The sequence below is a fragment of the Pteronotus mesoamericanus genome, unplaced genomic scaffold (assembly GCF_021234165.1).
Source record: "Pteronotus mesoamericanus isolate MK-2021 breed Mesoamerican mustached bat unplaced genomic scaffold, CSHL_Meso_final contig_182, whole genome shotgun sequence".
Taxonomy (NCBI): Eukaryota; Metazoa; Chordata; class Mammalia; order Chiroptera; family Mormoopidae; genus Pteronotus; species Pteronotus mesoamericanus.
This window is the reverse complement of record NW_026555078.1, coordinates 26,665,310-26,926,354: the sequence shown is the minus strand read 5'-3', so window position 1 is coordinate 26,926,354 and position 261,045 is coordinate 26,665,310. Positions and strand designations below refer to the sequence as shown.

General features: G+C 37.7%; 1 pseudogene; it reads right to left on the bottom strand.

Annotated features, from left to right (window-relative positions):
- Window positions 1-91,986: 91,986 nt before the first annotated feature.
- On the bottom strand, window positions 91,987-260,020 carry LOC129066089 (uncharacterized; annotated as a pseudogene).
- Between the last annotated feature and the right edge of the window lie 1,025 nt (window positions 260,021-261,045).

The following is a 261,045-nucleotide window of genomic DNA, read 5'->3' as shown; positions in this document are numbered from 1 at the left end:
GGGGGGATTCTTGGAATCGGTTCTTGAGGATTTCCCTGTCTGTGGCTGTTAGGTTTTTGTTCGGAAGTTTTCAGCCCTTGTTTTTCCTTGACTTCGAAGCCTATGCGCGTCAGGACAGCTGGAAGCAGCAATCACCCAGAGAAAGCCTGTGGTTACAGCTACAATGACATAGTGTAGTCTTGACTAATTGAATCAACACGTATGGAGAGCAACATCTTTGTAGGTCCTGCTCTGGAAAGGGTCCATTTGGCCGAGAGCAGCCCTTCACTGTTACTCAACCTCCTGAAAAGTAACCATAGTAACTCACCTCTCTTTTGATGGGATCTTCCTCATTGGCTGCCTATCTTCCTTTGGAAAGCTCATTTCTCTAAATATAGAAGATGATGAGATCTGTAAGCCTACATCCATGTAGAAAAGGTGCAGTTAAACATGGCCCTTTAAAGAGAAGTATTGTGTGGCTATTTCAAATCTTGTGAGAAATAGTGTGTATTCCAAAGAACGATTGGGTTAGTGTGGTGAGTTAACTGCTGGACTGTTACTTTAGAGACAATATTCTCTGAAATTATACACAATCTGGCACTTAAAAACAAGTTAGGTGTCTCTGACTCTGATTTTTTACAAACATTAATCTACTGACAATCCCCCAGTAAAAACTGGTCAGATCAATTATTCAGTTATTTCCAAATTTCTTAAGATAATTAAGATTCCACATATTTGAAATTACATCTAGAGAAGATTAAATTAATTTTGAGTTCAGAGGCTTATGTATTTATCTCTCTGGCCAAATCAACCCCGCCTCAAACATCTCAGCGCCCTCCTACTCGGTGCTTCCTCCTGACGTGTTAACCAGCTCACGCCAGTGCAGTTCTGACTCTCCCCGTGTTATTTGTGTTTGTCTCCTTGTTTCAAAATCTCAGGTAACCATTCATTCATGAGCCGGAGGCTGTGAGAAATGCTCTCTGTGCAAAGGGGGACTCTCGCCAGATTTTCCGAAGCTGTCCTAGAAATATACTTTTCAGATTGATTCAGCATTACCAGGTAATCACTAGCTTGAAAGAAATAAATGCTAATGTAGCATTACCATAACTTACAAGATCAATATAAGGGGTTGTTTATACAGGCGGTTGCTGGGTAGAAGTCAATAGAGGTTTTCTGTAGAAAGGACATTTGTGGGCTGGCAGATCTTCCTCTCTTAGACCCATGTGAATAGGGAGGGCCAAATTAGGTAGCCTGGCTCAGGGAACATGTCAAGTGGAAGCCCTATCCACACGCTGGTGCATGTCTGAATGAAGGAAAGGAAGAGTACTCTGAGTTGCCAAAAGTGATTGTGGTGTTTTTTAAATTTAATTTAAATTTAATTTACATTAAGGCCATGATGATATGAACCCATCAGTATTAAGCATTTAAACTCATTTTCAAGATGGAGTGCAGTTTTTTAATGAGTGTTCAGCCCTCCAGCACTGTGTAACTTTCACATGTACTGAGCTATCCATGTGCACTTCCTGTAAGTAACTAGCCTAGAAAATTACAACCAAATTCATGAAAATATACCATGCTGCATGTCTTCCTTTTCCTTACTTCCCTTTGCAAAAATAAGGAATTGAACAAGTTTATTCAGAAACCTATTTGAAGATTTATTCTGTTCTGGTTGCTGTATAATGTTTTTTATTTGTTTAAGTACAGTTGTTATACAGTATTATATTAGTTATATTAGGATAGTATTTATGAATATCATGAAACTTTAAAAGTACTGGTTTCCATAGTCATTGAAATATCTGTGGCTTAGTAATTTTAAGCATTAAAGATGACCATTTGAACCATCAAAAATGTAGGTTTCAATTAGCTTTTACCACTGCCCACCCTTTTCTCTTCCTCCAACGTAATTACTATATTTTATGGTGAGAAACAAATCCAAGGAGACCAGAAAGATTTACTGTTACCTGTCATGAGATGCATATAGAGATCTAGTGATGCTATCAATCTAAGGAAAGTTTGAGTAAAGCAGCCACAAGCTTAAGTCTTGTGTTTTAGCAATTTATACACATCCTATTTCTTATGTAATATGCATAGAAGTTTTAAATCATTCGGTGCCCTTTAATGATGTGACTGAGTCTTCCCTTTCATGAAGACCACTGTCATCATCAAAAAGGTCAAGTGAAAGAGGTTCTTAAATTTTCATTTTGATTTTATCTTGAATGTATAATGCGCAGAATATATTGTGTACTTTTGATGAACAGATCTGTTTAAAATCACTCACCAGAAATGTTATCATGGTATTTAGCTTTAAATAAATAAAAATAAATCAAATAACAGTATTATAATATAAGCATTGACTCCTAGAGACTTTGGTGGGTCCTAAATTAGAGTGTGAAAAAACATCCCACCAATTTACAGTTAAGGATGTAGTCACTCTCATCAGCTGTATATTTCAGGTTATAAAAGAAGGGTTGTATTTGATCTATCAACCTCTTAGATAAAGCTGAGATCAGTCAGGTCAAAGCTGAAACCAAGTGCTAATTTCAGTTTTTCCAACTCTGGTTGGAAGTTTTTAGGTGTTTACGAACATACCACATTCATTTTCATGTCACGCTATTTTTGTGGGAGTAAGGAGACACTCTGAAATGTGGAGAAAGTTGAAAGGTGCGGAGGCATCTTGCCTACACATCTGGACTCTCCACCGAGGACTCCTGCCAGCTGGCTGTGGCTGCCAGACACCAGCTTCCCAATGACAGGTCTAAAGTTAAAACACGGTCAATTCATGTTGCCCTGTTTATCAGGGAAATACACTTTAGGAACCCAGAAAATACTAAAATTAAAATAATTGCAGAAACAGAGGAGTAAATTGACCATGGTCACTCAGCATTCACACTGGGAAGAAGGACTCGTTCAGGTTTAGGGGAAGCTGCTCCTTGTAAAGCTCCCCTTCCCTGCACTTTATTTTTAATAACTTGTCTGTCTAAATGATATTACCACATTCCTTCAGTGTATCCCTTTTTTTGTTTTAGCCTAACACAATTATTTTCATTTTTTTCTGATTAAATTTGTACAAACAGGCTAGTAACAACAGAGCCATCTAGTTTACTGCAATAATCCTCAGTCGGGTGGCAGGAGGAAATTCATGAAAAGCACAAAGGGTTGGTTATCGTTAAGTATTGTAACATCGCTTTATATTTAGGAGTTAAAAACTTTTTTATGACAAGTTACAAAATGGAAAGTGCAACAAAAAGTCGTCTTGGTGGGCAGAGATCCAAGTGTCTTCTAAAGAGCAGGGATATTGAGAAGGGCAGGAGTACAGTTTTGAGGCTGGCTTCGCCACTTCTCTGCGGTGGTGTAGCTACGATGGTACTATGTATGATTTTGAAATGCTTATCAAAGGAGACCACGGATTAGAAATATCAGGAGAAGCTGGGGATATTGCAAAGAAAACCAGGGCTCAGGAGCCTAGTCTCAATTCTGTCCCCATGTGCTACTTGTTTTACCACTTTGTGGCTCCCTTTCTCCACATGTAACATGGGAGGCAGACCCACTGTTATTAACTTGGGTAGAGCGCCTGAGCTTGAACACAGTGCAGTTTAATGAAGCACCTTTAGCTCCTTGGAAGACAGGTACCCTGTGAATGAAGAACATTTTGTCACTAAAGCAACTCCAGGTGGTGACCATATGAGTGAGGGCAGAGAATAACCTAATTCCAGAGGAAATTCTTACATATTCTTTGTACGTAGAGTTGTTAATGAGTAGTTACATCTTATGTCTTTCCATGAACATTTTGGGGTACGTGGCTAAATGTTTTTGGTGATGTACCCAAACCTGAGGGTGGTGTCAAAGTGGAAGACAATGTGGGTGATAACAGAGCAGGTACTTTTCAAAAGACCACTGCTGTCTGTAAACATTAGGGATTACAACCCTCCTCTCTGAGCAACAGACCAGGGTATCTCAGGCAGTTACAGTATCTCCCTAGGCATTATTGGTAAGATATTTCTGGGAATCTATACAGAGCTATGTGATTGCTTTGATAACTTTCTTTCTTATTTCCACTTTCTTAAGTGAAAGATGGAATGAAAGGAAGCATCATCTCCAGAATGAGGAATGCACTTCTGAGGGCTGGTGAATCACAAAATTCACCACAAACCCCGCAGCACTTGCTATCTGTCATCACTAGGGCCAGACCAGGGCAGAAGGTAGGCTTTGGTGCAGCATCTAATGTTAACTTCATGACAACATGGCTGGTCATGTCCCATTTAATGCTCTTCTCTTGGTTCTGAGGCCATCACCAGTGGCACAAGATAGACCTGTGGAATTGGTGGAGTTTTATCTAATATTCTGTGCCTGTAACGGGGGCCACCCAAAATGCTGCTGGTCTCTCAAGAGACCCTCCTAACTCACTGGCTGTCAGTGTCCCAAAGAAAGTTCCTAAGAAAGTTTTCCAGGAGTTGCAACTTGTTGGTAATTTTAAACGGTCAGTAGAGTCAATCTTGTGCTTGGGGTAGAGGATAAATTTGAAGAAACAGATTGTTTCATTGTTTCAGAGCTTACAACTGGCACTGAGTTCTGCTCCCATAAAACATAGTTCCCAAAAATATGCCAGGAAAAGGCTCATGAGGGAGATTGATGAAATATTGCTAAATATCAACACAACTAAAGGTCTACAAAGAGCACTGCATTACAGCCTTGGATGTTGCACTCATCTACCTTCTTGAATAGATACACTCATGAATGTTTCATGCAACCTGTGCTTAACACCAAGGGAGAACAAATGTCCTGTTCATAACATAATGCTGCTGAGTAGGCTATATGTGTGATTTCAAAAATGAGGCCATAGCGATGGTAATACCTCACATTTATTGAGCAGAAAATACGTGGATATGTGACAGACACTGACTACGTGCTTTTAAAACATCCTCTCATTTATTCGGCATACAAGTCAATGAGTCTGATATTTCATTGATGGGGAAACTCAGCCTCTTTCAGTTTTTAAACACTTTGTCCAAAGTCACTGAGCAAACAAATTGTGGAGCTGGGTCTTGAACCAGTGCCGTGGGATAGCACTAGAAAGTCAGGCTGAAGCAGGTAGTTTAAGCCATGCAGCAAGATTACAGAATGTCACTAACAGGGACAGATAGGGTAGCTCTTTCTAAACAACAGTGGTCATGGCTCTTAAAGAAGGATGTCTATTAGCTTTGCTGTCAGCAAAGCAGCCTTTAGATAGGTAGAGATGTATTTTTTAAGGCTCATGCCAGACTAACTACATGCAAAGGGAAATCAGTGGAAGCTGAAACCCATGAGCTGTTTGTAACCCGAGGCACTTTTTGATCTGAGCCTAGAACCCACCTTATTCTCCGCGTTGATTAGACGTTTTCTTTTTCTGTGGCTGCAGATGCACACATCTAATAGGCTGGTCTCAATGCTGGCTTTGCAGTGTATTGGCTGAATGGAAATGAAAACCTTACCAAAGTTCAGATACATTAAACTCCCCAGTTCTGCGTGATCTCTCAGGCCTTTCACAGTCTTGGACAAAGAATGGGCTATGATGACAGGGGTAGTTCTTTTATTATTGTCTGTTCTCTCAAAGTGTTTGTAAATTAATTTGCTGATGATCTGTCCTTAATGTACTGCCCTGGGCTGTGCACCAAATGAAATCACTTGTGCAATAATAGGGTTTCAGTTCTCTGGAGGCAGAAGCAGGACAATAAGAAAGAGCGTTTGAACAATCGTTTGTAATTACATTTTAAACATTTATTTAAAGAAATGCATATAAATTGCATTGCCAGAGCTCTAACGACAACGATGGTCACTCTGTTCTGTGTCTCAGTTTGTTGCTTGTTGAAGTTTTATGCTATGAAATACATTGAGCCCAGCAGAGAGATTTTATGTGCCCGGAGGGTATAGCATTAAAAACCATTTGAATATAAAAGCCAGCATTAGTTATGTTACCTTCAGAGATAAATTTAGGCTCAGACTAATTCAGTTTCATGATTTATATATTGTTCTCAGAGCTCAGGACACTGTATATGAAAACAAAGTCATTTTACTTTTTCTTGTTTATTTCATCAGCTTTATTTGAATTAGAGGCTGGGTTGAGTTTGCCTTTTTAGTTGCAGGAGACTTACAGAAACAGATTTTACTTACATTTACTGGATTAAAGCAGGCAAACTTCTTTGGATATTTGCAGTAACTTTTACTCTCCAAATGGCTGTCTAGATGTTTCAAGAACCTTCCCTTTACCCTACATGTGTGAACAGTGGCAATTAACCCATAAATATTTGCTTGGAGCCTCTATAGTACCTGTAATATATTTTAAATGTGACTGTTTGATATGTTCCTTTTCAGCCCTTTAACTCTCTCATTATAATCTAGTATCTCTGGGAGGCAGAGTGATGAAAAGACTCTTAAGAGTCAGGGCTAGGAGGCCAGGCTGGGGTTTGCTTCTGAGGGATAGAACCATTCCGTTGACATGAAGAAGAGCTAGGATTTATTGAGTACTTACTATATAGCTAGGCACAGTGCCAGTCACTTGTCATGAATGATTTCAGTGGTCCTATGAGCCAGCGTTAGCTCTATCCCCACTTTACAAATGTGCTTTGTAGAGAGTTGATGTAATTTTCTCAAGGTCACACAACTAGGAAGTGGCAGAGATGGAATTCAAACCCACTTGCACCTGACTTCGAAACCCGAGGTCTTAGACCACAACAGACTGTAAATCACTGGACTCCTCTGGGCCACAGTTTCCTCTTCTATAAACTTTGGAGACTGAACCAGGTGATCAATAATAATTGACAGGTCTGAGTTCCCAAGAAAACAGATGTAGGAACTTATGTTTGCTATATATTTTAGCCTCAAAGTGGCTAAAAGCATCCTCCAAAATTTGATGCTGAAAACATTGCAAATAGCAAAACAGCCTGCAAGGAGGTAATTGTCAAACTGATACCAGCTGTGAAAGCTTTTCGGCATTTCAACAACCCATGGGGGTGTTTTGTAAGAGCAATAAACTAAGTGGCTAAGTGTGTTGCCCACGGAGTGGAGACACGAATCTAGTCCCCTGAGAATTTACTCTGTATTTTCAAGGTCTGAAACATTCATAGTCTTGGGCTGACTGAATACAGCCAGACAGAATCTTTATAAACCTTGGAGACATTTGGTATATATTTTTTGTCTTTGATCTCTTAAATAAAAATATCTTTCCCAGAGCATCACTTACTTTATTTGACATTTGGTTCTCCAAGCTGCCACCTGCCCTCCCTCGTATCACTCATTCAAAGGTTTTTCATTGGTCGTAAATGCTGTAGACATTGTACGGCTTTGGAAAATAAAATGAGCAGACATTTAAAGACACACGCACAAATGTAATGTTTTGCTTATGGTAAAGTTACTCTTCTCATTTCCACATCTTTCTTCATCCTTTGCTACACTATAGTAATTCATTGGCCCTTAGTTTAAAAAAAAAAATCAGTGACTTCTCCAGTTGTAATGCTAATAACAGCCATTGATGCTTCTTAATGTGAGCCCAGGAATTTATGTTGAAAAGTGACATCATTCTTTCTTCACTATTTAGTTAAAATGCAGTCTGGCTTTGTTCACAATGCCAAAACATCTAAGCCAATACAGCCAGTGTTGCAACAGCAACAACAGAAATCCATCAAGCCAATTGCTTGGCATTCTGATGATCAGGCAATCAGCTGATTGGCTCAATGTTCTGTGCCTAATATTTTAACATAGCTTGCCTAATATTTTAACATAGAGGCTCTAAAATATGTGGCCCTCAGACCTGCAGCAACAGCATCACCTGGAAATTTATTACAAATGTAAATTCTCTGCTTCTGGCCCAGGTTGAATTAGACATTCTCGGGGTGGGGCCCAACAATTTGTGTTTTAAGGAGCTCCGCGGTTGGTTCCGATGCTCACTAAACATTTGAGAACCTCTGTGGCATCGACTAGTTAAGCAATTTAAAAAGAGGTCAGTCATAGTAATTGTCATCACAGAAGAACCCAAAGCTTCACCTAGTTATTTGACTAAATTGATTTAAAATACACCTAAAAAGTGCAGTTTACTAAAAAACAGCCCCCGGGAAAACTGGCTTCAGCATGCTTCCCTTGTTTTTAATACAATACAATGTTCTCCTTTTGTTCTAACCTTTTGAAACCTGTGAAACTCTGTGTAAGCTGAGTTTTGCTTATTGAATTCAAAGATTGTATATAAGAGTAGCAATTATTGTCTTTGCTTAGAGTGAGTGATCATTACACATTCATCTTTTAAGGTCAGGCACAGCAGTGGTTTAAAATTTTTATTGCCCTTACAAAACATACTCTGGGTTAAGGCTCTCTTGGGATAGAATCCACGGTGGGGCACTGAACGTTTGGAGTGTTTTAGGTGTAATTTTTGTAGCTTTTCCTACTGGTTTAGAAAAACCATCCCGCTAAAAAAGCTGCAGGAAGCATTATACAGATGTCAGCGAGTTGAAGGAAAAACTAGAAGAGAGGCATGTTCTTGAAAAACACATTTTTAATATTTATAATTAAAAAATTTAATGTTAGAGGGAAAACATCAAATGCCTTAACCAAAAATTAATTAACCAACACATTAATAAACTACTCATGTTGTGAATCAAATGATTTCAACACTTAGAAATATTTGAGGGTATGAATTAAAGGTATAAGAGACAATGTCTAACTATGATCTTTTTTTCCCTGGTCTGGTCCTCTGAGGTTGAATGACTTACTGAACAGGACTCAGTTTGTATCCTAAATTCATTCACTACTTTCACTAGGAAGCTCTTTGGCCTTTTGCTTGTAAGGTTGAACTTGCTTCTTTTTTGGGATATGAGCACCACCTAGAGTACATACTTGGAACTTCTTTTTAAATCAAATCACTGTTTTTCTGAAAATCTGCTTTCAGAAAACACTGTCCCTCCTTAAGTCAGAATCCTCAACAGCAATAGTATATTGAAAGAGAGAACAAAGATTTCCACCTTCAGATATCATACCAAGGTCAAGCTTGCTAGTCAGAATGTTATTTAAACCTTTCATTTATTGATGATTAACCTCTGTTAAGCCGTGTGTTATGAGAATGGTTATATACTGTGACCATATCGTGGGGTTTGTCCATAGATGTGCACAGTTATTCTAGAAAGTGTAATTGGGACACCAGCCAATTTTACAATAATTTTATTAACCCAGGAACATTAAATTAATTCTGTAAACTAGGCAGTTTAACTAAAAGAATGATGAAAATAACGTCTTTTTTTACATTACATTTTGTGAATCTACTTCGAATCTGGGTATGTTTTAATATTAAATGGCATGAAATTAAATAGAGGATTTGTAAGTATTTTAGTTTCCAGTGGTTGCTTAAGGAAGTAGGCATAATTCTGTAACTTAGAACATCTGTTTTGGATCTAAAGAGTGACATTTGCCGGCCAGACAGGCTTTTCCATCATGAGACAATTGCCACTGACTGCTTCACCACATTGCTTAGTAAATGAAGAGAGGGTATTATTTTCTGGGATCACCGGTTTCTTTTTACAAGTAGCACTGTTATTCTAAAATACTTTGTTACAAAATCTGACTTTTCTCCAATTATTTTATTTTATTTAGCTTATCCAACAAAAGTATTAACATATACATTAACAACGTCGAAAGTAGCCTACTTTAAGAGAAAATATGCAGAAGAAGAAGATTTACATCAAGATTGCCATGGGTATTTTCCAAAAGTAAGGGTTTACTTATTATTCTTTCATTTTTATGACTCTTGCAAATAACAAAAAGCTCTGGTTTTCATTTTTCTTTTTTCTTTAAAGATTTTATTTATTTATTTTTAGAGAGAGGGGAAAGGAGGGAGAAAGAGGGGGAGAGAAACAGCAATGTGTGGTTGCCTCTTGTGCGCCCCCTCCTGGGGACCTGGCCCACAACGCTGCATGTGCCCTGACTGGGAATCACAGGTTGGCAATCCACTGAGCCACCCCAGCCAGGGCTCATTTTTCTAACAGAGTAGTTTTAATGATGTGTTTGCTTTCCAGCACCTGATATTGCCTGAGGACAGGACTTGCATTCTCAAACTGTCTCTGGAGAAGCTCAGGTTTCTTGAAGACCCAGAAACCTACTTGAGAAGGTCTGTGTTAATTAACAATTTGCTGAGGAAGATCCACCTAGAGACGGAGAAGGAGAGCTATGAATACTTTAAAGAAGCTCCCTGCTATAAGACGGCTTATTCTGATACAAGAAAACGGCTGAAGTTTATGGTACAGGAATGCTGTTCTCAGTCTCTCTATTACGAAGAGCTGCATTCATATCATATTGTGCCTTACGCTTCGGAAAATGCCATTTATGGAATGGGCTACACTAGCAGCCACTTGGAGCAAAATTCTCAGTTGCTTATTTATAAAATGAATTAAAGTAACTGTTAATTCCATTGATACTTTGTTTCTAAATGCCTGAACTGTTTATTGTGAAGATGTTAAGTAGGCACTATTTCTCAGTGCACTTGAGATCAAAGACAAGATGCATGCTAAACTGATTGGAGAGAACTCTGGTTATTACTCAGCAGTCCTTAGTACTATCAAGTCAAATTGGAAATAAGCCTACCTATGATAAAGTGGCAAGTGAGTGCTTTAGAAGTCAGATTTTTTTTTAAAGATGTGATATGTAGGAAGAGACCGATATCAACATCTTACACAGATTTAAACATTCTAAGCCCATATGTCCAAATTTTGCCACTCATAGTGGAAAGTAACAAAAAGTAGCAGATTGAACTGATAAAATCTTGTCCCTGAGGATTAAGTGTGGAACAAATTTACAGTAATTTTCTGTAAATAATGAGGAGGGGGTAGGTTCTTGCTGAAAATCATTGGCATGTCAAGCATTATGCCAAATAATTGTTTGACGCCATTCTTCTGTTAGCATTAGTGGCAATTCAAGATGGAGCAGACATACTGCCACTTAACTGCTGAGTGTAACAACCAGACTACTCCAAACTGATCCATTTTCCATTTTGCTTTTTTTTTTTCTGTCTTGATAGACTTTTCTTTTTAAAGGTGAAATTTAATCAAATAGCCTTGTGGGTGGGCTTATCTCTAAGTTTTCAAGGTGGTTAAAAATTGTGGTGGGTCTTCAGTTGAGTTTAAATTTTATTTATGAAGTCATTTTTTATAGGCTGTGAAGCTCAGGAAAAGAGTAGACAGGTAAAATTTGTTTTGAATAGATTGATTATTTAAAAAGAAATCTTATCTGAAAATATTGGGGAGAACAATGGAAATTGCAACGTGATGTTATTTCTTCATCTAAGATCACATTTAAGGCTGCCTGGATGAAACTTTGCACTGATTTGTGTACAATAGTCGACCATTCACTATCTGGCAAAATGTTTCAGAATGCCTTCAAGTCAAGTTTGGATAAGTCCCTGTATTTTGGAACTTGAAAGCTAATTATTTAACAAGGGGGGTAGATTCCTGAAATTGTTTGAAATGGTTCTTAACTTTTCTTTGCAGTTTGATTGAGATGTCTGATTTTAATGTTTGGAGTTATGTCCTATGAAGCCTATCATTTAAATAAGTGTCACTCACTGATAAAACAGATTGGGAAAACTAGGTGCCAAAGGAATATTCAAGAAAATACCAAAGACCCAAAGATGAGTGTTGGATAGACTATGATCATCAAGAATCTAAAATAAGGACTGTACAGGACATAGAAGAACTTTGTTAAAGGGTTTTGGAACAATTTGCTGGCTAATGTGCTTTCAGAGCACTTTATGCTTAATAATGATAATCAAGGACACTGCTTTAAATTAAGACATGACCGGCCTTCAGTGATCATGTGTTTTGACAAATTTAAATATGGTGATTTGTCAACCTTGTATCTTGCCTAGTTAAAAGCCATCTTATAACCAAGAAGGCCTTTTTTCTCTTCAAGAGAACTTTGTTTTTAGTTTTAATTCACTACTTGCTCTTTAACAAATCATAGGGGTGATTAACATGGTATAAAGAACATCGGTCCTCTGATCAGCATGCATTGTTGAAGACAATATAGATATATAATTGGTAAGAGTATCAGGTTTATATTTAATTGCTCAATCAAAAATAGGGAAAATGCTTTAGAACAAACTGAAAAATTATAATTGAGGTTTATTTTTAAAGGCATTTGGTATGAATGGTGAGATAGCTTTGAAATACAAATATAAATATTTAAAAATTAATTTAAGGGCAAAAATTTGGCAACCAAAGTTTAAAAACCTTATTTCACTGCTTATAAAATACCTTACTTCTCAGAATGTTTCTTTTAAAATGTAGTTTTTTTAAACAGCAGAGATGTTAATTGAATAGACTTTAAATTTGATAGGGTAATTATACTATCATATAATTAAAAAATAGAATTAGCTCTCCAATAGTTTAAATATTATACTGAAAAGAACATTGGCTTGGTTTAGGACAGTGTCCATAAGGAAAACACACCAGTGCTAATAGATGTGACTTACAAAATTGTCACATATTAAAATTGTTTGAGGAGAGAAATGTACATACTTTGGAGTATGAAAGAGAGGGAGATAAAAAATTACCAAGAAAGTATGAAATTGTAGTATTTATTGTATGTCAGAAATCTTAAATGAAGCAAGAACTCTTGGTCAACGAACCAGTAAGAGATGTGAAGTCTGCTTTATTTGGTGACATCATTAACCCAGCTCTCTGATCTATATATTCATATGAAGAGAAGGAAATGTCTTAGAAATGAGCAGTATTTGTGAATATGCCTTTCTAAAAAAAATGTGCTGATTTCAAAACAAGTTATTTAAAAATATCTTTTAGAGCATCTAATTTCTTTTCCAATAAACAATTCATAGATGAGTTGACTGTTATCTTGACTTTTAAAAAAATAATAATTTGTATTTCAACTATGTGACTTTCTGAGTTAACCAATAAAATTGCTGTCACTTACTATGGCAAACTGGTCCCCAGGGAGACCTGCACAGATGCACAGATCTGCCCACTGGCCCCGTCCCACACGCTGTGCTATGGGAGAGGAGAAAGGTGAGAGACAAGTCACAACTCTTTTGAACTTGGACATCCTTTCTCCTGTGACAAGAGCCATTCTTAGAGTAAGAAAGATAGGATGGGAAATCTGAATGGCTTTGGTAATGCTGATCCCTCTTGTAGGTACCCAAACAGCCTAAAGACCTAGTAAAAAAAGAAATTTTTAAAAAGGGATGAGGAAAAAATAAAAGAGATAAGGAGGGGGAAAAGGAGAGCAGAGAAATAAGGAACAGGATCAGTAAGTGAAAGAGAAAGCTGTTGCATGTAGGAAGGGGTTGCTTGCGTACTATACTCAATTTTGTTTTCCTGTCTGTTATACACCTAAAACCTGATATTCACAATGTATTGATCCTTTCTTTCACTCACCAGTGATGCATACAGTTAGATTCTATTCGGTATATGTACCATTTGAAATGTGATATTACTATAAAACATCCCTGACTCTGAGCTCCTGGGTAGATGAGAAAAGGAAAAAATAGAAATTAAGTTGGGGGAAAGAGTAAATGGCGAGCCAGTGTACACATGGGTAAGCTCAAATGCACAATCAGATTCCAATGTACATCCCTAGATTTAATAAATTCTAGTGCTAGAGGACTTAGAAGTAAGTGCAATCCTCCCCTATTAATTGAGTAACTCTTATGAGCCAGGGACTGAGCCAGGATTGGGGATACAGAGATGAATGTGCACAGTTTCTTTTCACTGATGAGGGAGGAACTCAGTGACGTTTGGTTTTCATATAAAAGGTACTAACCCTATCAGGAGTAGCACCTACATTTCTCCTTTCCAAACTGTGGGATGGTTCTCAGATGTATATCTCCAAAGGCATTTGTGTCTAAGAAGGTGCACAGTGAGAAGGTCTGCTAACTGAGTCTACTAACTCAGATCTTAGAGAAGGAATGTACGTTCTGCTTTGCAGTGTATTTTATACTTGGAGTTATAGTGGAAAACTACGGTTGAAGACGAAAGCGTGACTGGTCTTAACTCATCCCTAGGACACAAGAGGTCATAGGGGAAGTAGGGAGACAAATGTGAATACAGACCAATTCCTTCTCCTCTGACTTCTGTGGCTTTCATTTTCTTTGTTTAACAGTGGAAATCAGGTTAATATGAAAGTAAAGGGGAGTCTTGATGGAGAGGCAGAACTGGGAAATCACAGCCTGAGAACTGCGTAGACTGTGTTCAAGGTTAAAAGGCCAGCACTCTTTAATGGGCCTTGTGCTAGAGAATAGCTTAAATGAACCCCAGGCTGTCTTAACAGCTGCTACCACAGCCATCCTCCTCTCTACCGTTGGCTTCTTCTCTGGACCACAGCCCAGCATCTAGTCCCTGCTGTAGGCAGAAGTTATGGGTCTAATTCCTCACTCTTTCCCCTTCCCCACAGCATCCATGCTGATTTGAGCAAGGATACTTGTAGGAAAGCAACAATTTACAGTACTGGTTGCACTCCTTTGGGAAAGGGTTTCCAGAAGTATCAAACTAGAACTCATTACAGTTTCTTGACACAATTCTTTTTAAAACTATTGTGCTTAGTCATTAAATAATTGTTAAGGTAATCCTCATGTTTCTGGAGTTCAATGTATTAGTTATCCATTGTGTATGTTTCGCTAAAGAAAAAGAATGCTTTACATTGGAAACAATGGAAGACTATGTGCAATTAATTCAGTTTATGAATATTTATGTAACACATGGCATTTTAACTTAAATTTTCCCATTCTCAAACTTCAGTACCATATATCAGCATGTGACAGGTGTCAGGTTTTTTGATTCTTTATTAAGTTTAATATGTCTAAAATTTGTTTCATTTATAGTTGAACATTTGGGGCAAAATTTCCCCATTAAAGTAGTTCCAGCTGTTCCTAAGGATAACTTGTAGCTGGGCAGATGAAGAACATTCCTTCCCTTAGCACTTCTCAGATCTTTTGTGCATGTAAATCATGAAGATCTTGTTTAAGTACAGAATCCTTCTAGTAGGTCCAGGATGGGGCCCGAGGGTCTGTGTTTCTCGTTTCCTTCGTGACGTCAGTGCTGCTGATCCGCTGGCCATACTTTGAGTAGTGAGGCTGCACATCACTCTGAAAATCCAAATATACACCCAAGCCTATACTCTTACTATTTTCAAAGAATATGTATTCATGTCTGTTTTCTATAGAAATTTTTCTCTTTAAAGAAATGCAAAGTAAAAAGTAAATATCATCAACTAGTTTTCCAAATCGGCCACAAATATGGGAATATTTTGTATAGTCAAATACATACAAGGCTGTTTTCCCTATAAAATTTATCTACATCAAGGAGCAAAAAAAAAAAAAAAAAAAAGAACATGGATGTAGTCATGTATTGTTCTTATCAGTCAAGAAATGACACACGGTAAATTTCTCTTCTTGATCCCCTTCCCTGATTATACCCATTTAAGGGAGCGCCATGTAGTAACACTAGGGCAAAGATGAAATGTTGTTCATAGGGAATGGGAATTCGGCAATTTTTCTTCTTGGCCAAACCTGAGAAAATCTTATAAAAACATTCTATATTAAACTCAGACTTATGGGTGACTGCACAGCCTGAAGAATCTGGTAAACCTGAGCTGAAGAACGGCACCTGGGTCTTCAACTTCTTGCTTTGAACTCTTTCTTGAGCTTTATGCCATGAGGGACCCTCCCCTTGCTATGTGCATCCTGTTTTGCTTTCGTCGTCAGCATCTGAGTAAGGGGTAGCGCATTGGTGTAAATGAGAGTGTTGCAAAAATTGTCTAATTTGAGCATGCCAAGTGATTTTTGTCAGGCTCTCCTTCGGTCATAAGTTGTTGGTATAGCTATTGTGAACTATAGTGTCATAAATTTGTCATAAACCATTAACAAAGGGAGAAAAGAAGAAATTTAGTTCTGTGAAAATGCACTCAAATATCAAGCAGATGGTGTTCTACAACATTTATTTGGAAAAATGTGTATCTGTTACATAATCTAACATATGTCTTTTTAACGTTTAAAAATATTTGGTTCATGATTTAGAGTTTTTATTGGATTGTTTTTTAAACTGAGAGGAAGAAGAAAGGTAACTGTATTTTAAAACATATTTGACATGTTATTAATAAAATTTTATTTCTGGTGAACTACAGGTGCCTTTATTAAGCAGGGGAGGGGGCGTCATGAATGTTCAGCAATTGCTTTATGGCTCCCAATACCAGAGGTCTCATTTTAAAGGCATCTGGTGATTTTCCTCTTAGCAGTTTACTTCCAACACAAAGTTTGCGTACGTACTTGGAACACTTCCCTATCTCCTGGCAAATATTCTTCGCTAAAATTGACCCTGAGAAATGCTTTTCTGGCAGCACAAGTCATGAGAACACATAACAGGCCTTATTCAAACATGATACTCACAAATCTCAGAGACAAAGATAGTTTCACTACCAGGGAATGGCAGCATTTGTTCTCCAGGGGTTTGATAGGTGAAGGGAAGGTGGAATATACCAGGAAGATAATGTCTCCTCTTTCTAGTAGGAGCTGGTGTTTACCAATTTTGCTAACCAGTGACTGTGAAGTCCCCTGCAATCCAGTGACTTGTGAGACAGCAATGCCCAAGTGTAAGGTATTTCCAAGCAAACAACACTTTTCTCTGTATATGCAGCAAGACTAAGTCTTGATTAAGTGTAGAGTTATTTGAGCAACCCAGGAACAACTAAGCCATATAAATTACCAAGACTTCTGTGAATGTGTTAGTAGAAACTGAAACATGATGAACATATCTAAGATGGTAACAAAAAGAGCCAAGTGCTCTCTTCCAAGAGTCAAAAAACCACCTTGCACATTATGTAAGTGCCTTGGACCGTGCCTGGTAGGTATGTAGTGGTAATCAACCATGTTGCCCAAGTGACTCTTAGTTTTTTTCTTTTATAAAAAAGTGCATTTCTTCCACACATGCTCTAGTTTTTGAGTCCAAGAGCAGGTGGTTATATGTTTCTTTCCTATTTCAATGTTTATGGAGTACAACACATACACACACTGGAGAAGCCACAGGTTGCAGGTAGATGGGCTTTTTTATTATTATATTTATATTTATTTATTAATTTATTATTATTAAGGCATAAAAGAAAGGATGAGCACCTCAGGGTGCTTCTCTCAGCAAGCCTGGAATCTACTTAAGGATTTCAGGTCACATTGAGGAGCACAAATACATCAGAGTTGTTGAGTTGATGGTAGTAAAGACAACCAAGGTTTAACCTCTAAACAAAGACCCATCACAAAAGAAGAATCTGAACATTTCTATTCCAGTTCTTTCTCCCCATATACTACGTCCCAACTTTTTCTGCGCCACCCCTGGCCCAGACTCTCTATTTGTGACCTGATGGCTACCATGGAACTTAACCAACAGTCATGATAAGCTCTCCCAGGACAATCCTTTATGAAGCCTTGGTTAAGCCATCACAGTTCGTCCATGTGCTGTGGCAGTTTTCTTAAAATTCTTTGATGTGAATCCACTGGATTAAATACATTCTACAGTGTGAGAGTCACCCCCAGATGTTCGCTTACCTGAGAGGTATTTATATTGTTGTCCCATGAATTTTTAATTAGAAGTATTTGTAAATAGTGCTGTCTAAACATAAATTATATTGAATTGCCATTACTCCTCTCAAGGTAAAAGAATATATAGAAAATAAACTATTGGTTCATATGTACAAGTGAACATAATACCACTTTGACCAAATTATGGTCAGAGTATTTCTATAGTATATGAGGAGGCCAAACAGGGAATTTTTGTTTTGTACAAAAAAAGGTCGTAATTTTTTAAATTATCAAATTAAACCTACTTCATCCTCACTTGGCCTCATAGGCAGCAAGTCCAGCCTTTCTTCTGGGAAAACCTTTCCGAGGTGCTTCAAGGCCACTTCCATTGGTCACTAGCCAGCTGGGGTCTGTCAGGAAGGAGGGGACCCCCTTCGGGTGGCTCACCTTTCCACCAGAGGCCGCAGTGGCTTGAGGGTCAATGTGGTGTCACCGTGGAAACCAGGACCCTCCAGACCTAGACCTCTCCTTAAAATGGAAACTTACCAGGATTGCCCTATTTTTAACAAACTCATGTGGGCCAAACTCCTTCTTTTATCAAATTGACCGATGAAATTTTTGCCATTGATATTAAGTAATTAAGAGACATAAATAAACCAGCAACTGTTGTCTCTATTTAGCTTTCGAAGATGAGCCAGCTGTAAAAAACTTCACTCTGCTGCAGGTGATAGGCCATTAGGAACTGGAAAAAGAAATCTGAAGCACTAAGTAGTTCACTGTCTCTGGTTAGACCTCTGTCCACTTTCCTGGGTTCCTGCATAGTTGAATGTAATTGAATTGATGCAGTTGGCATCGATGGAGTGAACTTTCCACCTGGGGATAAGGAGCAGTCATGAAGCAGGCAAGCAGCACCACAGAAGCAATCTGGACAACAGGAACAAATACACCATAGACTTAATTATCTATTTCCATATTTGGAAGAAGGACCCTGGGCATGGTTCCAAAACGTAGGCCGTGTTTTTATTTTCCTTTCTTTGAATTTGCTCTAAGGGTGCAAGTGCTTTTCAGATAGATGGCCAGAATGATTGCTACTCTCACTATGTACTGCGCAATTAGTTTATTTTCATTGGTATAGTTTAACCTGAAGAAACTTTCATATTTCTTTACATACTACTGGCTCACTGCTTTATAAACTTGTGTCCTATTATGCTGGAACAAAGACACGGTAATGGTCTTTGACATCAACTGGGATAGTTTTCATGTTATTTTTTAGCCAAAATCAAGATTATAGTTTTGAAAACAATGCTCCCAGACATGGTGAGGAAGCATACATTTTGTATCTGCATTATAATATGATAACACTTCAGTAATGGTTCCAGTCTATTCTCTCACATCCAGCACTTTCCAAAATAACTCTCCTTACAAAACACATCTGCAAAAGAAAGTCTGTAGGCTGGGGCTTGACTTTTAATCTTGGCTTCCAGTTCAGATTTTATAGGAAAAAATTATCATATTAAATATTTTGCCTTTCTGGGTATTTCCTTTTGCCTGAATAATGGAAAGCTATTTCAAAAAAAATTGGTTTTCCACACTCTTGCTTACTGCCACCAAAGGACCGCAGAGATTTGCTTCTCTTAGCTATTTATTTATAGATTTATGGAAGAGTTGAAAGACACTTCCGCGATTTTAAAGACTATCCTGGCCCACAGGCTAAAATATAGAAGGGATAATAATAATATGTGCAAGACTCTAAATCAAAATAGATTTGCCTAAATTGCATAAGAAATACAAGTCTGTGCAGTGAAAGAATGAAGAAATTCTATTTAGTTGGGAAGAGTAGGCTAGTATTAATAAAAAGTAGAGTTTAAGAACAACTTTGAAGAAAGGGTAATGTCTTGATAAGCAGAGAGTGGGGTCAATGACTAAAGGCATAGATTTGAGAGTGTAGGGGTAAATTTGAGAGCATCTGTAGTTTAGGTTAGCGGAAGCAGAAGGAGCAATGAAAAATGTGGCAGTAAACTGATTAAGGGACATTTTGTGGAGGGATTTGAACAGCAGGCTGAGGCATTTGAATGAACATTGGTAGGCAATTGTGAGCCATGGATGGTTTCTTGGCAGCACTTTGGGAAGCCTAGTCTTGCAGTGGTTTATCTGATGGGTTGGAACAAAGATACAGATTAGTTGGGGTGCCTATGAGGGAATTAAGATGCTTGGTAGGTAAAGAAATAATGCGGTGAATGGAAATGGCAAGATAGTTAAAGAAACATGGCAAATGTTTGGATAACAGAGGGTGAGGGAGAAAGAGTGAAAAGTAACTCTAAGATCTAGGCCTGCACTGTCCCATGTCTAGCCAACAGCCACATGTAGCTATGAAACACTTGAACTGTGGTTAGTCTAAATTGCGATGTAATGTATGAGTAAAAAATACTGTGGATTTCTAAGAATTTTTCAACAAAGTAAACATCTCATTAATTTTTATGTTTATTATACACAGAAATGCTAATATTTTGTATATGCTGGGTTAAATAAGGTATTTAAAATTACCATGTTTCATTAAAAAAATTTAAATGTAGCTACTGGAAAACTAAAAATTTTCTAGCATGTATGGTTCATGCTATATTTATGGTGGACAGTGCTTGTTTAGACTCTAGAGAACCAGGACAAAGGCGGACCTTCAAGGGATGTAGACACAGGAGAAGCAGGAGCTATTGAAGGGAGAGATATCACCAACTCAGATTTTAATATTTTAGCTTAGAGTGAGACATTCATGTAGAGGGTCAAGCAGCTGACTATATAAATCTGGAATTAGGAGAAGGCTGAATGGGAGAAGCAGTTTTAAAGTCAATTGCTAAATCTTCCAGAACTACTGATAATGACTCAAAAGCGTATCATTTTGAGTATATGACAAATCATTTTTTCTGGCATAAATCTTATGATTCAATACGGCATCTGTGGACCTCATTGACCTTCCATATGGATCTTTGTCCTTATAAAAAAATTTTCGTTTCAAATTCTCATAGATACAATTGATTGACAAGGTGCTAGAGACTTGGGATGGGAAGGGAGGGGAGGGTGCAGGGTGCCAGGAACTGCCACAGCTGTGACCAGACTGATCCCTGGGGTTGGTAATCCGAACGAGTATTAACACTACGAAAAATGACCACATATGTTTTGGAGCATTCAAGAGAAAACAAAAAGGCAGTCTTTGGTCTTCATGATCTTATAATCTGATATGCGGACATAAATCACCGCTAGACATTGAGATTCTTCTTCTTTGATCCCAGTATCTACAATACTGGTATACCCAGCAACTGTAAATGCTCCGTTTTTGATCTGATATCATGGCTTTCAGTAAGTTATCTCAGAGTCCTCCAGCTGGATGGTCTCTTTTTCATTTGAACCACCCCCCTTAAACATGTCTGCCTTGTATTCAACTACATCCATCTCCTCCCCGAGACTATGTGATCTCTCAACACAGAGGCTAGCGGAGGAGACGGATATAGCCGATTTTTCTTTGTTTCGTGAAATGCTTAAAAATTAAAACAGCTACCATTTCTTGAGCGATTAGTATATTCCAGGCACTGAACTAAATGCTTTAAAAATATCTAATTTACTTCTCATCAACCATATGAGCTACATTTTATTGTTTCCCAATTTATAGATGAGGCAACTAAAGCACAGAGGATTTAAGGAACTTCTCCTGGGCTATCTTGCTGATCAGTGGTAGAATCAAAATTGGAATGCCTGTGGGCTGACCCCTCACACATCAGCATGACAGACAGTGAATTGTAGTACTTAGGTTAATAGTTTTTGGAGTCAGACTCAATTTCAAGTCTTAGTTCTATTACCCACAGCTCCATGACTTTGGGAAAGTTCTTCTCTAAGCTTCTTTAGACTTAAAAAAAAAAACTAAAGTAGAAGAGGTAATTTCACTTAATTCTGAAGTTTATCATGTGAATCACATGAGTTAGGGTATGCACAGTATTTATTACTATGTCCAACTTAAGTCTACACTCGAATATTTGCAGCCATGTAAAACAAATAACAATGCAAGGTAAAAATGCCAATTCATTAATCCACTTAAGTAAATATTTGTCTCTAATCTTTGTCTCTAATAATGGTAAATCTTTAGTTTTCTAGGTTTCCTGTTTTCCCCACTTCTTCCAAAATGGTCCAGTATAAAACAGTCTCGAAGAATAATTCTGATGATATTTACAATAGTTCTCAAAACATGATGTACTTCTCCTTTATGAAAGATGCTGTAGTCTATGCCAATGTGTATGTACAATACTAATTATCTCTGGGCAGACACTTTAAAATAAGAGGAGGCCTTTTTTCCTGCCAAGACATGCTAAAGAAATCTAAGCTATATACATATACACACCATAAATGAACTGACAGCAACTGATGTGGGGTTGGGGGGAACAAATGTAAAGCACAACTATAAGATCCCTGTTGTGCATTTTCCAGACCACGTCCCTACGAGATGAGTGATGCCCACAGCCACGCAGACACAAACAACTACAGCCTTCTCAAGCACAAAGCTGCTTCCTAACAAAGGACTCCAATCAGAGTGAGAATCTGACTCAGTACCTGTAGTCAGAAGCCTAAGTAAGGACGCTCTCCCAGCTTGGCAGTGTTTTCAAACATACTCAAGAGCCAGATGGCTATTGGTCTGATTCATAGGAATGTGGTATGGTCACCAATGATGTGTCCAATTTTTAATTCCCAGTCTGGTAGTTCATCTTGAGAGGCGTTAAGCACAGCTAGGCAGGTTGGCAGTGAAACAGATCTTCAAGGGACATTATTCAGAGGCTTCAGTTTGGACTAGTTATAGACAAGTTTCTTCTATAGCCTTTAGAATCATGGATTTGTAGCATGCGATAGACAGAATGTTGGAAGCCATCTTGCTTACCTTTTTTATTTTATAGAGAGAACAGAACCTAAGAAGTTAAGTGATTCAGGATTGAAATCAGAAACTTCAACTCTTTGTCAGATCTGAACATTTTTCAAAATTATAATGCTCTACTTATGCTGTTATCTCAGTAGTTTTGTAACATTGTCATTAACAAATGCTACAGACTTTAAGGATTATGCTTCAATATTAATAATGCTTTATAGCCCTGTTATTCTTTCTCGTAATCAATGGTTTTATTTTCTTTTTCCTTTTCTATACTGTGAGGTCTCCAAGAGAAAAACTATCTTTTGTTTCTTGCTCTATTCTCAGGAACTGAATAAATGTTTTTTGAATGAATAAGTACATAGACATGGACCTGTCTGTTAAATTTCCTTTACAGAGCACCTCACACATAGCAAAACTCAGGAAGGCCTATATTTAATTAGTATTAGGATGATAATAGGTCCTTGGGCCAAAACACACAATTCCTGTTCACTAGATATTTACAACTCAAGAGGATCAACACTGCAAATGAAAAGCTAAGATATAAATACAACTATCGGTAGAAGCCCTGTTAAATAAATGTGGATGCCAAGATGGAGCACAGTGACAAATGCGCATGCTGCTAGACAAGGCGTTTTCAGGGTAAAGTAAGCAGGTCTAATTCCTAATCTCTGCAGGCATCGGCACGGAGAGTCTCTGGGTCCAATGTGGCCAAACTTTGAGCAAATCTTCAAAGACAGCAACACAAGAAATATGCCAAAATTTAATGAATAAATAAGGTGAAAGTATTCTATGCAAATTTTTGAGTACATTGTATTAACAGCTAGAAGGATTAAGATGAACACTGTGCTTTTATCCAGAGCCAGGAAAAGCTTCAAAGAAAAGACGTGGTTTTAGGATCAATCCATTAAAATGGAAGCAGCTGAATGATGGGTTGCTCAATCTTATGTCGAAAGTCAGTTGTAAGTAAACATATGATCTGAGGCTCTTAATTTCAAACCCAGGGCTCAGTTCACTGCCCTTACAGAGAGACTCTTATTGAATGCTTGGCTATCGAAATGATAGTGTAGCACATTTTCAAAAAGCAACGCATTGATAAGTGTTCTTTTTGCCTCATGTGACAGAAACACAACTAGTTTAGGTAAAAGAGAGAAGACATCAGCCATGGCTAATAATGCACATCTGAAGGGGCACTACTGCGTTCAGAGAACTCCTGTCTTTCCAATGCCTAATTCTGATAGCTGAAGGTTATTTTTTCTATTTGAGCTCTTTTAGAAATTTTGCTTTAAAAGCTGATGTTGGACAATTCCTTCATTGTTCTTGGCTCTGCCTATCCTTCTGAAGCACTAGATGCCTCAGCTTCACTGTGGAGCAAGCATTTTTGGAAATGAAAAATATATCTGGTAATATTTCAGAAATATTATTATATTATACTAATTTGTGACAGACTTGGTTTCCTGTTGACATTTGCAAGCCCAAATGGAAGAGGAATGTTCTCCTGGCAATAATTAGTATAATTTATACAACATGAATGATTTTTGTGATTTCAACATATTAATAGTATTTAAGTGTATTAAAATATGAAATATCTGTTCATCCTCTTCCACTGATACCAGTTGAGGTTGCATTTATCTGTATTTTCCTTTTAAGCATATTAAGTAATTGTTAACTTAAAGACTTTCTTGATAATGGACAAACTCAACAATTTCTGAGCAGATTCGGAAAAGCCTAAAGGAAGAAGAAAACTGCATTTTAAGGAAACAATGTCAGGCAGAAACTTCCGAGTTGCAATGTACATGTCAAGAATTCCTTGACTTAGTTCCTACTTTCCACTGCAATGTAGGGAAGGGCATGCTCACGCCCCTCTCCCTGCAATCCTTTCCCCAACAACCATTACACACATTTAAAACTAAGCTGCACCTTATCTGTTTCCAGCTTCTGGAAATATTGTCTATTTTCTAAGACAAATAATTTTTACCACCTGGAACTTAACCAACCATCATCTCATCTCTCACTGTGTGCCTTCTGATTGGGGTCCTTCTTCTCCTGTGTGGGTACTGTTCCTCTTCCCTCCTGTTCTGACCTTCCTCATTAATGCTTGCTTTGACATGTTAATTTGGATGCCGAAACTTCTAAAAAAACAACAGGTCAAGAAATGAACATTTGGGTAGGGAGGTGGCAATGAATATTGTTTTGTATTATTGGCGATATACTCTCAATGCATAATAAGGTGGTTGGTGGGAGCAAAAACAAGAATAGTCCTGATACTCCAATGGCTCACAATATCAGAGAATCAAAAAGCAGGAGTAGGAAGTGATTGATGGTATCGTTGAAATCTGGAAGAGTCATCGTGAAAGGATATCTCCAAGTCCTGGATGGTAACACGCTATGTGTATCAATACATGTTTCAATTGTAAAGGGCTGTACTAAAGCTAAGCCACCATCCCTATGCATTGGCAAACACTGGGTCAGGTTAGATCTTTCTTTATTCCATGAGTAGGAAACTTAAAACAAGAACAGACCCCTATTCAATCTCCTGCTATTTTTGGTAACTATGAAGTTGTAGTGGTGGTAGAGTCTGACATTTTCAAATCATCTTTATAAATTATTAAAATTTATAAAGATCTTACAAAGGGTGTGTGTGTGTATGTGTGTGTATGTGTGTGTGTGTGTGTAAAAACTGGTAATGTGCCCAGTAACAGGCTCTATGCTGAGGCCTATAAATGCAGGCTTCCCTCCCTTGGCAGTGTTCCTGCTCCGTGACTTTTACTTTCAGCTGGGGTGTTGCTCAACATGTAAAACTATTTCAGAATAAAAGAAATGTTACATAACTCTAGCAACTCAGAGAAATAGAAATCTCTTTACATGATTAATTTCTGCAGTTAACAAAAAGTTTATAAAACATTAGTGCCAGAAGTAACACATGTAAAATGTAGCATCCATAAAACGGAAGCAGAAAGAGGAGAACAAGTTGCAAAGAAAAGATAATCATATGAACTCAAAAGGCAACAGTTAAAAGTGAAGAAGGAGCTGATTCGGATGAGGAAAGGTTATCTGATGTTTAAAATACAAAGCAGATTAAAATAAGTATTTGAAATGAGCAGAATGTCAATATGAAATCAATAATGGGAATAGTACTCTGAAAGCAAATTTAATGATTTCTCCCATAATGCAGAAGCAAAAGTTAAAAAGTTTAAATACTATGAAAAAGAGTGTTTATAGAGGACATATAATAGAGTGGGAAACTTTAAAATGTAGATACTTCATGGGGAATAAATACTTGGAACAGAAATAATAATAAAAGATATCACTAAAAAAGTACTTTTAAGCATGCAGATTAAAGGGGCTCATTATGTTTGAAGAAAAGTGGACAAAATTCCAATCACAAAATATGTTTTATTATAAAGATAGGTACGTGTAAATATATAAGCATTCAGATGTAAGTATAAAAACATAAGAGACTGCAAATCAGCAAAATATGATACAAGTATATAATAGAACAATATATACAGAGCATTGAGAGAAGAACTTTGTAAGTAAGGAATTTTAAATGTGTTAGGTTGATGGTCAAGTAATAAAGAGGCATAACCATATTCTCAAATATATAAAGTCTTAGAAAATGTCACATTTTGTATCAGATAATATTTGTTGCTTAATAAATATTTAGTGCCTTTAAGCCTCAAACATTTATTATTGCTTATAACATTACAGTTCAGCTGGCGGTTCTGCAGAGCTGGACTTGCCTCCCCTGGCCTTGGTTGGGCTTGTTCATGCATCTGCAGTCAGCTCACAGGTTGGCTGAGGGTTAAAATGGTCTGCCACATGGGTCTGATGGGTGGCTGGTCATCAGGTGAGACACCTGTGCAGAGGGAGCCACGTATATTTCATTATTAAGCAGGATACTCCTGGGTTATTCAGCTGGTGGTTTCAGGTTTCCAAGAGTAGAAGCACACAGGACATCTTGAGGTCTCAGTTCAGATGGACACAACATCATTTCCGCCACATTGATCTGATCAGAGCAAGTCACAAGGCCACAAGAGTCAGGGAATAGACTACCTCTTGATGGCAGGAAGTGCAAATGCACATTATAAGGCAGGGGTCCCCAAACTCAGGGCTGTGGACCAGCACCGATCCGGGCCTGTCAGAAACCAGACCGCACAGCAGGAGGTGAGCTCGAACTTAATGCACTTGAATCACCCGGGAACCAGCCTCCTGCCCCTGGTCCATGGCTTCCATGAACCCGTGAAACCTGCCTTGAACCACGGAAAACTGCCTTCCGTGAAACCGGTCCCTGGTGCCTAAAAAGTTGGGGACTGCTGACCTCAGGGACTAAGTCTCTCACTAATGACTCCTTATAATGAACATCAAGGAAGCAGATTGCTTGTCTGTCTGTTTTCTTTAAAATTCTGGAACGATTTTCTTCTCTTAACAACAAACCGCCTCATCTTTTTAAAATATGTGGACCAAATATTTGGGCTATATTCCCAAATGAAATATTTTCTCACATCTTGGAATAAAGAAACTGTATTTTTAAATAAAGTTATTATGACTTTTGCTTGAACGTAAAAATCATGGAGTCTCTTGGCAACACATACCTATAACACACACAGAAGAAGGAAAGATAGGGAGATATGAACTATGAGCTATACTTGCAGCAATAAACAGTGCACGTGATCACATTGTTAACAGATTTGGGTTGATTATCCACTTACCAGCCAGCAGCCCTGCCCAGACCCAGCAGAGCTGTCTGGGCAGCTGATAAGTCTTGGGCTATTTGGGCTCCTGACATAAACCAAACCACCCATGGCAGCTAACCACATCGAACATCCCGAAAGCTGGGGGGAAAATTGAGCTGACTACTTTAATCACACTGGGAAAGTAAAGATTAGTCTTACTGGGAAAGACATTTAATCAATTTCTCATTTATTTCTACAAATTAAAAGATGAATCAACACAGAAACTGCAGTAAACATGGGTTGCTTCCTAGGGTCAGGTTTACAGTACACGTGCAAATCAGTATCCAGCTCTTTCCACCTGTTGTTATGGTAAAATGTGCTCTTCTGTTACTGTTAACTTTCAAGAAATATTCTCTGATCTAAAACGTTTATTCATTAGAAGTACAATAATGTTAGCTTTTTGTTGGAAATTGAAATGCTTTTAATTTTTTGATACTACAAGTAGTGATGTTATCAACGTCGCACATAAAGCCTTTTCAATGTCCTTGTAATAGATTTCTAGGAGTGGAATTGCTATGTCAAATTAAGTTAGTGTTTATAAGCGTCTTGATAGATGTTCTCAAATTATTTTTCAAATGGTTATATTGCAGCATCGGAAAGTGCTCACATCACCACACCTCAGTAGCACCTTTTCAATATCTTCCTGTGAAAGGCGGCACACTAAGTTACCGCTATTAGGGCAGGAAGCCTTGTTGGAATATGTCCACACATGCATTGGTGTGGTGAGAGTGTGTCTGCCTTTCTGCTATGTATTCTGGGAAAGGAGCCCTGCAGCGGGAGTCTGGTATATGCAAGTTTTCTGTGTGACTTGCTTCTGATTTTTTTTTTTTTATCTTCTCTTTGTTTTCCTTCTTTACCACGTGGACTTCTCCTACTTTCTTGTTAGGAATAATAGGGTTGTTCTGTGGTTTCCTAACTTTTTTTTCATTTGAAAGTGAAGCTTGCACATAATGATGACTCCCCCCGTTGGCATTTGGATGAAACATTTGCAGGCAATGTGTAACACGTGACAAATGATGGCCTGGGTCCCCCACTCTGTTGGTCTTCAGGCCTGTGAGTGCTGCTCCCTCTTCTGGGATCACTCTTCCCCTTGCCCACCTCGTCTGGTGAACTAGAAACTTAAGGAAAAGCTTTTCCGGTGACTGCAGGTCTCCATGGCATGCGGAGCCTCACCTATCCGTTTGGACATTTTCACACAATCCAAACAAGGAACATGATGTCTCAAGTGATACACACATGTTGGAATCAGAGCTGGTTTCAAGGGAAACTGTGGGGGCTCAGGTGACCCATGAGACGCCAGTTTTTCTGTTCGTATTGGCGTCAGGCTCCCTCTGTGCTGTCCCGGCTCTCTAACAGCTTCACCTTGTGGAGGCAAGGTGGTCATCATGTCTCACCTTAAATTCACTATCAGTCCAGCTGGAAGAGAGCTTTCTCCTCTATGAGAGCTCAAATCAAAGTTTGGGAATTGTGTCTTATTAGTTCTGATTTGCTTTCCTTAGACAATGAATCCAAATCAGAACCTGTTCCTAAACAGAGAGGAGCAAAAGGAGCTGCTTGGCTTGCCTTTGGGTCACATGTGGACCTTCCAGGTGAAAGTTGGACGAAAATCAGGGCTGACACACAAGTGGCAAGACTGGCAGCCATGTATAACTCATGTATAGCTCCGCCTTCCAAATACCAGTTTCCCCCAAGAAACCATAAGCCCTGTGATCCCAGGAACGATGAGTCTTATCTTTAATGCCATACCATCAGCCTTGTGCATATTAAACACTCAATATCTGTTGAGTGAACGAGTAGGACCAGTTGATTAATGTCTCTCAATTCAATCTGCTATTTTGGTAACTATACAATTGAGACAGTGGTAAAGTCTATGAGATTTTCAAATCACTTTTATAAATTATTAAAATGCATAAAGTTCTTAATATCTTACAGAGGGCTTTTTTTTTTTTGGTAACTTGACTGGCAACTGGATCTGTGTTTGGACAGTAAACGCAGAATTCCCTCCCTTGGCAGTGTTTGTACTCAGAAGCCCATCCTCAGTGACTTCTACCTTCTTCTGGGCTCCAGGCATGAGCAACATCGAATCACAGTAAAGCAGTACTTGACGGCCTCCTTCGGCCTTCTAGATGCTGTGACGCTGCTCAGAGCTCCCGGTGAGCCTCCCGACACGCAACATTTGTAGGCAAAGCAAATGTTAAAATGTACGGACAGCCTAGATTGCAAATATGGGACGTGAATTCCACAGCCAGTAAAAAAAAAGCAACCTTTCTAATAAAAAAAAAATATGCAGTGTCACTGAGTATTGTATTAGAAACTACAGTGACACCATCTAAAAGGGCAAAAAGCATCAATGGTAGGAACAAAGGGGGACAAGAATTTAGGCAAAATTTGTGTGTTTTTCTCTAGGGCTTGAAGCCTGATGTAATCCAACCAATTTCTTTATCTGGGTAGGCCGTTTTACAGGTCTCTTTGATGTTTTCCCTGCAGGCACTGAGGGTGTTGCCATAACGCTGGGGGCGGGGGCAGGGGTGGGGCGGGGCGGGGGGCGCGGCACGGGGTCCTGTGCTCCTTTTCATGGGTCCAGTCCCCAGTTAAAATATCTGCCCTGCTACATGTGAGGATCACGTCTCAGGGGTTGCCCAGCGCTGAAGTTTCACCTGCCCACTGGCTAGCCGATATATCTGGCAGATAAGTATAAGGGGGAATACTTTTCTCTATTCCTGATATTAAACTGGGATAAAATGGTGGTCAAATTTTCTGAAAACGGTGATGAGGAGAGAGTTCCCTTGGACTTGGAAGGGGAGTCGAGGTCCATGCAATGCAGAAAACAACAAGCAGGGGGTGCTCCTCGGGTGCAACGTGTGGGAATCAGCGCTCCAGCCTTTAGGGGGGCGGCGGCGACACCAAATATCCCCACACTCTGAAACAGCTGGATCTGAAGGCGTCACCCAGGCTGGGGCAGTGCGGATCTGGGCTGGAACCAGAGCGGGCCTCCCTGCCTCTTGTCACTGCCCAGCCCCGCCACTGCTGTGGCACAACTGAGAGTGTGTTTTTCCCTGAGGACTGAGGTTGAATTCTTCCCCCTGCGGTATCATTTTGGGTGCAGATGAGAGCTCAGAGTCGCAGTGAAGGTGTGCCCATAAACTCTTCAGCACTTTTGTTTTTATTGGTAAAACGTGAACAACTCAGTTATAGCACTGATGTTTATGGTAGAAAACCTGAAAAAAAATATAGAAAAGAAGAAAATAAAATTACTTTTAATTCACTACTCAGAGATAATCACTGTCTGCATTTTGATGCAGATCCACTCTCTGCTTCTTCCCTCTCTGTCTCTCTCTCCCTCCTTCCCAAGGGTAGGGTGATACTGGGCTGATTTACACACACACACACACACACACACACACACACACGTTCTATATTTTATGAAGTTTTTAAACCAGTAAATATTCCTCCCTACTATTTTTGTTATTGTGAAATGTTCCACAATTTGTTTAACAAAGTCTCTATTGTTGAACATCATTAGCCTTTCAGTTATTTTGCTGTTCCAAACATCCTTCTGATATGAAATGTATAAATTTTTGTATGCTCCCATTCATTAATATTTAAGATTATTTCACAATCTTTAGAATTTAGAGGCCTGTGGTGTTGTTCATGATATCTGGTGGTTTGTGGACTTCAGGGTGAGAATAAGTTCCTCTGAATAAATTCCTGAAGGGGGGAATTGCCAGGTCAAAGGGGACCCAGCATGATAAGACTTTTCACTTTGCTCCCCACGGGGCTGTGACCTGTGATTCTGGGATCCTGTGGTCACGTTCTTTCGGGTGACATGCTGCAGCACAAGCATATCTACACTAGATGGCGATGTTTCACCGTGTAAAAGTCTGCCTTACACAGTGCACAGGGTCGTTTTCATAATTGTGTAGGGTCTTTTGGAACAGAAGATAGCCAGCAGTAGGGAAGTGGTCCTATAACTTTGGTCTACAAAGCGTAATTTGTTCAAGGCCAAGACTCCACAAGTTCTATGTTGGCGTGAGCTCTTTATGACATGCCTCTGAGGGAAGGGGTAAACGTTGACAAGGGTGCAGTGAGGTTGCAAATCCTGCCCCTTGAGGAGATGAGAAAACACTCTGGTCAGCGAAGTTGTTGTTTTAACCCTTAAGCTAACACATTTACTCTCTTTTCCAGGGCAGCCTGGCAGGAGGCTACCTCCCTAGGTTCTCCCTGATGTACAGGCAGGAGAATCTTCACTTCTCTGAGGACAGGGCTGGGGGGTGGGGCGTGCCTTGCAAATCACCCACCTGCCTCTCTCCCTAGCCAGCCTCTTTCCTGCAAAAACAGAGAAGAATGTGAATTTGAATACAAAAGTTTCTGGAAGGATCGCCAGCCTCCAGGAGAGCCTGAGGATTCTTTACACTCATTGAAGAAATGCTTTGGATGGGAGAGATGGGTAAGAATCTTGTTATTCTTTGGGGACCATCACTCTGAGAGAACTGTACCAGTCCCTACTCACCTGGTAAACTCCTGTGCATCTTTCAAAGCTCCACTCAACTCAAATATCTCATCCTCTGCACAGCTTCTCTTGGTCCCTCTGGGTCCAGAGATACTAGCTACCTCTTTTGTGCTCCCAAACATATCAATTTATTCTTCTTCTGAAAGTATTTATTGAGTGCTAACTACATTTGGGATTCACAACAACAACAACAACAACAACAACAAAAAACAACACTCATGGTTCTGCTCTTTAAAGCCCAGTAGTAAATGTAGTGTCATTTAGTTATTAACAATATTTTCAAAACTATCATAAAGGATGAGTACATTTCTTAGAAGAATTACACGTACACCCTTACAGAATTGAAAATGATCTAGTTTGGGAAGCCAAAGAAGACTAGCAGCTAGTTTGGGGAAGGGAGCAGGGTCAGGGAGCCAGGCAGGGAGGAAGACTGTGCACAGGGCCCCAGGAGGGAGGGAAGGAAGGCCCACGAGGAACTGCGAGCGGGGCCAGGCGGGCTGGTGCCCGGTGGAGAGCGAGCGGTGTGAGATGAGGCCGGAGAGGACCTCCCATAGCCTGCGCGTCATGCCATGGGCTTCGAGGTTTTCTAAGCGCATCTGGAAGACCATGTGAAGGTTTAAAATAAGAAACTAATATGCAAATAGTGAGATCAAATTTGATTTAGAGAAGATCACTCGCAGATATGTTGAGAATGGCTCGGTGTACAGATGCTGGAGACTCGTCTTCTAGACAAAAGGTTTTGGTGGTGGGGATGGCAGGATGGATTTGAGCTATGCAAGAGGTGGAAGAGCCAAAAGTGAGTAAGTGATTATATGGGGAGTGAGGGAGAGGAAGTAATAAATCAAGAATGGCATCCAAGTGCCTGGCTTTATCAAGTAGTTGACTGTATCAAGACATGGATAACTGAAGAGAAACAGATGTGAGTACCAGGTTACGAGATCAGCGTTAGACAAGTAGCACCTGAAATGTCTGGGACATGTCCAAGTAGTGTTGTCAAATATATAGATTTGGGTTCAGAAGAGAGTCGAGTAGGATAGTGATCCTCAAAGTATGATCTCCAGACCAGCAGCAGCACCTGGGAACTCAGAAATGAAAATACTTGGGCTCCATTCCAGACCTAGTGAATCAAAAATTCTGGGAGTGGGGCCCAGAACTCTGTGTTTTAACAAGCTCCCTTGGTAATTCTAATTTATGCCAAAGTTTGAGAACTACTAGAATATATCTCCAACATTGAGGAGATTTGTAGGGGAGGATGAATAAGCAGAGGATCCCAAGGAATGACAGGAGTTGTGGCAGGAAAATTGGGAGATGTGGCGTCACAGAAGCCAAACAAGGGAGAAGTCCACGGGGTGAATGGCTTCTCAGAAGTCAAATAAACAAGGACTGAGCTGTGTCTGTTGGCTTAACAACATCAACGTTACTGATGACATAATTAGGGCAATTATGAGAGAATCGGGGTGCAAGGAGTCCGATGAGTGTGGATTAAGGAATGAGAGGAAGATGTGGGGGTGGCATATTCTTCTTCAATAAACTTGCCTTTGAACAGGAAGTAATAGTACTAGCTGATAAGAAATGGGAGGTTGAGTTTTTTAAAAATTGAGAGTGTATTTAGCATACACATAGAAAAGTATGCACAAGTATATTGTTCAACTCCTACAAACTGGTGACCAAGCTCAATTGTTTGTCAATCATTTTTAATGTTAGGAACTTTTTTATTGAGATATAATTTACATATACCATTCTATTAGTTTCAAGTGTACAACATAATGACTCAACATTTGTATAAATTGCAAAATAATTGTCACAATAAATCTAGTTAACACCCATCACCATACATCGATGACCCAATCATTTTTTACTTTAAAAATGGAGAACAATGAGCAACACAGCTGCATTGTGCACACAGCTACACCAGCCTGAGCCTACTCTCTGTAGGGTGGTGTTCACCTGAACCCTTTTCCCCAAAGACACCTGTTTCCTTCAGGTAGCCTGTGAAACTCAGGCAGCCCATGGTAGTTCAGCTCCAGGGATGGATTCTAATTCATTTAAATTAATCTTGGTCACGTCATTCTCCTTGCCAATGATTGGTTCATTACATAGGCCTTAGCCAATCAGAGCAATTTTTACTGGCAAAAGGGTGGTCAAGCAAATTAAGTTGATCCAGTCAGACTGAAGGAAAGGCTTTTATTCCATGGTTCCAGTGAAAGAGATTGACTCTCTGTCCCACTGATGGAACAGAAAGCGTGTTCCCGTGGCTGCTGCTCATGGCCTTCTTTCAACTGCGAAGGAAGGAGCCTGAAGACAAAACCCGTGCACAGAGGTGGGCAAAGCAAGAGAATGACAGTGAAACTCTGCCAGAGCCCTGGCTGTACTTCACTCAGAGGCCTTGTGACCTTCAAATGCCTACTATATGAGGTAAATGTAATGCTTCTATTGCTCGGTTTGGTTTAGATTTTCTGTAATTTAGAGCTGGAAGCATCCTGACACAGGTAGGTATCATTGCTCTCTCAAGTACTAGATGAGGAAACCAAGGCTCTCACAGGCGAAATCACTTGTTTCAGGTCATGCAGCTGGACAATTGAACGCACATTGGCTTGATTTCTGAGTTCCTGTGTCATACGGCTCTAGCTGGTCTGTAGTTGTGGATTTTCTGCCCTTACATAGCATATTCACATGGACAGAACCACACCTCTGTTTGCTGGTTTGTTTTTTTAAATTCCTTTCTGTTATCCGGAACAATACTGTGATATTTCCAGCTCACTTAGTGTGGGCTGTCGCCTTTCTCATGCTTCTAAGTGGCCATGTGAGCCATGTGCTTGCACCATTTCTGAGTCCTTGTCAGAGTGTTAAATGCTGTTATCATGAAAGGTTATTCTCACTGCAATAAAATCCTTTATCCAAATTTATGTTTTATGCATCCTGGTCCACTCAAACACCTAGTGCTGTTTATACTTTTCTGGCTGCTGCTGCACCATGCAGTTTCTTGGAGGTATTGTCCCTTCCCTTCCAGCATGTCTCTTGCTGAGTTAGGTTGCGATTTAACCATAGCTATTGGTCGAGTGGCCAGGAGTGGGCATCTGTTCTTTTGTGTGAGTGAGGTCTCTGCATGGTTTTGAAGCAAAAGAAGAGGGCTAGCCCAGCATGGGGAGGGTTGCGTCACTTCTGCAGGCTTAGAGAGTTTAAAAAATCTGGTGGTTCAAGATTTTTGAACCCACCAAGCTAGACGTCTCCATCCCACATGTCAACATCCCTTTCTGTTTAAATCAGGGCCCTGAGTGGCACAGCTGATCTGCCTTGTTTGGAAGTCTCATCTCTGAAACTTGACTTCTCTAGGTGGGCCCACAGCTTTCTCAGCCCCCCTGCTGGGGAGATAAGAACCATTTTATTCACTACCAAGGGGGCACTATGTCTTTTATACTTAGCCTTTACTTGCCAATGTATCCATCTCAGCTTTTTGTTATCTTTATCCAAAACATCAACATGTGGCAACAGCTACCTATCACTCTCCTTAGAGTTGCTATTTTCCCCATTTCCCCTCCAAATCCAACTAACTCATCGCCTCCCACCAATTTTTGTTCACAACCTGTACATTTCAACAGTTGCCCCATTACTGGCGGCCGGGGGCTAGCGTGCTGCTGCTGTCATCGGAGGTGGGTCCTCATTGCCAGCGGGTGGGCGGGCTGGTAATCCAGTCTGAAATTCTCATCTTGGTATTTGTTTTCTCACTCCCGATGCAAAGTGTTGCCCACTGGGTTCCCTGGGAAGCCAACTGTAAAAAGGAGAAGGACATACAGGAGGCTGAATAAAAAACGTTCTTGGTAATGCTCTTAGGATCAATTCTGAAGGGAGAAAAGGAAGCAGAAGGGGAAGTTCTGCCTTAACCCCGAGCCAATAAAGGCCTCAGGGGGTCCCATAGGGAGCCCGGAAGCTGGCGTGTCCCTGGTCCTAAGTTATAATGTTAATCAATTTTTGGCTATGAGCTGCTCCAGAAGGAAGTCTGATGTTAGGTGAAGAGGTATCCTTCAGCCAGTTCAAACCTCCAAGGAAGGTGACAGCTGCGTTCCCAGCAGCTGAGGAAATAAATGCGTAGTACTTTGTTCCCAGCTCTATTGAGATTTAATTAGCATGTAATACTGTGTAAGTTTTAGCTGTACTCTATGCTGATTTGATACTTACATATCTCAGAATGATTACCACCAGAGTATTAGCTAACACCTCCGTCATGTTACATAATTACTATTTTTTGCAGTGAGAACATTTAAGATCTACTCAGCTTTCAAGTATATAATACATTGTTATCAACGATAATCTCTATGTTTACATTAGATCCATCCCCAGAATTTACTCATCTTGTAACTGGTAGCCTGTGCCTTTGACCTGCCTTCCATTCTTGAAGGAGGATCTGGGTGGCCTGTCAGAGCATGTGCCGTGTCCAAATATGTCTAACTCTCAGGGTGCACAAGCTCAAGGTGGGATGAAAAACAGTGACCTTGGAATGTGAGCAACAGGAATGACGTTAGAATGTGAACATGGTTTCTGTCTGTTTCTCATGTTGCTCTCTTCCTGGCCCCGGGAATACTGCTGGCCTATTGCAAGGGGTCTGGAAGTCCTTGCTGAAACCTGCTTGCCACTCCTAGACTCACAGATTCCGACAGGGTATGCAGTGTGCCTTCCCGTCCCGTTAGTCAGAACTCCTGTGAAACAAGGTATGTTTCCACTGCCATAATCTGGTCATCAGTTTCAATTTCTTGTATATGGATGACAATGAATTGTTATTTACCAACTGATGTTAAAATGGGGGAAATATCTGATTTTTTGGCTGTTTTATGAAACTTAGTATTCAGAGGACTGACATATTCATTTTTCTTCAAAATTACTAGGCAACTTAAAATTCAGTTGTTTCTTAGACTTAACGATGCACCCACAATGGAAAACCTAACTTTTGTTCTGGACTTAAAATATCTGACTTCTTCAGAAATCTTTTGGGTGAGACAACCAAATAATAACACCCATTTACTATAAAGAGAGGACAAAAATACAAGCTGGCATAGAATATCTTTCACTGCTAGATATTGTCAAGCTAATAAGGAAACATATTTAAAAGTGAAAATCCCTTAGGAGGCTGCATTTTAAAAAATCTGTTCACAAATATCTGTCATTTAATAAAATATGAATTATATAAAATATATAATTTTAGTCTATGAATTTATTGTTACAACAATTTACATAGATTTATAGATTTATTTTGAAATATCGAATAATTTTGTATTACTCAACTCTCATTCTTGTCATGTAGAGTTACATGTCTTAATGGATACCAAGTTTTATAACTATCACAGTATAATTATAAGCTTCCAAATAATAATAGTTTCAATAATGTCAGTAATAGCATTAGTATCTGATAAGTTAAGTGCCTTTTTTCCTCTTTTCTTTTTTTTTTGGTGCCACATATCATGCTAAAGATCTCACAGGGGCATCAGTCTCCATAATGCTCACAGGCATCCTGACTCCAAAGTTCACATTCCTAAGGTCTGTCTCATGTCCCCTTCTGATGGCACCTGTGTAAGTCTCGAGGGCTGCTGTTCCTCACTGCATCAGCAAGCTGAATTCACTGAGTCACCCCCAGCGATGGTCATAAAAAGAGCCTTCGAAGTCCAATGCTTTCAGAACTGTTACACTAGGTGAATTCATTTGGATCATTTGATGACATTGACTGTTGTTCATCATGATTCAACCAAAAAAGGAACAGAAAAATATTGAGTGTGGTTGCAGAAATCTGAGTTCCCTGAGGCACTCTTTTCCCTTATACTTTTGGAGAGCTGCGTGGTGATCCTTCGGCTGAACATGGCTTGCCTTGCCCCCCACCGTTCTTGACGAGACACAGTCTTCTCACTTTTAAGTTTCTGTTCAAACATTTCTTCCTCTTTGTGTGGCACCTTCTTCATTCCCAGGCTGACAGAGGTACTTGCCTATGCTCTTAGTTGTCTGTCTATATCTATTTATCCATGACAGGAATGATTTTCTTTCTAAAGTGGAATTATCTGTAGAGCTCTCTGTCTATTAGATTATAAGACACTTAAGAGTGTGTTCTGAATCTTTTAATCCTTCCCTGCCCTTTGCCCAGTGTTTTGCATAATCCTTGGCTAAGTGAGTAAATGCAAGAAGAGATAACAGCTCAGAGAATTTTAGGACTGAAGGGACAGTTAGATAAAAATAGCCATCTCAGGGAATAAAAATGTAGAGCATGTAACTTAGTTATTAGTGCAGAGAAACTGGATATGCCATCAATAAACTTCTCTCCTCATGCCAGCAGGGGCAGCTTGCAGCTTTCTGATGCCTGCTTCTCTGGATTGGAGCAGGAGCCTCTTTTCCCTAGTAATTCACATGAATGAGGTACCAAACAGCTGATTTGACTCTCTGTTATCAATGACTTCCCAGTTGGTTAACTAAATTAATGTCCCTGTGAACTAAAAAACTCTGCCTCATTGTGGAATTCTTTATTCACTGCCAACTATTAAAGACTGCAGAAAGATTTCTTTTTTGTTTTGTTGTGCACCTTTAAATATCTTTAGTATATTCTTCCACTTTAAGGTTCTATTAGGCCTTTACTAGCCATATGTGTATTCTCTTCCTTTAGTTAAACACATGCCCACTAGGACTAGGAACAAGTTATATTGACATTTCAGGCCTTTGAATTTGTGGATTTAAAAAACAAAACAAAACAGTATAGATCTTTCCTAATCCTTCATGTGATTAGATTACTCCCACTTCATAGGTTTTTTTTTTTTATGTATAAATAAGAGGCAATAATTGGGAAATGAGAGAGAACAAGACATTGGAAAATAATTTTTAAAAACGGCTCATGTAGAGCAGCAAAAACAAACAAACAAACAAACAAAAAACAAAAAAACAAAAACACACAAAAAAACAAAACAAAACCAAAAAAACCCCAAGAGACCTAATAGCTTTACCTTCCCTTCACGATCAATACGGTGTCACAGTTAGAATCCTGCCAGGGGTGAGGGTTTCCTGGCTATCCTGATTAACAAGATGAAGCGAAAAGTTAATAAAGTCTTTTTTTTCTCTTCCATCGGAATAATTTTATCTTAGCATCTTTTCTCCATGTTCTCTGAAAGAAACAATGTTAGACCTGAGATCCCAAGTCTTCTTTTTTCTTAGTCTCTGATAACCACACTGTGACATGAGGCATCTGTCGTGTAGGTGCCAAAGGGCAGTTGCTGAGTGATTTGCCTAAGATGTGCAGGGCAGTTATTTGGGTGATTAACTAGACTTTATTTAGGTCAGGAAAGAAAGGCCAGCCTGAGATCTCCTTTGTCCTGACACAGGTCAAGAGTATTCACCAACCAAATTTGACTGAACGATTCATTAGTGGACATTTTCGACCTTACACTATTAAATTGGAAATGCACGCTCAGTCTAAATTGAAGGGTTTTTCCTTTCTCCTGCGTTATTTCAAACGAACATAAAGTAGGATGACCTATCTTCTCAATGCTAGGTCTGCTCCTCTGTATGATAAAAGTGAGAACTCAGAGTCTGGCATTTCCCCCCATTTCCAGTACCTGCCTTCATTAAAACATTGCTACAGTCACGAAACATATATTGTAATATAAAATTTAATATAAAAATATCAGAATTTTGGGTGACGGTGATAAAATGGTAAGTGGCTGACAACTATTATGTGGGTAACATCAATAGAATTGGGAATGAAACATTTGTTCTTGTCCGTCACCCTGCTTCAAGTGACGTGAGAAGGGACTTGTTCCTTTATTATGTATAAAAAGCAGTGTCAGGACAAATTGCCAAGAGATTAATATTGAGTCTGAAACTATGGAGTGGATGTGTTTTAGGCACTGCTTTTTACTTTCTTCTTTTCATGTTATTCTGATGACCAGTTTCTGAGATGTTCACTGGGTCAGAATGTCGCCGCTTCTTACTGGGTCATTAAGATCTCTCCGTCTGGGAGCCCACAGACTGCATTCGGGGCACAGAAAATAGCTAACGAAAGGCAAGTATAACATACCCAGACAGGAATGGACTTGTTTTAGGTATCCTTTTTAAATTTAAAAGAATTATTTTAAACTTGGGATTCTATAAAGATCATGTAAGTGATAGAGATCAAAAGAAACCTTGGAAAGATTGATGTTCATGTTCCTTAACAGGTTTAACTACGCCAAAAGAACACATCACAAATTCCACAAAGTTGCAACTACAATATGATCCTACTTCATTAAGGTCTGAAAAAAACCCTAGCCCAGAGGAAATGCCTCATGCTTGGTTCTCTGTGTGTCTCCTTCCTTTTGTGACATGGCCTTCCTGTTCCTGTCCCCGTTTTCTCCTGCTTTGTCTTCTAATCTGAGACAGCTCACATCCAATAGGCCACCTACTGGGTTCAGGGCAGCTTACAGGTTCCAAGGTGTTCTGTTTCCCTGTCTACAACTGTTCGAGGCTTACACTTTACATTCATTTTTTACCAACTGCATGTCTCTATCCATATTGGGATGGTAAAGCTGGGATTTCCAGTATCTCCTCTATGATTCTATGAGATGCTTATTGTAGCTACTGCTTATAAAATATAGATTGTAAAGAGGTAGAGCGGCTTCAGAAGCCTCTGTGGGTTTTGGAGGAGGAGGGAATGACGTTCAGCCAGAGCACATCTAAAGAGATCTGATCTCTCCCACTGCTGAAAGCCTGACCCTGGAATTTGTTCCTGTTTTAGTTTATCAGTCTCCCTAATGGGCAACGGCAGTTAAAAGGACCCATTTGTTACTTCGTGGGGTTTTGCCTTTTGATCAATTCATATATTCTGTGTTTGTGATTCACAAACTCTCAATACAGATACCCCAGAGGTGAGTGGTAGGCAACTGAATGGAGGTTACTCTAGACGACAGACTGTAGGACACTGACCGCTATTGTAGGTTCGAGCCTCCATTGACCATTGGTTAATATGAAGTCACTGAACCCACAACAGAAGTTGTAGTTCATTCCCTGATTATTTGATTATAGACAGAGTGGGCATAGTGGAAACACAAATGCAGAGGTGCGCACAAGCACAATTTATTGAGTGCTTACTATGTACCAAATGCTGTTCTAATTGCTTGACACTTTACTTCCTCAAATTCTCTGATTTCCATTGGAAAATAGAACACAGCTCTCATTACACTTTCAAAGTGTCCCTCACTCTGAGATAGGTGATTGTTACCATTTTATTATAGAGGAAACAGACAGAGAAGTAAAATAATTTGCCCGAGGGTACCTACATAATTAACTAAAAGGGGAAGCCAGGCTTGAAGCCCAGGGGATCAAGTTCAAGTTTGAGTTTATAGCTTAAAGTTTCATTTAGCCTCAACATCAGCAGTTGAGGTTAAAAAAAAAAATCCACAAACCAGAAAATCTACTTGATATCTTACAGTATTTTGCTGTTTAACCAGTTTACACATAGTATGCTTGCTCTCTGCCCCTGCTTTTGCTTCTTCCCTTCTTCTCCAAGTCCTTTAATATAAACACACTTGGAAAGGATATATTATAATTTAGAAATAACTTTGTAAGATTAATTTTACCCCAAGACCACTGGGTACATAGATATAAGGGAAATAGTGGGGAATAAGGTAGAGGTCATAAGGAAAGTAGAAGAAAGAGGTAGTAATAAATATAATCCCTCTGCATTTTTCCAGGATTAGCTTCTCTGTGCCACATTGTGGTTTTCTAATAAATTTCTAGAGAAATTACTAGAATATGCTTCTTCCTTGGTAAACACCTAATAATTTTAACATACCAAGAGCTAAGCTCTTTTTCTGAAGATACAAAGCTGTGTTGAACAATATCTCTGTTTTCTAGTGAAATAGAATTAAACCCATCACGAGCAAGCATTTCATCTTAATGATTTTTTAAATCCCTCCCTGGGCTTATGATGCAGCGGGCTCACAGTATATGTTTGTTGAATAAATGCTTGAAATTATAGCCTTGTGATTCAGCTCTGCTGTAAGTCAGTTGAGGAACTTGGGTTCCTGAAGACCCCCTGAAGCACCCAAATATCTTGAGTCCAACTGCTGTCTTTTTGCTAGAAGGGACTCATATTTACCAGCAGGTGGCAGCAAACCTTTGCTTTTGCTCCTCTCCCGGGAAGATGAACTGTCTCAGCCTTGACCAAGGTGGGTGAGAGCGATGGAAGGAGACTTGCCTGGGGGTGGTAAACATGCAATACAGTGCACAGATGATGTATCGTAGAATTGTATACCTGAAATCTGCAGAGTTTTATTAACCAATATTATCCCAATAAATTCAATTAAAACAAAACAAAACCCGAAATTCTATGGCTAACAAGTGTTCTGCCTTTTCCATTTGGTGCCCTTTGGACCTAGTTCCCTAAGAAATTCACCTCCATAAACATTATCTGCAGTTAACTTTTCTCTCAGAAGAAAAACGTAGATTTTGCTCAAAGGAATTAAATCTGAATTAAATAAGCCGATTCGCTTTGCCAGTTGTTGCCCTGTCGGTTCCCTGTGCAGTGACGGCCGCGCCCCGGGGAGATGCCCAGGAAGAAGAACTCTGGACTGAGCCGCACGGGGAAAGCGCCCCCCCACCCCGCCCCGCTGCCGCAGATGGGCTATTTACTTCCACTGCCCATCAAAAGCCTGGTCTGCAGGAAAGGCCCCTGGGAGATATTATAAGGTGACCATTCCTCGAGGTGCCTAGCACATTGTGCTTTATGTGTGATGTCCCAACATATTTATTAATTGTGCCCCTTTACACTATCCAAGTGTCCTTATTTGGAAGGTAAATTTCATGATTCTGAGTTTCCAGCCAGGTCATCAGCTGAGGGTAAGAAGAGAGTCAGAATCCAGGACTTGACAGGTGGGTGAGGAGAGAGAGTAGGACAGGGAGGTTCCTGAGTAGAGAAATTTGGGGCTTTCGGGGTTGGTTTGTCTTCCTTTGTCTTTTAAAGCTGGGCTGGTTTGCGGCACCATTGTGAAGGCTCTGGTGCATTCCCTCTGTTCTCTAACTTGCTCTACAGCTTCCTGTTTCTTTCTCCTGAAGACATCCTCGGCATCTACACTTCTGGTCTACACGGATGTGCTTTCTCACGGGGAGAGCTTCCCACACGGGCCTTAAGACAAGGGCCCTGCTGACAGTAATGAGCCCACACACACAGCCTCCCCTGGTAAACTGACGATGGCTACGGGAGATGGATAGGTATGTGCGTGGGAGCGGGGACGGGGAGTCACACGGTTGGGATCTAGTTTTGGCAGGAATCTGAGCTGTTAGACATTAAATGAATCAATCAACCCTGGAGGGTAATGTGGTACTAAGAGGTGGAGTGGCCCAATGATTAAAAGCATCTACTTTGAAGATGGAAAAAAGTGACCTGAATTCAGTAATTAAGGCAGATAGTTCTTAATTTCTTCCGTAATAATTAAAAGGAGGGTTTTTTTTTTCAGTTTTACTGAGATGTGATTGAAATACAGCTCAAGTTTAAGGTGTTCAGCATAATGGTTCAACTTGCAGACACTGACTACCTTAAGTTTATAATATAGCTTGGAGACAGGAAGAATGAATCCTCCCCACTTTGTTATCCTGAAAAAGAGAGTTTAAAACTAGGAATCGTATCTTGGGCATTGGTTCCCGCTCTGCCATTCACTAGTTCTATCACTTTTTGCAAGTCCTTGAACTTCTCCAGGCTGTAGTCTTCTGTTAGCAGAGAAGTTGATGAGGGTACCCATCTGACGATTGCTTCTGTATCTTTTAATGCAAAGAGCCCATGTCTCCTGTGAGGTGCCTCCGTACAGTGCAGTGTGGGGCTCTGCTCATGCATCTGCTGGTTGAGTCCATTGGAGCCCGGGGTTGGAGAGGCTAGGATCATGGACTTGGTTCCTCGGAGGCCAACTTAGTTTCCTTGTGTTTCAAAATCATCTCTTTGACGTTAGCTATATGTTCTATGGGCACAAAGAAGGGCACTTGCACAAGTATGGGGTGTTTAGTAATGCCATCCTGACTATAGAGGGGGGCAGAGAGAGGGAGAGACAGAAAGATGAAAAAAGGGTGTCTCCTGATGCTAATGGGTTGGCCAATCAATTGCCCAGGAGTGAAAAGGATAGTGCCATTTTCCAGGGGTCGCCTCCTGCTAATCACTGTCTACTTCTTAGTAATTTTCTAAACTAATATAGAAACTTGATTAAATCTTAGGATTCTGAATCTGAGTCAGCTCAAAACAATTTTCATTAATGACAAGGCACTTGCTAGTTAGAAGAAGCAAAACACATCAGAGATGAGATTTCTAATCATTTAGGTTATCTCTGTTTTAAAATTAAAAAAAGGGGGGTGTGGGGGCTCTGGCTCTTGGTGTGATTTGTAGAGATGGTGACTGGGGCACCTGGGCTCCCACTGATTCAAGGTGGGTGGGCTGTTCACTAGCACTAGAATGTAGTCTTCCTCCAGCTACTGTCTGTAGACAGGAAGTCCTTTGCCCAAGGTATATTGATTCTTTAAAAAAAATTTTTTTAATTGTTGTTCAATTATAGTTGTCCCTATTCACCCCTCCATTACTCTACCCTGCCCTACCCACCCCTCACCTTCCACTTTCAATCCTCCCCCTCGCCCCTGTTGTCTTTGTCCACGGGTCCTTTATACACGTTCCTTGATGACCCTCCTCCTTCTTTTCCTCATTATATCCCTCCATCCTCTGGTCACTGTCAGTTTGTTCTTTATTTCCCCGTCTCTGGTTTTGTTTTCCTCACTTGTTTGTTTTGTTGATTAGGTTCTACTTATAGGTGTGATCATATGGTATTTGTCTTTTACTGCCTTTCTCATCTCACTTAGCATAATGCTCTCCAGGTTCATTCATGCTGTGGTGAGAGGCAGGAGTTCCTTCATTCTTTCTTCTGTGTCATATTCCATTGTGTAAACTTACCACAGTTTTTTGATCCACTCACTTACTGATGGACTCAGACTGTTTCCAGCACTTGGCTATTATAAATTGCGCAGCTATGAACATTGGGGTGCATAGGTTCTTTGGAATTGGTGTTTCAGGACTCTTAGGGTATAATCCCAGCAGTGGAATTGCTGGGTCAAAAGGCATTTCCATTTTTAGTTTTTTGTGGGAAATTCCATACTGTTTTCCACAGTGGCTGCACCAGTCTGCATTCCCAACTACAGTGCACTAGGGTCCCCTTTTCTCCACACCCTCTCCAGCACTTGTTGTTTGTTGATTTGTCTGTGATGGGCCATTCTGACTGGTGTGAAGTGGTATCTCATTGTGGTTTTAATTTGCACCTCTCTGATGGCTAGTGATGCTCAGCATCCTTTCATATGCCTCTGAGCCCTCTGTATGTCCTCCTTGGCAAGTGTCTGTTCAGGTCCTTTGCCCATTTTTTAATTGGATTGTTTGTCTTCCTGGAGTGGAGTTGTGTGAGTTCTTTGTATATTTTGGAGATCAAAATATATCCGAGGTATCATTGTCCGAGGTATCATTGGCAAATATATTTTCCCACATGGTTGGTTCCCTTTTCATTTTGCTGATGTTTTCTTTAGCTGTGCAGAAGCTTTTTAATTTGGTGTAGTCCCATTTGTTTATTCTTTCTTTTGTATCCCTTGCTCCAAGGTGTATTGATTCTCATGCTGTGATGTTGACTTAGGGCTCTGCAAGAAAGATCTAAACTTGGGTAATGAATGAGCCAAAGTGTTTCTGCCAGACACGGTTTTCTGCTAGAAGATCCATCTACCTTTGCATATGGTAGTTTTTTTTCCCTTTTAATGTGGAAGATCTGATTTGCCAAAACCCAGTAAACTGAGACAAAAAGGTGAAACATTGCTCCTTCAGGATTAGTAAACCCAAATGTAGGTGTGTGTGCAGATGCTTCTGATACTGATGATGTATAGAAGAAGGTGATGGAGCAGCCACCATGTTTGGGCAATATTTTTATTCTTACCTAGGGCCAGAATGAGATCTTTTGAGATCCAAAGCTCTGAAAAGATTATACTACCCTGTCATGTAATTCAAAATAATAGAAAAAATTCTAAATAGAAATGTAAGCATAAGCAAGATAAACAGTTATGATTTTCTATAAGACTATTTTGGTAATGTTTTTGGAATGTCAAACAACAAACTCTTTGGATAATTCTTTCCCTTATCTTTTCCTCCACCTTTTGCCCTGCTTTGCAGGCACGCTGCGTGGTGTGGTGATATTCCTAACCTGCCTGTTTGGTAACACAGCTCTTCCTTCCTGCACGAGCGGCATTTCTCCAAAGCCATGCTTGGCTCACGGGCATATCAGATCACATGGAAAGCATAATAAATGAAGATTCAAGGGGGACACAGGCCCCTCCCAGACCTAACTCATCAAACTATCTGGGACTGGAATGTTTCTTAATGAGCTCCCCAGGTAATAATTGTACAAACTAAAATAAAGCTTAAGAAGCACACAAATATTCTAATACAAAACTCTATGGCTCTTATAATCATTGGGAGGCTTTTAAAAAAAATACAGAGGGTCCTTCATAGGTTCTAATGGTTCAAGTAGCCCAGGCGAGACCTCTGGAATATCTAGGTAGAAAAGGCTCCGTTGTGATTCTGTTGAGAATTATATGCTGGACCAGTGCAAGTCAACAGAAGTCCTATACTATCAGCCACATCTGTATTTCATTTTTTTTCTAGTAGCCACATTAAAAAATCAAAATGAAACAGGTGAAATTCATTGAAAAATACTTTTAGTTAACTCAATATATCCCAAATAATGTCATTTCAATATGTCAGCAATATAAAAATTATTGAGATACTTTATATTCTTTCTCTCTACATTAGATCTTTGAAATTTGGTGTGTAGTTTACACTTGCCCCACATCTTAGTTTGGACTTGCTGCCCTGCAATTGCTCCATAGTCACATGTGGCAAGTGGCTACTGCATTGCCTATTGATGCTTTAGACAGCCTCTCCCTTAATCTGGAAATGCTGGAACTGAGATGTTTCAAACAGGGTATTGTGCCTGTGATCTCAGAGTGACCTTTGATTCCTAAATATCCTTCTTACGAAATTCTTCCTTCACAATTTTATTAAAAATCACTCCCCTTCTTCTTCCCTTCCCCATTGTTCCTATCTTAGTTCAGGCTTTTCCCAGCCTGTGACTCCTTCCTAGACTATTAAGAAATTTCTTCCAATCTGTACTTTCTTTTCTCTCCAAACTAAAACTCACCTGGTAAATGTTCCATTGTCCTTATAATTTATATCATTGCACACTCTTCTGAACTGTACACTTCTAGGATATAATCACAGAGTTAAAAGTTGGAGGGAAGTTTGCTTAGCATTCATTAATTATAACTATAATGTATTCTACTTCTACTAAGTAGATTCCCAAGTTGCATGTACTCTGAATGTCCAATCACTCTATGAAGTAGGTAGAATTATGCTCATTTTATGGATGATAAAAGAAGGCTCATGGTGATAACAATAAGATGACAAAGGTGATAAGGGGCAAATCTGATCTCAAATCCAGGTCTTTGACACCACATTCCGAGCTCCTCTGCATCACTGTCTCTTGGGTCATCCAACCCTGCATTTCACAGCACAGGGCAGAAAACTGCCAATTGCTCACTCATAGCAGATCTAGTGTTTAGCTGACACATCTCTAATGATGGAAGGACATTGTATTAGGAGCAGGCCATCCTACTGTTGACCGCTGGTTTTTAGATAGTTCTGTGTCATTAAAGTTCACACTTTGCAGCTTGATTGCCACTGTTCTCCATAATCTGGCACTAACCTGTATTTCAGTTGTATCTTCCGCTCCTTCTCCAGCCACATGGCAGATTTTACACTCTGGTCCACATTCTGCCACTTCCCTGACCATCCTGTTCATTCTGACTGGCTCCTTGCTCTCTTCCCTCATACAGAGCACCACCCGTCAACCAAAGGCCAGCTGTGCGCCTCGTCTGCCTGCAGGGGGCCCTCCCTTCTCTGAATCAGTACTATGCTGGCTCCTCCCTGTCATTAATTACATACAAATTGCTCTTGAATTTATTTTGTCTTATTCATGCCCAAGAATTAGAAGATCTAATTTTTCCAAGTGTTGATGATAAAAATTCACTTCATGTCTTCTACCTAGAGGGACCTTGGATACAATCTTGACAAGTTAGCTATGTTGCTTTACCATTAGGTATTCTCATTAATGTGTCTAATTAATTTGCTCCCTAAAGGAGGTCATCCAAAACTGTGCTTGCATCATTGCTCTGCAGGTGAGTGGGTGGTTTCTATGAGCCTGAATGGAATTGTGAAGTTGCAAGTGTCCACATAAACTGCGGCCTGAGATGGGTTTGGTGTTGAACTCTTGCACAGGTCACTAAGTCACTGTGTACCATGGGAAGTGTGCCACACCATGGATGTTACACCTGCTGGATGGTTGTCGGGGTGACCAAGCTAGGTTTAATGACATCCATGATTACTAAGTGAGCTCCAGGGATAGTTCCCTCTGTCTGAGGTAAGGTTGAGCACAACAATTGGAAACAGGGTTTTTCCTAGTTCTTCAGGGGAAGTGTAGAAACATAAAGGTTTGTTTTACCTGAGCAGACAATTGGTTCACTTCACACAGAGTGCCTCTGGAAGCAGTCAAGTGTTTTTTTCTTCAGAGCAAAGTGGGAATCACTAAACCAGGAGTTTCTAAGAAAAAGAAAACATTGAGAGGCCTCTTTTATTAGTCTTTTCTGTCTCCCCCTCCATGTAATTAAACCATACTAAATTAGTAAACCTTTACTGTGCTCTGACTACGAGGAGGCCTTGTGGGATATACAGAAAAAGAATGTCTTGTATTCCCCATGAGGCTTCTGGAATAATCGCACATGAAGACAGAGTCTCCCAATACCATTGGAGGAGATGGCAGGAGGAGGGAAGGGGGTCAGTGGAGTGGGGAGGATGGTCGAGGGTGGTCAGGAGTTGGCAAATCAGGAAACTGAATCTTAGAAAGAAGGGTTCAGGGAGGACTCATCTCCCTTCCAAGTAATTTATCTGAATTTCAAAGGAGGACCCGTGAAGGCAGGGTAAGAGAAGGGGACAGGAGTGGTGAATGTGCTTATTCTGGAGCCAATGTAAGGAAAAGTAGGAACACTCACGAACTTGAATACCTTTTATCTGGCCTGCCTACCTTATCAGCAGAACAAAGGGGGGCTTTGTGTGAGTCACAAATGTGGGGGCTCATTCTTCCAGGTGAAAAAACTACCTTTGCCCCCTGAAAGTCTCCTTTCAGCTGGTTATTACATTTCCCCATTCCACTGGGCACCAAAAATTTCAATCCCACTGCAACAGTGAAGAAGGCACCCACCTGCATTCTGCAATTGCTCTTCTCATTGGCATCCCTGATCCTTCCACTGCCCATTTCTTATGGGGAGAATTGAATGATGACGTCCATGTGGACGATGGGGTCGAAGAACCTTGAATAGTGGGGTGAAGGCAAGGCGATCTTGGTGTTTTAGCATCTACCAATTTCCTGCCCCACAAACTCGCAAACTTCATTGTTTCTCAGGTTTCCAGGCGGCATCCATTTTGCCTCTACATTGGATCCTTGGTGACTCTGAATAAAATCCACAAACTAGAAATTACCCCTCTTTATTACCTACTCTGAAAATCCTAAACCCGAGGTCATCTCCTCTACCAAGCCCTACCAGAGGCTTCTCTGAAAGAAAAGAGCTGCCTTTCTGAAATCCATACCATGTTATGGGAGAACCGTAATTGAAGACAAGACCTCTTAGAATCTGGTTACTGCTGGAAGGCAGGTTCTTGCCTGATTTCTTTTTTGTTTCTTTGTAATGCCTGGTACAATTTCTTTGCAAACAAGGGAAACCACAGTGAGGTCGAAAGAGCTGTGGACTAGTGGTTGGGGTACGAGTTCTCATGCTGTCATTGTCGCAAGAAAGCATTCTCCGCTCAGGGAAGTTATACTGGCTCTCCGTCGGTGCCTTGGATCTGTGCATATTTACCTACTAATAAGATGAGCTGCTACTGGCCATATCTGCCGAGAAACTCTGTAATGCTGTGGAGCTACTTTCACACTTTTTCACATATGACTTTAGATGCTGTTAACATGGAAAAATAAATAGCATTATGAGAGGCAATTAAGTGTAGGGTTTAAGACTGTAGGCTCTGAACTCAGACTGCTTGGGTTCAGATCCTGGTATTACCACTGACATGGTCTACTTCTACTTCTACCTCTTAGTCAAGTTTCCTCATCCAGAAAAAAGGATAATAATGCTACTTATCTCACAAAATTATTGCAAGAATTAAGTAAGTTAATTTGAGCAAAGTGTTTTTGAATGATGCCTGGCACATGGTGCATCCAATGGATGTTAACTATCAAAATTGGGATGATGATGGTTTCTCCCATAGTGTGTATTCTTAGTCTGTGCAAAGACCTAAGAGAAGTCACTTTTTCAAGATGTGGCATGGCATTTAGTTTGCACCAGGTGTGCACACGAGTCCCATCTTGGCGGTATGTCCATTGTGAGTGTTTTCCAGGGGTTTGTGTGTCTTTCTTCTTCAGTAACAAGGTAGATGCTTCAAACCCCCAGGGCTTATATCAGCACGCGTGAGGAGCCCCCTATCTTTTGGCAGACACTGGCTCGTCTTAAGGCTACAGACAGAAATCCTTGGATGCTCGATATTCTGTTTGCCCCTTCCCAATTTCCCTTCGTCTTTTTCCATCTTGATTTTTGTCCCAGGAAACCAACCTCCATGGATCTCCTGGCTCCCACGTCTCTTCTTTTCTGATTAGGTTCAGTCAGAGGGAGGCAGGGCATCAGGCAGCAGGATATAGGAGAGGTCACATGATTTCCATCCCCTTTCCCTTCCCTTTAGGCCGGACTGCGGTCTGGCAGAGGGTGCACTCCCGTACTACATGCCACAGCTCCTCTCAAGCGGCTCTTCTCCTACAGCTTTTCGCTGGGTTCCAGTGGCCCCTTCAGATCCAAAGGACTCCACACAATTGCTAGTTCTAGGTACTGTCTTCTGCTTATTCCCTTCACTGTTGCCACAGCTTGGTATAGTCTCTTTATTGAATGTTCTTTAACTCCCCCTGTTGAACTCACTGATTCCTAGCTCGTACACATTGATAAGGTTTATGCTTCCCCACCAACTTACTGGTGAGAAGGAGCTGGAAAATTTTAACCTGATCCTGCAGTCCTGAGGTTCAGATTCAACTTTTCCTAGTCCTGCTCCATGTGAATCAAAGAGCACTGCCTGAAAAGCAGCGCACAAGTTTACGAGATGGTTAAATATTCTCCCCAGCGTAAAAACCCCAAAAGTAAAAGAAGAACTAAGTGAATTGGGTTGAACACAAGTTTTATCATGACTCTTAGAACACTCTGGGTTATAAAGCAACTCAACATTAATTCTTAATTGTTGTATTCAATGTTTGTAATGCATACAAATAGTCAGTATGCTTGGATGAGAGAGCCAGGAATAAACCATCCACTTTGAGCTACTGGTGTGTGCTGGTCCTGATGGTGAAATCCTTGAGCTCATGGCCAGGGCAAAGGTTGGAGGAGACATGGCGATGGTCTGCCACTGGAAGGGCTGTGGCATAAGGACTCTAGACCTGGCTACTTTTGATAAGTTCTTTGGAGAAACCTCTTCTTGGTAATTGAGGAAGTCTGAAAGGCTTGAGGGCTCTAATTTATAATATTTAGCAGAAGGCAGTGTGTAACATAGGTACCTACAGAAAAGAGGGCAATAGTTTGGAACAATTTCACACTGGCTGGCACTAGAGAGATAAAGAAACATAAATTTGTCAGTAAGATGCTTTTTTGGGAACCACTTTCCTTGATGGATTAGTTTATCTGAAAAGCTGCAGTGAAGAATAGCATAGAAACCTCTGCCTGTGTTCAATGATTTTACTGTCAGAATTTTATTAATTGGTTCAAGAGTGAACTGGTCCATGCAGGATGTATTTGTGAGGTTGACGTTAGATGTGGTTTCTTCAACTTCTGACATCTTCCTACTTGGGTTCTGTATTTCAAACCCTAAGATTAAATCTTTCTTCCTCTGTCTGTAGATCTCTCTGAACTCCACACCTAGAATTAGCAGCATGGTTTCCATGGCAACTAATGTATTTGGAAAGGGGGGGGGGAGAAAAAAGGACTAAATAAAAAATGACAGACCTACACCTGAAAAAAAAGAGTTAATTATGAACTTCAACATAGGGTCAAAAAGTGAGTGGTTGAAGAGAGGGTTATTAAGCAAATAAGATGTGTAGTTTAAGACCTCTGCATCAGCCACTGATCTGTTGCTTTTGGTTTACTCAGCTGTTTCAAACTCATGCTAGCCTTCTCTTCCTCTCCCTTCTTTCAACTTCACAAGAGAATATTATCAGGGCCAGGATTGTGCATAGTCCAGGAAAAAGTTTCTTCTACAGCGGGTGTTGAATGAGATCTTCTCAGTCATGCGGACTTCTGCTGTGAATAGCCCATATCTGGTTTCTTATGACTTAAACTTTATGTGGTCTTATTCAGGAATAGCAAAAGCAGGGTTTATTCTGTTCTGAGCAAGGTGTTTGTATCTCCTCTTTAGAACTTTTCCAGCTTCTTTTTCTTATCCCATACATAAGTGAACACTAGACAGTAAGAACTGACCACTGCTAATCAGGGCATTCTGACCTCCTAAAGCAAAATAGGTCCTATCAAAACATCCCCAAAAGCCTGTGATGCAGTCAGGTCTTAATATAGTCTTGAGAATCAGCCAGCAAAGTACAGAGAGCTGACTCAATCATTTTGTACTTACTGTGTGTCAACCTGCTTTTCGTACTGTGTCAAAGCCTGCTAATCGGAGATTTAACAGTCCCCTTTTTTCTCCAAGGTGCATTACATCTGCCAACTTGGCCTATACATCTTCCTTAGTCTTTCTAGAAGAAAACTCCCAAACTTTTAGTGATCAGAACAGGTGAAGTTTCCAAAACAATTTGGGGACTGACATAGAGTTGCTAGCTTTTTAGTATGCAAAATAAGGACAGCAAAAGGAAAACCAACCATTTAGTAATACTATACTTTATAAAAATCCTTTTGATATAACAGAAGTCAAAGGGAGTAAGGTTAGAATAAAGCTTCCAAAGAGGCCACTTTATCCAACACATGCACCTGTGAATATACACATTCACATTTGATTTTTTTTTTTTTCATTTGGCTGTGGGCCTGGGAAATTTGTCGTGGATCAGCAATAGACCAAGTTATTCTGTTTGGGATACTTTATCATGCCTTTTTATCATGATCCTGCTTAATTTAGTTCAGTTTGTTTTAATCAGTTTTGAAAATACCTCATTTGGGAGAAAATCCAAAATAAGAACTCAGTCTTATTTATTACCATAAGCCCCAGTTCTTAGCATAATAAGTGCCTGGCACATAGTAGGCACTCAAAAAATCCTTGTTGAAAAGGTGAATGAATGAAGGACTAAGCCTATTTTCTTCTCCCTAACCCTGACTGGCCAGTTTGTAACCTAGGGCTTTGGTTTACTTGTGGTTATCCTCAGGGACCCTGTCAACATGGGCAAACAAAGTAAATTAAGAAGGAAGGAATTTCTCCTTGAGTTGGAACTGTGCTGTATCTTGTGTCAATGGGTGTCTCAGTCTGTTGGGGCTGCTATAACAACATACCCCAGGCTGGGTATCGTATAAACAAGGTACTTTTGTTTCTCACAGTCCTGGAGGCTGGATGTCTGAGATCAGGGTGCCAGCATGGTTGGGTGAAGGTCTTCTTCTGGGTCACAGACTTCTCACTGTGTCCTCAGGAGGTGGAAGGGACTGAGGATTACTTTGGAGCCAATTTCAAAAGGAACTAATCCCAATTAGGAGGGTTCTTCCCTCATGACCTAATCACCTCCCAAACACCATCACATTGGGCTTTAAGATTGCAATGTGTGTATTTTGGGGGACATGTACAGTAAGAATACACTCTTCCAGCAGCAGCTTCAAGTCCTGCTGTGTGTAATATCCACATTTCACCACCGCCTTTGCTGACAGACATCCAGCTTGGGCTCCAAATTTGGCAGCTTAGCTGGGTTTTGTTTATTTATATTATGTCTCTGATGACTCAAGTTTCAAAGTGAAAATCCATTAGAGTAATAAATAGATATGAGCAAATTGCATGATATGGATAAAATTGCTAAGCTATCTTCTAGTCCACTGTACTTTCATAGAGAAGAAAATTATCAATCATGGCGTAATGTTGCTCTTATTTGAATGTTTAATTCATCAACTTTTCCAAATGATTTAGCATTTAGCTTTTCAGTTCTTTTTCCTTGGTTTTATAATAATGATATTAAATTGTGCTAAAATGTTTTAGCCCATTTTTCATCTTATTTACATTTATTTTGTTGTTACTTTAACTTCAAGATTGCTTAACGTAGGCAGTGCTTGGTGATACCTTAGGGAAGACGTGAAAATCATAATATTTTGGACCTAGAAGAAGCCAGAATCATTGAGTTCAGTGGTCCCCAAGCCACCCGAATGTGGACGAAAGCCCTCTGATGATTACAACAGATCAGCCTTATTAAGTTACCACTGATTTGAACCAAGAGGCCATTGTGAAGATGAGGAAACAGGTTCAGTTTTCTCATTAGGTGCCCCCATCCACTTTTTGACAACTTTACAGAGGTAGTTGCAGTGGTGAGGACTATTATGAGTGAGTAGCTTATTTCCCTGTACTCTACCTTCTGTTAAGAGATTTACTGTCTCTCTCCCCCAGGCTCTCCCTGTCTTCCTCACATATATCTATTACTGCATCGATAAGTTTAGGAAGGGAGCTATGTATGTTTCCAGTGCCATCTCTCCCTTTCTTGTTCTCTAACAGGGATCTGCCAGCCTGTAGAGAGCAAGAAGTCTGCTGCTGCTCTCTGCTCTGGATTTACTGGGTGCCTCCAACACACACACAGGACTTCACTTTCACTACTGCCTATGCCTGGCTGTGCAGAGCTGTCTAATTTGGGGGTGCAGTGGCAGGAGCTCACACCTCAGCCATGCTCTTTAATAGTTTTATCAAAAACAAAGCTGAATGGATGGAACTAGAGAGCATTATGCTAAGTGAAATAAGCCAGGGGACGAAAGACAAATACCATATGATCTTACCCATAAGTGGAACCTAACCAACAAAACAAAGATGCAAGGAAAATAAGACCAGCAACACTGAAAGGAAAAGAAACCAACAGACAAGAGGGAAGGAGGTAGGGGTGGGTGGGGGAAAAGGAAGGGAAGGGGCAAATCAAGGAACCTAGAGCAAGGACTCATGGACAAAACCAAAGTGGGGAAGAATTGAGGGAGGGAGGGAGGAGGGGACAAGGGAAAGTGGTGGGGGGAAGGCAGAGACAAATGTATTTGGAAAACTAAATTAATTAATTAAAAAAAAATAAAGCTGACACTCTGATTTTCCTCTTCTCAGTCACTTGTGATTTTAAACTCCAGCAAGGAAAAGGAATACTACTGCTTGGATTTCTACAAACCCTAACATGAACCTAAATAAGACATTGTGGAGCAGCAGTAGTTCTTCGCTTGCTTGCTGTAAAATATAACACCCCAGGCATGCTGTCCCAAGTGCCAGCATCAGAAGATTGGACAGCTATGGCCATTCTTTCCCCGTTCCTCTGCTTCTGGGCAGCTTCTCAGGCCATCATGTTGAGAAGAGATTCCTGCTTTGAAAGCTATGGGCTCTTGTAATGCTGTGCTGCCAGAGTGTCATGGCGTGCAGCCGGCGGTGTGGAGCGGGTGCTGGGGAGCACACTCCCCGTGTCTCGGGTTTGCTGCTGTCTCCAGCTGAGGGCTCCTGTGGAGGTTCATTGCTTTAATTGTAACCCTTGCCCACTGGACCTTTTAGAGAAGGTTTTACACACACCCACCCACACCCACACATACCTATACACTTTCATGGACACATTCTCACATACTTACACAGTTTGTCTGCAGAGATACTGCACTCTAGCCTAGTTGATATGCTGTTCAATTATTAATACACCACAATCTCCCATTCCCTTCTGCCTAGAAATTTAATCAGAAAACCAGGAAGTAGACTTGTTTTGAATTAAAAAATTCCAGCAATCAAGTGAATTAGAACTGAAAAAAAACTCCTAGAAGATGATGTCTGAAAATTCCAAAATAAGGCTGTTTTAGAGTTATTTTTTAAGTTAGGAGATATCCCCAGTCATCTTTTAAAAATTCCCTAACTCTGAGGGAACATTTAGAAGTTTAAAATACCTTTGATATTTTATGTATGTAAAGAGAAGATATATATATATGTATGTATGTATGTATGAATGAAAGAAATCAGAAAATGCACCAGCATAAAGCAGATAAAGATAAGCAGTCATTCCACCACACAGAGATAATCACTGATATCTTGATGTATTTTTTTAGACTTCCTCACTCTGCGCATACTTATTCTGATGGGCTCATTCCATAGATTGTTTCGTAACCTGTTTTTTCTGTGACCTAATTTTAATGCTTATCCTGATAGACAACCTCAAGCACATTTCAGTGTATCAAGATTTAACTGGAAGTAAGCAGCTACAGAATTTGTTTCTTGAAAAGAGGCTTAGCCTCTGGTGTGTGATGAAGCCCACTCACAGCCTGCACGGTGACAGGGGAGCGGAGTTTCAGGATGAGAATCATCCAAGCAAACACCAATTTGGACAAGGTAGATAAATGGATTGTTGTCAAAGGGACTGCCCTCTCTGAGATAATTAAATCTTTCCAGAGGTTAATCTGGCCAACCAGCATAATACCCAGAGATGGAAATTCTTTCTTTCATTGCCACGCAACAGCTGTCAAACACGAGTGATAAGAAGGTGGAGAAAATGAGCGATAATTGGAGTTGGAGGATTTGTGTTGTAAGTTTCAGTGACAGTATTGGCATTACGCTGGAACTGCCTTCTCAGCAATAAGATCTTCCTGCACACACACACACCAGCCACTGTGTTTCCTGCAGCCTCCATCCCAGGCATGGCCACGGCACAAGGCTCAAAGCCCACAGCGCCCCCGGCCGCTTCAGGACCCTGCCTAGGTCGTACCCTAGTGTGAGAAGTACAGTCAGACACAAGCTAAGGCAGGGGGGAATTTTCATGAAGAGACCGTGGCAGTTTTTTTCCCCTTACCTACAGACTGATATAATAAAAGGAAGAATATATAATTATTTAGTGAAAACAATATCAGTTTTATTTGTCCTGATTCCTTAGAAGTACAGACAATGCAACTGGAGGCTTGGCTGAAATTTATTTTTTATTTTCCCAAAGGTTGCCTTATAGCTAGAAATAAATGGAACTGTTGCTTTTGACATTTTAACTATAAATATAACATATGTGCATGGTAAAAACTTAAACAGTATGGGAAGGTATAAAATGAAAAGTAATTCTCCTTCCTCACCTATCACAAGACACTTGCCACAGGTAAGCACTGTTGTTTCTCATGTATCTTTTAAAAATCCTTTTATGGTAATTGTGTATTTCTTTTTTGCCTTAATACCACTTTAGATGGTTTCCTTTAACTCAATCCGTATTATTTTGTTAAATATTGCTTCATATTTTAAGTGTACTTGGGGGGGTGCAAATTGGACACATTTCTCTCCCCCACTCTCACTGCTCTCTTTTAATATATTTTGTTGCCTCCCCTTTCTGATGATAACTTGGGCGAATCCTATAGTTTTGATTCTTTTATATAGTTGTAAGAACAGTCTCGCTTTGGAAACTTTTCCTTGTTTTCAAGTATTTAAATACCTACGAAGTCTAAATAAAAACTTGAGTCACGTCTAATGCCTAGATTCTTTCCTTCCTTCCAATCCTGGGCCACACCCACCTGGGACCTCAGGAAGGGAGACGGTATGATCACAGCCTTCGGTTTTCCTCTACTTCTCATTTCAGTATTTCTGGGGGGAGGAGAGTAGATGAAAGAGATAAAACATTTTTTCTGATCTAGCTCATGATGAAGGCTCTCTTGACTACTGCGATCTGAATGAAGTCCTCCGTGGCAAGGGCCCCAGGGCTGACTCTTTGTGAGAGGCACGCACGGGCCCCCGCACCAGCGTGCGCGACATGGGTAAGGCCCATTCGGGCTGAGATGACCCGCGTCCATCTCCCTTCCCTGTCTGTACTCCTGCTTCCGGTGGTACCAGCGCAGTAACTCTCCTTTTCTGTATTTACCCTTCTATCAGTTGGGGTGGGTGATAAGTTGATGGTTTCTTCAGAATTTTATAAGTTCTGCAAAAATGTGTTTAGTAGCTCTTCTTTAGAATATATTCATTGACTATAACCTTCAATACTGGGTCTCTAGAGAAAGTGCTAGACAATAAAATAAAGTCCCATTTATATATCAAGTTTAATAAGTGCCTTTGAGTTAGATGAACTTGTTCTTTTTTTTCTCCCCAAACCAGAACTTTGTGTTTATGTTCTCTATGTTTTAATAGTTTATTTTTATTGTATTTTTTCCATTACCATTTATCCCTCTTATGCCCTCTTCCCCCTCCCCGCTGCAATCACCACACCGTTGTCCATGAAACCTGAGTTCTTATCGAGCTCTACTGTACACCTGCTTGGGCAAGTGACTTCATTTCTCTGAGCCTTTGTGTTCTCCTTTGTAAAATGGGAATAATGATAGTTTTCCTGTTGGGCTGTTCTGAGGATTACAACACCATGCCTGATACTTATTGAGAGTTTAACACAATGTGGCTAACTGTGATTTTAATTATTATATAAAAGATGCACCTGATGAAGAAGAACAATGGAGGAGATAACTTTGAGATGGGAATTGTCTGTTTTGAAAAAATGTTATCTAATTGATATGTAAGACTATATATTTGAAAAAGTTAAACAATGATGTCAGATCCCAGATTAATTCAGTTCTGGGAGATTATCCATATTCTTCTGCTAGTGGCTAGTGGGAATTCTTTGGGATTAGGGAGTAGCATATAACATACCATGTGGTTATATTTTTTAACTGTTATTATTACATAATGAACACTTTAAAAGTTGGAATGACCTTTCTTAAGCTGTGACAAAATAGTTTCTCTCTGCATTTGTGCAAGGGAAATAATGTGACAGAATGTGAGGAGAGACAGAAGACAATAGAGGGTTAGCAGTAACTCCAATGGCGGGTGGTCTTGTTCTCTCACGTTCACACAATGTTTTAGGACAGTGTTGGAAGTGCTCAGCCTGAGATGATTTTACCAGCCAACCTAATCCCAAATGTCCATCTTCCTTCCAAGAGGTCTCACTGTTTGGAAAGGAAATGAGTCATTTGCTTCCTCTGGAAAAAGGGCAACTGAATAAACCATAGGTAGCGTTACCTAACTCTTCAGCTTCTCTTCTGGAAAGTGAAAGTGCACTTTGAGTGAACACAGAAAGCCCTGATCTGCTCTGTGCATAAAAGAGTAGAGAACACTCTGCAGGTGGCAATCATTAGCATAAAGAGCTCAAGGAGATTATCCTCAGCACAGCTTTTCGTGATCCCACCTTATCCCACCTGCCTCCTCCAGTTGTACCTTTCCTGCAACAATTCACGCCTTTCTCCAAGCACTTATAGTCTATCTGGAGTATTTGATTGTCCTTTGCTAAGCCCTTCAAGGCAGGGTATTTGTCTTACTCATTTTCTTTTTTGTAACTTGTATGTTCCAGGTCTCACCAGCACAATTACAAAATGAGGTCACAGAGTTGTTTTCCTGCAGAGCAGAACTTTGTGTTTCATTCCACCGTGTGTATGACAACAAAACTGAGGAGCTCAGCAAACTTAGTTTATTCTAGCAGGTTCCTATTAGGAAGGGAAGGAATGTCTTTAGTAATAAAACTGAGAACATTATAGTTGAAGTGTATTCTTGAGACCGTGGAGTCATTCTTGCTTTTGAAATAAGTGCTGTGTTCAAAGGCAAGATTATACAACAAGGGCGAGCGGGCCACTCGTCTTCCCCACTGGAATTGGTGGGAGAGCCTGGCCAATGTGTCCACAAGAATAGATTCAAAGTCAGATGCCTCAGCATCCCTATCTTCATTCCTCAACCAATGAATGCGAAGTACGAGTTTGGGGGATTCGCAATACACAAACTCCTAGTCTATTCCTATCTCATCCCTCAGTAGACACGGTATTCTCCTGCTTGGGAGTTTATCACAGTCAGTGATCTCTTTGATTGCACCAAAGGAGGTATGGATTCTGTTTTCCTTAATACTAACTCTCCCCATACTAAGAAGGCACCATGGAGGAAATGTGGTAGTTTCTGTGCCACAGGCAGCTGTTCACTCTCTTTGATATTTACTGAGAACAATGCTAGAGCCTGAGAAGGGTGAACAGAGCTGAGCAAGACATGTCTAGAGTTTTGAGATGGTGTATATGTGATTTGTTGTTTGTCTTCCTCACTGCATTAGACTTTCAGCCCCTTGGAGACCAGTGTATATCTTTTTAAAATTGTATTTTTTAAGTTAAAAGTGGACTTTTTGGAATGTATAGTTTTATGAATTTTAATACATGTATTGATTTATGTAATTCTCACTATGATCATGATAAAGTTCTATCATCTCCAAGACTCTCTCGTTTTGTCCTTTTGTAGTCAAACTGTCCTCCTATGCTTAGTCCCTGGAAACCACTGATCTGTTCTCTCTATATAAAGTTATTCTTTTTCCAGAATGGTATATACACAGATTAATATAGTATGCGGCCTTTTGAAACTGGCTTCTTTTACTCAGAATAATGTGTTTAAAACTCATCCATATTGTTACATATATCAATAGTTCATTCCTTTTTCTTGCTGAGTAATATTGCATTGTATGGGCATAACAGTGTGTTTATTCATTCAGTCGTTGAAAGGCATTTGTTTATTTGTGTGTGTGTGTGTGTGTGTGTGTGTGATTTAAAACACAGTTGTTCTAATCAGTTGTGCAGGTTTTAGTGTGAAAATAAGTCTCAGCTTCTCTCAGGTAAATACCTAGAAGTGAACTGCTGGGTCATATGTAGATGAATGTTTAACTTTATAAGAAACTACTAATTTGTTTTCCAGAACCTTTGTAACATTTTTCACTTCACTGGTCAATGTCTGAGGGTTCCAGTTGCTCTGTATTCTTATCACCTGGTGTTGTCAGTATTTTTCTTAGCTATTCTAATCAGTGTGTAGTGGTATCTTCTCATGGTTTTAATTTGATTTCCCAGAATGGCTAATGATGTTGAACATCTCTTTATGGGGCTTATTTACCTTCTGTTTTTTATCTTTTGTGAAGTCATTTCCCCATTTTTAAATTGGGTTGTTTTCTCACTGTTGAGCTTTGAGAGTTTTTATGTATTAAGTTACAGATCCTTTGCTGAATATGTGATTTGCAAACATTTTCCACCAGTCTGTATATTGTCTTTTTCGTAACTGTCATTTTAAGAACAAAAGTTTTTAATTTAAATGAGGTGTAACTTATCAATTTTTTTTTTCTTTTCTGGATTGTGTTTTGGTGTCATGTCTATAATCTCTTTTCTTAAATCTGATCATGAAGATTTTCTCTCTATATTCTTCTGAAAGTTTTGCAGTTGTGTGCTTTTATTTATATTTATAATCCATTTGATTTAATTTTTGTATAAGGGGCAATATTTAGGTCAAAATTTATTTTATATTTTATATATGGATTATAAACCAATAGTGTTGGAACAATTTGTTGAAAAGACTATCCTTTACTGAATTTTTTGCACTTATTAAAATCAATTGGCCATATTTCTGAGAATTTACTTCTGGACTCTGTTCAACTCCATTGATCTATGTGTCTATCATTTCACTTGTATCACACTGTCTTGATTACAGTTGCCTTATTGAATAATATTAATAATGGATAATGTGATTTCTCCAGCTTTAGTCTTCTTTTTGAAAATTGTTGTGGCTCTTCTGGTTTTGTTGTGGCTCTTCTGGTTCTCTTTTCTTTCAATATAAATTTTAGAATCAACTTGGTTAATTCTACCAAAAATTCTGCTGGGGATTTTTATTGGAATTGTAGTGAATCTATAGATTAATATGAGGAGAGACCACGGAGATCTTTCTCATGCTGAGTCTTCTACTCCATGACGAGGTATGTCCCTCAATTTATGTAGGTTTTTGAATTCTTTCATCAGTATTTTTAAAATTTTTAACGCACAGATCCTGTCCACATTTTGTTAGATATATACCAAAGTATGAAAGATTAGGTGACTACCTTTATGGGGACCCATTTTGGGCTCTCTATATTGTTCCACCTATTTGTCTTTTCCTTTGCCAACACACACCATCTCGATCACTGTATATTTATAATGTCATGAATTCAGGTACCATCAGTTCTTTAATATTGCATTGGCCATCTGGGTCTTTTACCTCCCCACATAAACTTTAGAATTAGTTTGCTGCACGAAAATAACGTTCTAGTATTTTGATTGAGTTACTCACTTTTTAGAGTCCTCAAGTAGCTAAATGATATATTTTATAGAGGTTTGTAACCCCATTTGGTAGAAGATACAGAGTAAACTAAATATATTCCATCATACCTAGAATCACATTTCCAGTCTTATATAGTTCAATCATACAAAAAAGATGGAAACAATATGAAAATGTGTACCCACCTTCTATGTGAAAATATAAAATGTTATGAATATTGATGCCTATCAAAGTTAATTGTCATAATGTTTATGATACAGCATGTGTAAGTAAACATTTATTTTTTCACTAAATTTTTTTTATTCTTTTTCTGTGACAGTTGCCCCAATGTTTGGCTTTGCCCTCCTCCACCCATCCCACCCCACTCCCACAGTAAATTCCCACACTGTTGATGCATATCTTTACTATCACAAGTGAGTCACCATCCAAAGTATTTCTCTATTCTTTTTTCTCTTTTGAAACATCTTTATTGAGGAACAGCACGTACAATTACAGTTACTCAGTTAAAGTGTACAATGCAATGGTTTTTAGTATATTCATAGATGTAACTAGCACTGCAATAAAATTTTTATAACCCTAAAAGAAATATTGTACCCGTTAGCTGTCACTCTCTATCCTCCTATCTTCCCCACCGCCTTAAGAAACCACTAATCCCCTTTCTGACTTTTATGCATTGTCCTGTCCTGGACTTTGACACAAACGATCTCATTTAATATGTGGTCTTTTGTGGCTGACTTTACATAGCGTAAGTTTTCATGGTTTATGCAAGTTGTGGCATGTATCAGTACCTCATGTCATTCTATGGCTGGAGGACATTCCACTGTATGAATATGCTTCATTTTGTGTACTCATTCTTCAGTAGATGAACATGTAAGTTGTTTCTACTTTGGGGCTATTTTTATGAATAGTGTTGCTATGAACTTTGGGGTCCAAGTTTTTGTGTAGATGTATATTTTCCTTTATCTTGGGTATATAACGAAGGGTGGAATTGCTAGGTCATATGGTAACTTTATGTTTAATTGCTTGGCGGGTGGCTAGCCTGTTTCTCAAAGCAGCTGCTCTGTTTTATGTTCACACAGCGCCCTGTGTGAGTCTAAGCAAAGGAGAATGGCTATGATCAAAACTATTTTTAACTCTCTGCTTTGTTTCATCTTTACTTCAAATGCAGTTAATATCATTTTTCTGAAATATATCCAAGGAGAAACTCGGAGCAGTCAGAACTATAGCACATCATCTAGATTTCTGTTATAATTATCCTTTCTCTACTAGACAAATGAACTCCTCCAGGCGGTTCATGTTCGCTCCCTGAGATGACTTGCTCAGGCAGCTTCAGGGCCCAAATACTTAATATTCATCATTTTAGATGAAGATCAGAAGTGAAGACAAGAGTTTAGGTATAATATCTCAAGTTTCCTTAGAAATTATAATTCTGGATATTACATGAATAACTAGATGTACTTAATAAAGTAAATGTAAGCTCAGTAAATATTTGTTGAATGAATGAAAAACCATAAGAAGAAATTATTTCATATGACATGGATGAATACAGAACAAGTCATGTTTTCACATTTAAGTCTGATAGTCATGTTTTGTGGCCTCTCATCTTGTGAGCTATCCTCAGATTATTAAGTTTTGCAGTTGTCTATAGCTGGAGGGACTGGGAAAGGGTCTACAGTAATTTTTGGATTTTATTAGATCTTTCTCTTATTATTGATTAAGAACTCTCAATATAATGGCCAGTATGTTGGCAAATGAAATATTATGCAATTCTTCTTGAGGAATTTCCTTTGTAGTACATTTTCAATGAACTATTTAGACTGATAACTATTAATAAATGACATGAATAAAAATATTAGTATGTGTACCATGTTCACATAAGTGAACTGTGGTAAAATTTACAGGGGTGGAAAAATAATTTATTTCTGTATAACTGGGTAGTTCACTTATTTTAAGAGGGTGCTGGTTAGAGAAAGACAAATACCATTTGATTTCACTTATATGTGGAATCTAATGAGCAAAACAAACAATCAAAGTAGAAACAGGCTCATAGACAAAGAGAATTGACTGACAGCTGTGGTGTGGGGGGTTGGGGGGTTGGGTGAAACAGGAAAGGTTTAAGCAAAAACAAAAACAAAAAACAAAAACACCTTATAGACACAGTTATGGTGATTGCCAGAGGGAAGGAGGGTGGGGAGAAATGGTGATAGAAGGGGACTGGACTTTGGGTGGTGAATACAATACACTATGCAGAGGATTTATTGTAGAATTGTACCTGAAACCTATATAGTTAACCAGTGTAACCCCAATAAATGCAATAAAAATAAAAAATAGGTTGCCATAGTGACTTCAAATGATTCTTAAACACTTTTAGGTAGCAAAATTCTGACTTTTTTTACAACTCTTTTGGATATTCTCAAATTTTACAAAGAGATTCAATACATATAATTCACATAAATAGATGTTGGGTTAATAAGGGCAATTTTATAATTCAGAGCAATTGTACCCCCTAACCTTGAATTTATACTTGAAATTCAGTATAAAAAATGTGAATGGTTCAAAATGTGTGTCTTACAATCTTCCAGTAAAGCATGAAGGGTTGTAATAATTTTTAAAATGGATAAAAAGGATAACTCTTTTTTTCATTTGGTCAATAATTCCAGCCTTCTGGAAAAGTCAATTAACTTGAAATTTAAATTTAGTCGCCTACGCATTGTGTAAGATTACGAGGGAGTTCTACTGTCAGCAAAATGTGTGCTCTCTTCCCTGCTGACATTACAACCTGCATCTGCTTTTGCATACTGTGAAAGCAATGACATGAACACACAATTTTATCAATCCTTCTAAATTGGGCAGTGTAGACAAGGAAATATGTAGTTTGAAGATAATCATCCTGAGCTGTGTGAGGGACTTTAGTACTTGTGCTTTTCAGAGCTTAGTGTTCTGTGGCGAATCTGATAGAAAAAGTAGAACTAACCAGCTGAAGGAGTAGTGGCGAGGAGAAAATTAGTTTCAGATTTGGTACCTTTTTTCTTGAGCACGGGAGCAAAAAGGAAACTCACTTTTCTCTTGTTAAATATTCCTTACTGCCTCTCCAACAAAATGTAGCTGCTGTCCACTGAGTTTTCCCCACAAAAGGTCTAACAAAGCAGGATAGATCAACAAAAAGAGCACAATTTGCAGGCAGTCAAAATATACTTGAATTCTACCTTGGCCGTTAACCACTAGTATGAACTTTGTTTGGGTCTTGAGCCATTTTGAGCCTCATTTTCCTCATATGTAAAATGAGAGTGAACTCATCATCTTCTCCACCCCTAAATTTTCTCTACCAGACCCTCTCTTGGACATTGGCATTGCCACTCAGCTCAGACCAGACTCCTCTACCCTTCTTATTCCTTACATCCGGTTGGCCACCAAGGGCTCTTGGATCACACTGCTGATGCCTTCACTCACTCTCCTTCCATATACCCGATGCTTGGACTTTTGCAAAAGGATTCTCCTGTTCATGCTGCGTTTGGCAGTTCAGAGGCTTCCTCTTCAAGGGACACTTCTCTGATCTCCCCTGATAGTTTATCACCTTCCTCTGGCTGAGTCTGCAACTTGCATGATCACCTTTTGAAGTGTTATCTGTTCTCCGCAGGAAGGTCTGTGCCACACGCACCTTTGCAACCTGGTCCTTAGCTCAGTACTTGGAACCAGTAGGAGTCCAGTAAATATTTGTTGAATGAGTGAATGAATAAATGATACCCATTTTGCATGGTTGTTGTGAAGTCCATCTGTGGCAAAAGGCAGGAATTAAATAAATAGTATTTATTATTATAGGATTATTACTATTATTTTATCTAAAAAATTTGTGAGTATTCAGCATGTTTTCACATGGCTCAACAATGATTATTAAAGGTAATCTTCAGCATGTTTTCACATGGCTCAACAATGATTATTAAAGGTAACCTATTAATCCAGATATCAGTGCCACTGATTAATCAACTTTCTAAACTGGGATCCTCTCATTAGTTCATTGTTTTTGGCATCACAGCAGATGCCAAATTATTTTCAAGGGGTCATCTATATTGTGCCAGATTAAATACAGGTAAAACTCTGCATTGAAAAAGAAAAGGTAATGTTCTTTTTCTTTTTTTCTCTTATGCTGTCTATGGTATAGAAAATTCTTATTGGATACAAGGTACTTAGGGGGCTACTTTGGAAATAGTTTTATTTGTATTTTCCTGGGACTCTCAGGCTCCATAAATTTTACTCAGGACAAATCTAGCCCTTCACTAAAATTAAGGACAACTCTACGTCAAGGAAGAATGCATTTGAAGTGGTTATATGGCGGACTCTTGCCATATGGTGATGGCGGCGGTGGTTGTGGTGGTGGTGATGGTGGTAGAGGTAGTAATGGCAACAATCAGATAACTGGCAGCAACAGGCTTTTGCAAAACACATATCAGGTTAGAAGGGACCTTGAGTGAGGAGGAACGAGAGCTGCAGGTGTGTGTCACTGGAAGCTTTGACTGTAAGCCAGCCTTTTGAGCAATTGCAGACATAGGGAAGTAGAATTCACTTAAATTTATTTGAAAACATTGATCTATTGTTTGTCTTCCTGGAGTGGAGTCATGTGAGTTCTCTGTATATTTTGCAGATCAAACCCTTGTATAAGGTATCATTGGCAAATATATTTTCCCATATGGTTGGTTCCCTTTTCATTTTGCTGATTTTTTCTTTAGCCATGCAGACGCTTCTTATTTTGATGAAGTCCCATTTATTTATTCTTTCCTTTATGTCCCTTGCTTTAGGGGACATATTGGTGCAAATATTGCTGCGTGGAATGTCTGAGTTTCCTGCCTATGTTCTCCTCTAGGACTTTTATGGTATCCCCACTTATATTTAAGTTTTTTATCTGTCTTGAGTTTATTTTTGTGTATGGTGTAAGTTGGTGGTTGAATTTCATTTTTCCAAGAAGGACATACAGAGGGTCCAGAGATATATGAAAGGATGCTCAACATCACTAGTCATCAGAGAGATGCAAATTAAAACCACGATGAGATACCACTTCATGCTGGTCAGAATGGCCATCATAACCAAATCAACGAACAACAAGTGCTGGTGAGGTTGTGGAGAAAAGGGAACCCTAGTCCACCATTGGTGGGAGTGCAGACTGGTGCAGCCACTGTGGAAGACAGTTTGGAGTTTCCTCAAAAAGCTAAAAATGGACCTGACTTGTGATTCAGTAATCCCACTGCTGGGATTATACCCTAAGAATCCCAAAATACCAATTCCAAAGAACCTATGCACCTCAGTGTTCATAGCAGCACAATTTACAAAGCCAAGTATTGGAAGCAACCTAAGTGCCCAACAGTAAATGAGTGGATCAGAAAACTATGGTACATTTGCACAATGGAGTACTACATAGCAGAAAGAAAGGAAGAGCTACTACCCTTCGCAACAGCATGGATGGAACTGGAGAGCATTATGCCAAGCAAAATAAGCCAGAGGGTGAAAGACAAATACCATATGATCTCACCTGTAGGTGGAACCTAATCTACAAAACAAACAAGCAAGCAACATATAACCAGCGACATTGAAATAAAAAAGAAACTGACAGTAACAAGAGGGGAGGAGGGAGGTGGGTAACAGGGGAAAAGAAGAGTAAGGATCATCAAGGAACATGTATAAAGGACCCATGGACAAAGCCAAAGTGGGGAAGGATTGAGGGTGGGAGGTAAGGGTGGGTTGGACAGGGGGAAGTGGGGGGAGGAAATGGAGACAACTGTATTTGAACAAGAATAAAAAAATAAATATAAAAAAATGTTGATGTAAGGAATAGTCCTTCCCAACTCAGACCAGAGTAGGGAGACAGAAGTGAAAGGGACACAGAAGAGGAAATAAAACCAGGTTGAGGAAAAAAAGAGGATTCAGGTGGGGCCTGGGATGAGACAATACTCTGAGTCATAGCTGATTAAGGGTTTTACCAGTTTCCTGGTAAGAAAGAACCCAAGCTAATTTTACAATAACCCTTATATTATGTATGTGACAAGAATAAACAAATTCCTGGCTTAGCAAAACGTATGTGGTACATTTCACAGGGTAACATCAGTCATGTGCAGGAAATTTTTGTTATTATAAAGCCTAGAGTATAAGTACCCATTCCAGGATCATTAATTTTAATTTAATGGATCAACTGACATGTACAGCCAATTTTCTGATGCTCAGAGAGGGAACACTGAGGGATTGTCTTCCTTACAGTCTGCTGCCTGCATAAGATAATCCGTTCTTGAAGTGCTAGTATTATGATCATCAGCCAGAAGATTGAACTCCTTCCACACTTTTGATATGTACTTTGTACATGTAAACTGGCAGGAAGGGTATGATGGTGATGTGCATTTAGAGATTTAAATAATCTAAAATGCGGGCTTCTATCGTAAGTTGTTTCTCTTCCCTGAATATTGCTAAGCATTTACCATTCCCATATATACATTTCATTAATCTAAGTTAGAATGAAGAAGTCTGAACAGCTCAGGAAAAAAGTGCTTGGTACTCTGATTTGATCAGAAACACCTTGTTAAAAGTTGTTAGTGGATATTGGAAATTTTCATAAAACTGACTCGCCTGCTTTCTTGCTTGGACTGTCTGCTGTGGAGAATGTCATGCTTTTTTGATGAGGGTGAATCTTGCAGTCAGTCCTCTGTCATCACTCTGACTACAAAGGCTCTTTGGTACCAAGACAAAGATGAAGGGCAGAGTAAGGGACTGGGATGGAACAGTGACTCCAGGATGTTCTGTGGAAGAGGTTTCTTTGAAAACAAATTTCCTCACTTGATCTTGTTTTCCTGTAATTTGTCACTTTCTTCTGAAACAAAGAGAACAATAAAGTAATTTCTTGAACACAAAGTCCTGGTTGCCAATTTATCACTATTTTACTGGAATAAGCTCTGGCCTTCAGCAATATTGAGAAGGTCAAGGAATAATTTTAAGCAAAAGGCCAATTTTAAAAGTATTATCAGAAGCTGTAATTTTTAATTAATGTACAATATTATAATTGTACACTTAGTTAGATTGCATATTCAATGGCCTTAATGCTTTGGACATCTTTATGTATAAAGCTTATTCTTTTTCTAATTCTTGGTACAGTCTCATAATTAGAATTATTGAATCAAAAGCTATAAAAAATGTAATACTCTCGAGTCATTTAGGAAAGTACTTTCCAAAAACGTACAATTCACTTTACCAGCACTTGGACCAGCAGTCCATAAAATTGCCTAGTTTACCATACTTTTCCAACAGGAAACATTCCCACTTTAAAAGAAAATAATATTTGTATATTAGTTGAAGAGCCAGGATTTTTAAATTGGGATTACAGGTATTTCATTCTTCTTTTGAGTTTGGTTTTTGTTTTTAAAAGTGTTTATATTTAAGATGTATATTTGTCCAATTATAAAAAGAAAATATATTTAAAAATAATTTCACCTACAAACTTAAGAGCACAACAACAAAAGCTTAAAACCAACGCATAAATAAAACTGGTAGACGAGAGGTAGTCACACTGGCGAGAATGAGTCTGAAGCAAAAACGTGGGAAGAATATCCTGATTACTTTTTAAAAAGGGGCTTCCACTTATCCCCCCATCTCTAGGCCAGATTGTAACCATGTTATTCCAGAGAGATGAGAATTTCCTCTTTCAAAAGATTTCCACAAGAAAAGGAATTCATCTCTCAGTGTGACCCATTCCTCGGTGGCCTGACGGTTTTGCAGCGAGAATGCATATCTGAATTAAAGTTTCTGAATTTAATGGAGACGAGAGGCAGCTGGATAGTGATTATCCTTCATGCCTTTTTTTTCAATTACAGTTTACATTTAATATTATTTTGTATTAGTTTCAGGTGTGTAGCACAGTGGTTAGCTAATCATATACTTTACAAAGTATCCCCCTGATATTTCTAATACCCACCTGGCACCATACATAGTTATTAAAATACTATTGACTATATTTCTTATGCTGTCCTTTACATCCCCAAATTGAACATTTCAATCCCTTCACCTTTTTCAGCACCCCTCTCTTCTGACACCTGTCACTCAGTTCTCTGTGTCTCTGAGTCTGTTTCAATTCTGTTTGTTTATTTTGTTCTTTAGATTTCACATAAAAGTGAAATTATATGTATTTGTCTTTCTTTGACTGACTTATTTCACTTCGCATAATACCCTCTGGTCAATCTATGCTGTTGCACATGGTAAGATTTCATTCTCTTTTATGGCTGAGTAATATTCCACTGTATATACATATGTACTGCCACTTTTTAATCCACTTGTCTGTTGATGGGTGTTTGTCTCAGGCTGCTTCCATATCTTGGCTATTGTAAATAATGCTGCAATGAACATAGAGTTCATATATTCTTTTGAATTAGTGTTTTGGGTTTCTTTGAGTATATACTGGGAAGTGGAATAGCTGGGTTATAGGCAATTCCATTTTTAATTTTTCAAGGACCCTCCATACTGTTTTCCACAGTGGCTGTGCCAGTCTGCATTCCCACCAACAGTGCATGTGGGTTCCCTTTTCTCCACTTCCTCGACAACATTTGCTGTTTGTTGATTTATTGATGATAGCCATTGTAACAAGAGCATTCTTCATCCCTTTGACAAACACTGTTAGTTTACCCTTTTATTTTCTGATGGTTAAATCCCTGAAGCTCTTTTACAATCTCCCCTCTAAGGTTCTAGATGTCCTTTCTTAGCACCTTCATGTCTACCTTTGGCTTCTCTAAATGTGTTCACTGAATCAGAAGCAGTGGAAGCTGTGTCTATGATTTGTTTTTATTGCTACTCCTAACATTTAATGACGCAATAATGTATTTTTTATTCTCTCATACAATATACTGTATGGGTGTTCAAAAGTAATAGTATAAATGATAATAATAACGTAATTTTAATATCAGTTCTACAATACAAATATTTACTATTATTGTTCCCATTTTACTGAAGGGAAAATTTAGGCTTCGAGTGGATAAGTGATGGCTAAAGTCATGTGGCCAGGGGAGAACCAGAGGTGGGACATGGGTGGTTCTCCCTTCAGAACGCAAGTTTTTAATAAACTGAGGAATTTTTTTATGATATTGAATTAGTGAGTGTACTTGAACCAAAGTGTTCTTTCATATATGAGTTCTTTCTCTCTGCGGTTGCTGATGAGTCTTGTCATTAGTGTTTGGCTATAGGTATGCCTAATGTTTTAGGAATTTATTTCAAAAACTGGGAGAGGCAGGGTACAGAGTGGTGAGGAACTTGGGTTCAAGAACCGGATTGCCATTTACAACTTTCTGGACCCTGGGCAGGTTATTTAATCTCTTTGTGTCTCAGTATTCTCTTTAATAAAATAAAGATGATGCTAGTATTTTCCCCATAGGGTTTTGCTGAGAATTAATTAAGTTGTACATGAAAAGTGTTTTGGAGTGTGTTTGACACACAGAGAGAACTAAATAAGTGCTGCTATTATTGTTATGAGGAAGTTTCCCCTGAAAATTGTTTTTGGGGTGAACCAGGTGAACAGGTGGCCAAGTTTCCCCCTTTCAACTCAATTTCTACTTTGCAGACCACAGAGTAAAGGTGATTCATATCTTAAATAGCTATGAAGTTACTTGAAGCTATGTGGCCATTTTCTAACCTCTTCTTAAGTAGTAGGGGAGTTTAAATGTTACAGATTGAAAGGTTCTCCTGTGTTCTTTTTGTGTGTTTGTGTGTGTGAGGGGGCGGTGGGGACAGCAGTGGAATGAACAATTAAGGGCAGTAGGTGGCACGGATAAGCTTGAAACCCCTCTTTGCTTTAGAAAAGTCCCATGTTAATAAGATGTCAGTAGAAAAATTTCTGCTACCATCTGACCCATACTTCCATTCATGGTAGCATTTTAATTTGAGAATATACTCATTGTGGTCCACAAACTTAGTGCATAAGGAGATCTGGCCTCCCATTGAGGAAAATGTTTTGGTTAATAAGTTTAACTAAAATCATGGTGCTGCCATCCACATAGAATCTTTCTCTATCTTTTTAACCTTAAGACACCTTGAGAATGATGAAAAATATCGTTCCTCATTTGGAAACCAAAGTTGATAAAATGAGGTTCTCTTGGCATGTGTGACCCTTAGCATAAAAATGATGTGAGATACGTTCATCCTCATTGCCTCTAGGTCTTTCAGGATTAATTCTCCTCCCTCCATATCTCCCCTTCTGGAACCCTTAAGGTTGCCTCCCTCTCTACTCAAGGGCTTCTGCCATAGCTCCTCAGTAAATCTGCCCTCCCAGATACAACCTTGTCCTGGGCATTTCTTCTATAATTTTGTTCTCTATTTTCAGCATTTCCCCATTTTCTGTATCCTGTTTTCTCAGAATCCTCCATGGTACCTGGCTGATATCAGATTTAACAAATAAAAATTCGGGATGTCCAGTTAATATTGAAATCAGATCACAATGATAATTTTTTACTTTGTGTCCCATGTAATATTTGGGAAACACTTGTTTATCTGAAATTTGAATTTAGCTAGGTGCTATTGAAAGCTGAAGTAATGGGGATCCTTGTTATATAGGGAGAGTTGTGTCCTGTCGTTACATGGAAAGCAGAAATTGTAAGTGGAGCAAACTTGGGTATTCAGCTGAGAAGACCTCTAAGCAAAATCTGATTTCTTCTTGCAGCTTATAATAAAATGTGAGAGGAAAGAGACGGATTGAGGGAAGAACTCCAAGCAAAAATTAACCAAAACTTAATGATTTGGAAAATTCTCAGCCCATTCTGGTTGTAAAATGCTGCATTTAGATTTACAGTCAGGAAAGTGCTCTGGAAAGAAAACCAAGGATGTCTCTCAGCAACCTTTGGCCAATTCTGTACAAAAATCAAAAGGTCCAAGTATTTAATCACATAGACCTTCCTTTGAAGAGATTGTGCATGTGACTCATGCATCCCCTCAGCTATCTCAAGAGAAGTAAAAAATAGAGATGAATCTGAAAGTATCTGTGGAAGAGCCTTTTTCTAACGGAGTGAATTTCTGAGACATATGGGAGATTCACAATGTTCTTGATGATGTTATACTGTCAGAAATACTGACAGTTTGGGCTAAAAGGAACAGAGGGTGGAAGACATGTAAGGAAGTTTTCTGACTCAAGTTCTTCTACATTCAGGAAATAAGCTTAAAAGTTATTCAGCTGCAAAAATGTTCTACCCTCCATGAAAAGGATGACTCAGGCAGTAAAGCTATTGGCTAGAGGAGGGCAGAGCCTTATACCCAGAAAATGCAACGGAGGGCCCAAAGGGCAGAACTGCAACTCCAGAAGGTTATGCCCAGGCCTTGTAACCTAATGAATTTTTGCCAGTGGGATCTCAATATTGCTTGGAACTAGTGATTCTTTTATTTGTTCTATTCCTACCTCTATTTTTGAATGGGAATGACTATAACTATTATTTCCTGTGTCTGTTCCACCACTGTATTTTGAGATCACATAACTTTTTTTTTTATGGGTCCACCGAGAGAGAGGAATTTTGCCTCAGATTATACTGAGAATTATGAACTCACATATTATTTGATGAATGAGATTTAGGACTTTTGAGTTGATAATATTTAGATGAGACTTTGAAATTGCATTGATGATCTAATGGGCTAAGACTTATGGAGATGTTGGGATTGGGTGAACGTATTTTGCATAGAGAGAGATGTAAACCATCGGGGGTGAGAAGGTAGACGGTAGCAGGGTGCACAGCAGCCTCCAAATTGTCCAGGTGTCAGTACCCAGAATTGAGACGATTTGACCATACGTGGCAGAAGGGACTTTGAAGATATGAATAAATTAAGAATCTTGACATTAGGAGCTATCTTGAATTATCTAGGAAGACAGGATAACCCATGGGTCCTTATGAAGGGGCAGATGTAAGGATGGAAGCAGAAGTCCTAGAGTAAAGAAAATGCTATGCTTCTGGCTTGAAAGATGGAGGGAGAGGCCATGAGCCAAGGAATATAGGTGGCCTCTAGTAGCTAGGAAAGGCAAGGAAACGCATTCTCACCTGAGTTTCCAGAAGACACATTGCTTTGTAGTTCCAATTTAGACTTTAACCTCCAAAATTGTAAGATAACATATTTTTGTTGTTTTTAAGTCACTAAGTTAATGGTAATTCAATACATCAGCAATAGGAAACTAATATATCTGGCATCCTGTAGTTTACCTGGCAATCCTAGTTCTGGTGAGAACGAATGTCATTAGATACCTATTACTGGTCAGCATTCTTATATACAGTAGCACACTTAATTCATTCAACTACCTTGTGACATAGTAACCATTTTGCAGGTCAAAAAAAGTGAAGTTCACAGCCGCTAGTGGCAGAATTTAATTTGAACCCAGATCTGAAGGACTGAAAATTTCAGTTTGTTTGTTTCCTTCTTTGTCACTGTGTTTTTTTCTCCTCCTTCTTATTATTACTGCCACCAGAGTGTTGTCTATGAAGAATCTGTTTCTGGGGCAGAGCAGATTTCTGATCCAGTGAGTTAGATGCTTCCTCTTCTGATGTACAAAGATAATGCTGCTTAGAATAAATATTTTATTGATTCTCATCCAAAAGACATTCCAGTACAAATGAGCTTCTGAATAAATAAATTTTCCACCATGGTCTAAATGCATATTCAAAAGACTGTACTCCATAGATCAAATATATATTCTTTAGTGCCAAATGTTCTGGCCGGCTCTGCAAGCAAAGGATCCAAGTGTTATATATTTCAACAAATGAGCCAAAACAATTAGTTTCCTTAGACAATTAAATAAGATAATAAGCCAAAAATGCTCCACAGTCAGGTTGGTAGAGAAGCAAATTTACTGTCTTTATTAGCAGCTTGCTTGCAGATCTTTTATTCGAGCTAATGAACATCCTCATAGCTCAGGGAAGAACAACCCAAATGCCGCAGGCTCAGGCCACTGCCAAGCATGGAGCTGGTGTTGAGTCGGGGATGGCCAGCTGTACATGCTGCTTTTCTTTATTTCCAACCCGATGTAATTCTCCCACACTCTCCCTACCCTCCCAGTCCCCTACTAAAATCCCCAGAGTGCTATGTTGGAAGAAAAAAATCCCACAGAGAGCTTCCAGCAGACTGAAGTTTTCATCCATTCATGTATCTGCCAGTTGACCAGCACAGAACTTCTGGTAGGGCAGCTGGAGGGGTGTCCCATGCAACCTGACCATGAATAGCTTACTGAATACCACGGGGAAGGGCATAGTAACTGGTACACCGCATACTATACCTCTCACTGGAGCAAATTCTCTATGAACTTCTTGTCATTTTTCAAAGGTGAGCAGCTTTCTTCTTAGTTCTTTTGTTATATCAGTTTATTAAGAAAAGCACTGAGCACAGAGCTTAGGAATTTAGTGTTCGATAAATGCTAGTTATTAGTATTTTTGGCTACATTATTATTAGAACAGGACTGTTTCATAGGACCCATAATCAATGAATATCCTAGAGTTTAGTGGCACAGCTGAATTGTGAGCTTTTGTTGGAAGGTCACATGACTGGGTAGTGCATGGGTCAACTAGTCTTTTTGATTTTTGAGTGATTTAGACAACATGTTTTTGTGTGGAATAACATATGCACTTGGAATGAAAAAGCTCTCAGTGGTGACATTCCAATGCAGAAGGAGGGAGGACTTTGTGTCTGGCCCATGTGTCCACTCCACATGGAACATTTGGCCTCCCGAGCACAGATCACCTGCTATGACAAGGATAAGTCCTTTTCTTTTGCCTCCAACTGACAACTATAAGTGAGATTGGAAAGGGTTAACGTTTCTATCCTAAACAAGTCATTAAAAGAACCACTGCTGCCCTGGAGATGTGGGGATAATTATGAAGTTAATGTTTTCTTTCCTAATGGAAATGGCCTGGATAAATGGTAGCGATGGGATTTCTTTCAACCCACACCTTCCACAGATTGGGCACTTTTATGGAAAGCTGCTTTATTTGTAAAAGACAAGTTGAATAGTGCTGTTTTTTAGGTTTTGAATTTGATGTTCTCAAGTCTACTGGTAACAGTTCAGGGACCTATGAAAAATGTGTAATCAAAACAAAATTGGGTAGAAACAACCCACAGGTCTGGCTCACAGCTTTAGGGTGCATGAGAATTATGGGGAGGCTGCGGTAATGAGGATGGTTGTGTTTGTGGGGGTGGTATTAAAAATGCGGAGGTTCCTAGGCTCCACTCCAGAAAATCTGATTTTAGAGGTTCAGGTGGGGCACTAGGAATGTGCACTTTAATATGCAGATTTGAAAGAAAGAGTGCACCTGTGGGCCAAGGCGGTGAATGCTTATGAAACTGGCTTGGTTTACACAGATAAAGATTGATACTAAGAAGTATCAAACTAATAGAAGTCTATATGAAATCCTAGTACCTGCAGAGAAATAATTTATTTCATGTGAGGTTGGACAAGCCCCTTTGTCCAGTTGTGAAGTGTAGCGCTGTAGACACAGAGCAGCTCAGTGGCATCGCAGGCTATGGGTTCTGTTCCCAGGCCTGCTGCTGTCTTACTAGCTGTGTGACTTGGGCTCAGTGTCTCAATCTCCTCTTCTGCAAAATGGGGGTAATCATAGCGTCTATGTCCCAGTGTTGTCCGAGACTAACAATAGGTAACAATTTTAGAGATTATACTATAGACAGAGAGACTGCGAGCTCTTGTTTTTGAGCCTTTTACATATGTAACTCATCTAATATCCACAGAACTCTATCAGATAGGTACTGTTTTTATTCTCACTGGACAAACAAGGTTAATAATTTGCTCAAAGCCACGTGGTTGGAGAAGGGCCAGGCTGGGGCTCAGGTCCAGGCGGGCTGACTCCAGTGCTACCCTCAGCGCCTCCCTGATACCCTGCCTGCCCTACAAAACCTTAGCCGCACTTCCTCCTCCTTTTCCTCCCCATCCTTCTTCTGTTTCTCTCTCTCCTCTTGTCTCTTAGCTCTAGATGAGTCCAAGTTAGTTCCGGTTCATTAAAATGTCATTTTCTTTACTGAGAAAAGTGTGTTCTGGATTCACACCCCCTTCCACACACAGGTCAGGGAGATGGTGGGGGAGGGAGGAAGCCTCACTGTGGCTCCCAAACAGGTAGCTTTCAGCTGGGTCCTTTGCATTTCTAAGTGCTCTGAAGTGTCAGCTGTCAGAGAGAAAGGACAGGCTGATCGCAGCTTAGCTCAACTAGTTCTGTGAGTTCTCCTGGGCTCACATTTTCTGGGCAGGAGGGAAAGGTGGCGGTGAGGGAGGGGCTGTGTCCATCTTCCCCCAGCAGGTTAGCCACAAGCACTGTCTTTCCAGGAGGTCTCCTTTGGGGGCCCTGCTACCAAGCTATGAATTATTCTATGCGTCAGTTTCTCACTCAGCACATTCCAGGCACTGTCATAATTAATTATCTCAACAACCCTACATTTATTTTTAGGACCAGCTGTCCTGCTGGACCCCTTTACCTGTGGCTCTCCACGTTTGTGATGAGACTGACTACTGCACACTTAGTGGTAGGTTGTCATATAGCTGCCCTCTGGCTGCTTGTCTGTGGGTCTGGTCTCTACCAGGCCATGGCCTTAGGGCTCCCAGCTCACTCCCTTTCCCGGCCCTATTCCCCAGCAGCCCTTGTGCCATGCTCTGCAGGAGCAACTTCTCCTTAAATGCTTGCTCGAAGGGATGGAATTTAGCTTGCTGAGCTGAGCTGTGCTTTTTTTTGCTTGCCTGCTTTTCTGTCACCAGATTGCTCTGGGAGCAGTGATGCTCTTAATTAAGCTGAGATCTGAGGTGCTTAAAATGCAAAATTCACAGGCAAGCTGGATTGTGCCTGAGGCCGGAAAAGGACGCTCTTCTCTTTGAGAACCTCTGTCCTACGTAAAAGCTCCTTTATTCCAGTGAAGCTGGCTAGCAGCGCCAAAGAATGAGCCTCATCCCAGGTAAGGGGAGCTTCTATGAGGCTAGACTTCTTGCATTTCCTTCATGCCAGCTGGGAGTTTAGGGGCTGAGTTCAACAAAGAGAAAAACCATCTATGGCTTCCTCCTACCATATAAGTATATCCCCAGGCTCATGAAAAGATGAACCTATGAGATCACAAAGGACTCCCTAAGCAGGATAATTCTGGTTTTTAGAAAGGACGGGAAACCGAGAGCTCAGATGTGGGCCCGGAGATCACAAGCAAACAGGAAGATTGCACGCAGCATGGGTGAAATCTAAGATTTAGCTCACTCCGTTGTGTAACTCAGGTTCTTCTGACGCCCCCTCCAGCTCTCATTTTCCAACATGTGACAAAGAAATACACCCTTCCCAGAGGTGATCCCACCACTCCGCTCCTTCCGTCCAAGCTCCCCGCTTCTCAACTGGACAGGTGTCTTCTGTATACACACCACACGCCGCGCTGCTGCATTCGGTCTCTTCCCTTGCTCCTGGGGAACTCTGCACGTGTGCTTTCTCATCCATGTCTAGACTCTCTGGAGCTTCTGAGATCAAGCCCCGTGGGCCTTGGCTGGACCTCTAGGCCTACCTGAGACAGTGGCCCCTCTGTTGTGAGACCAGAGCAGGGCAGAGACTCAGAGTTGAGCGAGGCCTGTAGAAGAGAAGGGCAGGAATTGCAGGTAAAGTGTGGGGGTGCTCTAGTTACCCCCCAGCGCTCTATTCTGCTCCTACTCACACCCAGTTAAACTGGACTTGGCATGGCTTCTCCTTATATGGTTTCTCCTTATATAGAAGGTATGCTTGTGCCTACGAAGATGAAAGTACAATTGCTTTTTGCACAAATTATAAAATAAAAGGCACCCACTTTGGGCAGACCAGTTAGAAATGGGAAGCCCTTCAGGGACTGATGCAGCCCTGCCCAGGCGTAGTTTGCAGAGTGGAGTGGCGTTCCCATTCATGCCCACGAGGGCTGGGTGACTTTGTATAGGGCACAACAGTGCAGAAAGAAGGACTTCAAGGTTTTTTTCCCCTCTTTCTCCTGCACCATCTGATGCTTCAGTTCAGCTTCTCTGCATTTTCAGCTGAACTGAAGGCTTCTTGCTCCTGTTGTGCACTGGAGCCCAAACCCATGCTCGGTCATTTGGAAAGTTCTGATTACTGGGTCGCTTTGGTCCGCCAGTCAGATGATTAGGCTGGGACAGGGATGCATGCTTTTGCCTTGATTGTCTCCAGAACCTGACTGTGTGCACAGGAGTAAACTGTCCGTGTCATCTCATTGCCTTTTTCATACAATTTGTGAAACAAACATTTTCCAATCTGGGCATGTGGGTGTAGCACTCTACCTTGTCTTTGGGGGTAGAATGGAATGCAGAGTCACTGACTGGGACGGCTAATTTCAGCCCTGAGTTCTCTCTCGCCGGGTGCTGACTGATGAGCCTGGAGCGAGCGAGCGTGCTGTGCTTATTCTTGGCAGGTTCTCCGGCTCCATGGGAACTGGCCTGGTAACCCTTGACTCCACTTACCCCAATCATTATTTGTTTGTTGGTGTTTTGTTTTGTTGTTTTTTTTTTGAAATAGACTCTGACTAATAAAGAAGCACTTCTCCCTCACTAAAACTACTCAGCTTCCTAAGTAGAAACTGCGTATTTCCAACGCCCTGAATATACTGGCAGCTTTGCCCCGTCCTTGTGATACAGCCAGCCTGGGGAACCTGTGGCGCATGTACTATGGGCTTTTGGGCCTTCCTCACACTTAGGGGTTGTGTTTTACTCCTCCTAATACTCCTATCCTTTCCCGGTTTGGATCCTTTTCTTGTTCTTACCTGAGAGTGAATTAATCTCTGATAGGTAATTATAGGATAAACTGAGCATTAGCTGATAATGATGTAAGGTTTACCTCCTCATGGGTGCTGACATTTTAAAATAGGGTCTTGCCCCAAATGAATGAGGTTATAATCACTGAGAGAGAGGAGGTGTTAATGTGACACTTTCCAAAATCAAAGTGCCTCCAATCTCTAGACCAGGCTTAATTTTTGTTACTTAAAAATAACCAATGACGTAGAAATTTCAGGAGAACCAGAGACTTAAAGGCCAGTCAGGTTGTGTCTAATACATTTGCGTGTTCAGACAGTGCACACCATTCATATGGTTCCACACACCTTTTAGGTCTCTGCCACCCTCTGTGCAGTGTCTTCCTTTTTATACTTCAACAGATCTTGATCCTCCAAATGCTGGCGTCAGGTGGGTCTGTTCCTTGTTCACTATGCTCTGGGTTTTTCTCCACACTCCACTGACGTGGTTCCGGTGGGATGAAGACTGTGTTGGTCTCATCTTCAACAGCTTTAACTGGAGACATCCTCTGTTCTTTAGGAGCACATTAAACAGCGGACTGCACAGTGTTGAACTGAGATTCCTCACAGAAGTTTTGCAAACATTACATCTTTCTTTCTTTTTTTGGCAGTGATGTGAGATTTGTCTTTCTGAAGTAAATGTCTTAACTGGATCTTGGTAAGCTTTACTTGGACTTGAGAATAATATTTAACAGTCACTAATTATTTTTCTATCTTTTTTTACCTAAGAGCAATAATTTTCTAAACACTTCAGCTGTTAAGGGGAGAGTATACTAAAGAGAATTCAATTGTCTCCTAACGAGTAGAGTTTTTTGATTTGGACAAGTGTCTCTGCTAAACATTCTTTATTCAATAATAGAGACTTTATTTTTTGATTACTAGATTGTAAATCTACAATTTGCCAAGTCATGTGCTGTGAGCTGAGGTAATAAATATGGAGAAAATGCATTTTCTTCTCTCAAGGAGTTTGCTCTGTATTGCAAAAGACAGAATTCTAGAAAGTCTGGACTTCAGTTCTCTCAGTTGTAGAGGGAATATTAGTAAAACTACACATAAAATTGCTGTCAGGATTAAATGAAATAATATTGCAAAGCCATTAGGACACTGCCTGGCACACAGTAAATGATAAGGACATATTATGAGAATGTGGATATAAACCTGGATATAAGTAAAGCACTTCAGAAACCTAAAGTACAGAAAATTTCAATGGGGAGGGTGCCATGGCTGGGACTGGCTTCGCTGAGGAGCAGAGCCTTTCTCTGGGTGGTGGATGATGACTAAGAGTTCAGTAGGTAGAGAAACAGATTAGGGCATTTCCAGAAATGAGAACAGCACACGCTACCTTGTAACTCAAAGAGCCCTGCCCAGAAGCCTTCCCTGACCACCAACTCACCCCACTGGGTCAGCTGCGATCAAGTCTCTTCATCTGCATTTTCCTCTACTATTCATTCAACAACATTTATAAAATAGTGGCTTTGTGTCAGTCCTCGAGGTGGGTTCAGTCTCTGCCTCAGAAACTCTTAGAAAAATGAGGCGCTCTTCTCTTTGGCGCCAGTGGGTTTCCATAGCGCACTGGCTGGCCCATTATAGCTAAAAAATACCACTGAAAAACTTTATGTACATAAAAGTAAAGTGATTCTTCTCATCCCCTGGTTTGTGATATCTATGGAATTGTCTTTAACTCTGAGAAAGGGATAAAAACAATATTTCGTGTGTTCACTCTTCTTTTGATCCCTGTTTATATATTCAAAGAGTTGGTTTTTCTAAAAAGCTCAAAGGAGAAAAAATTCTTGAATGTTATTGAAATCAGTTTAGGAGGACTTTCTTTAAGGATTTGTCAGTTTCTTTAATTGAGCAATTACATGTTGTATCTCTTTGGAATCTGTAGCTTTTGAAGTCTGCATGTATTTTTACCTTGCTTCTGACTGTTCCATCATTGGGTTGACGATTGGTATTTTGAATGTAAGAAATACTCTGAAGTGAGATTTAAGGATGGGAGGGGGAAAGGACGGGTGGTAGGGAGTGAACAAGCAGGATCACAAAGCTGCTTGAACAGTTTTTAAAAAATATTTTTATTGCAATTTTTTCCATTACCATTTATCCCCCTTACACCCTCTGCCACCTCTATCCACCCTCCCCCAATCACCACACTGTTGTCCGTGTCCGTGAACCCTTTTTCCATTTTGCTCTGTACCTCCACCCCTTAACACACCACCCCCCTGCCCGAGCTGTCAGTCTGTTCTCTATGAGTCTGTCTCTATTTTGCTTGGTAGTTCAGATTGTTCACTAGATTCCATATGAAATTTTCAATCCTAGAAATTCCATTAGGGAAAACAATCAGCTTGGCAACTGTTCTTTAAAAAAACACAAAATTTCTAATTTTTTCCCTGTTGTGGTGAAGATGAATTTTATTCATGACTATTTCAGTGACAGCAGAAAACTCAGATCTTGAAGGCAAGATCATCAGGAAGGAGTGGTGGTCCTGTGTCCCATGGGATGCGTATTTTCTAAAGATCCCCGACAAAGATAAGGAGGGTGGCGTGGCATGTCAGGGGTAGGTGGATGGTGGTGGTGAAGATCAACAAGGAGGTGATTTCAATAACTTGTCTAAGAAGTTACAAGGATGTACAGGCAGCATTTGTCAGGAGGAAGAGAAGGAAATACACATGAGAGATTTTGATCCATCTCGGATAGAATAGACAGGATTTAATGACTGCATGTGGGAGAGAAAAGAGAAAGAGGCCTCTGGGAACTCTCAGGTGTCTGATGTGGATAATGAATGATGTGGTATTGTTCACAGGATGAAGATGCGATGTAGAGAAAATGGTTTGGAATAAAAGATGGCTTCAATTTTGGTTGTATTGTGTTTGAAATACCTGTGGGATGTGCATGGAGAGATTTTTGTAAGCGCTTAAATAAACTGACTCAATTAAAGAGAGAGAAGGGCAGAAAACACAGAACTTGGAGGGGATGGTACTCAGGTCCTGTTAGTGCCTTGACTCGGGATGAGGTTGCCTAGGAACCGAGAGGGGATGAGTGAGGCTCAGGCAATGAATTTTGTGTATAAATTTATATGACCTTTGAACACTTACAAGATCATTATAAATAATTGGAAAATAAGGAAAAAGTCTTTTGTTAAGCTGTTTTGAGTTTTGTTTCAGAATATGTGGTCTGTTATGGCAAATGGCATCTCAAATTTCCTTCCTACGTGATGATTCTAGAAAGCCTGGATGAACAAAGGGAGGTATTTTTAAGTGAAGCTCAATTGCACAATTATAACTGTAGGGCAGCAGAGAAATCACCCTATGAGCTGAGATAGCATTTTCTCCCCTCACCTCCAAGGTAAGCTTTCACTGAGTTCGGAAATCATATCTTTCTTTATCTGGGTCAAGGACTTGAGAAGAAAAGACTAAGTGATCTCAGTACAGAACAACATGTTCAGATGTTCACATTAATTCCCTTAAACTGCTCTCACAGAGAAAGTGGAAGGGAAGAAAAGACAAGAATAAAGGAATTTCTTAACAGATGGTTATCTGTGAGTTTTTTTCTTCGTATTTACTTTAAAATTGGCTACTACAATCATTTCGAAACCAAACCATGCTTCTTTGGTAAGGGGATAGCTAGTCTTACCTGCTTTTATTACCACATCTATTAAATCCTGCCCCCACATCACCCCAAATCTAAGCTCTTTGTCGAAAATGTTGAATATCCTCAGAATTTCAGTTTATTTCAGTTGTTAAAAACCTGGTAAATGTACCACAAACACAACAGTCCTTTAAGAGTATATAAGCCAACTGATACCAGACATGTTAGATTAATAAACAATAATGCTATGTTTAATTTTATGGAAAAATCTTAGGAGTCTAAGAGATAAATCATCATAGAACATAAATATTCATTTTCAGAAAAAAATGCATATTGGAATACAGAAAAATTTTTTCCATAACAGTAACCAAAGACCTAAAATTTAATAAAATTTAAGACATATTTAAAATCTCATTCAATTACAAAAACATTTTTTAGCATATAAAACTTAATGCTGGACACTATGCAATGACATTTTCTCACCATTCTAGTTACAATGGAAGTTGGCACAATAGTTTTATAAGTAGCACCGTAATATATGTATAGAGTTATAAAAATTCTCACAGCAATCCCACTCCTCTGAAATTTATTTTAAGGAAGTAGCCTAAAATAAAAATAAAACCCACATTCTGGACCAAACTGACAGTAACCAGAAGGGAGAGGGATAATGGGGGGAAGAAGGGGAAGGGTCGTCAAGGGACACGTATAAAGGACCCACTGGCAAGGACAACGGGCCAGGGGAGGAGGACTGAATGTGGGAGGTGGGGGTGGGCAGGGTGGTAGGGAGTAATGGAGGAAAATGGGGGCAACCGTAATTGAATGACAACAACAAAAAGAAATTCCCATTGTAACATTATCTGTAGAGATCATTTGGAAAGAACCAAAATGTCCTAAATGATTCAAAATTTGACTCAATATAATGTTAAAATTATTAAAGCTGGTAATCATTAAGACTATGTGGAAACAGGGAAACAACTAGTTAATGGATACTTTCAGGGAGGGGAAAAATATGAAAAGGAAAATTGATTTTACCCCAAGAGGGAAAATGTTTGGCTGTCCCTGTTCCACTTTGGTCAGAAGTGAGTTCTTCACAGCAAACAACTCTTAGTCGTCATTATTTCTCCAGTGCTCAGGAAATGTTTGCTGATTTCAACCTAATCTGTACAAACCTAGTATTTATAAATGACATGGGTGGGGAGTTTAAATAAACTTCTAATGGAAAATTTCCTAATGTCACTTTTCAGACTGTATATAAGGCACAAAATGTAAAAACCCCATCTCAATTTTTTAAAGTAGATTATTTTGAAAATAGTACATTCCATTATACACAAATATAAAAATATATTTTAGGAGAAATATATTAATTGTATATATGTTATACTGTATTTTGGAGTCCATGTGACAAATCCTATGTTCTGGATATGATATTGTGATATTATGGATATTAGTATTCTATTCATCCTGAAAAAAATGTATAAAATTGCACAGTTAAAATATATTCGCTATGTATTAGATAATAACAGGCAAAAAACCCTATAATATGCTAACTGATAAATGAACTTTCATACCATACATGTAGTTCTATAACAACAAATAAATACTGGTAATATATTATAGAAGAATAGTTAATGTTTAAAACACAAGCCAATTTATATAAATATATTTAAGGAGTTTCTCTATATGATGTGTATTACACAGGGTCAAAACTAACATCATTAAGGCTGGTACAAAGTAAGCTGGCACAGACAAAAAAAAGTAGAGTCAATTCTTGTGCAGGGACCCTCAGCGCTATTGACATTTGGGGCGGGATAATGCTTTGCTGTGGGTTGGGGTGTGGGGCTGTTCCTTGACTTGCAGGATGTTTAGCAGAATCCCTGGTCTCGCCGTCGACTGGATGCCAGGAGCATCCTCCATTCCCTCAGGTGTGATAACCAAAAGTGTCTCCAGACATTGCTGAATGTCCCCTTTGGGGCAAATGTTTAATGTTTCAGTAAAAGATAACACAACTCTGTGCGCGCGCGCGCGCGCGTGTGTGTGTGTGTGTGTGTGTGGGATCAGTACATAACAAGTAGCAGGAAAAAATTAATTAATTTGAATAGAAATAGAGCAGTACCTCTATTGCTTTTGGCTCATGGATTATGGTAGGGGTAGACTGAGATCTAATATATTCCACCTAATCTCCACCTCAGGTCAGATGGTAGACTCTGTTTTTTGTTACAAAAATTATTGCTAACATAAACTTCATAGTGGTGATGTTTTGTGTTTTACTGTTAGTTTATTCTAGTTCTGGTCTTCAGTGCTTGCTTTCTTTTGAAAATAATGGTTCAACTGATGCAAAGTAACTTTTGGATTCATCCCTCACCCCCCACTCCCCTGCTCTCTCTCTTTCTCTCTATTTCTGTCTTTCCTTTTTGTGTCTCATATATAGTCCGAAAACCATACCCAGAATCCTTAGTTCACTCCTGGTGTTGTACATTTTATGGGTTTGGACAATTTATAATGATATCTATCCGCAATTACAGTGTCATATAGTTTCACTGTTCTAAAAATCTAAAAATCTGCTGTGCTTTACCTATCCATCCCTTTCTCCTCACAAACACTTGGCAACCACTGATCTTTTTATTGTCTTTATAGTCTTGCCTTTTCTAGAATGTCATTATAGTTGGAATTATACAGTATATAGCCCCTACAGAGTGGTTTCTTTCACTTAGTAATAGGTAATTAAGGTTCCTCCATATCTTTTCATGGCTTAATAGCTCATTACTGTTTTTAATTTTAATTTTAATTTATTTTTAAAGAGAGAGGAAGGGAGGGAGAAAGGGAGAAAAATATCAATGTGAGAGAGAAACATTGACCAGCTGCCACTCATATTTGTCCCAATCAGGGACTGAATCTGCAACCCAGGCATGTGCCCTGACGAGGAATCAAACTGGTGACCTTTCACTTTGCAGGATGATGCCAGCCAACTGAGCCACACCAGTCAAAGCCATAGCTCATTACTTTTTATCACTGAGTAATATTCCATTGTCTGGATGTACCACAGGTCACTTATTCATTCATCTGCTGAAGGATAGCTTGGTGGTTTCCACGTCTTGATAATTTCGGATAAAGCTGCTATAAACATCCTCATACAGGTATTTGAAAGCTTTGACTCACTTAGGTAAATACCAAAGAGCAGGATTGCTGGATCCTATAGTAAAAGTATGTTTAGTTTTGTAAGAAACCACTGAACTTTCCTGTGAACTGGCTGACCATTTTGCATTCCACCAACAATGTGCAAGAGTTCCTACTGATGCACATCCTCACCAACATTGGTGTTGTCAGTGTTCTGGATTTTGGCCATCCAAAGAGATGTGTTGTGGTATCTTAGTGTTTTAATTTGCATTTCTCTGATGACATATGATATGGAACATCTTTTTATATGTTTATGTGCCATCAGGATTCAATTGAGTGAGTTTTTAAGAGCTCTGTTTTACCATGTCATTGAAAAGAGACTGCCAATCATTTTCTTTGAAACCTGGAAAGCTCTGAGAGACTGTGGATGTCCCTGGAAGTAGTAGTTATTTGCAAACATTACAATTATCAGTAAGTAATTGTAATCTATAAAGCCAGCTGTAGTTGCGCCAGCTGAAAATATTCTTAAGCTCACCTCTTGAATTTATTCCTGAGTGACAGCCAAAGATGCCTAGGTTTACTGCTTCCTTCTCTCTCTCTCTCTACCCTGCCCACCCCCCACCCTGCCGTTAACAGTTCATGAGATGTCCCAGATGGGAAAACCAGTTCCTATTTTAGTGCAGAATCTGGAAACAGGCAGACCTATAGGAAGACAGAGGAGGAGGTAAGGATGAGGAGGGTCCTGGCCCTATCTTGCTACAACAATTTGATTACTACAGGCTTTGAGTTTCATTCCTACAAAAAAGATACAAACATTGTATTGGTTTAATCATGATGCTCTGAAGTTAACTGGGTGTTTGCAAAAATATTTTAAGCACCTTAAAAAAAGTGGCATTATTTGTGTACAAAACAGTACTAAATGTGCTGTTTACCAAATAATTCAGAGAAAGGTTTCTTGCTGTATTAGAAGATTTTACTTCAAAGAGGAAGTAATGATTCTTTGGCTTAAATGTAACTCTGGGCACAGTTACAAAGTTTCAGCATATTTTTGGCTTCTAATACTTAACATAAGCTATTCAGCAATTTGGCATTTTTGTTGCGGACTTTTTTTTTTTTCTCAATGCAAATGCTATTTGTTAAATGTTCTTCCTGCTTAAGTAAAATATCATTACTTTTAATAATGTTTCTGCTACTGGAGATAAAAGGAAACTAGCTTTGCTGATATCTAGGTAGATGGGGAGGGGGAGAAAGCTGACATTCTATATTTCAATAAATATTAGTTGAACAAAAAACAGAAAGCAAAGAGTAGGGGGATTATATCTCGACTCTGGAAATGTTATACACCCTGTTTGTACCTACATCTGGTAACATATTACCCTTAATAGGGTTAATGTACAGTTTATATTTTACACCAAAACCTACAAGACATAGCATTCTCTCCCTTTTTCTCCCTCCACTTTGCCTCTCTCCTTTTCCAGCACAGATAATTTTTAAGTAGCAGTTATGTGCCAGACACACAGAGGTATCATTCAGACAATGCTTTTGGTTCCTATCAACTATATATGATCATATATTTTTAAAATAAGTAAACTCAAATTTCAAGGTTTAATCACTCAAACAGGGTCAATAGTTATTGAACATTTACTGTGTCTCACTGTAAATATTCTAAAGAAATTAGAGATTTCTGGTATTGATCTTAAGGAGATTTATAAACTTAACGCAGATCCATAAAAATGTCATAAATATATCCATAAGGGAATCCAGTGTTTGGTAGGTGATTGCAGCTGAAGCAAAGTGAAATGAAAGACCTACTGACTTTGCATTTTAATGATTCTTCAAAGAATGGAAATACCTGATTTCTTATTTCAGGATTAAGGTGGTAGTGTTTGCTTATTTTAACACTCAATAACTTATTTAACACTTTTATTTGCTTCCACACTCACATGTTTTACCATTTTTCTGTATACTTTCTTCATTAAAAATGACTTTCCATAAAATTAAATGAATTGATATGAAATATATCAACTCATAATTTATCAAACCTCCGTCCTCCTACATATGGACAGTCCATATCATATGCAGCATTCTAAGTCAACAGTAACCCTCCCTTCTAAATGTTCACACTTCTCTTATACTTGACTCCTGATAATGTGACTTTTAAGGTGACTTCAAGAAATCTTCAGGATATTAAAATGTAATTCGATCTCATAATCTTATACTGGATACTTTAAAAATTAACTATGATGCAGTGCTGTGTTTGGTTTTTGTGGTAGAGGATAAAGAGTCTTTGATTTCAAAAAGCTTTAGACTAATTTAGGAGAACCAGGACCTATATATTTTGGAGGCTGTTATTCAGAAATAAAAATAGTTCTCTGCAGCTTTGAGACAAGAAATGTCACAACACAGGATGATATGTTATTCAAAAGAGTCATTCAGAGAGTAGAGGGACTCTAAGAGCTCAAAGCTGGTCTGGACACAGCACTGGGAACTGTCAGTGGGAGGTGAGAACACTTCTGATTCTCAGAGAATAGCTATTGTAGGAATAGGTACAGAGGAGTGGGGCAGCATTCCAGATAGAGGACCTGGTGTCAGCAGAACTGAGCAAGGCTCTACTTCACTAGCTTGGAGAAACTGCTTGCCTTTGGAGTGGAAGAGGGACAATTCTAGAACAATTATGAGCAGGTGAGTGACAAGTCACAAAGTATAGGGGTTTAATAATAATATGATATTTTGTTGTTGTTAAGAGGAAGCTTGAAATAATGGCTACATTTTCAGCTTTTCATCTTTGTGGTTCAAAAGATGCCAATAAAATCTGTTTTTGAGGCTGTAATTATCATAGGCACCACATAGTTTTCATTATTTGTGTTATGGGGTTGTTCATTTTTGACTATGCCCTTTGCCACAGGAGAACAATGGCACTAGTGAGAAAGAGTCAAAGATCCTGGTTTATCCCATCACTTCATTTTGATCATTAAAATTGCTTAAAACTTTATTTAAATTTATGCTCTCTTAGTATCATTGTTCTAACATTCTCAAACCCTATATACAAATGGCAAGGTTAATAAAATGTCATTTAGTCACACTAATTATATGCAGTATATATAGATATATGTAGTATATTTCAAGTCCTATGACTGAAGAGTTTGGCATAAATAAGAAATACATTTTGACTCCTTGGCTAGTAGAATTTGTAATAGTCATAAGAGGATAACTCAGTTTTCCTTGTAAGGGCTTTTTACAGATTATGCTTGAACCTAACTTACCTTTATGAGCTTAAAAATCACATAAATATTATAGGGAAACTTCTTTCTCTAATCATCTTAGACATTATACCTGTACTTATATTGTTTGCATTGTTAATGATGTTAAGTCATTATAAAGTTAATGCTTTAATAATAGTTTGGTCAGATTTAATGAGCTTCTTGATTATAATGAACTTTAAACATACCAACATCTGAGTCATAGGGGTGCCAGATGGAGAAGAGGAAGAGCAAGAAATTGAAAACTTATTTGAAAAAATAATGAAAGCAGATTGCCCCAATCTGGTGAAGGAAATAGACATACAAGTCCAGGAAGCTCAGAGGATCCCAAAGAAGTTGGGCCCAAAAGGGACCACACCAAGACACATCATAATTAAAATGCAAAAGTTTAAAGATAAAGGGAGAATCTTAAAAGCAGCAAGAGAAAAGAAGAGTTACCTACAAAGGCGTTCCTATAAGACTAACAGCTGATTTCTCAAAAGAAACCTTACAGGCAAGAAGACACTGGCAAGAAGTATTTGAAGTCATGAAAAGCAAGAACCTATGTCCAAGATTACTCCATCCAGCAAAGCTATCATTTAGAATGAAAGGGCAGATAAAGTGCTTTTCAGATAAGGTAATATTAAAGGAGTTCATCATCACCAAGCCCTTATTATATGAAATGTTAAAGGGACTTACCTAAGAAAAAGAAAATAAAAACTATGAAGAGTAAAATGACAACAAACTCACAACTCAAAAACTGAACCTAAAAAACAAACGAACAAACAAACTAAGCAAACAATTAGAACAGGAACAGAATCACAGAAATGGAGATCACATGGAGGGTTATCAGTGGGGAGGGGGTGGGGGGTATTGGGGGAAAAGGTATAGGGAATAAGAAGCATAATTTTTAGGTATAAAATAGACAGAGGCAGGTTAAAAACTGTATAGGAAATGGAGAAGTCTAAGAACTTATATGTACAACCCATGGACATGAACTGAGGGGGAGATTGCTGGAGAAAATGGGGGTACCGGGCAGAAGGGTGAAAGGGGAGAAAAATAAATGGGAGAACTGTAATAGCATAATCAATAAAATATACAAAAAAAACCCAAACCCTGGGACAAACCTATCAGATACCAGTGAAAGTACTGGTACTCATACTACTACTACAACTATGCTATTACTGCAAATATGTATTAGGCACATACTACATGCCACGTTTTATGCAAGTATTATGTCCTTGAATCTTCACCACAACCCTTACCTCTGTTTTCACAAGGTCACAGTTAGTAATTGGCAGGGTCATTCATGTTCTAATGCATGTTTTTCCCTGACTCCCAACACTTTTAAGTTAGTCCAAAGTCTATGCAAGAGGTTCATTGGCTTCAGAAAAATGCAGTTTCTACCATCCTCTCTCAATTTAGGGACAAGCCCATCATTTATCACTGTATTACACTGAAGCTAAGAAGAACCAACACAGATAGAAATTGATCTACCTACACATTATTCATGAGTCTGTTAATTTATTCACTTCATTCATTCATGACACAACTCTTTATGGTATGTTCTATATATGTATGTCATGCTTAGGCTTTTGCCTAAATATTAATGAAGGGCTTGTGATTCAGTATCTTAAAATAATTATTTAAAATATAACTACTAAGTTTAGACTCTATCCTTGGAAATTTTAATATGCACACTGTACCAAAGTAGAGGAGAGGTAGAAAATTAGAGTGGCTTAATGAGAAATTTTGAGAAAGGACTGCTGGAGAGTGATTCTTTTTCAGTGTGTTTCCAGGGAGGGGTGTGCTGGATGGCTGTCAGCATGCCATGGTCTTGTATTCAGCATTGAATCCCCAGAATGTAGCCTGTACATGTAGTAGAGGCACTATGGATATTACAATAAACTAATATGAAAGGTATGGGAATAGGCTAGTAAGATGGAAAAGTCTTGCTCAGAGGCCCCCTACACATATTAAGCACTGTGAGTAATGCACAAAATGTCTTAAATTAAGGTTTCTAACTGAGGGATAGAAATGTTGCCATAGTAATAGGATGTGGGGAGCCTTTGCTTCCGTGTATGTAGCTTAAAACTAAAACAGGTAATGCACATGATTTCTCATAGGGTGGAATTCATGCATAACTAAGTATACTACCAAATAAAAGACTATTTAATCCCAGTGCATCTGTCATACATCCTGAATTATTTCTTTCCTTTCATCCTACTTCCCTTGTCCCCTTCTACCCCTCAGAAGTCACAGCTGCAGTAAAGACAGCTGTGATGACAGTCTCTGCAGGTCTGGCACTCGGACGGTGCAGCATCAGGCTCTTGGGAGGTGGAAATACCTCCACCATGGCCATGCAAATTCCTTCTTTTGAAGTAGGGCACGCATCCAGAACTAGTCGTTTCTCATCAGTGTTCTCACCTGTTTCAAGTTTGGAAGGCAGTTTGGATCTAGAGTGCATCATTTCCTGAAGATCTTTTTGACTTGAATTTGAGGAAAAACATGAGAGTGGGAATTTAGAAAGACATTTCTGAAGATTTGGTTGATAGGAATCATGCAGAGACAATCACACATGTTCCAGCACAAAGGTGATTTATTGACAACATCTCTTTACCACCTGGGACTAAAATGCCTCAGAAGGGATGCCTCTAACCTTTATAGCTCCACAAGTTACCTTCATCTAGACTTTCAGTGAAGAAATAATATGCCTGCATTTGCAGGGCAGGAATGGCCTTTGTCTCAGAGTATTTGCTTTGTATTCCTGGGCTCCTTTATTTAGTATCTCATTCATGGCTTTCTCAGGTAAAATATCCATGTAAGTATGATGAGCATCCTATGCACCCCCTTCCCCTAATATAACTGTAAAGCAGTGAATGTCACAGTATACTCACTTGGCTCTGGTGAATTATTTATTTAGACACTCTACTTAAGGGAGTCTCACAGAACAACTTCTCTTGGGCTCACCCCTCTCTTCTCCAGATTGTGGAGACTTTATTAAGCTTAAAATAACATTACAAAATTTAACTTGCTGTTTCATAAAGTAATTTCCAAGGTTCAGGTTGTTTAAGCTGTCCTTTTGCCAGAGCAGTTCTCCAGATTCCAGCCAAGAGATGCCAGGAAGGAGAAACAATCCAAAGAGAGGCAATTGATCTTGGTCCTTACTTTTTGAGGTAGATAAACATATTTGTTTTTTATTTCATCCCTCTAATGTGGCACGGATTAGTAAGGAACAGGGAAGAGGAGAGCCTGTATACTCTGAGTTGAGATGCTTGAATAGAAAGCCCTCCTCCAAATGAGGTGATCTGAATTGATTTTAATTTCTCAGAATTGGTGTATTTGTTTGCTAGGGCTGTCAGAATGAAGTGCCAGAGACTGTGTGGCTTAAGCAGCCAAACTTTATTTTCTCAAAGTTCTGGAGGCTGGGAGTCCAAGATCCAGATGTTAGAAGGTTTGGTTTCTACTAAGGCTTCTCTCCTTGGCTTGACGATGGCTGCCTTCTTCCTGTGTCATCCCTGTCTGTATTTTCTATATCCCCACATGTCTTTTCCTTGTGCTAACATTTTTGATGTGTCTTCCTCTTCTAATAAGGACACAGTCATATTGATTAAGGCCCCACCCTTTATCTTTATGGCCTGACTTAACCTGCATTATTTCTTGAAATATTCTATCTCCAAATATAAAGTCACATTCTTTTTCAGTAAATGTGCTGCTGAAGTGAGCACAAATACAACCACATTCTAAGGTGTTAACAATTAAGGCTTCAACATATGAATTTTTGCCGAACATAATTCCATAACACTTGGCTATATTCAATTTTCCTTGTTCACAATTTACAATGAACAATGAGACAAATGATCAAAACCACATTATTTCCAGATATTGAGACTTATTTACTATTCTGTTTCTCAAAATAAAAAGAACTCTTATTTATTTTTAATTCACCCTGAACTATAAATATATAGGCCATAAATAAAATCTCATTATTATTTTATAAAGGACCAGGGAATAGTTTTTTTACATACCATTCCCCTTAAATCCTGATAAGTGCTCCTTTTGAACTGTCCTCCTTTCACACATAAAACTCTCAGCTATGAAATGGAGCAGCTAAAAGCCTTTAATGTGTCATTAGTCCTGCAAGCCTAACCTATGGAGTAGGCAGTCAAACAAGTAAGCCAAGTTCTAGAGGAAATTGGCCTATCCCTTTAAAAAAAAAAAAACACAGCATTTAATAAAAATGAAAATATAGTGTATCTCTAACCTATTAAAAATTATTGCCTCTAGACATATCAGATATTGGTAACCTTAGGCATAAATAGTAAACATAGCAATTCGTATTGAAAGTTCTCACGCTGATGGGTAACATAAAATGTGTATCTAAGTCCAAAGTAAGTTTTTCAATAAAATTTGGTTTGTAGATTTCTAAGTCTAACAGAAGTGGTCTTTCTTATCAGTAACAGTTATGCATATTTATGGCTTCAATGTGTTTATTTCATTGTTACCTACTAACTGATATTTTCCAAGGTTATTGTCATTTGTGCTAATTTTAAGTATATATTTTTCACCAAATATTCAAATACTGGTTATCATCCAAACAATATATCAAAACACTGAGCTTGAACACCAGTTTTCCAGAATACAACTGGTGACAGAAAGTGACAACTCACTGTTTTTGCCATCAGCAGTCCATTCAGGTGATTCAATGTTCATTGTAAAAACATAAAAGGAGAGGATACTAGATTTAGTTCAGCAGCTCCAGGGATACAGTCCTTTTGATTTCTAGATTGTGAAGTCCCTTACTTGAATGTGTATAATAAGATAATTCAAGCAATATGGTCTAATTTAATTTTAACTTGGTACTCAGGATTTGCTATTCATGAAATACGTAACCTGATTTTTGAAAAAAAATCAATGAATTTGATCATATCTTGGAACCTCATTTCATTCTCTCTAGGGTTGTCATGGCAACAGAGAAACCAGGGTGCTATGGGGAGATGTGATTTCAGACTTCTGCTGTAGTTATTCCTATGTGTGGTCCATGGAGAGAGAAATAATGTGCAGGCTGCTTTATTCAAAAAATTGCATTTAATATGCATTATGCTAGTACAGTAGTGGTGGAGAACTCAGATTCTACAAAATGCTGGGTCTTGCTACTCTATAGTAAGTTGAGTTTAGGTTTACTTGTTCACAAAAATTCAGAATGAAATTTACTCAATGGTTAAGTTAAGCATTTGAGTTAATCACAAACTTTCTCCATAAATAGGAAGTTAGCTTTGATTATGAATCCTGTGCCACCTGGGCAAGATCTGGGCAGCTCACAGTTTTAGTCCCTGCTGTTGGGATCCTTCAGCTTGCCTGGTAGTGGCTTGCTACCCAGTTATATGATATGAGAGCCTTCCCACTCTGTGTGGGAGATTCTTTTCTTTCCTCCTTTCCCTTTGCTTCCTCCCTTCCTTCCTCACTGCCTCCTTCTCCTTCTGATGCTTGATCTTGCAGATACATTGCATTGCATTGACCTGCCACTCTGCGCTGCCTCAAGTTCCGGCCTGCTTCTACCCTGCTAAATAAGCTCAGTTAGCTTCCCTCTGTGCCCACCTCCCTCTCCTACCCTCACACCTTATTCTTCCCTGTAATCCACACCCACATGCCCATGTCCACCGGCCACTTGCTTCTTAATGCTAGCTCTCTGCTAAGAGTAGATGAAGTTCTTGTGGAATTTGGCGAAAAGCCTAAATATATGCAATAGAATTATATGCAAAAGCTGAAGTCAGAGAGCAACAGGAAAAATTAAACCCCATAGGATTTGGCAGAAATCATAAAAATGGATTTTTAGTCATGCAAAGTGGAGAAATGGCTACACTCTAAGCCAATCACACCTGGGTTTCCAAGGGGCAAGGTAACACTGATGAACCGCTGGATTATATACACCTATGACAGAAGGAGCAAACATTTAAACACATTTTACACAAACGTGTACCACAGCAACAAGAGCTAGGTGCGTGAATGTATCTTTGCAGTATTTATATTATTTTAGAAATACACCATAGTCAAAATTTTCCTTATTTAGCTCAACACTAAAATAATTACTTGGGAGCATTTTCCCAATAAAGGCTAATTTGAAGTTCAAAGCTATTGAAAATTAGAAGGAAATAAGGAAAAAGTAATGCTTTGTTAAGTCATAATGCTTAGTGTTCATCAGTCAAGGTCCAAATCCTTTTTAGTATAAGGAAGTAAAAGAAGTCATATCTCTAGATCGCAAGTATCTAAACCTACTGTGGTGTTATCTCCTTGCTGTAGGCATATATTAGGCACTTATCAAAAACACAAAACTCTTCAATAGTCACTAGAGTTAACAATGAACTATGGTTTATTTAAATAGAAAAACAAGAAGACAACATGTTATTCATTTATTTACATTGCTGTGGACTTGTGGATACTTGCTTTATACTTTGGTTTATAACCCAGTATTACTTAATCTATTTGGTTGCTCAAATTATTTAAAGTTCAGGCATTGGGAATTTTCTAGGGGGTTCCCATATCCCTTTGACGTACTCTTATTTAATGTATTTTTACTACTTTTTAAAAACATTTTTGGCACTACAATATGCTCCAAGTTCATATTATATATTTACCTGCCATGGTTCTAGAGCCGGCTAGTTCTCCAAGGAACTTTGTTTTATTGGAGAAAGATATTAGAAGTCAAGGAGTGGGCCCTGGGTAGGCTCATTGATACTAGGAGTCATTGCAGTATCTTCTGGACCCTCTCAGCTGACAGAGCAAGGAAATATATGTGTGCATACTAACCAGTGAATATACACATACCTATAAATGTTTCTATATTTAATCACCTGCTTCTTAACCTGTTCATTAAGTGGAACCTAAGGTCATATTACCTCCAACCCCATTTACCACGCAGATAATTCTAACTTTCTTTTCTTCCTTATCCTTTAACTTCCCACTGGAACAATGAAAATCTGCCTCCCATATCTATTGATTTAATTATTCTTGTTCAGTATAAATGAAAGGGGGTTTCAAATTATTAACTTGTAATACAATGGAAAATACTGTCTTAACTAGAGTACAGTGCTGATGCACAGTCCCTTTTTACGGTACTCTGACAGATACCTCATCCTTACTAAACTTATTTAGGACAAAGCTTCCCCCACTTCAGTGAAGTTGTTACATATATTTCTAACACATTTAGACTATTTTTGTTACATCTTCATTCCATCTGGGATTCTTGACCTTTTAAATTATTTTTAATATTTGAATGTATTAAGTTTCACTCTTTTGAGTTGTAATTTCTCTGGGTTCTGACTAATACATGGTGTCATGTCTTTTTAGTATCATACAAAATAGTTTCACCACCCTAAAAATTTTTCTGTTTTCACCTAGTTAATCCACTTCCTCCACCTCAATCACTGGAAACCACTATTTTTACCATATCTTTTGTTTTACCTGTTTCATTATGTAATATAGTTGTAATCATATAGTGTGCAGTCTTCAACTCAGCTATATGCATTTAAGGCTCATCCATATATTCATGTGACTTGGTAGGTCATTCTTTTTAATTGGTAGAAAATATTCCATTGTATGGATATAGAAAAATTCATGCATTCATCTATTGAAGGCTATCTCAGTTGATTCAGTTTTTGGCAATTATGAAAAAGAAACTTCTATAAACATTTGGATACAAGTTTTTTGTCTGCACATAAGCTTTCCATCAGTTGGGTAAATATGTAAGAGTGTGATTGCTGGATCGTATGGTTAGACTATGTTTAGCTTTGTAAGAAATGTCCAAACTTTCTTCCAAAGTGGATGGAATTAGATTCTCTAGTAAAATGCTAAATGAAAGTGGTGATATATGTACATCTTTGTCTTTTTCTTAATTTTAAAGGAAATATTCCTGAATCTGATGTAAGCTTGTTTTGGTTACACCTTATGAGGTTAAGGATCTTCCTTAATATTGCTAGTTTTCTGATAGTCTCCCCCCACTAAAGCGAGTATTGTATTTAATTTGATTCTCCCATTGAAATGGCCATATGAAATTTTCCTTTAACTTGCTGATGAGTTGAGTTACATTTATATATTTTTCTAAGTTAAACTATCCTGTGTAATAGGAGCTTGTTATGTATTGAATGATTGTGTGCCCACAAAATCCATATGTTGAAATCTTATCCCCCTACCCAATATAATGGTATTAGAAAGGGAGGGTCTTTGGGGGGTAATTAGGATGAGATGACGTTATAAGGGAGGAGCTTTCCTGAATGAAACTAGTGCCCCTGGCACAGGAGAGCTTGTTCTTTTTGCCGTTGAAATATACAGAGTTGGCAGACTACAAACTAAAATAGATTCTTCTGAACAAAATAAACCAATGAACAAAATAGAAGCAGAGGCATGGAACAGACTCACAGCTGTCAGAGGGAAGTAGGTGGGGGGACTGGATGAAAGGAGGCGAAGGGAGTAGCCAACCAGCATCTATGCATCACTTTAGACACAGACAACAGCATGGTGACGGCGAGAAGGAAGCAGGGTGGGGGCTGGGTGGAGGTGGACAAAGGGGAGGAAAATGGGGACATCTGTCATAGTGTCAACACTAAAAATAAAGTTTTAAAATTTAAAAAAACTAAAATAGGGTCCTCATCAGAACCTGACTGTGTTGGTACCATGATCTTGGACTTCCAGCCTCCAGAACTAGGAGAAATAAACGTCTGGTTTTTTATGAACCATTCAGGTTTAAGGAATTTGTTTAGCAGCCTGAACTGAGACCGCAGTTGGTATTGAGAAGTGAGGATGCTACCGTAGCAGGTACAGCAGTCCCCTCTTATCCACGCTTTCCCTTTCCCTGGTTTCAGTTATCCACAGTTAACTGGGCTCTGAAAATGTTAAATGGAGAATTCCCGACGCAAACAATTTATACGTTTTAAGCTACATGATGCTCTGAGTAGCACGATGAAATCCCCCTCCGTCCTGCCCACGACTTGAATTATTCTTTTGTCCAGCATATTGGCTGTGTATTTGCTTCTCACTCAGTGGTCACTTAGTAGCATTTCAGTTATCAGATTGCTTATCGGGGTGAGAGAGCAAGAGACCATATTCACATAACTTTTATTACAGCATATTGTCATAATTTTCTATTTTATAATTAGTTATTGTTAACCTCTTGCTGTTCCTGATTTATAAATTAAACTGTATAATAAGTATGGGTATATGTACGTATGTGTGTGTGTGTGTGTGTGTGTATGAAAAAACATAGTATACATAGGATTTGGTACTATTCATGATTTCAGGCATCTGCTGGTGGGGGGAGGGGAGTCTTGGAAGATATTCCCTATGAGTAAGGAATTCTCATCCACTATACATAAAAGTGTGGAAGTGGCTTTGGAACTAAGTAATGGGTAGAGGCTAGAAGAATTTTGAGGTGCATGTGAGAAAAAGCCATCATCGCCATGAATGGTCCTTTAAAGGTGGTTATGGTGAGAACTCAAAAAGAAAAGAGGGGAGCAATAGAGAAAGCCTCAGTCTTCTTAGAGAATACCCAAATGGTCTTGAATAAAATGTCATAGAAATATGGATGTTAAAGTTGAGTTCTGTTGAGTTCTCAGACGGAAATGAAAAAACATGTTATTGGAAACTAGAGGAAAGGCGATCCTTGTTATAATGTGACAAAGAACTTGGCTGGTTGTGTTCGGGTCCTAATGTTTTGTGGAAGGTAGAATTTTCTAGCTGTGGACTTGGATATTTAGCTGAGGATATTTCTAAGCTAAACATTAAAAGAGTGGCTTGGTTCCTCATAACTGCTTATAGTAAAATGCAAAAGGAGATGAATGACCTGAAGAAGTAAATTTTAAGCAAAAAGAAACTAGACATTAAACATTTAGAAAATTCTCATCCTATTCCTATTGCAAAATGAGGAAGATGTTTGAGAGAGAACACTAAGGATGTAGGGCATGACCAAGCATCTGTGAGATGTGCATGTGAACCATGAATTTAATTAGCCACCCCAGGAGCAAAACTGACCCATAGATAGTAGGACCCCACAATATTGTGATATTTACCACCAAAAGCTTGACCAATTTCCCACCTTAAATATTAGAAAAAAATATTTAAAAATCTTCTCTGGTAGGGAGAAGAGCAAAGGAACAATTTTGAAGTATGCCAGACACCACTTTCTTCTTAACAAGGCATGCCCTCAGAGACAACTAGCCAGAGCCTGTCCAGCAGTGGTATTATTAGGGCTTAACTGATCTGGGGAAAGGTGGGGAGAGCACTTTAGGAATCCAGAGAATGGCACATTAAATTCAAAACAAGCAGAAGAAAAGAAATTATAACAGAGCAGAAATCAATAAAATTGAAGACAGGAAATTACCAATAAAGAAAATAAATAAAACTAACAGCTGTTTCTTTGAAAAGATCAATCAAGTCAATAAGTCTCTAGCAAGGCTAAGAAGAGGTAGGATACAAATTCAGAAATGAAAGAGGAGTCATCTCTTCAGATCCCACAAACATTAAAAGAATAAAGGAATACTCTGAAAAATCCTATTCCTACAAATGTGATAGCACAGATATAACAGATCAATTCTTTGAAAGTTATAATCTGCCAAAGCTCACACAAGAACAAATAGTCAAATATGAATGGGCCTATCTATATATATCAAAGAAATTGAAACAATAACTTTCCAGAACAGAAAGCACTAGGCAACCAAATAGGTTCACTGGTGAATACTACCACACATTGAAGAAACAAGTGCTACCAATTGTCTATAATCCCTTTCAGAAAGTGAAAGCAAAGAGAATAGTTCCTAACTCATTCTATGAGGCCAACATCATTCTAACACTAAAACTAGACAAAGGCGTTACAAGAAAAGAAAACTACGATCAATATCTCTTATGAATATAGAGGCAAAAATCTTCAGCTGATGGGGATACCCTGTTCCTGCAGAGTCCACCCAGGTTGCCGCAGATGGAGGAAATAAGTCATTCCAGATTCTTCTCGGTCTGCCAGGAAAAGGGGATAGTGATTCCCTCTAGTGGAGAATGTCCCCAAGCCTCTCCCTTGAAGTGGCTTTTGTTGAAAACAATGTGCAGGGCTATGCAACAGGCAAGCAAAGCTTATCAATCAATGTCAAAAGGCTATTACAGAAAACAGATAGAGATCATGGATAACAACTGAAGGATCACTGAGATTTGCCTCAGGTCAGGGTCTGGTAGACAGGGCGGCACCCATTCAGCCCTGAAACCTGGAAAACTGATCACATTATATGCTCAGACCCCAAACATCAGTACTCAGTAACTCCAGGGCATTCTTAGCAAAGTAAGTTTCATAGGATTTAATGCATTCCTTTTCCAGACCTAATTGTCCTCAGGAACCACCTGATCCAGTTTAGGGCTATACCTGCCTTTAGTATTGTTTCACTGGTCCCTCACCCCCCCAACCGGTCAGGCAGCCGGGCAGAGCAGCTGAGAAATAAGCAGACATCTTTCAGATGGAATGAGGACTCCAGCCATGACAAAGTCAAGGGGTGAGGGTCTTCTGTCCCTTCTCCATTTCCCCCAAGTCCTTCCCTGATGGCCCCTATGTGGCTGTGCCTGTCTTAGGTTGCCCCTGCCATCAAGGGGTCTTCCCTATCATTGACTAACCAGCCATCTTCTGGGGCCAAGCAGGGTGATGTGAGGGAAGCAGGGTCTGTGCCCCTGCCAGGGGGACAGGTTTTGTCTCCTCAGTGGCCTACTTTCCCAAGGCCTCCTTGCTCAGCTCCAGCCTTGTGGCCTTCTCACCTGTTGGCAAGTCTGCAGTCCCTTAAACCAGGCAGGACAGTTCCCAACATCCAACAAAATAGTAGCAAATTGAACCCAATAATGTATAAAAAGAATTGCACACCATGACCTAGTGGCATTTATCCCACATATGCAAAGCTCATTAAACACTGGAAAATTAACTAATGTAATCTGTCACACCAGCAGGCTAAAGAAGAAAAATCACATGATTATATCATTGGATGCCAAAAGAGCTTTCAAAATCCAAACCTTTTTCCATGATAAGAATACTCAGTCAATTATGAGTGGAGGGAAAATTCTTCAAATTGACAAAGTTATTTAAAAAAAACTTACAATGAGCATCATACTTAATGGTGAGAAACTGGAAGCTTTCCCTCTAAGATTAGGAACAAAGGAGGGATGTTTCACTTCTCCTTTTCCACAGACATTATACTGACAGTCATAGTTAATACAATAAGACAAGAAAAGGAAGTAAGGTATACTGATTGAGAAGGAAGAAATAAAGCTGTCTTTGTTCACAAATAGCATGATCTTCTGTATAGAAAATCTAAGAGAATTGACAAAATTGTGGGACACAGGTCAATATACAGAAGTCAAGTGCTTCACTATGTATCAGCAGTGAACAGTGGAATTTGAAATTAAAAACAGTGCCATTTATGTTAGCCCCTTCAAAAGTCTAACAAAGTGTGTACAAAGTCTATATTAGAAAAAAATACAGAACTGATGAAAGAAATCAAAGAACTAAATAAATGGAGAGACAGTTCATGTTCATGAATAGGAAGTCTTAAAATTGTGAAAATGTTAGTTCTCCTCAACTGGATCTCCCGATTCAGTTCAATTTCAAACAAAATCCCAGCAAGTAATTTTGTGGATATTAACAAACTGATTCTGAAGTTTAAATAGATAGGCTGAAGACTCAGAATAGCGAACACACACTGAAAAGAACAAAGTTGGAAGGCTGACACTACCTAACCTGAAGAGTTACTATACGGCTACAGTAATCAAGACAGTGTGGTATTTGGTGAAAGAATAGACACATGGATCCATGGAACAGAATATAAAATCCAGAAATAGACCCCCATAAATATAGCCAACTGATATTTGACAAAGAAACAAGGGCAATACAATGGAGCAAAGATTGTCTTTTCAACAAATGGTACTAGAACAGCTAGACATCTACATGTAAAAAAAAAAATTAATCTAGAACCACACACTATATCCTTTACAAAAACTAACTAAAAATGAATTACAGACTTAAATATAAAACATAAAAGAATAAAACTCCTAGCCCTGAGTGAGTGGCTCAGTTGGTTGGGCATTGTCCCACAAAGTGATAGTCACCAGTTCAATTCCTGTTCAGGGCACATGTCTGGATTCTGGGCCCAGACCCCAGGTAGGGTACATGCAAGGGGCAAACAATCAATGTTTCCCTCACCCACTGATGTTTCTCTCTATCTCTTTCTCCCTTCCTTCCCCTCTCTCTAAAAACAAATAGAAAAAATCTTGAAAAAGAAGAATAAAACTCCTGAAAGATAGTATAGAAGAAAATCTAGATGATCTTTGGTATGGTCATGGTTTTTTAGGTATAACACCAAAGGCATAATCCATGAGAGAGAGAATTGGTAAGCTGGATTTCATTAAAATGAATGACTTCTGCTTTGCAAAAGACTGCCCAGAGAATTAAACAATAAGCCACAGACTAGGGACTTATTTATTTAATAACAAAAGATTAATAAGAAACTCATTCAAAATATGCGAAGAATTTTTGACACTAACCTTAAGAAAATAAACAATCCAATAAAAATGGACCAGGACCTTAACAGACACTTCACCAAAGATGATACAGAGATGGCAAATAAGCATATGATGTTCCACACCATATGTCATAAGGGAAATGCAAATTAAAGCAATAATGAAATACTATCATGTATCTATTAGAATGGCCAAAATCTGAAACACTGAAAGCACCAAATGCTGGTAAAGATGTGGAGCAACAGGAACTCTCATTCATTCATAGCGTGAGAGCAAAACGTACAGACAGTTTAGATGTCAGTTTGGCACTTTCTTATAAAACTAATCATGCTCTTACCATATGATCCACAGTTGAGTTTCTTTGTATTTACCCCACGGTGTTGAAAATTTATGATCATATAAACATGCAAAAAGATGTTTATAGTAGCTTTATTAATAACTGCTCAAACTTGAGAGGGACAAAGATGTCCTTTAGTAGGTGACTGAATAAATAAGCTATCAAATCATGAAAAGACATGGAGGAATCTTAATTGCCTATTAATAAGTGAATGAAGCCAATCTGAAAGCTTATAGATTATATGATTAAATTTATATGACATTTTTTCCCCCACTTATTTATGCATTCATTGGCTCTTCTTTTCTGTTTTTTTTAATTGCACTGTTTTCCCGTTCCTTTATTTATTTATTTATTTATTTATTTGGTTCCTTGAGCACAACAGGGACATTCTTGTATCAGAGTCTTTACTTGACTTGGCCCAACTGGCACTCCTCATATAACATTTCTCTAACTACTCTAGTGAGCATTTTTCATTCTTTTTGGTTTCCCAGCATGGGAGGTCTATCCATAAAATATCCAGCCGCGCAATATGAAATATAGAGACATTTACTGAAGAAGATACAAGATACAAGAAACATTGGACAATGACGCTTCAGTCCCCTTCAAAGTAGGCACCTTGGGACCTCACACAGTTCTCCTAGTGTCTCTCCCACTGTTCTAAACATTCTGCAAAATCTTTTGTTGGAATTACCATCAGCTGCCCCATCGTATTTTCCCAAATCTCACTGACAGTCTGAAATCTCTTCCCTTTCAAAGATGATTTTAGTTTTGGGAAAAGCCAGAAGTCATAGGGCACCAAATCTGGGCTGTAGGGAGGCTAAGTCATCTGGGTGATTTGATGTTTCACCAAAAAACTCTGCACAGGACGTGATGCATGAGTGGGCATGTTGTGATGAAGCTGTCAATCACCAGTTGCCCATAGCTGTGGCCGTTTTCATTGAGTTGCATCTCTCAACTGACAAAAAAAATTGAGGCAGTACTCCCTATTAATTGTTTGTCTTGGAGGAGCACACTTGTGATTGACAACACTTTCCCAATCAAAAACTACAGTTAACATGGTATTGATCTTGCTGCGACTTTGCTGCACCTTCTTTGCGTGTGAAGAACCAGGCAATTTCCATTTGGACTACTGAGCCTTCATTTCTGGATCATAGCCATAGAGCCATGATTATCTCCAATTATGACCTTCCTGAGGAAACCTGGCTCCTTGGTAGCGATTTGAATCAAGTCATTAACAACTGCAGCATGATGTTCCTTCTGCTCTGGTAGCAGAAGCTGCAGAATGGTTTTTGCCATGACATGTTTCATGCCAAGATCCTGCATTAAAATCTAGGACACCAGTTGTTGGAATCCCCAGATTGGCTTTTGGTTCTTGCACTGTCAGTCACCAATCTTTGTTGATTGCAGCCTATACAGGTTGGCTTCTCATTCTCAGGTGTTCTTGTTGCAGGCCTTTCAGAACATGAGTCACTTTCAACAGATTCTCGACCATCTTTGAAGCATTTGTGCCACACTTTTATTTGTGTGGCATTCATTGCACCATCCCTGAAAGCCTTCTGAATCATCTGAATAGTTTCCATGGATGAATGTTCAATCTTAATGCAAAATTTGATGCTGATTCGTTGCTCTATTCGCTCAGACATTTGAATGCAATGGCCACGCAGTACACACGCTCACTCAGCGGTGCCCACCGCTCCCCCTAACTAGTACTGTGAAAGTATCATTTTTTATGCATACGCATTCCAGTCCACTCTCCTTGTACCAGGTTACATCAATGCCACACAAACCATTCTCATTATGTTAACAATGGCTGGACTTTTTCTGGACAGGCCTCATATTTGATTATCTTCCTACTTTTGAGGAATTTCTTACATTTTTGGACTTGATAATGTTTGGATTCTATTTTCCCACTACTCTTGGCAGCTAGGATGTAGGAAGCAGATTTACATATATTGGACTTTGAATTGCAAATTAGGATACAATGAAGATAGTGCTAAGAGGCATCCATTCTGGCAAAGGTGGTGGCTATTGTGTGTAATCTACCGAGGCAGCAGTAACAAGCATTCTAACAGCAGTATCCAGGATAAGACAGTTATGACAGCTGTGCCCAATGGAGTTAGTGGCCATGGGTCTTCAGCAGACTGGTTCTAGAGCATAACTGGGGACATTATTATTGGCTTGATAGACCATAAGCCTGATATGGCCCATCCTGAGATTCTGAGAGCTATTCAATATCTATTAATAAGTTTCCCTGCAGCTTAAAATAGAGTCAATTTCTATAGTTTGCAATTAAGAAGCCTGATTGATATGCCACTCTTCCAAAATAGTCCCCTTCCATTTATTCTTTTAAATAATTAATATTTTCAAACACTTGCCATATACTGGTCATGGTGCTAAGCATTTGGCACGAGCTATTTCAATTAGCTCCTTTAAGACAGGTAGAGAATTACTCTTAACCAATCATAATATGACCTCTCAGAAACCTCTATACATGATTAACACTTATGTGCTCATGGAGTTTAATATGGTAATTTGCACTGAGTAGGCACTCAGTAGATATCGATGATGTATTAAAAATTTGGTAGAGACTTTGTCTTAGTCTTCCCAGGCTGTTATAACATTATCATACACTAGATGCTTAAACAAAAAATTTATTTTCTCATATTTCTGAAAGCTGGCATCAGGGTGCCAGCATAGTTTGTTCTGATGACAGCTCTTTTCCTGGCTTGCAGGAAAAGATAGTGACCTTTTTGCTGTATCCTTCCTCACATATCAGAGAGGAAGAGGAGGTTGAGGGGAGAGAGAGAGATATCTTTGTTTTTTCTTCTTATAAGAGTACTAATTCCATAAGGCCAAGGCCTCACCTTCATAACTTAATGCCTCCCAAAGGTCCCATCTCCAAATACCATCATATTAAGGGGTAGAGTTTCAGCACATGAATTTTGAGGGGACACATTCAGTTCATAATGAGCTTTGAATACCTGGGTACCTTGTGGCTTTTACCTTTGGGTGGAGGAAATAGGAAGTTAACCTATGAGTTGATACAGAAAATAGAATCTAACATAAGGAGTCTCCTCTTTGGAGAGGGAGTTTGGGAAAGTGTGAGGACAATAATACAACTACCATGCTTAAAGAGCTGTAAAAGCTTGCCTATTGGTGGAACTACAAAACAAAAAATGATCTTCTTTCTGTTTCTCCAATTAATACAGTAAGCTTTGTTACAAAAGGATTATCTGCAGAAATAATGCTATTATCTTTTATGTTTCGTTGTGAGTCTACTTTTGATTTGCTCACCAGATACTCCATTAAAAGGATCTGCAATATATTAATCAGGGTTTTGAAACCTCCTTAGGGGGAATAAGAGGAAGTAGAGAAAGAATTAAACCTCTATCCTTGTGCAATTCTTGCTATTTATTCTACTTACCTCTCCTGTGGCTTTTGGCTCTCTTTTACTTGAAGACTCAGATTAGAGAATATCCTCTGACCTATGATTTGAATTCACTGTTTAGTCTTATTCCCACCCCTGGCTTCAGTCTAGAGAGCTAGAGAAAAACAATAGAGAGATTAAGATTTGTTAAGACCCATGGTTCTGCATTACAGAGGGAAAATTCTGGAGCTTTGAACCATCACTGGCTCAGAAGGGGGAGAATAACAGTGTCTCCTCACTGAATGCTCAGCCAAGTCACAGTGTAGTTCTTATAGCTACCCCATGAGAGTGATCACAGCATGAACTGGCACAGGAATAGGTATTTCAAAGACTTGGGCTGGAAAAAGTTCAAGCATTCACTATTGCATTCACTATAGTATAATGAAAAGAACGGTTTACAGGAGACCTCATTTCAAATCCTAGCTAAGCTCCTTACTAATTAGGAACAATTCATTCATTGCCATAAGGCCCGGATTTTTGTCAGTAAATGGGAGTTAATTACTTTCTTGTAGGGAGGTTGTGCAGACTAGATATGATAATGCATTGTGGTACATACCACAAAGTAGACACTCAAACCATATTCTTTGAGTGGATTAATTAATGAATGGATAGATATAAAGTGCTTAGTATACTACCTTTACTTACTTATGGCCAATATATGGGAACATTTGCAGGCCAGAGTTAGGGAAAAATCCTATTTCATACCTCATCTTCATTGTTCACATCCTCAAATGGAGAAAAAATCCACTCATCTGCTTCACCAGATTCCAACATGCCACTGAACCTCCTGCTTGTTATAAAGATACAGCACATGAGCATGCTCTCTTCTTTTTTTCTTTACCCCATGTCACCAGAGTTGTAGGTGGGCCACTCTCTCCATGCCCCTCTTCAGTGTGCCAGGAGGAGCAAGGGTAGGTTGGCTCTTTGAAGCAGGTCTAGGATCCCTATTTTTAGTTTGTTCCTTCAATGCATCTGGCATATGATAGTATTTGGATTTGCCTGGAGAGTGAGAAAAAGACCTTTGAGGGGCCCTACCATAGTTCACGCATTCCCATCTAGCTTTCTTTAAAGTCTTAGACTCTTAGGTGCTGAATATATCTGGAATATTATAAGTCCCCTTTCTATAGCTATCAGTTAAATTGCAATAGTTATACTTACTTAAAAATATTAGCTTGGGCCATATAAAACTGCTGATAGTCAAACATTTTTGACTTACATAAGCAGTGATTTCATAAAGTTGAATAAAAATAAACAAGTCACCTTAATCAGACTCCTGAAGTGCGATGTATAATTACTGAACATATTTTTTTCCCCAGAAGATGGAACTGATATTCACAGAGCACTATTTCCTAATAGATGCTTTTAAACCTCCCAAAAGTTCAATTCCCTATGGCTGTTCTCCTATCTCTCACCCCTTCACCTGCATCTTTTCCCTCTTTCTTTGCCTCTCTCTACCATTTCCACAGCCCCTATCTTCCAACCCTCAGTTCCCTCCTTCCCTCTCATCCTGGTATTGCGCTGTCATTTCTGAAGCGGAACAGTTTGGTTTCCTTAAGCTTCCCATTTCTCCTCCCCATCTCTCACCCCACTCCACACAAGTAAAAGTCCGGTAATTACAACAGCAAAGGAATCTCCCTCCCCACCAAGGGGGAGGGGGATAGGACTACAAACATTTTTAATTTAATATATTTCCCTGATACATAAAGTTTTAAGATAAAATTGTAAATGACATTCTATTTGCAAGAAATATATTTAGCTGGCTGAGAAACAACAAACCTGTATTATCCTCAAAGTGTGAGGAAGAATTTTGGCTTTTTAGACTCCAACCAACTCCTCACTGCCATTCTGTGGCAGTATCAGACACTTTGTGTCACGAAACTTCATTAGCACAATGAGAGAAGATGGCAATAAGCCTCCCCTAAAATGACAAGGAAACTGACTTTTCTATTTTTTATGGGTAAAAGTGTGAGTAATTAGAAACCTAACAACTTCAGGACCAAAGAATGCATGCGTGCCACGCACCCACCACGTGTATGCTAATATATACACAACCTCATTGTTATGAGTTTAATTGTGTCTCCCCAACTCAGCCCCACAAATTTAAATATTAAGGCCCTAACTTTCAATATGACTATATTTGGAGATAAAAAAGTACAACAATAAAGGTTAACTGAGGTCAGAAGGATGGGGCCTTAACCTGATATGACTGGTGTCCTTGTATGAAGAAGAGACACCCGGAGTGTGAGCACACAGAAGAAAGACCATCTGTAAGCCAAGAAAAGAGCTCTCCCCAGAGAGCAACCCAGATGGCATTTTGATTTTGGACTTATAGACTCCAGAACTGTGAAAAAGTGAATTTCTTTATATATACATTGTTGTTCAAGTACAGTTGTCTCCATTTTCCCACCGGCAATTTCCCCCACCAACCCACCCCCACCTCACCATCTCAATCCTTCCCCACTTTGTCTTTGTCCATGTGTCCTTCACACCTATTCCTTGATCTGACCCTCCCCCTCCCCCTCCCCACTACCAGCCTCCCTTCCTTCCTCCTGTCCCTGTCGGTTTCTTTCTTTCAATGTTGCTGGTCGTATGTTCCTTGCCGGCTTGCTTTGCTGATTAGGTTCCACTTATAGGTGAGATCATATGGTATTTGTCTTTCACCCCCTGGCTTATTTCACTTAGCATAATGCTTTCCAGTTCCATCCATGCTGTCGCGAAGTGTAGGAGCGCCTTCCTTCTTTCTGCTGCATAGCATTCCATTGCGTAAATGTGCCAGAGTTATTTGATTCACTCATTTACTGATAAGCACTTAGGTTGTTTCTAGCACTTGGCTATTGTAAATTGTGCTGCTATGAACATTGGGGTGCATAGGTTCTTTGGAATTGGTGTTTTGGGATTCTTAGGGTATAATCCCAGCAGTGGAATAGCTGGGTCAAAAGGCAGTTCCATTTTTAGCTTTTTGAGGAAATTCCACTCTGTTTTCCACCATGGCTGCACCAGTCTGCATTCCCAAGAATAGTGTACTATGGTTCCCTTTTCTCCACAATCTCGCCAACACCAGTTGTTGATCTGTTTATGATGGCCATTGTGACTGGTGTGAAGTAATATCTCATTGTGGTTTTAATTTGCATTTCTCTGATGGCTAGTGATGATGAGCAACCTTTCATATGTTTCTGGGTCTTGTGTATTGTCCTCCTTGGAGAAGTGTCTGTTCAGTTCCTCTGCCCATTTTTTAATTGGATTGTTTCTCTTCTTGGAGTGGAGTCATGTGAGTTCTTTATATATTTTGGAGATCAAACCCTTGTCTGAAGCATCATCGGCAGATGTATTTTCTCATGTGGTTGGTTCCCTTTTCATTTTGCTGATGTTTTCTTTAGCTGTGCAGAAGCTTTTTATTTTGGTGAAGTCCCATTTGTTTATTCTTTCCTTTACGTCTCTTGCTCTAGGGGACAAATCAGTGAAAATATTGCTGTGTGGAATACCTGAGATCTTCCTGCTATGTTTCCTAGGACTTTTATGGTGTCATGACTTGTATTTAAGTCTTTTATCCATCTTGAGTTTATTTTTGTGTATGGTGTAAGTTGGTGGTCGAGTTTCATTTTTTTTTAAGGTAGCTGTCCAGATCTCCCAACATCATTTGTTGGTGAGGCTATTTTTACTCCATTTTATGCTTCTGCCCCCTTGTTGTTTAAGCCACCCAGTCAGTGGCATGTTTTTATGGCAGCCCAAAGAGACTAATGTACCCACAAATTCCAAAATGTTAATGGTGACCATGCATATTTTATATTTACAATGTGGGGCAGCAGGGAAGACTAGGGAATCTATCAATGAAAGACCAGCAGCATGGGGGAGTTATTTTGTCTCATTTCAAAAGCCCATGGTTGTTCCAAGAAGACAAACGATCCAATCAAAAAATGGGCAAAGGACCTGGGCAGACGCTTTTCCAAGGAAGAGATACAGAGGGCCCAGAGACATTTGAAAGGATGCTCAGCATCACTAGCCATCAGAGAAATGCAGATCAAAACCACCATGAGATACCACCTCACACGGGTCAGAATGGCCATCATTAACAGATCAACAAACAACAGGTGCTGGCGAGGCTGTGGAGAAAAGGGAACGCTAGTCCACTGTTGGTGGGAATGCAGACTGGTGCAGCCACTGTGGAAAGCAGTGCGGAATTTCCTCAAAAAGCTGAAAATGGAACTGCCTTTTGATCCAGTGATTCCCCTGCTGGGACTATACCCTAAGAATCCCAAAATGCCAATTCAAAAGAACCTATGCACCCCAATGTTCATAGCAGCACAATTTATAATAGCCAAGTGTTGGAAGCAACCTAAATGCCCATCAGTAGGTGATTGGATCAAAAAATTATGGTACATTTACACAATGGAATACTACACAGCAGAGAGAAAAAAAGAACTACTAAACTTTGTGACAGCATGGATGGAACTTGAGAGCATTATGCTAAGCAGGGGGCGAAAGACAAATACCATAGGATCTCACCTATAAATGGAACCTAACCAACAATACAAAGATGCAAGGAAAATAAGACCAGCAACACTGAAAGGAAAAGAAACCAACAGGGACAAGAGTGAAGGGGGGGGCGGGGGAAAAGGAGGGGAAGGGGAAAGTCAAGGAACATATAGCAAGGACTTATGGACAAAACCAAAGGGGAAGAGTTGAGGGAGGCAGGGAGGGGAGGAGGGGGCAAGGGAAAGTGGTGGGGGATAGGCAGAGAAAAATGTATTTGAAAAAATGAATAAATAAATTAATTAAAAAAGCCCATGGTTAAAAACAGTCCATTAAGTCAGCTGATATTTGGGACTCATGAAATATTGCCTCTGTGTATATGTGTGAGCAGGGAGCTGGGATATTTCAGCTGGCACTTTTAAGGTGAACTGTGTTGTGATCTGGAAGATTGTTATGGACTTTAGAATTATCCTTAGACCTATCCTACCCACTGGTTTTACTTAGAGTACCCATGGTTCTTCCTCCAGCCCCAGTTTGATAGAAATCTTGCCAGTAGGTGACTTGGGCTCTGGGTCCCCTATTAGCTCTTGAAGCTTTCCCTCTTAGTACCTGGCACCTATGTTTGGCTTTGTCCCTTCCTATTGGCCTGGCCTTCTGGCCAGGTCTAGATGTTTGCCTGCTATTCTTCTGACAGATCCTTTGATTTCATGCTACTCTCCCTTTCTGTAGCTGGAGAGTATGTGTGGTCCAGATGAGGTCTGGAGGCAAAACGTGGGGTCCAGTAAGTTCTTGGAACATCAGAAGTCCCAAAAGGATTCGAGGGTCAGGGATTCTCAAGGCCATCATCCATTTTCTCTGTGGGCTAGGGTAAGAGAGGGGGGAATGATTTCAGCTTGAAGCCTTGGGATTTGTCTACCACCCTTATAATAAGTCACAGCCTTATTGGTCTTCCTAGGGATATTTTTATTTCAAGCACCAGATCCAAGCATCCTTTTCTAATCCCTTCTTTCTCTGCCCATTGTTTGATTTGGTGGGATTTAACATCAGGAGAACTGGGGACTTAGATAGGCATCACTTGATGACTTTTTGGGCTGGTCTTACGGTCTGACCACTGATTTACTATCCAGCATGAGGTGGATCTCTTTTGAAGGAGACATTTGAGAAAAGCTTGAAGGAGGGGAGAGAGTTGGCCATACGTGTATCTTGAGGAAGAGCCTCCTGAGCAAAGGAAACAGTTCTAAGTCTCTGAGACAGGAACATGTCTGGTGTGTGGAAGACTAGCAATAAAGCCAGTGTAGCTGCAGTGACGTGAGCAAGGTGAGGAGTGGAAGGAGAAAGATCGGAGAAGTGAGGGAGTGGCAGGGAAGGCAGCAAGCCGGGTCACATATGGCTGTGTGTGTGGACCATGGTAAGGACATTCACACATTGAACAGATTAGCCCTTCTCATCAAGAGACCTTCTCCAAGTCCTTACTTTCAAGGTGTAGTCCCTGGACAGTGCATTGGAATAACTGGAGAGTTGTTTGGAAATGCAGAATCCCAGGCCCCATCCTGGACCTACGAATCGGAATAATTTGTTTTTTACCAGATTCCCTGGTGGTTGACATGAACATTAACGTTTGAGAAACTGCAACATAAGTATCTCCTGTTGTCGTAGCAACAATCATATCTATACTAAAATTTTTGAAAAGGTACCACTTTTGGTGGATATGCTCCAGGGGCTCACACGCACGCCTGCTCTGGCTACCCAACAATTTGTAGGGAGCAGTTTGCACGTCCGTGGTGGACATGCGGGCTCCTTCTCCCCTGATATGCAGGTGGATATGCAGGGAAGCATGTTTTATTTTCTATGTCTTCTTCGTATTTAGATGTGGCCCATTAACTAGTTATCACCAAAGATAACCAGTGAGTGGAGGCAATATGTGCTACTTCTGGGCCAGGGATTTTATGATGAGAATAGCGCTTCACTACTCTTTTTGATCACCCATCAGAAGTACACAGGGAACTCTGAGGCCACAGAGAGATCCTGATGTGACTCAAGATGGAAGGTTACCTGGCTCCCTGAATCATCATGTGGGGAAAAGCTGTCACTGACCCTGAGTGAGCGAGAAATAAGTGTTTATTATGTGAAGTCACTGGAAACTTGGGATTTGTTAGAGTGTCTAGCACTCTTCTATCTCAAAGATCCTCCAGTGTTCTGACGCAGCAGAATCGCATGGAGGGCTTGCTAAGGCACCCATCATTAGACTCTACCTTCAGAGGTTCAGTTCTACCTGGCTGATGTGGCTGGTGTGGGGACCACACTTTCAAAACCACTGACCTAACTAATACAATATCCATGGGAGAGCGGGAGAGTTTATGGCCTTAAAGGGTATATCACCGACTCAAAAATGTGAAATTAAAATTAAGCCAGTGTAATCTTTACAAAAAGTATTAGTGCTGCTGTATTGGCTGATTTTAGCGAATGTTGCCAGGGTCAGTACAAAAATGGATATAGGAGAAAGAATTATAATTTATTTAGCTTAATATTGGAGGGATAATTTAACTGATGCTAACATCTCTGGTTTTATAATTATCCCATCTTTTCTTTCTGCTTTTCCAGGCCCCTGAGAGAGTGCGCAGTTGATTTATGACTCTCTTAGAGCTCTAAGCCTAGGAGGTCTTGTTTGCATCAGTGGGAATAATGCGGAACTTGGTGACAGTGAGAAACCAGGGTGTTCTCTGCATCTCAGAGGAGGTGAGGGACACACAGATGTCTTTCTGACGCCACCTTTAACAAACTGCCCCAGAGTTTTATTGTCACTTAATGCTAGACTTTAAAGGATTTTTGCTGTCTCCATTGGAGTATTCTGGTCTAGACTGAAGTGAATTCTTCACTTAGAAAAACTTGCTTCAGTTTTGGAAAGAGTTACAGCAGATCTTTCCAAATTGGACTTAGTCCTTTCGAGGTACCTCATATAAATTGAGCCTTGGAATACTTCAGAGAAATTGGTGATTTTATAGTTCCTCTCATCCAGTGAGCTATTATTAATACCATTCTGGATCCCTTCATTGGAAGCTTCACTTCTTAAAAATAGAGATCAGCTGTATTCCTGGACACTGGCATCAAGAACCAGAATCTGAAATTCTAGTTTCCAAATGGTTGCTTGTTTCTAACTACTGTTTTCCTACATTCTAAATTCTCTTGATTTGTTTTAGAAGATATGACATATATTTCTTCTCTAAATATCTTTTGTGCTCAGTACCCATACATAATAGGTAACATTTTCTCTCGCTTCTTGATTGCTAATTGGTATCTGAGGGTACCCTAAATGTAAATATTTATTGATCTTCTCTCCTCTACCCTACCCCTCAGGTATCTTATTATTTTAGAGAAGAATCCACCAGTTATTTGCCTGAAGCAGTACTTGCTAGGCTGCGTGCATTTTTAAAGCAGAACGTAGAAAAGAGTTGGGGGTCTCATTCAATATGCCAATTTTAACTTAACCTGTTTATCTTCAGTAGGGTGCCTTCCCTGTCCCAGTCCTCCCTGTGTTTGAAATGTCCATGGTGCAATTTCTCCACCAAATCAATCCTGTTTATGAACTGGAGGTTGCCTGGGGCTATGACTACTTCTGATACATATTTTCAAACAGCCTGCTTTCAGCCCTTTGCTTCTCCCTCTTCATCGGGGGAGTGAGCTCACACTGCCTCCCAAGCTCTTGCAGTGTGCCATATGAAATGCCTTATTTCTTGTTTGCATGTGTCCCAAACCCCACCATGTGCACTTGGCATTCAGTTAGATCTTCTATTCTTATGTCTATATTACATCTTCCAAGCTCTGTTTACTTTTGTTTCAAATTTATTTTTGATTTTGTAGGTTGAATTTATGGCTGAATTGTGTCCATCCAAATTTCAGTTGTTGAAGTCCGAACTCAGTACCTAAGAATGTGATCTTACTTGAAGATGCAGTCTTTACAGAGGTAATCAAGTTAAAATGAGGTGATTAGTGTGAGCCTTAATCCAATATGACTAAGTATCTTCATAAAAAGAAGAAATTTGGACACAGAGGCATGTGTAGAGGGACTGCAATGTGAAGGGACATAGGGCGAAGACAGTAATCTTCAAGCCAAGGAAAGAAACATGGGACAGACTCCTTGCTCACAGTCCTCAAAAGGAACTATTCTTTCCACAGCTTGATTTTGGACTTACAGTCTCCAGAACTGTGAGGCAATACATTTCCACTGTTTTAACCCCATAGTCTGTGACACTTCATGGCAGCACTACCTACCAAACTAATACAATGACTTAAAGTATTTTCCACCATTATAATAGCATTTTTAAAAGGGAGCAGAGAAAACCTGTATTTAACAAGAAGTTCCGAGAGGCATTTTACATGTTTTTTACTTAATGTAGGTGCTAGTCCATAAATGATAACGTTTCTGTAAAAGATAGAGTGTGAATGTGAATTCAGGTGTGCTTGATCCAAACCTTAGGCTCTTGGTCACTGCACTAAAACCCTCTGAGCTCAGTTTGCTTAGTTTTAGGGAGTTACAGCATGAATCTTGTCTGTGAATTTTAAAAGGACAACGTAAGTGTCAGTGAAAGTGCTTGTTTATTGTCAGCTAAATCAGTGATAATTAGATGTGCTGTTTTTTAATATAGGAGAAAAGGAAGAAGGTCTGATATTGAGTTCTTACTGTATGCTTTCCTTACATAGCCCAACTTGATCGTCAAAATAGTCCTACTGAGGATTGTGTAATCATTATCATTTCAAGAACTCAAGCTCAGAAAATTGAATAATTTGTCTTAGATTGTAACATCAGATTATGGGGGAGATGGGGTTCCAAGTAAAATTTGGAAGCCACTTTCATCATGCTCTTTCAGTTAATGCCCTGCAGGAAGAGAACTAAGTCCCATAGACAGAAAGTGAACCAGAGCTAGAGACACTCCAGGGACCAGGCTGCTCCGTTATCTTGAAGTATCTTCATTCAGGGCTCCTCCCTGGGTCTGTGATGATTTCACTGATCTGATGAGATTCAGACTTAGATGCTTTGATAGTCAATGTGTGACCCATGAAAGGCCTCAGCGTCACCTGAAAACAAAGTCCCTGACATCTCCCCCACTTCCTGAGTCATAATCTGCATTTTAACAAGATTCTCAGGTGATTCATGTGCACAGTAGAGCTGGAGAAACACTTAGAGTAACATTAGGTGGCCAGAGGGCTGAATCAATGTCAACTGAACCCTGTTCTGCAGGACACTGACCTCTTTTCTTTTGTCATTGTTAGTTCTCAATGGTTTCCCATTTTCAGTAGATCTGTGCCTGGCATTTTTCATTTATTATCTTACTCTCTTTTTTACACAATTCCCTCAGTGAGCTACTGATATCTGTGCATGGCTGTTCTTGAAAAAGTCCTTCTTTTGAGTACCCTCTGGGCTGCAAGCCTTTCTAGTCTCTCTTTCTTCTTACTTCATATTCTATTTCTCTGAGAGCTAACTATCATGAATAATTTAGGATCTCCCTTTCAGTTAACCACTTACCGTGTATATGAAAGTTCCCATTTCCTCAAACTCAGCAGTTAACTCCTCTTCATTAATGAAACACCTCTTAGGGGAGAAATAACCTAGGGTTCTTCACTATGAGGAATTTTTAAAACAATTATTTACAAACTTGAGCAAAGCTCAATATTTCTGTTTAAGTTATCATATCTTTCTTTCTAATTCAGGGTGTGGAATATAGTACCTGGGCCTCCAGTGTTTCTTGAATTAATTATTGTTCTGACTAGCAGCTGAGAATTTATTGAATTCCTTTACTGGACAGTGAGATGGGATGGGCCTTGATTTATTTTGGACTTCCCCGTCAATGTTTTTGCATTGCAGAAGTGAATAGCCTTTTGTCTTTATATACAGCTATCCTCTCTGAGTGTCCTGAAACTATGTGCCATATGCCACTATATGCGCTCTATGTCATGCAGATTCACTTTCCATTGGTTTATGATAGGTAATTTTTACAGAATGTGGAAGTAAACTGAATGTGTTTTAGGAGCCCACTCTTCTTTATGTTAAAGATAGTTCAATCCTGACAAGAGGAGTTTTATTTATGTAGGTTCTTATTTACATCTATTGTCTGGGGAGGTTACATGTACTCAAACCTTTGAATCTTCTGGTGTTTAAAAGCCTTCACATTATTATTATTTTTTTTTTAAGAATAAAAGAGACAATAATGATTGGGTTAGGGAAAAAAATGGATGAACATACAAAGAGTCTTCACAGAGATAGTGGAAGGCCCATCTTATTTAATTAAAAATATCATTATTTAGTGATTTATTGTGGCCTCCAGACTGCCTCCAAAAGCAGTACCTAAATAATGTCATTAAAACCATGTGGTATTTAAATTTCCCTTTTGTACAACATTTCTCAGTACAGTTCCTGTGTCTTCTATACAGTTGATTGAAAATTCTGTAAGAAAGGACCTGGAGCCCACAGAACAAAGCTGCAGATTTATGAGACTTTGCAATCTTTTGTAAAAAAGAGTCAGAAATTTGTGAAACATCTTAAAGTTTTACTTTTCTGCTATTCTCTAAAGTTTGTTTCAGATAATTATATTTTGAAAATTCAGTTAAAAAACAAAATCCTTTTTCTTTGAAATTGTATATTAAAACCTGGCACAGTTTCATCAAGTACCAAAGGTAGGAAGAGAAAGAAGAGGTTGGATTTGGCAGAACTAAAGTCCATAAAAAGAAGTCCTTATCCTAGGGTCTTAGTTGGGGGATTTGATTCCCTAAACCTGCCTTTAAGCAAAATTGTAAGCTCCTAAAATCTATAAGGTTATACAATATCCATCAGCCTATCCTTCCCTCTTGGATCTTTCTTAAGACCTCTTCTGCCCAGTACTTCATTCTCTATTCTCCATCTATTGATTCTAGACCTTATCTTCTACTTCTTCATCATCACTTTCCCCACTTTGGGATGGCTTGGCTTCACCCAGAATCAAAATAAGAGAATCAATTTTAACTTTTTGCAAAACATACCCAGATTTTTTTCCAAGCTAAAATTTCACATTTCCTACTGAGAATGTAGCTTTTCTGAGAAAAACCCTGACACTTTGCTACTGGTGGAATTATGAAATTTTGTGAATTTGCCACAGGCAAAACTTGCTGTTTCTGCAGAACCTAAGCATTTGGTATTTTTTTCCCCCAGTCAAAAATCAATGTTCACAATACTTTTCAGTTTTAAAAAAAAAAAAGCTGCATTATTTTGTCTTAAGGAGTTGCAAATTTTTCTTAAACACCAAAACTTTTGGAAGACCCTTTTACAATATCCTTATCCTTCCTCTCCGACATGTAAGGCAACAGGCAGAATAGACTCCCTTCTTCATTTGCTGGGCATCTGCTCATTGCGATGTAACAGTCTCGGTGGACATTATGTCTTAAACTCCCCTATGCCGGTTACCGATTCTGTTTGAAAAAATGGCTCATGCATTTTCCTGAATTCTCTTTCTAGCTGGCAGTCCTGAAATTTTTTAAAAATCTTTTTTAAGAGTTGTGAAAAATGCATTAAATGACCTGTCAACTTTAAATCAAGCTAAAGAATAGTCAGAACTTGGGGACGGTTGCTTTTTAACCCTGGTTTTTGAGAGTCTTAAAGCACCTTGGAACACCCAGTAAGAGGTCAAGCCATGGATTATTGCTGGGTCCTAAAAGGTGCCACATGCCTTTTGAAAAATCTCCTTTCCCAGCCACACTCATCACAAGCTCCAGAACATTGATCAGGCATAGGTTTTCCTTGAAGTTTTGGTTTAGCTTTTTATTTGAGCAGCATAGCCTGCTTTTCCACTCCCATCAAATATTTCTCTGCTTAATCTTTCCTTCATTGCAATTTAAAATAAGGTTTACATTGCAAATACCATGGGAAGATGCACTATAAAATATGAATAATTGAATAAATGAGCGTCTATTATTTATTGGGATCACCCTGTGCAAGGCTATTTTGTAGTCACTCCTTCAATCCTCACAACAAGTCCCTGCAGAGGGTGTGATTACCCATCATCCCATTTCAGATGAGTAAGCTGAGGCCTAGAAGTGGTTAATTAACTTGCTTCAAATTGCACATGGGGGCACAGCAGGGATACAAATACAGGCCTTCTGGTGCTGCAGTGTAATACTAGTGCTTTTAAATGATGACTGCATTTTCACTGTGGTATACATGAGTTATAAATATTTTGAAATCTAATTTTGAAGGGATTTTGGACAGGGAAGAAGGTGAAAGAGTGAGGTAACTACATTACCAAAAGGAGGGAAGAGGTGTTTTCAAGAGGAAAATGTCCAAGAACAAAAGGTTTTTCTGGTCAGCATTGTTCACTAGAATGACCCTGGGTATAAGACCAAGTATTGTTTCCTGCATGTTAAGAACAATAGCCAATTATCCAGGTGAATGGGCAAATGGCGTAGCAAACTCAATAGAAATGATTAGGTACCTCCACTTATTCCCTTTCCTAGAATTCTTCACTCATAGACACTGTCTTCTAGAAGAATCAGAAATGACTAAAATGCATTTCTGTTAAGAAGCTATCTATCATGGCAGTGCAATGTCCAAATGGCAAGATGAAGGAAACGTCAGATCTGCAGCTGATTCACAAACTCATTTATCATACTGATTAATAGAAACTCTCATAACTGATGTTAAAAAATTACTTATGGTTGAATTATAACTCATTGGCGGGAAAATTTTCTAAGAATATCTTTGTGTTTTGTATTTATGCATAGGGTGAGATCCAGCAGTGGCTCTGTTTGGTTTCTATCTTGGGGGAAATAGGTCCATCTCAACCTTCCTCTTGTACCTTCAGCATTTACCTCTATGCAGTTCTTTCTGCATTTTCTACCTCACACCCAACATTTGCAAGTTTCCTGTCTCTGAGCAACAATGTTCTCATTAAAGCTATTATTTGACAACGCAGTTCTCTGCTGATAGTCTTGGAAGCTGTTTGAACAATGTTTGTGCAGCTGTACCCTGTGTTTTCTAATCAAGACAGGCTAGGGAATATGCTAATGAGCTTCCCACACAAATCCAGAGAACATGCCCAGGTAAGGATCATGTGGCTTGAACTTCTGTTTTCATTTCTTTCTGACTTAAGTTCTTTAACCAGGTAAAATTGTCAATTTGGGTACATTCAATGTCAGCAACATACTTCCCTTGCTTTTTGGATTTTATTTTCAAGTATTTTGCCAGAGGCAATTAAGGCAGAGCTTTGTTTTGGAAACACTGGAGAGTTCTGGCCAAATTCTGCAGAATGAGAGTGCCAGGCACAGAGTTGCCAACCAAATTTATTTCTAATGAAAAATAACAACTAGGCATACAAAATGCACTTGAGAGGAGTGCTTGCCATGGTCCCACCGGGCAGAACTTAGCGGAGCTCACGCACCAGCCTGGGGAGGTTTTGGGTCTCCCTGCACCTGTGTGCTTGCTGAATCCAGGGAAGAATTGAAAAACTGTGGGTAAGGATGAGCACTAGGTCAGGGGACAAAAGAGCATGACTGAGGGACACTGGGGCAGGGGGCAGAACGTCACTAACGACAGGTTTGGAGGGCCGACTTCGGGACTAACTGTGAGAGGCATCCGACCAAAGAAAACTGAAATATCAGCTTCCCTGCTGATGATGGAGGGGAGGGGTAATGCTCCTCCCACAGAAAGATACGAGGCAAAGTTGTAACATCAACTCCAAGGCTGATTAGAATATGCAGTCAAACCTCGGTTCTTGAATATCTCTCATCTTGATCAATTCAGTTTTTGACCAAGTTGTTCATGGAAAAGTTGTCTCAGTTGTTGAAAAAAACTTCAGTTCTCGACACGACAACCCTTTAATGCTGATCCCTGTATGATCAGTCATGTGTCTCTCAGGCCATAAAGGAGAGAACGCGTGAGTATGAGTATGATTCAGCTTTCGAACAACTTGCTTCTCCAGCAGCCTTCTGAAATGCAAGAGCCAAGGTTACACTAATGACATCGTTTTAAACTCCACCATAAAGCCAAAACTACTTAGTATGGCACAGCCCACAAAGCTCTTTAAAACGTTTCACATGCCTTCCCGTCTCTGGTCTTTTCGTGTTCCTCCAGTCTTGACTTGTCCCCTTCTTTACATGAACTCTGTGTTCCAGTCATGCTGAGCTGTGTCCTCTGCTTGGAATGCCCTTTGTATCTCCCATTTCTTCTAATACTTCCTCTCAGTGTGCACACCTCTCTTGTTCTCGGTGGCATTTCAGTACTAAACTTAATTGTCTTTTCCTCTGGAGAAACTTCCCTGATCTACAGTGACTTACCCTTTGGGTTTTCCATAGTTCCTGTGGTAGATGCTGCTACTTGCTACCCAGCTGTGTTTCTCCACTGCTTCCTCATTTATTAGAATCCATTATGGCAAAGCTAAAACCCTTATCTTCCTGTACTACCTTTCTGATGGGTGACTGACCCATTTCTGGGAACTGAAATGTAGAAGTTTCTAGATAGAGCTTCTGGAAGAGCTTTTTTTTTTTGTAAATTGAAGTATAGTCAACGTACAATAATTATGTTAGTTTCAGGTGTACAACATAGTGATTCTTCATTTATATACCTTATGGTGTGATTACCAGAGTAAGTCTAGTAACCATTTGTCACTGTGCAAAGTTACTATTGATGTTATTGATTATATCATCTGTGCTGTACTTCGCATCCTCCTGACTTTTTAATTTTTTAACTGGAAGTTTGTACCTTTTATTCCCCTTCATCTCTTCCATTTATCCCTGAACTCTTCTCTTCTCTGGTGGCCATGAGTTTGTTCTCTGTATTTGTGAGGCTGTTTTGTTTTGTTTTTTAGATCCCACATATTAGTCATATTACATGGTATTTGTCTTTTTCTGCCACACTGGACAGACATGATTTACTCTCAGGACATGGTCATGAAGGGCATGCTTGTGGGATTAGTAAGAGAACCCATTTTCAATGAGGCCTCTTAGCAGGTCATTTCCTTCTTTCAAGTTCACATTTAGAAAGGGCTCATGGAGCAATTGCAGCCCCCAGAGCCAAAGGTAGGTCTCTTCAGTGAGCACCCAGGGAGAGGGATTTCAGGTAAGAGGCATAGCCCCTGCACTGCAGAGGCGTTTTCATTATTAATTACTCAGTAGGCAAAGATTGCACATCAAGGAGGTGCATAAGCAAAGACTTGTATGTAGTAATTGAGGTCCCAACACAAGAAATTGACATCTCAGCAAAGATCAGAGCTCACTTGGGACAAGACTAATGAGAAACATGCAGGTAGTATCAATATAGAGACAGTTACCCTGGCCATGGTCCCTGAGTCACGACGAGCTGTGATCTGATATTTGAATCTATTCTGAAGCTTTTTAGGTCACTGTATATGAAGTGCATATAATTAGCCTTACATTTCTCATTACAGAATGAAAGATTGTCATTCTCAAGAAAGCCTTCAAGTATATTTAAAAAATTATTCTAGGTTCTTTGTAGCTATCTGGACCAGGCAGCTCCTGCATGCTAATTAGCACCAAGATACGAGTGCCTAGAGTGGGTCAGGTGAAGAAGCCATCTTGCATAAATGTGTTAATGAAGCCCAGATTTTCTATATATGGTACAAATTAATAAAAACATTATTGAGATTTGTTTATTTTTCTTGTAATCATTACTCTTGGTGAGCAGACCACAGCCTATTATAATGCATGATAGCCTTGAAAATTTGTAGTATTTCTGAATAAAATTGTTGGATGATTTCCTACTTGCAGAAGTGCTTGAAACATGATTCATTGCTTTATTCAGAACTAGAATTTTATTTTTCCCAATGGGGTGAAAAAATCTGAGACAGTGATTGATGGCAATCTTTCCTGGGGTGTTTTACTTACCATTCCCCCTTGGCTGTATGTGATGGATCACATTTTAAAGGTTGTGATATTAATGAGTCAGAGCAAGAAGAAACTGAGTCACATGTGTTTGTGTGTACATTAAAATGGACAATCATCCTTTCTTGTGTGCCGTATTACTAAAGATCATATATTGTAGCTCTGATGACAGATTGATTGATTTCATCTTTCTACTGAGGAAATAACCATCATCCTTGAAGGTTAGAAGGATATCTGATGGTACAAGTTTAGAGCTGAAAAATTACATGCTTATTTTGGAGTGAGTTAGACAATTATTTATTTTTACACAGTTATGCAAATAATGAAATGGGTTTTCCTGGTTAGTTCCACTGACTTTTAGAGGAAATAAAGCATTTAGATTCACCCCTGTCAGAGGGCTGTTCATTCTTTCAAGACACATGGCAGACCCAGCAGTCCGATCACATGTGCCTTACCACGCCTGCTTGTGTTTCTCTTTCTAGCTCCTGCCTGTCGGGCAGAGGTCCCCAGGCACCCGTGCTGTTGCCTTGGAGTTTTCTCAGGACTTGGACACTCTGCTCTCAAGTGCATCTCTTTTTGCTTTATTTCTCTTTAGGCAAACCTTTTGAACCACCTCCCCTTTTGCAAATTCCTCTTTTATTTTTATTCCTGCTCCTTTAAGATGGCTTATGATGTCTTAATTAATGTTTTTATCTAGTCACTATTGTGGCTCTTTTCCAGGGCAATGGTAGGAGGGGAACTTTATAAATAAAGCGATTATTCCCTCAAAATCAAACCAGGCAGAATTTCCTCTCTTGTGCGGGTCTGTGGCTCCTTTGGAGGCACCCCCCCACCCCCAGCTGAAGTCTGCATCCCCAGCGTTTCCTTGCACGTGTGTAGGAGGGGTCGAATCATATAACCTGTTTACTTAAGTCTGTTGACATTGCTAGGATGCTGGTGGGTGGCATCACAGCTGCTGTTTGGAAGCTGCCTCAGCAGGGAAGCAACCACACAAAAGAGTAAGAAACAAACTACCAAAGTGGGAGAAAAATGCAACAATTGAAAGAACTATTTAGCACCAGACATAATCACAGAACCTGGACTGTGTCACCGACAAGCCACCTAATTTGGAGAGTGTCTGGGGATAGTATGGCCTCATGATTTTCTTTAATTTCTGCCATAGCAAGTTTTCAAATGGAACCAGATAAAGGGGACACAGGCAGAACAGAGATTTATGGCTTCTCTGCTCTCTGACAAACGCACTTAGTGTCCTGTGCTTGCCGTGCACAGTGATAAAGGCTCCAAGCCTGACAAGGCTCTAGGGCTGCAAATACTGAATGTGGAAACTGCATTTTGAGAGATCATTGTATTTCCTTTGCTTTATTTTAGAGCCGTGAAAATAATCTCAGTATCAGCAATCATGACTTAGAGGAGGGAGTAGAATTACGTCATTGAATGTTTGCTACATAATTGACTTTGCTTTTAATTACAAAGACGGGTCATGTGGCAGGGAAGTAACTGTCACTGCAGTGCCCCCTTCACTGAGTTCTGCCATTTTTGGCAAACACTACATCCAGTACAAAAGCTCTGGCTGGGTTATTAATCATGTTTGTTGAACAAGCTACAATATTCTGCTGCTTGGCTACAAAGCCAAGTATGGAATTGCTGGCAGGATGTTATGATAAAATACTCGATACCTCTCACTCTTAGACTTTGCTCCTGCTAGGGATTAATAGTTTTCATCTTCATTTAATTAAAAGGGATAAAAATAAAAGGAAGTGATTTCAATGATGTTTCATGCTCTCAGCTGTCATGTTCTTGGTTACAAAGAAATAGAAAACATGAAAGCTGACAGTGATGTTTGAATATAGGGCACAGGGGCTGTGAGCTTCTACAGACAAGGGAATGGAGACTAGGACTTTTACATCCAGCATTTTCCCTGTACTTTCTACATCCTTTTCAAGGGGGCTTCTGATGTTCTACCAAACTCTGCTAATTGAGTTGGACAAGAAGAGTTACCACTCACCCATAGAGCATTAGAGATGGCCCTCAAAGTCAATCAAAGTTCTTACCTGCTCTTATCTTTGGGAAAGCTCTGTCATCTGATTAGCTGCTATAACTTCCATGGAATCAAGGATTGAATAATTATCATCAAGTTACTTCAAGGACTGAGTTGTTTCTTTTTTTTAAATTCTTACCCAAAGATATATTTATTCATTTTATAGAGAGGGGAAGAGAGAAAGAGAGAGAGAGAGCAACAGGATGTGAGAGAGAAATATTGATCGGTTGCCTCTTGTATGTACTCTGACCAGGGATTTAACCCACAACCTAGGTATTTACCCTGATTGGGAATTGAAACCACAACCTTTGGGTGTACAGTAGAGTGTTCCAACCAACTGAGCCACACAGTCAGGGCAAAGACTGGGTATCTGAGAGGTCTTTCCCCTTAGCCAGAAAGGCCTGAGCTCCTATGAAATTGCCTTACATGTTTCATAACATTAAAGGGGTTGCTTCTTTCATCAGAAGTCCTATTTCTCCAAGTATGTTCTTTGGAAGATTGATTCTGTGGGTGTCAAGGGCTGAATGGTAAAGAAGTTTGGAAAATGACGAATGAAATAAGCTTTTAGAATCTTTAATGTGCTAGCTAGCATTATGAATCTCCAAAATAGAGATACATGATGAGTATCTCACGAGACAGGGTATATTTTGTAGGTCACACTTCAGATAAAATTGTTCTACAGAATGAATGTAGTGAAGCCTTAAAACATCTTTCCTCTTGTTCCCTATGGTCCAAGAATTTTAATTATTTCTAGAATCGAAACCTCTACTCTCCCCTCTTATCTTCATTTATAGGTTAACTATCTTATTTTTTATCTGTGATTAAATGTCTAATAATGTAATCTTTGACTCGTATAATCTAGAGAATGACACGCCGCTTCTCTGGCTGCCCAACCTCTGAATCCCCTTATTGACTTTGGGGAATCTCGCGTTGTGTGGCTATGAGTAAGAGGCCAGAAAAACCTCTCTTGTTTCATGTCATAAAGATATGGGCATTTGACCAAAGCTTAGCCATTTGGATGTTTCTCGAATGGTGGATCTCGAATGGGTATCATATGGAGAAAGGATGGGTAAGACTGGAATGGGGGCAGCATCTTGCTGTGACGATACTATGACATCCCCAGTAGTGTGACCAGTCTCTGGTTCCTGCTGGATCTTCCTGAATCTGATACTCACATTTTCAATAAATACCCTTTTAAAATTCAGACAGAAGAGTACTTTCTCTTACATAAAAACAAATACTGACTGGTTGAGAACTCAAACTAGCTGTGAATATTTGAAGTCTCTGTTTCAGGCAAATACAGTAGAAAAATGTACCATCTTGCTTTAATGCCCTGTTCTGTTTAAGAAGAATGAGTCAACTGAGCTCTCTTAGCCAGTGTATATATGAAGACTGTGCCATGTTTACTGATTATTCATGTTTTTCCCCATGCCTTGAACTTTGACTAGAAAAAGCCAATAACTCTAGCCCGAAATCCTCTAATTCTCAACTGAGAAAAAAAATCTTCAAATTAGGAAAAGAAGAGACTGTGTACAATGTATAGATTAATGTGTGTGCCTAAGTTTGGTTTATGTTCTGGGCAGAGGCAACAGAGCGGAGTGGCCTGAGCCAAAAGACCTGGCTTCTGTGCCTGGCTCTCTCATCACCTTAGCCAGGTCACTGCTCTGGGTAAAGGAGAAAGGATTTGACAATGAGCTCATTATTTCAGCAATGTTGGAATTTTTATAGCCAAATAAAAGCTCATTGATATTGTAGATTTTTAGGCAAATTAAAGCTCAATTTCTTGAAAATGAAATTAAATGTGTAAATTAAATTAAAAATTAAAGATGATTCAGAACTTCATTCCTAAAAGGAGAAGTAGGTCATTTGTTTTGCAAATTGAATTCTGCTGAGCCCTGGGGCTCTGGGGTAACATCTCAGGGGCAGCTTGGGAATGGAAGTGGGAGGTTGGATTTGGGGCAAAGTTTCAGATCCATCCCACAACTTCAAGCAGGCCAGCTTTTATTATTACATTGGATTTGGATATTGAGGCTCTTATTAAAGCTTTATTTGAACAAAAGTTAGAAAACTAGTGAATGGGGTGATCGCTAAGGGTTCTTCTGGGAAGTAGTGCTGTAAGTCTGTATCAGCAAAGCATCCTTGATGGCACTTCTTAAACCATTAATTCCTTCCATTCTTTCCGCATACTTTCTGCTCTCTTTGCTCACGCAGGAAAAACAGTACTTTCTGAAGCTATAAGACACTATTCCACTATTTTCACTTCTCTACTGGGTTTTAGGCCCTGCCCTTTCTCAATGTACTCCCTACATTGAAAACATACATTCGAAATCTCAGTTAACTATAAAGAAATGTTTATTAAGCACCCTCAAGTACTTGGTGATAAATTGTTATTTTCCCAAACCTGATACCGGGGGAGTTATACCTGTAAGAAACTGACATCCAACAGTTAGCTATTCTTTCCTAACATGCTGTCATGGCCAAATTTCTCCTCACCTGCCTTTCTTCTCCACCTCCGCTTAAGCTGACCCTCTCAGCCCCCCAACCAGCCCCCCAAATTGATTTCACAGATCAGTTGTCTGACAAAATTTCTGTTTTACTGAATATCAGTGCACACATACTCCAGGTTTAGCTTCAATCTCACTTCCTTGCAATAGTGTGCCTTGATCTCCCAGGATATGTACTTAACCTCTGTGTCCCATAGCATTGATGGAAACCCCTCTGCAAGTATTTATCCTGCTTACAAGTGTGTCTGGGTCGTCCTGTGTAGACTGTAAGTTCTCTGAGGGCCCAGATGTGTGGCATTTCCATAGCAATTGGAATAGGAGAGCCTAGTAACATATGCTTCTTAAATATTTGCCGAGTATCTGCTCCCTCTACCCCTAAGTCCCAGAAACTAGCCTTGGAACTGAAAAACAAGGTTTAAACTAAACCTGACTAGTATTATATAATCTCTGAAGTTTGTTGATTGTTGATTTTATTGTTATACTGAAGGCCAGATGGACATTGGCAAGAGGCTTTATTGCAGACATTAAAAAAAGAGTTGCATAATCAGCCCTGAGCAGATGTCTCTGTTCGTGACTGTGTTGTGGTAGAACACAGCTTCTCCTCAAATCCAGTCAACAGGATTCTCTGCCTTGTTTCCCCAAAACCCATAGACTCACACAGTTCTGGGGCTGTTATCTCTTGTACAATCCTCCCACGTCACAGAGGAGAGAGAAGTTCTGGAGAAGTTAAATGACTGGCCCAAGGTTACATATACAGGCCATTTAATCTGGAGTTAGTGACTTCAATCCTGATTGAGTGATTCCAGTATACTGTCCTTGCCCCACCCTGCTGACGCCTACAGCTAGTTTGTGAGGGTTTTCTTCAAAATACTTCACTGATAGCAAGTGGCTGCTCCCTGGGGGCAGGCTGTGTGGCAGAGTAGCTTTAGTGAAGTCTTGCTGCAGAAGACCGAGTTTTGCCAGCATCTTCACACAAAGAATACCATTATGCTAGCTCTATTGTGGCTTTAGATGATCATTTTTACAAATTTCATTCTGTGGGTAGCATAAAGGAGAACTCCTGCCCTCCCCTCCATTGGGATATGATAATGAACAACCACCAGCTTTTAAGTTAAACAAAACAATGAAAATGTGTCCCAGGAGAAATTTTTACATGACCTGACCCAAGACCTCCACATGGCTCTTTTAACTCTGTGTCAGGGTTAGTAGACTTTTATGTCTTTATTTTTTAAAGTCTGAAACAGTTTTATATTTTTTACTTAAAATTTTTTACCGCTTTGCTTCCCCTTATAGTTCCAGGATAAATACATATGTTTTTTAAAACCACATTTCAAAAAGTCCTTATTATCTGTTGAGAAATTTAATATAAAACAGGTAATACAAAGACTAGTATTAGATTTCAGTATGATTACTCTTCAGCTGTGTCACAATCTCTTAATTAATCCTTTTTGGTTTGATTCCCAAGAAAAAAACTACAAGATACCAAGTTCATCAGCTCCTCACCATACCCGGAGGGTCTATTCTGAGTCCAGGATCAACAGGGGCAACTACTATGAGATTTGTGGTCTCTCTGTGAATTGCATCTGGAGCCAGAAAAAAGCCATCACCAGATTTTAGTATAATAATAGCTTTTTTTTTTTTTCAGTTATAATTTAATCTACTGATGGTGTGATTTTCTTCAATTCAGTATAAGGGCTTATTTTCTGCAGCAGTTCTAGTCTAATTTCAGGGCAATTCCACATACGTTCTCTTACTTATCAAAAAATACCTCCTTATCTCTTAACATTTGATATTCCTTACACATAAACTTATTTTATAATTAAAAATAGAGTTATAAGTACAGATACTCTAGGAATGGTAGGACATTGGCAGTTTTAAAGCATACATGGAAATCTATTGTCACATAAGCAGTATGACACAGGCAGACAGAGCACAGGAACCTCAAAACCATTGAATATGGTTCTGAATTCTAGCCCCAGTCTTTACAGTATGACCTGTTATTTAACTGCTTATTCCTTATACCCATGGTTCAATGGGTTGGCTCAAGAGGTTCAGAACTGTCTTTACCATGTCTTCCTCCTGCTTTCAACCCTCTGATGGAACTGCTGTATCAGAGCATGAAGTGCCCCCATAGGAATGAAGACAAACAAATCAGTCCTGTGCTCCCAAATCTGCAGTTGCTCTTCATTGTCTCTACAGAATATAGTTCAAGTGCAGTGGTTTGGTTGTCAAAACTGGAACATTCCCCAGGGCTCGGTGAATCTGATCAATCATTCTGCCATCAGTTGGGTAGGGTTATGTGTACTCCCCAAGGCCAGGCAGTGATTAGAGGTGGAAGCAGGGGAAGGAGAAGAGCAAATGTATAGGGAACACCTTCTCTCCACCAGATGCATTACATTCATTGTCTATTTGATCTTCACAACAACAGTATCTTTATGTCCATTTACAGTGGCAGGACTGAGTCTCAGTGAAGGTAAACAATGTGTTAACACTGTTAATAAGAACAGATTCAAATGGGGATCAATTTGATCAATCAGTCATGAAGAAAATGACTGATGACTGAGATTAAAAGGTGTTTAAACCAGATTTAGGAAATTAGCACAAATCGGTCCCTTCTTGATCCAATTTAAGTGCTATTTTATAATTCCGTCCCAACGTTTCACCTGTTCTTATCTATTTTTACTTTCTTTTATCTATGTGATATGTTTAAGGGATCAGAATGATAGTAGGATTGGTGTGGATTGGTGTGTTTTGAGATTTGCTTGACCCTACAGCCTTGGGTACAGTTTATAGCAGACCTCTTACCATCTCATTGTAATATACCCATTTATTTTTACTTCCTATCAGGACCTTTCCACTTTTGCTTGTTGGCCTATTCATTCTACATAGCTCTTGCTTCAGCTATGCTTTAGGATAGTAATTTTCAACAAGTGTGTTACAAGAATTTTTAAGACATGCAATACCTGACCATTTAGTCAGGGACACTGACCTCTTTTCCCTTAGACTGTCAAATAAAAAGAAAAATGACAACAGCGGATATAACAATAGCAGTCTGATGTGGATGAATCAGTTATTCCTATTTTTTTTGTCAGATCAGCAAAAAATATATTTTTTTGATGTGCTGCCGAATTTTAGTAATTAGTTTATGTGTGCCATGAGAGGAAAAATGTTGAAAATTGCTGCTTTAGGGAACCAGACTACTAACTCCACCAAAGCGAGGACTGTCTGTTCTGTCTCCCTTGTGAGCCCACGACCTAGAAAAGGGTGTAGCACTGAGAACAATACACACAGGATTAGAGGGATGGATGTCCCCATCTGAAATGCAGTTTCCTTTCTTTTCTACCTGGACAAAGTTTAGCCAATTTAAAGATCCAGTTTTTACTCTTTCTTTTATGAAACTTTTCCATGTTCTATACAGACACTTGCTTCTAATGAATTCATCTTTTCTGAACTCAGCTGTGCAAATTTCTCAAGTAGTATTTTCAGCAGCTCCCATTATTTTGATTAATTTACTATTCAGTTCTTGTATTTCTGTTAAACTTTTTGGGTTATGTGATTTATCTCACCACTAGATCACACTTTCTTTGTGGACAGATACTATCTTATCCCTCAGGATACAATTCCTTGACAAATGTAAACTAAGTGAAATAATTTGGTGCTGATGTTTTTCACACGTCTATAAAATTACTGGCCACATAATTTCATCATGACTATAATTAACATAGCATAGGCTTAGTTTACATTTTAAGTGTTAGTTTCATGTTTTGAAAAGCTCCTATAAAAAATCGCTGAATGGTGATTGGTGTTTAATCATTAAGTATTTTTAGTTAAATATTTTGAGTTAAAATATTATGATTTTAAAACTGTGTTTACTAGTATCTCTCTAATCTAATAAAGATTTAGCCTAGAAGGGAACCATGGTTCCTGCCTGATGTGGTTGTGGGGAGATTCTCCATTAGCAACAATGATAGGGAAACAAAAAAGTGAATCATCTTTATCATATCTGAGATTACTGATTACCATTTATACAAAGGAAATGCTAAATATAGGTGCATTCCTATCAAGGTGCCACTGTAGAAACGGGAAATAGAACAGAGCAGGGATGGGTACAGGACTTGCCAAATCAAGAAATTTCTGCAGAGCGTCTTGTCCTTCTTGGTCACAAGCTTCCCTGACTGAATTCTGTCTTCTTTCTCACATTTCCCAGGCAGCATTCTGTGGGCTATTTTGAGGAAATATTTTCACAAAATATCCAAACCTTATGTTTGCTGACAGGCTACAAAGTCTAGGTTCTTAGTAAGAAAATTGTATCTCACATCAGAACTTTCCAATCCAACTGGCACTCCTGCTTCCTGTGAATCCTGAAGAACAGATGGAAGTGGGAACCTGATTTTGACTGAGATTTAATCCAGCCTTAGGAATAATTTCTAAATTCTCCCATCAGTATTCCACGAGTTTTTGATGTTTTTGTTTGAGTGGACTGACTTCTCTCAGGAAAAATTGAAGGAGAAAATCACAAAAGTAAAAGAGTCTACTTTAATGGACGATAATATATAGTCAGTAAAAATCAGTTTCACCAAATGAGTTCAATAACTTATTAAAAATAATAAGGAACATGAGCATATGTCAGGATACTCTCAAATACTATGCAGATGGTGGTAATAATATTGATAGCAGTAGTCGTTTCCTGAGAACATGAAGCCAAATGCATGTTGACCATCTTGCTCTGTAAATATGCTGCCTTTTGCTTGATTTAAGCCTAAGTCTAGTGCCATCCTGTTTCCTGACCAAGAAATCTTTTGCTCCTTGAAGAAGAGATGCTAGGATGTTTGGTGGACTTGGGTAACACCAGGGGAAATTCAGACCCTGGAGTGGTTTGGCCTGTCGGATCTCAGCAATAAAATCTGAGAGTTTCTCCACTGTATGAAAGGCAGTTTAGTTAGAAGACATGGAATGTACTCTGTGGCCCTTTCCACACTCAGGACTCCAAGACCTGGGTTATAATTCTTTACTTGCAATTGATACTAAGGAGTTAGAGCAAAACAACAACAACAAAAACAAAACAGAACAAAAAAACCCACCCAAATTTTATGGACATACTTTCCTGCTAAATGTTGAAACTCACATGGGGTTTTTTCCCAGGTCCCATAACTGACGTGACCATACATTTGTATGTTCCTTTTGTCCCCTGCAAAAATGCCAATCATCTGACCATTTTATCCAGACCTTAGTCTAACATGCTTAGGGAAGTTGACAAATGAATCTTAGAAGGCTAATACCTCAAAGACCAGATTTTAACCAATCTGTCTTGTTTTCCTCAGGTTTTGAGTCAGAGCTCTCCAATTTGTGCAAATTTAATATCACAAGATACAGAGAAAAAAGACATCATAAATTCCAAGCTGAAGTATGGGCTGTTTGATATGCGCTTCTCAGTCCCCAGAAAAGGACCAGCATTTCTCTGTCATAACATTTTTAGCTCAGAAAATGTCCATTTCCTTGAAAACACCTTTGAAGACTTCTTTTTTAAGTAGTTTGTATGGATTTCTTTCTTTATTCATCAAATATTTGTTAACATAATAATAAGTGATAGTTCTGTGCTTTTATTTGATTTTCACACCATTCTGCCTAGAATACTTGTGAACATATTACTCTGATAAATATATTACTGTATTTCCCAAACAGAATTCAACACATATAGAATTAAAGTCAATTACTTCAGAAATAACTTCTGAAGTTCTTGATGGAAAGAACCATATTTCAGATTGGTTTGTTTTTGTAACCCATCACAGTATTAGAAAAGTATTTTGTACATAGGTGTTCAGTAAACATCTATTGACTTGAGATACATTAATCCTTACCTGAGGAAATATGGGTTTAACAGGATTCTGCAGCTACTTGATTGACATATCAGGACTCAGTTCTGCTCTGCAACTATTATCCCAGTGGCCCTCAACCAGAATGATTTTACCTCCTGGAGGACATTTGGCGTTGGCCTGAGATATACTGTTTGGTTGCCACACTCAGGAGCGTGGTAGGGAAGATGGAGTTGCTACTGGCATCTAGTGTTTAGAGGCCAGGGATGCTGTAAATATCCTGCAATGCACAGGTTGCCCCCCACCCCCAAAACAATGTGTTATGTGACCTGAAAATTTAATAGTGCCAAGGTTAAAAAACTGTGGGTTAAGTGAATCTCTCACTAACACCTTATGGACTTCTATGTAACCTAATGTGATATCTCAAGGTCATTTTCAATATTTGTTCTGCACTGGTAGTTTATTTCACAGGAAATCTTGAAGTCTACATGGCCATCAAAGTCATATATACTTATGCAATCTCAGGTCATCACTATCCTTTAATTAAACTTTCATGACTGTTACTGTGATACATTAAAAGGTGGAGTGCAGATTTGAGAAAACCTCTCGGGAAAACCAATCATTTAATCATCATTGCTAGAATTTGTACTGTTTACCTACCTGATTATGCTAGTATGAAAACCTGAATAAGATAGGCCTATCTTGCTAGGTAGTTGAGTATTATTTCATATTGCCATTTTTAGATCTCCAAAATTATTTGGATTGACCCTATGTAAACCTGAGTAAATTGAAAGAATTAACATTGGGATTTAAAGAGCTAACAGTAATATTTATGCCTCGTTAATGTAACTGGTGTCCAGTTTTGTTTCCTGAGGTATATTTGCAAAAGTTATATACAGAATACGGTACAGAAATACTTTAGCATGGGCCTATTTAAGTGAGTTAGAAGGATGAGAGAATGAGGTACACAGGATTGGTGAATGGACGGTGTGACTGTGAAATTTATCATCCAACTCAGGGCCTCTTTGAGAGTGGCACACTACTGATAATTAAGCCAGGACAATTGGCATAGACAAGGACTTTTGGGGATAGACCAGCATGCATGGTCACCCTATCCATGAAGAATGCCTCAGATTTGAGAAAAAGAGAGGGGATGATTCTGAAATTAATATAGCCTCATCAAGGCTGTAATACATAGAACACTGTTTTTTAAATTCTTAGACATGGAAAGACTCCCCTAACACACCACATCTTTGGAGCTAGAGGCTTTGGCACTGATGACAGCATGTTGTCTGCAATAGAAATTAGCTCTGAAGCAGCCTTCCCTGAACCTTGGCGTGCATGGTGGTGCTTCAGCAATAGACTTTATCACAGGGAGGTGGAGCAAAAAAAAAAAAGGAAACAACATGTCCCATGTGCTCGTTGGGGGGACCACTTCAGAGCTGTGTGAGAAACTCCCTAGAGACCTGGGGATAGCCAACCGGTGAAAAATTAGGGAAGGTGAATGGAGGTGTGGAATGGGGGTCAAAGTTCAATGATAGTTCTATGATCAGAACTACAGCAAATGAGTTTATTATTTATTGTAGATACTTTTAATAATTGTCCTGCATGGCAACACGTGGAGAAACCCCGTCTGTACTGGGAAGATACTAAGACCTGGAGAATGTGAATTCTGTGTTCCCCAGATGTGGTGATTTCCTTGGTGTTTTTGGAAAACTTCTGTGCAGACAGCCAGATGATATTTTAAAATAGCTGTAGCCTAAGACAGGTGGCCATAGGGCTGTGTGGTCCTGAAGAGATGGAGGCCATTTGAGAGAATTACATGAACAGAGTCGTGATCTAGGGTTTAGGGGCCTGGGAGAGGGGCAGTTTCAGCATGAAACATGAATGTGAACTCAACTGAAATGGGGAATATTTGCCTGGGCTAGGTTTTAATTATACATAAAGGCCATCAAAAGGTGCTTTCCAACATCAAATATTAATGTAATAATCTCAATATGGAACAGTTGCTATGAGCTATGTAACTGATTCAAGAGTTTCTTGAAGCTACTCAACTGTTTTGTGACCCATGCCTACATTCGTGTTGCCTCAAGTTCCTCCTTCCTACCTCCCTGTTCCTCTGGGAATTGGTGACTTATCTTTCAAAATTAACCCAAGACATAACTTTTCATTGGAGACTTTTCTGATATTCAGGAAGCATGCACCAAATCTTTACCTGAGCTCCTCCTTTACCTTGTATACAGGTTTTCCACATTGGCATCCTTGACTTTCAAGAAACTCACATTTTCGGACATCAGCTACAAATACACCAACAGGTACTGCCAACAGTTTAGTTTTTTAAATGGTGCTATTTTAGTCTAAACAGAGATATCGCAGAATGGTTTAAGTACTTTGTGTGCATATCAGTTTATGAGAACTGAGAGGAAAATACAAAGATAAAAATGGTAAAATGTATAATTTTTATAGATGCTATTTATTTGAGACCAGGTTGAGATTTATTAAGTGTATTTGTCAATAGTGGCAAAACTCAAGCCTCTATTAGATGCTTATCAGGTTTAAGCCTAATCAACTGTAGACAAGAACACAATCTTAAATTAAATCACATGAAATTCTGCATATATATTTGTTTAGATTTTGTTGTTAGTATATTTGACTAAAAACACTTATACAACCCTTGCTTTAGAACTTACTGAGTTTAGAAGGTCACTCTGGTGAAATTAATTTGAAAAAATGCAAGGTCAAATCAAGTAGGTAATTTTGTTTTCCTACAGGCCTTTCAGAGCATTGGATACACTAATATTTATGGTGATTCTCCAAGAGAGAATGGATATTAAACATTTCCCAAGGGTATTGTATTTGACAGCATCCTTTTTAAAAACATCTTTTAATATTATAATTTAATGAAACAATTTTGGAAGACATTTCACCAGAACCTGCTCTCTGAGTGTTTGTTAGGAATTCCTTCTTTCCTTCCTTCCTTCCTTCCTTCCTTCCTTCCTTCCTTCCTTCCTCCCCTCCCCTCCCTCCCTCCCTCCTCACCTCTTCCCCTTCTATCCTTCCCCCCCTCTCCTCCTTCCCTCCTTTCTCTTTCCTCTCCCCTCCCTCTCTTCATTTCTTTCCTCTTTCTCTGCCTCCTTCTCTCATGCACTCTCTCCTCCTCCTCTCTCTTTCTTTTGCTCTCTTCTTTTTTCTGTCAAGATCCCAAATTTGCAAATAGCCTTATAGTGTATGGTTTTTCTTATAAAATATAGTAATTTCCCCCATGTATAGTTTATAGTTTTCCCTATTAGGAAGTGCATAATGAGTTTATATATTAGAAAGTTCCAGTCTTCAGGTAACAGAAAACCTTGTTTTGGTTAAAATATCTTACTTCACTTAATTTTCCTTTATTTTCTTTTTATTTCTGTCATAGCATGACAGTTGGTATTTTTTGTTTGTTCACTTTTCAGTTATTTGGGGAGAGTATGAAACATTTTTCACTTAGAAATAAAGTCTTCATTACATTACATCCCAAGAGTTCACAATTAAGTGGTGATAAGCAGAGGAATAGAAGTGTCACTGAGATGTGCATATGTGCTTAGTGGTTTTACTCACTAGTTAAGTATCTTATTTCTATGCATTTGAGGTGCAATTCATTCCTTAAAAAAAGCAATGACATGTTACTATCTCATGTTACTATCTCCCAAGTAGAGTTACTTCCAAATAACTTATCTTTCCATGGATGCCAAGGATTTCCTGTAGCAAGTTTACACTGTTTTATCCATTAGTCCCTTGTGAATTTAGCTGTTTTTTATTGGCTTTAAGACACAGTCCTATTCCCAGGGCACTGACCAAATTGCTTCTGGACCTGAGAAGCTAAGAACCTGGCTCTGTCCCTAATGACTTCCTAGAAAACCTAGAAGCAGCTAGTCCATCAGTCTTCCAGACAGCATTTCCCCTGCCACATGCCCCCTCCATCCATCATTTCACCATTGTCCTTTACTGAGTACTCTACTCCATGATAGTGCTATGCTAGCCTCTTAACATCCATTTCCTCCTTTGATACTCAACACTCAAAGCCAGAGCGTAAATGTTGTTAGTTTTGCTGGCCATGGGGTCTCTACCACAACTATTCAACTGTACCATTGTACAATAGCATGAAGGCAGTTTATAGACAACATGTAAACACATGGATATGGCTGTGTTCCAATAAAACTTATTTACAAAAATAGGCGATGAACCAGATTTGGTTCATGGGCTATAATTTGCCGACCCCTGCTCAGAACCACCCTATGAGGTAGATATCGTCTTACAGATGAAGAGACTGAAGACTAGAATGAAGGTTAAGATCCAGAATCATCATGTTAGTTAGAGGAGAAACTAGGATTTAAAGCAAGACCAGCCTAGTGGAAAAGTCCATGTTCTTTATACCCTGTAACCTTGTCCTTACAAAAGGAGGTAGGAGTTGGATGTCTAGGAAGGAAGAACAGAGAGCTTGTGTCCTGTGGGAGGGAAGAAGGAATCAAAAGCCCAGAATGTACTGTCCATTTTTCTGACAATAAGTAGATGAGCTTGATGGTAGAGGGACAATTGTAGGAGTGAAACAGAAGGTGTGGTTGGGAGGGAGGCACATGTGTCAGTTAGGATCATGTTAGTGAGTAACAGAAACCTGTTTAAACAATGAACATGTATGAGAAATCGGGATTGGCAGGCTGGGGGCAGGCTTAGCAGCTTCACGGTGCCATCAGGGACCAATTTTGCCATTCTAGGCTTGTGTCTTTACTGCAAAACTTTGTTGTCACATGGTTCTTCTAAGAAACACCTATAGCATCAGGTCCAGATTTCAGATAGTAGGGTGGGGAGGGATTAAGTGTTAAACACTCATTTCAGCAGAGCCTTCTCCTTTTTAAAGAGCTTTCATGGAAGTCTCACCTAGCAACTTCTACTTGTACATCCTTGGCTAGTTACACGGCTACGTCAGCTGCAGTGAAGACTAGGAATCATGGGAGGCTAGCTGCTTAAAGCAAAGTGAAGGTTCTGTTAATAATGCATAAGAGATACGGTATCTAGCATTGCATGGCACAGTATAGATCTCTAGACCATGAAATATAAAGTATTCATACACACATACTCTACTGAAGAGAAAGATAATCTGCTCTTGGGTAAATAATGGTTTAGATAAAGATATGTCAGAATGAGAAAATATAACTGTGAGACTATTGCAATTATTAGTGAGGACTTAACATAGGTGATACCTTGGGGGCTAGACCATGAGTTTTTGAGATTAGAGGTTATTCCTACACACTCTGTAGAATACAGCATGAAGTCTGGCTGAAAGCAGATGTCTAAAAAATAAATTACTGAATAAGTACAAAGAAAGGGAAAGTCAAAGATGTGCTGATATCTCAATGAACTGGGATAAATGGGAACGTAATTGAGACATGAAGACAAGAAAAGGTATGAGGTTGGAGCTGTTTGAAGATTTTGCTCAACTGCAAGCAAACAACATTCATTTTAGACATTGAACTGTGTGACAGGGTCTATGTGTGGTCCTTTTTCACCACTCTTGTAATTTTTGTTCTCCTTTCTTTGGGTGTTCCAATCCTTTCTGACCTGCTTTGCCAGTGTCTAATACCTGAAAACATTTGCTTGTAGAAGTTTTCACTTAAGTAAAGTATTAAGTAGTGCAGGCTTACCATTAACACCCTAGGGCATTCTCAGAGGTGAGAACCAAACCAGTTTCCACTCATCTCCTCTCTCATTTAATCCATTCTTTCCCTGGCTGTTGCCTCCAAGTTTAGAATAATCAGGAAAGAAAGGTCAGAACTACATGAAAGCCTAGGTTTCTTTGAAAATGAAGCCACACTAGATATTGATAATGACAAGAAAATAAATCCATGACCTGTGGAATTCTTTAAACATTCATTCAACTAATATTTATTGTGAGCCAGTTGTGTGCCAGTACCATGCTAGACATGGGAGCTCCAAGAGGGCACATTAAAAACATGGTCATAGCCACACATCTGGAGACCTGAAAACTTGGCTCAATAACTTGGGTAAATCTTACCAGCAAGGAGGCTTTTGCTTTTTCATTTTATTCAAAATCTTGCAGTAGCCATCAGAGTCTTCTAAATGTTTCTGTGAAGGTTACAGAATGATCTATTCTCCCTTTCGCAGGCTTTTCCTTCTAGGCCAAGTTTTGTAATAATTTAACATTCATTTAGCACCAATGGCCTGGAGGTGGTGCAGTAAAAGGAAAATAATCATAGTTTTTGCCTCATAGGCTTGCTATTTATTAAATATTATTGTCTCTCTTTCTACACCTAAGTTTAATGTCCTGAGGCCAAGTATAACAACATCATTTAAAATAAAAGTATTAATCAAGACATGTAGCTTTAAAGTCACTCTTTCTAGGGACATTAATCTCCTATATGTATTTATTGCTGTGGACTAGTGAGACACATATGGAGGATTTCTTTAGGATATAAATTTCAGGGAAAGTTTGCACATTTATTGAGTAATCTTCACAAAACCCACTTCATTATTTTCTGGAATTTGATTACTCTACAAAAGTAAAAAAAAAAAAAAGTAAATTTCTTCTTACCAACAAAGATCCAATAAACGAATGAGCTGGTATTTGGGGGTCAACTTTTGGGGGTCTGACCTTTTAAAACTTAAACTTTTGCTTAATCCCTGTACCTTTTTAACCAGCCCCCAAACCTCATCCCCTCTGGCAGTTGTCAGTGTGTTCTCCATATATAAGAGTTTGTTTCTATTTTGTTTGTGAGTTTATTGTATTCATTAGATTCGACATATAAGTGAAATTACATGGTACTTGTCTTTCTCTGACTGGCTTATTTCACTTAGTATAATGCTCTCCAGGTCCATCCATGCTGTTGCGAAAGGTTAGATTTTCTTCTTTTTTATAGCTGAGTAGCATTTCATTGTGTAAATGTACTACAGTTTTTTTACCCACTCATCTACCGATGAACGCTGGGACTGCTTCAGAATATTGGCTACTATCAATAAAATAAATTTTTTTATTAAAAAGATCTGCTAAAAATGACCAAAAAATCCCCAGCTCTTAGACAGGAAACAGTATGGTGTTCACCAGAGGGAAAGGTGAGGGGAGGTAGAAGAGAATAAAGTAAAGAGGAATAAATGGTGATGGAAGAAGACTAGATTTTTGGTGGTGAACACACAATACAATGTACAGAAGGTGTATTATAGAATTGTATGCCTGAAGCCTATATAGTTTTATTAACCAATATCACCCCAATAAATTCAATAAAAAACCTAAACTTGTTAAGTAGGGTTGAGAACCTATTCTTGCAAAGGTAGTTTTGTGACAGTTTGTGGTCATGAAACAATATTCTTACTTAAGAGGTAATGGCTCTTTAAACAAGGGTTGATTTTGATTTCTGCAGGGGTTAAATCAAGCAGGCTCCCTCTTCATGTCTTCCCTGAGACTGCATCCTGACCCTCTCCCCCACCTGCCTGCTTCTGTGTTGACAGCTTCTTTCGCTTCTTTATCTGGGACATTTCTTTCTGACACATTCAGTTGTCAGAAGAATCAGTGTCTCCATCTGCAAGTTACAATATTATTTTCCATTTCTTTGGAAGGCATTTCATATTTTTTTGATTCCAGTTTCCTGTATCCCTGGTATTTGTACAGTATTTTGTGGATTTTGAAAGCATGCTATTCAATACCTTCATTGTTCCATTTGTTATTTCTGACCCTTCTGAGTAGCTAGGGCAGCTCTCATTTCCCCCATTTAACAAATAAGAAACCCAAGGCTCAGGATTTATGACTGCTGCTAGTTACATGGTAAGAAGCAGGGCTGAGACGGGAGCCTAGGCCTTTTGTTATGCCACCAAAATGCTTATGAGGATGGGGAGTTTCAGAAAAATTACAAAAGTTAAGCATATTGTGTGTGTGTGTGTTTTTAAAAGACTCATTTATTTCAATACTAACAGCATTCCCTAATTCCTTATCTCACAGGGTAACAACTGTGTATGGTTTGGTACATATTCTAGATTATTATATGAAGATAATTTTTAAATGCTCAATATATAATTTAAAGCATTTAAAGTGGCAGCATATTACAAATACTATTTTGTTGCATACTTTTTACATTTAATAACAAATCCCTGACTAGAGAACATTTATTCTTTGACTACTACAGCATATTTTATACATGAATGTAACACAATTTATCTCATCAGAATCCTACTGATGGGCATTACTATCTCTCCCAAATGTTGCTCTTAAAAACAAAGCTGGAATGAACAGCCTTCCACTAGACTATATTTGGGGACAGGGGTGACTAATAATATAGGATGTTTTCCAAAAAGCATAAGTATGTGTACACATTTGAAATTGTAATAGTTTTTTTTTTCTCAACTGGCTTCCCAAAAGGCTTCAACATTTCTGAAGCCTGAAATTATAGAGTCCTAATTTCTTCATAGCCTGTAACATTAAATATGATGAATTTCTGCTTTTCTCTTTGCTACTTCTTTCTACTTACTGAGAGATATTTAGTTGTTCATATACTAGATTTTTAAATTAAATACTTCATTTATTTATTATCTTATTTTTTAATAAGTACAATTAAATCTATGCAATTTCCTCTGAACACCAATCAAGATACACCTTACGGAATGACATGCTGTCTTTAATTTTTCTATACTTTGTAATTTCTATATTGATTTCACTTTTAAAATCACATAAAAATTTCCTTTTCTAAAGGGATAGATTTCACTTTCAATTTTGTTGTTAATTTCAAATGGTGAGAAAACATTGTTTCTACTTTTGGAGTTTATTGTTTTATCTGGACTAACACATGGTTAATTTCAGAAAATGTTAAAACATTTAAAAAAATGTGTAATCTCTATTTTTCAGAAAAGATAATCAAATTTTTCAGTAATAGCAATTAAGGTTCATTTAAATTTTCCACTATGTTTTCGGATTTGTGATTTCTCTTTGTGTTTCTAACAGATTGCTTTGCATATCTGTCAATACTATGCTGTTAGATGCATAATATTTAATGACATATCTTCATCAATGTGAAATAATCCTCTTTTCTCTGTTTAAAGATTTTTTTTACATTAAATAAACTATGTATGTTTTTTATATTGCTACTCATCTGTTGTTTTACCCTTTGCAAGGCATATCTTTGCTGCTCACCCTTTCTCACTCACAAAAGAATTTTTTGTTTCATATTACTTAGGTGTGTTTTTTAAAATTAGTATATAGCTCATTTTAAAAACCCAGTTCAAGAATCACTGACTTTAAATCATAGTCACTGAACATAAGCAGTCGCAATAACTAATACAATTGATCTTATGCTTGATTGCTATTTCTATTTTTGTTTTCTTTTTCTAATATTTCCCCCCTCTGTTCTCTCTTTAGCTAAAATGATAGGTTTTTTTCCATCCTTCTCTCCATCTAAGTGTTATGCATCCTATTTGCATTTTTTCTCTAATGGTTACCATTTAATTTTAAATAAGTGTTATAAAAGACTGTTGAATGAATATGGATAATTAATGAAGTTATTTGATCTCTCCTGAAGAGGACAAAATTATTTGGATTCTTGTACTTTCTCTGCCCCCACCCTGTACATTCTGTTTTATTGAAAACACTGGAATTTAAGCTCTAGATTGTTCTTATTGTTATGTTATGATTCCAATTTTTTTATGTCATTTAACAATTGTCTTAGGTTTCATGACTCTATTTTAGACAGTTGTTTAGAATTATATCTTTTATTGTTTAAAAATTTATTATTATAGTTTCTCATATCTCTCAATATTTCATTGGCTGAATCACATCCTAAATAATTCTTTCACAAAGATTTTTCATTTTGAATTCTTATTTTCAAAATGTTTTTATTTTGCAAATACAATTGAATGTCTATTTGTTATCTATTTCTCCATAACAGATTACCACGAAATTTAGTGGCTTAAAACAACAAATGTTTATTTTTCACAATTTCTATGAGTCAGGAATCTGGGTGAAATTTTTCTGTTTGCCTCTGAATCAAAGTCACTCAAGACACTGTAAAGAAACTACCAGCTTGGGCTGTTGTTACAGCTCTCACTGAGGAAAGGATCCAGTTCCAAGCTCAATGACATGGATTTTGGCAGGATTCAGCTCAGTGCAGGCTCTTGGCTGGTGGCCTCTTTTCTTTCCTTCCTTGAGTGAGCCTTTCCATATGGCGTCTCACAACGAGGAATCTGGCTTCCCTTGAAGCTATTGAGCATGAGAGGAAAAGAAAGTGCCCCTAAGACAGAAGACAAGTCTTTAACCTAATCTCAAAAGTGACATCCCATCACTTCTGTTGTACTCTGTTTGCTTGAAGTGGCCCATGAAGTCCACCTCATACTCCAGGAGAGAGGCATTACAGAAGGGCATGAATACTGGGAAGTGGGGATGTTGAGGGCCATCCTAGAGGCCACCTCTTATAAGAGGTTCAACATTATTTTCTCTTAGTACTTTGAAGATATTGGCTCATTGTCTTCTAGTGTTGTTTTCAAACAAGATGACTTATGTGAATCTGAATTTTGTTTCTTTGTAGGTAAACTATTTTACATGGGTTAGAAAATAGTGGCATGTTTCTCACTTTTATACTTTCTCATTATTTATGATCACCTGTTCATATTCCCTTTAAATCCAAAGATGTGAGTTTTTGCTTAGTTTAGAGATATTTTCTTATGTTATTTCTTTCTCCTGTTTTCCCTGTGGTTGACTTTGGAAAATCATTAGATAGATTTTGGAACTTCTGTATTTATAGCACATTCTTTTTTTCTTTTCCTTTGTATTTTTCATCTTTGTGCCCATGGGATCATATTTTGAGTAAATATTTCAGTCCACTTTTCCAGTTCATTATTTTGATTCTCAATTGTGTCTATTCTGCTATTTTGTATATCTGTTTAATTTTATTAATTTGAAGTGAAAATCTTGTGACCAGAGGTGCACAGGAACCTAACCCTAAATTTCCCATGGGAGCTATGATTCAGTAATCATGAATTCAGCATTTGCTCTAACTTTATAGACAATAACTAACCACAAATGATGAGAACTGACAATATTTTGAAGGAGTTTGGTTTTGGAAAGAGGGAGCAATAAATGGCAGTTTTCATGTGACAAGGAGAAGCAAGGAGGGCACCTACTCACATCTGGTTCCTGAAGCTTCCTTGGGAGAGTGTCAACAGATAATATGTGCTTAGGAGACTTTCAGGTTTTCTTTAAGGTAAGGAAATGAGGGTAAATTCAGTGAGAAAACTGAGGCTATAGGTGAGTTTGCTAGTTTTAGATGAGGAGCAGCAAAGGGCACAATGAAAGATTTTGGAAATTGAGACTGTTACTGGGTCAGCCCTGAGGACATGTATGCTGACACTATTGTACAGGGATGAGAATTAGTGCATGACTTGGATCAGTTAGACTTTTGGAAGCAGTGAGGCAAATAAGAATGTGAAGCATGATGGTAGATTAGCCTGATGGTTTAATAGAGAAAGAGGCATAGCGCTTCCTACTGTGGCTTGTCATACTGTAGCTGTGGGTAAGTAGGGGTTGGGTGGATATTCTTGAGGTTGTAATAAGTCTAGGGTTATGCCTAAAATTTTCCCTTTTTTGAGGTTCTCTCCTTTGGCAAAAGTTAGGAGGGTTTATTTTATCAATTTTTCTCCATCTTCCTTATGTCTTCCTGCAACTCATAGTGTTATGCTTGTCTGATAGTGTTACCACTACATTAGCTTTCCCAAACTCTAAGATTTTCCTTTTTGTCATTTTAGTAGTTCTTTGGGAAGGAGGAGAGTGTGCTAATAAGCAAGCCTTCTTGAATTTCAACCCTCTGGTGATCTGTCTGCCATATCTGTTTGAGTCTTTTTATTTTCTTTCTATTGCCACAGCACAATTTACAATAGCCAAGTGTTGGAGGCAACCTAAATGCCCATCACTAGATGATTGGATCAAAAAGTTATGGTACATAGACACAATGGAATACTATGCAGCAGAAAGAAAAAAAAGAACTACTAAACTTCGCGACAGCATGGATGGAACTGGAGAGCATTATGCTAAGCGAAATAAGCCAGGGGGCGAAAGACAAATACCATATGATCTCACCTATAAGTAGAACCTAACCAACAATACAAAGATGCAAGGAAAATAAGACCAGCAACACTGAAAGGAAAAGAAATCAACAGAGACAAGAGGGAAGGGGGGGGCGGGAACAAGGAAGGGAAGGGGAAAGTCAAGAAACATATAGCAAGGACTCATGGACAAAACCAAAGGGGAAGAGCTGAGGGAGAGAAGGAGGGAGGGGGCAAGGGAAAGTGGTGGGGGCTAGGCAGAGACAAATGTATTTGAACAAATAAATTAAAATAAAAGAAAAAAAGTTAAATCATCAAGAGAAGAAATATTATTAAATAACTTAAACATTGAGAGAAAAAAAGTGGAGTTAATTTTCTGCCTTTGACACAGGAAAGAGCCTACAGCATTATGTTGATATGGGGACATACCATTTAAATATTAATAGTAATATTTAAATCTGACTACCAAATGCCATTTTTTACCTATAGAGATAAATGTGTATCAGCCTCACCTTTAACATTTATCTTGCTGCCTTCTGCCTATCGAGGTAGTTTGAAGGCTCAAAGACATACAAATCAGTTCCCACAATGTGAGATGCTCTATTAATGGACTTCATACATACTAAGAAGAAATGAACTGCCTACCACAGTTCATTTAATGAAATAGAATTAATACTTAGTTTCAAGAAGACTTCTACCACTTTTCTTTGCTACTGTGAATCTACTCTCCACTTTTAAACAGACCTCTTCCTGTGACAAGAAGCTGTGGAGGCTAAGTACTTCTGGAGAAAGGTATTAGACTTCCAACTGGGAAGAGCATATGAGGAAGGTATGAGAATGGGAAGAATAAATATATATCAAGCAGAGGGCAACAAATTCAGCAAAGCTAAGTTCCAGGACTCTCTCAAACAACAGAGACAGAGTTTTCTATATTGCTGTGCCCTGACGTGTACCACTAGAAAAAAATTATTTGATGTTTAAAATTTTTTTTAATTGTTCAGATATATTTGTCTCCATTTTCCTGCCACCACTTTCCCCTGTCCCATCCACACTGACCTCCCTCCCTCAATCCTTCCCCACTTTGGCTTAGTCTATGGGTCTTTTATACATGTCCCTTGACTTGACCCTTCCCCTTCCCTTCCCCATTACCTTCCTCTCTCCTTCCCTCACACCACTGTTGGTTTCTTTTTTCTTTCAATGTTGCTAGTTATATTTTCCTTGCTTGTCCATTTTGTTGATTAGGTTCCACTTATAAGTGAGGTCATATGATATTTGTCTTTCACCCCAGGGAATTTTAACTTAAATTTTTTTCTTTCTTTTATGCAAAAGGAAAATTCAATTTCCATTGTGTGGCATTGTTTATATCTCAGGTGTGAAAGTGCATTTCTGCATTTGCTACATTGTTCACCTGTGTAAAAAGTGAGGGCATTTAATGTCACTGTAATTCTTGGTGCTTTTCTTATTTAAACGCTAATTAGTTTAGCGAAATTTAAAAAGATAATTGTTCACACTCTTACTCTTCAGTTAATAAGGTTATATTTTATGAGAGATCTCTTTTTATGAAATCATTTTATATTGTTATTCTGTTACAATTGTCTCAGTTTTTCCCTCTTTGCCCTCCTCTGCCCATCCCACCCTCCCTCCCACTCCCACAGTCAATTCCCACTCTGTGGTCCATGTCCATGGGTCACTCATACATGCTCTTTGTCTAGTCCCTTCCCCTTCTTTCCACCATTAAGAATTGTGAGAGATCTTTTAAAAGAAAGAGTTCTCTAATAAAATGTGTGTCTATGGCATATATTATATATGGGTTTTCTCCTGTTTTTATCATATCAATATAGGTATTTTAAATATTCTTTGAAATAATTCATTTTAAAGTTTCTATGTCAAAATCAAAGCCATTTTCAGTCATAGGTGCCAATGGCAGCCGATGCAGCTGATAACTGCACTCCTATACTTCCATAATCGTGCGCTCATTCTCTCTCTTTCTATAAACCTTAATGGTCATTTTATTTTCTACTTTTGCTATATGGACTATGATTTATTTGCTCATATCTTCATGCATATGAAAAGTACATAGCCATTTTTTAACTCTACTAGTTGTAACCTGTAGAGCCCTTTTAAATTCTAATACATGTCTTGAAATGAACAAAGTAAAAATTGAAACCATGCTTCCCTGTGTACAATATTTTAGTTTAGTGTGACCTGCTAAGTAATCATATCTTTCATAATATAATCTTGGGATTTAAACTTGGGTTGTTATTATTATTTTTATTTTATTTTTCAGTTATAGTTTACATTCAATATTATTTTGTATTAGTTTCAGGTGTACAACAGGGTGGTTCTTTCAAGATTGTTTTCAACATGAGTTATAGAAATCTTAATAATTTTTGAAATCTAAGCTTATTTATTCCCTTTGGTCTTTTCAAATGAACTTTGTAGTTCTATAATTTACATATAGAAGCATGCACCGGTTTGAAGAACATGGTTTGAAGAGCTTTGACAAATTTAATATAGTCTCTTGATTATATAGCATTGTAGAAAATCTTGAAATAAGATAGCATAGGTCCTTCAACTTTGTTCTTTTTCAAAATCATTTGGCTATTCTAAGTTGCTGACATTCCCATAAAAAAGGATTAACAGCCAGTTATCAATTTCTACAAAAAAAGTGCCTTCTGATATTATGATTGGGAATGACATGGAATTTATATACAAATTTTTGAAGAATGTTTTTATAATATGAACTCTGATAAACATGACATGACTAAAGACAGTTTCTTTAACTATAGAAAATATGTTTTAATTTTGATATAGGGGACTTGTCTATCTTTTGGTAAATTTATTCTTAAATATTTAATATTTTTGATGCAAATGTAAATGTATTGCTTTATTAATCTTGTATTTTATTTTCCAATTGTTCATTTCCAGTATATAGAAAAGTAATTTTTATGTAGTGACTTTTTACCCTATGATCTTGCCAAATTAACTTGATAGTTCTTGTGGGGTTTGGTTTTGTTTTGTAGATTCTGTAGGATTCTTTATGCACAAAATCATGTTGACTAAAAATAAAAATGATTTTATAATTCCTTTACCAAATAGTTGTCTTTTATCACTTTTTCTTGCTTTCTTGCACTGGGTAGAATCTTAAATAGAATATTAATTAGTAAGGATGAAAGCTTGCATTCTTGACTTGTTTTGATTTTGGGAACAAAACATTCCTTCTTTCACCTTTAACTGCAAATTTCCGTAACTGCCTGTAGTTGCCTCTGACCAGGTTGAGAAAGTCTACTTATTTCTGTGGCTTTTTAGCATAAGTGAGAGTTGAACTATTGCAAATGCTATCTTAAATCCATTAAAAATTATTTATTTTTATTTATTCTGTTTATTATGGTGAATTTCATTGTTTTGTTTTTCAAATATTAATCTTACATTTATAAGTATGAGTTATTAATGATATCCTTTTTGTATATTTTTTACATTTAATATTCTAATATTTTGAGTAGAATTTTGTATCTATGTTCTTAAAGAATATTAGTTTATAATTTTATTGTCATTGTCTGACTTTGCTATCAGAATAAAGCACTGAAATGTGAATTTTTTCTCTTCTATTCACTAAGACATTTCTGTAAGATTGACTTTATATATTCCTTAAATATTTAATGGAATTCCCCGTTGAAGACAAATAATCCTGATGCTATTTTTTTTTAAGGCTGAAGGTTGTCATAGGGGTCTTAAGTTATAAATTTAATTTTTCTATTAGTTTATAGGGGTATTCAAATTTTTAGCTCTTCTTAATTGTTTTGGTAATGTTTCTTGTTAATATTTGTCTACTTCATCTGAGTTTTTGAATTTTAACATAAAGTTATTTATGTTTACCATATTATTATTATTTATTATATTTTAGTCTTTAAGGTCATGTTGATTCCCCCTTTTTTAATTGGTGATTTTTGAAATTTAGGTCTTCTGACCCTGCCTTATCATTTTTGATAAATCAAGCTAATGATTTATTATTTTTATTTATTTTCAAAGAAACTATATTTATCCTTATTGATCATTCTCTCTTTTGTTTGCTTTTTTATTAATTTATGCTCTTATTATTAATTCCCTACTGTTTGTTTTTAATTTTTTCTTCTTTTTCTAGATTCTTACAGTGGAAACTAAAACAATTAACTTAAAACTTTTATTTTTTAAATTTTACTAATGTATGCATTGAAAGTTATTGTTTGGTTTTTTTTCTGTGTATTCTTCCTGTATCTCCTTTTTCTGGGACTCCAATTATGCATATGTTAAACCTATTGATATTGTCTCACATATCATTGAAACTGTCATTTTGTTCTTCTGGGTGCTTCAGTTTTCATACGTATTTTTGCACTGTTTTTCAAGGTAACTTATTTACTTCAGCAGTGTTAATCTGCTATTAAACCCATCAATGAAAATTTCATTTCAGATATTAGATCTTTTTGCTTCATTTTTTATAGTTTTTGCTTTCTTTCTTGCATTTATCTCGATATTATTGAACATATTTATAATAGTTACTTTAACTCTTCATTTGCTAATTTTATCATTTAGGTTTTATTCAATTGACTGAATGTTCTACTTGTTATGGGTTATATTTTCCTGCTTCCTGTCTGTTTTGTTGGATGCTGGACAGTGTGAATGTTACCTTGTTACTTGTCTGCTTTTTAATCATTGGTGGTCTCAGCTGCCTCTGGGCAGAATGCCTGGTTAATCATACAACTCACCTTGTTACAACTTCCCTTCTTTTAGGGACTATAGTCCAGCACTCTCCATTGTCCACTGTCTACACACTCTTCTTTCACTTATTTTTTCCAGGATTTTGGTTGCTTATGTTAAAAGAGCTATTCCAGTACATGTGCTGTGTAATCTCTATATTTTATTTATTTACTTTTAGAGAGGGGAAGGGAGATAAAAAGAGAGGGAGAGGAATATTAACGTGTGAGAGACACATCCACCGGTTGTCTCTCACATGTCCCCAACTGGGGACCTGGCCCACAACCTAGGCATGTTCCCTGACTGGGAATTGAACTAGTGACCTTTTTGGTTTGCAGTTCAGTGCTCAGTCCACTGAGCCACACCAGCCAGGGCACTGCAGCTAATTTTATACCAAATAGTTGGTCCTACTCTGGTTTCTCTTCAAAACAAACAAATCTTTTGCCTTTTACCAAATAGTTGGTCTTAACTTTATATGTAGTGGATTTTACTTTTCACTTCAGTAATTCATAACATGATCTTATAATCTTTAAGTTCTTTTTATTTTCTTTCAGTTGGATGGGGTATATTTTCAAGCACTATATGAAATATTTTCTTTATATATATTTTTTATTTTAACAGAAAGGTAATTGACATTATGCTAAGTTAGATAAGTCCAACAGAGAAAGATACATAGTGTATGATCTAATTTATATGTGGAATCTAAAAAAAAAGTGACTCATAGAAACAGAGAGCAGAATGGCGGTTCCCTCATGGATGAGGGAAGTGAGGAAATATTGGTCAAAGAATACTGACTTTCAGTCATAAGATTAATAAATTCTGGGATCTACTGTACAACATGGATACTGTAGTTAATGATACTGTATTATATACTTCAAAATTTCTAATGAGCTGATCTTAAATGTTTTTACTACAAACACACCAGAAAAATGTAATTACATGAGATGATGGAGGTGTTAGTAACCCTATTGTAATCATTTTGCAATATTTACCTGTATCAAATAATAACATTGTACACCTTAAAATTACACAATGTTATATATCAATTACCTCTCAATAAAAATGAGAAAACATTTAATTGGGTACACAAATTTTGAAAGCAAATAGTATAAGGCATGCTGGATATATGTTTCTCTGTATATATTATCTCATGTTTTATTTTGTTGTTTGAGGCTTATGATTTTTAATCGCAGAATCGAAGTGCAGAGGGGTCTCCTTGAAGTACTTATTCTGATGGATAACAAGAGAGTTTTACTGATCTATACACCTATATGCCAGAAAATCCAGGAGAATTTTTGTCCAATTTTGATCAGAAGAAAAATCTAATGTAGTATTATTAAAATTAGAAGAAACAGAGTGGGCTAACTTGTTAATACTAAGAGTAACATAAATGTGAAAATTATTTAACTTGAGTGTTTATATTTATGTACCTGTAAGGCAGAAATGAGCCAATGACATAGTGGAGCTGATTCGTCCATATGGATCTGACAGACATTGAACTTAATGGGCTTTTCTTCCTAGGTCAATGATGCAATGAGAGAATCCATATACAAACAAGAAACAGTACTTAGATATGGGTAAGCACGTAATGTAAATAATTCCCCCTTAGGAACTAGCAGATGGTGTCATAAAGTATTTGGAAGAGGTCTGTGTAATGGAGGAAGGATGAGATCACAAGAAAGGCTGGAATTTCATTACTATGGTCTATGAATTGTTAAAATGTTTCTGTCCTGGTAGAACACATCCCCTGCCTTGAGCTTCTGTCTCAAAGGACACCCCTGGACTTGCCCCTGATTCAGGAACAGAAGGACTTAAGTCTTGCATAACAGCTTCTAGCTCTCTGTTCCATTAGAGCCTGCATCCATTTTGACTGATACCACTGTCTTTGTCCAAATATTCTTAAATATTCAACCGTAAGTCCTGCACAAAGGGGTGGACTTGCGTTATTAATAAGGAAATTAAATTTGAGAACTTGGGTTCCACAGTCAGGTGTTATCTCCACGTTATATGCTCAAAGTATATAAATAAATAAGTCCCTGCTATATTTACATTTTATTTCCTCTTCTGTCTGGTAGATGTGGCTTTAAGGGCAAAAACCAAGCACTAGAAAATGATAGAGCTCATTTTTTAGGTTGGGATGACTTCTGTAAATTATGTTGGGTTACTTACTAGGTATTGAGCCAGAGACCCAGATCACTCTGCCACCCACTTGTTGTCACCAAGGGGAACTGAGCCCCACTAAAAGGAGTGAAGTAAATAGAAGTGTGAATCACAAAGTGAGTTTATTTTTCTTACTAGGGAAAATCAGCAGGAGGATGTCATGTGGTAATTACAGGAATAGCTGATGATTTTATTGTTCTCCCAACATATTTTATATTTAGATGACATATGTTTTTGCTTCTTAAGTACTAACTCCTATTGGAAAATTATTCTAATCATTGTAATATAGTTGCTTCCCAGTCTAAAAGATTAAACAGGGCAGCCAGGAAGGGAGGAATACAAGCTACTGAAAAATCTGTGGCTTTATTTTTGTTAATGTTTCTTCTGAGATATAAATTGCAACATAAAAATATCAGAGCAAGAAAATCACTGAAGTACATTTAAAATAAAGATTTCTCCCCAAACGACTTGTCTGTGATAGAAATGAAATGAGCATCATAATTCCTTTGATAGAAATAGGTGCTAAGTACTTACTTGACTGTGAGAGTATAAATAAAATGATTATATTTTATATCTAATGCAAGCTAAATAAAGTCAATACTGTAGGTCTGTTGTTAGGGAACCTGTTGGAGAGATTAACAAGATGGCAAATTACATTTTCTTCACTTACACAGAATTTAAATCAAGAAGATATAAGCGAAGTTCTAGTTGGCGGCATAGATTCTTAACTGGGTGCCTAGGAGCGCCTTGGCCTTGTGTGTGTGCTTGCCTGCCTCCACACACACACATACCCACAACCACTTCCAGCTATATCGACATCCTAATGGATGAGCATGGGATCAATGTTTATCATTTCTATCAAGGCAACTTTTGAATTTAAAGTCTGGAAGGAAAGCATCACCCAAAATGACGAATTTCCTAGGTTGCTCTCATTCTTACTAAGGACAGGAAAATCATTGTAGAGGAAATAAGACTCAAAGTTTGCCAAATAGTCGAATCAATATTTTTCCCTCATCCTCAATCCACTTCCCTGCCAGTATCACTAAAAAGAAAAACAACATCCCACAAATTTGAAGAAGTTAAAATCAACACTGGAGACCAGACTTCTAATATCGCTCTGGCATTCAGCTGCTGGGGTGGCTTTGCTGAATGATTTACCTTTTACCATTGTGTCATCACCAACCTAAGAATTTCTGTATTAAAATGCCATGGAATTTTTTGAAACATTGCTTATTTATTTATTTTTTTGGTCTTGTACAATGCCTTTTCTATTCTTTATTTATTAAAAAACACTTTAATTTGATCTTAATTCCACTTATCATGATGATGACAAATTCATTCTCACTCATTTATGGGGTGATCTCCCCTCCCCCAGCATATTTTTAAGTATATTGTATTGATTATGCTATTACAGTTGTCCCAACTTTTTCCTCCATTGCCCCATCTGCCCAGTAATTCCCTTCCCTCTAGCAATCCCTCCCTTAGTTCATGTCCGTGGGTTGTCCAAATAAGTTCTTTGGCTTCTCAATTTCCTGAACTATTCTTAACATTCCCCTGTTTATTTTGTACCTTCCCATTATGCTTCTTAATTCCTGCACCTTTTCTCCCATTCTCCCCCTTCCTCCTCCTGAAAACCCTCCAAATGATCTCCATACCTATGATTCTGTTCCTGTTCTGGGTGTTTGCTTAGGTTTTTTTTTTTTTTAGATTTAATTTTTGAAAATTGTGAATTTGTTGACTTTTTAATACTCATAATGTTGATCTTCTTCTTTTTCTTAAATAAATCCCTTTAACATTTCACGTAATAAGAGCTTGGTGATGATGAACTCCTTTAGCTTTACCTTGTCTGGAAAGTCCTTTATCTGCCCTTCCATTCTAAATGATAGGTTTGCTGGATAGAGTAATCTAGGTTGTAGGTCCTTGCTTTTCATAACTTTGAATACTTCTTGCCAGTCCCTTCTTGCCTGCAAAGTTTCTTTTGACAAATCAACTGATCATCCTATGGGAACTCCTTTGTAGGTAACTCTGCTTTTCTCCTGTTGCTTTTAAGATTCTGTCCTTATCTTTAACCTTTGGCATTTTAATTATGATGTGTCTTGGTGTGGTCCTCTTTGGGTCCACTTTGTTTGGGACTCTCTGTGGTTCCTGGACTTGAATGTATATTTCTTTCACCAAATTAAGGAATTTCTCCTTCATTATTTTTTCAAATAAGTTTTCAATTCCTTGCTCTTCTCTTCTCCTTCTGGCATCCCTATGATTCAGATATTGGTATGTTTGGAGATGTCCCAGAGTCCTCTTATTCTCTCCTCATTATTTTTGAGTTCTTGTTTCTTCATTCTGTTCTGGCTAAATGTTTATTTCTTTCTTATGTTCCAAATCATTGATTTGAATTCTGGCTTCCTTCCCTTCACTGTTGGTTCCCTGTGGATTTTTCTTTATTTCACTTAGTGCAGCTTTTATTTCTTCCCTTATGCTTTTGCCATACTCATGAGTTCTCTGAGCATCTTTATCACTAATGTTTTGAACTCTGCATCTGATAGGTTGGCTATCTCTGTTTTGGTTAGTTCTTTTTCTGGGGTTTTGTTCTGTTCTTTTATTTGAGTCATATTTCTTTGTCTCTTTAATTTGGCAGCCTTCCTGTGTTTGCTCCTATGTATTAGGTAGAGTTTCTTTGACTCGTTGTCTTAGCACATCTGTTAGGTTGTATGGGGTGGAGAATGAAGTATTCACCAGGTCGGGACAACCTACTTCATTGCTTTATGGCTCTGTGGGTGGGGGTGGGGGTGTTGGAGAGGGGAAAATGCCAATGCCTGGTTGCTGGAGGCTTGCCTGGCACTCACCCCATTTCCAGACACTTCAGTAACTTCAACCATTTCCTGTATGTGACTGTTGCCCTTCTAGCTGTTGTCCTGGTGGTGATTCCCAGAGTGGGTGGATTTGTGAACATTCTAAGCCTGTGCAGGCCCTTAATACAGACTCTTCTGATTAACTGGAAGTTTCTTCCACTGTTCCAACCCCCACTGATTTTTACAGCCAGAAGTTTTGAGGCTTCACCTTCCCTGCGCTGGAACACTGGGTTGTGTGGTCTGGCCTGGGGCTGGAAATGCTCCGCTCCCAAGGTATCCCTCCTGATTTCTATCCACCACATGTGAGTGTGGGACCATCCATCCTGCTGCTGCTACAGCTCTGTGCCACACTGTGTCCTCTCCACCCCGATTCCCTGGTCCCGCCCCTCCTACCCAGGCAGATGAATTTGGCTTCTTTAAAACCTTGATCGTTGGACTTCCATACAGTTCAATTTTCTGGAAGTTCTGGGTGTTTTTTGTTTTGAGGTTAGTTGTGATTCTTCTTGTGGTTGCGTAAGGTGAAGCATGTCTACCGATGCCTCCATCTTGACTGGATACAATGCCTTTTCAAAATCAGACTTCACCTAGCTCATTTTTAACTGTGGTCATTTGTACTTGCTGATCTCTAATGGATCTGGTATCATAAATTCAGAGTGGATCTTCCTTCAATTTATATGATCAAATCACAACCATGAAAATTCAGGCCAGGTTTAACAGAGAGAATTTTAACAACAAAAACCCCTCCTCTTTATGTATCGAGCCCTTCCTAGTTATACTATGCTAATTGTCACAACTTCTTTATGAGATAGATGGGTTCTATTTGCATTATCGTTTTTTGCTTCAGAAAAGTAAAGTGACTTGCCCAAAGTCACTCTCCTGGTATAAGACCTAGAATTACAACATAACCAGTCACTCCCAATGCTTGCTTTTAACCTTTTTGCTCTACTCTATTAGCTGAGCACAGCTCTCTTTCTACATCTCATAGCACTGCCATGGGAGTAAAGCTGTTAAGGAATTTTTATGAGCCTTTTGAGGACATTCCTATTATGCTTCTATCCAAATGGAAAACTTTCATTTTGACATAAATGTTTGGAGTGATTCTTGCCTGTATCTTTTCTCTTCCTTTCTCCCTGACTCTGTCCTTCAAACCAACAAACATGGTTGAACCTCTCTGATCCTAAAAGACATTATTCAAACTCTTCCCCTCCTCCAGTGCTAGCTCCCACACTCTTTGTTTTTTCTTCCCCACTGTAGTTCTCATTTGACAAGTTTCAGTGCTCTGCATCCCATTTTGCACCATCTCTTCACTCTTTACTCCTTACTCCTTGGCAGTCTGGCTTCTGCTTCCTCCACTTTATGGGAAATGCTCTGCAGAGCATGACTGATGATCTTCAAACTTAATGGCTCTTTTTCAATCCTTATTCTTCCTGACCTTTTCTACACATGATTTAAATCCTCCATTCTTTTTGAAATTTTCTTTTGAGGTGCTGTCTCATCATGGTTCTCTTCACTAAATCAAGGTTTGGCAAACTGACCCACAGAATAAATTTGGCCCTTTGCCTGTTTATTAGGTAAAGATTTATTGGAACATAGCCATGTTTACATAGTGACTATCTGATTTCCTACTACAATAGCAGACAGTAGTTGCAACAGAGGGCTATATAACTAGCAAAGCCAAAAATATTTTCTATCTGGCCATTTGCAGAATAACTTTGCTGGCCCCTGCTCTACATGATCATTTTAGGTTTCTCTATACCCTGTCTTGTGACATAAATGCATATAGATCATAGAAGAACTTATCTGGATCTTTTCTTTTTTCTATACTATGTCTCACAGAAATAACCTTCATTTTCCTAATTATGCACCCAACTTTCCTAAAATCAATATACAAATCTCTCTCTAGTTCATGGCACTCCCTGGAGCTGTACCACATTTCCATCTGCCTTAAGGACATTATCACATGGCTGTTCTACTAACACGTGATACTGAAATGTATGTAACCTTTCCCATGAAGAAGGTCCATCTCCTGATTGCCTGTTAAGTTCATCAGTGTCTGTTAATGATGCCATTCACAATTGATTTGTACCATACTTTATAGTTTACAAAACACATTCACATTTGCTATCTCAATCCTTCTCATTATATTCAGTCTGATTCTCTCTGCCCTTGTCTCTTCTGGATTCTCATATTAAATTCCTAAAGTCTATGAGTTTGACCTCTGCAGTATTCTTGTACTCACCCCTTCTTTTTCATTCCCACTAGTTTACTCAAACCCTTATAACCTCAACCTGAAATAGTAGCCACTGTCCCCCTCCACAGTGTTTTATTCCACACCTTCAAATCAATATTAAGGGCAGTTGTGATCAGATTGTACCCTGGTCAACAAGATTCGGTTTCTTTTTATTGCTTATTAAATTGTGCCCTACACTCATTAGGCTGCCATCCATCTGCACTCACCCAACCCTTCCAGTTTCATCTCTGTTTCTCTAAGGATACTTTATGTTCCTGCTCAACCTCATCTCCCTAGAACCCACCTCATGTATGTGGACTTCTGCACCATTGTCCAGACTATTCATTCTGTTGGGATTGTTATTCTCTAATCTTTTCAGATCCAATTCATTTAAGGCCCTTTTTCAATACAAGGTACTCTATGAACATTTTCCTGACCTTAAACAAGTGAGCTCTGTTCATATTGCAAACCCCCACAGCACTGGGCTTATTATTCTATTTGAATCTTACAATTTCTTTTTCTGTTAAGGATTTATGTATTTATTTAGCTTACTACCCTCAGTACCCTGCAGTTTGGGATTAGGTTTCAACTATCAAGAAGCTTCATTCTAACCTAGTACGCTAACACATAATTCCAAAGGAAGTTGCCATAAAAAAAAAATTTTTTTGGATAAGGTTCAAAAATAGAAATAAATAAAATAGAGGTGCAAATGCATTTGGAGAGCAAGTACTTTTGAAAAAAATTAAACAAGTACTTTCACTTTTATTTATTTTTTACTATTGTGTGAGTGTAATGTATAAGGCAACATAATAAAACCATGTTCTCAAAAGGACCTCACATGATTAGCAATGTTTAGGCATCATTAGTATGCAAAATCATGGTCAAGTGACCAGATCTTGATACTCAGGAGACCCAGGGTTGGATGTAAGGAAAAGAGATGCCATCCACATGCAGTGTTCTTTACCATTATTCCCTTTGTTTACATTATATTAATTTTGGTGCTTTTGCATCTAGGTTTTTCTCATGCTTCCAGTTCACTTTGTTCTTCTGTCTATCTATGCTTTTGACAGCTAAAAATATAAATAAAATCACCAGTAGATCTACTTCACCAAATTGGATAATTGGATAAACACATGATCGCATGCTTTTATATTTCCAATTAATTATGAAAGACTTCACTCACTCTTAATGGAATGAAGTCACTCTGGAGGATTGAATGGTACAAAAATAATCAAGACAACGGTGGACAAAACAGAATTCTAATCAGTCATTTATAACTGCTGTTGTCCTCATGCCACATGGTGACACTAAAGACACCTGGTCTAGTACAATCCCCTCTGTAGCCATGACCTTGCTGGTTTTGGCTCATGTAGATTTCATGCATATCCCAATCTTGGGCTTCAAAGTTACAGCTGCTTTAGTAGCATTTGTGCTGAGCCATTACTGAAAGTACAGTGTTGTCCCCTGATGTCTGAATTGTGAGAGCCTTTGAATCTGAACATATTGTGTCTGAATCAGCTTTTTACCAACATATTCAAGTTACTACACCCTCCTTTTGCAAGAGGATCTAAAGTTAGAGTATCTCAAATCTACCAGGAAATATAGGCCACATCTAGAGAAGGTGGGTAAGGTAGATGAAGCTTAGGAGAGAGGCCTCTGTGAGGAATCTATGTATAGCACCTAGAGCAACTTCTCTTAGATATTTTACTAAACTGAAGTCAGATGGATCTATAGGAGCCCATCTTTACTTAGAAGAATCACCCATAGGCAGTTGCCTCTTATTAGTCCTTTCTCATTAATCTCACTCTCATTAATCTTATTTCTCACATTTAGAAATAAAAATTGAAAGTGCTTTTTTGATCAGCTAAATCTACCGATAATAAGAGTGTATAATAAAGATTTATTAAGTTCTAGATGTTGTGCAAAATTCTTTATATGTGTAATCTAACGTAATCCTTAAAACTACTCTGTGCATTAGACATTATCTTCATTTTACAGATGAGGAAACAAAGACTTTGAGAAGTTTACTGACTCACCCAAGTTTACAAAATTATTAATAAGCTATAAATCTGGGTGAAGCAGACTCTATCCTAGTTTAGAGCACTTTTTTTTCTTTAATCTCCAAGTTTGTCTTGTATTTTCGACAGAGAATGCAAGTTTTCTGGAAAGAAGGGCTGTGACTGCTTTCTCAGTCATCATGCTGGGATGTTAGCTTCATTAATATAAGCATTCAGACCCTGCCTTTGAGCAGTTCTCATTAGAGACCTAATTAAGCATTTGAGTGGTCCCTGCAGTTGACCTGCTGTCCCATGTTCAGCAGTGTAATTGATGGTGGCCTTCCTCATTGCTCTATAAACCAACTATAAGCTCATTAGTGTCAGGCTTGATGTGGGCTAAACAGTGCCTCATCCTCAACCACAATGCTACAGAGAGGAAATGAGCATCAAGGAAGTGTGTTCTTCAGAAAAGCTTTGTAGAACAGGATGACAAGCAGGGTGGAGGAGCACAGCATACAGCTGCAGGCAGAACCACTTCAATACTTAGATATGGTAAAAAGAAAGACTTTCAATGAAATTTGGAATGGATTTGTAGGGTGGAAATTAGAGAAGGCTACACTGTGCTCAAATTAGGAAGTACAGAGGTAAAGTAAGAGTGTAAAGGTAGGAAAGAAAATATCAAAAGAAGGAAAGCCTTGGGTATGCAATAGGGTTTAGCTTTGTTTCCAAATCCAAAGAACATACTTGTTTTTGAATACTTAAGTACTGGAAGGGATGGCAGGAATATGAGTAGACTAAGGATGGTTAGTAAAAAGGTTGAGAAAGGAAATAATTTGAAACAGAACACTATGATAAGAGAATGGATATTATTAATGTCAGGCTAGAGAGGTTGGGCTGTTGCCAGTACACCTCAATTTTTTCAAATATCTCAGGAATTATATTTTCTGTTACTGCTAATGGAATCCGTCTCTTTTCCCTAATGCAAATCCGCACTGATAATTGTGAGCCTGAACAGGATCAGGAAAGAGAATGTTGAAGTTTGTGATCCAATGTCAAGGCTATGATTAGCTAGACCGAAGTTTAAATACTCAAGACCCATAACCCAAAATACCCTGCTCTCTGTAATTTCTTCCACACTATGGCAAAATATTATAGGAAGTGTCAGCCTGACTAAATATGTTTAATACAAAAGGTCATTATTTAGTTTACAAAAGATGTCTTCTAACATTGTTGTAAAAGTTTTATAGTAGATTATAATGAGATTGCAATTGTTCAGATCACTCTATAAGTTAAATACAATCTAAAGCTTATTACATAGACTGTTTTTCTGACCAGGAGAGTTTTTTGTCCTTTGTTTCTTTGGGCATATCCATTAAAGGGGAAAAACAAGCTTCATTTACAAACTAGCTAGAGATTGTGAAATTAGTAGAGCTGAGTCAGAGTGAAGGCTGGGCAGGGCTCCTCAGAACTCCACACAGGAAGCCAGGATCCCAGGCCCCCTGTGGAAATTTAGAAGCTCACAGTCACTTTACCTGCTATGTGACTCTCCCCCTGTCCTCACTGCCCACAGTTTAGTAATCCTGTGTCCTAGATGATGTTCTAGGGAGTAATTTCCAAGTGACACTAATTACCTTAAAGTAAAGTGCTAGAACCTGCCAAGGATGTTCTCTCAAAATTGTCCTGAAGTTTCCAAAAGCAAGAAGGAACATTGAGAGCTGAAGATGGAACACAGGAGAAGCTACAGGGAGTGAGAGAGCGGCAGGATTGGGAGTTAGGCTCTGGCCATGTAATTGGGCTCAATGTGTAAGAAACTCAACATGACAACATCTGCTGTGCCTCCAGGTAAATGACATCTCCCCCCACCCCCATTATTGTTGAACACAGGGCAAAAAATAATGAATGACAATCTGATTAGTATTTATATTTCTGTTAGTGCTTATCAGTTTCTTTCTTTCTTCCTTCCTTTCTTTCTTTCTTTCTTTCTTTCTTTCTTTCTTTCTTTCTTTCTTTCTTTCTTTCTTTGTTTCTTTCTTTCTTTCTTTCTTTCTTTCTTTCTTCTTTCTTTCTTATAAACATATTTAAAGGAAATCCATGCAAATAATCTTCCAGGCAAAGTGACTCAATCTGACAGAACCCTCAGAACTTGTCCCATCAAGGAATTTTTCCTTATCCCTACAGAGGGCATTACCATTTTGGCCTCTTGTTACTGTCTTAGCATTTTAATTCTGATACTGACTCTACTGGGCACGTTCCAAGTCCAAATCTGTGTTCTGTTATGTGCCCTGAGTATGCTCGGCACTTACTGGTATTGCTATTCCTAAACATGATAAACATGATGGTTATCTGTTTGAACAGGGATTCTCAGCTATCGTCTGCTGTGAATCATCCGATTAATGAACTAAGAAACTGGGGTGCAAGAGATGGTGGGGCTGACAGGTACAGCTGCAGAGAGAAATCTGTGAATGTGATTGAGGGAAGGCTAAACAGTCCTTCCTGAGATAATCCTTCCCAGACAGGCTATTTTTTGCCAAGTTAGGGTTGCACATATTATGGTGTTTTCATTTAAAACTTGAAATTTTTCCATTTGCAAGTTCAAACTGAATCAGACTCCTTTTTTTTTTTTTTTTTTTTGTCAATATAGATGACATTTTTAAATGACAAGAATGGAAGAGGGGGTTCCTCATTAAGAACAAAATCAGCCACCTTTAGGTTGGTGTCTGTAGCAATAATACATTATTTTTTTTGTCAAAACAATGGGATGTGATGAAGACAGAGCTGCTCTAGGTGGGCGCCTCACTGCCCCTGTTGGAGGTCACATGGCAGTCTTCCAAGAACTCAGAATTAAAGCAGCTCTTTTCTTTTCCCTTTACAGTTCACAATTTCCTTTAGTATCAAAAGCAGCCCCCAGCAGAACTGTCCGGGGTTCTGAAGCATTAGATTATAACCTTTGTAAAACACCCATGACTTTATACTGGTATCAACAAATGATTGATATTTTAATTTAATCTTTATTGTATGTTTCCATTACCACTTAGTCCCCTTGTGCTGCCCTCCCCCCAGCAGTCACTATGCTGTTGTCCATGTCCATGAGTCCTTTTTCCTTTTTGCTCAATCCCTCCACTCCCTAACCCCTCCCACACCACATCCCCCACTAGCTGTCATCTGTTCTCCATCTTGATTTTTTTAAAATAAATAAATACATGGGAGAGAATAGGCAAAGCTCTCCTGCAGGGGGATTACAAATGATTTATGTACTCTGCACTCTAGGACGTGACTCATAACTCCGTGCTCCTTAAGTGTGGACTGTGCTTAGTGCCTTCCTTCCAAACGTACCATACAGAAAGGGGGAAAAAGAATAACTTTACAGTGGAGAAACCTGACTGATACTACTTTAGACACAGGATCAAGGTTAATGTCAACAGTGAAATGTCATGTGCCCTTAACATAATGTAATGAGAATGGCACAATACCACTGGAGTTTCCCTTCCAAAAACCCACAGCCCCAGTCTAATATTGAACAAACCATTAGACAAATCCTAAACATGGGAAATTATTCAAAATACCAGTACTCTCCCAAACTGTTAAAATCATAAAAAAGGAAAGTCTGGCAGCTAAGAAGATTCTGAGGTGATTTGACGACTAAATGTAATGTAGTATCCTGAATGAGATCCTGGAGCAGAAAAAGAAATTTAGGTAAAGATCTAAGAATATCTGAATAAACTATAGGCTTATGTTAATACTAATGTATCAATATTGGGTCATTAATTATGAAAAATGTACCATACTAATATGTTAATAACAGGAAAAATTGGATATAAGAACTCTCTGTACTATCTTTACATTTTTTAATGAATCTAAAACTTCTAAGATAAAACATTTATTAAAAACCAAAAGTGAGAGAGAAGTAATACAAAGACTGACATCATACAATTCAAATGGGTATTAAATTATTCTTTCATATCACTACACTCAAATAAAACACAGGATAATTAAGCTTTTTATAGAAAATGTGTGGAGTTGAAAATTTCTGTAACCTTCTTAAATTTAAAATAGTGACATATATCCATAGATGAAAGAACTTAAAATAATGGAATGGCCTATGTTGAAAGTCTATGGGCCCTGGCTCCCAAGCAGTCTTGCTTTCTAGGAGGGCTGGCTTTAGCATTTTTTATTCTTGTGTTTATCTCCATGTCTGGAATTTCATATTGACTCAGGAAAATGTTCACTTTTCCCTCCAGCTCTTCTTCTTCTTTTATATTTAACTTTTAAAAATCATTTTTATTGTTATTCTATTACAGTTGTCCCAATTTTCCCCCTTTGCCTTCCTCTGCCCAGCTTACCCCCCGCTCCCACAGTCAGTTCCCACACTGTTATCCATGTCTGTGGGTCATTCAGACATTCTTATTCTTTCTTTCCTATATATTTTTTGTCACTGTTTTTAGCTCTTGGTTATCATTGTACCTTGAAGTAGTGTACATATATATTTGTTTTTGCTTTATTTTCCATTCCCCACTTAATCAATAAGGATGTAAGCAGCATTTTTTCAGCCCTCCTCCCTCTTCTCACTTCCCATCTTTTTGTAGTCAGCAAATTATTTTTATTGTTCTTTTTAATTCTATAAGAAATTTATGATCTCTATTATTTTAAAATCTTATTTAAATTTAAATCTTATGGATGATGCTGAAGTTCCCTTTGGTGACCCTGTTCCAACTGTTCCCCAATCCTGGTCCTTTTCATCTTTTCACAGAAATAATCCTTCTTAGCCATTTAATATGTAATTTTTTAAGCTATTTCTCTATGTATTACTATGCCTATATATTTATATTCTCCTACAAAATATAAAATATTTTGGGTATTTTTATTTTTCCTACAATTTTGTCTCTTGTTATTGTATTATTTTATAACTTGTTTTTTCTACATCTGACAGTATGGTTTAGATACTTATCTAACTTATTAAATGTGAAACTAATACAAGTTTTTCTTGCTATAGTAAATATTCCATAGTATACTGATATGGTGCTATTTACCCACTGACAAATATTTAGGTCACTTTCAATTTTTTTTTTTTTGGTTTCTCTTGCAATAAACACTCCAGCATACAGCATGTTGTACACATATTTTTCTAGGTTAGATATGAAAGATGGAATATGTGAGGCATGATACGTGAAGATAAAAGGTAGACATTATTTCTTTCTTAAATACTTGATAGAGTTCATCAGTGAAACTACCTAGGACTAGAGTTTTCCTTGTTGGGAGGCTTCTGATAATGAATTGTGTTTCTTTAACATACAGAAAGTTTTTCAGAGTTTCTATTGCTTCTTGGGACTGTTTTTGATGAATTGTGCATTTTGAAGAATTGATTTATTTCATTTAGGTTTTTGGATTTATTATCAGATAGATATTTATCACACCCTTAATTATTCCTTTAATGTCTACATCTCTAATGCTGTCCTTTTTAAATTCATGATATTGGTAGTTTCTATTGTCTCTATTTTCAGTCCACTAATTAATCTGGCTAGAGGTTTATCAACTTTTATTAATCTTTCAAAGAACAACTTTAGGTTTTGTCAACTTTCACTATTGTTTGCTTTCTATTTCATTGATTTCTGCTCCTATAATATTTCCTTCCTTCTATATATTTATGTTTAATTGATCAATCATTTTAACTTTTTAGAAGAGAAATTTTGATCAATAATTTTAAGCTTTTCTTTTTAATATTATTATTAAAGTTCATAAAATATCTTCTAAGCACTGCTTAACTACATTCCACAAATTTTGATATATTGTATTTTCTACCCTATTTTATTTGCAAAAAATAAGACTTTACTTGTGACTTCATTTTTTTGTGACCCAAGCCAGCACTTACTTGCTAGGTGTGGGAGGGTGTCATTATGGAAGTGAGTCTTCCAGCCCAGAAGAGCCTTCAGACATCAGCTGTCCTAAAAACTATTTAGAAATGTGTGTTTTTAAATTTAGAAGTGTATTGTTTTATATTAAAATATTTGTAACGTTTCTAGAGATTGTTAAGAAGTATATCATTTAATATTTAAGTATTTGAGACTTTTTAAGACATATTACTCTTTTGCTGAGTCAGTTTCTGTAAAATACCTCAGAACCAGGAACTCCATTTCCCAGCATAGGCCAAAAGATTTGGTAAGGCATAAGGTCAAACTTAGTCATGTAGTGTTTTCCTGAAGGTGACATATAGCCTATTCTACCTTGTCTGTTTCATTTACTGTATTTTGTCATGTATAATGTACACCCATGTTTTTGGCTCAAATTTTCAGGAAAAAAATTTTATTTCAATTTTCTAATTCAATTCTTATTTACATTTAGATACTTGTAAGTTCAACAAAACCAATTATATATAGCATTCCAGGGTATTATTTTGCATAGGGATATCATTGTTGCTTTCTAGAGTTATACTTTTAACACATAAGCATAAATAAAGGAATTAAAAATATTTACATATATGGAATTAGCACTACCCATGTATAATGTACACCCTTATTTTTTCCCTCAAAAATTTGGGCAAAAAAATACATGGCAAAATACAGTATTCAAATACAGCAAGAAATACAGGGGAAGCGAAAGTACATTTACAGTTGTAATACAAATCAATAATACAATAATAAATAAATAATAATAATGCAAAACTAAACTTGGTTTTGCATACTCACAACCATAAACCTATTTTTGCCCACCCCTATATTGGCAATAGGATAGGTGTCATCATTACTGGCTGAGAAGAAATCTGGAGCAGTGTGACCATCACTACTACCAATGAATTGAAACTGATCTTTGGGCCATCTAGGAAAGGAATGTATCATTAATAGCTCCTCCAGAGTTAGTGATAAGTTCCTTAGAGTCTCTCTCTTTCGCTCTTTTTCTCTCTTTCTCCAATTTTGACTGTTGGTAACACTGCTGTGACTGTTTGCATAAACAATGAGTCAGTAATTTCCCTAGGTTGAGTGCCTGAATAATCAAGGACGGTCCTGTTTTGGAGTTTGTATCTGAGTTGGAATTTTCAGCCCTGGTAATTTATACAATGAGAGCTTATGTATACAGATAAGTCTTACAATATTTTTCCTAAAGTGAACGAAGTCTGGGGCAAACAGGATATTAGCATCCTGGCTACAATAGAAGTAGTATCTGACACTTCTATGGAGAATCAGAAATACTGGCAGATGTTCATGTCATGAGGTCAGAATTGAAGTCTTACATTAGCTGGTTCCATATTTAAATCTCTATTATATTAGTCTTCTCTTGGTGGCAAGCAATTGGCTTATTGCCTTATGAAGGTTGTTGAATTCAAATTAGAATTCCTAATGGTATGATTAATAGATTGTAATACTTGATTTTCTGAGAGAGAGGGATAGTAACAAAAGCACAGATTGAATTTTTAAGGTCATTTATGCCCATATAGGTGCAAATGAAAATGCTAGCAGCTATCATTCCCTATGGTTTCACTTGGTGAGACTAGAATTATCCAGAGGTCTTGGTCTCATGACAAATGACATATCTACAGTTGGTAATTTGACAGTGGCTCTTGTTTGAATAATCTGAGAAAAGTATTAGAATTGAGTATGTTCTGACCTAACCATTATAATAAAGAGGAGAGATAAAAATGAGTCATTATGGATGGGCAATATAAAATGAGAAGAATGATAATAAGCAAGCAGATGAAACAGAAAACATTAATTAGACAGGGGTCTTAGTCTAATGTCTTGGGTGAAAACTGTCCATTATCAGACGTCTTCTACTTGTTTCAAAGATCTTGGGCCATCTATTTCTGAAGATGAGAGGTCTCTAGAGGATCTCTGAGAATCCTGAGTGTGAATTTTCTATGGGAGTGGTCTTGCAATCATGTGAATTCAAGGACTGACTCCCTGAAGTTTCATTGTTGTGTTGTTGTTTACAGTATTTCCGACAAGGTTCAAGAGCAGTTTTGTTTTTGTTTTGTTTTGTTTTTTCCTGATGTCTCTGCAAGCAAACAAAATCTCTTGGTTAAAAATAAGTTATTCAAGACGATGTGGATGGAAGCCTTAATCTGTTGGTGATAAAAATGGGTGAGTACATGAATCCCATGCAATTTTTTGCCATTTTTATATGCAGCAGGGAAGAGTCTAGAGTGCAGAAGTAAATTCCCTGAACACATAATGTTTATAAGACCTAAACTTTCATGTGCTGCCTTAATATCTTAGAGTCTCTAGGGCCTCAAAAGCCCAGCTATGAGCTCCCCTGCTCTTGCAAGATATGTACATGCATGTAATTGGAAAGGCTCTCCTTTATCCAGCTAGTTCCCCCAATAGCTGGATGAGCTGCAGCCCATCCATTCCTTAACTTCATGAGTCTCATCTCCCTGACAACCCATGAAATTACTTAAACAAGCCATTCACATCCTTCTGTAGGAACCAAAGTTCACCTACCACCTTTTCACTACAAAGCCTGCCTCCTGCATCCCACAATGGTTTATTATATTTCCTAAGTACAGCACCTGCATGGCCCTGGATGATCCTGAGATCTTGAGCAAATCAATGTTCTCATCCATTTGATTTCTACACTTGAAGGATAGGAGTATTATAATAACTAGTCTAGGGTTTGGGGAGATCTTTGGGTGTAAGTTCCTGAACTGTAGTTATCAATCCTTTTTCTAATTCTGGCTTCAAGGAATATTGAGGAATTAAGTTAACAAGTAAACAGGATCTATGTGAACTTTAACAGGTTCTTCTTTAATTAACTTTCCTAGGTCAGTGGAATTTTTAGCCCATAAATGGCGCCAGGGCCTTTATTTTGGGTACACATAGAATATAACAGAGCAGGCAAATTTATATCAGAACAGACACTACTTCATTATGAATGGAGGTGTCCCCTGGACACTAGAAATAATCCCTTTGGTGTGCATTTACTATTACATTTTCATTTTCAAAATAAGTCTCTCCCTTTCAAATTTTCAAGTGTGGTATCACAAAGTATGGTTAGAGTTAAGGGCAGGATGGTAAAGAAAATCTGTGGGTTATCTGAAATACCTGCCACCTATTTGGTGTGTTTAATGTTTACTCCTAGGAAGTGGCTGAACAAAGGTGTCAGAGTTTAATTTAGAGCAGTGCTTGTATCTGCTGAGAATTAATGAGGTTGACCATCTATATTCATAGTTAATTCACTCTGAGTGCTGAAGTGTCAGGCAGGATATGTGATGTGTTTTTCCTTCCACAGAGCACCCTCATTGATCTAAATAGAGGGATTTTGTTCTGTTTGGTTTTGGATTTTCTTTTGTTAGATGGAACAATTTTTTTCAGTGTTCCTTTTGTTTACAATATCAACAAGTGTCTTTGTCAATAGGTGATTGGTTAGGAATTGGGCCACTAGCTGTTTGAGCTGGAAGACCATAAGGTTATTTTGGTTATTCTCTTGTTTTTTTCTAAAGCCTTTTCAAAATATCCTGCCAGGTGTTGTATGTGAAACACCACACTGGGCATAATGTAAATATAAGTGAACAAATATAAAATGAACAAGACACCATCTCTGTTTTCTGGGACATTAACATCTAAAAGATGCATTGTAAAGCTTAATGTGGGTTCAAATTACTTTATAAATCTTTCTTAATTCAAGGAAAGGCAGAATGGATACGTAGGTTTGGACCTTGACCAAGTTAGACTGGGCTTAAAAGGTAGGCAGGCCCAATGATCACAAAAAAACCATCCATTTAATATAAACATGTTCTTTGTATAAAACTACCTTAGTAGGACTGTAACACATGTATGCTTAGATGTGCCATCTTTTAAATAGCATCGTTTTCTTAATAAAGCGTCTCATGCTTTGGAACTTCCTTTATTTTGCCAGTTCACATCCACAGCTGATTTCGCTTCCAAAGAACCATTGAGCAATTTATGGAGACATTTTCAGTTATCACAACTATTTGGGGGAGTGGAGTGCAGGGGCTTTTAGTGACATCTGGAAGGTAGATGCCCCGGGGTTCTGCACAGGATACCTCCCTCTCCAAAGAGCTATCGAGCCCAAAATATCCATAATGCTTTGTATAGAAGAAGTGATGGAATTCTGAAAGCAGATCCTTCAATTACCTACTTGCCACCTATTTGTCAATGCCAGAAAGATAGCTTGTGAGTTATTTTAATCTCACACAATTTAGAATGGAGGCTGGGCTGGGTGGGCCAGAGGGATCAAGGGTGGTATGGGGTGGGAAGATGGAGATGACTTTAGTGCTAATTTACTAACAGAGATTTAATTCTTTGAAATAGAGGAGTTGCTGAGTAAGACCCAGGTTACTATGGTAGCACATGAGTTCAATTATTCCTGATTAATTTCCAGCAATTAGAATAAAGGGTGAGCCTTCACTTAAATCTCTAGTCAAGACCAAGAAAAACAGCATCAAGTCAATCTTTCTAAGGAGTAGTGTCTGACACAGTCAGTTTTAAAATTCGGAATTTCTTTTAATTCCACACCTGGCTTGGAAATGGTAATACTGTGGCTGTATACTACAAGAATCCCCTTTCCATATGGTGATAATAAAATGATTACTGTTGGCCTCACTGGACCATCTGCTCTTGAAATTTCAGACTGTTAAGGTGAAATTGCCTTAGAGTTGCTTCAAGGATACTAGAGACCGTCTTTTTCATTCAATTTGTGTTTATTTTAAGCCACAGAAAGCGTAGCAAATATTCAAGCTACATTTTCAATGCCTATTTGCTGTCTATATTTATAGCAGATTGTCAAATCCTGGTATGCATTTATATCTCTGGTACTGTGGGTAAAGTTATTTCCATTTTCAAATGTTGTATTTATTGTTTAAATTTTGCAGCAACTCCAGAAATAAGATACCCACAATCCACAATACCAATATCTATTTAATCAAATATATTATCTTTTTAGATATTCCGGCCCAGTGTTGTTTGTACAAATACATGGTGGTGTATAATTTCACACTGTTCTTTTTGTACCCACTACCTAAATGAAGTTGTTCCATGTTGTTCCTTAGTTTTCATAATTATTATTTTACACCTAAGGTTTTTCTGAAGTGAAATTTCTGCCTTCTTCAGAGGAAGTGCACTGTTGCTCTGAGGGCCCATTGCTTACTACAAGCAGAGATGACTGAATCGCTTCTCCTGAGGGAGGGCAAGGCCCGCTGTGCAGCAACTCTTATCTCTGCATGCCCCAACACGACCTGTGAGGACCAGAGACTGTTTTTGTTCAACGTACTTTTGATAATTCCTATAATTTCTTAAATATGTATTTTGTATTTTGTAGTAGGCCCCATGCTGCCCACAAACAACAGGTGAACAGAGGCTTGATCAAAGTTAAGAGTGTCTGTGTGTGTGTGTGTGTGTGTGTGTGTGTGTGTGTGTGTGTGTTGCGGACATAAACATGGTGCTCTGTGGGAATGCAAGGAGCATCTAACTTTGTCTCAGGAGAGTAGGGAGCAGTCCTTTCTTCCTTCCCAGGAGCTAGCTAAGGCCATGGTAGCTGCGGAGCTGCAGCTGCAGGTCTGCCCTCACTTACCGCTCTATTCTGATTATTTTGCTGGGTTTTTATTATTATATTCCCACTACCTGCACAATTTCCCCTTCAGTTTCTCATTATCCCAATTCCTTAAGAGGGTCAGAGATTTAGTGTTCTCATTACAGAAAAACTGATAAAGTACCTGGCTGAGATGGTCTATTGAACATTTTAAACCTATTAAAGATCCAGAAGTAACAAAACATTATTAGTTCAAAATGTACTAGTTTGGAAGGTCTGATGATTACATCTTTGCACAATTAATTTTAAATGTGCAACTGGAACACTTCGACACAAATATTCAGAATGCTTGGTCTTATCATTCATTAAAGCATATCTCCAAGGCCCTAGAGCGGATGCTTCTGGTGCCCCAATCAGTCCTTCAATTCACCTTTAATTTCAGCCAGGGCACCTGTTTAGATTCACTTTGATTGACAGCATCCCATTTGAGTGCTTGGTGTGTTTTCATATTTGCTGCTGCATAGCCTTCTCTGAAGCCATGGGAGTCTGCTTCTCCTCTTCTGTCTCATTCTACTGGCATCTTCCCTCTCCTTTCCTGACATCCAGTCCCTAAAAACCTCCTGATGCTCCTGATGCCTCAGGCTCTGCCTTCAGGGGGAACCAAAACTGAGGTAGTTTTCAGCTTGGAATTTTATCATTGTCCTGCTTGTATGAAAACAATGAAGTTATAAAATGATTTATTTAATGTACTTAAGGAAAAGAATTTTTCATAGCTTCAGCCTAGCCTTACCCACATTTATCTAACAATATAAGTTATTAAAATGCTTGACTTTGAACTTACTGGAATTCATAGGAAGAAAGCCTGTTTAGTTTTGATTTTTCTTTTCATACCTCACACAGACTCTTCTTCTCTTTCCGTAGTTGGAGATACAGAGTTGATTTTACTTGGAGTTAGGGTTTTTATGAACTACAATTATCTTTGTTTAAAAAAATAAGTGGAAATAGTAGTGACGTTGTGATTGTTAAATTTGACCCCCTATAGTAAGTGATTCTCAGCCCAACTAGATGCCCTTCATGAGACAACTGCATTTTATTAAGATTTATGGAAATGGATTCAAAGCTCATATTCTTCATTCTCTAGAGGTGATACGAACTATGAAGTTCAAAGGTTATAATACCAAAAACGAATCTGAAATCTCTAAGTCTTCTTCATACTCTTCATATTTGCTGTTGTTGGTCTTTAACTAAAAAGGAAATAAAGTTTCTTAATATGGTCATAGTACGTTATTTTTAATTGTGGATGTCTTTGAACCTGAACTTGGTAATATATAAATAAGATGGAATTTCTTTGCCTTTCACATCTCTAGAGTGTCCTTTCTTTTTACCTGACTCTCATACAATGTAATTCCAGAGACTTCCAATCCCACCATGAACTCAGGGAAATTCCACATCAGATGAGTTGGTGCAACCGATGAGTCCCTGTTTGTGAAACGGCCAGTACTGAGCAGTGACTCAGAGGTAGCAGGGGAGGGATTTCTCAGGGCGAGCGATGACCATGGTAGCAAAGGGTTTCTATGTTTTCATGTGGGCACAGCATTGACTTTCTACCTGGACTGGCTATATGATCATATTAATCACTGTGACAGGTTCCCACTAACTGATTTGATTAAATTATCATTTCAGCAGGACCACTCAGTTGGCTATGCTATGAGCATACTTGTGGTCTCTAAGTACCACTTTTCCCAGATGTAGACACATCCATGGGGGTCTGCATCACTGACTGGTGGCTGGCCATTGCCACATTCGTTGCATGTGTACTTCAGAACAACATATTTAGCACATGTCTGTCTGTCCTATAAAAAGTGTTGCATATTTATGGCTTTGAGAAAGGCTAAGGGGATAAAGAAAGCACTCCAGCAATTCAATAAAGCAAATATAAAATGCATAATATGTGCTAGACAGGGTACTACAAGCAAAGATAAAAGTTTGTAGAAGACAGGTGTGAATCCTTTACTCAGCATTTTTTGTGGGGGGTACCCCCCACAAGGTGTAATTTCTCTCTTCTTCTGGTTTTCCTTCTATTCTCCTCCAGGACTGAAATTTAGGAGAGAGACCCTTCAAAGAACAGAGTAGGCTCTAAACTGGGCGAGGGGTCATGTTGCATAGACGTTCAGCCCACTCATTTTAGAATCAAGGCAGATGTGGGTTTGAAATGTGACTCATCATTTGTTTCTAAAAGTTTTGTGATTTTAAGCACGTGCCTTCAGTGCTCTGAGCTATATAGACTTCTTATATGAAAATTATGATCCTAATTTTAAAAAATAGCTCAAAGAGTAGAAATGGGAATCATAAGAGTATACAACTGAAATGCTAAGCCCAGTATCAAGCATATTGAGTAGGTATTCTATAAATATTAGTGATTGTTAAGTACAAATGCTTTCCTTCCTTTGTGCTTTGGCACAATAGGGGCATTCGTGTAGAGCCCCTTTCAGATGCTACGGGCTGCTTCTATAGAAGTCGCAGAGCAGTCTTCTTCCTCCAACACCTCCTCCTGTGCAGGCTGTGCACCATGTGCAGGCAGTGATTATGGAAAATAGGTGCGAATTGTTCAATATTTATGTGATTTAACTAACAGCATCCTCTTCTGAAGTACATTAGCTCTTGCGCAGTTGGAAGCAAGAATAATTAATGGTGCAAAGAATCATATGATTCTCTTTTTTATCCTTTATTAAATATTAAAGACAAAGCCTGACTGATGTCACGGAATGATTGTTTTTGGCCTGGGCTTTCTATGTTACGAAAAATAAAAAACAAACAAAATCAAAGGTTTGAAAAATGGTGCTGATTAGGGAGTTGAATCTGCATTTCAAAGGTCTATGAACATCCAAATCTCAATGATTTTTTGGGTGGAAAAGTGGTACTTTTATTTTACATTTAATCTTGCTGGGTAAATACTTATAAGATAGCTTTATTGAGGCATAACTGGCATACAGTAAACTACACATATTTAAATTACACAATATGATAAATTTGGATATATGTATACATCCTTGAAACCATTACCACATTCAAGATTATAAACATATGCAACATCAGAAAATAAAACTTTGTGCCCTTTATTAATACCACCCTTTCCTACCCTGTCCCCTGCCTTCATATACACACTCACTAATTTATTTTCTGACAGATTTGTTTGTACTTTTTACATTTTTATTTAATTGCAATCATAAACTAGGTACACATTTGGCTTTTTAAAATCCAACATAATTATTTTTAGAATCTTCCATGTTATGTGTATGAACAGTTCATTTCTTTTGATCGCTACATGGAATTCCATTGTATGGATATGGATTTGATCTGTTTATTTTCATCTATTGATTGATATCACAAATAAAGTTTATTTGAACATTCATATACAAGTCTTAAAATAGAGATATAGTTTAATTTCCATTGGGTAAATTCTTGGGAGTGAAATGGCTAAATCAGATAGTAAGTGTATGCTTAATTTTATAAGAAACTGCCAAACTGTTTTCCAAATTGAATGTTTCATTTTATGCTCAAACCCCCCATTCCAGTACCTCCCCATCCTCAATGAACTTTGTATGATTCAATTTTTAATTTTAGCTATTTAAATAAGTGTGTGGCAGATCTCATTGCAGTTTTTATTTGCATTTCCCTATGGCTAATGATGCTGTGCATCTTCCATGCACTTGTGATTCATTTGCATAATTTCCTTTGTGAAGTGTCTGATGATATCATTTGCCCATAATACTATCGAGTTGTTTGTTTTTGTATTGTTGAGCTTTAGGAATTCTCAATATAGTTTGGAATATAAGTCCTTTGTCAGATATATGATTTCCATATATCTCCTCTCCACATGTGTATTGTCTTTTCATTTTCTTAACAGTGTTTTTCACAAAGAAATTATTTAGTTTTAATCAAGTCCAACATACTGATTTCTAAAAATAGATTATACTTTTATTTAAAGATTATATATTTATTAATTTTTAAACAGAAGGGACAGGAGGGAGAAAGAAGGAGAGAAACAACAATGTATGGTTTCTTCTCATACACCCCCTACTGGGGTTTTGGCCCTTAACCCAGACATGTGCCCTGGAAATCGAACTGGCGACCTTTTGGTTCTCAGGACTGAGCCACACCAGCCAGTGCTAAGCTTTTCTTTTTGTATCTAAAAACTCATCATAAATCCAAGTTCACAAATTTTTTCTTTTGTTCTCACCTAGAATTTACACTTTGAAATTTTACCTTTAGACATGTGATCAATTTTGAGGTGATTTGTGTAAAATATGAGGTATATATGGTGAGGTATTTTAAATATTTTATATATTATATCCACTTGTTTCAGTACAATTTATTTTTAAAAGCTATCTTAATCTTTTTTTATTCTTAATTGACTATTCTTAATTGAATTACCTTTGCTTTTGTCAAAAATAAGTTGGCCATTGTGCGTGAATCTGTTTTTGAACGTTGTATTCTTTTCCATTGATATGTGTTTCTAACCTTTCACCAACACCACACTCTTAATCACTATGAAGCCTTTATATTAGTCTTGAAATTGAATATGATGAGTTCTCCTGTATTGTTTGTTTTTCAGAATTGTATTGACTATTCTAATCCCTTTGCCCTTCCAAATAAATTTAAAAATAAGCTTTTTCATAACTATGAAAAAACTTGCAAGAATTTCAATCATAATTGCATTGAATATATTCTAAATTTGGGGAGAATTCATATATTAACAATATTGAAGCCTCTAATCCATAAATGTGATATACTATATCTTCATTTCTTTGCAAAAATCTTTTATTTCTTTCATCAGCGTTTTGTAGTGTCAACATACAAATTGTTTACATGTTTTGTTAGATTTATACCTAAATACTTAATTTTACTTGGTGCTTTTAATGCTGAATATTAATTGCTACTTATTTGGTGGTTTTTAACATTTAAAACTCATTCTAATTTTTCATTGCAGCTATATAGGAATACAATTGGTTTTGCATATTGGCCTTGTATATTTTGCACTTGATATATTCACTTACTGGTTCTAGGAAATTTTTTTCTATATTCTTTGAAATTTTTTAAGTAGAAAATTGCATGATCTGAAAATAAACTTATATTTATTTCTTTCTAATCTATATGCCTTTTGTTTATTCTTCTTGTCTTGTTGTCCTACTAGGACTTCTTATATAGTATTGAAGAAGATTGGCAAGAACAAACATCCTCACTTTTTCCTTATCTTAGGGAAAAAAACATTCAGTATCTAAGCCCACAGGATGATGTTATTTGCAGGTTTTCATAGTTATCCTTTCGTATATAAGTGACATATATAAGTGACATATCTCTACAGAGAGTCACTTATTCTTATTTTGCTGTCAGATTTTATCAGGGTATTGAATTTTGAGAAATTTATTTGCTGCATCTGTTGATATTATCATTAGTTTTCCATATTTAGTGTGTTAATATAGTGAATTACTTTGATTTTGGAATATTGATCCAGTTTTGCTTTCTTGGGATGATACTTTATTCTTTTTATATATTGCTGTCTTTAATTTGCTAATACGGTTTTGAGGATCATTGTATCTGTGTTCATTAGAGATATTGGTTTGTAGTTTCATTTTCTTGTAATGTCTTTGGCTTAGTATCAGGATGATGATAACCTTATAAAATGAGGAAGCATTCTCTTCTGTTTTTTGGAAGAGATTTTTCAGTGAAACCATCTGTGCTTGTAGTTTCTTTTTTTGGAAGATACACATATAACTAAAAAGTCAATTTCTTTCATCTACATATGACTATATGGGTTATTTATTTCTTCCTGAGTGACTTTGGATAGAATAGAAATGGTCTACTTCATCTAAATTATTAAATTTATAGACATAGATTTATTTGTAATATTCCCTTATTATCCTTTTAATTTCTGCAGGATCAATCACAATGTCTCCTCTGGCTTCAGTACATACTTGTCGGTAATTGAATGCAGTGAGAGTGATGCTACATGACTTTTGAGGCTAGATTAAAAGAAGCTTTGCAGTTTCTGACTTAGTTTATTGGAATGCTGGCTCTCCCAGTACTCTCAATTTGGATATATTTCCTTGAAATTCATCTGCCATTCTGTGAGAAGTCTGAGTCACATGGCAAAACCGCTAATAGGTCCTCTTGTTAAAAGTCCCAGCACAGTCAGCCTTTGAGGCATCCTACGCAGGTTCCACACATATAAGGAAACCTCCAGGTGACTCGTTTCCAGCTATTTGCATAATTTCTGGACATTCAGGGTTTTCTGCCTGAGGCTCCAGATATTATGAAGCAAAGACAAGTCATTCGTGTAACACCCTGTTCAAATTCTTGATCTATAGAATCTATGAGAAAAATTTAATGCCACTAAATTTGTTAATTGATCAGTAATAAATATCTGACACAAAACCAAGGGCTGATATGTACTAGCTCGTTTCCCTAATCTAGTTTCATACAAGATGTGGACTTATCCCTTATTGGCTGATTTGATCCTAAGAGCTGTATAGTTGAAGTAAAAAGAACTTCTAATTGGTTCAAATTATGTATCTTTTTAGTAAAACAAAATTAACACTAGGAATAAACATGTTTGTGCCCAGAATATGTTATCTTGACAGGGGTTTTACTGTCCTATCACTTGTGATATTTGAAAGACAACACTCTTTTTCGTACTCATCTCCAGAGACACACTGATCACTAGAACTTTGAGCAATTTTCTAAATGACAGACTCTGGTCAAATTTTAGATTTGGTTCACTGTCAGTTCACTTAGGCAGTAATACCATTAACAGATAGTCTATCTATTCTCTCTCTTCAATTTCTTTTTAATCTCTTTTCCAATACCACTTTTAATGCTGTAGATAGGTAAAGCCCTTGTTATCTCACTGGGACGAATGCAGTAGTCTCTTAAGAGTCTTCCAAATTCTCATCTTTTTCCAATGAAATTTATCCTGCTCACTACTCTTAAAGATACCTTCCTTACTCAATTCTGGTTAGTACTTTCTCTTGTTTACAACTTTTCAGTGGTTTCATGTTGTAGTCTCAAACAGGACGAATTCTGACCCATCCAAACAAAACTTAAGGAAAACTTTTTCTTTCTCTTCTCTATTAAGCTCATGCTAAGTGAGACTCACAAAAGGCTAAATCTTCAGTAAAAGAATAGTAAAAAAGGAAAAAATGTCTTTTTACCAACTGAGGGGATGACAAAAACATTCTCTGTGTATTTCATTGTTGGGGAAAATTTTCTCATAAATAAAACATAGTTAGTACCTTATACAAATTTGAAATCTGAAATATTCAATACATATTATAAAGGAATTTGAAAGTCAGAAATTTGCTTAAAAATTTATACTGGGCTAAAGGTAATTTTGTTATGTCTGGAATGTGAAAACACAGAAGCACTCTGGAAATAAAAGAAGAAACACTAAGAAGAGAAGATGGTAACATGAGGTAAAATTGTGCAGATTCAAAAAAGAACCAAAGAGAATTTCCAAAAACATATATAAATATAAATAGTTACTGAACTGAAAAGCTTTATGGAAGAATTAAGTAATTAGATGCAGGAGAAGAAAAAAAAATTACCGAACTAGAAATTAGGTCCAAGGAAATTCTTCATGACTCCTTCTGGAAGAATGTAAAGAATACACACCAGGAAGAAAAATATTGAGCACACAAGAAAAGACTGGAAAACCAGAAGCTATGTCCCCCATGTTACTGTTTAAATGTATCATGACTTAAAGAAAAATAAGGAAAAAAATGTCCTCAAAGAGTCCAGAGAAATAAAAGCATGCTGTCTACAATGGAAGAGAGAGAGAAGAGAGGGAAAGATACCAATGTTAAAGGCTTATGAAGCAATGACTATAGGATTTAGAGAGAAAGCTTTTGTAAACTCTTTATATGTGGGATGTACAGACATTCTAAAACATGAAGGGCCTCAGAATATGTACCATTCATCTGACCTTCATGAATAAAAAACAAACTAAAAAAGAAATCACAATTTAAAAAGAGAATTAAGAAACTATGGTAAGTAATAGAACAATATAACAAGTTAAATATTCAAATTATTTTTATATTGTATAATAATGTATAAAGGTATATAACACATACATATACACAAAACAAAGAAATCTGAATTGAGTATTTAAAATAATTTCAGAAGTAATTAGAGAGTCGTGGAATGATGAAGGGAATGAAATGTTAAATTTCTCATCTCAAGCAGAAGTTTGTGGGAGAGCAGACAATGGACGTGGTGTAATGAACAGAGGTGATTTCAACCACTAACACAATGCGAGCAGGCTTCATGGAGAGTGAGGACAGGAGAAGTCACTGTCGCTGTCAGAGTGAAATTGGTGATGGGACAGCTATCCAGTGAGGATTGGTAGGAAGTTCATCTGTATACAGCACTTTGTAAAATCATTGTGTTGCCTTTGGAAACCTTCAGTGAAGACCAATGTTATTCTTTAATATTTTCAGAGTCAGCTTTTTAAAAATGTAGGCTCACAGAGCCAAGGCTAGGTCATGAAGCTACAAGACTTGAGGCAATTTACATGGAGGGTACTGTGAAAACCATTTTTAAAATTTTATTAAACTTATTGGAGTGACATCAGTTAATAAGATTATACAGTTTTCAAGTGTACAGGTCTATAATTCATTGTCTATATATTGCAATGTGCGCTTAACACCCAAAGTTAGATCTCCTTCTATCAACAAATATTTGATCAACCCTTTTTACCCTCTTCTATGTCCCCCGTTCATTGCTTTCAGTTTTATATCCCACCTATGAGTGCAATTATATTGTTCTTTACTCTTTGCATCTCACTTATTTTGCTTAGCATGATATTCTCAAGATCCACCTGTATTATTGCAAATGGCAGTATTTTATCTTTTCTGATTGCTGAACAGTATTCCATTAATATCTGTACCACATCTTCTTTATCCAATAATCTATCAAAGGGCACTTCAGTTGTTTCCATGTCTTTGCCACCATGCATACAGCTGCAGTGAATGCAAGAGTACACATATCTTTATGAATAAATGTTTACAATTTGAGGAGACAGGTACCCAGAAGAGAGATTGCTGGGTCATATGTTAGCTCTATTCTTAATTTTTTGAGGCAACTTCTCACTGTTTTCCATAATGGCTATACCAAGTTGTACTCCCCCCAGCAGTGTGTGAGGGTTCCTTTTTCTCCACAATCTCTCCAACATTAGTTATTTCTTTTCTTATTGGTAATAGCCATTGTAATAAGTGTGAGATCATATTGCATTATAGTTTTGATTTGCATTTTCCTAATAGCTATTTGAAATTGAGCATCTTTTCATGTATTTGTTGGCCATTTGTATATCTTCCTGGAAGAAGTGTCTGTTCAAGTACTCTGTCCATTTTTAAATTTAATTGTGGGTTTGTTGTTCTTGTTGTTATTGTTATGAGTTCTTTATTTTGGATAGTAACCCCTTCTCTGAGGTATTGTTTGCAAATATCTCTCCATTCAGTTGGTTGCCTTTTTGTTTTGTTGATGTTTTCTTTTGCCGTACAGAAGCTTTTTAGTTTGATATAGCATTTTTTTAAAAAAAAAAATCAGCTTCAATACTTCTCCAAAACAATTTCACCATTATATAATTGCTAACTTCTAAGATCCAGGTAATTTACATGTTTTGAACTATTCTGTTGTAGAGTTCTCCAATGCTTCTACACTGTGACAAGCATAAAAGAATACTTGTATGAGCCATTGGGACAAATCTACAAAGACAGAAAAGGAAGACTGGTGAGGACCCATACTAAGAGATACGACCCATATTAATAAATAATTTTTCCATGAGTCAGGGTATCTGGGAAACAATTCTGGTTTGTATTCATGGATAAGTATGAACTTGGGCAGTAGAGGTCACGAGAATTGGAGGGGGAGAGGTTATATGGCTCCTCCTTTCAACTCAAAATTTGAATCACCTAAGATTCCCTTGATGTAAGGCTAGCATTTGTGTTTATTATACTACAATATTCTGTTCTCTATCAGGCATATTTCCTGTGGTTAATTTTATGTGTGTCAAGACAATATATAACATCATAGATTTTTGCATAAGGAAAAGACATCACTGAAAAGATAAATAATACTTTCCAAGTTGCTTATTTAGTGGGGAAGAGACCCAAGAACTACGACCAACGTCAGGATCTTTGTCTCCTGATCTTTTCATTACACTATACAGTTTGTAGAGTATGAACTTTGCTAGTTAAAAAAAATGGTATCAAGTAGTACTCAAGATACATCATGTGGGATGGTAGCTAATGACAATATTTACACTGCACTTAATCTGTGGTTAAAGTTCAAAAGTGAAATGGCAAAGCTGGAGGTGATAAATCTATTTCTGCTTTGGGAGCAGGCTCACTACAACTAAATTGCAGGTCTCTCATTAGGGAAAGCATATGTAACTATTTGACAGTTTTTAAATACCACATGTTCCTTTCCTAAAACAATCTGCTGGTACAAGTGTAGCCAAAGCTGCTACCATTGTTTCAGGCTAGAATTTATTAGAGCTAGGGACTCATATTACCTCCCAAAAGGCCTCCGTGGTTGCTAATCTGTCATTGTACAGAGCAGATTTACCCTGGATCAAAATTCAGATGTATTTAAAATTCATTGGAGAATGAGTCTACCTGTTGGAGTTAGAAGAACTCTAACTGCTAACCCTGGTAAATTGTAATAGCCCAGGCTCTCCCAGGCTATCCTATAATTAACATCCCTTTCTTGGCTTTACAAATGCCAGATTGTTAAATGTTTCTTTTGTGATCCCCTGACAGAGGCAGATGGACTCTCACCTATACCAAAATTTAGTTTGGACATTAAGACTAAAACTCACACATTATACTTAAAGGGTATAAAAAAGTTTTTAGCTCACACAATGAGGATTTCTGAGGAAAATGAGGCTGTCTTCCAAGAAGGTTTAAAAATGGCTTGAGAGAGCACAGAAAGGTCGCTGCATTGTTTTTATTATGGTTAGGAACTGGGGCTGAGCTCAGGATTCCAACAAGTAGGACAGGGCTTGATTCATTTGAACTTCCCATCAGGGCCAAAGGGAAGAGCCTCTGGACTTGATTATCAGCCTACATAGATGTGGGACAGAAGAGGAAGGGGGTCCAGTGGGATTTGAAAGCTGTCAGTAGTTAAACATCAAAAATCAAGTCAGTCTATTATAGTTTCATAATTTTTAAGTAGCGATTAGTACAGTAGCTAGATATATTAACATGGGTAGTAAAATGCAAAACATTTATGGAGAAATGTATTCTTACCAATTCTAGCTAGCCGAGTAAGGGGTACCAAAATATACTCCCGTTTGTTTTTCTTTTCAGAGCAGGGAAGAATGCCACCCTTAGATGTGGGTGAACTGGCCCCAGCCCCAGCCCCAGCCCCTGCCTCAGGGGCCCTGTGCCTTGAAGTGCCTTTCTCTGTCTGAGTCCCCTCTGGCCCCTTGAGCTGGCCTCAGCCAGCAGTGCTGTCCACGCAGGGCAGCCCAACCCAGCCCTCCAATGCTCTACCATCAACTCCTAAGACGGTCAGATGTCCTAGGAGCTTTTGGACATTATCTGGTCCCCATTATGCTTTCCTTGAGATCACAGAAGATTAGGCCGCTAGAGTGGTGCTGACTCATTGATTATCAGTGATGTGACTCACTCATTCGGGCCCAGGGAAAGTTCAGCACCCTGGCCTAGTGACTGTCTGCATTCTGATCTGGGCTTCGGCTGTGCCCACAGGCTAGAGCTCTCACCCATCTGTGTTCTCAGCAGCATTGCCCCAGGTTCACAGCACCTTAGAAGGCAGCGGTGGCAACAGGTGTCTTTTATTCCCTATGGCTGAGTTCCAGGGGAGTCACCCCAGCCCCCTGTAAACTCTACACCAAGTGGAAAGCATCCCCTGGGGTGGCTTTATCTTTTTTGGGAATCCTGAAACAGTGCTCCAATGCCAGTGGCCCTTCCTTGTCTCTAGTCCCTTTGATGACACTGAGCTCTCCCAGGTGGGTCATAAGCCTTGCCAGGGGCAGATCAAGGTCAGGTTTCCCTGTGCGAATGGGGCCATTCTTCTCTTCCCTTATTCTCCTTCCTTCTGGTGGTAGCATGTGGAAGAACATGAAATGGTCATGTTCTTCCAATGCAGTGGTTGTCACTAAAGGATTTAAGAAAAGACATGGTTAGAATGCGTGTTCTTCTGCCTTTATGCTGTAAAATTCTAAATGGCAAATTTAACATCATAGGCCAGGTGGTGAAAGACAAATACCATATGATCTCACCTATAAGTGGAACCTAATCAACAAAAAAAAACAAGCAGGCAAAATATAACCACATACATTGAAATAAAGAACAAACAGACAGTAACCAGAGGGGAGAGGGGAGAAGGATAATGGGGGAAAATAGGAGGAGGGCCGTCAAGGAAGATGTATAAAGGACACACAGACAAAGCCAAAGGGGGTTAGGATTGAGGGCGGGAGGTGGGGATGGGTGGGGTTAAGGGGAGTGGGGGGGGGGAATGGAGATAACTGGACTTGAACAACACTAAAAAATATATTCAAAATAAAATAAAACAAATTATTCACAATTGCTTACACACTCTGATAAGGCATTTGTGGTTATCGTCAGTGAAGGTCAGTGACAACCTTGAACAGAACCTCCGGAGGCCAGCACTCACAGGGGCCATGATGACATGCGGAAATGTCAGGAGTAATCGTTTCACCAGCACCGGCTAACTGCTATTAGAGGTACCTGCAGAGGCAAGAAACTATGTGTTTCAGTACAGTTTCCCAAAGCCATGGCCTCATGATTAATAACATCGCTCTCTTTTTCTTATGGGTAAAAATATGAATTAGTTGGAAATGGCACAGTTGACAGGAAAAAAGAAAACACCAGAAATGTTCTTGGACTTGAGCGGAAAGAGGTGGTGCCTATTCACTAGGAGGAATCTCCATGCGCTCAACTAGGTAATAAGTAAGTACCTAAGCGCCGGTTCTCTAACTGTCATTCAAGAATAAATCACTGTACCCCATAAGGACCTATGAGACTGTACAGAAATGTTTGCCTGGGGCTCCATGTACACGAGGAATAACTCTAGACAGCAACCTATAGCAACAAAATGTGCTTCATATACTATTGGGTTGGCCAAAAAGTCCATGTGTTTTTTTCCTTAAAATAAAAGACATATTTTTTATTTTCACCAATATCTTTATTGATGTGGATATTTTGAGTATGTTGGCTATCTCAGGCCAGAGGTGCTACTAAATATTTTCCAATGCTAAGACAGCCCCACAACAAAGAATTGTTTGGCCAAAATGTCAATAGTTCCAGGAAACTTCGCAAACCGCTTTTGACACATTTGATCAGTCAATGTCTTCTCCAAACACAGTACAAATCTTTTTTTGCATTATAGTTGTGCTTTTACCTTTCTTGAAATAATAAAGCATAATATGCCAAAAATGTTGCATATCTTCTTCCCTCTTTAATATTAAAATGGCTGCACAAAAATTCACCATTTTGATTTTTTTAAAAAAAGATGCACAGGATATGACAGCTGTCACAATACAATGTAACAAAATTGTTTGGAATGAAGTTAAAGACAACTAAGCACTGCTGGAGCCATCTTACAAAAAAAATGTAATGGACTTTTTGGGCACCCCAATAGTAGGTATACATGGTTAACAGAAGGAGGAGATAGAGGAAGGGAAAAGAGATGTTACCTGTTTCTGTTCAGTAAAATACATAAAGTAAGAAGTTAGTAGAACACAGTTGGGTCAAACAGCTTGGTGAAGCCCATTGTGCAATGGACTTAAGATAAAAGTAAGAAGGCTCATATTCTAGTGGAAGAGCAGCAAGGATGGTACACAAAATGTGTATGCAGCTGTTTCAGGGCACCCATTTCTTAAGGACCATGGCTGGGAGAAAATGCAAGATTTATCTTCTTCCCCTGAATCTTTATTTATCACTTTCACATGACAATAATTGCATAATGTCCATAAAAATAAGTCTGCATTTTTTCAGTTAGGACATTTCCATAATTTTAAACATCATGTTTTTTTGTTTTGAAACAGATCATCAATATGACTTGGTTCGTAGGCTGAAAACAACAGTTTTAAAAATTTTCAAAGGGAAGTACTATTTATTCACAGATTAAAAACAACAATCCCAACCTTTTGGTACTAGGTGCCAGTTTCATAGAAGACAGTTTTTCCATGGACTGGGAAATGGTTTCTGGATGATCCCAGTGCATTACATTCAAGTTCACCTCCTACGGTGAGGCCCAGTTCCTTACAAGCCCAGGCCAGTACTGGTCCCAGCCCCGAGGTTGGGGAGCCCTGGTCTAAAACATTTTGATATCTTTATTCTTTCAGTTCTTTGTTTTCTTGAAATTTTTTCTGATATTTCTGTTCATTTATATGCAAAATTAACATCCAGAGAGTCAATATATCATATTAAGAGGAAACTGCCTTGTTATGACATTATTGAAATAATTGCAAGGACAAGAAGTAACTTTGTCTTAATTATGCATATTGTCATAAATCAAATTCATCAGGTAAGTATTGAATAATAAAGCTTAGAGTAAAACTTAAATTCTGTAGGAATTATTCACATGGAAATGCAGATATTTTAACTAGTCAGATATAGAAGTGAGGCATGAAAAACAGCTCCACAATGACAAAATACGATGCTAATTTTAAAAGTTAAAGACCAGAAAATCTTCTGGTTCATTGACCATTTTTTAAAAGAAATTTGAAACACACGACCTTCTAGTATATGTCATAGTGATGCTACTTAAACCCTCCCAGAAAGATTATACTACATATTCAAAAGAGTAAATGGAATACTACACAGCAGAAAGAAAGAAGGAGCTCCTACTTTTTGAGACAGCATGGATGGGACTAGCAAGTATGCTAGTGAAATAAGCCAGGCAGTGAAAGACAAATACTATGTGATCTCACCTATAAGTGGAACCTAATCAACAAAACAAACAAGTGAGTAAAATAGAACCAGAGACAGGGAAATAAAGAACAAACTGACAGTGACCAGAGTGGAGGGGGTAGAGGGAAAAAGGGGGAAAGAAAAGGAGAGGTCAAGTCAAGGAACATATACAGAGGACCCATGAACAGGGACAATGGGGTGGGGATTGTCTTTGGGAGTGGGGGTTGGACGTGGCAGGGGAGAGCAATGGAGGGGGGGGAAGAATGGGGACAACTGTAACTGAACAACAATAGAAAGAAAATAGAAGAAATTTAAAACATAACTATATTACAATCTGGATTTCTATGCCCAGTTAAAATGTCCTGCAGACAAAACAAAGAGTTTTTGACAAACAAAAAATACTTTTATTATACTTGTTATATATATTAATCATATAAACCTTTGAAAAAGTGTGCATAAACAAGACTAAATTTAAACCATCCAAATCTGCTCACAACCCATCTTTTAATCCTATACATACATAGATGCATGTTTGATGAATAGACAAATATATGCTATTCTGTTTTACATAAGTTTCTACAACCTGCTTTTTCACTCATTATAGTACTTATACTTTTTTTTTCCTGGCCATTATTGTTTTTTTAAATTTATTTATTTTTAGACAGAGGGGAAAGGAGAGAGAGAGGGAGAGAAACAGTAACGTGTGGTTGCCTCTCACGTGCCCCTACTAGGTAACCGGCCCACATATGCCCTGACTGGGAATCAAACCAGCTTTGGTTTGCAGGCTGGCACTCAATCCACTGAGCCATTCCAGCCAGGGCAGTACTTACACCTTTTTATGTAAATCACATGTATCATCATTATAACATTATTGCCGTCAATGGTATGTAGAGTTGCATTGCATGTTTGTACTATAGTTTTTAAAATTATTTCCTTATTCTGTGAAATTTGGATTTTTGCCAAATGACCTGTAATGAAGACCATTGAAAATTTATCTGTGTTCACTTGTTTTATGTTTTCTTGGAATAAATTCATAAAAGAGGATCTTTTGGGTCAAAGGGTAAAATATTTTAAAGAATTTTGATACATATAATTATATTGTCCTCCAGAAATGCTGTTTGCTGAGCCTTGTTTTTTTCCCCAGGGATATCAAAGGAATTTTTTTTATTAAATCATTTCTTATTGTTATTCTATTACAGTGGTCCCAATTTTTCCCCCTTGCGCTCCTTCACCCATCCCCCCACCTGCACCCACAGTCAATTCCCACACTGTTGTCTACATCCATGGGTCATTCATACATGTTCTTTTTCTAGTCCATTGCCCTTCTTTCCACTATTATCCCCGTTCCCCCCGGTCACTTTCAGTCTGTTCCATGTTTCCCATGCCTGTGGTTCTACTTTCTTTGTTAGTTTATTTTGTTCATTAGGTTCCTCTTATTGGTAAGATCATGTGGTATTTCTCTTTCACTAACTAGCTTATTTCACTTAGCATAATATTTTCCAGTTCCATTCATGCTGTCACAACAGGTAGGAGTTTCTTCTTTCTTTCTGCTGTGTAGTACTCCATTGTGTAAACGTATCACAGTTTTTTGATCCACTCATTTACTGATGGGCACTTAGGCTTTTTCCAGCACTGGGCTATTGTAAATTGCATCACTATAAACATAGGGGTGCATAAATTCTTTTGAATTGGTAACTTGGGATTCTTAGGGTATATTCCCAGTAGCAGAATCACTAGGTCTAAAGGTAGTTTCATTTGCAGTTTTTTGAGGAAATTCCATACTGTTTTCCCCAGTGGCTACACCAGTCTACATTCCCACCAACAGTGCACTAGGGTTCCATTTTCTTTGCATCCTTGCCAGCATTTATTGTTTGTTGATTTATTAATGATGGCCATTCTGACAGGTGTGAGGTGATATCTCTTTGTGTTTTTAATTTGCATCTTTCTGATTGCCAGTGATGTTGAGCATCTTTTCATTTGTCTATGGACCATCTGTGTGTTCTCCTTAGAGAAGTATCTATTCAGATCCTTTGCCCATTTTTTAATTGGATTGTTTATCTTCCTGGATTTAATTGGATTGCCAAGTCATATGAGTTCTTTACATATTTTGGAGATCAAACCCTTGACCATTATATCATTGCCAAATATGTTCTCCCATATGGTCAGCTCCTTTTTCATTTTGATGATGGTTTCTTTAGGAGTGCAGAAGCTTTTTAGTTCAATGTAGTCCCCTTTGTTTATTTTTTTCCCCCTTTATTTCCCTTGCCCTAAGAGATATATCAGCAAAAATATTGCTACATGGAATATCTGAAATTTTCCTGATTATGTTTTCCCCTAGGACTTTTGTATGCCTAACTGATCATCTTATTTTACTGACTTTAATTACAAAATATTTTATGCTCTACATTTCTCACTGAGTTTTCTTCCAAACTTTGATGTCTAAGTGCCTTCATTACTATTTGTGTTTCTATCTGGAAACAAATGCTCATTTATACAAAGAAAAGGAAATCTGTTTACTAAATTTTTGTTAAAGAAATTAGACATTTTTTGTAATGAGTACAATCGACTTTGATTTGATTTGTATATACCAATATTAGCATTAACCATGTAAGAAAATTTTAATGATATTCCACATTTTTCCAGTTGAATTTGTAACAGCCACCCTTTATATATATTTTCATTCAGAAAATATCTTGATAATGGATACACAACTGTTATTAAAGCTTCAGTATAAGTGTCATATTGCTGCTAAGTTTGTGATATTAACAGTATACTACACTAGACCTAACTATTTCAGCCTCTGAATCATCACTTTAAGAAGTATGCATCAAAGGCTTAATATTACTGAAAAGATTCTCTTTTTTGCCCTACTGGAGCTTCAAATTAATTAACCAATTAAAATAAGAAACTGAGATGGATTCAACACAATTCCTATCAAAATACCAATGGCATACTTCACCGAAGTAGAATGAACATTCCAAAAATTTATTTGGAACCACAAAAGACTCTGAAATAGCCACAGCAATCTTAGGAAGGAACAAAGTTGGAGGCATCATGCTACCTGAAATCAAACTGTACTACAAGGCCATAAAAATCAAACAGCATGATGCTGGCATAAAAGCAGCATATATATCGATAGAACAGAAGAGAGAGCCAAGAAATAGACCCATGCCTTTCTGGTCAATTAATATTAAACAAAGGAGGTAAGAATACAAAATGGAGTAAAGATAGTCTACTCAACAAATGGTGTTGGGGAAATTGGACAGGTAAGTGCAAAAAATGAGACTAGACCATCTTATAACACCATGCAGAAGAATAAACTCAAAATGGATAAAAGACTTAAATGTAAGTTGCAAAACCATCAAAATCCTAGAAAAAAACATAAGGAGTAAAATGTCAGACATTTTTCATAGCTATATTTTTTTCTGATATGTCTCCTCTAGCAAGGGAAACAAAGAAAAAATAAACAAATGGGACCACATCAATTTAAAAAGCTTTTTCACAGCAAAGGAAAACTATCAACAAAAGGAAAAGACAGCCCACTGAATGGGAGCACATATTTGCCAATGATAAGAGGTTAATATCCAAAATTTATAAAGAACTTATAAAATTCAACACACACACACACACACACACACGCAAAACAACCCAAATAAAAATGGACAAATGAAACGAATAGAAGCTTCCCGGAAGAGAATATGCAGACAGCCAATAGACATCTCAAAAGATGTTCAACATCACTAATTATCAGAGAAATGTAAATTAAACCACAATGAGGTATCACCTCATACCTATCAGAATGGCTATCATCAACAATTCAAAAAACAAGTGCTGGTGGGAGAGAAAAAGGAATCCTTGTGCACGATGATGGGGATGCAGATTGGTGCAGCCACTATGGAAAGCACCATGCATTTATGTCAAAAAATTAAAAATGGAACTACCTTACGTCCCAATGATTCCACTTCTGGGAATATATCTGAAGAAACCCAGAATACCGATTCAAAAGAATATATGCACCCCTATGTTCCTTGCAGCATTATTTACAATAACCAAGATGTGGAAGCAGCCTAAGTGCCCATCAGTAGATGGGTGGATAAAAATGCTATGGCACATTTACACAATGGAATACTACTTGGCTGTATGAAATAAGGAAATCCTACCTTTTGCAACAGCATGGGCTGACCTGGAGAGTATTATGCTAAGTGAAATAAGCCAGTCAGAGGAAGGCAAATATCACATAATTTCACGTGTGTGTGGAATCTAATGAACAAAATAAGCTAACAAACAAAATAGAAACAGACTCATGGATACAGAGAACAGACTGACAGCTGTCAGAGGGGATGAGGTTCAGGGACTGTGTAAAAAAAGTAAAGAGACCAAGTGAAAAAAACAACAACGCATAGACAGATAACAGTATGGTGATTATCGGAGGGAAAGGGGAGTGGGAAAAGGTAGGAGAAGGTAAAGTCGGGATAAATGCTGACAGGAGACTTGAATTTGGGTGGTGAACACATAAAACTATATACAGATGACATACTATAAAATCCTATACCAGAAAACTATATAATTGTATTAAGCAATGTCACCCCAAAAAATTCAGTAACATTTAAAAAAAATAAAACATTTTAGCTCTTAAAAAGAAACTGAGATACAGATTTTAAACCAGTTACACATTTTTTTATTTTAGAAAATTTATGAAAACAAATTAGCAGTAGATTTGAATATTTCATAGCAGTGCCATCTGTTCAGTGATCTGAGAAACATGTTTCAAAAATATCTAAATTCTGTTATTTCTGTTATTGGCTTTAGCTTTTTCTGTGCCAGAAGTATTTTCTAAGAAATTACTTAAATTAGTGGGAATTACTGGGAATGCTCAGATTTAGTGTTGGTATTTTTCTTTAAGACATCTTTTCCTTCATTAGAACAAATTACAGTTCTGCCTAATAGATGCCTTCTGACAGAACAGGATTTTTAAAATATGCATATTCTTAAGGAATGAGATGTTTAGATCAAGCAATATATACATAAGCTAAATAAATTCAGAACCTCTGTTTTTTTTTGATTGTATGATTTCAACCTTGCATGTTGAAATTTTCCTATCAGAGTCAGAATATTAGTTTACAACAGGATGGAAGTTCAAGTCTCTTTAGGCAAGACTTCTGACCCCACTGACCATTTGTATCTTATCAATAAGTGCAGAATGAAAAGGATTCATCAACTTCTTAAAGTTGCTTCTTGTGCTTCCCTGTACACTCACACAAGTGGGCAGGCACACAAAGGTATGCACAGATGTACACACAGGCTCTACTAGGCAGATCCCTGTGCAGATGTTCAAGTGCCCCCTGAAATGACCAATGATGCATTGTTCCCTCTGTCCACAGAAAGTGTTCTCTCTGAAGCACATATGAAAGACACATGTGCAAACTGGTCTCCACAATACTAGTTTTTAAAAATGGCAGACATAAGTGAAATTAGTTAACAGCTTTAGACAAAAATACTGTTAGTATTATTTTACCTTTGAGTTTGAATTTTATTAAAAGTATTGCCAAAGGATGAAGGGTAAAGAGGTTATTAAATATAGACCTAGCTAAAAGGAAGAGACGCTAGCTGAAGAAACATAAATTAAAAGTTTCACAAAAATTACTTCAAGATAGCTACACACACAAATGTATGAATACCTCAGTTTTAACCTTCACTCAAGCCTATTAAAAATACTGAAGAGTGCATTAAATCATTTTGACTGCATATAATGATGCCAACTACGAAGGGTCAGCATTGTGGATTATGGCATATGATGTATTTATATAAGTTTTGAATAATTTACTCTAAATTTGCATGCACAAATTATTAAATGTGTGTTAAATTTTCATTTGCACTGGTGACAGCAAAGGTGATTGCCAGTTCATGAGCACAGGAGTTTCTAGGTAATTTCCTGAATGATACACTTCTAATTACAATGCTTTGTTAAATCAAACAGTACGTGCCCTTGGTCCTGTGGCATTTTGCTCTGCTGGTGACATCAGCTTGAATTACTTCATTTGCAAATATAAGGCAGCTGTTTTAATAATTGAAACTGCTTCTGTAATAAGCTAATAGAAAAAAGCTATCCTGATTCACGCACACAGAAAAAAGAAGGAAAATACTGGTGCATGACCAAATATTTTGACAAACTGAAGAATAAAAGAGTAAAGGTATAACATAAAAAATCTTTGCTCTGGTAGCCTCTCTTTTTCACAGTATTATTGAACATTAATACAATACTTTTAGGATATTTACCCATTTTTAGTACTTAAAGAGTAAATCAATGGAAGATATTTTCCCACTGTAACTATGCTAAATAGAGAAGAACCAGTAGAAAAATTAATTACTTTCCCCCACCTTTTAGCTTATCGGGGTTAAGATAATTCTCATCCTTCATTTTGTTTTGTCACTTTGTGCATACCAGCACATACGCACATATGTTTGGCCCTTGGGAGAATGGCGTGTTTAGGAGCGAGAGAGAGGGATCACTTTGTTTCTGCTTTAGTGACTGTCAAGCTACAGACTGACAATCTACCAACTCACATTTCTTGGGCTGATTATCCTTTTGATGTACATTTCTATGTTGTTAACAAACGTACATAAAAGATGTCAATGTGAAAAGAAAAATTTCAGTATTTTTCACAATTCAATGTTACATTTATGCTAATCACTGGGGCATGTTAATGTCTTTTTTTCCCTCTGTTCAGTGTTGCACCTTTTTTTTTTTTAAACTGGGATAAGGGATAAATGTGTACTCTTTGGGGCATGCCTCACTGATTTTATAATCTTATTAAGGTCAGCATTCTAGAACCAAAGAAAAACAGACTTGAATGTGAAGGAAAATATAAATTAACTTTAAATTAAATAGCAAATAAATAAATACTTTCTCTGCTGATTACTTTCTGTATAGAATTTCTCATACCACAGCTCCAACACTTACTAGTGGTATGGCCTTGGAAAAGCTACTAAATTCCCTGTACTGTAATTTCTTATCTATAAAATGGGAATAATAATATTTATTACATGGTAGGATTATTGTGAGAATTAAATGAGAAAATACAAGTAAATCAGAACAGTAAAGCATTCAAAATTTAGCTTTTGTTTTATGTATTGGATAAAAGTGAAGTTCAATTATTCATATTTTAAAAAGTATGTTCGTATGGGAAACTGAAACAAACATGTTCTTGTTTTATAAAGTATATTTATGCATGTACAATTGCTTACAATAGTACTCTAGGGCTCTAAGGTAGGCATATTCAAGCAGTTTTTATATTTACTTAAAGTTTTTATTTACTTTGGAAGGTACAGGATTTTCTTGGCCTGGGAGTTCCAGTTTATTTGATGTAAATGGAATTTTCTGGAATTTTAAGTATCACCTACAGAAGTTGTTCTTTAGTAAGAGAGATGCTGTCCATTAGAAGAGAAAGTAGAGATGAGAGGGTGGCAGGGAAAAGGTGGCAATATGCTGGTGTTGTCTTTCTCCCATCCCTTTTGGGTTACAAGAACTAGTAATTTCTTCTTTCTTCTAAGCAAATTTGAATTGTTTCCTGTAACTTATAACCAAAAGAGTGATGGCTAACTGAGTGAATGCTCTAACACCGTGGTGGTTGTAGCCTCAGGATTTTAGGAAATCTAGCTCATTATATGTATTTGGGTACATTTTGGAGACAAAGGTTATCATTTTACTACAATTCCACATGGCCCTGACCTTGAGAAAGCAATAAATCAGGTCTAAGCTTCACTTACATTCTATTTCTTATATTTTATCTTTAAATTCTGTGCCCGATGTGTCAATCAAAAACTGTCTAGATGATTTAGCAATAAGGACCCTTTAGAGCCCTACTTGCTGTCTCTTTCATCTTTTCTACCCCTCCTTTCCTCCTGCCAATCACAAATCTACCTCTATCTATATATAGAAAAAGAGTCTGAAATAAAGTAACCTCAATTTGAATTTCATAGAAAAGATCATGCATTTACAAGCTGTGAAGTACACTAAAACTTTTTTCTCAAAAACAAATTGATAAATATGTATGCAGATGAAATGATTACTATTGACAGACTGCTTTGATGGTCAAATTGGATATAAGTTCCAAAAAGAAAATGCAACCAGGTAGTGGATTAAAAACAGCAAATAGGAGTAAGCATTACATCTTGTAATTTTTAAGATATTACCATAAGAAAGAGTGGTTATTTTTTAAAAGTTCAAGATAATTTATTCGTCTACCACAAGCAGAATATTATGTGATTCAGAACACTGAACTTGCTTAAAAAGACTCATTCTACATTTCTTTTCATATGATGATTGGACTGGATGAGCTTCCAGGTGAAGCTGGACATCAGAGAGATGAATTTGCCTTCTGTTTATCAGAGCCAGGTTCTCTTTCCTCCACAATGTAAATTCTTTCCAGTGATCAAACAGAATTAAAAATCTGAAAGGAAAAGGAGTTTTGGATAAATGTATATACAATATTATCAATTTTAGAGAAAGGATTAATAGAGAATATGCAAAAGTAGAACTAGTTTGAAGGGATATGGGATGAAGTAGGAACAGATAACCTTTAATCAGATATATGGGGAAGAAAAGAACAAGAGAAATACTATCTCCAAACCCAGACAGTTTCTACACAGCTGATACAAACTGAAACATGGAAAAAGAAGGCTTTAGCATGTAAATCAATAAGTAAAAAAATGGTGATTTGGAGAAGAAAAATGCAAAGAGGGAAAAGTGATAAATGAAATATATTCAATTTTCTCCTATAAGTTCTGACAGTGTTATGTGGAAGCCCAGTTTAATTGCCTCTGGAGCAAAAGCAAGCCCATGGATTACGAGAGGCTGCAGGTGTCCTTTCTGAAGGGTCAACTGAATACTATCCAAGTTGCCATGTGATGGGGGAGATAGCACTCTATGGGATATGGTTGGTTGCAGTATTGACTCTTTCTACAGGTTCAGATATCTTTCCAGAGAGAGCATATATTTTTGGATTTAGGGAGCAAAAGATGACAATGACCACACAGCCTAGCGAGGGACGAGTGGACTACATTTTCTTAGCTCTCACACAATCTCAGGTCAACAATAGATTGAGCCAGCTATTGGTGAATTAGAATTCCTTTTTCCTAAAGAAGAAAGTACAGTATAGGAAATTATGTGTTAGTCAGTGTAAAGGCGTAAGTCACAGGCTTGTGGGAACAATACTCTTCTGGAAGTTGACAAATTGAAAAGGCAACTTAATGGAAGAATATATTTGCAAAATCTATGTGGCAAGGGGTTAGTATACAAAATACACAAAGAACTCATATAACCCAAGCCAAAAAAATCAGATTTAAAAAGTAGGCAGAAACCTGAACACTTCTTGAAAGGCATATAGGCCACACAAATAGCCAGCAGATACTTGAAAGGTGCTCAGCCTTTTTTTATCAGAAAAATGCTGATCAAAACCACAATGAAATATTACCTCACACCTTTTGGAATGGCTATCATAAAAAAGACAAGAGATAACAAACATTGTTGAGAATGTAGAAGAAAAGGAATCCTTGTACTGTTGGTGGAAATATAAATTAATAGAGCTACCATGGAAAACAGTGTGGATGTTCTTCAAGAAATTAAAAATAGAACTATTATATGATCCAACATTCTCACTTCTAGGTATATATGCAAAGAAAATGCAATTGGTACCTTAAAAAGATATATTCACCCTCATGTTCATTGCAGCATTATTCACAATAGCCAAGTTAGGAAAACAACCTAAGTGTCTACCTATAGATGAATGGATAAAGAGGATGTAGTAAATGTATACATGATGAGATATTACTCTATCATGAGAAAGAAGGAAATCCTGCCATTTGTAACAATATGGATGGACCTTGAGTACATTTAGCTAGGTGAAACAAGGCAGACAAAGACAAATGCTGTATGACCTCACTTATATACGGAATCTTCAAAAAGCTGTACTGATAGAAAATAGAATGGTGATTGCCAGGCTGGGGGTTGGGAGAGTTTGGGAGACATGTCACAGAGCACAATTCATCATGTACAAGATACACATTCTGGGGAACTAAGTACAGCATAATGGCTATAGTTAATGATGCTGTATTATGTGCTTGAAAGTTGCTAAGAGATAATATATTAAATGTTCTCACCATATACACTCAAAAGCTATTATGTAAGGTGACAGAGGGTTTTAACTAACCCCATTATGATAACCATTTTACAATATATATGTATATCAAATCATTACACTGTATACCTTAAACTCACACAATGTTATATGCCAATTATGTCTCAATAAAGCTGGAAAAATATAATTATATCAGGTTGAACCAATATCTGAGCCCAAATTTAGTGTTCAAGCAAGAAAGACTGGCAAAATAATTAGCTACCTTATGCAGCTCTTACAGTGAAAAAACCTCAACAAGATACAAGAAAACATAGAAAGGCAGTTTAATAACTCAGAAATAAAATCAACAAACAAAACAAGTACTTACCCAAGATGTTGAAACTTTTTCAAAGAACCAAATAGAAATTCTGTAGATGAATAACTCAATAAAAGAAGCAAAGAATGTACTAGAGAGCTTAGGAAATAGAGCTGACCAGATGGAGGAAAGGATTAGTGATCATGAAAATAGAAATCTAAAAATGACACAGATGGAAGAAGGGAGTGACTGGAGACTAAAAAGTCAGTAAAAGAATGCCACAAGATTAAGAAGGCTGAAATAGCTCAGTTGGGAACATGTTAGGCTGGAGAATGCTATAAGACCTGACTCCATCAGAAAGAGTAATATGGGGATGATAGGTGTACCAGAAGGAGAAGAAAGACAGAAGGGGAGAGAGAACCTATTCAAACAAATAGATGACAAGAACTTTCCACACTTATGAAAAAAGCTAGATGCTCAAATCCAAGAAGCAAACAGAACGCTTAATTATCTCAATCCAAAAAGACCTTCTCCAAAGCATATTAAAACTGTCAAAAATGAATGACAGAGAAAGAATTCTCAAGGCAGCAAGGGAAAAGAAGATGGTAACCTATGAAGGAAATCTTATTAGATTATCATCAGATTGCTCAGCAGAAACCCTACAAGCTAGGAGATTATGAAATCAAATATTCTAACTAGTGAAAGAGAAATTGCCAGCCAAGAATAATATATCCATCAAAATTAACCCTGTAGTTATGAAGGAAATAAAAGACTTTTCCAGACACACAGAAGCTGAGGGAATTTACCACCACTAGTCCTTCATTATAGGAAATACTCAAAGGGGTTATTCTATATGAAACAAAGAACAAAAGGACATAAAATTATGAGGAAGAATACTAACATACAGACCAGCAGAATATTGCAACCTTTTTTTCAGAATGGTATACTATAAACTTAAATATCATATAAAAACTAAAGGAAGTAAAAACATTTTTTTAAAATGAGCAGACAATAGCTATTGCAATTTGGAAATGAACTCACAGGATAAATAAGGACAATTTGTGACAACAAAAACATAAAAGGATGAGGGTAAAGGTCTGAATTTGCAAAGGGGAATGGAGATGTGTTCAGTAGAAAAAAGGCTTCTTTATATATTCAACTTTTGCTTTTGCATAATCCTATGTGACAATCCAAAACTGAGACACATAGCTTAAAAAAGAGGAAACAGAGAAAAAATTATAGAATACTACCAAACTAAAATGACAGACAGAAACACAAAGGAAAAGAAACAATAAAGATGCAGAATTACCAGAAAACACAAGATAAAATGGCTATAGGAAATCCTCCTACATCAGTAATCATTCTAAATATAAGTGGACTAAATTTACTAATAAAAGAGCACAGAGTAACAACTGGATCAAAAAAACAAAACCCCACAATATGCTGCCTTCAGGGGCTGCAAAGAGAAGCAGGCTGTGCCTTCCACAAGATTCATAAGGTGGAGATATCTCTAAAACTAAGGAGAGATAAGAATTTGGCAAGTCTAAAGTTGACAAATTTCAACCTAGCAAGATAGAAAGTAGGGACCTATAGGAAGGTTACTCTTAAAATTACAGCATATATGCTAAGTGAAATAAATCAGTGAGAAAAAGGCAAATACTATATTATTTCATTTATATGTGGACTCTAAGGAACCATATAAATAAACAAAGCAAAAATAGACTCATAGACGCAGAGAACAAACTGATGGTTGTCAGAGGGAGGGGAGTTGGGGGATGGTTAAAGAGGTGAAGGGATTGAGAAGTACAGATTGGTAGTTACGGAATAGTCATGGGGATATAAAGTATCCCATAGCAAATATAGTCAATAATATGGTAATAACTATGTACGGTGCCAAGTGGTCACTGGAAATATCAGGGGGAATACTTTGTAAAGTATATGATTATCTAAGCACTATGCTGTATACCTGAAACACAAAATAATATTAAATGTAAACTATAATTGAAAAACATTTTTTAAAACAAAAAAGTAAAGCTTTTAATATCATCTTTGTGGCGGGTCTACTTCTCTTATACCTTGTTCCTTATAATAATACTCCTTTTATAATTTTCATTATGATGTCAGTAGCACAGTTGATAAATAAGATTCATGTGTTTCTACCTTTTCTTGAAGGTTAGGTATTACAATTTCATTTGTGTTTTTTCACTGGTATTGGTGTAAAATGAAATTGGAAGAATTGAAGCAGGAGTTGATGATGAAATTCTGAGTAAACACAAGCTGGGACCACCTACCTGCTTTATCATTATCTGGTTGTGTTTGGCAACATCATTTAATCTTTCTGGACCTCAGTTTCTTTCTATAAATAGGGAATATTATCACCTAATTTTAAAAAGTGGAAACAGAGATTGCTTTTAAATTACCTGGGAGAATGCCTAACACAAAATAAAATACTAAATATATTACAAATGGTTACTTTTTTTATTATTATTGTCTTTTTAGAGTCATTGACTATAAGTAGTTTAGTGTGTCTACAATGCCTAAAAAGTTTTTTCTTGTGTCTCTTTTACTTCTACCTATTTGCATTGTTTGTTGCAGTAGCTCCTAGTTTGTTTTATTTATTAGGGTTGAATTCAGCCATCCTGATGTTTTATTCTTCTTGTTGGGAAAGGGCAAAGCCATACCCATATGATCTGGGAGGTCTCTCTTGATAGTAAAACAAAACAGAAGAGGAAAGGAAATGAGGACTGGGCAGTGATATGCAGGGTCTGGCAGAAGCAATGTCTGCTTGAGTGTGGTTGGTAGCGGGATTATATGGGAGTAATAATTTATAGTTTTAATTTGAACATTTCACCTAAAATGTCATATGGTACGTTTGAGTGTGAAATTGTTATTACAGAATTACATGCGTATGGTTTTGTAGTAAGAGATTTTGTAATAAAAAAGAGGGGTTATTTGTGCTGGACCCTTTATATTGTAGCTCTGCTGGTAAGTAGCACGTCAGCAGTAGAGCTGGTGGCAATGTATTATCATTCATTCCACTAACACTTTAGCTAGAATAATGCACTGCACAAATCCTTGCACCTCCATAGTGTGCAACTGCTTTCTTGGAAAGCTGAATAACAACCTGAAACTTTTCTCTCTGATTAGCTAGGTAAACCTCTCCAAGAAAAGTCAGCTCTCAGCAGCTTATTTTCTTAAAAGTATAAAGTGATAGAAAGTTAACATGTGGGTCAACAGGATCAGAATTCTCTCTGGATGACCCTGCCCATTAAGATAACTGCAGGGCATAACATTTCTTTAAGCATATTCTAATTTAGAAAATTTTTAAATACTTTCATTTCCCCTATTTCTGATAGCAGCATTTGAAGGAATCAAGACAATTTAGAATAAGCTCTGGCTTGCGGAGATTTGAAAAGGAAATAAAATAATTTGCTTCCAAGGATTTACACATTGAATAGTAGCTCCTAGGAAATTTGTTTTTTGGGGTAATATTTACACTTCTATTACCAACCCAGAGAATCTCTTCTTGGCATGAATTTCAGGTTCTTTCATTCTTTTAGGTCATTTGTTCTTCTAAGTAAAAGACAGTACTTAAATATAGAGAGTGTGTGAAAATGTGCTTTTGCATAAATTGTAGTTTGCCATTTTAACAGGGTCTCTTACTCAACATGAAAATTGGAGCTCTCAGGGCAAAGGACTTAATTCAACAAACATATATCTCAATAGGACTATAAAGAGAATCCTAATTAATGTGCTAATAGCTACTCCCTGTTTACATGGCATTATCCCAGATCTTGAACTGTAACAAATACACATAAAAATTAATGTTCACAGAGCAGAGAGGGAATACATTTCAATTCTAGAACTCTGCCTATGAGAGATTTCAATCAGAGAGTCTGCACAAAACGTGGGTCTTAAAGAGGTTATCTTCTTGAAGTCTGAGCCTGTTATTTATTGTAAAATACTTTATGTTTTCTAGACTGTAGACATAAGTCAAATATCATCTCCATTTCCTCTTAGAATATCACTTATTAGGGACTCAACTAACCTAATTCATATCCTATGCATGAGTCCTTGACAGATGATTATTTAATGGCCACTTGGCTCTATTCAGGGTTAGGCAGCTGACTAACTTGTAAAACAAGCTTTCCCAGTTTGACAGTCTAATTATATATTAACATGTTTTGTTTTAAGTTATTGTCTTGAAATTTAGCCTGTTTTTCTTTGTTATAGCTTCTGAAGTCACTTAGAGGTATAGATTCTTTTCCCTTTGATCACCCTTCAACTTGAAATTGATATCAGTAAACATACCTTTCTTGTATTGTGAAACCACAGATTTCCTTTTTTTCCCCAAATGTTAACTGATATGATCTGGCTTCCTAGAATTGAAGTGTCATAGCACTTCTATTTCCCACAAATGTTATATTAGGTAATTCTGACCAAATGTGCCACTGAAAACAATTAAACATTTTTTGGGGAAAAACGAACATTTTTCAAAATACATCAAAATGCTAACTGTATGACCAGACCAGAGGCTGAGGACCTAGAGAGATTAAAAAAAAAAAATAAGATACTTGAAGAGCTTTTACCCTGGGGTCACGTAAGAGACAGCTGAGATACTGAGCTTTGCTTTTGGTGACCTAAACAAAACTCATCATGTGGGACTCACCAATGGGGCCAATTCTGAGAAGAGTGGACTGGGAATAAACAACCCCTAGGATGGTATTTGGCCAACTTCATGTCATCTAAGTGACCTAGAAAATCTTAAAACTTGAATTTATATTAAGAAGGTCCTGGATTTCTAGTGCTGTCAAGTATCGAACATTGTTTAAAGCAAATGAAAATACTCCCTGGAGGAAAATATTATCATCTTAGAGCTCAAATTATTTCTTCAAATAACTTTTCAAATACAGCATCTAATGACTAATTAAAAGTAGATTCATGAGGAGATAAGACAACATGAGAAACATAAGAAGCAATAGACAGTAGACATATAGAGATTAGTGCATTAGAATTTTCCAGAGAAACATAACCAATATGTTTCCTATATAAGAGGAGATTTATCATAGGAATTGGCTCACATGATTATGGAGGCCGAGAAGTCCCACAATCTGCCGTCTACAAGCTGGAGCACCAGGAAAGCCTGTGGTGTAATTCAGTCCAAGTCTGAGGCCTGAGAATAGGGATTGATGGTGTAGGTCCAAATTGGAGCCTGAAAGCCCAAGTACCAGGAGTGCCCATGTCAGTAGACAGAAGACAGATGTCTCAGTTCAAGCAGACAGAGAAAATTCACCCTTCCTTCACCTTTTTGTTCTATTCAGGCACTTTAAAGATTGGATCATGCCCACTCACATTGGGGAGAACCATCTGCTTTGCTTGATTAGCAATTCAAATCCTAATCTCTTCCAGAAACTCCATCACAGACACACCCTGAAATATTGTTTTACCAGATATACAGGCACCGTTTAGTCCAATCAAGTTAACACATAAAATTAACCATCACAATTAGAGATACTGATATTATCAACCATAGATTATGAAACAAGTGCCCTTACTATGTACAATTAGATAAAAGCAAAGTTAAAACATTTTGGCAAAGAACTAGAAACTATAAAAAGTGACATACATTTTTTATAAAAATTTAGAACTGTGAACACAGTGAGAGAGAACATTAAAATAGTTATTATAACTATATCCCTTATGTTCAAGAAGGTAAAGGAAACCATAAACATGTTAAAAAGTGATGTGAAAGAATAAAGACCTAAATAAAATTTCTAGGGATAAATATCTATGATTTACTTCTTGGTTAATACACACTCATGTATTATTTCCATTAAGAACACGGTGCCAGGTAGAGGTTTACATTTTAATTCTTGTGCTATATCCTGAAGGATGGCATCCCATCCTTTCAGAGTGTAGCCTTTGAGCTGGTACTTCAACTATGCTTTTAGAAGGCCAGTACGGCACTCTGGGAGACTTACCGCTGCCAGGTAGCGCAGTATGTGCAATAGGCAGAGGAGCCTATGATGGGTGTGATCCTAGGATAGCCTATTCCCACATCTCGTTTTCTGTAAAGTGAGTCCCTTGATTAGAAGCTGTGCTCTGTGGGATTCTGTGACCATGAATAAGGCGAATAAGGCATTGTAAACCCCTACTTGGTAGTACTGAGGCTCTATGGACAGGAAAGGAAAACATACTTGGAGTACTTATCTACCCCTTTAAGATGAACAATTGACCTTTTGGGATGGTAGAGGCCCAATGTAGTCAACTTGTCACAAAGTTGTTAGTTGGTCTCCTCCAGAGATTTTGTCATATTGGAGGGGCAGCATTGGTCTCTCTTAATAACAGATAATTCAGTGGCTGGATTTGTTTGTTAGTGGGAGTCCTTACTGTTGCCTCCATACATAGCCTCTGCTACCATGGTTGCTGTTTTTGTGTGCCAATAGTGAGAGTTCTAAGGTGACCGATAACAAAAGCTAATTCGCATAAATTGTCCAAGACATTGACTATGTGGCTGTTCAGTGCTCTTCCACTCTAGATGCCTTCTGGTGAATGTTGGTGACCTTGTGACCAAACCCATGTGTTCATCCACATGCCTCTACAGCAGAATTTCTTATCTCTGATTATCTAGTCTTTTCCAGGATCTGACCATTCAGCCAGGCCATTGGCCACTAATCAGAAATCTGTATATATTCTAATCCAAGGCCACTTCTTCCATGCAAACAACTCTATCCTTTGGAGAGATTTTTCATCTTCGGTCTTTCAAGATCACTGCTGAATGTGGCCTTAATGCAGCCACTGTTAATTTTTAGCTTGTACCCACTTACTAAACCAACATATTCTAAATAAATTTGGGTATTTTCCTCTTCTTCCTTCAAGATGGTCTTCTGGAACGACAACCCCCAACCAATCCAACCAAACGTATGAGCTGGAGAAGGGGTGTTGATCCATCTGTAACAGGTAATATGGGGGCAGGGCTACATGTTTCCATATCTTACTCTTGCCCTTTGGTCCTCCTTGAGTTCAATTTAAGACATACATTTTTATCTTATGAAAAACTGTTGCTGAGACTAACCAATTTTATGATTGGGTGGGGCTGTCAGATTCAGCTTATGGTAGACAGTTCCAGATTTATGGCTACTTAGTGCGCCATGGTTAACTATTCATCTCTGTCAGAGCCAAGTAACATACCAGGAACTGATCCTCAAAAGGCCCATAATTCTCTGACTTGCTCCAGAATTATAATGGCCTTGGTGAGTGATGTCTTCTGTATTCTCACATGGAATGCAGTCTCCTACTGGGTCTTCTAGCTTCACCATTTATTTATCTCAGACATACCCATATCTCTCAGCCTCTTCATTCTTTCCTTCATTGTCTGACAGGACTACTCAAGTAATCTCTATTTCACTTATCATTAGCCATTGCTTTTTCCAGATTTCTAATAGCTACCTTAACAATGAGTTTGCTTGATCCCTTGGGGTCTTTGCTCCTGGCAATGTTCTGAGAAATTGCTTCAAGGTCAATAAATTCTCACACATTCCATCGTACTCTGGATCTGTTGATCAAGCTCTCTAAAAATTCAACCCCAGTGTTACTTACCTGGCTCTTTCCAGTATGTAGTATCTAATTCTTGTATCTCCTTTAGTGTATAGTTTTCTCTTTCTTATCCTGCTCAATACAACTCCAGGCTGGATATGCTGGGATTTAACCCAATTATTGTCCTAGCTATTAGGAAGGGCACACCTGTTGCTTTGCAGGGTGAGGCCTCTGTAGCACCATCTAATGAAGGAGAAATATTAGCTCTTTTTAGGGAAGGGTTGGACCCCTTTTGAAAGCTCTGTGGATTCTTCAGAGCCAACTTTCTTGGGGCCATCTACCCAGATATTTTTAACCCATGTTTTAGGGTTCTAGGTTTCCCAACCAGGACCTACACTTGGCTTGTAGACCTGCCTTCACTGAAAATTCAAATGTCTTTGTTTTGTGACTCAATCAGGTCTTCAGTTTGCTGCTCAGTAATGTCTGCTCTCCTATCAGAGGAGATAAATCTTTGTAGTCTCCCAAAGTGACACTGTTGTTTAACTGTTAATGGACCTCCGTTTCTCATTATCTCTCCACATAGGAAAAATTAAACACTGTGGTAACCAATCAACTGATGTTATTATAGGCACTGCCCACTACATTGCCAAGTACCCTCCCCCGCAAGTATCTTTCTTTTTATACACACACACACACACACACACACACACACACACACACACACACAGAGTATTGATTATGTTATTATAGTTGTCCCATTTTTTCCTCTTCTTTGTTCCCCTCCACCCTGCACCCTCTCTCCCACCAGCACCCCCCTCCCTTTAGTTCATGTCCATGGGTCATATGTGTAAGTTCTTTGGCTTCTCCATTTCCTATACTCTTCTTAACTTCCCCCTGTCTATTTTGTACCTATTATTTATGCTGTGAATTCCCTGTACCTTTTCCTCTGTTCTTCCCCCACCCCCTTACCTCTGATCTCCATTTCGGTGATTCTGTTCCTGTTCTACCTGTTTGCTTAGTTTGTTTTTGTTTTTGTTTTTTTAGGTTCAGTTGTTGATAGTTGTGGGTTTGTTGTCATTTTACTGTTCATAGTTTTTAATCTTTTTCTTAGATAAGTCCCTTTAACATTTCATATGATAAGGGCTTGGTGATGATGAACTCCTTTAGCTTTACCTTGTCTGGAAAGCCCTTTATCTGCCCTTCCATTCTAAATGATAGGTTTGCTGGATAGAGTAATCTTAGCTGTAGGTCCTTGCCTTTCATGACTTTAAATATTTCTTGCCATCCCCTTCTTGCTTGAAAGGGTTCTTTTGAGAAATCAACTGATAGTCTTATGGGAATTCCTTTGTAGGTAACTGTCTCCTTTTCTATTGCTGCTTTGAAGATTCTCTCCTTATCTATAATTATCTATAATTTTGGATAATATGATTATGATGTTCCTTGGTGTGTACTTCCTTGGGTCCAACTTCTTTGGGACTCTGAATTTCCTGGATCTCCTGGAAGTCTATTTCCTTCACCAGATTGGGGAATTTCTCCTTCATTATTTTTTCAAATAAGTTTTCAATTCCTTGCTCTTCCTCTTCTCCTTCTTGCATCCCTATTATTCGGATGTTGGAGCATTTAAAGTTGTCCCAGAAGTTCCTAAGCCTCTCATGTTTTTGAATTCTTGTTTCTTCATTCTGTTCTGGTTTAATGTTTATCTCTTCCTTCTGTTCCCAATCATTGATTTGAGTTTTGGTTTCCTTCCCTTTATGTTGGTTCCCTGTATATTTTTCTTTATTTCACTTTGCATAGCCTTCACTTTTTCCTCCATTTTTCATCCATACTCAACCATTTCTGTGAACATCCTGATTACCAGTGTTTTGAACTGTGCATGTGATAGGTTGGCTCTCTGTTCATTGCTTAGTTCTATTTTTGGAGCTTTGATCTGTTCTTTCATTAGGGCCATATTTCTTTGTCTCAGCATGCCTGTTACATTGCAAGGGGTGGAGCCTTAGGTATTCACCATGACAGGCAATCCAGGTCACTGGGTTGTGACACTGTATGTAGGGGAGGGGTCCGAGAGGGAACAATGCTATTTGCTTGAATCTTGGCCGCTGTCAGTCACTTCCTCCACTACCCACAAGCAAATTGGGCCTTTCTGGTGCTGATTCCTGGGCAGGTGGGTTTGTGTACAATCTAGGACCCTGTGGGTCTCTCCATGAACTCTCCTGCGAGGTGTAGAATCCCTCACAGGTTTTTAGAACCAAAGGTTTTGAGGCTTTTCTTTCCCACACTGGAACTCTGGATTGTGTGGTCTGTCTCGATCCCCAGCTGTTCCTCTGGTTTATCTGCACACAAATGTGGAACTGCTCAGTCTGCCAGCCCCCATCTCACCCCTCCCCCCAGTCCTCCAGCCAACGCCCTGCCACACGTCCTTTCCACCCCAGCTGCCAGTCCCTGCCCCTCCTACCAGTCTGGGTGAATGTTTCTTCTTTAACTCTTTGGTTCTTTAACTTCATACAGTTTGATTTTCTGGCAGTTTTAGTTATTTTTTTGTTTTAAAATTTGTTGTTGTCCTTCTTTTGGTTGTGCAAGGAGGCAAAGTACATCTGCCTATGCCTCCATCTTAGCTGGAATTCCCCCAAAATATCTTTCAAACATCTGAACTATCTCACCAGTAAAATCCTGGATAAATGACTCCTCTATTAAAGTGTTGTTTTAGTCACCAACATGAAATCTGTAGCGATTGTGCTGCCTGCTTGTTCCAGTAACTATGTCTATTCTTACTAAGATGATGTACTTGTCACCTACTGAATGTTGAGTGAGTGGTGTTAACATGAACACAGATCAGGATCCAGAGAGCTGTAGCTGGGTCCAACAGTAAATTATGCTCCAAGATAATGAATGAAATTGTTTAAATATCTCTTCTTATTATTACCACTGCCACAGGGTATAATATATCCTAGTTCAGTTTAGAGTTTGAAGATATTCTTTTTTGATATCTTTATCTACAATGAATTTTAATTCTCTCCACATCATTTTTTAAAACTATTTTAAAGTGGAGGTTATTCTCTTTTTTCTCTGACTAAGAAGAAAAAAATTGGTTTTGTCTCTTATTCGTTAGTTGTCACCTATTCTATTCCACTCTATTAGCTGTCTTTATTCCAGATGATGGCATGTGGTCATTATGACACTGTGTAGTTGTGGTTATTGTTCTTTGATCAATCACTAGATAGATTTAAAAAAATATCTATTAGTCCTTGAGATCTGATGCAAAGAAGAAAAAGGTGACCATAAGACTTGGTTACTATAGCTTTAAATCATCTTTTAGAGAAATCTTAAGAGTCAAATAGGCTTGTAAAACTATGATATACTCAATGTCAAAATAAAATGAGAGAAGTTCCATTTAGTGGTTCCATTCAAGCCTAGAGAGTTAACAACAGAATCTGGAGTAACCAGAAATGGCCAGAAAAAAATTTTAAAATGACGATGAAGGGAGGGAAAGAAAACAAAACCTTGAGTGCTTTTAGGTGATAAATGTTCCTCATCAAAAGAAATATTTAACTTTATAAAAGCATGCCACAATATATTATTCATTTTGGATGTCAGGATCCAAGGGCTTGGGAGCAATTACATTTTCCTCAAAGTGGATTTGTATGTATAATTTAATACAGGAAGCCAACACTGAATATTTTTGAATTCTATTAAAAATGTTAGAATGTCAGAAATTATACCAGTCTGATCTAGCTGTATTCTATGACATTTCATATTTTAATCTTAGCTAATCTTAACTTTACATTAAAATATTACGTATCTCAAGGTTAAAGGGTCTTTCAAATTTAACTTTCGGTTGCCAGTTGCTTAAGCAACTTATTACCTTTTTAAAAAATTTGCTATGTATTGTGTGGCTGGTTGAACCAGTTGTTAAGTAGATATTTCTACATCAGTTTCTTATATGTATGTTAACCACTTTTAAATTGGAAATTTAATACTTTAAAAGAAGAGAAAAATAGAATTAAGATTCATGGCTACTGATGTGCTATTTATAACAAAATTTCTCAAAAGAAGTTTGCTAATTCATAAGAATGATGGTTCCAGACTGGTGAAATGTTCCCATATTTCATTGAGACTCTCATGCTTTCTCATATTGCCTTGCACCTATCTTCTCTTCTCCGATTAATAGGTTTGAAGCACATTAACCCACTTTTAAAAATTAAACCCATGAGAAAAGTACAGCTTGCCTCAATTCTTTATGCCACCCAAGAGCCCAACAGTGGGGACTGAGAATGGAATCTTCCTCACAGAACCACATGAAGTCTAAGCCAAATGGAAGATAAAAATAGCTAAAACCAATGCCAAGATATATGTTTGCACAGCTTGTGAGCTAAATCCTTAGTGGATAAGGTCCGTGTTGTGTGCTTGTCCTACACAAATCCTAGTTAATTCAGAATTATTTTTAAAGTGAGCTGTGAATCTTGGTGCTTATTTTTAGAAACATTTCTGTCTGTTATAATAAGACCGAAGTTACTTATTCAAACTACACAGAGGCAGTCATTAGTTTTGGATAGCAGAATGTTCTTTTCTTTTGCTCAGGCTTACCCTAAAATCTAGTGTCTCCCCAAAGCGTACTACTAGACACAAAAACGATGAGGGAAAATCGCATCCATTTCTCAGCATAAGCTACTTATACAAGGGGCACTTTCTATTTGTGGTGTATCATTTGTGTCCTCTTAAACAAAGGGTGGCAAAATGTAATGATGTGGCATGAGTTTGCCTTGTTAAGTGATGTTTGTTTAAAAATACTGAAGTGAATCCACTTGCATATGAAAATGCTTTTTTTTTTTTTGTATATTAGGTCCCCGTTGGGTGATTTGTACTACTTAAATTTTAATATTTGCTGCCATATCACTGAGTTCACACACCTCATTGTATAGAAATACAAACTTACTTTAGACTGTGAAAAGGAGTCAACACCTCATTGTATAGAAATACAAACTTTAGACTGTGAAAAGGAGTCATTCTGCTGGGCAACACAAGTCAGGGCCCCCCCAGCCTGCCCCCACACAGTGAATTCACTCAGGTGGTAGCAAGAACAAGGGGATTAGCATATTATATTAATGAGGTGTGCTCCACTCCCATGCTCTAGGAGACTTGTTGCTAAGCAATACCCACTACAACAGTGTAAAAGATATGAAAACATAATTCAGTTATGGAAACAATAAAAGCCTTTACCAATTTTTAAAAGGAAGATGCAATAATACATAATTTTGGGTCAAAACCACTCTAGAGCTTACACGAGGGTTGCAGAGCAGCTGCAAATTATTTAGATTTATGAAGGGGTGGTGTGAGATTAGCAAGAACTTGATATAAAATCAGGTTAAACTTCACTGCCATCCATCACTCCCCTGGAGCGCAACAATAACCATAAGGACAATAACATTACAGGGAACAACACATACACAAGAGATTTATTTCACCAATATAATGCTATTAGATCAAAACTGGGTTTAAAGTTCATTCTTTGTAGGTAGCATATTTCATTCACATAAAATCATTTCTAAAGTTAACAGGCATTTTCCACAAAAAGAACAATATTAAAGGCATCAAGAATGTCCAATATTTCAACTTTACACACATAAATGTATTTCTTTTAAACAACCAATATTTTGTTATGAACTTGAAATTACTAGAATTCTAGCTGAGTTAATTTTTGGGATTAGTTTTTTAAAAAAGAGGTATATGCTTGCTTTGGATAATAAATAATTTGGAAGTTAACCTGTTGATTTCCTTTAATACATTTATAATATTATAAGTGATACCAAGGGTGATAAATTTGTAAAGAGAAATTAGTCCATAAAGGAGGCTATATTGGTATGCAGGGTCTATTTTAACTGTATTGAGAAAATAAGAGACATACCATAGAGTCAAAAGGCATTCTCACCTGGATCTGTTGCTCAGATTTAAAACATTACAGATAAAATAAATAAATAAATAAACATGGTTTTTTCCTAAACTGCTGAGTGTTGAGATCCTTTCTAAATGGGAATGACCCATTTATATACATGTTACACATTGCCTGTAAATATACATGGTAACGAGACCTTTGTTAGAGTTATTACTGTTTCAGATATCTAGAATACCAGGGAACTGCTGTCTGAAGTACCCTACAAAGGTTTTGGTCAGTGTCTTAACAACTCCATCAGGATAATAATTTGACAAAAACAGGCGTGTTTTTGTACTTCTACCCAGAAGCATCCATCATTTGTGCCTGGATGTGTGACATTGCCATTTGTCTCAAGGGAGAGTTGTCAGTATTACACACTTCTAGCACTTGTAATACATTTCATGAATTCACTTGAAAGATTTAGGAAGAAGAGTATATCAACCAGCAGAAAACCCATCACCCATACTACATAGAGACTCCTGAGCTGGGAAGAGTGAAGGAGGGTTGGGAGAGGAAGCAGGAGTTCATGTAGAAGTTTGCCCTCACTGCCTTGGGAGCGTTCTGATGGCAGGAGACAGTTTAAAACCCCTACAAGTTGATGATCTGAAGGTAGAGAAAACGTAGGTCTCTCCAGGCTCATTTGATCTCTGGTAATAAGAAGCCTCAGTGGTCTCTTCCATCTTGGCACCAGGACAATCAATGGCTGTCATGTTTTGAGGGGAAGAGTGAGACTTCACTGACATATGAGTTTTCTACTGCCTCAGAAAGATGTGGATGTGCAGTGAAACTTTTTCTGTACTCCCTGGAAGGCCACGGGACTAGGGGGGAACCAACAACTCTGAAGAATCCTGTGGTCAGGTTGGAGGAGAACAGAGTACATGTATGACCTCATGGCCAGAGGCTGAGTGAGACCTGGGTGGATTCAGTGAGGATACAGGTGAATGACTGAAACTCATGTTTGTGTGCCTCTGCAGGTGCCATGTGCATATCATGCCCACCAAATGGTCAAAAAGAACAAATCTCTCTGCAGCTTAAAATGATAATATAACCCCCTTTATTATGCAGTTTCATATTGGAGGTTTATATGCATGGATATAGGTTACTTTCCCCACCAAGTGCTGTGAGCTAAGGCCAACTAACTCTCCCTCAAAGGCAGATCCTTTAAGGACATGTTAAGAAGATTGCTTGACATCTTGGTCAAGCAATTTTAAACTTTTAATTTCACATTCTACTTACAACTTCTTCCCCATTGCACCCTGCCTCATCTAGGCAGAGCTTGTCTCAAGGGAAAGGGATGTGATCCATTTTATTATTCCTCCTAACACCCCAGGATTTTGAAGTAGAAGGTCATGGCCAGCACCTTCCTTTATTGTCTGTGTCTTTCTCTCTCTTTCTTTTTTTTCTTTTCCTTTCTCTATCCCTCTTTTTTTCCCTCTTTCTTAATTTCCCTCCATTCTTTCCCTTTCTGTCATCTTAGTCCTCCTATTTTTCATTTTGCTTTTCCTGTCTTCCTTCCCTCTATTCTTTCTTCTAATATGTTTTTTATTGTTATGTATGACAAAGGTGACCATATGTCCTGGTTTCCTAGGACAGTTCTGGGCTATACCTGCTGTCCTCTTATAATAGTGTCCATCCATTTTTACTATCAAAGGTATATGAGTTTGGATAACTAATTACATAGTCATGCTAAGTGATCCATATAAAGAGAAGTGAAAAAAACCCATAAATGCATGACTCAGAGAATAATCCCAAGACAACACTGTACAGTGCCCACACAAGTCAAGAAATTGAACATTGTCAATATTTGGGAACTTTCAATTCTTTACTAAATCACTTCAAAATCTTACCACCATCCTTAATTTCAACACTATAATTTAGTTTTGCTTATTTAAAAATTTTTATGAATCTGCTCTTCTATGAGAGTCATTAATATTGCTGAGTAAAGCTAGAAAGCATTCATTTTCATTGTGTAATATCCCATTTAATTATACCACTTTTTAAAAAAATGTATTCTACCATTTAGGCAGTTGAGTAGTTTCCAGTTTTAGATTATTATGAATAATGCTGCTGTGAACATTGTTATACATGTCTCTTGAGATAGACTTCTTCTGGGTAAATACTAAAGAGGAGAATTGCTCAGACATAAGGTATGAACATATTTAGTAGCTCATGTTAAACTACTTTCCAAAATGGTTGCTGGCATATGATAATGATTTTTTTATACATGTGTATATTTTTATTAAATTCTCAAAACAACCCTTTAGGATGTGAATGTATATAAAATATACTTTAAATTTACAGATGAGAAAATTAAAACTTAAAAATGTTATATATTGTGCTTGTAGATCATATAACTAGTAGGTGGTAGAGCCAGATGTTAAGCTAAGTGACTTGACTCTAGAGGTACCATGCTTAAACATTAGGATTTACTTCCTCTCATAGGTAGACAAAAACTACTAGTTGCCAATTCACCACCCTTTTTTTCTGTCTTCCTAATCAGCAGAATCCCTTCTCTTCCAGGAAACTAAAACTGTGTTTCCCATTTTCTTATGCAACTATGGGTGTTCAATGAGATATAAGCAGAAGTTTTCAGGTAAGGATTCTGAGGGACTGAATGTGTTGAGAGAAACATCCTTTTTGTCTTTTTTCTGTTTCCTTCTTCTTCCTCTTCAAAACTTGGAGGTGATAGCTAGAGTTTCAGCAGCCATTTTGGACCATGAGGAACCCTTGTGATCTATTTTTCTACTCCTTTCAGTTCTATAAATTTTTGCTTAATGTATTTTGGAGCTTTGTTATGTGACACATATTCGTATGAGATTTCTATGTCCTCTTAGTTAATTAACCCCTTTATCATTGTGAAGTTAACCTTTATGCCTGGCTTCAAACAGCAGAAATTTATTTTCTCACAGTTCTGGAGGATAGAAGTTAGAAATCAAGGTGATAGAAGAGCCATGCTTCCTTCAAAGGCTCTAGGAAAGAATTATCCCCTGCTTCTTTTATCTTCTGGTAGTTGCCAGCAATCTTTGCTGGGTTGGTTGGTTTGTTTGTTTGTTTTTGTTTTTTGCTTGTGGCAATATAACTCTGATTTCTACTTAGGTTTAAAAATGGCCATTTTTCTCTGTGTCTCTGTGTCTATAGTCCCCTTTGTCTTATAAGGATACCAGTCATGTTGGATTTTGGGTTCATCTTAAATTGACTAAATCTGCAAAGATCCCCTTTCTCAATAATGTCACATTTATAGATTCAAAAGTGAGTTTGTTTTATTTAAAATGTTTTTGAAATATGAGTTGTTTAAAAAAGTGGAGATACATTTATCCCTTACATAAAAGAAGTCAGGGACCCAGGCTCCTTTTATTTCACTCAATTATCATCCTTAATACATGCTTTCCATCCTCATGGTCAATGCCTTGTCACCAAAAAAGCCCCTACAGCTTTAGTCTCATGGCCCTATCCCAGGTAATAGGAAGGGGAAAAGGTAAGGTCAACAACCCCTCAGATAAATGATCCCACTTTAAAGACCTTTCCCAGAGGACAATGGTGGAAAGAAGGGGAAGGGACTAGATAAAGAACATGTATTAATGATCCATGGACATGCACAGTAGAGTGGGAGTTGACTGTGGGAGCAGGGAGTGGGGGTGGGATGGGTGGAAGGGGGTAAAGAGGTAAAAATTGAGACAACTGTAATAGAATAAACATAATTTATAAATAAAAATGTAAATAAATAAATAAAGACCTTTCCCTGAAACCCTACCCAATAACTTTGAGTTATTGTTTTTGGCTGTCCCTTCCTGTAAGGAAGTCTTTCAGCCAAACTTCTCTGCAAACTAAAGAAGACATTGTTTTTTTTAACTAATTATATTGCTGCCATGAGAGTATAGGGACCTCTCACATAGGAAGAAGTTGATAAAAGATGGAAAGAGGACACACAGCTAGTGAGCTTTGCCACACAAGACTCACTCTTCTTAATGATATATTTGTGTGATCACCTAACATCTGTTTTTCCCTTCAGAGTGTAATACATAAAGGTCAGGGATCATGTTTTTTTTATCAGCCCCTATCATAGGAGGGTCTTAATAAATATTTGTTACATGAGATTGTTTATTATTATGTAATGTTAAATTGTCCTCAGTATCATCTCATCTTATACATTCTTCTAATTTGGATCAGGTAATTAGCTTTGGATGGCTCCCAAAAAGGGACACTATGGCCCACATGGAGATTTGGTCAACGTAGATATAAATTTATTTTCCTTTTTATAAAAGACCATGGCAGGAACTTTATGTAAAGACATATCATAGCTTAACAGATAGGTATTCAAAACTTCCAGCACCTATAAAGTACCTGACCCACCCTGAACTGCTTTGGCATTCCAAACCTGTCTCACATTAATATTCATATTGGGTTTCAAGAAAGACATTTTGCTAAGTTTAGAAACTGCAATAACTCAGGAGCTAAAAAATTTTTAATTAAGCACCAAACTTTGTGGGCCTAGTTCATTTACCCTTGGCAGAATGCAGCTTCCAGCAGAAGATCTTATATAGCTGATTATAGAAGCTGTAAGAGTTCCCAGGACAGAAGGAGTCCAAGAAAAGAAATATATCAACAGTGATCTGACGATCTAACTGTAAAAGACTCAGATGTGTAATAACAAACATTCCTTCCTCCAAAATGCAGTTTTAAAAGCCAGACAGAATAAAATGACAGGAGTCAAGCATATTCTGCAATTTAATAAATTTCATATTCTATTGTGAAGAAATTGGGTGAGGCTAGGCATAAAACATTAGTCAAGGATCTTTTCCAAAGTGTAGAATCCATATGTCATATGCACAGCCTGCTTCTAGGGACTAGACAACATGGGCAGCCAAGATGTCAAGATTATTCTGGTCCACAGCAATTTCATTGCTTTAATTTATAAAAATAATGTACTAACTACAAAGATCCTGAAAGTTACCATTCAAATAGTAGTGAAAGGAGAGGTGGAGAAGTGAAATTCATAGTTTCTGCCAACATATAACTGGTGTCCCTGGTAGAGTCATTTTTACCTTCCCCATCTTAATAAGCCTTGTGTTTGCTTGGTCAAGGACAAGACAGCCGCCACTAGGCAGAGTCTGAAATAGGAAACTTAATGAGAATGAAGAAACAAAATGAAATCTAATAAATGAAATGAAACCTTCCAAAAGAAACTCACTTTCAGCAAGTACTGATTATACACTTTCTTGACATTGAGCACCATGCTAAGTACTGGGGCTATGGTGGTGGATAATATAGACATGATTCTGGCCCTCAGGGACTTAATCTGCAGAGGTCAGACACTTAGAGAAGGCAAAGGAAATGCAGAACCACCTCATTTGTAGTCCAAACTTTTCATTGTTCATCACAGTATATTTAAAGCAAGAAAATGATAAAAATAACAAAATAAATAGAAATCTCTATTAATTGCCAGTGAAAGCTGCTACCTGATCATCAATAAATCAACATAGACAAATGTTTTCAAGGTTGTGGAGAAAAAGGAACCCTCATGCACTGTTGGTGGAAATGCAGACTGGTGTAGCCACTGTGGAAAGCAGTATGGAGTTACTTCAGAAATTAAAAATAGAACTGCTGTATGACCTAGCATTCCCATTTCTGGTAATATATATGAAGAAACCCAAAACACTGATTTGAAAGACTGTATGCACTCCTAAGTTCATTGCAGCATTATTTACAACAGCCAAGATTTGGAAGCAGCCCACGTGCCAATCCGTAGATGACTAAATAAAGAAGCTGTGATACATTTGCAAGATCGAATACTACTTGGTTGTAAAAAAGAAGGGAATTTTATCCTTTGCAACAGCACAGATGGACCTGGAGAACATTGTGCTAAGTGAAAGAAGCCAGTCAGAGAAAGACAAGTACCCTATGATTTCACTCACATGTGGAATCTAATGAACAAAATGAACAAGTGAAGTAGAGACAGACTCATAGATTGCAGGCTGACAGATGTTGGGGGCGAGGAGAAGTGGAGGGATTGAGAAAAAAAGAAAAAAGAGAAACAAAACTAAAAAAAAATAAATGAAAGGGTAGATTTGAAAGCTAAACATCTTATTCTTTGAAAAGAGCTTCAGACTCTCTAGCAAAAGTGCATGAATAAAGACCCAAATTCATGTTCTGGTTAGGCTATGTCAGAAGGATTCTATTAATTCCAACTAATGTTGTCATTTGGGGGTATAAATCCTTCAGTTTTGTATCTTTGTGAGAATAAGCTCAATAAATAAAGCAAATAGGATGTCAGGCTGAGTTAGCATGTTGGAAGTAGGCACCAGCAAACCCCACAGAGATGCTGTGGACAGAGCTCTTTTGTTCCCTGTAGTGATTTCTAAGATTGTCTAACTTTATTTTCTGTTGACAGAAACTGATATAGTTTGTAGCTTTATTAAATCCATAAAAAGGAGAAAATCTGTAAGCTCCATGGATGCTTTATTCAGTCATATTCAGACTTCATAAAAGGACTATATGATCTCTGCTTATCTCACAAGATGCTTTATTTTCAGAGGAGTTTGTCCAATCCCACCGCATAGACCAAGATAAACCATGGCATCCATCACTCACACAATTAACACAGCAGAAAACTGGAACACTATTTCTTTTTATTTTTTAAATGGACCAGTTGGTAGCAAGAATTGTCCAAGCTGAACAACCTAGTACTACAATGTATGTCATCTAGGTTCAAGTTTGAAGTTATACCAATGTTTGGGGAAATAATAAATTCTTGTCTAGAAGAAGGAATAAAATGATTTCTCCCTTTTTACTGGGATAGAAAGGAGCTAACCATAATATTTTTTAAAAAGTACAAAGAAATGTTTAGTTTATTGCTTCAGTTTTCAGAATCTATACCACATAGAACTGAATTTACAATTTCAAATAAGGATGAGCACACTTTGTGTTCAGGAACATCCTTCTCATCAATACAAAGCTGTAGCTTGAAGTATTCTAAATACCACTTTTAGTAATAAAGTTGGCTGCAGTGATGGAAGGCTTTTTTTTTTTTATAAGAGTAGATTTGTTTTACAGTTAGCTGATATATTTTTCTCAGTTTCTCCAGCTGAATGTGGTCTTCCCTTCAATAAATATCTTGGTCTACAATTTTTAAATCCCATCAGGCTAGCTGACTTTGAAATCCAGATCTGTTATTTCTCTTGCATTTACTAGATGATCTTCTCCTACTCACATTTCTTTTCTGAGTCATCAGAATCAGGTGGGCTAACTTCAATGACATCATTTCAGAATCATCATTCTGAAACGAAAGCTATTCACCTCCCCAGAAACTTGCATACAGGAAAAAAATTTCTGATATCACTAAAGACAGTGCTATATTCTGAAGCCAAGAAAAACATCTAGAGTAGCCATAGTTATTTAACATCCTAAAATTTTAATTCACAGAGATAGCATTTGAAAATATGTATACATTAATAACCCCAATATGTGTTCAGTTAACAGGTAGGAAAAGCTTGCCTTTCATTCCCTTTGATAATTGCCTTTATTTTTTTATTCCTTATTTTTATTTTTTTGGCAGGGCCAGGTGAGACTTTATTTTGGGGAAAAAACACTTGATTTGGCTTTTAGTCTGAGGCATGGGTAAGAGGCGGTCCCCAGGCAGTGAACTTCCTGCCCCAAGGGCGCGCTATGGACTGGGGCTGAACTTCTTTTGGGTCTCCCATGCCCTCCCCTCCCCTGCATGGCTCCTGTCCTGCTGATCATTGCCTTTATTTTCATTGACTAGATTTAGGAAGAAAAAGTTACAGCCACCTGGGGAGAGCTTAATCATTAAACTTGAGAAATATACAGTACTATTGAAAACAATGTTGAGGAAATTTTTTGTTTCCTTGCAAATTCCAGACATTAGAATGTCTAGTAAAATTAATGGTCATGATTTGCATAACTCATGAAGCATTTAAATATGTCTTTCGGCAAAAGTAAGTCATGGACATGAAACCCTGGTTAAGAGATGGTGCTGTGTTTTAAATTGATTCACAGTTTGACATAGCAAATCCATCTTTATCGAGACAAAGAAATTTTTTTCATTTATTAAATCATTTTTCATTGTTATTCTATTACAGTTGTCCCAATTTTTTCCCCCTCTGCCCTCCTCCGCCCATCCCACCCCTCACTCCCACAGTCAGTTCCCACACTGTTTTCCATGTCCTTGGGTCATTCATATGGGTTATTCGTCTAGTTCCTTGCCCTTCTTTCCACCATGATTCCCCTCCCCCCTCTTCTCTGGTCACTTTAAGTCTGTTGCGTGATTCCATGACCATGGTTCTATTTTGTTTGTTAGTTTATTTTATTCATTTGATTTCTCTGATAGGTGAGGTCATCTGGTATTTTAAAGCTTGTCTGTGATGAAGGGACTCATGCAAATGAAGAAAGGAAGACAAGGATAGGACTAGGGACAGTGGGGTGGGTTTGACTAATAAGTAAGACAGGTAGACAGATATGTCACCCAGACATATTAAACAAGAGAACTAGATTTCTTAATTGAGATTTTTTTATTGAAATAATCATGGAATCACATATAATTATTCGTATGAAAACATGTGTAAACATTCCTGTGCACTTTCCTGGTTTTCCATAAAGATAGCATTTTGCAAAACTATTCCATTTTTTACCCCTTACTTAAGCCCTTATCTCCCTGAGTACTGGATAGAATGGATGTGGGGAGTGTGTTCATCACTGGTAATATGAATAAACAAAAAGAAATGGTCTTAAAGCTAGATAGATCTGGATTCAAATCATGTCATCTCGCCTTATTGTCTGGGTAACTTGGACAAGTTATTCAAGCATTCTAATGCTTTATTTATTTTAGCTCATCAAAACGTTAATAATAATTCTGCTTCAACAAGGTTATTCTTAGGATATGAAATAATAAGTGTGAAGCTATCAGGTAAGAATTATGTGTCAGGACATGTTCTTTCTGTCAGTATGAACATAGAGATACAACCTGGAGACAGTCAGTTGTTCAAAGCAATTGCTCAGAAGACTTTACATTCCTCAAGGTCCTTGCCTATACACTATTTTTAAAGTTTGTTTATTTATGTAAATTATACTTCAATAAAGCTTATTCCAAAAGAGGGAGCACATGAAAACAAGCTAAACTTGGAATGGCTCTAGATCTCTCCTGCTGCCTTCTTTTTCTCACTAATGGATGCACATCCTCTTTCAAAAGCACTCCTGCTTTTCTCAGGCAGAGATTGGAGTGTTCCTTACAATTTTCAAAGGGCATGGAAAGCCTCTCTGCAAGTGCATAAATGAAGAATATGTTATGACTACCTCTAGCACCCCTTATTTTCTATGTAAAAGAAAAGGTGCCCTCAAGAATATCTTAGGTTGCTTATTGGCTCCTGGACTTTTCTTCCTCACTACTCTGCAGTCAGAACAGAGGTACTCTAGAATGACCAAGATGATACCTTCAATAATTTTTGATAGTTTGTCATACTCTAGAAAATATAAAATACACTGATGAGCCTGAAATGCATGAGTACATAATATTTCAAATGATCTGTATGTTAGATAGATCCATGATTTCCCTCTTTCCCATCATTTACGACTTCATTTCCCATCACTTTAATAGTATCAATCAACAAAATTCACATACATTTTTTCAAACAAACAATATTGATCTGTTCTAAAAATATTTTTATTTTCCTATAGTTTTCTGTAAATAATTAAAAATAGTTCTCATTCTTTACTGCTATATTCGATCTGGCTGTTCGAGCCCCCATTTATTTATTTATTAATTATATATATATATGTACATAATCGATTATATCATTACAGTCCCATTTCTTGTCCCCTTTATTCCCCTCCACCTTGCTCCCCTTCTCCCAGCAGCATCCATCCCCCCTTAGTTCATGTCCATGGGCTGTATGTATAAGTCCTTTGGCTTCTCCCTTTCCAATACTATTCTTAACCTCCTCCTGTCTATTTTGTACCTACTCTTTATGATTCTTATTCCCTGTACCTTTTCCACTGTTCTCCCCCAATCCCCTCACCTCTGATCTCCATTTCTGTGATTCTGTTTCTGTTCTAGTTGTTTGCTTAGTTTGTTTTTGTTTTTGTTTTGTTTTGTTTTAGGTTCAGTTGTTGATAATTGCAAGTTTGTTGTCATTTTACTGTTCATAAATTTGATCTTCTTCTTTTTCTTAGATAAGTCCCTTTAACGTTTCATATAATAGGGGCTTGGTGATGATGAACTCCTTTAGCTTTACCTTGTCTGGAAAGCCCTTTATCTGCCCTTCCATTCTAAATGATAGGTTTGCTGGATAGAGTAATCTTAGCTGTAGGTCCTTGCCTTTCATGATTTTGAATATTTCTTGCCATCCCCTTCTTGCCTGAAAGGTTTCTTTTGAAAAATCAACTGATAGTCTTATGGGAACTCCTTTGTAGGTAACAGTCTCCTTTTCTATTGCTGCTTTGAAGATTCTCTTCTTATCTATTATCTTGGGTAATGTAATTATGATATGCCTTGGTGTGTGCTTCCTTGAGTCCAACTTTTTGGGGATTCTCTGAGCTTCCTGGATCTCCCAGAAGTCTATTTCCTTCACCAAATTGGGGAAGTTCTCCTTCATTATTTTTTCAAATAAGTTTTCAATTCCTTGCTCTTCCCCTTCTCCTTCTTGCACCCCTATTATTCGGATGTTGGAGCATTTTTTTTAAAGAGTTTATTTATTTATTTTTTTAATTTATTTTTTCAAATACATTTGTCTCTGCCTAGCCCCCACCACTTTCCCTTGCTCCCTCTCTCCTTCCCTCCCTCAGCTCTTCCCCTTTGGTTTTGTCCATGAGTCCTTGCTATATGTTCCTTGACTTTCCCCTTCCCTTCCTTTTCCCCGCCCCTCCCCTTCCCTCTTGTCTCTGTTGATTTCTTTTCCTTTCAGTGTTGCTGGTCTTATTTTCCTTGCATCTTTGTATTGTTGGTTAGGTTCCACTTATAGGTGAGATCATATGGTATTTGTCTTTCGCCCCCTGGCTTATTTCGCTTAGCATAATGCTCTCCAGTTCCGGATGTTGGAGCATTTAAAGTTTTCCCAGAAGTTCCTAAGCCTCTCATGTTTTTGAATTCTTGTTTCTTCATTCTGTTCTGGTTTAATGTTTATCTCTTCCTTCTGTTCCCAATCATTGATTTGAGTTTCGGTTTCCTTCCCTTTATGTTGGTTCCCTGTATATTTTTCTTTATTTCACTTTGCATAGCCTTCACTTTTTCCTCCATTTTTCATCTGTACTCAACCATTTCTGTGAACATCCTGATTACCAGTGTTTTGAACTGTGCATCTGATAGGTTGGCTCTCTGTTCATCGCTTAGTTCTATTTTTGGAGCTTTGATCTGTTCTTTCATTTGGGGCATATTTCTTTATCTCAGTGTGCCTGTTACTTTGTAAAGGACGGAGCCTTAGGTGTTAGCCAGGAAGGGGCAACCCAGGTCACTGGGTTGTGACACTGTATGTAGGGGAGTGGTCTGAGAGGGAACAATGCTGCTTGCTTGGCTCTCAACTGGGTTTCAGTCACTTCCCTCCACTACCCACAAGCAAATTGGGCCTTTCTGGTGCTGATTCCTGGGCAGGTGGGTTTGTGTACATTCTAGGACCCTGTGGGTCTCTCCAATGAACTCTCCTGTGAAGTGCAGAGTTTTTCCCGCTTCCCTGTGCTGCATCCCTCACAGATTTTTAGAGCCAGAGGTTCTGAGACTTTCTTTTCCTGCACTGGAACCCTGGGTTGCACCATCTGTCTCCCTCCCCAGCTATTTCTCCCAGTTTGTCCACACACAAATGTGGGACCACTCGGTCTGCCAGCCACCACCTGGCCCCCCTTGTCCCCCAGCTGCTTCGCTGCCACATGTCCTCTCTGCCCCTCCTACCAGTCTGGATGAGTGTTTCTTCTTTAAATCCTTGGTTGTCAGACTTCCATTAAGCTCAATTTTCTGGCTGTGTTGGTTATTTTTCATTTTTAAATTTGTTGTTGTCCTTCTTTTGGTTGTGTGAGGAGACAAAGTATCTACCTGTACCTCCATCTTGACTGGAAGTCTGTTTATTTATTTTTCATACTTAGAGGTGCATGTGTGTGTATGTGTTTGTATGTTTATCTTTTTTTTTGAGATGAAATCTCTTTATAACACTGTTAATAAATTTTGCCATATATCCAGGCTTCTCTGTATTTTTCTATATTTAAGATGATTTATTTCATTGGCTTAAGTGCTTTTTTAAATCAAGCTGGAATTCTAAGCCAGGAGAATTATTTTACAACAACAAAATTACTATCCAAATTATCCAAAATATTGTGCAGAAAACCTAAACCTTATTTTATCAGGAGAACATTTAAGATATTGATTATCTAAGGTATAGAGAAATGGAAACAAAAATGAGTTTTCCCTGGATTAGTGGTTTTAAAAATTTCAGTAAAAGCTGCTTTAAAGAAGAAAGCACAGGAGGAAAAAAATGCATCAAAGTGTGCTTTTTCTATTGTGTCTTCAAATCATATAATCACAAAAAGAATGAAATAAATCATTGAGTACATATAGTAATAAAAATAAAGAAAATTTAAAATTTTCAGAATTAGTATTATTAATTTTTAAGAAGAATTACTTTACAACAAAATTTTAATTTTGGGTGGTACAGCTCAGTGGATTGAGCACGGGTCTGTGAACCAAAGGGCCTATTCCCTGTTCGAGCACATACATGGGTTGTGGGCCTGGTCCCCAGTAGGGGGTGCATGAGAGGCAACCATGCATTGATATTTCTCTCCCTCTCTTTCTCAGTCCTTTCCCCTCTGTCTAAAAATAAATAAATAAAAATCTTTTAAAATTCTTTTTAAATATCACTAATCCAGAGAAAATTCATTTTTGTTTCCATTTCTCTATGCCTTAGATAATCAATATCTTAAACTTTCTTCTGATAAAATAAGGTCTAACTTTTCTATACTATATTTTGTATAATTTGGATAGTATTGTATATTTTGCACTTATATTTTGGGTCATTTGGCAACGACGTTGGTACAAGGTTGATGAGGGAATTGTTGGTCTTTTGTCATAAAAGAAGTTACTAAAACTTCTTTGGAGACTAATTTATATCCCCTGTGGTGGAAAGTTGTCTAAGTCAGGAACTTTGAACCTCCTCTCCCATTTCTGCCTGCCCTAATTCCATCCATTTTTTAAGATAAAGCTCAGATGTTACCTCCTTCATAAAAACCTCCTCACTCTGGCCATAACAGCTTTTTGCCATCTACTGAATTCCTATTATCTTGCTTTGTTCATCACTTATGGCACCCATCCTGATCTAAATTATAATATAATTATTTGTAAATGTGTGGAATGTCCCTCACTGGATTATAAAATTCTTTAGCAACATAACCATCTCTAATTGACCATCTCATCCCTGAAAGCATCCAGTATACTTCCCTTGTATATATTGGTCACTGAATACATGTTTAGTGAATGGATAAATGGATGATCAAAGCATTTTATGTAGAGTTTTCTAATGAGGTGATATTTGTAAACTGTTTTAAGAATAAAACTTATGATATTTAAAACTAACCTTGTAAGTAATTAGGTAGGAGAGGTGAGAAAGAGGAGTCAAGGTTACTCTCAGTTATCTGGCTGTGTCATTTACTGAGACAGTGAACACATGGTAATAGCGGTTTTATGTAGTAAGCTAGTGAGTTTAGTTTTGAATATGCTGAGTTTGAAATACCACTGAGACTATCCTAATGGAGAATTCATTTAGCATTTGACTATATGAGCTGGAGATAAATATTTTGGATTAAGCTATATATCAATATGGTATGATATATACTTCTGACAGTTCACTAAAATTTTATTTTTACTTCAATCTAAGTATTAACTAGATATTTTGCAGTAAGGTGTTGCAATGGTACTAGATCTGACCAATGAAATATGAGTAAATGTAATGTGTGTTATTCCTGACCAAAGACTTTTAATTAAGAGTTGGTATGCCTTCTCCATATTTTCTTTCCCCTTTATCTGGGTGGAGGCAAACGATGACAAGGTCCTAAGGGGTACTGGAGTCACAAAACCAAACATTTGAGTTCTTGAATTTCCATGTGAAAAGTATCTTCCCACCCACCAAGAATAATACTCACTTCAGACCACTATATGAGAAATGAACTCTATTCTGTTTGAGCCCTACATTTTGTGGTCTCTGTGTTACAGCATTTTAGCCCACCTTAATAAATACAGGTGATGGAAACAATAGAAGTTGGTGAGATGACCCAGGAGTATAGAGAGCCATGAGAGAAGTTGTCGAGGAAATCCCCGAGAAAGGTTTGCATTTAAGGGACAGCAAGAAGAAGATGAATCAGTGAGGGAAACTGAAGGAGCCAGTAGAGAAAGAGAAAGAAAGTAAGAAGACAATAAACTGAAAGAATCCAAGGAAAAGAGCTTTAACTGTGCACTGTGGTCCATGTGCAGGGGTTAGGGGAAAGACTGCATTGGTCCATAGTCAAGGCTCTATTGGGAGAAAAATGGAAAGAAAAGGAAGAAAGAATCTGAGGATGGATCATGAAGGAAAGGATGAATTTAAAAAGAGAATACAGTAATAGCAAGGAATAAATAAGGAAAATGCAGGAAAATCAGGATTGTTAAAGAAATGATGTAGTATAAGCGGTAGAGTGAGGGAAATGGACAAAGATTGTGATTCAAGAGAAATGCTTTTAGATTGATTGTGGAAGTGCAGCAGTTCTAGGTGACAATAATGTCTAGGGTATAGTCATAAAAAGAGTTTAAAAAATAGATAGTAGAGGTAAAGACAACTGTAACTGAGGAAGCCATGGGTTTGGGTAAATGTTACCCTTGGAAGTTGAGTTCACCTATGTTGATCTTTGATTTGCAGTAGAATATGAAGCAAACTACGCTCCATAACCCATTAGTTTATCACAGTGGATGAGACCCTATATCTCAGGAGATGGGTTTCATAAGTTCAAATCCTAGTTTGCAACTTACTAATTACAACTTACTATTGGGCAAGTTACCTAAATGCATCTTAGTTTTTCCTCTGTAAAATGAGCATGATAACAATAGCACTTATCTCAAAAATTTGAAATTCCTAGAACAATGTTTGACATAGAGTCAGCTACTATTATTATTTTAATTAATATGATATTATTAAAAAGTGTTGGATTTTGTAAGTTTCTGTTACTTAACTAAAATTGAACAAGAGAAATCACACTTACACCTCAGTTTCCATCATTAAATGTGTGGTGAGGACTATTAATATATTACAGGTTATGATGACAAACCTATGTCTTCTAACAGGAAGTATAGGCTAATTTTAGCATCGTGGGGAAACTTTAACTTAGGTATACAGGTACCATATATGGTATATCTGTAGTCTGAATACTGTTTTACTCTTCTGGTCCAGAAGTGTCCACAACTAAGAATTTCCTCAAAGCCTCCTTTAACTAAATTTTTAACATCAGAAACAGAATTAACTACTCTCTTTGGCTTTAAATTATTTTAACTAATTGAGAAACTAGATCATGAGTTAATCACAGAAATGGCTCATGTGTCCTTTGATTTTCCGTCAGGCAGGGTGACTCAGCTGGTTAAAACTTATGCCATGTTTAAATATTTATTACTCTGTATTAACTATCTGCAGTGTCTTTGGCCCAACATGATCTAACAGGAAAGGGTTAGCTAAGGGTAAAAAACTCCCCTAGCAATTCCAAATGAATGAAAACTAAATAGGTTAATGGCATTACCCATTCTACCAGCTGACTCAAAGGTTATATTCAATATAAATTCATCTAATTCCCTGATTTTCTATCGCAGTTGAATTCCAAAGTCCGAGTGCTTAGTAATCTTTCCAAATTACCTATTTATAAAAGAAAAAACAAAACAAAAAAACAAGGAAGGGGGACATTGCACCTGACACAATAAAGTTACTATTTATTCTTTTGAAAAATATGGTTCTAAAAAATCTTGGTGCTCTGTTTATTTTCAAAGAGGCCAACAGTATCTATAGCTAAAAGGCCTATTCAAATGATCAAAGAAAGTTTATTTTGGAGAAATACTCAACCAAATTTAAGGTTAATTACATCAGGTAAACCACTGAGAGACTCTAATGTGAGTAATTTATTATTAATAACCATGCATTTTGAAGTTCATGTCTAAAGTTATTTTTATGACTCAGCAAGGGTGCAGGTGTAATTATTAGTGTTCCTAACAATCTTGTGTGTGTGTGTTTGTCTATGCATACATGTGTTCATTGGTGGAATTGTAGGCCATCTCTAACTTGTATACAAAATACATTTAAACATTCTGTACTATTTTTGCATGTAAGAAAGTCAGCTTGATTGTATGAGTGTATTTAGGGATGGGGCCCAGGATAGGGATAAATAGAGATAGGCTAAGGATATTTCATCTAGAAACAAAAAAAATTCTTAGTTTTATTCATGTTCTTAGATACAGTCATCAAGGATATGTTTTCAGTGTTGTATGTGTGTTTTCTTAATTATTTTACTGTTCTAAGTCCAATGTGTCATCAAATGAAACTGAAGGTTTGCCACTTGTACTAAGCCTGATGATATTTCTATCTTCTTGCAGAAAAGTTCATGACACCTAAAGGTTTAACTACTAGTATCAAACATTTTACCGTCCACCCATTTTATAAACTAATAAGATCAAAATGCAGGATAATCATCAATTGCACCATTATTTCTGACAAACAAAATGGTGACAATTCCAAGATGGAATTATTTGTAGACAACCATTGCCAGCCTGGGAGACTCCAGAATGTTTGTTCCACTATGAATAGAAAAGCAAAGATGTGGCATATGAAAGATCTTTAACAAATAGAACATGCAAAGGTACAGACTATTTCAAAGTCAATTATTTGAAAATCAACAAGTTTATAAAAATGCGCATTATAATCTATTTTTCTAAAACTCACATACTTCAACATGTTTCATCTGCTTTGTTTAGTATTTCTCAAATACTCCCCCATGTGTTTTAATTTTTTTCTTTAAATATTTCCACATTAGAATCTCTGGTAGATGGGATTAAAGACATTGACCTTAGCCCCATCAGGATCACTGGTTCTATTACCACTTTAATCCCTTTGATGGCCAAGTCAGTGATGGCTCTTACTGTGAGCTTAGGCTCACTGTTTGGCTGGAATATGTCATGTTGTTCAGAGTTTGAGGCTCTGTTCTTGCTCTGTTTTTATTTATCAGCCCTGTTTTTGACCTCCCTGCCACCACCCAATTTCTTTCCCTTTTTCTTCAGTTCTTGCAGCTGTTTTTTAAGACTCTGAACAATTATCCTCATGGGCTCATTAGATTCTATTCATGCCTGCTTTGGCTAACCTTCTGACTCTTGCCCAGGTTTGGACTTCAAAACATGTCTGCTCAGCTTTACCTTTGACTCCCTTGGATGCAACCTCTGACTCCTTTGTCTAGGAGATGTTATAGATTCCCTATTGTCTAGGTGAACTTCTATCTTGATTCATTCTAACCAAAAACTTTTTCCAATGTGACAGACATTTAAGAGCTGCTTCCTTATCAAACATAGGCTATATGTAGATATTTAAGTAAAATGTTTACTGGTAACAAAAATGGGTCACCCCAATTTTTATATAACAGACTTCCTATCCAAACTAGATTTAGATAAGTGTGAACTTAATCCAAAGCAGGGTAATTTGTAACATGGGTATCCATATAACCAATGGAAATCTAGCTATTTAGTTGTTGTGTCAATAAAAAGCACCACAAATGACGATTGCATCTTTAAGAACTAGTTGGTTCATGTTTTGCAGCCATACTGTCCTTAGGGAAGAACGATACTTGGCAGAAAGAAGTGATACAGTCAGGAGAATGCAGGAAGTGTAGTATAGCAGCTAAGTGCCTGGACTCTGGATTCAAACTGCCTAAGTCCAAGTCTTTTATTTTTGTTTTTTTGATCTGCTCAAAAAGAGTTTATTTTTTAAAAAAATTTTTTCAGTTACAGTTTACATCCAATATTATTTTGTATTAATTTCAGGTGTACATAGTGGTTAAACAATCATATACCTTATCAAAGTCTCTCCTCTGCCAACATTTCCAGTACCCACCTGGTACCATACATAGTTATTACAATATTATTGACTATATTTCCTATGCTGTACACTACATCTCCATGATTATTTTGTAACCAGCAATCTGTACTAAGTCCAAGTCTTTACTTAGACATTTAAACATTAGTAACTTTGGGGAAGTTGCTTCATCTCTCTATTCTTGTTTCTTCATCAAACCTGGTAGCATCTTTGTGAGTAATAAATGAGATAAAAGATGTTCATGACAGAAACAAAGGGCTCAATTAATATTAAAAATAACTAATATTTGCTGAACATTTATTCTGAGCCAGATACTATTGTATGCACTTTATATATTTTAATTAAGTTAATTCTCACAGTGATCCTTTCAAATTGGTACTGTTATTAGATATAATGAACTTCAGGCAGAGAGAAGCTAACTAATTTGTCTAAGCAGTATACCTGGAAATTTAACCTCTGCCTATGGTTCCTGAATCCAGTCTTAATTGCTTTATGGTACTGACTCTTGATTAATGTTAACTGTCAATATTATGCCAATTTGTGGATTTCCATTTTAGGAAAAAATAATTTCTAAATTCTTGGTCTTCAGGCTAGGTTCATTACATTTTTGGGGTGTACATAGCATCTTCATTACTGAATTGCTCTCTCCTCTTGCTTTTCTAACCCATGGACTGCCTTCTCTTTGGTATTCACAGATATCACTGATACTATACAAGTTCAAGTCCTGTTTGAGGAGAGTCAGTGCTATTTACCCAATGAAACTGCAAGCCTCTTGATAGCAGGAAACATAGAAACTACCAGTGCTATGATGAGAACATATTAGGGGCTCTCTTTTCAGATAGACACTTATGTAAGTAATAACTTCGGCTTGTTTTATTTTTTTTCTTCCTTTCAACTTTAATTGTTGCCAAACAAAAATATAAAATTTACATTTATTTCAAAACTTTTCTAAAATTTTCTCACAAGTATAATTTCCATGATTTTTTGGCATGAGACAATTACAAATTATGAGTCTAAAACCTTTGATTCCCCATTCAATACTATGTTGGGAAAGTAACAATTGGATTCTCTTTCCTCCCTTGACTACTTCAGGACCAGTGGGAAAATGGACACAACTCTACTTGAACAACAATAGAAAAAATTTAAAAAAATTATTGTAAGGAATAAAAAAGAGTATCCTATTAAAAAAAATTTAGCCAACAAAGAGTAATTTTCAACATCAGAATAGTTGACTTTGGTTTATTTTAAATACAATGTACAAGTTTTAAAGCCTCTTAAGAATACAGACAGGCAATCCCAATGCATTATTTAATATATCGTCTGATGAGGTTCATAGAAATTCTAGTTTTTCCTAATCACTGCTCTGGTTAAGCAATAAAGAACAAATTGATCTTTATGTAATGGCATGAATATGAATTCAGTCATGCCTAGAATATTGTCCCAACTTTGGCTCTTATTCTGCCTCTTAGCTGCCAAAGGAGCCCCAAAATTAGATACTCCAGAAATTCTGACATTCTAAATTATTCCAATTTCCTAGCATGTCTTGCTGGCACAATGAGGCCCTATGAACTCAGGCTATGCACTCTGATGCGCCCTTACTAAATCTTACTAAATCGTTTTTAATTCCCAGACAATTTCCTTTAATGCATGAAGGAAAAAGTCATCTAAAACTGGAGCATTTACATTGACATGGCACTTCAGGATGATAAGCTAGAGAGATCTCTAGTATCTTAGCACCAGAACTGGGCACTACAGTTTCTGGCTTTCTTTTGCTTATGGACAGCTCAGCTAGACAATTTTCATTAGGGGTGGAGGAATGTGTGTTGAAAAATCTAAGTTTAATAATCTTTGAGGCACTTTAGGTGATTTCTATGTGTGATGCCATTTTGACAATGTGGGTAGGATTGAGATTTCAGGTTTTCTTAGTGAGAGGTTCTTTTTGCAACTTTTTATCCAACCCAAAGACAGAAGAGCAGAGGATTTTCTTTGGCAGATATAGGAAAAATTTCTTCTAAAAGAAAACACAAGCAATTTCAATTCAAGACAGTCGATGAAAAATTGGAAGTGTGCCTCTCTCTATTAAGTACCTTATCTGCTAAATATCATGAGTCTTATTTTGTATGTGGTAAAAGGACTATTCAGTAATATTAAAGTTCAAGGTATATATAAGTATAAAATGATTCACTTTGAACCAAATATAGAGCACCTCTGTCTATTAAAGGACAAAATATAAAGCTTATTATTAAAATAGTCAGTAATGCTGGATACTATAAAATGGGAGTGTGATTTCCCCTACCTTATCACAAATTAGTAAACATTATATTATTTACCGATAAATGTGTTTCTAGATTTAAAATATAAATTCACGTCATCCCAAGAGAGAGAATATAGGAAAACAATTTCCCTATTCAGAGTTTTTATTTATTTTTTATTAAATTTATTTTGATATCATTGATTAATAAAATTATATTGGTTTCAGGTATACAATTTTACAATATTTCATCTAAATATTGTATTGTGTGTTTACCACTCCAAGTCAAGTCTCTTCCCATCACCATTTATCACCTCTTTACCTTCTTCTACCTCAAATAACAGAATATAGTACACATTGCTGATCCTAGTAGATAAGTTTCTTAGAATTACTATCCATAAGATTGGATACCTAGGAGAAAAATGGTTAGATTAAAACCTCAGTTCTAGACTTTTATTGCACGTGTGTAAATAGGAGTCGGTAGGTTCATTAAGACATACAAAATTTGTCCTGCATGTGAGCTTGACTAAACTGGGGAAAATATTTGTCATTTGGAGAAATATAATTATATGTATCATTTGATACCAACAGAAATTGAAGTCACCAGCCTAGCCTTTTACTTTTCCTTATCAAAGCTGTTCTTTCTACAAACTATTTTTTTTTAAAGTCTAAAATATTGAACATGAAGTCATTAGTTTCCTAGACTAAGATCTCATAGACAGAGAATTTAAGAGCCAGGACAATTACAAAACTACCATATTTACATTTGACTCTCCAATTTGGGCTTTGAGACCAGGCAGTCTTGAAGAGAATCTCAAATTCATCACTTTCCAGTGATATGGCCTTGGGACAATCATGTAACCTCCTTAAACCTTAAATTTTCTCATTTGTACAGTTGGGATAGTGATCCAGTTTACTTCTATTCCTACTCTGCCAAACATGAGAAGAGTATGATCAACATGGTTTCTACTAAGAATGCTCTAAATGTTAATTCCCTTGTGATCCTTCTTCACCCCTTTGTTAGATAGGACTCTTTCCTTCTTAAGTGGCAGAACTCATAGCTGGGGTGCAGTTATGATGCACAGGTCCAGTGGTGCTAGTTTTTTACTGTAAACTTCTCTTCTGACACCCTTGGCACCCTTGCTGGATTAGTGGTTAAATATTCAAGCTATACTAAACAGAAAAAGAAATGTTTTGACTCTTTTATCAGTGCAAGGGAAGAGTGGGTCTACCATCTGGCAAAGTTGGTTCCCGGGATTCAAGTAATATTATATGGCCCCCTCCATCTGTCAGTTCTCTCTATCCCTATATTAGTGTGAGAATGGCCATAGGATGCCACCCAAATTCATATAATCACAACATACGATGTAGTGTAATAACTATATTGGAATGAAATTATATCCACTTACTTGTATATTAATATCATGGCAGAGCTATTATTTGCCAGGTTTGATTTATATGCTAATCCCTATAGAGCCTGGAGGGGTATTGTTTGAGTATGATGACTTACAACTCCACTAAAATCACATGGAATGAAAGAAGGACTCTCACCCAAATATCACTAAAAAGGCTTAAGTAATTTTGATAAGAAAAACACAACTAAAACAAGTAAACAAACAAAATAGATGTTCAACTTCTAGCATACTCTAGAACAGAGGAGTTACTCCTTGTAAATGTGACCTGAACCATTTTTTAAACCCAGAAAAGACATGCTAATTTGCTTCTGTGTTTTTGTGATCATACGAATTTTATGCTTAGAGTCATAATATCATCTCAAGAATGTATTAGGTCAGAAGCAAATGTCACAGTGAGTATAGTTTAGTAAATTTTTAGACATAAGATTCAGTGTGAGTTAGTAATTAAAGAGTACAAAAATATTGAATGTGAGTGAAGAATGCATTGTTAACTTATCTAAAATTATACCATAAAATGATAAATTGATTCATACTTCCGTTTTTATGAATACTATACCATATTTAACAACATTTTTTTAAATAAAAGAGATAAATAAGAGGTTGGATTGTGTGCCTCATGGCAGCTTGGCTGTCCCCACCTGCGAAGGAATATACCTGCTCATGCTACATAGCACAACCCAAGGTGCATGCAGACTGAGGGCCACAGGGTCGGAAGGAAAACCAGACATCAGAGCACACTTATGAAGTGACCTAATGTCTTACTAAAGCTTTGTAGCCAGAGGCAAGTTATATTGGCTCCAGTAGACAAATGACCTACAGTAACTCAAGCACTACACACATTTTAGTCAACATAAGAGGAAAATAAATGTTTAGGATTAAACTCCTTATTTAAAGTGTTTTTAGACTCCTTTTTCTGAAACAGTTTGGAAGTTTATGAGATGTAGGGTCCCTGAAAATAGAGAAAGAATGGATGAATGTCGAGAAGGAAAAGAAAGGATGACCTAGTATCATGAGCCCATGAGTTTTCCAATCATTGCCTTCTCTTCTCAGCACTCTAGGTATTATTTACATGCAGCATTTGAGCTGAAACACAAACAAAGTCTATAATGTGTATTTTGGTACATAATGTGTCAATGTTGAATATTTTTCTACTTTACATTGTTCAAGAGGAGTTTCTTTTCCTAACTTGATCATAAACTCTTTTGAGAGTATGGACTATGTTATATTTACATGTGTTTGTGTGTTGCAGAACACCTAACAACATATGATTACCATAACAGTTTCTTAATGCCCATTAAATTACACAAATGTTATTGAAAAATTAATGTTATTGGTCAGTTGCAAAGGAATAATACAGATGCTAAAAACACCATAAATATGAATATATGAATATGAATACAGTAGATATGATATAAATATAATAAAGACTCTGAAAGGAAGCTATGACTTAAAAATTATTTCTCCTGGATGAGAACATATGCCTAAATGTCTGGGGTACTTAATAGGAACAAATATTATAAAACTATAATGATTAATACTACCAGTTCAACTAAGCTTTTGTATATAGATCTATTTTATTCCTCTAAGGGTCACTTTTATGACAAATGAAATGAGGGAATGACAGACAACACAAATGTAATATTCATTTAAACATTTAGAAAATGAATGGAAACCAGAAATCTTTTTCTTAATTGCTCAATTATTACAATGTTAAACCTTAATGAATTACTGGCGAACCTAATACTGACTTAAAGATCCCATTTATTATACCACTGTTTCGATTAGGAAGGACATAACATACTCAAACCTGCCTTAGTGTTAGAATAAAGAATTATATTTGGTCAGATTCCAGCAGAATATAAAATACTGTTAACATTCTCCTTGCTATTAAAATGTGTACACCTTGAAGTAAGCAGAAAAAATGGAAAATGAATCAAGGAAGATGTGGAACACATGAAAGTATACAGCTTGGTAGAATACTAAGTTTTACATCTTCTAAGTATGTGAGAAATTATAATCAGGATATAGGAATCAAGAAAGTAATTTTATTATAATTTCTTTGATTTGTGATTTGTGAATTTGAAATTCCCTGGTGCTGAAAGGAAAAGAAAAACACAGAAAAAAATAATTCTGATGTGCTGCAGTAGAGTTTCATAATTGTGTACTGGTACAATTCCATGGGTTTAAAGCATCCACATCAGGGAAACCATAGCAACAGCAACAACCTCTGTATCACTGAAATTGTAAGTCTCTAGTGCCATGGCTCTATTCAAACCAATGGGAGAGAATTTATTTTACTTTATTTTTTGAATAGATACACATGTCTTTGAAATAACGCATAGACTGAAGTCTGATAATGTCCCTTTTTAGTCTTCATTCAGTGTTGACCTATGGTGTTTGTATTTTTGAGACTCATCAAATATAGACTGTATTTTGTGCCCATTCCATCACCCCTCCTAGTTCCTCCCATCTCTCTCCATCCTGGATCCATGTTCTAGACATAGTAGCAAGTGTTAACAATTCTGTGATGTGAGAGATCTTTATCATCATCATCATCATCATCATCATCATCATCAGTATTCTTTCATTACCTGTTTGCAAATCTTTCTTGGTCCTCAAATGGCTGTACGCAAGGGAGAGTAGTTGCAAAAGAGATGAAAAAGGGGTAATTAAACAAAGATCCCACTTGAGAAAACCACAAAGTTTAAATTCACTACAAGTATCCAAATGCATAGAGTTTCATGAATTTTGAGTATGGGTTAACTGTTTGATTATAAATTAAAGATCTCAGGGTCTCCCCTGGGGAGGTTGGTTCACTCCCAGGCTTTCGGGCCCATAAAAATATAAAGGCTTTTGAAGAACTTGGTTTTCAATGCTGTTCCTTTTGTCTGGAAAACCCACCTCCTAAGATTCTTCCTGGCCAGTCTGTCTCATTCAACCCCCTTCCTCCCAATTCCCACATTCATCTTTCAGTCTTTGTCAGGTGCTGTATCTTCTATGCAGCCATCCTTAACTTCACCTTCCTTCTCCCTGTGCAATGCTTCCTTTTGCCATAGTCTTTATAAGTGCATAATTAACTTATTCTATACATTTTTCTCCCAATTAGACTGAAAGCTTTTTTAGGGTAACAATCTTTGTATTCTCTGTTTAGCTCCCGTTCTGAACTAATCAGAGCCCCAATTGCAAATTTCATTAGAAATGGGTCTAGAACTGTGGTTTCCAAATCCCTGTTCTTAGTTTAGTGCTGCACTGAGAGGAATTACTTGGAGAGATTTTTAGAAAGACATTTCTAGGCCCTATTTTTAGATACTATAATTTAGAAGGTTGAAAGTATGTACAGAATTATATAATTTTAAAAGATATCTCAGCTTTTAGTCCCTTTGAAATTGTATTGGTGAAACAGATGTCCTGAAGATTTCTGACCTGGATAACCCACATTCAAACTCAAAATCAAGTGCATATATATATATATATATATATATATATATATATATATTTAGCTAATGTTAAGCTGTGTGGAAGACTGGGTAATGGGAGGTGTTCTGGAAATCCAAAATCACCTCATCTCTTCAACTTTCTCCTTCTCCCCCAAAATAGTTCAGAACAAGAGTGTCTAGAGCACCTATGGATGTGATCAATAGCAGCAACACTTCCCCAAAATATTTTCATTGTTGTAGTTGATCTCATTTCTAACTTTTATATTTATAATTTAAAAATTCCTAAATCAAATAGGATACTCAAATATTTAATTTCTAAATATTTTTTAAAATTTTACTTGATCAAATAAAATTTTCCCATTCATAACTTATCACATTTATTTCTAACCTTATTAAAATTAAACTGATTACTTGTATTATTCTAGAAGTTAACTCTTATAACAGTTTCCATCTGGGATCATTTTCCTTCTGCCTGATAAACAGCTTGAGAATTTTCATTTTGGGTCTGCTGATGACACATTCTCAATTTTTGTTTGTTTGATCATTTTGTTTTTTGGTATGAAAACATCTATATTTTGCTTTCATTCTTTAAGGGTATGTTCACTGGATAAAGAATTTTTGCTCCTGAGTTACTTTCTATTAGCTTGAAGGTATTTTTCTATTGTTTTCTGGTCTCCAGTGGTAATAAAAAGAACTCAGTTGCCAGTTTGTCATGCCTTTAAGGGCAGTTTATCTTTTCTTCTGGCTGATTTTAAGATTTCTCATTGTATGGTTTTCTAAAGTTTTATTCTACTATGAATTTATGTACATGCAAACATCCGTATTATATATTTAAAAATATATCCTCCTTCAATCTGTGAATTGATGAATTTATCAGTTATTGGCAATTCCAGCCATTATCAAATATTTCTTCTGTATTCCCTTCCCATTCTCTGGAACCCCAATTAAATATATTGTAGACCCTCTAACTGTATTGTATATGTCATTTATAATTCTTTTGTATTTTTTATCTTCTTTTCTTTCAATATTTAATTGTGGATTTCTTTTAAACTATCTTTCAGCTCACAAATTTATCTTCAGCTTGTCAAGCCTTTTGTTAGATCTCTTCATTCATTCCTAATTTCAATTATTAATTTCTATAAGTTCTACTTGTTTTTTTCAGTGCTTTGGTGTTACTTGTAATAGTTTCCAGTTCTGACTTTTTGCAAATCTGCCTTTTACCTCAGAAATAAACACATGTGTTGTTGTTTTCAGTCTATATTTGATCATTCTATTTTCTGGAGTCCCTAGGTATCTCCTCTTTTTTCTGCATAATTTTGTCTTGTCACCAGGTATGATTTATAGTATCTTCTGGATATATCTTTAAAAAATATTTTCAGAAATAATTCTGTGCATCTAAGGGCAGTATCAAGCTCAGGACCAAGGGTTGAGAATTTTCTCATCTAACTAGTGACTATCCAGAGCACAGTCTGCACCACCATTTCAGAAAAGAGCTCTCCAAAGTCCCAGTCCAGAGGAGGATTGTTTTACCCTGGAGTTTTGGCCTTTGGTGGACACCAAATTGCAAGCCTCATTCCCTCTGACCCACAAAAATGCCAAGATATACAGGCTTTCAACAAGCTCCCAAAAGTTAGAGAATGAGCTCAAGGCAAAGGCCTTAACCTTTGGGGTACATGGGCAGTAGAGTGTTATACACAAACATTCTTCTCCCTCTTCCAGCACCCATAATCTCGGGCAGGACTCAGAAAAAAGCACCTACATCTCCTCTGTATCTGAGCTGCCCCTCCTGAGTGGGCATTTGTCCCTGGGGCAATTCAGTTCTGGCTCTCCTCTGAGATATAGTTCTCTTCCTCTGCTCAGCTTGGCAATTTTTCAGTCTCTTGTTAGGTCTCTGAACTTTTTAAAAGATGGCTTTTGTCAAGCATTTTAGTTGTAATCATCAGGAAAATTGACTCTACTTAACCAGTATTGTCATGACTGAATGCTTTGAAGATATGTTATTATTTATTAGTGGTTATTTTCCATTTTATATTGGTTCATGGTTTTCTTTCCTTAATTTTTCTGATTTGATTAAACTGTTACTTACTTCTTTTTTCATTTCTTAATTTGAATTTTATTAATATTTATTGCATTAATTATTGTGTTCTTTTTCTTGATATTTATTATGAAAACATGTTTATTTACTATTACATAAAATCAAGACTTCCAAAATATCCCCAACCAATATGTTTCTGCTAATAAACTTCACCTCTTAAAGGTGAAGGGTCAGGTACAAATTGGTAGTTACAAAATAGTCACGAGGATGTAAAGTACAGCATAGGGAATATAGTCAATATTATTGTGATAACAATCTACAGTGCTGGTTGGGTGCTGGAAATATTAGGAGAAACACAGTATATGATTGTCTAACCACTATGCTCTCTACCTGAAACCAATACAAAATAATATTGAAAGTAAACTGTAATTTTAAAAAATCTGAACCAGATAACTTTTGAGATTATTGCTGATCTGATAATCTATGTAAATTATTATTTATTATTATGTTATTTCACTAACACTTTAATTTTGTTTACATTTTTTAATAAAGTAGAATCACAAGTAGGGCCACACATACAGATTACAATGCTCTGAGTCCCCTTGTGTAATCATCATGAAATTACATGCGCATCCCTTATGTAGAACATGGAACTTTATTGTATGATTTTAAAGGATTACAAAATTTAATGATGGTTGTATCTTTGATTTTATGAAATGTTAGCTATATCTGTCCTTCTTTCATGGCCATTCCCTTCCCATTGTCTTTCTCATCTTTCTGTTTTTTCGCTTCTTATATCCTGGCATTGTTTTACTGATTCGAACACCTCATTCTCCTAGGTTTCTTTGTTTAACCCCAAGTTTCTCAGTGATCACAACGCTATCCTATCCATCCTGGGCAGAAGCCCTTTTCCTCACACCCTCATCCTCAATTAGACAATGCTGCACCTCTTTGACATCATGTCACCCAGAATAGTGGGACATTAACATTATATAAATAGAACTTAACACAGTAGTGTTCTATTGTAATTCATCACCTTTTCTCATGTAGGTTGATGATACCCAAATTTGTCATGTTTTTAGTATTTAGAGATTCTATTATATCAATTTATGTTTTGAAAACATCAACCTGACTTCTGTTAAACTAGCAGATAAGCAAATTGGTAGAGCTTGAATATTTTGTCTTCTCATTGCCAAAAAATAAGACATTTCCTTTACAGTTTACCTTTTAGGGCAACCACCAGCTTTATTGTAATTAATGTATATTACATAAGAGTGATAATGTCTCATCATGCGAGTTTTATAATTGAGCAGCTTGATTTTTTTATAACGTAGTGTTCCCTCTCATCTATGACCCACCAGGGAACCATATACTTATTTTATATACCAGCTTCCTATATTTCAGCACTTGAATAATTGCTGTATTTTCCCAGTAGGATTGCTTCACCTTGATCCATTTTCTTCTTTTCTATTTTTCCTTGTTTTTCTTGAATATTTCCTCAAACCCTTTATATTTCCTCTCTTGATGTTGCTTTTTTAGATTGTTTCTTACTGACTATTCAGCATTCCATGAATGTGCAGAGAAGTCCTTGGCCAAAACTTATTAAAATAAATAAATAAATAAAACAATTCTGAAACAAACAAATAAAATAACTTCAAGCATACAGCTTAATAACATTTGAGCATGGTCTTTAAAAAGAAATGGTAAAATCCCTATCTTGCCCATGAACACAAGAAAATCCTGAAAACCTAGAAGTAGCAATTTAAAGGCAAAGTGTGGTTCTGATATTCTTTTTTCCTCAGTTCCTCATTCATTGTCATGAGATGTGAACCTACAAGACATTTATGTGATCTTATGATCACATTTTGGACTTAGGAGACATTCACAGATTGCATCTTGACAGAAGATGCTATATGTTTTTCTTGTATTTTACAACTTCTGAATTAGTTGTCAACACTTAAAATTTTGGAGATAAAATTTAGACTTACAGGTTTTTTTTTAAAGTATAAAAACTGTACTGTATTTTGACATTGCAATATAATCTGCTATGGTCTCCTGAGTTAAGGGGATTTATGAGTGTGAACAGGAAGATGATATGTTGGCTCTATTTTATATAAAGTTATTATGGAACCTCACAGAGTCCTAAAAGAAATGGGAAAGCAAACCCTTCAAATGTCTGGGGAGAGCTTCTGAAGGCAACAGCAAACATGAATACCCTGAGAATTCTGGCATCTTCAAAGAAGAGCAGGTAGCCCAGTGAGGCTACCACAGAGAGATAAGGAAAATGAGAATTAAATATATAGCAAACCAGATCAAATAAATAAAAGACTATAAGAACAGAACTTGGGCTGTCTGCCTTTTGAGACTACCCCTTGTCCTGACAGAAAGTACGAAGAAAGCATCAAGAATGCTAAGGTCAAAATGCCATTGCTTTTGGATCATTTCAGTGCTTTGGTCATTGGTCTCCTTAACTCAGGCCTTCTGATGCTGAATTCTAGACCCCATGCTTCCTCTGACCCTCCTAATGCTCCAGGAAGCTCGCTGGCTCCCAGACCTTCCTAATAACTCATTACTCTAGACTGGCTCTCCATCTCTTAATCAAGTTGTTGATCTTCTAATCCTTAATTGTATCCCAATTTCTGGACCTTGCCTATGGTTCTGTTCTTCCCAGTTTCCCAGCTTCTTGATCTCTGGTTGAATATGACTTTCTACAATTCAGGCTGTTCAACATTTAGCCTCTTCTCTTTATTAACTGCCTTTCTCAATTCTTACTTTAAAATAACAGTTTCACATCTGCTATTTGGCCCTTATACTGATACCAGAGTTTAGTCTCTCATGCCACAAATCCCTATTTTATAACTGATTTCATTAAAGTAAATAATTAAGTGAAGAATATATAATGCCCTAAAGACTTCTCTCAATGTTTTGCCTACACCTGATGCCTAGAGAGGTCATGCTGGCTTCTTACCAATATAAACCAACATTAAAAAGATTTTTAAAGTTTCTCTCTTCATACACAAATGAGTAACCTAATTTTTTCTTCATAATATGCTTTGCTATTCATAAGAAAATGTTTCAGATCAACATGATAACTTACCCCTATGCCACAGAAGAGCACGTCTCTGCCAATTGCACATCCTAGCCACATAGAAAATACTATTTTTAGGTCACACTGAGATAACTGGTTATGAGTACATCATGGCCCCAGGGAAGTACATCATGGCCCCAGGTTCACATCAGTAAACCAATCAAAGCATGCCAGTTGAGAGTTTTTTTGTGCCAGTAGTTTTTTTTCCTCCTGAATTAGCCCTGTTATGTCTAATTCAATTAATTACAGATATTTGTTCATATATCATGGTAATAAAATGAGACTCCCAGCTACATTTTACTTACATTTTTGAAATTTTGAAGAACACAAAAAGAATACAAACTACCAAAGCGTTAATATATTTTAAAACTTATTTTCATCCCTCTGAAATAAAATAACTTACTTAAATGAGACTGATATAAACAGTAATATATTTCATAATTAGCTCACTTCTCTGAGCTTCAAAAATGTATTATTTTCCTATCTGCTTCATTTTCTCAAATCTAGCCTAAAATTTTTATAATATAGATTTTATTCTATAATACTTTCATTTTCAGTTTTACACTTTCAAAATAAAACACACATTTTATTTTTTATTTCAACAAATACCTATTTACCACCTATGTTATGCTATGTTCTTTATTCTGGGCAACTAAAAAGAGAAAAAATATAGACCTTTGTCCAGCTTGTTCACGGTCTAGAGGGAGAAATTGGCAAGGAAACCAGTAGTTATAGTATTTGTGCTATTTACCATAGCAGATGTGTATATAAAGAAAAAGTAATGAATTAGAAGGAGTGATCAACTTTATTCAGGTGGGAGGAGAAAAGGCAAATGAGATCCTAAATCCCCAGGTCTGGAAGAGGCACAACATTGAAGATACCTAGAACATTGGTAAATTCTGTCTTCCAAAGTGATGTCAAATCCTTGTTGTATAAAACACTTAAAATTTGGCATCAATAACCCCACATGTATTCCTATGCCTATTCTAGACTGAATTATTATGACATTTAAATCTCATTTTTTCTCACCATACAAAATAATTCTCAATGCACAGTGGACAGCATGTGCATCTATGGTTATGAGAAAAATGCTGATCACTTCCATTGCCCTGAAGGGGCCAATTTATCCAATGGCACTGATGTACTTTGATCGATGACAGAGCTCTTAATGATTTTTATGGAGGGAATAAAGCCAATGGTTTTGGGACAACAATATCTTTTTAACCATTTCAGAAGCTTAGCATTAGAAGAACTTCAACAGCATGATGAAAAAAAGATTTATTCAGAACTTTCAGGCAGCTTCCTCTGCATTTAACTTAACTTGCAGATGGCTTATCCTTGCAAGTGGCATGAGTGAGTATGTCGGCAAAAATACTGCCTACCCTGGATGCCCAAATTAGTTACTGCTTTTGCTCCTGATGATATGGATGATTCATCTGAATCCCTGGATAGGGGGAAAATGTTAACATTAGAGGTCTCGTAAAATTCCAAACCAGGTAATTGTGATCTAATTTTTTCTTATTAAATGCCTCTTAGCAATTTAAATTATACATAAACATATTGCTTCATTTCTTTCACCCAAACTATTGAGTATGGCTATAAAAGATTGGTAAAACAGGTGTCACTTCTAATTCTGATAGAAATTATTTTATTGCATATTGTAAATGTCGTAATGAAGTTATAGTTGTTTTTAGTTATTTTCATAGTCATATAGTTATAAACAATTTGTGATATCTTAAAAGATAAAAGCAATTTTAACAAACTTAAAAAACAACTAGATAATGACAACAATGGAGTAGTAAATATGAGATCCTGTGTTGGATTTTCTATTCATTATCTTTTCTTTCTACATACTCTCTCAGGGTAATACCTGCTATGACCATGATTTCAATTCAAGCCCTGAATTATCTGTCCTGGATTTTAGGCTCTTATATTCTGTCCATTAACAGGTGTCTTCACCTGCATGTCCTCAAGACATTTAAATCCCTGATTCCAGAAATGTTCCCATTATCTGGCCTATATTTTTGTATCCTCTTCTCTCCCCATATTGCCTAGAGCCATTCAGGTTGCCAAGTCAGAAACTTGTGAGTCATCATAGACCCTTTCCTCTTCCTCTCCATTTCTTCCATATCCATGACTTTTCAAAGTCATAAAGTTTCAGTCTTAGAAATAGTTCTTTCCTCTGAGTCCTCCTTTCCATTCTTCTTGCTATTCCTCTGGTCCTGGTGTGGACCATCTCTCTCTAAATCATTAGAGTGACTCTTGGCTGAAGTCTCCCACTCCAGACCACTTTATTCTCATGCTTGCAATGGCAATAGAATATCCATGTATTCAACAGATGGGCTGAGGTTAAGGGTTTAAGTTGTATTTTGAGGTAAGAGATTGCAGAGATTCAGTAATTTGAAGTTCTGAGCCTAAATTAGATCAACCAACTAATTTTATGAGAGAAGATGGCCTAATAAACATTAATAGTTAAGAGAGAATGTCAAAACAAGAAGAAAAAATAATGACTGTGGAAATGTCAGAGTTGCAAACTTTTAATAACATGTAAGTGTGTAATTGCAGTTTGCCCCAATCTGGACAATAAGTAGAAATATATTCTTTTTTCAATGAGTGCTTTAGTGTACCCATCCAAGATTAGGTCATATATTCTTCAAGTTAGCCACTTGTTCCAAAGCACATCAAAAATCCTTAGGATGAGAGGAAACATTTGATCGCTTGTTCCAAGAAGCCTTCTATAATTGCCTGCTGCATTTTGTAATTTGTCCCACCCAATACTTTAGCTTCTCAATTCATACCAGGTGGACCTTGAGGTGGCAAAGTGAAATGGTAGAGAGAACCATGCAGTGCCAGGTACATGTGTTCACTTGATGAGTACTTGAAACAGAAAACGTCTGTGCAGTATAGTCTCACCTCTCGTGGGAAAACTGTGAAAATGATATCGTTAAAGCTGTTTTGGAGCAACACAGAAATACAATCATTCGAAGTACTTAAGTTAGACATTTCTCTCTTTAAGATCCTAAGGAGGGTTGTTAAATGTAACACCCTCAACATTACAGTCTGCAAAGGATTAGAACAGTGAAAATTATTGTTATAGTTAATTGCTTGAAACAAACTCCTGAGTTCCCTTAGTATTTAAGAGCTATATATTATAGTCTACCGTACCACCCATCATCACACTTAGTTTGGGAAGATAGTTAAACTGAACAGCAGCTCCTAATCAGCACTATTTCTGTGAGAACAGCATCCTGCCTCTCCTCCTATAAACAATACATACTTTAATAAGAGAAACCAATAGGGTACAGAATGCATTGTTTTGCAAGGAACCTGATATTGCAGAAAGCAATAAGCAATGTGTTACCTGTCTCTCTAGTGTCTGTTTCACAGTAAGATATCTGGCTAAAATGAAAAGTTTATTTAAAACAATCATTTGTGATATTGCTAAGCCTTTATTCCTACAGATAAAAAAGAAACTATTAATGATGTTCAAGTGACATAGAGGTGTAAAGAAAGGCATTTTCCATCATTTTTTTTAAAACCAGTACCAACCAAATATAAGATCTTTGCAAGACACATGGACCTAAACATTTAAGGAAGTCACCTAAGTTTTCAATTAAATGTACATACAGAATTACTATAAGTCAAAGTCATCACATTTTTCACTTGACTGATTTATTCAAGTTGAAAATTTTCTAGTGCTCTGTTGATTGAATTGTTTGGCTTATAGGAGTACAAACAACTTTCAAGTCAGGCCATAGCGGCCTGATGTCCTCTTGTGTCTGAGGAATCAAGACTGCCATCACCATATCCTGAGACTCAAACCCAAGGTTCTTTTCCCCAGTGAGCCCTGCCCTACCCCTGCATGAATTATGGCCTCTACCAGATCACCTTCCAGCACGCCAGCTGACAGGTCAGCCAAGCCCCAGACTCCCCTCTCCTTTGCTCACAGCATCCTCAAGCAGAATCACTGCTACAATAAAACATTTGCCTTCCTCCCATCCACTCACTCCTCCTGCCTTTGTCAGGAACACACTTAAACAGGAAGGTGTCTTTCTCCTCTGTTTGCCTCGTTTGTATAGTTAAAACTTTGTTCTTACTTTAAATAATAATTTTAGGCAGCATTATTATTTTAAAAGGTGCATTCACAAAGCTGCAAAAATTTCAAGGGTTCAGATTCACCTAAACTCTTAATTAAGATATCCATCTATAAGGAAGTAGCACTGAAAGGATCGGAGTGAAATAAAGGTACCATGTTAGGAAAAAAAAAAAAAAGAGGTCAACCAATTGCACTTTATCAAACACTCAGTTTTTGAATTATTTTAATATCAGTAGCACTAATACTATTGTTAGCCTTCATAGATTGTGTTGAGCAATGGTTTCACAACAATCTTATAAGTTTCATTGGTACCAATCTACTTCATTTCTGTTTTAACTCCATTAATATGACTTTAACTCTAAATTTAAATACCCTAAATTAGGCCATTGAAAATTACTCTAAAAAAAGTACTAATAAGTACCAGAACAGCTCTTCAAAATAAGTTTGAAAAGCAGCTGAATACTGACCTTTGCCAAATACCAGACTCAGTTCATGTCCTTTGCTTCGGATTCCATGGTGTGACTTGGTTTCTTTGAGTCATCAGGTTGTTCATGCAGATACTGAGATTCCCATCCTGTTCTCCCTTTTTGGCATGTGAAAGTTTGGCCTGGCTGTTCTCTCTGCTCTATTGCTTCTAGGCTTCCATTGGTCAGCCCCATGATTCTTCTCTGATTCCAAAAATCCTCCACATGACAAGGTACCCCAGAAATCCTCAACTTCAACTTCATTATCCACATCTCTTAATTCAAGTAGAAAAATGCAAGTGTCCTATTGCAAAGTTTGTTTTTAATATTAACTGGTTTAGGATTATTTATAAACTGATAAACCCATTCTAAAGTCCAAGCAAATCCTTGGGTCTTATTAATTGTTTGGTCAGCCTGGCTGAGAGTTTCCTCCTTGAAGTACAGAACTGGAAGCTTTATGGGTTAGTTCATGCTGCTTCTTTTCATTGGATAGTTGAAGGATATACTGATGACAAATAATGAACCAAATGCCCATGTTTCACACATTTAAATTCCTCTTCAATTAATTTCCTTTAACGTCTAGTGTCGCACCGCGCAGCAGCTAGGCAGGGCACACCACCGCAGGGGAACACAGCAGAGAGCGCAGCGCTCCCTAAACCTGAGGGAAACCGGCTGGGGCCAGCTGAGGTGGGAGAAGGACTCTGAATCCCACAGGGCCCGTCCCAGGGTTGTCACGGATTAGGGGGAATAAACACAAAACGTTGCGAACACTTCTCTGTTTGCCAGGAGAGCAGATGTGGGCACTTCCCTCTTACTGGAGAAGGCAGTGGCACATCCCTCTAGTGGGGAAGGCCCCATCTCCCTTTGTCCCAAGGCTTTTATTGAAAATCTTATCAGTGGGGCTAATAACAGCAAAGCACACGTTATCTCATTACATTCATATGTTAAATTTCACAGAGAATATATGATGCCTTTAAGAAGACAAGTGACAAGAATACACTGATTTACCTGGGTCTTAAAGGAAACTAGAATAAACAAAAGAGACTAGAGATGAGGGCAACCACCTTAACAATATAGGGTAAGGGGTGTAAATAATGTAAATGTCCTTCGCAACATGAGCTGGCCAGAGATCTGAGGAAAAAACAAAGCACACTCTAAAGAATTTACTTTGAGGCCTGATTTCCCCAGCATCTGCCAAACCTGATTTAGGGCTCTTTCCTGCACTGTTTCAAGCCTGAGCCAGGCCGGGGGAGGGAACCACGAAGAGATAAGGAGACTGCTTCTCAGCTGTAATGAGGACTCCAGCCATGTCCAAGGCAAGCCGAGGGGTGCGGGGACCTTTTTGCCCCTTCTCCGTGTCCCCCAATTTCTTGTCTGCTGCCAATACCAACTAGGACCTGTCTTAGGTCGTTTACCTCAGCGCAAGGTAACTTACTTGTCATTGGTCACTAACCCTCCATGGCAAAGCAGAGAGGCAGGGGCTACGCCCCTGCCGGGGGAGACAGGACAATCCTCCTGATTATTTCCAGCCTTGGGGCCCTCCAGCCTGTCCAGCAGGGTTATAGCTCCTGAAACCAGGCCGGGCATTTCCCAACACTCTAAGAGAATCAGAGATACTTCTTAAGATCGTGATATGGGGATATCGATGTAGGGAAGGAAAGAGATGATATTCTCAGTTAACATATCTCATAGTACCTGCTGGTACTAGACCTAAGGAGCAGCAAATGGCTAAGAGAGTAAAGCAGGGTGAGTTCTCTGAAGACAGAATAGTGAGGTCTGCTTTGAGCAGGTCTCAGCCTATCAGTAACCAGTGTTGTGGCTGGACTGACCCTTGTGATTTTCATTATCATTGAAAGATGCCTACAGCAATATCCATTAGAAAAATTTAAAATAAAATGAAAAAGAAAACTGTTTATCACTTACAAGACCTAAGAATTACAGGACACACCTGTGGCAACCCAGGTGATGGGGTGTGGAGGGTGGGGGAAATTGTACTCAGGCCTGGGACTCTGCTTTTATTGGGGTTGAGGGTGGGGGCCTAGAATTTCACTGGCTCACTCTTTTTTGGTGAATTTAAAGCATAAAAGCAGAAATTTAAAGTGTAAGAAGAGAAAACCAAGCACCCAAGTGGTCACTTACCAAAATCTTACCAAGAACTTAAGACAAAGGAACTTGGAGATGGGGTGGGGGCCAACATGGCTCTTTACCTAGTCCCTTGGCTGGCAAAGTGTTTATGCAGGGCAGCCACCTTTGAAGTGGGTGTCTTTAAAATGGGTGTCTGGGCCATCAGAGTTTAAGTCAGATGCTTGCATCGCAAAAAATACAAGAAAGAAAAGTCAACTGTCAGTGCTTACATTTAAAGAAGAAAATCAAAGCTAAAATGGGAGTAGTAGAGAGTTATAGGGCAAGGTTCACCAAGAAGCGGTAAATCAGATTTAGATACAAAAGCTTTAGTGCCAATCCAGGGCCCCAGAAAGAAAAAGGCCAGTGCCCTAGATAACTCTCCTGGAAGAAAATACCTCAGAATATATTCTGAATCTGCCTGAGAATCTTTAATTTAGTTCTGGGCTTATCAAATAGCCTCCACCTTATTTATGGAACTGAATTGCTAAAGGAGGCTGGCCTTGTTTTGACTGTATTAATTTTCATGAATGTAGGATATAGATTCTATTTCAGCAAAAATTTTTGGTTTTTGGCACCCTCCATGTTCTACAAAATTGAGAAAGTAAATCAAGATAGTTGGTGTTATGGTGAGGTGGTCTATCCTACTTATTAGCAGTTTATGCTGTGGAGACATTTTACTCCTTATCCAAAACTAGGTACCCAGCCACAACTAGGATCCTGACATTTCCTCTGTTAAACATGTGTCATGTGACCTTGTGATTGAAGATCTACATTTATTACTCAGAACTTTGCTGTCACTACTTGTCATACCTTGGACTTTGGGGAAGTTAAGTTTTACTCAATGCTTTAATCAGTTCCAACACAGGAACTTCAATGGACAGCCATGATAAGTGCTCAAAGAAAATGCCTGTAGGACGGAAAACAGGTGGCTCATTGCAAAGTATATGAATTATAGATGTGCTTGGAGCCTTGTGTGCTTAAATCTTTTCAGTGGCAGATGACTGAGATACAGAGGTTCTTGTGAGATGTGCACAGTGTGTGTCATTATGGGCTTTTCTGACATGTTGTATTTATGGCAAATAATTGAAAAAGCCCCTAAAGCACTAGTACAGCCTTAGTCTTAGTGGGTAGGTAGATCATGTCAATTCTACTGAATTCAGAGTAAGGAAGTTTTTAAAAGATTAGCATACAATTAAACAGATTTTGCTTTCAGACAAATGCTTACAGGTTCTGTTACCATTGGTATTTAGCTAATTATTAATAAATAGACATTGAGATTAATAAACTAGGGAGCTTAAGCCTATGTGCTTCACCAGGAAGGTACAGCTTCACATCCCAAAGTATCATACCATTGTTCCAGCAACGGGATTAACACCCATTCCTTCCTTCCTCTGGTACCGGATGGTTGGTGGGGTACAAGGAGAAGGTACTTGACAGTGGAGCCCTGTCACTCTAGCCTGGGGAACAATGGGTTGGCGAGGGGAGGACCTATTGAAAAGCTTATGGAAGCCTGGGAAATTGATTGGTTCTTTTTTTAAAATCATATTTTTATTGTTATTCTATTAGAGTTGTCTGAATTTTTCCCCTTTTTCCCTCCTCTGCCCATTCTACCCCCTGCTCCCACGGTCAATTCCCACACTGTTGTCCATGTCCATGGGTCATTCATACATGTTTTTTATCTAGTTCTTTCCCCTTCTTTCCACCATTACCCTCTTCCTCCATCCCCTCTGGTCACTGTCAGTAAGTTCCATGTTTCCATGCCTGTGGTTCTATTTTGTTCATTAGATTCCTCTCATAGGTGAGATCATATGCTATTTGTCTTTCACTGACTGGCTTATTTCACTTAGCATAATATTCTCCAGTTCCATCCATGTTGTCACAAAAGGTAAGTTCCTTCTTTCTTTCTGTTGTGTAGTATTCCATTGTGTAAGTGTACTACAGTTTTTGATGCACTCATTTACTGATGGGCACTTAGGCTGTTTCCAGCTCTCAACTATTGTAAATAGCATGTCTATGAACATAGGGGTGCATAAGTTCTTATGAATTGGTCACTTAGTATTCTTAGGGTATATTCCCAGCAGTGGAATTGCTGGGTCAAAAGGCAGTTCCATTTTTAGGGTTTTTTTTTTTAGGAAATTCTATACTGTTTTCCACAGTGGCTGGTTCCCACCAACAGTATACGAGGGTTCCCTTTTCTCTGCATCCTCACCAGCACTTGTTATTTGTTGATTTATTAATGATGGTCATTCTGATTTATATAGGATGGTATCTCACTGTAGTTTTAATTGGCATTTTTCTGATGTCTACTGGAGTTGAGCATCTTCTCATATGTCTATGGGCCCTCTGTATATCCTGTTTGGAGATGTGCCTATTCAGATTCTTTGCTCATTTTTTAAATTAGATTGTTTATCTTCCTGGATTTAATTGGAGTGTTGAGTCATATGAGTTTTTCATATATTTTGGAGATCAAACCCTTGACCATTGTATCATTGGCAAATATGGTCTCCCATACATTTGGTTCTCTTTTTATTTTGACGATGGTTTCTTTAGCAGTGTAGAAGCTTCTTAGTTTGATGTAGTCCCATTTGTTTATTATTTCCTTTATTTCCCTTGCCCTAGGGAATATATCTGCAAAAGTATTGCTATGTGGGATATCTGAAATTTTACTGCCTATGTTTTCCTCTAGGACTTTTATGGTCTTTTACTTAAGCTCTTTTGAAAAAGCACCTGGTTTGTCCTAAACCTGAGATATATAATTTCTGGGGTACAAAGATTCTATCTCTCTTGCCTGTGACCCACACTTACCCTATTTGTTCATGCTCTCCCCCTCACCCAGAAGTGGGCAATCATGTGGGTCTAGCAGCAGCCACGGCCTGCAGCAAATGGTATGGGCTCCAAAAGGACTAAGCTTTCACATGAAGCAGAAATTCTGGACACTGACTTTGGCTTAGGTCTTGTTGAGGACAAGGTTCAATTTTTTCCATGGTGGGACTGGCAGAGATTGGACATTGGAAACCCAGGGGCAGCTTTCCACATGAATAAACCATTTTACCACACCAGGTTCTTGTGGAAAAACTTAACTTGAATCAGCAACAGTTCTAGCACCTCTGCCCTACCTGCTCTTACCCATCCAGTAAGGAGTGCTGCCTTTGAGGAAGGCTTTAATTGGACCATGTTTAAGAGTTTGTGAGCTACAAAGTACAATGAGTGCTGCAAAGAAACAAAGGCATATTCAAATAAGATGGGAAGATTAATAGTAGAATAGAATAAGAAGGATAAAAAGTAGAATAGAAACATTTGAATCTGCCCCTTCTCCATTTTTTCTTAGGGACCCAGCATTTCATTCTCTCCTCAAAGCCTAATGCCCTTATGTTTATGAAATAGTGACATACCATTCCTTTTGTTTTCAGCTAATCGTTTCAGAATGCCTCTCTGTGGGTCTGAAGCTGTGTATTTTTAGAGTCAGGAGAATGTAGATGTATAGGTAAAGGTGAAGAATGCAGGTTTCTCCTCTCTAATATACAAAATGTGTGAGAGTTGAAATTTTTAATTCTTGGACCAGAAGACTCAGTATCTAGCCATAGTTTATTTGGCAATATTATAATTATCAAAGGGTGAAAAAGTTTTTAGGTTATGTTAACAGTAGAAAGCTCTCATCTTTTGTTATCTAAATTTCCAAGGTGATGAGGGTTGAGGAAAACTTAGGAAGAAATTGGAAGAGAAAATGTAATATTGTGCCAAATCGTCTGTTTATTTATTTATTTGTTTGTTTGTTTCAGGACATTACCCTACCTTCAGAGTGTCAGAGATTTCCCAGCAGGGACTAGCATCTCTCTGAAGTTACACTAAGTCCTTAAAAAAGTTTAAAAATCTGCAACCACTGGGAAGAGAAGTTTTCATACCAGTAACAAAATAGTTGAATATTAAAACAGTCTACAGATACAAATTTGACAATCTTATATCTCACCTTCTACCACTATTTGGTGAGGTAGAGGTAATATAAGAAATACTTAAGAAATAGATGCTCAAGAGGAAAAGTCTTTGAAAACCCTGAAAAGATTTTTTTCCTACTTATGTTAAGAATCAAGGAGGATTATAAATCTCTTTCTACGCATGACAAAAAAGAGAGAAAAATGACATATTGTAGCAAGTAGAAGAGAACCTCTTAATCTGAAGCCATTTCATTTGTTCAAATCTGTGTATTATTAAACAAAAACAAACAGGTCTTTTAAAATAATTTGTCCTTAAAAAGTCTAAATTTTAAGCACTTGTCACAGAAACTAATCAATCTTATGGTTGATACATTTCAACTTTCTAATACAAGGAAGTTATGAATTTAATTTGGACTTTTGTGAGTACAGTGGATGATAACCAGATACCAGAACAAGGGTAATGAGGAAAAGAATAATTTCCCATACCCAGCCAATATACAGGGATTCATCAGTGCAGTAGTGAAGAAGGATTTGTGGTTAACTCTGAAATCCCACATTGCTATTTACTGTAATTGTGTTGGTGAGTGTGTATACATACTTATGCATGTCCATTTATTTGCTTGTGTTCTCTATTTATGTTTATGGTTGATTCTATCTTGAGTTTAGTTGTTATTAACTAAAACTATAAAGTTAAACTGTAACATCTAGTTAAATCACAGTCCTTTAAACACATGGACAAAGCTAAAGGGGAATGGGATCGAGGGTGGGAGGTGGGGATGGGTGGGGCCGGGGGATTGGTGGGGGAAAAATGGAGACAAAAAAATAAAAAAATTTAAAAAAACGAAAAAAATAAAACCCAGTCCTTTAAGTAAAGTCTTAACTGTGTAGACCCAAATAAAATTATTATTTGTTATCCTATTGTTCAGAGTTGATGGGCAAAATAAGTATGTCCACTTGCAAAATGATGAGATTCATATACTTTTACAGGGAAGGTATGTGAAGCTAATAGGCATAAGAATTGTAATATACAAACTCATGAGCCTATGAAAACCTTGACATATATAGTAGAAGCCACAATTCCTTGAAAGCAGCATCATGTACAAGGTGGTGATATAAACAAAATGTGGAAATAATTTTCCTCTTCATGCGCCAGCCATTTTTCACATTTCCATATTATTCTAGTAAACTCCTGGGTATGGGTGGGAGAGTATGAATAAACATAAAGATTTGTACTATAAAAATCATGTTTTTATATAGGAAGATCTCTTTATTATGAAAGTAAACTCAAATTATAGCAATGGGCAACAATGCATATTGTTAAACTTTTGGAATTTTTTTTAAAAGCATGTAAATAAGGGTACCCACTGAGGCAACAATCCTTCATGGATCTCTGATATTCTTGCCTGAATTTTTTCCCTTGCCTGATAACCAATTTGAAAAAAACAAACAAACAAACTCCTGTGTTTTCCTCCAGCAGATCATTCTGATACCAAGGCAACCTCCAAAGAAAAGTGTAGGCTTAAGGCTTATTTTGCGTGGTTGTTTACTGAACCACCCAGGACTCATTTTGTATTTTATGAGACTTGGATGCAGTAGAAAATGGTTTCTATGAATAGATCTAAAAGAGATGCTAAAATCTCTACATATTACATGTTTCCTGTGGAAAAACTAAGACTGTGTGACTAGTGGCTTTGCCCGGAATAAGCACCAAAGGCAGCCACTGCTATTGAAAAAGGAGTCTTGTTACCCCTCATGCTTGGGTCTAAAACCCTGAGCCAGCATCATTCATGCCTTACACGTACTTCTCAGATACCCCAACAAGAATGACAGGTTTAATTTTATTATCCTTACTCTAGCAAAATACCCAGTGTCATCTGTAAGGACAATATGATCGAGTCCCTTGGCTGAAGAATGCATTTCCTCAGCCATAATGTCCTCAGGGCTTCTAAATAAAATGGAAATTCAAACTTGTAGGAAAAAAAAAAGCACTGTGTTGCATTTCTAAAAATAAGTTTTGTTCAAGAGGATCTTTCTGTAATGCTAGAGGGAGGCATTCTTGCTGACATTTATAAAATGTGGCAGCAGATTCTTCTAATTGATGTATGGTCAACAGTGTGGCATTAACTCTAGTCACAGGTCAAAGAAAGATAAGGGATGGATGATTTGCATCCAAGGGAGGAAAAACCAAGTGTAGCAGTGATGAAGGTCGATGGGTCTTCTGGGCCAGACAGCCATGCACATTTGTAAGAGCAGTGGGTATAACATAACATGGAATGTTAGGGACTAGGGCACATAAAGCACACTGTCTAGCATTGGCTCGTGAACTACCAGTTTGTGATTCTGTATCTATAATCTACAGCAGAGGAACATGTTCTCACTAATTGGGATTGTTTCCTCTCCTGGAGAAAACATTGTGAACTCCAGAGAGTCAAACATTTGTACTATAAAGTTCAACAATTCTTTCATGGTTTTTTACCTGATGTAATTCATTCTCTTGCTGAGTAAAGTCAAAAGTCTTGTAAATGCTTTTCCTATTTTCACCAAAGCAAGGGATCATAATGTTAAACAGCTGAAGCCTAAAAGGTGGCCTGAGATTCATGAAAGAGATTTTGACATCTACTGGTACATTCTTAGCTAATTGGGTCTCCCTTTGCTTACTTCTGCATATTATACACCAGAACGTACATTCCATAATTGTTGGTAAAAAGCAGGGACTAATTTCATAACCTTGGGAGAATCATTTTTCCTAGCTGAACCTGTTTTCTTATCAGGAAGATAGAAATAATATTTTATGCTAGCTTCCTTACAAGATTTAGATGGAGGTAAAATTCAGTGTTAGATGAAAATAGGGTTTCTAAAAATAAAATAACCCACATTAAAGTGACATTTACTTATAATTATGAGACTACACATGATTTCTTATAATGAATTAAATTTTAATTTTCATTAGTTTCTAATTCAAATATGTGTGTGTGTTCTAAGATTATCTCTTTCTTTTATTTGGAAATAGGCCATAAACACTTTCTACAAAAAGTAGGCATATCTATAAGTACATATGTAAGAGACAAAAAAAATTTCATACTCTAAAAATTCTCCTGTTATGTGAAAGTCTATATATGAACGGGTAGTTCAGTTTGCTTTCCTTTATGGTGGCTGTTATGGAGACACCTCTTTGTGAGATATAGCAAAAATCATCCATTATAACACAAGAACCCATATCATTCCTAGCCCAGAGAGAACTCTTGTTAAAATATTGTATTGGTAAAAGATTCTATTGTTGAAATCAAAGAGGAAGATTTTCATTAATCAAAAAACAATAACAAATATTCAAACACAGTATTTTATAAATTATAAGACCTAAACTTAAAGAATGTTTTTGGAAATAAAGAAGAATGAAATCAGGTTGATAGAGCTGTGTTTTCTACAAAAAAAAAAAAAAAATTGAAACATCCTTTCTACTTGAAACCAAATTGGAAAAATATGTGATTTTTGTGTCATTGAGAGAATACTTTCATTGTGTGCTCAAGTGAATAGCTCTTTTATAATGACTAGGACCATTTTTCCCTAATCAAACTATTAGCAGATAACTGAAAATAATTATCTTCCTTTGCACCCCAGAAACTTAAAGGTCAGATTTTACTCAGCTGGAAGAAATTTTCCTTTCCTTGGAATCATGAGAAGAAAGTGTTTCTGAATCAGGATTTTTTTGTATTGTTTTATATCCTTTGATGGTCTAACAAACAATAAAAGATATGTACAACTATGGCTTAACTAATTATCTTTCAAGAATATTTGAGAGAACCTCAGAAGAACACTGTAACATAGCAAGTTAGCTGGTAACCAATGTTCGCTTTATTGCAGCTACATTAACTAACATCATAGATCAGAAATGTTTACAACTATAGTGTTTCTTTTACTGACGTATTTATTCAACAAATACCTATTGGTACTTTCTGTATGACAGTACTAGGCATGTATCTGCAAACAACATGTCTGTTCTCTTGGAACAATCTAGCAAAAACTAGAAAATAAACAGATATTTAAAAGGTGCTGTGAAGAAAGATATAGTATAGGGACTGCAACAGAAAGTGTGCTTTCATATCAGATGGTCAGAGAAGACTCTCTGATAAGGCAGTATCTGAGCTGAAACCTAGAGGAAATAATGACTGAGCCAGCCATCTGTGAGGAGAGTACTCCAGGCAGAAGAAGGAATAAGTTTCAGTAGTTAGAGACCCGAAGGCAGGAGTACGCTTTCAATGTTTGAAGAAAGTAAGGAGGAAGCTATTGTAGATGAAATAAAGAGAAAAAAAGAGTAGTAGCCCTTATAACATTCAGTTGAAAATTAAAGTAGAGACTATATCTTAATATGAGTGAGATGGAGGCAGAGCATCATTTTCAGCAGAGGGGTAACACAATTTAGTTCACATTTTGAAATTAATAATTTGGAAGCCATGTAAAAAAATACACTGTACAGGGCCAGGATTGTGGACAGAGAGCAACTAGGAGGCTCTTGCAATGATGCAGGTTAGAGATGACATTGACTTGGATCAGGATGGAAGCAGGTGGAGACAGTGAGAATACAGAACTGCCTAGAGTTGCTAAAGAACTAGATGTGTGAAAGGATTAGTCTAAGATAGTGCCAAGGCTTTGACCTAAGCAATTGGAATAATAGAATTGCCATTTGCTAAGAGGAAGGTGAATCTGAAACCAGCAGGTTCAGAAGCGGGAGGGAACGAAGAATTCAGTTTTGCAGATATTGAGTTTGAGATGCCATTCTGTATGTAAATCTAAGCAGGCAGTCAAGTACACAGGTTTTGAGGGCTAGAGATTCAAGTTAAGAGTTAGTCTCCAAAGATATATAAAGCTGTGATACTTGAGATCACCTGGAGAATGAGTTACACAACATGAAAGGCATATAAAATTTTGAATGTCTGCTCAGTTCATTAGCAGAAACTCACTTCTTGTTCTTTACAAGAGAAGTTGGGAAGAAAAGGGAAAAATTACACTTTCAATAAAAATAATAGCTGGTGAACAACTCTCAATATACATAGGAAAAAATTAACAATTAAAAAATTGATGATTGAAAATTAAGTATCATAGCAAAGCACCTATACCTTTTAAAGGTATTCATTAAATTAAAAGGCATAGTCTACATGTTCTGCATGAGACAAAGACAACATTTAATTTAAAATATTTAACATACTTTTTTCAAACCCTCTCCATTAAGTTGTGCCACAAAGTAAAAACATTAAATTAGCTGTAAGTTGTTGTTTTTTTGTTTTTGCTTTTGTTTTTTTTTGGTCTGGAGACATTAAAAATATGATTCTGTATCTGTAGATTTTCAAGATGGAGGAGGTTTTCCATAATGACACAAAAGGAAATTTATATAAGGCATTAAATAATCACCGTAAGATTTGGTAAAAATCCAATAAAAATCAATGGCTATGCACACTTGAGGTGTACTCGTACATTTCTGGGAGAGAGAAACATGAAGTGAGCAGGCATATAACCATATAGGCCCTGCTTTCAGCATTTTAAGTAACTGAAGAAATAAACCACACAGGGTCGAGAAAGTTTATAGTTCTTGAGAACTTAGTTTTGTGTTATAATAAAAATATGCAAATACTATGTTGGATATTTTGGCATCTAATATCTGTAAATTTCTTGTACGCTCTTTGATAAGATTGATATGAGAATAGATTTAAAGAAGACATCACTTAGTTCTGCATGATTTCAGGAAAGATAGAGTCAACTGGTAAAAAATGATAAGTACATTTTAAATACTGAACAGTAAGAATCTTTTGGTAAGTCTCCATAGGTGGATTGTAACTGAAAAAATTATGTCATGCTTGTGACCTGATAGAACTGGTTTTCAATATTCATATGGAATTTTCATTGGACTTGTTCACCAAGTCACCATTGTGGTAATATGAATGATAAATTACTTCCTGTCTCAAGCTCCACTTTCAAGACAATAACAGTTCATTTGAAAATAACAACTGTTTAAATGTACCACTGTTTTTTGATCCACTCAGGCACTCAAGCACTTAGGTTGTTTCCAAGCACTTGGCTATAAATAATGCTACTATGAACATAGGGGTGCATAAATTCTTTTGAATCAGTACTTTGTGATTCTTAGGGTATATTCCCAACAGTGGAATCACTGGGTCAAAAGGAAGTTCCATTTTTAATTTTTTGAGGCAATTCCATATTGTTTTTCACAGTGGCTACCCCAGTCTGCATTCCTACCAACAGTTCACTAAGGTTCCCTTTTTTCCGCATCTTCACAAGCATTAGTTGTTTGTTGATTTATTAATGATGGCCATTCTGACAGGTGTGAGGTGATATCTCATTGTGGTTTTAATTTGCATCTCTCTGATGCCTAGTGATGTTGAGTATCTTTTCATATGTCCATGGGCCATCTGTATGTCCTCCTTAGAGAAGTGTCTACTCAGGTCCTTTGTCCATTTTTTAAGTGGATTGTTTGTCTTCCTGGTGTAGAGTCATATAAGTTCTTTATATATTTTGGAGATTAATTTGTCCAATGTATCATTGGCAAATATGTTCTCCCATACAGTCAGCTTCCTTTTCATTTTGATGATGGTTTCTTTAACCATGTAGAAGTTTTTAATTTGATGCAGTCCCATTTGTTTATTCTTTCCTTTATTTCCTTTGCCTTAGGAGATATATGTATCAGCAAAAATATTGCAATGTGGAATATCTGAAATTTTACTGCCTATGTTTCCTGCTAGGATTTATGATATCATGATTTAAGTCTTTTATCCATTTTGAGTTTACTCTGTTGTACGGTATAAGTTGGTGTTCTAGTTTCACTTTTTTGCATATTCCAGTCAGTTCTCTCAACAACATTTATAAAAGAGGCTATATTTACTCCATTGTATGCTCAACTCCCCTTTGTCAAATATTAAGTGAATATAGAAGCTTGGGTTTATTTCTGGGCTCTCTAATATGTTCCATCATTTATGTGTCTGTTCTTATGCCAGTACCAGGCTGTTTTGGTTACAGTGGCCTTGTAGTATAGTTTTATATCAGGTATTGTGATCCCTCCAACTTTATCCTTCCTGTCTCAAAGTTGCTAAGGCTATTCAGGGTCTTTTTTGGTTCCATATAAATTTTTGAAATATTTGTTCTACATCAGTGAAATATGCCATTGATATTTTAATGGGGATTGCATTGAATCTATAGATTGCTTTGGGTAGTATGGATATTTTAATGATATTAATTCTTTCAATCTGTGAACAGGATATATCCTTCCAATTATTTGTATCTTCCTCAATTTCTTTCTTCAGTGTTCTATAGTTTTCCAAGTATAGGCCTTTTACCTCCTTGGTTAAGTTTATTCTGAGGTACTTTATTTTTCTTGTTATGGTAAATGGGATTGTTTTCTTGGTTTCTTTTTCTGATAGTTCATTGTTGGTGTACAAAATGCCATTGATTTCTGAATATTGACTTTGTATCCTGCAACTTTGCCAAATTTGCATATTAGGACCAGTAATTTTTTTGGTAGAGACTATAAGGTATTTTATGTACACTATCATGTCATCTGCAAACAATGATGGCTTTGCTTCCTCCTTTCCAGTTTGGATGCCTTATTTGATTTTCCTGTCTGATCACTGTGGCTAGAACTTCAAGTACTATGTTGAATAAGAGCAGTGAAAGAGGACACCCTTGTCTTGTTCGTGATTTTAAGGGAGAAGCTTTTAGTTTTTCCCCAATGAGTATGATGTGGGCAGTATGTTTCTCATATATGGCCTTTATTACATTGAGGTATACTCCCTTTATTGTTTCTTTGCTGAATGTTTTTATCATAAATGGGTGTTGGATTTTATCAAATGCTTTTTCAGCAACTATTGATAGAATCATGTGGATTTTGTTCTTCATTTTGTTTATGTGGTGTATTATGTTTATTGATTTGTGAGTACTGTACCATCCTTGCACCCCTTGATCATGGCGTATGATCTTTTCAATGTATTGCTGGATCTGGATTGCCAATATTTTGTTGAGGATTTTAACATCTACATTCATCAGTGATATTGGCCTATAATATTCTTTCTTTGTGGTGTCCTACCTGGTTTTGGAAGTAGGGTAAGTACATTTACACAATGGAATACTATGTAGCAAAAAGAAAGAAGGAACTCCTACCTTTTGTGGCAGCATGGATGGAACTAGAGAATATTATGCTAAGTGAAATAAGCCAGTTGGTGAAAGACAAATATCATGTGATATCACTTATAAGAGGAATCTAATGAACAAAATAAACTAACAAGCAAATCAAAACCAGAGACATGGAAACATGGAACAGAATGACAGGCTTGAGAAGAAGGAGAAGTGGGGAGGGGATAATGTGGATAGAAGGGGAAGGGATTAGTTAAAAAAAATATATGAATGACCCATGGACATGGACAATGGTGTGGGGATTGATCTAGGGAGTAGGAGAAGGACTAGGTGAAGGAGAAAAATTGGGACAACTGTAAGAGAATAAAAATAAAAATAAAAAATATATTAAAAAAGAAAACAATAGTTGTTTCTATGACCATTGGAATTTTAAAGCACATTCACATTTTAGGAAATTACTTGTCCTAACACAAAAGTTGCCTCCTATTTAAAGTTCCATACAATTTTTGTCTTATGAACTGTACTATATCTTCATGTTTCATTCCACCTTTAGTTAATGCTAGGACCACAAGTACTGGAGTTTTTCCAAGACCCACAACTGAATAGCAACACAACAACCAGGTTCTTCACAAGCTTTATTTTTTATAAGACTTAACAGTCATCGGCAACCTGGTTGGATGGTGGTACAGCATCATCAAAAGGCCAATTGTGAACATGGATGCCTTTTTTTCTCCACAAGGGCAGTGCTCTCCTATTGTGGTAACTCCTTATTTCATAAGGTTCTCCATAAATTGTTTAAAATGGCTTTGGTTAGATTGCATACAATCAGAAATCGCATGTTCTTTTGTATGTGACTTTCACAGAGTCTGGGTAGTTTACTCAACCCATGTAATTTAGTTAAAAAGACACAATAAGGTTATGAAAGAATTTTAAAAATTGAATACAGAAATGATATAAAGAAACTGATCTATTTCAGTATACTCTGCTTGAAACTGCCACTTTGAGTATGAAGCTAGAAGTATTAGGAAATGAAATAAACTTCCTAACAAGAAACAGCGATATTTCAACCCAGTAATACTGAAGCTTTACCCCATCTAGGTCAGAAAACTTGGAAAATGTGCTGCAGATTTCAATTCAGCACTCTGTGCCCAGGTTAACTGCTATTATGGGGACATCTTGATGGAGTAGTGATGAATTTCTACAGTTCACTTGTACACAGAGGTTCTGCTGTGCTTGGCAGTAATCTCTGTTACCTTGAGAAACTCCATAAATGTGACCAAGAAAGAAGTTGGCTTGTTTCTTGAAGATTGTGGTCCAATCATATAGCTGGACCCACGTGGCAGGAACACAGATGCTGGTGGGACCCCAGGCTCTACCATGCTGGGGTCTGAAGAGAGCATGGTGCCATGGCCCACAGCTGAGCAAAGCAATGTGCAAGCTGAGGCCCCAAGATTGGTTTTTATTCAAGGAAAGAAAATCTGGGAAATGAAGGAATTCAAAATGACATTATGAAGAAAACTTTATGAACTGAAACTACTTAGCCAAGAGAAGAAAAGTGATGGACAGAGGCAGGATATTTGTGTATATTTTGAAGGGAGAAGCGTAAGGATATACATGGGGTTGGTTAGGACATTTTTTGGTTGTTGGTCTTTCAAGACTACTATAGTCTCTGTTTCCCATTGGTAAACCGGCACTTTCTGGCAGAAAAATTCACTAACTTCCCTTATTTTCAGAATAAAATCCAGAATTTTCAACATACCATAGATTGTCTAGCCACGGTTTACCTTTTATTTGCCACTCATCCTCTCTACATTCACCTGTGCTCTAATGATTCAGTTTTGTTATCGAATAATGGGGGACCCAGATGCTATTACCAAAACAACGCCTCCCCTTTCCCGGGGTCCCTCAGTTCT